At 38.3% G+C, this 288,358-nt stretch overlaps 9 protein-coding genes across 20 annotated transcripts in view; 5 read left to right on the forward strand and 4 right to left on the reverse strand.

Moving 5' to 3' along the window:
• Window positions 1–6,017: 6,017 nt before the first annotated feature.
• Window positions 6,018–54,612, reverse strand: LOC127621627 (sodium/potassium/calcium exchanger 4-like). Its single transcript, XM_052095304.1, has 17 exons — window positions 54,432–54,612; window positions 44,438–44,548; window positions 27,491–27,567; window positions 24,103–24,177; window positions 23,803–23,887; window positions 23,626–23,729; window positions 20,473–20,547; window positions 20,304–20,329; window positions 20,138–20,191; window positions 17,137–17,228; window positions 13,459–13,628; window positions 11,478–11,619; window positions 9,515–9,681; window positions 9,317–9,431; window positions 8,232–8,344; window positions 7,962–8,027; window positions 6,018–6,173 (listed from the first exon to the last, which is right to left on the reverse strand). The coding sequence occupies exons 1-17, from the start codon at window positions 54,610–54,612 to the stop codon at window positions 6,024–6,026; spliced, it is 1,803 nt and encodes a 600-aa protein (XP_051951264.1). The 3' UTR covers window positions 6,018–6,023.
• Window positions 54,613–73,394: 18,782 nt separating this feature from the next.
• LOC127621623 (cleavage and polyadenylation specificity factor subunit 2) lies at window positions 73,395–96,742 on the reverse strand. Its single transcript, XM_052095301.1, has 15 exons — window positions 96,605–96,742; window positions 94,595–94,764; window positions 94,352–94,511; window positions 90,967–91,072; window positions 89,256–89,385; window positions 88,520–88,635; window positions 87,835–88,022; window positions 85,507–85,797; window positions 84,277–84,377; window positions 83,539–83,742; window positions 83,227–83,379; window positions 78,640–78,865; window positions 78,209–78,520; window positions 75,954–76,088; window positions 73,395–74,375 (listed from the first exon to the last, which is right to left on the reverse strand). Exons 2-15 carry the CDS (start codon window positions 94,741–94,743, stop codon window positions 74,283–74,285), a joined length of 2,364 nt encoding a protein of 787 aa, XP_051951261.1. The 5' UTR covers window positions 94,744–94,764; window positions 96,605–96,742; the 3' UTR covers window positions 73,395–74,282.
• A 118-nt stretch (window positions 96,743–96,860) lies between these two features.
• On the forward strand, window positions 96,861–99,972 carry LOC127621629 (NADH dehydrogenase [ubiquinone] 1 beta subcomplex subunit 1-like). The gene is made up of 3 exons (XM_052095306.1): window positions 96,861–97,015; window positions 99,570–99,714; window positions 99,803–99,972. Exons 2-3 carry the CDS (start codon window positions 99,575–99,577, stop codon window positions 99,837–99,839), a joined length of 177 nt encoding a protein of 58 aa, XP_051951266.1. The 5' UTR covers window positions 96,861–97,015; window positions 99,570–99,574; the 3' UTR covers window positions 99,840–99,972.
• A 2,417-nt stretch (window positions 99,973–102,389) lies between these two features.
• LOC127621622 (exostosin-like 3) lies at window positions 102,390–140,668 on the forward strand. Its single transcript, XM_052095300.1, has 6 exons — window positions 102,390–102,535; window positions 127,665–130,263; window positions 131,366–131,493; window positions 133,498–133,642; window positions 136,551–136,679; window positions 137,825–140,668. Exons 2-6 carry the CDS (start codon window positions 128,137–128,139, stop codon window positions 138,032–138,034), a joined length of 2,739 nt encoding a protein of 912 aa, XP_051951260.1. The 5' UTR covers window positions 102,390–102,535; window positions 127,665–128,136; the 3' UTR covers window positions 138,035–140,668.
• A 9,105-nt stretch (window positions 140,669–149,773) lies between these two features.
• Window positions 149,774–175,933, reverse strand: LOC127621624 (integrator complex subunit 9-like). The gene is made up of 17 exons (XM_052095302.1): window positions 175,832–175,933; window positions 175,578–175,705; window positions 174,127–174,187; window positions 173,942–174,004; window positions 172,474–172,613; window positions 172,249–172,335; window positions 171,870–171,990; window positions 169,197–169,331; window positions 168,856–168,967; window positions 168,536–168,716; window positions 166,294–166,354; window positions 166,011–166,182; window positions 162,500–162,624; window positions 160,038–160,205; window positions 157,497–157,595; window positions 155,592–155,729; window positions 149,774–150,228 (listed from the first exon to the last, which is right to left on the reverse strand). The coding sequence occupies exons 1-17, from the start codon at window positions 175,838–175,840 to the stop codon at window positions 150,052–150,054; spliced, it is 1,977 nt and encodes a 658-aa protein (XP_051951262.1). The 5' UTR covers window positions 175,841–175,933; the 3' UTR covers window positions 149,774–150,051.
• Window positions 175,934–179,140: 3,207 nt separating this feature from the next.
• Window positions 179,141–207,987, reverse strand: LOC127622392 (homeobox-containing protein 1-like). Of its 5 annotated transcripts, none has more exons than XM_052096493.1 (11): window positions 207,870–207,987; window positions 201,926–202,420; window positions 191,796–191,881; window positions 189,729–189,839; window positions 186,969–187,122; window positions 186,717–186,799; window positions 186,537–186,632; window positions 186,277–186,368; window positions 185,857–185,913; window positions 185,087–185,152; window positions 183,727–183,854 (listed from the first exon to the last, which is right to left on the reverse strand). In XM_052096493.1, exons 2-10 carry the CDS (start codon window positions 202,417–202,419, stop codon window positions 185,114–185,116), a joined length of 1,212 nt encoding a protein of 403 aa, XP_051952453.1. In that variant the 5' UTR covers window position 202,420; window positions 207,870–207,987; the 3' UTR covers window positions 183,727–183,854; window positions 185,087–185,113. The 5 variants fall into 5 exon arrangements, with proteins under 5 accessions (XP_051952451.1, XP_051952450.1, XP_051952449.1 ...); XM_052096492.1 differs by having other exon boundaries at window positions 186,277–186,371; XM_052096491.1 differs by lacking the exon at window positions 185,087–185,152 and having other exon boundaries at window positions 179,141–183,854; window positions 185,857–185,940.
• An 8,634-nt stretch (window positions 207,988–216,621) lies between these two features.
• Window positions 216,622–249,363, forward strand: LOC127622368 (filamin-A-interacting protein 1-like). 4 transcript variants are annotated; one of them, XM_052096454.1, is made up of 8 exons: window positions 216,622–216,864; window positions 231,263–231,550; window positions 233,480–233,653; window positions 235,111–235,289; window positions 240,583–243,340; window positions 243,795–243,859; window positions 246,025–246,082; window positions 247,248–249,363. In XM_052096454.1, exons 2-8 carry the CDS (start codon window positions 231,269–231,271, stop codon window positions 247,290–247,292), a joined length of 3,561 nt encoding a protein of 1,186 aa, XP_051952414.1. In that variant the 5' UTR covers window positions 216,622–216,864; window positions 231,263–231,268; the 3' UTR covers window positions 247,293–249,363. The 4 variants fall into 4 exon arrangements, with proteins under 4 accessions (XP_051952414.1, XP_051952415.1, XP_051952412.1 ...); XM_052096455.1 differs by lacking the exon at window positions 243,795–243,859; XM_052096452.1 differs by lacking the exons at window positions 243,795–243,859; window positions 247,248–249,363 and having other exon boundaries at window positions 246,025–247,234.
• Window positions 249,364–250,543: 1,180 nt separating this feature from the next.
• Window positions 250,544–254,915, forward strand: LOC127622256 (cytochrome c oxidase subunit 7A2, mitochondrial). Its single transcript, XM_052096291.1, has 4 exons — window positions 250,544–250,672; window positions 251,418–251,495; window positions 253,528–253,612; window positions 254,745–254,915. The coding sequence occupies exons 1-4, from the start codon at window positions 250,646–250,648 to the stop codon at window positions 254,798–254,800; spliced, it is 246 nt and encodes an 81-aa protein (XP_051952251.1). The 5' UTR covers window positions 250,544–250,645; the 3' UTR covers window positions 254,801–254,915.
• A 6,763-nt stretch (window positions 254,916–261,678) lies between these two features.
• LOC127621744 (collagen alpha-1(XII) chain-like) overlaps window positions 261,679–288,358 on the forward strand; it is a 122,658-nt gene continuing 95,978 nt past the window's right edge. For 4 of the 5 annotated variants that reach the window (XM_052095459.1, XM_052095455.1, XM_052095457.1 and 1 more), the window contains exons 1-12: window positions 261,679–261,859; window positions 263,865–263,967; window positions 268,894–269,010; window positions 271,357–271,500; window positions 272,266–272,322; window positions 273,701–273,964; window positions 274,814–274,978; window positions 275,097–275,270; window positions 276,596–276,886; window positions 277,645–278,247; window positions 278,980–279,258; window positions 280,065–280,340. In XM_052095459.1, coding sequence (XP_051951419.1) covers window positions 263,898–263,967; window positions 268,894–269,010; window positions 271,357–271,500; window positions 272,266–272,322; window positions 273,701–273,964; window positions 274,814–274,978; window positions 275,097–275,270; window positions 276,596–276,886; window positions 277,645–278,247; window positions 278,980–279,258; window positions 280,065–280,340 — 2,440 coding nt within the window. In that variant the 5' untranslated portion in view covers window positions 261,679–261,859; window positions 263,865–263,897. The remainder of the gene's footprint in view (window positions 261,860–263,864; window positions 263,968–268,893; window positions 269,011–271,356; window positions 271,501–272,265; window positions 272,323–273,700; window positions 273,965–274,813; window positions 274,979–275,096; window positions 275,271–276,595; window positions 276,887–277,644; window positions 278,248–278,979; window positions 279,259–280,064; window positions 280,341–288,358) is intronic. The other variant, XM_052095460.1, reaches the window with a different exon arrangement.

The following is a 288,358-nucleotide window of genomic DNA, read 5'->3' on the forward strand; positions in this document are numbered from 1 at the left end:
ACTTTAATTTAGCTCAGGCGCATCCCATTTCTCTGGATCATCTTTGAGATGTTTCTACTCTTTGATTGAAGTCCACCTGTGGCAAATTCAATCGATTGGACATGATTTGGAAAGACACACACCTGTCTATATAAGGTCTCACAGCTGAAAATGCATATCAGAGCACAAACCAAACCATGAGGTCAAAGGAACTGCCTGCAGAGCTCAGAGACAGGATTGTGTTGAGTCACAGATCTGGGGAAGGCTACAAAAACATGATGGCTGCATTGAAGAGTATGATAGCCTCCATAGTTCTTAAATGGAAGAAGTTTGGAACAACCAGGACTGCAACACCATCGATCTGGGCTTTATGGCCTCAATTCCAAGTGTCATGTCTGGAGGAAACCAGGCACCACTCATCACCTGTGCGATACCATCCCAACGGTGAAGCATGGTGGTGGGAGCGTCATGCTGTGGGGGTGTTTTTCATTGGCAGGGACTGGGGGCTGGTCAGGGTTCAGAGTGATCCTTAATGGAAACTTGGTCTAGAACGTTCAGGACCTCAGACTGGGTCCTTGAGTGTCCCAGCCAGAGCCCGGACTTGAACCAAATCGAACTTCTCTGGAGAGACCTGAAAATGGCTGTCCACTGACGGTCCCCCATCCAGCCTGACAGAGCTTGAGAGGATCTGCGGAGAAGAATGACCAAAAATTCCCAAATCCAGATGTGCAAAGCTTGTCGCATTCTACTCAAAAAGACTTGATGCTGTAATCGCTGCCAAAAGTGCTTCAACTAAGTGTGATATTTCAGTTTTTTTCTTTTTAATAAATTTGCAAAGTAATCAAACATCTCGTTTTTTGCTTTGTCATTATGGGATATGGTGTGTAGATTGATGTGGAAAAAATAAATAAAATTATTTAAAGCATGCAACATGACAAAATGTGAAAAAAATTAAGGGGTCTGAATACTTTCTGAATGCACTGTAAGTGATCAATATTCACTGTGTTGTTAGAATACAATTTCAAACAAAGACCCCACCAGTTCAACTGATGGTAAAGTTTTTTTTTTTTTTTTTTTAAGTAAAGCATCTCAAATTTATGTACAATAATCTTGATATTTAAAGAACAACTGAGTTACAACAGCTGTAAAATTCTGCATTATCAACATGTGCATTTTTGTGGCTGAATCTCACAAAACAGGTCCTGGTCATATTTGCAAGAAATCAATAAATAAGAAATTATATTTTGCATTAAGAAAATTGTTTTTAGGACCATTGTGACATTACTTGCACAGCAACTTTTTATATATATATATATATATATATAAATAATATTGCAACATAAGTAAACCAGCTTGGTTTTTGTTCTTTACATATTCCCATATCAGACAATACTGCAGATAAATAAAGTGTCATTTGAGTCAATTATTGTCTCTGGGTGATATTGAGTGGGTGATGAGTTAGGAAGATGATGCAGCCTGTATAAATGTAAAACCATCTTAAAAACAACTGAGTTTACAAAGTCTTCTCTCTCCAAAGAGTTCAAGGTAGCTCCCAAGTCCTTGTCCAAGGAAGTTAATGCCCTGAGGAGCACAGCCACATGCTCCCTGCATAGTATCCACAACAAGAACATTCCCAAGTTTAAATCCTATTGCTACACCAACAATTTATTGTGACCTCAGGATGCTTTGCACAGAGAAAGAAGTGATTGTATTGCATAAAGTAGCACCAACCCCGAGTTAGTCTGACATAAAAATCAGCTGTGTCTGAATAAAATGGCAATAGGACTGTTTAAATCATGTTTCAGCCCTCCCAAATGACACGTAAATGTCTCCAGAGTTTGTTCAGTAGCTGCCAGGTCAGAACTGGACGAGGGTTGTGGTTGCCGTGGAGACGACTATCCAGAGCTGTGTCCCGTAATGCATTGCAGACGCAGGGTGTGCCGTTGTGGCTGTGCTCACAGAGTCACCAGTCGATGAAGATGTCTTCAGATGATGCGCACAAATACACACATAAAGACACATACTGTATATACACACACACATGCAGTGGGAAGCACTGTTTGAAACTGCATTAATCAGCTTTAAAGTGCTCATTTCTACATTTTACAAGAAAAGAACCCTGCCTACAAAGCAGCGGATCTCAACTGGTGGATTGCAACCCAAAAATGGGTCGCAGGTTTGTTGAACGATGCTAATAATGCAAACAATAAAATGCAACTAATCATATAATCATGCATGTTTTTGTTGTTGATGTCAAGAATTTTGTGTCTGATCCAAATATTTTGCTGCAAATTCATCGTCACTTGGTAGAAGTTGCAATAAAGTGCATACTGTTTGCCTGACATTAATAAATGTCAATATTTAATCTAAATGATTTTATTTTTTTTCAAGAAAATGTTTTAAAGTATTAAAGCATGTAGATGCAAACACTTGTACACAAGCTCAAAATCAAATTGCTTTCCGAAACGTTTCAGTGTGCAATTTCTAGCATGATGCAATTACTCTGCATTGCCACAAGGGGTGCAATAATGGGCATTAGCATTAAAGGTCCTATTTTTTGTGTTGTAAATTACTGGCTTCCGAAATTAAGATTATTTAATTATATTATTTGTATTAATAAACATCAATGTTTGATTTTAAAGGATTTTATTTACTTTTGTAAAGTAATGCATGTAGACGCAAACACTCAAATCTACACAAGCTAAATATCAAATTGCTTTCCGAAATGTTTCAGAGCGCAATTTCTAGCATTATGCCATTAATCCACATTGCCACAAGGGGTGCAGTTATGGGCATTAGCATAAAAAGTTCCTCTTTTTATGCTAACGACAATTATTGGCAGTCGTTATTATTATTTGTTTGATTATTTAATTATAATTTTTTATTTATATTAATACATTTTAATATTTGATTTTAAATTATTTTGTTTACTTTCGTAAAGTAATGCAAGTATGTCGATACAAACAATTGTACCTGCACAAGCTCAATATCAAATTGTTTTACAAAATGCAATTAAAGGTCCTATTTTTTGTGTTGTAAATTGGCTGCCGATATTAAGTTTATTTTAATTATTGAATTATTATTTTTAATATAAATAAATATAAATGTGGATGCAAACACACATAGCTAAGCAATCTAAATTTCTCATTGTTTTACGAAACGCGTCAGAGCACAATTTCTAGCATTATGCAATTACTCAGAATTGCCACAAGGGGTGCAATTATGGGAATTGGCATAAAAGTTCCTCTTTCTTGTGTTGTAAATGATTAGCTGTCAAGATTAATATTATTTAATTTATATTTTTATTAATATTAATAAATGTCAATTTTACGCATTTTAAATTAGTTTTTTGTGCAATAAATAATTTTGGTTCTGTGTTGAGTCAACGCTTGATGTCAATGTAAAATCAGGGTGCTAAATCAAACCGGTTGAGAACCACTACTCTTAAGAGGATTGAATCTCACAAGGACCCCTGATATACCACTGAAATATATTCTACGCAAGTATAAGGATGGAAACACTTTGTGCAAGTTCCATTATACATTGCTTTACGAAATGTCAGAGCACAATTTCTAGCATGATGCAATTACTCCACATTGCCACAAGGGGTGTAATAAAGGCCATTAGCATAAAGTGTATTTTTTTGTAGTGTATTTTTGGCTTAACAAGATTAATATTATCTTAATTATTTATTTTTCAATCAATGTTAATAAATATCAATGCTTGATTTTAAGGAATTTTGGTTCTGTATTGTGCCAACATGATGTCCAATGCTAAATCTGCATCTTAAATCAAAACAGTTGAGAACTGCTGCTCTTAGGGGATTGAATCTCACTAGCATCCCTGATACAAAACCACCAGAACCAACATCTTAAAGGAGACCTATTATGCCCCTTTTTACAAGATGTAATATAAGTCTCAGGTGTCCCCAGAATGTGTCTGTGAAGTTGCAGCTCAAAATACCCCACGGATAATTTATTACACCATGTTATAAATGCCTCTTTTTGGGTGGAATCAAAAATATGCTGATTTCGTGTATGTCTCTTTAAATGCAAATGAGCTGCTGCTCCCCGCCTCCTTTACAGAAGAGGGCTGTGCCTTTACAGCTCCTGCTTCGGTTACTACAGCAACAGCGTAAACACCGCCGTTCAGGCAGGGCTGGACTGGGAAGAGAAATCACCCCAGGATTTAACATAGCAACTGGCCCAAAAGTTGGGGATGTTAACTGTCCTTTTTCTGCATATCACGGCGCCGTTTTGTGGTCCATTCTGCATAATGGTGCGTTCAGTCAAGAGGCATCGAGAGTGTCAAATCGACCGGAAGTCATTCATTTTCTATAGCAGCCAGCGTCTCTCGGCGGCAAAGCCATGGTTCGGCGCGTCTTGGGCGCAAGAGGAAAGTTCAAGTGCAGGCAACATTATGGTAATGACACGGTTCGCGAACAACCTATTGGAGCTACGTCAGAGCGTCCACGAATCTTCGATAGCGTTGTTGGCAGGGCAGCCAGAGCGAATTTTGACGCTCTCGCCACCTCTGGTCTGAATGCACGGTAACGCGGCGGCTCATTTTATCTTATCGCGGCCTATTCGGCTCGTTTCGCGGCTGACCCACCGGCCTGCTCGGTTCTTTCGATGGCCAGTCCACCCCTGATTGGCCCCAAAATGCGTTGGCCCACAGGGAAAATGTCCAGCATGCCAGTTCACCAGTCCAGCTTGTCCACTGCGTCTTCAGTGGCTCTGATGCCAGGAGTACATGATCACTTTTACAGCCAACAACAAAACATTTATGACGCTTACGAAGCTGAGACATTCTTCTTCTCACTGTATCTGCTCCAGTCTGGAAAAAAAATGGCGGACTGTGTGTAGATCACTCAGGGGAGGAGGGCGGAGTCCGTCACCTGTCGTGGGCGTGGCCTGCTCTAACATAGGTCAACTACAATCACAGCAGAGCAACATATTGAAGAGAATCTCGCTTAGCATGTTCTGAAAATTGAGTTAAGTGTTTGCATTCTTGCGTAAAGTATGTTTCTGCTGCAATAATGAATTGATCAAACCTCTATATAGGGAAGTTCATAATCACAGAGCCCTCGCAGAGACAGCAAAACTTAATATGGGGAAGCAATTGTCATTTGTAAATAAAAAAATACACAAAGTCTGTCACAATCAAGTAGAACAAGCCCTACAGTATATAAGTCCATATCATGATGTTTGTACAATAATAATGGATGATGTCCAATACTTTAACATCACCGTTATCGAAGCAATAAAGAGTTCATGAAGACATCCGACTCAGTTGACTCTGAGACAAGATTACAAAAGACTTTTCATAGTGACAGTGTAAAAAATAATAATGATGTAAAAAAGGGTGAATGTTTATTTAGGCATCTGCACGCCCCAACGCGGTCCAAGTTTGGCAGACTTTGAATGCATTTTTGCAATGTTACAAAGGTCATCTGGAAGAGACGAGCTGCCTAAGTCAAAAGTTCTTCTTCCAGGGTTCAAATCTGGGGTCAGAGGTCGGAAAATGAAATGGAAGATCTTATTTTTTTCAAACTTCACAGGAATATTTGAGGTCCACAGTGAAATGCTTCCGTGGAGTTGGTATTAACAGAAAGCGAAGCGATCTATAGGTTGTTGTGTCTATATGGTAAACGTTGCTGTCAGGGACCGATTATGACTTGCAAAGGCCCTGGGGCCAATTATCTCCAAGGGCTGCCCTCCGCCCCCGGTAGTCAAGGGCCCGTGGGCACTGGCCCCATTGGACCAGTCGGTAAGCCATCCCTGGTTGTTGTGATGACTTGTAATTGTGCATTCTGACAAAACATATATGTATATATGTTTATACAAGCAACAAATACTTGTATTGGGACCGTTAGACCCAATAAAGGCTAACATTCGATCATCTGAGGTGATGATGGTTTTGAAGTGCAAGAATGGATCAAACTGAGATCAGAAAGTTATGACATCAATGGTATGATTTAGAGGAGATCGTTTTTGTGTTGCGGGATATGAAGAGGCGGTGATGCAGATCCGATCTGTGTGATACTAGTCTTCTCGACACATGGGTAAGTTGACGAAGGTGAAGACATTGTATTCGATCATGATTGAGAAACACAGGAAGACAGCATACAGCACCAGCACGTAAATGCCCAGCTTAAAGTCCAACTTCCACCCGTTCAGATGGATTCCAAGAATCTGCATGTACAGAGGACAGAACAACCCGTATAAAATCCTACACTTGTATATAAGTTACAGAACATATCTTATATTCAGTCCTATACATTTAACGGACGAGACCACATGCTGTTCTCATACTGTTGACAGCCACACTAGATTCATTTATGAATGATAGAAGCCCATTTATGCCACTAATAATCATTTAAAAAAGATAATTCAATTACACAACCAATTATGAAATGTCTAAACACGCTGATAAATAGATAAAAGAATCTACAACTTTATAATCTAAAAACTCAAACAGATAAAAAGACAAATTGAAAATACAATATTCAATTTATGCAATTATCAAGCATTCATCACATCATCAAATCTTAAAAATAACTATTCTTCATGAAGTGTTGGTAATGGCATGAATTCAATATTGCATTTTTAATTTCTATATGTATCTGTTTTTATTTTTCATAATTAAAATATAAAAAAAGTTTGAATTACAGTGCTTAATAATTTATTATTATTATTATTAATATCATTACATTTATTATATATATATATATATATATATATATATATATATATATATATATATATATATAATATACACTCAAATATTTATATGAAGCATATAAATATTAATAAAATGGCAAATGTATTATTGTAAGTGATTATGAAGTGTTGGTAATTGCATAAATTAAATACTGCATGTTGAATTAGTATATTTATCTGTTTTTATTTTTTATATAATTAAATAGTTGATTATTTGATCTATTTCCATCAATCTATTCATAATTTATTGTGTAATTGATTTATTTTCAGTTTGTCTGTTTTTATTATAGTGTTTAATAATTTATTAATAATAATAATAATAATATCATTACATTCATTATTTATTATTACTATATTTAGCACATAAATGTTAATAAAATGAAAAATGTATTTTAAATAAGTGATTATGAAGTGTTGGTAATTGTATATTGAATATTGTATTTTTTATTTGTATATTTATGCGTTTATTTTTATTTTCTACAATCTATCTTCATAGTTTGTTTACTTTCAATTTGTCTGTTGTTATTATGTAATTGTTTTGATTATCATTTGAGCAATTTATTATTATTATTATAACTATTTAGCAATTAATGACACATAAATAATAATCAAATTAAAAAACTAATTTTTAATATGTGATTATAGTTTTGATAACTGCATACAATGAATATTGTATTCATAATTTGTATATTTTTATTTTTTTTAATCTATTTATAGTTTATTTTTGTATTTATTTTCAGTTTGTTTTTAATATGTAATTGATTTGACTATCATGATAATAATGTATTATTATTACCTTTTATTATTATACATTTATTTAGCAATTGCTAACAAATACATGTTAATAAAATGTATACATTATTTTTAATATGTGGTTATAAAGTGTTTATAATTGCAAACAATAAATATTGTATTTATAATTGTTATATTTATTTATTTTTAATTAATAATTTATTGTTTAATCGATTAATCAATTTCTCAGTTAACTTCTCAAATAATTACTGCGAGGAGTAAATGATCCCTATATTTATACATAAATCAGTGTCGTGATTATGGATGCATATTGCTTTTAACATGACATTACAATTTACATTTATGCATTTGGCAGATGCTTTTATCCAAAGCGACTTACAGTACTCTTATTACAGGGACAATCCCCCCCGGAGCAACATGGAGATAAGTGCTTTGCTCAAGGGCACATGGACCTTAAGAACAGAAGACTCATCTTTAGTAAATCACAATGCACACTGAGATACTCACGGTTAGAGCTACAGACCCCAGCAGAAGCACCACAGAGTACACTAGGCCTCGACTGTTTATCATCACCTGTACAGGGAGAGGAAACACAGCATCAACTCCCTGAATTCCACTGGGACATTAAAACCTTAATTAATGCTAAAAATATAGTTTGTGTTTCAGAGAGTGTTCAATAGAAGTTCTTGTTGTCAGAAGAGCACAGTCTGATCTCTGTTCAAACACAACGATGTTCTGGCAAGAGCAAAGAAGCTGGAACAGTCCAGATGTGCTTACAACTGATCCATAATTGACGGCCATGGTCTGCAGCGCCCAGGGAACTCCGAGTCCCACCAGAATATCAAACACATTACTGCCAATAGTGTTGGACACGGCCATGTCCCCTAGACCTGGAGGGAAAGATGATTCATTTTAGATTGACTGAACTTTGCCAACCTAAATAATAATACGTAAAACACAACAAAAACAACAACAAAAATACACAAAAAATTCAATACAAAAAACATAAACACAACTAAACCAAAACGGAAACAAACAAAACAAGACAAAAAGCAAAAAACACAAAGCAATAAGCAAACAAAGAAACATACTACAACTACAACAACATGAAAAATAAACAACAACAAAAACGAATCAAACTGTCCCCTAGACCTGGTGAGAAAGATACTTCATTTTAGATTGACTGAACTTTTGCCAACCTAAATTTACAAGCAAGTATAGCCATTTTTTACATCTTTTGGCCCATAGGTGGCGCTGTCTCCAAACTTTGTGTGTACCCTCAGATCATGGTCCTGATGAAGCATACCAAGTTTAGTTTTGATAGGACAAACCGTTGCAGAGATACAGTGTCACATCCAGTTTTACATTGACCTCGTTGAAGGAAATTGATCTTTTAAAACTGTAAACATCATTATCCAAGATGGCGGATAATGTGCAAAAGAAAATTAATTTCTGAACTGGTGGTGGCACTATGGAGTTTGTCCTAGAGGTCCCAAATTTTCTATGGGGACTATTCATGGTCACCCCTATCAGTGTGCCAAATTTCATCATTTTCCTACAAACAGTTCTATGGGCTGCCATAGACTCCCATTGGGGAGGAATAATAATAATACTAACAGATACAATAGGAGCTACAGCACTGAAGGAGCTTTATAGATTGGGATGGAGCCCATGTTTGTTGTAAAGTGGTTGATCTTGACACAGGGACTGGAAATTACATTAACCTCTAGACAAAGATCTGTCCTGTGAATCTGAACTGTGCTATTTAAAAGTGAACCATTCCTTATTTAATGTCCATTTAACCTGCTGCTTGTTTATTGATCCAACACGTGCCAGAGATTTAAACAGAATGATCGATCTACCTTGCCGAGCAACGATCAAACTGGCGATACAGTCTGGAACACTTGTGCCCGCGGCCAGAAACGTGATGCCCATTATGACATCAGGAATTCCAAGCGTGTATCCGACGATCGTCACCTAGGAGACAGCGTTAATTTGGAGGTTAATAAAAGAAGAAGGATGAATAGGACACAGAGAGAGAGAAAGAGAGACGTCCATACCATCCACACCATCAGATAGGAGAAGACAGCGATCCAGACGGTAGAGAGCACAAACGACAGCATGAAGTATTTCTCCCAGCGAGACTTTGCACAGTTCGGGATGGTGAAGTACAGAATCAACAATAACGGCCACGAGATCAGCCATTTAGTTTTGTTCAAGCAGCCACCTGAAAAACAAACATGCATAAAATGAATAATTACTTTGGTGAATCTTACAAAACCTGTCAAGAACATGTTGTTACATAGTATAGGGGGAATTGTGCCGCATCCACCTGGATGATGCGACGGCAGCCATAGTCAATAGCGTCTGGCTGCAGACTTGCACTCTCAGACTTGCACGCTCAGACACGAGCGCTTCCGCTGCAAGTGACGTCACTTGCACGCTCAGACACTAGCGCTTCCGCTTCAGCGTAAACTATTGACTTGTTAAAAGTTTAAATAATGTAAATCGCTGGCACAATTTTCTGAATTGGCTGCAAAATGACAATTTCATTATTATTATTATTACTGAACAAAACGAGCTAATGCCTGTCAGTCTAACTCTGTTTACTTTAAACAAAGACTGGCTGTGTCGGATTGAGAACAGATCATAAATAAAATAATGTTTATAATATATATATATGTATATATATATATATATATATATATATATATATATATATATATATATATATATATATATATATATATGCTTTTTCGTTACATGATAACATTTTTACATTTTACCTTAATATACGCTATTTTTTATCTCTGATACAAATAAAAATAAATTAATGTTATGCCTAACAACCACTCACGGTATTACATACATAAAGGAAACTATTTAATAGAGTGCTATTACATGGTTTGCATGTTGAACCCAGTGTAGTTCAATAGCGTTTGGACCGTCCCGTCCTGTTTTAATGTCTACATTTTTGGTAAAATACGTACTGTAAAATACATGCAATATTCGGTCATTCGACCTTGCATCTCAGTTCAGTTCAGCACAGCTCATTACATTAGCGGAAGCGCTTGTGTCTGAGCGTGCAAGTCTGAGCGTGCAAGTCTGACAGTGCAAGTCTGCAGCCAGACCCTTCTCGCCATAGTGCGCCAGTGTGCCATCTGTTTCTAAACCACACCTATCAAATCGCTTCTGAAGACATGGATTAAACCACTGGAGTCGTATGGATTACTTTTATGCTGTTTTTATGTGCTTTTTGGGTCTTCAAAGTTCTGGTCACTGTTCACTTGCATTTTATGGACCTACAGAATTTGTGTTCTGCAGAAGAAAGAAAGTCACACAAATCTGGAGTGGCATGAGGGCGAGTAAATGATCAGTACTGTTACTCCTTCCCAGATAGCAAAATTATTTTGGCCTGAATCTGGCTGCATTCTTCCTGGGAGTTTGGCCCACATACCGCAGGAATAATGGTCCAAAATTGACCCAAAAGACACTTACCAAATGACCAGGCCGGATCCACCCCAGAAAGAGGCCAAAACTCAGCCACACTTATCCTGTCCCCCCAGCATGCAGCCGTAATTGGACCTAAACTGTGCCAGAATCCCCAGACATCAGCCAGAAAACAGCCAAACAATTTTCCACATCTTTGCTTTGTTTCTTTTGGTTGACCGGACTCACACCAGACTTGAGCCAGATGCTATTTCACACAAAGGTGTTAAAATTCCACTGCCAGAACCAAACCAGAACAGAAGCGCCAAATGTAAGCCAGATTTGGCTCAAGCTCTGTTGCTATCTGGGTTGTCCGTTAATATTTGATTTATTTAGTTTATAGTTTACTGGTGCATTAAATTCATTACAGAATTATGAAAGTAAACAAAACAAAGTGTCTTCCGAAATTGTTCAAATCAGTCCTCTTATTCATTGATACCAAGAAGCCCTTTCTGAATGTATTTTGACTGTCCGTAACTTTCTTTGATCTTTAAATTGTGTAATAAACTCAAAAACAGAATATGTTTTACTCACATGGTATTCTGAAGGGTGAAGTGAGTTCAGCCTCTTTCTCCTCAGCGGTTTTGTCCTCTAGTACGTTTCCATTTTCAATGTCAGGTTTCCCGTCCACCACAGTCGTCTCCAAGCCGTTGGCTTCCTGGACCAACCTCTGACGCTACACACACACACACACACACACACACACACACACACACACACACACACACACACACACACACACGTTGCGTTTCCATGCTTTATGGGGACTTTCCATAGACATAAGGTTTTTATATTGTGCAACTATACTGTATATTCTACCCCTTAAACCTAACAACCCTCACAGAAAACTTTCTGCATTTTAAAATTGTCAAAAAACATAATTTAGTATGATTTATGTTCTGTTTCCCTCATGGGGACAGACAAAACGTCCCCACAACATGAAAAAATTCGGGTTTTACTATCCTTATGGGTACATTTGTTCCCCACAAAGTGATAAATACACAATCACACACACACACACACACACTCTCTCACACACACACACTCACACAATCACACACACACACACTTTCTCTCACACACACACTCACACACACACTCAAACTCTCTCTCACACACACACTCTCCCACACACACACACATACACTTAAACTCTCTCACACTCACACACAAACACACACACACTCAAACTCTCTATCACACACACACACACACACACACACACACACACTCTCTCTCTCACACACACACACACTCAAACTCTCTCCACACACACACACTCACATTCTCACACACAAACACACACTCTCTCTCTCACTCACACAATCACACACACTCACATTCTCACACACACACACATACACACAAACTCTCTCACACACACACACACTCAAACTCTCTCTCTCTCACACACACTCAGTCTCACACACAAACACACACTCTCTCACTCACACAATCACACACACTCACATTCTCACACACACACACACACTCAAACTCTCTATCACACACACACACACACACACACACACACACACTCAAACTCTCTCTCTCACACACACACACACACACTCACAGTCTCACACACACACAGTCTCTCACACACACACAAACACACACTCTCTCACACACACACACACACACACACACACACACACACACACTCACTCACTCACTCACTCACTCACTCACTCACACTCAAACTCTCTCACACACACAGTCTCTCACACACACACAAACACACACTCTCTCACACACACACACACACACACACACACACACACACACACACACTCACTCACTCACTCACTCACTCACACTCAAACTCTCTCACACACACAGTCTCACACACACACACACACACACACACAATCACACACACTCACACTCAAACTCTCTCACACAGGTCCAGGTCATGTTTCACCACAAAATAAATTGAAATAAATAAATTCTATTTTGCAATGAGCCAATTAAGGCGAATTTCATAGCATTAAGATTTTCTGCATTGTGATGTTATTTTCATGACAATAAAGAACATTTTCTCCCCAAAATCTTCAATATATTTTCACTACTGGAGTACGGTCCAAACATAAACGCACTTTATAAATGTTCTTAGATAAACGTATTAGATAAAAGTGTGTGCTAAATAAATAAATACATTTAAACAGTAAAATAACAAATAACTACAGTAATAAGAATGAGAGTTGGGGACGGGGTGTTAAATTGCCATAAAAACAAAGTCACAATGCAAAACACTCGTAATGGACCTAAAATAGGCTTTATTTACAGTCTATTTACAATTTCAATCAACTAAAATTAAACTAATATTATTATTGGTTCAAAATTAAATGTGTTTTCTTTTGACTCGCACATGTATATGTTTTGCGTGATCAACGTTTGAAATTTGTTTACAATTTCAAAAAATACTAATAATTGTTAATGTTTCATAAAATCGTTTTTTTTTTTTTCTAAACAAAAACAAAGTATTCCGTGTACGTCCCGGTGTCTGCCGTACCTCCGTTATAATCAGACGACTGGCCATGCGTAGACGGGTCTTTGGTCCAAAATGGCTCGTGACCATGACGCGTAGACCCGCTTCAGGAAAACGGTAATTTGGGGGGCTGGCGTTGATGATTTCATCCACCATAACCACAGAACCACGACTGTACGCCTTACTGGACTTGACTAGAGAAACGGGTCAACAGTGAGCTTATAAAGACATGCGCAACCTGTACATAGTGAAGTATGATGTACTTACAGTGGGGGTTCAAAGGCTCGAGTCCACTTATACACCAATACAGATGTTTTTGACAATCTAGTGATCTAAAATAAAGTGTCTAAGATGTCTTTGTCGCTAAATGTTTGAGTTATTGTTCAGGTGTAAACAAGACTTTGAATCCCAGATTTGTGATTGTGGACTAAAGCTTTCGATCACCACTGAATCCTGCTAATACACACGACATTTCCTGAAGTCTCAGAAATGTTGTCTGTATTGACTTAGATGCATCAAGAAGAGTTTGCAGAGCTCAAGCGGAAAGATTCAGTAAGACTAAACAGACGGGCCGGGTTATACAGCTGCAAACAGGCAGAGACTGACACGATTAATGTGAGATGGACAGAATAAAGTGAAGAACAGCTGTGAAAGCTGTTAAAGAGGGGCAGGAGGATAAGATATATGAGGGATTGATGTTACCTCTCGATCAGGCCGGATACAAGCAAGAGGAAGCAAAAGAGCTGACACCTCAAGAGCTGGAAATCAATCCCGTCTCCCACAGTTCTAACAGCGCTGAGATTTCTGCTTTAATACTGCGACAGGAGGACATTTCTCTCACAAGTTGAGACAAAAGACAAAGCTAGTCCAGTACATCTCAAAAAACATGTCTAGCAAACCAAAAGAAAGAAATAGAACATTTGCCTAAAGAAAATAAGGCCTGTGTTTACGCAGCAACATTAAGATTATTTGCATCGTGACATTAATTTAATCACATTTTTTAAATGTGTTTGCTGTCGTATCAACATAAAAATGTTCTCAGATAAAGTTGACATGATTGGGAACAAAACAAAAGTGGTTTTTCGGCGCCACCTTATTAACACCCAGAGATATATAATGTTAAATCTGAAAAATAAGATTTTACTTTTTGTGATTTTTCAGCAGTTTCTTAGGCTGAGAGTCTCAGAATGTATCATAATCGATATCATTAAATTTAAAAAAAAGTTTTCTTTACAATGATACCAAACACTTGACCCTTCTTGTTTTTTTTTTTGTTTTTGGTCAAGTTCTAAGCCTTTAATTTTGGGTATGCCACTGAAACAGGAAATCTTTAAAAACACCTTCAGAGCTTAAAGGGTTAAAGAACGTTTTGGTGTGAACGGCCCCTTTAATGTGCTTGATTTTAATAAAAAAAAGCATGATAATGCAAAAAGTCTTAAAGGTAAAAAAAAATAGGTTTCAGTGTTGATCGTATGATCATACTTTAAACTCCTTTTATTATAAAACAAACTTAAACGTAAACACTTATATTTAAAGCACTTATACCGCGGGTCTGTTGAAAGCTTGATTCTGATTGGCTGATGGACGTTCCAAGGCGCGCAATTATTTTTCAAGGAAACGTACGGCTATAAAGTAGTTCAGGTCTTGACCGCATAACGGTTCCATATCACTTCGCCAAATTATTTCAGTTATTTCAAAGAGCCCTGAGGCTACCACAACAACATAACCAGTTAAAACAATGCCATTGGTTGAAGTAAATCGGTTAAGAACGTCAAAACAATGTCTAAAATATACTACATATATTTCAGTTTTGTTTTTAAAAAAGCCATCGCGCTCCCCAGCACTTACACACGCGCTCGCCTCACACACACACACACACACACACACACACACACACTGAGACTCGAGTCGCAACCGCAAAAACAGAGCCGCACCCCCGCGACTTGATCAATGCAACAATTTCTATTATCCGAAATAACTTTTAATGTTTCAATTTATTTCGCCCTAATCAGCCTCACGTATATGGAGGCCCAAAACTGCATAAATAATAAATAAATAAATGTAATAATAAAAAAATAAATAAAGGAATGTCTTGATAAAACAAATATATTTAGTTTTTAATTAAATTTATTCCTGAATTTATTATTGTATGACTTTATTCCTTTATTATTTTCTATATTTATTTTTAACTTTATTTTTATTCTTTTTAGCTTTTAATTATTTATTAATTATTTTGCATATTTTTTTTGTATTTATGTATTCATTTATTTTTTATATTTATTTATTCCCACATATATTTATTTCCATATTTAAATATTCCCATATATATTTATTTATTTATACATGTATTTATTTTTACTTTTCTGTGTGCAACATGTAAATGAGGGAGGCGGTCCTTGCGTAGCTCCAGTGCATCATTGGTTGAGAGCTCAATAGTACTTATAAGCAGATGGACGTCCCACCTTAGCACACTCTGACTCGCACAGATTTAGAATATGCAGGAAACGTTTTGCAGAGAGTTTAACAATCCAAGATGTGCTTCAACATTCATACCGGCACACAGCTCTCCTAAAACATCAATAAGCTCCTCTACTCTAAATTAAACATTTGAGTTATTTGATGTGTGGTTATCGACTTCATTTGCAAGTTGCGCAACTCTCCAGATATATGTGAAGCGTCAGCTATAGATTTAAAAAAAAATAATAATAATTTATTGCAGAACTTATATATACATACATAAACAATCAGGGAAATGAAGCATGGTTGTATCTTTTACAATGAACAATCATAACAACAGAAATCAATATTATGGATTTGCAGACATCAAAATATGAAGTTATATACGCAGAAAAAAAAGAAAAGAATAAGGTTAAATCATATAATTTGATTTAATTTTTGTGGATTTGTTGAAGAAACAGCTCCCCATTTATTTTGTGATTGTAGTATAACCAATAAATCTTGGATTGACTATAGTTTTCACAATATGTAACGTCACATCAAAACAAGTCAAGAGTAATCGAGCACACGCTTCAGTCTACAATAAGCCAATGGTGAGCAGGACACGCCCACATCATTATCATACAAGAGATAGAAATGTAAGAATAAATACAAAAATAAATAAATGTGGGAATATTTAAATATAGAAATAAATACATGTGGGAATAAATAATTATACAAATAAATGAATGCATAAATAAATAATAATAAAAACAAAAACAAATAAAAGAATAAAAAGTTTTAAAGAATAAAAATAAAAAGAGAAAATAATAAAAGTCATACAAAAATAAATTCAGGAATAAATTTCATTAAAAACTAATTATATTTGTTTTATCAAGACATTTATTCCTTTATTTATTTTCTTATTATTACATTTATTTATGTATTTATTTATTATTTTTGCATGTTTTGTCCTCCATACACGTAGCTGTAGTGTAAAACATCCAAAACCGGTGGATATTACTTAAACACACATTACAAGTCAAATAAAAGTTACTTTTCTTCCTACCTTCATTTAATAGCCCTCAAAATCTTTTAGAAATATAACTGGTTTTAGAGGACTGTAGACTTCAGATTTGTCCTAAAGATCAAAGGGTATTGTGTTTATTAAATCAAAATGTTCAAAGCCCGTCTATTTAGTCTTACCTGGACACAACAGCGGTACAGAAGAATCGTCCCATTTAAACAAGTCTAAACTGTCATTACCATCCTCTAGTTCACTGCCGGCCGCTGCGTTTCCATTCACAACATTCTTGTCGCATTGTCTTGTGAAAACTTTCTGAATGCTTGTGTTAAATCTAATATGGAAAGAAGCACATTTGATTAGACATGATTTCACAAGGGGTCTGGGTAGCTCAGCGAGTATTGACGCTGACTCCAACCAGGTTTCCTAAGCAACCAATTGGCCTGGTTGCTAGGGAGGGTAGAGTCACATGGGGTAACCTCCTTGTGGTTGCTATAATGTGGTTCTTGCTCTCGGTGGTGGGCTTGGTGAGTTGTGCGTGGATGCCGCGGAGAATAGCGTGAAGCCTCCACACGCAAAATGTCTCCGTGGTAACGCTTTACAAGCCACGTGATAAGATGCGCGGATTGACGGTCTCAGACGCGGAAGCAACTGAGATTTGTCCTCCGCCACCCGGATTGAGGCGAGTCACTACACCACCACGAGGACTTAAGCCGCGTTCACACTACCAGCGACTTTGTCGCTGCAGGTCGCCAGTGGCTGGCGGTGAAGTCGCTAATGGGCGTTCCCACTACTGGTTGCCTAGTAACGTTTATAAATGACATTCACGGATGTCATTCCATTGCTGTTGACAGCGAATCAGTTTTCTTGGTGCTAAAAACAAACATTTTGAAGGGAAAAGACTAAATATAAATGGAATCAGTACATAAAATGCTTTATATCAAAGATGAACGAGAATCAAGGCATGTTCTTTGCCATAGCGGATGTTTATCTGCGGCGAAAATGCAAATGGCGGTCTGTCTAGGTCCACAAAACTATTCAATCTCGGAGTCAGCATGGTGAGTACCACCGGCTGAATGAAGTCCGGTTCCAGCAGTACTTCAGGCTTGACAGGACCCAGTTTGATGAGCTGCTACAGAGGGTGGGTCCCCTGATCTTTCATTACAGCAGGAGCTGAGAGAGAGAGAAGGATCACGTGAGCTCTACCGTCTTCTCTCGTATTGGCTGTCGCTCCCGTAAGTCGCTCTTCATTTGAATAAAGTTAAACTTGTCTCAACTTTGTCGCCTCGCTGGACACTCCCACATCTGGTCGCCAACGGTCGCGACAGCTCGTGTCGCCGGAAGTCGCTGTGCTCTCATTGAAAATGAATGGGATGGTGTCGCTGTCTCGCTTGATGTCGCTGGCAGTGTGAACGCAGCTTTAGAGCACATTGGGAATTTGGCATTCCAAATTGGGGAGTGCAACACCTAAGGCATATTTAAAGGAATATTCCGGGTTCAATGCAAGTTAAGCTCAATCGACAGCATTGGTGGCATAATGTTGACTACAGCAAAAATGTATATAGACTCGACCCTCCTTTTATTTATAAAGGTTACGGGGAGGCACTTACAATGAAAGTCAATGGGGCCATTATTTGGAGGGTTTAAAGGCAGAAATGTGAAGCTTATAATTATATTAAAGCACTTACATTAATTCTTCTGTAAAAACTCATGTATAATTTGACGTTGTTTAAATCATCATTTCTACAGTCATTTTAAGGTTTTATGGTTTACGGTGTTACATCCATGGAAACAAAGTTGTAAAATTGACTTTAACTTTACACAGATGAGGTTAGTAAGTGATTTTGTCACACTGAAATCATGTAAACACACATATTGTGACAAACGATCTGTTGCTTGCGGTTGATTCAGGTAAAAGTGCCATTGTAATTCTCCTGGATCTCAGCGCAGCCTTTGACACCATTGATCACGATATTCTTTTAGACCGGTTAAGAAATTGGGTGGGCCTTCAAGACACTGCCCTTGAGTGGTTCTCATCTTATCTTAAGGGGAAATCATTTTCAGTTGAGATTGGGAATCATTCTTCTGCCTCTTCTTCCATCATCACCTGTGGAGTACCTCAAGGCTCGGTATTGGGACCACTCTTGTTCTCGTTATACATATTACCATTACAGTCTATCTTTTGTAACTATAAAATAGATTAGCATTGTTATGCAGATGATATTCAGTGCTAACTGTCTTTGAAATCCACTGATAATTCAGCAATAGAATCTTTGATGGGTTGTCTTAAAGATATTAAAACATGGATGGTTCTTCTAGACTGGATTATTGTAATGCACAGTATTTAGGTGTATCTCAAGCATCACTATCTCGCCTTCAGACTTTGCAAAATGCAGCTGCAAGGCTCCAGACTGGAACTAGATAATATGACAGTGTTTCTTCGGAGCACTGGTTACCTGTCTCATACAGGATTCAGTTTAAGGTTTTATTGTTGGTATATAAGGGCCTCCGTGGGCTGGCACCATTTTATATTTCCGAACTTCTCCATCAATATCAGACTCCAAGGACTTTAAGATCGACAGAGTCTACTGTTGGGTGTTCCAAGGACTCGTCTTAAAACTACGGGTGGTCGTTCTTTTTCTGTCACGGGCCCTCGCTTCTGGAATGATTTGCCAATATTGATTAGGTCAACCTTAGATCTTTTTAAGTCTAATCTAAAGACCCACCTGTTCTCCATTGCTTATGAGTCATTGTAATATATTGTGCACTGTCATCTTATGGTGTTATTTTATTTATACTATTTATTACATGTTGATAATTGATTGGTGGTGGCGTACTGGCTAAAGCACAGGGCTGTTAATCAGAAGGTCGCTGGTTCGAACCCCACGGCCACCACCATTGTGTCCTTGAGTAAGGCACTTAACTCCAGGTTGCTCCGGGGGGGGGATTGTCCCTGTAATAATTGCACTGTAAGTCGCTTTGGATAAAAGCTTCTGCCAAATGCATAAATGTGATTGATTGATATTGTTTACGTCTTGTGTCTATACTTTTGAAACAGAGAGTATTTTAACGTCTATAGATTGGCCCCCATTGACTTCCATTGTAAGTGTCGAAATGAATTTTTGCTGTAGAAACTTTTGGGGCATCCATTGCCAAATTTCCTAGCAATGAAAATGAAAATCTATCTGATTAATCTATCTGTAAATTCTGTGCAAAGGAGTATAAGTAGTGTGAAATACTCACTTCATAATGAGGATATATACAGCATACATGAGCACCAGAATCAGACTTTCCCACCTGATGAAAGGAAAAAGAACGGTTGATCAGAATCAAAAGCAGAATTATAAAGTATGTGTCCTCACATCAAGCTAAAAGATCAGAAGATAATAGGAGGAGAAAAAAAACTCACCACACAATCTTCTCGTCGTAGATGAACTGATATTAGGCGAGATGAAATCAAACAAAAAAGATAATGAACGCGGTTAGAATCAACTTGCAAGTGCTTTGTAGTTGAATAAAAAAGTTCAAGCAAAGTCAAATAGGCATAAAATGATGTACGTGTTTCATGTGACACTCACCACAATCAGAGCTATGACGGACAATATGTAGAAGAAAGAATCCCGAAAAACAGCCCAGCGGGTCAGATAGACCACCTACAGACATTAAAGGTATAGTTCACCCAAAAATGAAAATTTGCTGATAATTTTCTCACCCTCAGACCTTCTAAGATGTACATGAGTTTCTTCATTCATCAAAACGTAGGATTTCATTTCAGGCCTCCTCCTCTAAACAATGCAAGTGAATGTACTCCATTTTTTGACGGTCCAAAATGCATATGTAGGGAGCATCAAAATAATCCACACGATTGATTATTGGAGCTGAGATGAATTTTAGGGGGGTCTAAATAGGGTCTAGCAATGCCTCTACCCAGGGGTTGCATTAACAGAAAGTTCTCCGTCATTTACCAATTTTTTTGAAACATTGAAGGATAATTTAACCGGCAGCCATATCACCCTGCAGCTCTTGCCTGCTTGCCCACTAAAGCTAAGCAGAGTTGAGCCTGGCCAGTACCTGGATGGGAGACCTCCTGGGGAAAACCAAGTTTGCTGCTGGAAGTGGTATTAGGGAGGCCAGCAGGGGGTGCTCACCCTACGGTCTGTGTGGGTCCTAATGCCCCAGTATAGTGATGGGGACACTATACTGTAAAAAGGCACTGTACTTTGAATGAGATGTTAAACTGAGGTCCTGACTCTCTGTGGTCACTAAAAATCCCAGGACACTTCTTGTAAAGACTAGGGGTGTAGCCAAATTCCCCCCCATTGACCCCTATCTATCATGGCCTCGTATTAATCTCCATCCCTGAATTGGCTACATCACTCTACTCTCTGCTCTCCACCAATAGCTGGTGTGTGGTGGGCGTTCTGGCACACTATGGCTGCTGTCGCATCATCCCTACGCTATGTAAAGTGCTTTGAGTGCCTAGAAAAGCGCTATATAAATGTAAGGAATTATTATTATAATTTCAAATGCTTTCCGTCATTTTGATGGATAAAACAAATAAACAAGAAGACCACTTAAACATAGTGCATCAGTTTATATTTCACTCTCAGTCCCGCGGTGTGTGTGTGTGTGCCCATGTTTATTGCCTCGTATCAACTGTGTGTCTCTGAGTTCATGACTGCATACATCAATCATTACGCAAAAAGTATAAGAATAAGAAAGCGCGGGGGGGGACCTGCCAATTAACTTGCATTTAATCTTAGTGCAAACACTGCATTTAGAGCGTAATTCTCCGCTATTTTAAACTGAGCTGATGTGCTTGATGTCTGTACATGAGTGTTTGTGCTTTTCACATTTTCTGACCAGGCGGTTATTTCCTTTTCAAGCCGCACATAACCGGTAAATATGAAAAATCATGCTTTATCGCAGCGGTTGCTTGACAGGTAGAATTATCTCCCTTGAACTCCTGATTCAAAATACTCACGCTCGTGTCATAAATCTATTATATATGATATGTAATGTATATGCCATTATAATGGATGCTACACCTCTGAATGCAGCTTAATTATTTATGAAATGAAAAGAAGTATAACGGATTAAAAAGGACCATAAAGGAAATTTTTCAACTTTTTATTACATTATTTAAGCACACAAGTTAAGTATTAAAATAATATTTGCATATTATTATTTTTTACTTTTCTCCCCAGTTTGGCATGCCCAATTCCCAATGCGCTCTAAGTCCTTGTGGTGGCGTAGTGACTCATAACTCATAGCAGTTTAAGGTGAAATGTCCACCGGGTGGCGCTAAACGCGAGTAAAATGTCCTCTCAAACAGATGATGTTTTTAAGGTTAATGCTCTATCGAGATTTAAATCAACAAAACTGGCATCCCTACCCTAAACCTTAAACCTAAACCTAACCGATAATATCATAAAAAGCAAATGTGAGATGAAAATCACAATTTCTGAAGCAAAGTGTGAAAGTATTCATTAGTTGTGTTCATTTTGTACACATTTTGTATTCCCGGTCAAAAATGACCAACCAACTAAGATTGTTTATAAATCTTTCATATTGCATATATCATCCCAAAATATTGCATTAGATCGTATTTAGTAATTATGCCAGATTTTGTGCTTCTTTTTGAACATATTTAAAATTATATATATTTTTATTGATAGAATGACTAATTGAACTGAGCTCATAATGGGGTAGTAGGGTGCACTCCTGCTATAAACAAAACAATATATATTACATAATAATCATATAGTAAATTAATAACCACTTGCTTGATATAAACAAATTAGGTGTCATTTTAAACATTAGAATCTGGTCTTTACAATGCATATAGCCGATCCTACCAATTCTCAAAAAATGCTTTTTAATTTGCTGTCAAATCTGAACTGATTGGTTCTCAGTAATTTGTTAATTTGTTATCGGAACAATTATATTCAAAGTTGGTAAAAACACAGAAAAGATGAGATAGCCATGTGTTATATATCATTGGAAAGGTCTCAGTTTGTAGAATGCAATGAGAACATTTGCTTCACTCAGAAGTCAAATTGCACTGTAACATCCATATAACATAGACAATGGCATACTGTATCGTAACTTACATTTACATTTATGCATTTGGCAGATGCTTTTATCCAAAGCGACTTACAGTCCATTAATAAAGGAACAATCTCCGCGAAGCAACCTGGGGTTAAGTGCCTTGCTCAAGGACACAATGGTGGTGGCGGTGGGGATTGAACCAGCAACCTTCTGATTACCAGTTATGTGCTTTAGCCCACTACGCCGCCACCACTCCATTACAACTTACAGCAGACTATACCGATTCAAACGAGCCCAAACAAAACATAATATGATATGTAGATCTTGAAATATTCCTCAAAGAGTGTCAAGTTGTGTGTGTGTGTGTTGTGTGTGTGCACACGTCCGAGGACTTTGTGTGTGCAAACACACATCCACATATGTGCTCATCTAAAGGATTGGGATGCTCCTGAACACTTAATACTTCTGTGTTTTGTAGTCTAATACATTTCCAATGACCGGTCATTTTTGACCGGGAACACAAGTGTCACAAAGTGAAATAAAACCAAAACAATTTGAAGAAAATGGTCCAAATGACCGGAACACAAAATAAGGGTTAAAAGTAAACAGGGTCAGTTTTGATACATGTTGTCTCCATGTATCTGCAGTTGAAGAAGACAGAAACACACATGCAAACACACCTGTCCAGCGAAGATCCCACAAACTCCGATGATGCAGAGAATGTTAAAAACAGCAGAACCGACGATAGTTCCAACTCCAACATCACCATGAGTGATGAAAACCCCTGAAAACAGATACAACAGAGTGTGTGTAAATGAGAGTGTGTGTGTGCGCTCTAGGTGATAATATGATTTTACCTATAACAGATGCAAAGAGCTCAGGCGCGGAGCTCCCCGCAGCCATGAAAGTAGCGCCAGCCACATCCTCGCTCAGATTTAACTTCTGCAAAACACAATAACAGCACAATAATAGCACACAATTCACTTTCAACAAATTAGACACAAACACAGCACAAATCTGGAGCAATATGTTTTATAAGCTCCCAAATGCCTAAAGTGGGTCACAGGAAGAACTGTGCAAATTATGAGACTCTTATTGTACTCTGTGGAAAATGGGGATACATTGAGATTGATTCTATGGGATTTAAAAAGTCCTACCTCACAGATTTTCTCTAGAGACATCACAAAGTAGTCGTCGCACACGATTGCCAACGCCAGGAACATGTAGAGAGTCTGTGAGAAGACAACTGTGCTGAGAAGTATGAACAATAACAAACATACTAGGTTTTCACGTGTTTACAGACTTTTTAGAGGCTAAAATGTAATCCAATAATTGATCCTAACCATAAATTTGAGAAAATAATTTCTCAAAAAATTCCACTGATTATAACTCATGTGTATTTTTAACTACACATAGTCAAATGAACAAGCAGTCAGTATCTGCACTGCCTGATTGAAGTCTCACAATCCTTAAGTACAACATTACAGAATAAAATAATTCAGTTCTTATTTCATTACAAGTTGAACATGACTAAAATTCAACTTGCATGTTGATTCCCTAAAAAGAGCCAGCTCATTAGAGTCATTCATTTGGGAACCGCAATGGACACAATAGATTCGAAAGAAATGGCTCATAAGAGTCATTTGTTCGGGCATCAGACTAAACAAATTGTGCTGTATGTTTCACACAGCAGATTCAAAAGAATCGGCTTAATAAGAGTCATTTGTTCACAAATCAGACTATCCTGGTCATGCTTTATGCATTTGATTCATTAAAAAGAATCGGCTGATAAGAGTCATTTGTTCTAGAATCGGAATGCATGAATCGCAATGCATGTTTCACGCAGCAGATTCAAAAGAATCGGCTTATAAAAGTAATTTGTTCGCAAATCAAACTATACCGGTCACGCTATATGCTTTTGATTCACTAAAAAGAACCGGCTCATTAGAACAATTTGTTCTAGAATCGGAATGCACGAATCGCACTGCATGTTTCACGCAGCAGATTCAAAAGAATCGGCTTATAAGAGTCATTTGTTAACGAATCAGACTATCCTGGTCATGCTTTATGCATTTGATTCATTAAAAAGGACAGGCTCATAAGAGTCATTTGTCCTAGAATCAGAATGCATGAATCGCACTGTATGTTTCACGCAGCAGATTCAAAAGAATTGGCTTATAAGAGTCATTTGTTCGTGAATCAGACTATACGCAGCAGATTCGAAAGAATCGGCTTATAAGAGTCATTTGTTCATGAATCAGACTATACCGGTCACGCTGTATCCTTTTGATTCACTAAAAAGAACTGGCTCATAAGAGTAATTTGTTCTAGATTTGGAAAGCATGAATCGCACTGTATGTTTCACGCAGCAGATTCAAAAGAATCGGCTTCAAAGAGTAATTCGTTCGGGAAACAGACTACACTCAATGCACTGTATGTTTTATGATTTACTAAAAAGAACTGGCTCATAAGAGTAATTCAGTCAGGGATTGGACTAAACAAATTGTGCTGAATATTGTACGAAGCAGATTCAAAAGAATCGGCTTAATAAGAGTCATTTGTTCGCAAATCATACTATCCTGGTCATGCTTTATGCATTTGATTCATTAAAAAGAACCGGCTCATAAGAGTAATTTGTTCTAGAATCGAAATGCACGAATCGCACTGCATGTTTCACGCAGCAGATTCAAAAGAACCGTCTCATATGAGTCATTCATTCAGGAATCAGACTGCACTAATTACGTTGAGCATTGCACACTGTAGAGTCATAAGAACCGGCTCATAAGAGTCATTAATTCGGGAATCGGACTACACCGGTCACAATGTATGTTTGTGATTCACTAAAAAGTACCGGCTCATAAGAGTCATTTGTTATTAAATTGGACTACACTGGTCACGGTGTATGTTTCACACAGCAGATTCAAAAGAATCGGCTTAATAAGAGTCATTTGTTCGCAAATCAGACTATCCCAGTCATGCTGTATGCAATTACTCTTAGGCTCATAAGAGTAATTTTTCTAGAATCGAAATGCACGAATCGCACTGTATGTTTCACGCAGCAGATTCAAAAGAACCGGCTCATATGAGTTATTCATTCAGGAATCAGACTGCACTAATTATGTTGAGCATTGCACATTGTAGAGTCATAAGAACCGGCTCATAAGAGTCATTCATTCGGGAATCGGACTACACCGGTCACAATATATGTTTGTGATTCACTAAAAAGTACCGGCTCATAAGAGTCATTTGTTCTGAAATTGGACTACACTGGTCACGGTGTATGTTTCGTACAGCAGATTCAAAAGAACCGGCTCATAAGAGTCATTCATTCAGGAATCGTAATACACTCTTAAGAATAGTTAGCCACTTTTCAACCATCGGGTCAACAGTTCTCATCGCATAACCGTACCTTTCCATGCAGTAACGGTTTATTTTTCCACTGTGGTGCGGATAATCAGGAGAATGTACGTAACAGATCCGTCTGTTTGCGACGGCGTGAGAGATAAATATTGGAGCGAGTGCGCTACGGAGGATCGCATATTCCAGTTTTTATGACTGCTTTTATTCCCTGGTCTTACTCTGGTTTTGCAAACAAACAACAAAGACACAGACCATGTCATAATAAATAACAGTTTATAATTGTGCCATGCTGAACCATCCTCAAGTGGAAATGCTACTGTAACCTTTCCGTCCCGTGTTCAGAACCGTTCAGCCCGATGGTGGAAAAGTGCCTATCCATCCCAGAATCGGACAACACAAATTGTGCTTAATGTCGCACACTGTAGATTCAAAAGAACCGGCTCATGAGAGTCATTTGTTTGGGATTCAGACAACAGGAAACGCTGTCAGAGTATTTCAGTGCAGTATTCAGTCTGCGGAAAATGGGACGATCAAGAGCCATTTACGTAACCAAAAATCACACCGTTGATTGTGTAAAAAAAACAACATTTAACTATGTGCCAATGAAACTGTTATTAACATTCATCATATTGCTTGAAGGTGTTGCACAGGCAAAATAACAAGGAACATAGACATTACTTCCCAGTAATGCAGAGCAGGTGAATAAATGACAGTTTTGCATTCCTGTGTCATAGATAGAGATATTTCAATGATAAATTCTAGTCACAGGGGCACCAAAGGACAAACAAAATTCCCACCCACAGCACGTCTGGATTGTTTGGATGAATGTAGGCTTGAGCTGAGCATGACATTAGAGTTTATGAAGCAGCATTACATAACCAGGGCAGATTTTAAGTGTTGCTCACGGGTGATGGATGCAAGTCAATCAAACCGAGATAAATCTGGTCATATTAGGACCGGATGAACGCACACTATAAAATCCACATGATATTACAGTATGGCACAGCAACATGAGTAAATGCTTATCATTACCGTAACCAATTTGATATCTTTTTCCTTCTGGAAAAAAGATCTCTGATAAAATCCCCCTAAAATAAGCCGTAATGCAGCACGTATTTTCTAAAAGTACCAGACTTGCTAGTCTTTGAAAATGCCTCTGCTGAGAAAAGATAGAGACGTTCTTACCGCTATAATATGTAGCAGTACAGCACCGCTCTTCCGTTCTGCGTTGGTAAAAATATCATTTGGAAATTCACGAATGGCTGTAAAAAGCAAACACACATTTTTAGTATTTCACACTATATTACATTTACATTACATTTATGCATTTGGCAGATGCTTTTATCCAAAGCGACTTACAGTGCACTTATTACAGGGACAATCCCCTGGAACAACCTGGAGTTAAGTGTCTTGCTCAAGGACACAATGGTGGTGGCTGTGGGGATCGAACCAGCAACCTTCTGCTTACCAGTTCAGTGCTTTAGCCCACTACACCACCACCACTCCTGCATTAAGTTGAGATTTAAAGGAGTAGTTCACCCAAAAATAAACATTCAGTCATTGTTTATTTACCCTCATGTCGTTTCAAACTCATATGACTTTGTTTCTTCCATGGAACAAAGAACAATAAATAGGAGAAATTTGGAAGAAAGTTCATGCTGCTCTTTTCCATACAATGAAAGCATACAGTGACCAGGAAAAAAAACTCACATAAAAGCACCATTAAAGTAGTCCATACAACTCATGCGCTTAATACCAAGACTTCTGAAGACATACCATAACTTTGTGTGAAAAACAAACTTAAAATAAAATTATTCACTGATAATCTTGCCCTCTGCCATAGCTCTCAAAACTCGATGTGGCATGTTTGAAAATGCACATGCGTAAATTAGATTTGAGAGATCTTCTAAGCTATTGTATGGCTTCAGAAGACTTGGAATATAGTTCACAAGTTGAATGGATTAGTTTTATGATACTTTTATGATGCTTTATGGAGCTTTCACTGCATGAAAAAGAGCAGCGTGAACATTCTTCCTCATATCATTTCGTGTTCCACAGAAGAATGAAAGTCATACAGGTTTGGAATGAAATTAGGGTGAGTAAATGATGACAGAATTTTCATTTTTGGGTCCCTTTAAAGCAATAAAAACAGACACAGCATACAACAAAAAAAAAAAGATTAAGTGTCTTTCAACAGCAAACTGCAAAAGAATCACTCACACACACACACACACACACACACGCACACACGCACACACACACGAAAACTCAAAGTGCAATGCTGGATTAACATATTCTGACCTTTATCTTGAAGAGCAGTTGTGGCAAATGGTTACTGACAGATCATAGTCTGGTTTTAAGGCCACTTCAATGTACCAGACATAACACACTACTTGGCAAACATATATTTACACCATATGCAGCAGAGCAGCTGGTTAACGTAAAGACAATCTGCTCATTTCCTCATTTTAGATGATCTGAATACATGACTGAAATTATCCCAGTGACTTAAAACAGAACAGAATCCTTCATTATCTTCAGAAAGAAAAGCTGAGACTTTACCCAAGCATAACACACACACAAATACACTAAAACATTATACACGGAGAACAAACGAAACCAAAACTGCTCGATAAACTAGACAATTTACACAAACAGCTGTTTGTCATGCATCTGTGTTGATTTAGTTTTATTGTTTTATTGTGGTATTATAGAATAGATGCCGATCATGTGAGTTTGAGGAAATAATTGTACAGGTGGAAGTTTATATAGCATTGTTGCAACCGAAAGCAGTCTTTGGTCCATAGTTTATTTTTTATCAAGTGGAGGAATCAATAAATTATTCATGAAGTTTAGTGATGCAGGCATAAAAAAGCAGAGAGATTTCTTACTCACAGATTTTGCAGGACTAGATATCTGAATAAATGTATGAAAACCATCATGCCATAAAGAAGATACATGCCATTAAGCAAATATGAATACATTCAAGCTAATAGATCAGATCGGCTAGAAAATCAAACATTCTGAAAATACGAAAAATACTATTTTTGATGCCCGTAGTGCTGCTAGATTACTTCGAAATTGCCATTTGGTACTGATTAAAATGTACATTGCTAAAATTGTAATCAGTTACATAATATCTTGGATTATCATTATAGGTAATCTAGTTTGATTACTTTTGGATTACCTCCGACATCTAACCAAACTTTTGTTTGATGGCACATTTTATTAGGATATACATTTTGCGATACATTTTGCGTTCCCTCGTGATAAGTTTTGCGTGTCCTCGCTATAGTTTTGCGTTCCCTCACGATACATTTTGCGTTCCCTCACGATACATTTTGCGTTCCCTCGCGATACATTTTGCGTTCCCTCGCAATAGTTTTGCGTTCCCTCGCGATACATTTTGCGTTCCCTCGCGATAAATTTTGCGTTCCCTCGCAATAGTTTTGCGTTCCCTCGCGATACATTTTGCGTACCCTCGCGATACATTTTGCGTTCCCTCGCGATACATTTTGCGTTCCCTCGCGATAGTTTTGCTTTCCCTCGCGATCCTTTTGCGTTCCCTCGCAATACTTTTGCGTTCCCTCGCGATAAGTTTTGCGTGTCCTCGCTATAGTTTTGCGTTCCCTCGCGATACATTTTGCTTTCCCTCGTGATACATTTTGCGTTCCCTCGCTATAGTTTTGCGTTCACTCGCGATACATTTTGCGTTCCTTCGCTATAGTTTTGCGTTCCCTCGCGATACATTTTGCATTCCCTCGCGATACATTTTGCGTTCCCTCGCTATAGTTTTGCGTTCACTCGCGATACATTTTGCATTCCCTCGCAATAGTTTTGCGTTCCCTCGTGATACATTTTGCGTTCCCTCGCGGTACATTTTGCGTTCCTTCGCTATAGTTTTGCGTTCCCTCGCGATACATTTTGCGTTCCCTCGCTATAGTTTTGCGTTCCCTCGCGATACATTTTGCATTCCCTCGCAATAGTTTTGCGTTCCCTCACTATGCATTTTGCGTTCCCTCGCGATAGTTTTGCGTTCCCTCACTATACATTTTGCGTTCCCTCGCGATAGTTTTGCATTCCCTCGCAATAGTTTTGCGTTCCCTCGCAATAGTTTTGCGTTCCTTCGCTATAGTTTTGCTTTCCCTCGCAATAGTTTTGCATTCCCTCGCGATACATTTTGCATTCCTTCGCTATAGTTTTGCATTCCCTCGCAATAGTTTTGCGTTCCCTCGTGATACATTTTGCGTTCCCTCGCTATAGTTTTGCATTCACTCGCGCTACATTTTGCGTTCCTTCGCTATAGTTTTGCGTTCCCTCGCGATACATTTTGCGTTCCCTCGTGATACATTTTGCGTTCCCTCGCTATAGTTTTGCGTTCACTCGCGATACATTTTGCATTCCCTCGCAATAGTTTTGCGTTCCCTCGCGATACATTTTGCGTTCCCTCGCGATAGTTTTGCATTCCCTCGCAATAGTTTTGTGCTCCTCATAATAGTTTTGTGTTCCTCATAACAGTTTTATGCTCTTCGCTATAGTTTTGCTTTCCCTCGCAATAGTTTTGCATTCCCTCGCGATACATTTTGCATTCCTTCGCTATAGTTTTGCATTCCCTTGCAATAGTTTTGCGTTCCCTCGCGATACATTTTGCGTTCCCTCGCTATAGTTTTGCTTTCCCTCGCAATAGTTTTGCGTTCCCTCGCTATAGTTTTGCATTCCCTCGCTATAGATTTACGTTCACTCGCGATACATTTTGCATTCCTTCGCTATAGTTTTGCATTCCCTCGCAATAGTTTTGTGCTCCCTCGCGATACATTTTGCATTCCTCATAATAGTTTTACGTTCCTCATGATACATTTTATGCTCCTCATGATACATTTTATGCTCTCATGACAGTTTTGCTTTCATGCAATAGTTTTATGTTCCCTTGCAATAGTTTTGCATTCCTCGCGATGCATTTTCATTCCCTCGCGATACATTTTATGCTCCTCGCGATAGATTTGCTTTCCCTCGCGATCCTTTTGCGTTCCCTCGCAATACTTTTGCGTTCCCTCGCAATACTTTTGCGTTCCCTCGCGATACATTTTGCGTTCCCTCGCGATAAGTTTTGCGTGTCCTCGCTATAGTTTTGCGTTCCCTCGTGATACATTTTGCTTTCCCTCGTGATACATTTTGCGTTCCCTCGCTATAGTTTTGCGTTCACTCGCGATACATTTTGCGTTCCTTCGCTATAGTTTTGCGTTCCCTCGCGATACATTTTGCATTCCCTCGCGATACATTTTGCATTCCTTCGCTATAGTTTTGCATTCCCTTGCAATAGTTTTGCGTTCCCTCGCGATACATTTTGCGTTCCCTCGCTATAGTTTTGCTTTCCTCTAATAGTTTTGCGTTCCTCACTATAGTTTTGCATTCCTCGCTATAGATTTACGCTCACTCGCTGATACATTTTGCATTCCTTCGCTATAGTTTTGCATTCCTCGCGATACATTTTATGCTCCTCGCTATAGTTTTGCATTCCTCGCGATACATTTTGCATTCCTCGAATAGTTTTATGCTCCCTCATGATACATTTTATGCTCCTCATGATACATTTTATGCTCCTCACGACAGTTTTGCTTTTCCTCGTAATAGTTTTATGCTCCCTTGCAATAGTTTTGCATTCCTCATGATGCATTTTATGCTCTCGCGATACATTTTGCGTTCCTCAGCGATAGATTTGCTTTCCTCGCGATCCTTTATGCTCCTCGCAATACTTTTATGCTCCTCGCAATACTTTTGCGTTCTCTCATGATACATTTTATGCTTCCTCACGATAAGTTTTACGTGTCCTCGCTATAGTTTTATGCTCCTCGTGATACATTTTGCTTTCCTCGTGATACATTTTATGCTCCTCGCTATAGTTTTGCGTTCACTCGCTGATACATTTTATGCTCCTTCGCTATAGTTTTACGTTCCTCATGATACATTTTGCATTCCTCATGATACATTTTACGCTCCTCGCTATAGTTTTATGTTCACTCGCGATACATTTTGCATTCCTCTAATAGTTTTGTGCTCCTCGGATACATTTTATGTTCCTCGCGATACATTTTGTGCTCCTTCGCTATAGTTTTATGCTCCTCACGATACATTTTGTGCTCCTCGCTATAGTTTTATGCTCCTCGCGATACATTTTGCATTCCTCATAATAGTTTTATGCTCCCTCACTATACATTTTATGCTCCTCGCGATAGTTTTATGCTCCTCACTATACATTTTGCGTTCCCTCACGATAGTTTTGCATTCCTCGCAATAGTTTTATGCTCCTCATAATAGTTTTATGCTCCTTCGCTATAGTTTTGCTTTCCTCTCAATAGTTTTGCATTCCCTCATGATACATTTTGCATTCCTTCGCTATAGTTTTGCATTCCTGCAATAGTTTTATGTTCCTCGTGATACATTTTACGTTCCTCGCTATAGTTTTGCATTCACTGCGCTACATTTTATGTTCCTCGCTATAGTTTCGTGCTCTCAGCGATACATTTTATGCCCTCGTGATACATTTTATGCTCCTCGCTATAGTTTTGCGTTCACTCGCGATACATTTTGCATTCCTGCTAATAGTTTTGTGCTCCTCGTGATACATTTTATGTTCCTCGTGATAGTTTTGCATTCCTCGCATAGTTTTGCGTTCCTCATAATAGTTTTGTGTTCCCTCGCAATAGTTTTATGCTTCTTCGCTATAGTTTTGCTTTCCTCGCAATAGTTTTGCATTCCCTCGCAATAGTTTTGCGTTCCCTCGCAATAGTTTTGCGTTCCTTCGCTATAGTTTTGCTTTCCCTCGCAATAGTTTTGCATTCCCTCGTGATACATTTTGCATTCCCTCGTGATACATTTTGCATTCCTTCGCTATAGTTTTGCATTCCCTCGCAATAGTTTTGCGTTCCCTCGCGATACATTTTGCGTTCCCTCGCTATAGTTTTGCTTTCCCTCGCAATAGTTTTGCGTTCCCTCGCGATACATTTTGCGTTCCCTCGCAATAGTTTTGCATTCCCTAGCAATACATTTTGCGTTCCCTCGCTATAGTTTTGCGTTCCCTCGCTATAGTTTTGCGTTCCCTTGCGATAAGTTTTGCGTTCCCTCGCGATAAGTTTTGCGTGTCCTCGCAATAGTTTTGCGTTCCCTCGCGATACATTTTGCGTTCCCTCGCGATACATTTTGTGTTCCTTCGCTATAGTTTTGCGTTCCCTCGCAATAGTTTTGCGTTCCCTCGCGATACATTTTGTGTTCCTTGCAATAGTTTTGCATTCCCTCGCAATAGTTTTGCGTTCCTCGCTGATACATTTTGTGTTCCCTCGTAATAGTTTTGCTTTCCCTCGTGATACATTTTGCGTTCCCTCGCTAATACTTTTGCATTCCCTCGCTGATAAGTTTTGCGTGTCCTCGCTAATAGTTTTGCGTTCCCTCACTGATATATTTTGCGTTCACTCGCGATACATTTTGTGTTCCCTTGCTATAGTTTTGCGTTCCCTCATGATACATTTTGCGTTCCCTCGCGATAGTTTTGCGTTCCCTCGTGATACATTTTACGTTCCCTTGCAATAGTTTTGCGTTCCTCATGATACATTTTACGTTCCTTGCAATAGTTTTGAGTTCCCTCATGATACATTTTGCGTTCCCTGCAATAGTTTTGCGTTCCTCATGATACATTTTATGCGTTCCCTCGCAATAGTTTTGCATTCCCTCATGATACATTTTGCGTTCCCTCGCAATAGTTTTGTGTTCCTCATGATACATTTTGTGTTCCCTCACAATAGTTTTGCGTTCCTCATGATACATTTTGTGTTCCTCGCGATAGTTTTGCGTTCCCTCATGGTACATTTTGCATTCCTCGCAATAGTTTTGTGTTCCCTCGCGATAGTTTTGCGTTCCTCGCGATAGTTTTGCATTCCCTTGCGATAGTTTTTGCATTCCCTACGCTATAGTTTTGCGTTCCCTCACGATACATTTTGCGTTCCCTCGCAATAGTTTTGTGTTCCCTTGCAATAGTTTTGCGTTCCTCATGATACATTTTGCGTTCCCTCGCAATAGTTTTGCGTTCCCTCATGATACATTTTACGTTCCTCGCAATAGTTTTGCGTTCCCTCGTGATACATTTTGCGTTCCTCGCAATAGTTTTGCATTCCTCATGATACATTTTGCGTTCCTCGCAATAGTTTTGCATTCCCTCATGATACATTTTTGCATTCCCTCGCAATAGTTTTGCGTTCCCTCATGATACATTTTGCGTTCCTCGCAATAGTTTTGCATTCCCTCATGATACATTTTGCGTACCCTACGCAATAGTTTTGCGTTCCCTCATGATACATTTTGCGTTCCCTCGCATATAGTTTTACGTTCCCTCACGATACATTTTGCATTCCCTCGCAATAGTTTTGCATTCCCTTGCAAAATGTATTTATTGAATTTCTCTGTAAAAGATTAATGAAATCATTGCTACTTACACTATCGTATTCGTTATATATACTTCTTTCTCTATACACACAGCATCCTGCATATACCATATTATGGTAGTGTGCTGTTAAGAACTCATCCCACTTCTACAAGGCCTTCCCACATAATCCCTGTGCAGCAGGACGGCATTATTAATTCCAGAACATGCTAAATCAGACCTTCCCTCACAATGAGTCAACACCATCTCTGTTTGCTCTAAGAATAGCAGCACATAGATTAAACACCCAGACAGGTGAAGGTGACTTTCATGCTCTATTTTAAGCCATTGAAGTTATTAATTGGACGCTCATCATGTATGGAGTTCATGCTGCTCTTGGTTATGCAGTGCATTTGAAGGGTAACACATCAATATTTAATGTCTGCTGAAAACAGGACCAAGGGCAGTGGACCAACCCGTGAAGGAAAACATGGATTACATTTATCTTAATAAATCATCAACAAAGCATAAATCTGTCTGTCTCCTCACACTGTGACAATGACATCAAAAGTCCTCTGTACACATTATGTTAATGAGATTCCGCCTTAGTGATTATAAACAAGAACAAAAATAAAAACAATTATTTTGCATTTGAATGTAAGCGCAGCATAGGTCTAGCGGGAAGACTAGCAGCTGTATATCATTGCACCATTAGCTGGGTAATTCCCAGCCAATCACATGTAAGCCGTTGCTTTATAAGTCAGCTCGCAATCTGTCACATTGCTCTTTAAGTGTGCTATCATGGCAACTTCCACCACCCCACCACCACCTGTTGAGTCCCGTCCTGCACGGGTTAGGCTCCTCGCCCCTGCCTCCTATCTCTGGCAGGATATGACGGTTCAGAGTACAACTTCTTCAGACCGTCAAACGAGGTCTACGCCAAAGAGAGACATTACCTTTCTGTTTTATATCCATCAAATAAACGTCATGTTAAATTTCACTCAAGCCTGCGAGCGTTCCTGATAGAAACAGCTTTTCCAGCATGCTAACTGGCTTACCCAATGTGTGCAAGTGTAGTGCACATGTCTATTTACTCTGTGTTTAGCATTATCATTTAGCAAATTCTGCCTACGTTGGGAAGGGACCGTCTGAAAAGTCCACAGATTGTACTTAAACGTGCTACAATGGTGGTGGGTGTGGTAAGGGACTGTCTGAAAACTCCCCCACCCCAAACTTCAGGCAACTCTAGAGAGAGTGTCCCGTATTTTATAACTTCTAAAGTGGCACCTCAAGTTTGGGCATTAAAAGCAAATGAAATCAAACGATTTCCAATTACATGTAAACAAGGTTCTCTTGTGATTTTTGAACAAGCTGATTTTAGTAGTATTGGTGTGCATGTAAACGCACTCACTGTGAGAACTTTTATCGGGCACTAATAACATCATGAGGATGCCCTATTAACGTTTTACCAACATTTGTTCCTAACTTTTACATAACGTTAGCCAAAGTCTTTGGAATGTTGTTGTGTGGGATGTTTCCTAGCAGCATTAGCTTAGCATTTGTTAGCAGGAGAATGCTGGGCATGTGTCAAGATTTATAACATCTCATGAGTGCAAATCTCAGCTGTGTTTATCACGTCAATAACACAAATCAGCCGTTCACAGTAGGTCAGTGTGGAGAGCCAGTCATCCATTGTGCCTTGTTTAGAGTCTCTGCCTCGTTCACGCTCATTTGTCCACAATGTTCCAGCTCACATGTCATGTTAAAAAAAGTTTTCGACTTTTTGCATTGAATGATACCATCCCCAGATCTTTAAGATATTCTGATCTCTATACGACATGGAACCTTCCATCAATTGAAGTCTATGGATTTTTTTTACACTTTTTATCATAAAAAGTCAAACAAAATTTCTCCTCCGCAAGAAAGATGATTGAAAGATGACAAGTTTTTCAACCTGGTCTCATCACGTTACTATACTTCATTTTTTGCATGACGATTTTTACTTGTCTCGTTGTACACTAGAGGCGCCTAGAATACACTAGAATACTTTTATTCACTTTGACACAAATCATGATTAAAACTGCTAATTATTATTTCATACACTCTTACTTTTCACCCTGTTTCTCACACTGTGCTATCTTATGACATCTAAACACTTTTACTACAGTGCATGACTCATTTTTACATTTGCATTACATAACCAACTACATTTACAAGCTTGTTCAAGCATTGCACCCACGATTCAAAGAACCAGTATGAGTCCCGAAGAGCAACACGTGGGCCGAAAGAGTCACAGAAGCACCACAAAATGACGTGGATGTTTCAGAAATTGCATTGTTCATCTTACATTTGCCTTTTATGACAATATCAGTTAGGTTTAGGTTTAAGGTTTAGGGTAAGGAGGTGGCTGGGTGGTAGGGTGTTTGTTGTTCATGCCCAAAAGGGTTTTTGAGCGGGGGATCACCAAACTAGCTTGCGCAACCTTAAAGCCCAGGGGGCCTTGACTACCTGGGGGGCCCCTGGGCTTTAAGGTTGCGCGATCTAGTTTGGTGTTCCCCCGCTAAAAAACCCTGGAAAAAACACTGGGCACTCATTATAACATCCCTGGCACTTGCAAACTATTTATGTCATTCAATCGTACGTTAAATGTGTATGCAATGACATTCGTGCTTCAAATGGCATCAGTTTTTGGTATCGGAGCATTTTTACGAGCACGAGTAGAAGTTCATGAGCATGGTATCGCACAGTATCGGGACATCCCATAGAGCATTAACCTTATAAACCTTTAAGCGCCACACAGTGGACATTTCAGCGATATGTGTAATGAAATATGTAATGCCATACTGCAGAAATGTAATTATACAGCAGTCAAGACATTTTCACGAAATCAGGCCGAAAATGTAATTCTTGTGGGATAGCGGTCAATTCTGCACACACAACTGCTTAAACTCATAAAACTACAAATTCTAATGTCAGTTGGATGAATATATTGCATGTCTTCATGTTACAATATAATGCAATTACCCTCTAATCCCGTAATCTTTCAAATGTATTTGCATGTTGCGTAAGAGAGATCAGTGTGATGCGACATCTGTTACAATTGCACGTGTGGACAGACACAAGCTCTTTATGAAATCAAAAGGCTTACGGGGACAACAGAGCTACATCTGGACCGATAATGGAATGATTGCACTGTGCTACATACTTATCAGATGTACATGCTGCACAACACAACACAATTCTTCCTTAAAAGTGTGTCATTTCTGCTCCACTCTCCAGTCAGCGCTGCTTTGTCTGGCTGGGATGCTCAAACAAACAGAGCAATGCTTTGAAAGTGCGACAGAGGCATAGTGTTCACAGTTTTGGAGGGAATCAACTTTTAAATGGATATCTTATAGCTGACTGCATATTAAGCTGGGATGAGAAAAGGTAGGCCTATTTTAACATCAAAAGTTGTTCCTTTAATTGATTTCTGGGTCGTGACAGAAGTATTTGAGGCTGCTGTGGTGCCATGACCCGATCATATGAGCGTAACAAAACATATTTTCTGCCCTGTTTCTCCGGATAACATCTGCCACATTGTAAACACATGCATGTCTGATATACACATACAGAGAATATAAGCCAGAAGTTGACTGAATAGACCCTCTGCCAACTAGTTGAGAGTAACGTATAAATTAGGCATGTGCAAAACGATATATTTTCAAAATCGACTAGTCTGTGGGGAGTCTAAACGACTATTCGGTCTTAAAGGGATAGTTCACCCAAAATTGAAAATGTTGTCATCATTTGCTCACCCTCAGGTGGTTCCAAACCTTTATGACTTACCTTCTTATGCAACACATAAAAGCTCTAAGTAGCCTATGCATTTTTAAAAGTTGAACTATTTTACTCGTCCTCTTCAAAGGGGTCATGAGATGCCTTTTTTAATTATTTTAATATGTTCCTTGATGTTCACTTATAATAAAAGTAAAGTTAATTGCACAAAAAATAATATATTTGTAAAACATAATTTTCCACCATCAGTCTGGCCCTTTAAGACTTGACAGTAAACGCCCACTGTTATGATTGGCTCTAAGCTCCTGATTGACCTGCTCTCTCCTTGCCACAGTTGCTGGGGGGGGGCTACGGAACTGATAAAGTACAGTAGGCATTGATGAGTTGTTCAGGAGGTGGTCAGATGCAAACGTCTACCACAGTGTGACATCACAATGCAGAGGAAATAGAGAACGATTCATTTTGGCAGCTTGGTTTCAACAAATGCTCTTTTTACCGTGAGGAGAAAGTTTTGAGTTCTGAAACTTACAGTACGTTTTTATAGTACAATGACTATGTCAAAAGATCAAGGAAAATTTGATTCCTCATGTCATGATCCCTTTCAAATTAAACACTAAATGGTGCAGTGCAGTGGTTTGCAAGTTCTCGCTTGAACACCCAAATAATGGGTTTCTCTAACAGTGCCCATAAATGTGCGAAGGATGTCGAAATATTTATTGAAAAATGTATTACATTTTGGGTTGTATGCCTTCAGAAGACTTGGAGATTGGAATACACACTGCTCAAATGGACTCATTATATGATACTTATAAATAATTGTTTCTCCCCAATTTTGGGATGCCCAATTCCCAATACTCTCTAAGCCCTCGTGGTGGCGTAGTGACTCCCCCCAATCCGGGTGACGGAGGATGAATCTCAGTTGCCTCCGCGTCTGAGACCGCCAATCCACGCATCTTATCACGTGGCTTGTTGAGCACGTTACCGCGGAAACCTAGCGCATGTGGAGGCTCACGCTATTCTCCGCAGCATCCACGCACAACTCACCACGCACCCCACCGAGCGCGAGAACCACATTATAGCGACAACGAGGAGGTTACCCCAACGTAACACTATCCTCCATAGCAACCAGGCTAACTGGTTGCTTAGGAAGCCTGAATGGAGTCACATAGCACGCCCTGGATTCGAACATGTGACTCCGGTTGTGGTAGTCAGCGTCTTTACTTGCTGAGCTACCCAGGCCAACTCATTTTTAAACTTTATTATGCTATTTTATGGAAAAGATGGACCTATTGGTTTCCGTGTAAAAGAGAAAGTGATGCTATATGGATTTGGAACAAAATGTGGGTGAGTAAATGATGTCAGAATTTTCATTTTTGGGTGAACTATCCCTTTTAGGAAGCCCTGTAGAAGTAGGGTGGTGCCTTAGTAGGGACATGCAGACCAGACACAGATCAGGCGCATTTCTCAAGGGGCGTTCATGTAGCAATTTATTTTACAGTTGACATACTATATAATTGCAACAACTATAGTAACTACTAGGTACTAACCCTAACTTTAACCCACATTAAGTACATGTAGTTACCTAATAATACTTGGGTAAGTACACTGTTAATATACTGAAAGTACACGTACTGTAAAACAAAGTAAATCCGACATGCTCGTGTTCGAATACAGCTGGGATGAGCGCAATCGAACGCAACTATTTCTAAATGTATTATTGAACATGGGATGAATTTGGAGACGTTCCCCCTGTTTGAAGCACTACCACAAACAATATTTAAGCTGTAGTTGTCTCTGCATATTAAGCTGGCATCCGAGAAAGAATTTTAACATCGAAAAAATTATACACATAAGCATTAAATTTAAAACAAAATGAAAAACATTATATAAACTCAGTAGTCAACGTCACTAATCACTACATCCAACAACCAACTAGTCAAGAATTATATTGAAGAAAAAAAATCTATCTGCAGACTAAAACCGCAGTGACCGGACATCTGATCTGTGGGGGTTAAAGGTCACATATCTCTGTCTACAAGCTCTCAGTTGGCGTTCGCTCAGACTGATGACTCAAGATTTTGTGGTGTTGACTCACAATCACCTCGAGCACTGTAGCATTCTCACATTATGCTCAAAAGAAAAACACATGTCCTCTGTCCTCTACCAGATTACTGCAGCGCTGCAGCGGAACATAAATGTGCACAAATCATTTGGGAAACCTTCGATTTACTATCAGAAATGATGCTGACTTCCTCCGGAGTCCTGATCACAAGGTCAGGGTTTATTTTGTGAATAAATGCATTATTTTGCCACCGGATGACTGTTTATTATCTCTTATGTATAAAATGTATTGGTGGTTAAGTTATACACGATTACTCATAACCGTATGAGAAATATGAGACCATAGGAGAAATACTCAAACCAGCCTGTCTGACACCAACAATCATGCAACGTGCCAAATCACCGAGATCAAATGTTTCCCCATTCTGATGGTTGATGTGAACATTAACTGAAGCTCCTGACCCATATCTGCATGATTTTATGCACTGCACTGATGCCACACGATTGCCTGATTTGATATCCTCATGGCATGATTGTTGGTGTCAGACGGGCTGGTTTGAGTATTTTGGGAATTTTCACACACAACAGTCTCTAGAATTTACTCTGAATGTTGCCAATAACAATAAACATCCAGTGAGCGGCAGTTCTGTGGACTGAAATGTCTTGTTGATGAGAGAGATCCACAGAGACTGGTTTGAACTGATAAAGTATACAGTAACTCAGATAACCACTCTGTACAATTGTGGGGAGAATATTATCTGAGATGCGGGTTGGTGATGTTTTGGTGGCACGAGGGAGACCTACACAATATTAGGCAGGTGCTTTTAATATTGTAGCTGATTGGTGTAGATTTGATAATTAGGATTAGCAGAATTATTTCTTAAAGAACAGAAACTGAGGCAAACAAATACAGAATTAACCCCCCTATTGAGTCCGAAATCTGCAGACAACCTTTTGCATTCGCGGGTCAGTAACTACAGCTAAACCACATGTGAAGATATATTTATCAAGGTTTAAATAAAATTTAATTTGAATAAAGTCTTGCATAAAATGTATATAAATATTTAAAATGAGTATTTCTAATAATTCTCCTATTAACCATATTAATGAATTACTCGATACTGCTGAAAAACAACTCAGTTATCAAAATCTACACAAACCAAATAAATTGTTTTCAACCAAACATCAAAACAACTTCACAACATCTGCACTTGTGTATTTATTTATTTTTTAACAAAATGTTTTTATTGCATGAACTGCTGAATGTTAAAGTGTGATTATGCTGAAAGTTCATCATCAGATCAGTCTGTCGAGTGCGGCAAAGTAAAATGTGGACTTTCTTACTTCAACCCTTATTCAGACTATGTATGCTTGAATTTTAGGCCATTTTTCCTTTGATATAGTTTATTACATCATATTTGTCAGTGTGAGTGAGACTGTATGTGTTTGTGTGTGTACATATTTGAAAACAAGATGCAGTCCCATTTTTTTAAAAAAAAAAAAAGGGTGTAGGAGAGTATGGGAAAGAGGATGAATGTAAGTAATAAAAAAAATGTTTAAAAAAGAAATTCTCCCCAATTTGGAATGCCCAATTCCCAATGCACTCTAAGTCCTCATGGTGGCGTAGTGACTCACCTCAATCCGGGTGGCGGAGGACGAATCTCAGTTGCCTCCGCGTCTGAGACCGTCAATCCACGCATCCCATCACGTGACTCGTTGAGCGTGTTACCACGGAGACCTAGTGCGTGTGGAGACTTCAAGCTATTCTTTATCCATGCACAACTCACCACGCGCCCCACCGAGAGCGAGGACCACATTATTGCGACCACGAGGAGGATACACCATGTGACTCTACCCTCCCTAGCAACCGGGCCAATTTGGTTGCTCTGTATTATTTTCATATTGGTAGTCTTGACAAAGTCACAAAGTTTGGTTCCCGTACGAAAACTATGTGGTATTTAAAAATGTGACCCTCTACCGGGTCAAAAATGACCCGAACGCAATAGGAGAGTTAAGGCCTGAAACACATTAAATGCAAGTACGGGAAACATTGCCCCTTAATTGGAAAAGTTCATTTCTGTTGAATTCCCAATGCACTCTAGGTCCTCGTGGTGGCGTAGTGACTCGCCTCAATCCGGGTGCCGGAGGACGAATCTCAGTTGCCTCCGCGTCTGAGACCGTCAATCTGCGCATCTTATCACGTGACTCATTGAGCGTGTTACCACGGAGACCTAGTGCGTGTGGAGGCTTCACACTATTCTCCACGGCATCCACGCCCAACTCACCACGCACCCCACCTAGAGCGAAAACCACGAGGAGGTTACACCATGTGACTCTATCCTCCCTAGCAACCGGGCCAATTTGGTTGCTCAGGACACCTGGCCCTGGATTCAAACTCGTGACTCCGGTTGTGGTAGTCAGCGTCAATCCTCGCTGAGATAAAAAAATGTCCCCCATAAAGGTAAAAAAAATGCCCTAAAACAACTCCAGGGGGTAAACATTGCCCCTTAATTGGAAAAGTTCATTTCTGACACTTTTGTCCATGTATAATGAGCAGAAGCCATAAAACAAGAAATAGAGGCAATACAGATGGTGCAGAAGGGAGAAACAAGATGTCATCGCTGCTTGCGAGAAAATGTAATCTTGGGAGATTACAAGATTTCCACCGTGTAATCTTGTCAAATGGCATGCTTCGACTCAGACTGAAAAGTTAGTGGTTGAAGTGAGGAATTAAATGAGAAACAGCAAATTTGTTTGTGTTTGACAACATTTTATTTACAGTTTAGACAGAGAAGAAAATCATGAGTGTATAAAATGTACCTGAATTCCCCCTATCCCATGTCAACCTCTAAACTAAGCAAACAGTACACTCTGATATATATATAACATTATCTTCTTTCCCTGCTGAAAAGACCAGCTTAACCAGCAGCATGCAGTTCCCATGCTGGTCTAGGCTGTTTTTTACTGGTTAGTGCTGGTCTAGCTGGTGAAACTGTTTGACCAGCATGGTCTTTTTGATGAAGCTGGTTTAGCTATTTAAAAGCCTGATGGGGTCTCTCTCCAGCACCCAAAACACAACATAAGCTGGTGACCAGCAATGCTGGTCTTTTCAGCAGGGTTGCTAAGGATACATGATGTTATTTTAGCCCAAACGAGATACCTTAGAAGGCTGTAAAATTATACGACCAATTTTAGGAACATTTAAACTGCTAATACATTTTAATATCACTTCAAATATCCTTTGAATGTATCCTTTGACAGTTCCACACTCATTAAGATGAGTGACTTCAAACACATTGCTACTTATTCACTCTTTTAAAATTTAAAAGAAACCTGAAAACTTAAAAAGATGAGTAAACAGAACATCCGAGGCTAAAATTAGATTTTTAATTTGGTTTCGAGAGAGTTTAATGAGCACAACAGAATATGAACCGTAAGTTCAGGACAGAGTGCACCGGAAAGAAAGCGAGTGTCAGCTAAACGCAGGCCGTTCTCTCTGGACCAAAGCTGATTAGAACTCTCTCAAGTGAAGAGCAAAGTCACTTCAAACCTGCGCTTAAATCTTGCTGGAGCTAAAAAACGTGGACATGGAGTTGAGTATTTAAAATCTCGTCAAAGCGATTAGTACAGATTTTAAAGCAGTTCTATGAGACTTTCCCTCTCCATTTTGCTGATTAAAAAAACCCAAAAAACATAAATCTTAGTAAGTCGCTAACGGTGTCACAAAGAACCTAAATATAGCCCTCTGAGCTCTGTCCAACATGCTTGTTGCATTATAACAGAGAAAGTCGGTTATACAGCACTTTATTCTATATTTCCAGCTATGGTGCATATATACAGACAAACTGCAAATACTCATGCATATTTTAATAAAGTCGTCTCACCTGGCTCCGTGCAGTTTTTCTCCTCTGTCTTGTTATCAGATATTAATGACATCAGCTGCCGTCCCCAGTGGTCATGTGACTCCATCGGCCCCTCCACAATCATGCCATAACCTATAAAACAATACACTGTTTCAAGTATAGGTAAATTATTTAGATTTATCACTGATATAAATAGATTTAATTAAATTGAATATTCCATTTCAACCATTTAAACTCTTATACATTCATATTTTTGATATATATATATATATATATAATAACAGATATCATGTACGTCTCAAAATTAAATAAATATTTTTCTCCAAAACACATTTACCACAAATGTTGGCGAACAGAAGAAGTTACGAAGAAGGTAAACATATGAAGGTAACACAAACTCAACAGCAGTATGCTGGCAACAAATGCACAGCACACAAACAAGAACCGACACTGGAACAAGAGGGATATATATACATATAACCGGCCCTGTCGCCCCACTCCGGCATGGGAGGCGAGTGCGCTAACATCAGTCGCTAGTGCACCTCTTTAGGTCAGGAGAGGGAGGTTTACACATTGCACAGCTATCTACCAGCTGGATCCCATTACACTCACCCCCCTAAACCTCACTCCCATCCAGGTCACGGCACCATTGCAACCAATAATGCTCGATCTGCTCCGAGCGGGATTCAAACTTTGGACTCCAGTAGGACAGCTGGCTCCCGTTACATATACACACACACACATTAGGGCTAACAATGAGACAAGGAACACCTGGAATACAATTAAGGCAATGGATGGGAAGACAGACATAAAAGGAAGACACAAAACTTCATAACAATCAATTTCATGATAAGAGTCCCTGGGGGGGAAAACACAAGAATGACGTGACAGAACCAGGAAGGGAGCAGGGTCCGGCAGTTTGGGTTGCGGCTCCAAGGAAGGGAGCGGGGTGTGGCGGCCTGGGAGGCACTCCAGCAAGGGAGCGGGGTCTGGCGGAATGTCGAAGTTGGTGGAATATCCGGATACCAGGATGGAACTGGCAGAGGAACGGGAGACCAGGACGGAACTGGCAGAGGGTCAGGAGTTGGAGGCTCAGGGGGCGGAGCTGCTGAAGGTAGAGACTCCAAGGGTGGAGCTGCAGGAGGCGGAGGCTTAAGAGGCTGAGCCACAAGAAGTTCAAGGGCCAGTACTGAGACACATATCTCTGACTCGTCTCAAGGGGGGAGTGGGTGGAGCTGCTGGAGGAGGAGCGGGCAGAGCCACAATAGTAAGAGTATCTGAAGAAGGATCGGGCAGAGCCGTAGAAGCCTTGGAGGGCGGATCCTACCAATCAACTGGAGATGGTAAGAATCTGGAGAGATTCTGTATGGAGGAATGATCTCAGATACCTTGTCAGGTGTTCTCCAACCTCATTAGGCATTATAGGAGAAGGCTCAGAGCTGTTATGTTTGCAAAAGTGGTTGCACAATGTATTGAATAAAGGCTGCCAAAATTTGTGCCACATATATATTTGAAATGTGATTCTTGTCATCTCCAGTTGAGTGGTAGGATCCGCCCTCCGAGTCTTCCACGGCTCTGCCCAATCCTTCTTCTGATACTCTCGCTAAAACTTGTGTTGTGTTTCCCATTGTTTGATATCTATTAAAGGATAGATTTTTGTGAATATTTTGGATAAAAGGATAAACAATAAAGACACATTTTTCTCACAGCCTTCTATGCTCATATTTACCAAGGGTGCCAATATTTTTGGCCACAACTGTAAAGTCGCAATTACGAGAAATGAAGACGCATTGCGAGAATTAAAGTAGCAATTATGAGATATTAAGATGCAGTTGTGAGATATAGTCACAGTTACGAGAACTTAAGACCCAACTGTGAGATATAAATGTAAAATTCTGAGAAATTAAGTTGCAATTGCGAGAAATAAAATCGCAATTATGAGATTTTAAGACGCAGTTGTGAGATATAAAGTCACGATTATGAGAAATTAAGATGCATTGTGAGAAATAAAGTCACAATTGCGAGATATAAAGTAAAGTTGCAATAATGAGAAATTAAGATGCAGTTGCTAGAAATAGTCACAATTGCAAAACATAAAGTAGCAATCAGTCGCGAGATATAAAATCGCAATTCATAGATATAAAGTCAGAATAATGAGAAATTAAGACGCAGTTGCTAGAAATAAATTCACATTTGCGAGATATAATATTGCATGTGCAAGATAAAAAGATGCAATTGCGAGAAATAAAGTCATAACTGCAAGTTTATATTTATCAATTGCAACTTAATTTCTCATGAACCCGCAATTACGAGAAACGGTTGCAACTGCAAGAAAATATGTAACAATTGTGAATTTATATCTCGTAAATTGCAGCATTATTTCTCACCATTTTCCAAATTTAAACTTTTTATAAAATGAAAAGTCAGAATTTCTTTTTTAATTTATACCAATAAAATAAAGCATCAAGCAACGTTTGATTAAATGCCAGCAAACTGCAGTATGATAAAAGACACATGATTTATACAGTATGTATAATAATAATAATAATAATTAGAATAAACGATTATTTCACTATATTATATAGTTCATAAGGCTAACAAGTAGCATGTTCATGCAAGCAATGTATAAACTTTGCTCAGTCGGTAACGTGCGCATATTTTGACTATTTTTAAATGTCGCACCCTGTCAGATTTAAGAATGGTAACTATCTGTTTTATTAAATAGCTTTTATATCCAACAGTAGGGAAATATCATAATCATAAGCGCCACATTTTTATTAAAATATTCCAAGCAAAACAAGCCCACTTAATGTACGCTGCTAAAGCGAAGTGATATAAAACAAACAACTTGATAATGTGCTTTCTATGACCGACAATAAACTATTTCTGATGTAAAGGTACGGTAAATGTAATCTGTGCCAGTTTTCCAGCAGCATTTACTCCACATCAGCAGTTTGGCTTCATCAAAGGGTGTCAGTTAAAATAAACTGGCCTTAATTCAGTCCCAATGACATGCTGAACTGCTGATAAAACACTTGTAGTGAATACAGACCATCTGACACGCTCTTGGCCAAACAAATCAATTTCAGAACATTTCGAAACAGTTAGTTGTCCCTTTCACAACAAGCGTGCAAATAAAAGGAAGTGATCCTGACATTACTGTAGTCGTCGTCGTCAATTATTTCTGGATTAAAGACACCAGGTGAACGGCCAGCAACCAAGACCCTCAGCAAACACTGCATAATGTATAAAAGGAATCAGAAGAAAGAAAGTCATACGGCTTTGTAACAACATGAAGCTGAGTAAACTATGACAGAAATGTCATTTTTTTAAGTGAGCAATCCCTTTAAATATATCCTTAATATTATTTTCCCGCACGCCAATCTGACAAATGATAGTGACAATATTGTGTTTCTTTCTCCCCAGCTTAGAAGGAAAACTAGATTTGATGAACTGATTAAAAAAAGGAGAAGTAAAGATTGAATGATTGCATATGTTCCATTTGTCTTTTATCTCTGGTTCCAATGAGTCTGACGTCATCGCACGCATATATTGTACGCGTGCTTTTATGCTAACTTCATGAGCTGACATGAAAGAAAGAGGCTATTTCTGACAGTAAAAGCCCCTGCTGTGAAATTACAGACTTACGAATCCCTGTATGCCATCAGTACTGAATAATCTTTTAAGCTTCTTGTGATTTTCTTAATGTAATTAATGTTTTACTACTGTCTTTATGTTGAATTCATGCACGAGGCAACACCACAGCTGATACACTGTTTAAAGGAATATTCCAGGTTCAATACAAGTAAAGCTCAATTAAAAATATGTGTAGCATAATGCTGACTATGTCCCTTGTTTATTAAAAAAAATATACAAATTATACAGGTATAGTAGCACCTACAATGGATGTGAATGGGGCCAGTGCAAAAACGCTAAAATGCTAATCGTTTCAAAAGTATAGCCACAAGATGTAAACATTATACGTGTTCACAAGGTTTAATGTGATCAAATTGCATACTAACTTCACTCTCTGTGTAAAGTTCTATCCTGAAGGATTACAGGGTTCCGTTCTCATGGCAACAAACTTTAGACAGATGCGGTTAGTCAGCAGCTTTATCACACTACAATCATGTTAACACGTATATTGTTTATGTCTTGTTGCTATACACTCACCTAAAGGATTATTAGGAACACCATACTAATACTGTGTTTGACCCCCTTTCGCCTTCAGAACTGCCTTAATTCTACGTGGCATTGATTCAACAAGGTGCTGAAAGCATTCTTTAGAAATGTTGGCCCATATTGATAGGATAGCATCTTGCAGTTGATGGAGATTTGTGGGATGCACATCCAGGGCACGAAGCTCCCGTTCCACCACATCCCAAAGATGCTCTATTGGGTTGAGATCTGGTGACTGTGGGGGCCATTTTAGTACAGTGAACTCATTGTCATGTTCAAGAAACCAATTTGAAATGATTCGAGCTTTGTGACATGGTGCATTATCCTGCTGGAAGTAGCCATCAGAGGATGGGTACATGGTGGCCATAAAGGGATGGACATGGTCAGAAACAATGCTCAGGTAGGCCGTGGCATTTAAACGATGCCCAATTGGCACTAAGGGGCCTAAAGTGTGCCAAGAAAACATCCCCCACACCATTACACCACCACCACCAGCCTGCACAGTGGTAACAAGGCATGATGGATCCATGTTCTCATTCTGTTTACGCCAAATTCTGACTCTACCATCTGAATGTCTCAACAGAAATCGAGACTCATCAGACCAGGCAACATTTTTCCAGTCTTCAACTGTCCAATTTTGGTGAGCTCTTGCAAATTGTAGCCTCTTTTTCCTATTTGTAGTGGAGATGAGTGGTACCCGGTGGGGTCTTCTGCTGTTGTAGCCCATCCGCCTCAAGGTTGTGCATGTTGTGGCTTCACAAATGCTTTGCTGCATACCTCGGTTGTAACGAGTGGTTATTTCAGGCAAAGTTGCTCTTCTATCAGCTTGAATCAGTCGGCCCATTCTCCTCTGACCTCTAGCATCAACAAGGCATTTTCGCCCACAGGACTGCCACATACTGGATGTTTTTCCCTTTTCACACCATTCTTTGTAAACCCTAGAAATGGTTGTGCGTGAAAATCCCAGTAACTGAGCAGATTGTGAAATACTCAGACCGGCCCGTCTGGCACCAACAACCATGCCACGCTCAAAATGGCTTAAATCACCTTTCTTTCCCATTCTGACATTCAGTTTGGAGTTCAGGAGATTGTCTTGACCAGGACCACACCCCTAAATGCATTGAAGCAACTGCCATGTGATTGGTTGATTAGATAATTGCATTAATGAGAAATTGAACAGGTGTTCCTAATAATCCTTTAGGTGAGTGTACTTTTAAAACAGTGAGTATTTTAACGTTTACTGTTTGAACCCATTGACTTCCATTGTAGGTGTATCACTGTAACTGCTATTTTTACTCTTTTTTTTTTAATAAACAGTTTTGGAATGACATGAGGGTGAGTAATGACAGTCTTCATTGTTGGCTGAATTATTCCTGTAACACACTCACATGTATTTGCTCATAAAAGACAAATTAAGAGAGAATAATGATGAGAGAAAACCGGCATGTGAAACATGCAGATCATCTCCACCAACACACAGATTGTGTCTCAAAACATAGTGAGCTGTTAACAAATACTGCATTTTAGCCCACCGTAGGCTCAAACACGCCTAAATGATGTCTAGATGAGCTCCTCACTAGTTTTTCAGACATGTTCTTGTATCTTATCTACCTCTAAACTGACCTCATAGCACACAATCCATTGAGAATAAAAGATACTCATTAGAAACATGTCGATCGCATACACTGATCCATATTTCTATTTATCTTATTTGCATTTACTTATTTTAGGACGGCTTTTTAGAATAAGATTATTATTTATTAGAATAAATTCTGGGACTCTTTTTAGCATTTTAGCATAAATGAATAATAATTATAATAATATATAATTAAAACTAAATTTCTCTCTCCACAGCCGGTCAAAACCCAATTTTTTATATTTATCCCCCAAATATATATTTTATGACCACCCCATTGCCCAAAATACAGAGTCTGGGGCAAAATGAAACCTGTGTGCCCAAAACTTCACACACAAAACTCTGAACCTTCAACCAAAATTCTTGGATCTTAATGCACCCCCCAAAAAAAACATAGGTGGTGTCTCCATCTTCCACAATATTTTTATGTCTAGCTGGATCAGGGAAATTGGACGGTAACTCTTACACTCGCTTCAATCTTTGTCCTTTCTAATAATCAGACTGATCCGTGCTTGTGTCATGGTTGGTGGAAGCTTTCCATTCTTTATTGATTCCACATAAACTAACAAAAGTGGAGCCAGTTCTGTAGCATAAGATCTAAAAGATTCAGTGGCAAAGCCATCTGGCCCCGGAGCCTTACCTGTAGACAAGGCCTTAATTACCTCGCCCAGCTCCTCCAAGATTTCTCAGAATCAAGATTTGTTACAAGAGTGCAATATCTGACCTAATCACTCAAATGTCCTGCAAGAAATATTCCACAAAACAAACTCCAGCCAATAGGAGGTTTAAGCAAAAAGAATGTGCAGATTCATCCACAAACTGTCCCGAAGGAGTGTTATTCCACAAAACAATCTCCAGCCGCTAGGCGAAACCAGCACAAAAAGAACAAAAAAGGCACTCAGCTTCCTCGGACAGTCAAGTGAATGTTCAGTGAGTCAGGCCCACCCGGTTGCAACATGAGAACTACAAATAACTTACTCAGAAATTGACTTTATGAAGGACATTCCTTGCTGTGGGCATGTAAATATTTTGCGGCCATCCTTAGTCTCTATTCTCAAAATAACACGATGATTTTAGAAATTTGATTAGAATTGACCGGAACTCTGTGAGCTTGCTAGATTTCCAGCTTATTGCCTGTTATGTCGAGCAGACTCGGGAAGAGCCCGTCTAGGAATTTCACCATAACTCTGCCTTCTTCGTCCTCAGGAATTCCAACAATTCGGACGTTGTTTAGCAGATTACTATTCTCCAAGTCTTCCAACTTTTCCCAGATGCGCTCCAAGTCTGCCTTGGTTGCTAGCATGCTAGCAGCTAATTCTCTCTCCGATGACTCCAGATGATCGATCCGTTTCTCGACATCCGCCACTCTTGTAACCATCTCAGTGAATTTCGTCTCCATGGCAGTGATCGATCGATGTATTAAAGCAAGATCCTCCAAGTCAGCAACGACCTTCATCAGCATTGACGACATGATCATCAATTGACGCCGAATTTCCCTCACTTCACCATCCAAATTGACTCCCGGCTTGCGGCCTGCTGCTCAGGGGTCTCAGCTTGAGCACGAAAGTCTCTTTTAATCTCCAGAGCCTGAGGATTTTGAATTCTTTAACATATTGTCCAACTAGAACAGTTAAGGATCAGGGTGTATCGAATCTTTGTGTCGGTTTATGATACAAAAATTATTAAAACTAGCAAAGTGCGCAGAGCTCGCTGTTCACACGTCCAAACCCAAGTGTGCCGCACAAGCCCTCAAAAGTGAAGCCAAAACGTCTCGATCGCCCCCCGGTGGCTGGTCCTAGTATAGGTCATAAACCCCGCCTCCCCATGTTATTCAACGGGACGTGAGACCAACTAAACAATTAAATTACACTTCACATCTTTTTTGTTTTCAAAATAAGTTTGTTTTAGTTAGTTATTTGATGCTATAAAAACGGTGCTGTGACATCATGATTGACAGCTGTGATTGACAGGCTCTCTGAGCGAAGTAGTCACTGAAGCACCAACTGACTTTTTTCGGGATCTTCGGAGGACTGAGGAGATTGGAGTTTTAAAATTAATATCTAAATTTCTATAATTAATTATTTCACACCGTCATAAGTCAAAAGTGCAGGGGCGTGTGCTTGCGACTGATTCAGCGAGAGTGAGGGCGGGGCCTTGATTTCGCGGCTTTACTTCCTGCTCACTACTGCGCAGGTCTGGTCCCGAAATCGCAACTGCGCAGACTCAAGTCCCAAGATGTCAGCGCCATATCGGGACACTGGCGGCTTCAGTTCTCACCAATGGAAAAGAGCGAAGGGGCATCGTCCATCTTTTTTTACAGTCTATGTCCAAACCTCACTTGCCTCTTGAGGAGGAAAAAAAAATGTGAGAAAAATAATTGAGAGAAAAAAAAAATTATAAAAAATTTTGTGAGAAAAAAAATATTTGTAGGACATTGGCTCAGGAAGGAATGACGACACCTAAAAAACATTTTCACCAAGTGAAATGTTTTTTTTTTTCACAGTGCAGTTTAGGGCTTCCATAATAATGCATATGTATAGATATGATGCACAGTTCAATTTCTCTTATTTGTATTTACATTTTTAAGGAAATCTTTCCATTTCTTATTTGATCTGTATGATCTATATCGATGCCTATGCAAAGGCAAATTCCTCATAATTGCAATCTTACCTGCCCATTAAAATCAATTCTGATATTGATTATTACTCCTACACAATTCCCACATATTCTCGCAGCCTGTTGCCATTTATAAATCTAATTCGGACAGATTATTGAGGCTAATAAACACTGACGCACACTACAATTGTTTTACACTGACATGACAGCTGTCAATCATATATTATTTAATGTCCATCCAATGTTAACAACTGCACATTTCTTCACAAAATTCTAATAAAATCTATTCTGATTGGACATTATTAAGCCTGATGTTATTACGTAGCTATTTATATATTAATATTTGTAACATTTAAATGTATATTTTTGTACATTTGTATAGATGCTGAAACGTACAATATAGACATTTTAAAAGCATCTAAAACATAAGCACTGTAGGTATTTAAAGCTTTAGTAACTTAATATATTTAGGAGCCCATTAAACATAATATCTGATTATTGATATACATATTGATCTATATGCATAAGATCATACAGTGATGTAAAGTTCTATTTATCTCATTTTGAGTTATGTATTTAAGGACATCTGTCCATATTTCTATTTATTTCATGTCTGATTTATTTCTGTCAAGTGCAAAGTCAAACTCCTCATAAAAGCAATCTTCTTCTTTTTTTATCCCCAATTTTGGAACGCCCAATTCACACTACTTAGTAGGTCCTCATGGTGGCATGGTTACTCGCCTCAATCCGGGTGGTGGAGGACAAGTCCCTGTTGCCTCCGCTTCTGAGACCGTCAATCCGCGCATCTGATCACGTGACTCGTTGTGCATGACACCGCGGAGACTCACAGCATGTGGAGGCTCATGCTACTCCCCACGATCCACACACAACTCACCACACGCCCCATTGAGAGAACCACTAATCACCACCACGAGGAGGTTACCCCATGTGACTCTACCCTCCCTAGCAACCGGCCAATTTTGGTTGCTTAGGAGACCTGACTGGAAACACTCTGGAAACATAATTCTTTCTAATCTTATATCTATTCTACAAATCTACGCATTTCCATTTATGAATCTCATGGAACTGATATAGATAGATTTTTGTATCCTGATGCATACTGCACATATGCACAAACCCTAATGCACATTCAACTCTATTCTTTATTTGCATTGACCAGAAAGGCAATGCAACTGTTTTCTTTAATGTCTGTGTCAAAAGCAAAGACAAATTCCCCATAAAAGCAATCTTACCTGCATAATAAAACCAATTCTGATATTCATTATTACCCCTGCAGAATCCCTAGATATACTCACTGAACTGATAAGAATAGATTATTGACCCTGATACATACTACACATATGCACAAACACATGCCAATTCTATTCTATTTGATTTGCATTGACAGGAGAGCTGTCAATCATATTATATCAAGTGCAAAGATAAATTCCTCATAAGAGCAAAGGTACCTGCACAATGTCTGATGCTGATATGGATCATTGCTCTGTCTGTGACAGCTAGAGTGAATATACTGCATAATTTCCCCCCAGATCCAGACCCAGACCTGGTTCCGTTCGGACTCACCTGTGTTCGTCAGGACGGTTGACATGCCCCACGCCACGAGCAGAACACTGCAGACCACAGACACTTGCGCCAGCAGCATCTCCCTCCTCTTGCGCACTTTGAACATCTTTGTAATGATGGATTTCTTGGAGACGGTCGTCATGGTGTGTTCCCGATGCTGGTCCTGATCCGAGCTGGTCATCGCGTCGGGGGTTTAATGTAGTCTGATGGTCCGGAGCGGTCGCGCGCTGGAGCTGTGAATGCACTGCGCAACCGGAGACACGGAGATATCAGAGGTTTGTATACAGACTAAAGCAAAGCAAGCCCAGGCTTTATTATACCAGATCCGTGTTCTCATCAGAATCTTCTGACGCATTGCAACACTGCTGGAAACGTGAAATCCCCGCATACATGCATCATGTGCATCTGAACGCATCCTCTGTAACGCAACACAATATGGCCAGCAGGTCTCAGGTGATGTCCTGTGCTCCGTCTGATCGTATTAGCATTCCTGCTCTTCCCATCTGGATGATCGGGAACTTTGCTGTTCGCTCGCGCTGGTGTCCACCGGAGGCACGTGATGTTCCGACCCGGGAGAAGTCACGCGCGATCAGGCGGAATCGATGCATCAACGACGCCTACACCAGTATGTGAGTTGGCATGTTATATATACTGTAAAAGTTGCATGTAGACTTTGAGCAAAGTTGGTGCAAAATACAAGAATTTAATAAAAAGCTCTTCCAGACAGAATTACTTGAGGGTTCACATTGATATAGTAATTCAGTGCACAAAACAAAACTACTACTAATTATAAAAATATATGTAAAAGTAAATCAATTAATTCCACATACTTAAATGTATATATGCCTCCGAACTATGTGAACCATCTATTGTTAACATTACATAATATCAATTTCATTATAAACTACTTTTGATGTCACCAAAAGAGGTAAATTAGCTTACATCTGGGGTTATTATTATTTATACAAAATTCCATCAAATATAATTGAGCAATCTTTAATAAAAAAAAATTATCAATTTAATTTAGTTAAACATTGCACAATTCAAATAGATTAATTTTGTTATGAAATTGAGATGCATAAATCTTTAAAAAAAAAAAAAAAAAGGCAGAAATATCTTTTTGGGAGTGTATGAGATCATACCGTAGCCTTTTCCCGCCATTTTGTTACGTTTTTAATGCAAATGAACCATAACCCAAACCCTACCCCTAAAATATAATTGTATTAATTTTATAATATTGAATATTAATTATACAAAATAATATATTAATACATAGTATTTCATATATTAAATAAATGTGTTATAATATTTCAAATAAAATATTCAATTTTTATTTTATTTTAGATTAGATAGATAAATCACAAACACTGAGCTCAAAATGAGATCATACATGGACATTTCTATTTCTATTTTACCATAGAGTTAATATTTAATACAAATGAACAGTAACACAAACCCTACCCTTAAAAATATTGAATTGTTATAAATTGTTGCATATAATTGTACATATTATTCATTATAAAATAATATTTAATATTAGTATATTAACATTTTAAATCACACTAGATGTAATATTTTTTTATATTATATATATATATATATACACTCTCACTGAGTACTTTATTAGGAACACTATACTAATACTGGGAGGGCCTCACTTTGCTCTCAAAACAGCATCAGTTCATTGTGGCATGGGTTTCTGGTGCATGTTGGCATGACTGCATCACACAATATCTGCAGATTTGTCAGCTGCACATTCATGCTGTGAATCTCCCATTCTGCCACATCCCAAAGGTGTTCTAATGGATTCAGATCCGTTGACTGGGAAGGTCAATGAAGAACAGTGAACTCATTGTCATGCTCATGAAACCAGTTTGAGATGACTTTTGCTTTGTAACATGGTGCATCGTCATGCTGGAAGTAGCCACTAGAAGATGGGTAAATTGTGGCCATGAAGGGATGCACATGGTCAGCAACAATACTCAAATAGGCTGTTGCATTTAAGTGATGATTGATTGGTATTAACAGGGCCAAAGCGTGCCAAGAAAACATTTCCCACGCCAGTACACCACCACCACCAGTCTGGACGGTTAACACAAGGCAGGTTGGGTCCATGGATTCATGCTGTTGTCGCTCATTTCTGACCTGACCATCTGTGTGCCTCAATAGAAATCGAGATTCATCCGATCAAGCTATGTTTTCCAGTCTTCAACTGTCCAATTTTGGTGAGCCTGTGCCCACTGCAGCCTCAGTGTCGCCTCAATGTTCGACATGTTGTGCATTCTGAGATGCTATTCTGCTCACTACAATTGTACAGAGCGGTTATCTGAGTTACTGTAGACTTTCTGTCAGCTCAAACCAGTTTGGCCATTCTCCGATGACCTCTCTCATCAACATGGTGTTTCTGTCCTCAGAACTGCCGCTCACTGGATGCTTTTTGTTTTTGGCAACATTCGGAGTAAATTCTAGAGACTGTTAAGTGTGAAAATCCCAGAAATACTCAAACCAGCCCGTCTGACACCGACAATCATGCCACGGTCGAAATCACAGCGATCACAAGTTTTCCCCATTCTGATGGTTGATGTGAAAATTAACACTCCTGACCCGTATCTGCATGATTTTATGCATTGTACTGCTGCCACACGATTGGCTGATTAGATAATCGCATGAATAAGTAGGTGTACAGGTGTTCCTAATAAAGTGTTCATTGGGTGTATGTATATCATTTATGTATGTATTGTTGTTCCAAATGAGGGAGGCCCAAAATATTGTCAGATTTTCCCATTTCTGGGGACAAATTTGTACCCAAACTAGAGCTATGTATGTATGAACACACACACACACACACACACACACAGTTGTTGTGTTTCAATGTTTTATGGGGACTTTCCATAGACATAATGGTTTTTATACTGTACAAACTTTATATTCTATCCCCTAAACCTAACCCTACCCCTAAACCTAACCCTCACAGAAAACTTTCTGCATTTTTACATTTTCAAAAAACATAATTTAGTATGATTTATAAGCTGTTTTCCTCATGGGGACCGACAAAATGTCCCCACAAGGTCAAAAATTTCGGGTTTTACTATCCTTATGGGGACATTTGGTACCTACAGAGTGATAACTACACGCTCTCTCACACACACACACACACACACACACACACACACACACCTTGGTCTCCTGTCCTTTACTGTCAAGGCTCTGTGCAATGGACAGAGTCCACATCTATTAACCAGCTTTATTAATACTCTGCTTTCGTCTCTGAGCTTGCTTCCCATTGTTGAACTTTTAATTGCATGTGCTGTTCAATTAAACGCTGGTGAAGTCCCTGATAATGGAAATATTTCGCTGTCTACCGCAACACAATTATGAAGCATAAACACAGAGAGCCGTCCAGTGATATCTGACCTTTGACCTTCAGGGAATTACGTTTTGATATTGCACTGGAGAGATGTTCCAGCTTACAGTGGCCTCGAAAAGTTAAAAATCACACTCTAAATAAATAAACAAACAAACATAAGTGAGCCGAAGTGTGTCACTTTTGTGCCGCTATAGCATCACCAAACGAAATGGCAAAACTTGCATCCACTTTCCTTGATTCGCACCTCTCTGTCTTTCTCAGCGTCTCTGCTCGTATGTTTCTCTCTACAGTCTCACGGGGAGATCATGAGATGCCCACGGCCCTGGCAGAGGAAGTCTACACCTCTCTGATCTCATGCCATGAGTCTCCAGTGGCAGATAAATCCATTTAGACAGCATCTGGCAGGTCTGTATGAGACCGACTGACAGGAAGCAGTCCACTGATGTCATTGTACAGCACAATATTAAAGAGTGGATGAGAGATGTTTATGATAACTGAGAGACTGAACATGATTGTCCTCCCAAGTCAGCGGTAGTCATGAGTCTATTTGCAACAACAAACAATATTACCAGTCAAGAATACAAATGAAATAAATGCCTCATCCTAGGTTATGTAAACACTATTCATTTTACAATTACGACAGTAAAAAGTCAAATTAAAGGGGCAAGATGCTGAAGTGGCCAATCACTGTTCATTTTGTTTTTACATGCTGTTATAAGGACAGAAATTCATCACACTACAAAAACAGACTGACGTGATAAAAGGAATATAATGGTATGTCAGTCACTATGAACAGTTGTCCAAAAGTGGCAACCACTGTTTATTTTACAGAAATAAATACCTAAATAAATTAGGGCTGTGTCCATCTATACAAATTTTAAATCAAATTAATCACATAATGTTCCGATTAATTCATGGAATTAAAAACATAGTAATATTTACTGATAAAGGTCCCCAAATAAAGGTATTTTAGAATATTATAATTAAACTAATTATTCAAATAATATATAATAATATTATAATTCAGTTCATTCAAATACATTCAATGATATAAATATATGTAAAGAATTTAGACAATACAAAAAGTGGCTTTAAAACTCAGTTTTAGTTTCCATATCATTGAACGTAACCCTATTATTGCACGATTAATTGCGTTTTTTTTGTTGCTTGATTTTTTTTGCGTTAAAGGAACAGTTCACCTAAAAATGAAAATTCTCTCATCATTTCCTTATTTCCATCCATCACAAAGCCTAGTAGGATTACCTCTCACAGTGCAACTTTAATCGATAACATCTTTACTAACAACCTTTTAAACAAAACAGTTAATGGGCTATTGATCTGTGATATCACTGACCACTTACCAGTCTTTACTATATATGACTGTAATGTTTCTAAACATATTAAAACTTGTAATGTGCACTATAGACTAGTACTGAACTGAGGAAGCTATTAATGCATTTAATGAAGAAATAAGGTCACAAGATTGGAATACTATTCATGGAGAGATGCAGACTGATGTGGCTTACATATAAAATATTTACTTCGTACACAAGCACTGTCCCTTCAGAGTATTTAGTAAACCGAAAAAAATCTAAAATGCCCCTGGATTTCCAAAGGCCTGCTGAATGCATGTAAGAAAAAAAATAACCTCTATAAATTGTTTGTCAAATCAAAATCCAAAGATGCTGAGGACAGATACAAGCTGTACAAAAATAAATTGACAGCTATAATGAGAATGGCGAAAAAACATTATTATGAAAAACTATTAATTGCTAATAAATCTAACATAAAAAGAACCTGGGCAGTATTAAATAGTGTCATTAAGCAAGGATCGAATATAACGGAATATCAAGAATATTTTGATGACTCTAATGGAGAAAACAATGATATGAATAAATTAGTAAATGATTTTAATAATTTCTTTGTAAATGTTGGTCCTGATTTAGCAGCTAAAATTCCTAACCAAGAATTGAAGTTGAACACTGTAAGGAATGACCGTACTATTTTTCTCTCTCCTGTCAGTGAGTGTGAAATAATGAATATTGTTCAAAAATCCAAAAACAAGTTCTCTACAGACTGTCACTCCATCGATATGGTACTAATAAAAAAGACAATTAAAAGTATCATAAAGCCTCTAACACATATCTGTAACCTGTCGCTTAAAAACGGCTGTGTGCCAAGAAAAATGAAAATTGCTAAGGTCATACCATTGTTCAAAAATGGAAATAGGAATCACTTTACTAATTACAGACCCATTTCTCTCCTTCCCCAGTTTTCAAAAATCCTTGAAAAGGTTTTTGACAAACGGTTAGAAATTTTTACATATAAGCATAAGCTAATTAATGAAGGACAATATGGGTTCAGACCCAATAGATCTACTTCGATGGCCATAATTGACGCCACAGAAGAAATATCGAAGGCTCTAACAAACAAAAAACATGCAATAGGAATTTTTATAGATCTCAAAAAAGCTTTTGATACCATTAATCATGATATATTACTTAAGAAATTAGAACTATATGGAATACGGGGGGTTGCTGGGAAATGGGTGAAAAGTTATTTGAGCGACAGAGTACAGTTTGTTCAAATGGGTGAATTCTCTTCTGGATGTCTTGACATTGCTTGTGGTGTCCCGCAGGGGTCAGTATTGGGCCCCAAATTATTTAATTTATATATTGATGATATTTTCAATGTTTCTCAATTGGTTAAATGTGTATTGTACGCTGATGATACAAATATTTTTTATAGTAATGATAGTTTGGAGCGACTGATTAGCGTTATAAACAAAGAACTAAGTAAATTAAAAAAATGGATGGAAAGCAACAAATTATCCTTAAACCTAGATAAATCCAAAGTGATGTTTTTTGGAAAGTATCAAGCTGATTCGCAGAAACTGGTTGAGATAGACGGAGTACACATTGAAAATGTTCAGGAAATAAAATTTTTAGGTGTAACGATAGACAACAAGCTAAGTTGGAATGCCCACATCAGACATATTACAACTAAAGTCTCCAAAAGCCTTGCCATAATAAGTAGAGTTAAGCATATTCTTGATTATAATGCACTCCATACCCTGTATTGTGCTTTAATACAGCCATATTTAACCTACTGTGTTGAGGTATGGGGCAATAATTACAAAAATGTAATACAGTCACTTTTTTTGCTACAGAAAAGAGCTATACTGAATTATACACAAGGCCGCCTATTTCGAACACACAAATCCACTCTTTCTTAAATCAAAGCTATTAAAAATGCAGGATCTTGTAAAATTATATAATGCACAGTTCATGTTCAAAGCGTATCACTATTTATTACCTGTGAACATTCAAAATATTTTTTCTCATAAGGAGCATTCGTACAGTTTGAGAGGATTAGGAAACTTTGTGGTCCCAATGGCGGGTTCCACCAGGAGGAGTTTTTCTATGTCTGTTTGTGGGGTTACTTTGTGGAATAATCTGGGGCTTGAATTAAAGCAGTGTCAAGGCATTCACAATTTCAAACGTCTTTACAAACGAAAGGTCTGGTTCCATTACAATGACATTGTGCTTTGATTGTATTCATGTTGTGTGGATTGTTGGATTAGTTATTATTTAGTTACCCTTGTGGTATTCCGTCTACCATTGTTGGTAGTTGTTCGATCATTATGTACTCTTGTGGTATTCCATCTACCATTGTTGGTATTTGAAAATCATTGTTATGTACCCTTGTGGTATTTCGTCTACCATTGTTGGTATTTGATTATCATTGTTACCTGTGGAAATATCTGTATATTATTAATATGTATGGTATGAATGTGTGGTTTTGACTTGTGCAACCACTGTTTCTAAATGAGGTATTATTATTGCTATTATTATTATTCTTTTTTTTTTAATTATTATTATTTTCTCTTTGAGATTATTGATGAAGGAAGCAGCTATTTTTTGGTTGTATAAATTCTTTGATAGACTGGGGTGGGGTTTAATAAGTTTTACTTCTTCCCACTCCATTTTCAAGCATAAGTGTATAAGTTATTATTATTGTGTATCTTTTCTGTTGTCACACTATTTTTGCTTGAAAATAAATAAATAAATAAAATTTACTCACCCTCATGCCATCACAGAGGTGTGACTTACTTTCTTCTGCTGAACACAAACAAAGATTTTTAGAAGAATATCTCAGCTCTGAAGGTCCATACAATGCAAGTGAATGGTGACCAGAACTTTAAAGCTCTAAGAAGCACATAAATGCAGCATAAAAGTAACCCATATGACTCCAGCGGTTTAATCCATGTCTTCAGAAGTGATATAAAAGGTGTGGGCGAGAAACAGATCAACATTTAAGTCTAATTCTCCAATTTGCCCAGTAGGTGGCGACATGCATGAAGAATGCATATCGGTAAAAAGAATAATGTGAAAGTGTAGATTGATGGTAAAATAAAGCACTTATGTATTGATCTGTTTCTCGCCCACACCTCATATCACTTCTGAAGACATGAATTTAACCACCAGAGTCGTATGGATTACTTTTATGCTGCCTTAATGTGCTTTTTGGACCTTCAAAGTTCTGGTCACCATTCACTTGCATTGTATAGACCTACAGAGCTGAAATATCCTTCTAAAAATCTTTGTGTTCAGCAGAAGAAAGAAACTCATACACATCTGGGATGGCATGAGGGTGAGTAAATGATCGTGTTGTGCACAAAGTAAACATATAAATCGACAGCCCTAAAATAAATAAATAAAAACAAAGCACAATGTACAGTTCTAGTTTATTAACTACAAAAGTACCGCAAGTAAAACTCTAAATATCGTTCAAAGCTTTGATGCCACCAGCCTGGCAAACTTAGGCAAATCCAGTCATTATTTCATCCTCAAAAGCGCTTGCTGCATCAACCTGGTACCCTGTAAATACAACTATGTTTTCAGGCGGACTGACCCCGTGTGCTTTGACTCATAAAAGTTTCATCAGATTAGAGCGTGCCAGATCCGGAAAGTGTTTTTCAATTATGTGTGAAATACACGGACTGTGGATGTGCCGTCTGAGGCTTAGACTAGTGCTACAGCTAGATCCAATATCCAAAAGTCATGGGTGCTTATTTAGCACACAAACACACACATATTGACAGACACAGGGGAAACGGCACACTTTATGTGCTTCCCACAGATACACAGTGTCACACAGCATGATTCATTTACAAATTAAACTTTACTTTGATATTTTAGCTACTGCAATGGCATTTATATACACTTTCTGTTGTGTAACATATACTTAAGATTTTCTCATCTGAAAGACGTCGCCACAGGAAGTGAGCTTGTATGTAAGTGTGCCGCCAGCTTTTTGATGTCACAAACAGTGCACGCACATGCAGGGTTTCCTGTCCCACTGGTATATTTCTAATGAATGCATCCTAAAGCTCTTGCATCACTGGAGGGAAGATCAAATATTCCTAATAATCATGAGGCACAGAGCAGATGACACAAACACACTCAAAATGAGTAAACAGTGTCAGAGGAAAACATTGGCCTGCGTCAGGCTCCATACACTCTACAATGAGCATGATTGCACGTTTTCAATTATGCTTAATGAGCGTCCAATATGTAAGGCTGATGACAGTTCTAGGGTCAGTGGATATTCGGGGCTTAGCCCAGACCTCTATGGATGATGCAGTCCTTTGTGTTGGTACGATAGACGGTTTTACAGTCTATTATTGATTCATCGAGTTAGCTAAGGAGATATCAAGCTGTAAATAGGCTAAAATATGTGCTTATGAGCTAAAAATAGTTGCTATATTGGACAAAATGTGCAAGAGTCATGGCATCATGTCCAAGTTTAAGAGATTTGCAAAAAATGCAAATGTCCTGGCTTATGACTTGTACGCCTGTGACCTCATATATATACACAGTATGTATGCATGTATATATATATATATACTTTATGTACACTGGCGGCCAGACGTTTGGAATAATGTACAGATTTTGCGGTTTTGGAAGGAAATGAGTAGTTTAATTCACCAAAGCTGCATTCAACTGATTACAAAGTATAGTCGGGACATTACTGATGTAAACAGCACCATCACTATTTGAAAAAGTCATTTTTTATCAAATCTAGACAGCAGTCATCACTCCAACACATTATCGTGGGCGAAGGATCCCACCGCCGTCCGCCAGGAGGCGAAGGATCCCACCGCCGTCCGCCAGGAGGCGAAGGATCCCACCGCCGTCCGCCAGGAGGCGAAGGATCCCACTGCCGTCCGCCAGGAGGCGAAGGATCCCACTGCCGTCCGCCAGGAGGCGATGTATCCTCTGCCGTCCGCCAGGAGGAGAAGGATCCCACTGCCGTCCGCCAGGAGGCGAAGGATCCCGCTGCCGTCCACCAGGAGGCGATGTATCCTGCTCCCGTCTACCAGGAAGTGAAGTCCAGTGTCATCGCACGCCATCGCGGGGGATCGCTGCACAGCTGGCTGAGGACTGAATGGCGGCGTGGTCGAGAACCAGAGTTTTTTTTTTTCCTCTCTCTCTCTCTGGCTCTCCTGTTCTCTTTCTCCCTCCCCTCATCCTACTCAGGTTTCCAGGAGGCGTGGAAGACCAGCCGATGCCGGAACGGCCGAAGGGACAACTCCTCCCCTCCAGGAATTGGGCATTGGCGGTATGTGATGAGGAGGAGGGCGTGGCCGGGCCGTGAAGATGCACACCTGCCGCTGAGTTACCCCTATCAGCAGGAGAGCGAGATAAAGAGGATCCGGAGATGCCAGAGAGAGAGAGACACAAATGGAGCGGTGTAAATGTGTGTTTTCGTTATGCTGAAAAGCACTTTTATGTTGCGTTTTGTTTATTAAAAGTATTTTTGATTGTTAACCCGGTTCCTGCTTCCTCCTTTCCGATGAACAAGGAAGTTGTGTCTGCTGCAGACATATACCAGGGTATTCCATCCTTATTTGTCATCTGTGAGCTAAATTATTTACTTGAACACTTGGACACTTTCCAGTAAATATAATTAATATTACGACATCTTGCAAATGTTGTTTGCATTGTTATGTCCAATAATTAAAACATCTAATTTAATACGTTTTATACAAATATTTGTATTTATCAATAATATATGTAAATATTATAATCAATATAATAAATTTTTTATTGATCAAATTAAGTGTTATTTTATGAAAGTTTAAATGTTTAAGTTCTGCATTTTTTTATTCATTAATTTAGCATTGGGATATCTGTATCAATATCACAAACCCTGATATAAATCATCACCATATTTCATATTCCATGGTATTTAGATAGTACTATAAGGTAGTAACACATCTACATATTTTAGGGGGTTTAGCGTGGTTTAATTTTTTTATCGAGCTGACTTTTCATTCTCTTTGCATTACTGTTCCTCTTTTTCCAGACATGTTTTTCAATATTGAAAATAATCTAATATCTTCACTGCCATCTGTCTCTGGAGGGAAAATGTCAGTGTCACCTTACCCAAAATGCACTCTTGTTCCCATATTGCATAATGCAGCTGAAGCAGAACATGATTTGTTCCTCCTCCAGAAACTGGCAGCTCTATATGCACACAGATTTCATGCATACTGTACAGTCAATGGTGTTGTGAACACATGTGCAGTCATTCACATGCAATAGAAGCAGGCAAGTGAATAGAATTAAAATAAAATTCTGCATGTCAATTTGTATGTTTATATATTAGATTTGTATACAAATTAACAGATTACTTAACTTTTAACTTTTTTTCTTTTTATTATATTAATGTCACATTAAACAGACTTTTTAGCAGCACATTCATCCAGGACTTTCCATCATTTATTTTTGGTACTTTTCATATAACATTTATGTAAAGCTTTCACTGTTTTAGCCTCGACACAGACCCAGACTTTCAATATTAAACTATGGAAATGAATAATTTTATTTTTTATTTATACAATTTTTTTTACATTTAAAACATTGATCATCTAAACACAATATAATTTCAATATATTTTTGTCTCACAGTTTCCACACTACCACATCAAACAAGTTTGCCCCTAATATACAGTATATATATATATATATATAAACACAGCCATGGCCAAATGTATTGGCAGTGACATACATTTTGTGTTTCGCAAAGTTTGCTACTTCAGTTGTTGTGGTGTTGATTCACATTGTTTCTTGATTATTGTGCAGAATGATCAGATGTATTTTAAATAATTGCAAAAAGCTTCATTGCCAAAAAAATTCACAAAAACCGAAATTTCACTGTTTTTGGGCCCTGGAACAAAATTACCAGCTAACATAATTTCACTAGTCATATCAGCAGCACATGGGAAAGTGTGAACGAGCACCAGTCAGGTGAAATCACTCTATCATTGTGATTGGATTATAAGAGCAGACTGATTGCTATAAAAGGAGGGAAGAAGTGCTTACAATCATTGTGTTCTTGTTAGCAATGGTTACCTCTAAAGAAAGACGTGCAGCCATCATCGATTTGCATCAAAATGGCCTCACATGCAAGGAAATCACATGAAAGAATATTGCACCTGAAAGAACCATTTACCGGATTCATCAAGAACTTCAAGGAGAGAGATTCAACTGCAGTGAAGAAGGCTTCAGGACGTCCTAGAGTGTCCAGCAAGCGGCAGGACCGTCTCCTCCTGAGGAGTCCACTACGGAATCGTGTCACCACCAGTGCAGAGCTCACTATTGGCAGCAGGTTGGAGTGAGTGCATCTGCACGCACAGTGAGGCGAAGACTTTTGGACAATGGCCTGGTGTCAAGATACAGCCCCCTGGTGCCTGGGGCAGTGGTGGCTCAGTGGTTGAGGCTCAGGGTTACTGACCAGAAGCTCAGGGGTTCAAGCCCCAGCACCACCAAGATGCCACTGTTGGTCCCTTGAGCAAGGCACTTAACTCCAGGTTGCTCCGGGGGGATTGTTCCTGTAATAAGTGCACTGTAAGTCGCTTTGGATAAAAGCATCTGCCAAATGCATAAATGTAAATGTAAGAAGGGCAGCAAAGAAGCCACATCTCTCCAAAAAAAAACCATCAAGGACAGACTGAAATTCTGCAGGAAGTACAAGGATTGGACAGCAGAAAACTGGTGCAAAGTTATTTTCTCTGATGAAGCCCCCTTCCGACTGTTTGAACATCTGGAAAATCCATGAGTCCTGTGTCGTGCCAACAGTGAAGCATCCTGAGACCATCCATGTGTGAGGTTGCTTTTCATCACAGGGAGTGGGCTCTCTCACAATCCTGCACAAAAACACTGCCATGAATAAAGAATGGTATCAAAATGTCCTGCAAGAGCAACTTCTCCCAACGACCCCCGGATCCTAATCCCATAGAGAACCTGTGGTCAATCCTCAAAAGGTGAGTAGACAAGTAGAAGCCCACAAATTGTGATTAACTCCGAGCACTAATAGTCAGGAATGGATCGCCATCAGTCAGGATTTGGCCCAGGATCTGATATCCAGCATGCCAGAGTGAATTGCAGAGGTAATGAAGAACAAGGGTCAACACTGTAAATATTGACTCTTTGCATATATTGAGTGTTTTTGCCAATAAAAGCCTTTAAAACTCATTAAACACTTATCATTGTTTTCCAGTATACCAAAAATAATCTACAAACACTGAAACAGCAAACTTTGCAAAACACAAAATGTATGTCACTGCCAATACTTTTGGCCCGGGCTGTATTTTTCTGTGTACTTGTTAATAACAAGACAAAAGTTTAAGTGAAAACCATGAAATATAAGGCAAGTGATGTATGATGAAAAAACAAATCATGTCTAATAAAGCTGTAATTTTGCCAAAATATGGCAAAATAAATAGAAAGCGTATAATGTGTATGTATTATGTATTTAGGATGCATAAAATACTAGCTATTCAATTATTCATAGCAAGACGGAGTCAGACATTTTATTTGAAAAATGTGAAAAAACGTCCTTTCCATCAGCATCATTTCCAGCTGGAAATGAAACTTCAATAGGAATTGTTTTTTTTAACAAAACTCGTCTGAGATACATTCCATATGCATTCACTAATGGCCATTGTTAGTAGACAAATTAACAAATATTGAGTGTGAAAAAATTTGACGAATTTTAACAAGACTTATATATAGTTATTGTTAGCCAATGAAGAAATGTATGCATAGTTATTTTGCCATTGTTTTAGGCTACTGTTATAGGTAATGTTGTATTTAATACCAGTTAATATCAATGTAAGAGGTCTGACAATAATAGTAAATAATGACAGATTTGAAAGACCATTGGCATACATGGAGAAACTCATTATGATGAACTCGACATTTAGCCTCCATGTCAGAGAACCCGTGTTTGGGCTCTTTTGCCTTGGGCCAGTAAGTAACCACGTAAAAATACTGTTAAAACCACTCATAACACCTTATAAATCATATAGCAGCACCCTAATATTGTGGCAGCGAGTTTTGCACAAGAAAACACCTCTCACAGTTTCTTCAGTAAATCTAAAAACCTGTTTTTAACCAAAGTGTGGCAGCTGTAATGAGGATTCAGGTCCACTATAAAGAGTTCACACACAAATGATGTTATTTGCTCACAGCCTCACTCAACACTACTGTCGATTAGCCATGGGTTGCACAACAATCTCGCCCACCAGCTGAGAGGTGGAACAAGATGAAAAAAAGACAAGATATTCAGGAGCCATCTTGCACACTTTGAAAAAGATCACTGCGATTGATGCCCTGTCTCTGTGAAAAGACTCAATCAATAGACTGTGCAAAGATTCAAAGTAGTGACTGTGGCGTTTTAATGCGCTGTCAATCAAAGGTCATTGTTTAGAGATTATTGGTTTTACGGCCCTGTTGCATGCTAACTGTGGGGAATAAGCTCCTCGACACATCTCTTATTTATCATGCACTGTTACTTTAAATCTCACTGATTATGTGCATGTCAGTGTAAAGTGATTCAGCACGGGGGATGCGGATATATAGTAAATCTTGTGAAGTAAAATCCTTCTCAGAGCTCTTAAAAGGTTGCGTGTTGCACTACACTAATTATAGCACGTTGATGATAGTGATGCAAACTGAACTTTTCTGAACTGAGCTGACTAATCTTAGCTTAGCAACTGTTGCTGTCCATCATATTATCAGACACACTTCTGCTATTTTTATGTGTCTGGGTGTTTCTTCAACTTCAGGCACTTTTTGTACTGTGGACTTCTAGAAAGTAAAGTCTTGTTGAAACATTTTTCACTCCCTCAGTAGTTTATTGCATTTGTATGCTAATAATGTCCAACAGTGTATGTGCATGCATCACAGGAGATTTATTCCATTTTTATCATCTGAAAGTCACGAACATTTCCAGCACATCTCAAACTGAGTTTAATAAAACCGGTGATGATCTGGGGGGGTGCTTCAGCAAGGCTGGAATCGGGCAGATTTGTCTTTGTGCAGGACTCATGAATCCAGCCATGTACAAGGTTATCCTGGAAGAAATGCTCCCCCAACGCTGAGGATTGTTTTTTCCAGCAGTACAATGCTCCATGCCACACGGTAGGTCAATCAAGGTGTGGATGGAGGACCAACGGATCAAGAACCTGTCATGGCCAGCCCGATCTCCAGACCTGAACCCCCATTGAAAACCTCTGGAATGTGATCAAGAGGAAGATGGACGGACACAAGCCAGCAAACAAAGCCGAGATGCTTGAATTTTTGCACAAGGAGTGGCATAAAGTCACCCAACAGATATGTAAAATACTGGTAGAGAGCATGCCAAGACGCATGAAAGCTGTGATTGAAAATCAGGCTTAAATATTGATTTCTGAACTCTTCCCAAGTTAAAATATTAATATAGTGGTCCATCCATCCATCTTCAACCGCTTATCCGAAGTCGGGTCGCGGGGGCAGCTGCTCCAGCAGGGGACCCCAAACTTCCCTATCCCGAGCCACATTAACCAGCTCTGACTGGGGGACCCCGAGGCGTTCCCAGGCCAGTGTGGAGATGTAATCTCTCCACCTAATCCTGGGTCTTCCCCGAGGCCTCCTCCCAGCTGGAGGTGCCTGAAATACCTCCCTAGGGAGGCGCCCAGTGGGCATCCTTACCAGATGCCCAAACCACCTCAACTGGCTCCTTTCGACGCAAAGGAGCAGCGGCTCTACTCCGAGCTCCTCACGGATGACTGAGCTCCTCACCCTATCTCTAAGGGAGAAGCCCGCCACCCTTCTGAGGAAGCCCATTTCGGCCGCTTGTACTCGCGACCTAGTTCTTTCGGTCATGACCAATATATAATAGTGGTGTTGTTTAAAAATGAATATAAACTTGTTTTCTTTGCATTATTCGAGGTCTGAAAACACTGTATCTTCCAGTTGTCATTTTCTGCAAATAAATGCTCTAAATGAGAATATTTTTATTTGGAATTTGGAATAAATGTTGTCAGTAAATCCAGAGAAAACAGTGGTATCTTAATTCTTTACAGAGCAGACGTCCTGAAAATGGGAGAAATGTAAAAAATGTAATTAAAAAAGTTAAATAAAATTACATTAAAATCTCGTCATAATCTCACAATAATAGTAACAATGTGTTATTATGAGATTTCTTTGTATATCGCAGGCGTATTAAAGAAAATTAAGCGGAGGTGCCTTTAAAAGTGCATGCTACAGCAGATCGGGGGCGGATTTCAATCGCAAGTGATCCTCCCCTATGCCCTATCCTCCCTCTAAAAGTGCAGAGCCCTTGAAGAGGGTCCTCTGAAGGAAACCTGGCATTACTGTATGAATGTACCCTTCACTAACAGTCTTGTGGAAGGGCCCTCTGAGACAAGATTCATTTTCTCACTTCCGTTTTGAACAAGCTTTCGAGTGCTGTTCGCTCCAGCAGGAGTGCACTTCAAGAAAGCAAAAAATGCAAATGTTTTGAATTTGCCCCTGAACATCAAAGTGCCGTTACCTCAGATGAGTAGCAGGTCAGATAAAAAGTCCACTCCATGTATTGTGTTGTAAGTTCATCAAAAGAATAATACTCTATTGCGTAGACAGATGTATTGATTAGAATGGGAGCGGTCGTGTTGCTTTCAGTGATTTTTGTATCGAATATTGACATGAACTGAAGGAGCTCTCTGGTTCAGCCAAAGCCAGTTTGGTTGCTGACACTAATAAGCCATTAGACTAATCGCTTTCAGAAAAATACCATTAGGCTACCACAGTACCGCAGCTCCCTATACACATATTATGCAGTCTGCATAGGGCACCAACTCCCTAGAGTTGCACCATCGTACCATAGGGGGCAGGGCCTTTTCTAGGCTTAGGCGAACTGGGTGGTCGCCTAGGGTGCCACCTGCTGGGAGGGCGCCAAAGAGGAGGTCTCTACCATACCGCCCCCCCTTCCACGATGGGGGCGCCAATAGGGATCTCGCTTAGGGCGCCAGAATGGTCTAAATCTGCCCTGCAAAGGGGGGGATCAGAAACTCCACTGGCTGCCCTTACTCGCATGTTATATATTATTCAAGGACCCGATAGCATTCACGGAACACAGTTGATCGCCTCGCTCTCGCCAGGGGCAGAGCCAGGAATTTTTCGTAGAGGCAAGCGATCTGTCTGTGGTGGCACAGAAATTTTCGGGCAGTACATGAACTGTCTTGTGCTCAAAAATGGTTATTGCGTGTGGGGTGGCCAGGCTTCAGTCCATGGTGGCCACGCCCATCCCTGGCCACCCCCTAGCTCCGCCACTGGTGCTCACACTTTCTCATCAAGTCTTCGCACCGTGCACCACGTTACCAGGGCAATGCCTTGATACTGAATGATTAATCATGTTCATATTTCATGATATTGTCATAGTACGCCAAGGTACTTTAAAAAAAATACCATGGTTATACTATGACACAAGTCATAAACATGGGGTTATGATAGACCATGTCTGAAAATAAATAAACAAGTGTAATACCATGGTGATTTTTGCAAGAAATGTAACAGAATAGGCTATATCTTGTGATAAAGGACAAATGGAAAGACTTATGTACAGTATATATCTATATATATATACACAACAAAATGGTTTCTGCTCTGCCATCTTGGATGAAATTGGTGCCATGGACAAGCATATCATAGTGTTTCTCAATCCTGTCTTGGAGTACCACCAAACACAACACATTTTGGAAGTCTCCCTTATTTGACAGACTCGATTCAGATCAAGGAGCAGCATTTCATTAATGAGCTAATCCGTAGAATCAGGTGTGTTGGATAAATGAGACATCCAAAATGTGTAGTGTTAATGGTCCTTCAGGACAGGATTGAGAAGCGCTGTCATAAAGGATTTTGGTAGAAAGGATGTATCTACCTTTTGGAACTGTGTTCACATCAGGAGCATGTCTTTGATGCCTTAAAATGCTGCCTAGGTAGGCAGCTCACTCACCTTTGGAACAGAGTTAATGTCTTAAAGTTCACCACCATCTGCGGCCACTACTAGAGCCTCAATTCTGTGGATGAGAATGTAAACCTCTGCAGCTGGAACATATCGGTTCATTTCTGCGCCGTCTGGTGTTGTAGCTCAGCTCAGCTGTTGGACCCATTAAAGTGCAGTCAGCATTATGGACACTAAGAGGATTAGCTGATGGACATTTCTGCCAGTCACTGTCAATTATTGAATTGACAAGCAGAAAGGCGAAGCGAGATTCACGTTTCATTTTACCGAGGAATCTCTCTCACGTTTTCTAAATCTCTCCAACTGTCTCAAAGAGAGGATTATTGGAATCGACTACTCGGGGTGACATAAAACATGAGAGAGGACAATCTTTGGGCCTAATTCACTTCAGGTGTCTGCTAAAATACAAATTTACATTCTAAACAAATTGTCCCTAACTAATGAATTAAACTCAATGAGTTAAAAACACATACAATAGAAGTGAAACGTTAAAATCCTCACCATTTCAAAAAACTTGTATTGTTTATCCAAAATCAGGTCCACAACAGCGATAGCGACAACAGAACACAACACAGCTGCACACAAAACAGAGAACAGAACTTACTAAACATGCCTGAAGAGTTTGTAGTCAGAGAATTGATGCATTTCTATGCCCAGCCTTATTACTAGGAAATCAAAGAGAAACATAGAGGAGGCTACAGGCAGCCACAGTCATACCGTGTTCTAACCTGACGGCAAACAACATGCGATAAAAGGTATATTTTCTATGGTAATCAGAGTATTTGTTCTAACCAGCAGTGAAGAGCGATGGTTTATTCTATCGATCGCTTGTTTTCCCGCAGGTAACTCATCCACTGTGAACTGGCGATGGTCCAAAAACGTAACATAAAATAAGGCTGGGCATAGAAATGCATCAATTCTTCAACTACAAACTCTTCAGAGATGTTTGGTACGTTCTGTTCTTTGTTTTGTGTGCAGATGTGTTGTGCTCTTTTGTTGCTATCGCTGTGGTGGACCTGTTTTTAGATAAACAAAATGCCCCAATGTTGCGAGGGGGCTGCTTGAACTGTTGCTCTCGAGCCCTATCATGAATGCGCACAGGAGATCAACGGTCAGTGAAAATTTTCACTAAATAATACATTCGATTTCAGTTTGTTTCTCACCAAATTTGTCGTATGTTTTCATAACAATCATGAGTCTCATGGAATAATTTTAGAATTCTGATTTTACTTTTGTGTCCTTTTGAAGCTTGAAGAGGTGGTCACCATAAACTGCCATTGTATGACATCACAGAGCACAAGATTTTTTCAAAATGTCTCCCTTTTTGTTCAGAAATAGAAAGAAAGTCATATGGGGTTATAACAACACAGGGGAGTGTAAACAATGATTGCATTTTTAGTGTAACTGTCCCTTTAAGACCAAGACCCTTAACACACAAACCTCAATAACGGTGACAATCAACAAACCTCATTAAGTTAAAAGATGAGCTCTTAACATTACCACACAACAATTAACTAACAGTGGCAAAAAAATCTAAAACAATGACAGCATAAAAAAAAGTCAGCAAAGAGCAAAACAAATAAGCCTATAACACGAACCACGTCATTTATTCATGTTGCAATCCACGTTAAAACCTTGCAAATCAGCAACATTGTTCAATATGAAATTGCTCATACAGACAACTCTGTTAAGCGGGACAAGATTTGGGGGGATATTGTTGGTCAAACATGTGTTTTTATGTAGACTTAAGAACCCCCATAAGATGGATTCAATTTTATTTTATTTTTACAGTGTAGTGCAGAATCCTATGTTATATATTTCACATTTGATCAAATCTGCAAAATGAATAAGTTGACACAATGTTACATTACAGAAACTGAAGTTCATCAGTGAACAAAACAAAGGGGTAAAACATTCTTTGCATCAAGCAATTCTGAAAAGCAACAATTCTTCTACAGTCCACACATACGCTCTAATCTTAGGTGACTTTTAGAGAACATCTGCCATGTGACGTGGGGTAAACAAATAAAACAAAGACACACAACTCATACGCTACTAAAGTAAAGGAAAGTAAGGGTAACGCTAGAGTTGTAGTCCCAATTACATTGAAGATAAGTCCTGATTGAAGAGCTAAACTACGGCGTACTGCTGATACAACAGCTCACGTATCCTGTAGTAGTCATCACAATGACACCCTTCCAGACTGATACGGCCTGCTTCCGTCTGAGAGAGGGAAAGGGAGAGATTCAGAGGTCAGTATTCTGGAATTGCTGTTGTGTTCGCAAATAGCTAGACAGAGAGCAAGAAATTGGAATAAAATGCAGAACGCAGTAGGGCTGGATATCGTCACTATTCCATGTATCACTATGCATCACGATATCATCATGATAGAAATTGCGGCAAACTCGCGAGAGACCCATCGTATCAGTGAGGAAAAATTGTGAATCTGCAGGTGCCTTATTTTGTCATCAGATCACAGTTTTGCTTCGGCCTTTAAAATGTACAAAGATGTACAAAAGCTTTTTTAGCGTTCTAAGATTAAATAATTTCCATTAAACACGGATTGGATCTGATGAACATATGACAGACCAAAATTTCAAGAGAGCCACAATGAATAATAAAAAAATACATTTGGGATGTTTTTGTCATTTAGCACTTAATTTATTTACTTTTTTTTACATCTTATAATAAAATATAATACATTTAAATTATGCATATTCAACCAGCTTCCTTGGATTGGTTGGTATTTCTTTATATTAAACATAGAATAAAATAAACTTTATGCATAATTTTAATTTGGAATATTCTATTATATGATCTTCAACCCACTTTTTGGATATCTATATCTATATACTATATATATATATATATATATATATATATATATATATTATTATTTTATTTTTTTTCCCCGTTGGTATTTATTTATATTACACATAAAACAAAAATATTATAAATTTTATAATTTATGTATAATTTGAATTTTTTATATTTTAATCAACTGGCTTTTTGGATTTATATATTTTAATTGGTATTTCTTTATATTACACATAGAATAAAATAGAATTATCTTTATGCATAATTTGAATTTAGAATATTCTATTATATGATCTACAACCTACAACATTATACATAAATTATAAAGTTTATAATTTTTTTTAATGTGTAATATAAAGAAATACCAAAAAAAAAAAATACAAAAAAAAAAAAAAAAACAATTATATATATATATATATACATACACATATATAAAAAAAATTTTTTTTATACACATATATTTTAGGTATACACATCGAAACAAATATTATAAACTTTATACTTTATCTGATAATATATAGTATATTATAAATTAAAATTATGCATATTTAACTGGCATTTTTGGATTTATATATTTTCATTGGTAATTCTTTATATTACACATCGAAACAAATTATTTACGTTTTACAATGCAATAGATTTATGTTAGTAATTATGAATAAACGAAAACATTTATCTGAAAATAAATGCTCATGCTTATGACCGATATGCCGATGGCTTTGGTCAGTATTGTATACATATAAAATTGGTGGCCGATACATCAGTGCATTCCTTAAATAAACACAATGTTTTTGGCAGAATTGCAGAAAAACTAAATAAGAAAAAAACATTGAGTTAATGACCAACAAGTAAAAACAAATATCTGAAGTTCGCAAAAGCTCGACTTGTGTACACCCCTTTAAATAAAATATCCTAAAAGATCCCCAGCACATCATGAGGTTTACAGTAATGAGAACAATACACATGCAATCTGATTTGACTCACCCTCCTGACAGCGACCTGATTATTACAGACGAGCACGCCACCAACAAACTCTGCCTGGATTCCTTCACGCAGCAGAACCTGTTTAAAGTCCGACAGTCGCGGTTCGTTGATGAAAACAGACTGATGACCTGGAACCTGTTGAGAAAACATAACCGATATAAAAAAAATTGGCCGATACCGTTTTTTAACAAAGAAATATAAGCCTATACCAATTTGTTTTGCAACTTACCTTGTTTTGTCCTCAGATTTGACTATGGAATTACGCTTTAAATATGTACAAACGTGTACAAAACCTTTTTCACGATTCTAACAATAAGTAATTGCCATTAAACATTGATTGGATCTGTTGAACACATGACAGGCCAACATTTTTAAGAGAGAAAGATACATACAAGATCAAAAGATACAAAAAAATAACTAAAACTAAAAGAAGCAGCTATTTTCAACTTCTAAAACATTTTTGCACTTTTGTTTTTGCAGTTCAAAACAACTTAACATTACAAATTCATACAATGCTTATGTTGAGCAACCACATCATGGAAAACTAAACTTTTAAATTCTGTATTACAGTCGTATAATAGATTGTGGATAATGCCGTCCAGACCGCTAGAGGGCGCCGCTTGCTCACACAGCACTGACTGAAGACTATATATTAAAATGCAGCCTTTTAAGGTTTATTAAATGACACAAAGCCATCATGTAGCATTGATGGATAACATACCAATATCTGAAAAGTCAAAGTCTGCTGGTTTCAAAGAGTTTTGAATGGTTTACCTCATCATGTATCCTATAGATAAGTGCTGTTTTCTATCGGACTGTCACGTCCTTTTATGGCAGATAAAGCCATATTAAAGAGAAAGCAGATAAGAAAGAATATAAATGAAATATTACATGTTATTTGGAGTGTCAACCCTGCTATTATTTCTGGATTGTGCATTTGAATTCACAGGGTTTTTACAAAGAGTGTTACTAATTAATTATAAATAAACCACTGGTTTTTAATATCAGCGTTTTCATGCTTATAACTGATATGCCGATGGCTTTAATTTGGTCAATAATTGGTCGATAAATACAACGAGTTGTGAACAATCGTTTTGTGCGATAAAATTTCTGTTCTGCAAAATTTTGGTGGGATAAAATCACTAAAAGGGTTTACTGGCGTTGCGTCATGGCAACAAGGTTGTCATTTTGGATATACGTTTTCACAGATAAGGTTAGTAAGTTATTTTATGACAGTAAAATCATGTTAACTTGTATAATGTTTACATCTTGTGACTATATTTTTGAAACAGTGAGTATAACGTTTATGGATTGGCCCCTTTCACTTCTATTGTAAGTGCCTCAATGAAACCGTGATTTTTGCTTTTTTAAATTTACAAGGGACGAGTCGAAATACAGTAGCATTTGTGGCAGAATGTTGACCACAAAATATTGTGAATAGAGCTTAACTTGAATATTGAACTAGGATCATTCCTTTAAGTGCTACATTTCTGACCCATAGACTTCCATTGTAAGTGAATGAATATAAAATATTTTTCCGTTTGTGGCAGGGTGGAGGGCTGCACACCCTGCCCCTAATCAGGCTAATCAAGCCTCCGAGAGGGATAAAGGCCGACTGGAGGCAGCAGTGCGAGAGAGAGAGAGAGAGAGAGAGAGTGAGTTATGGACAGCTGTCTGACACCTTTGTGTTTGTCTTTTTGTTTAGTTCTTCATTAAACTATTATTTATAACGTCAAGCCGGTTCTCGCCGCCTCCTTTCTATTAATCCCTTTACACTGGTGCCGAAATCCGGGAAGGAGGAGGGATGCGCCGTAGTAGAGTCCTCACCACTACCTTCCACCCCAACAGAACAGCCCCGGCCATCCGCCGGAGGACCGCGAGGGCAGGACGGGCTCCCAATCAACAACCTGGAGTGGTTACCGCTGCCAGGGGCGGGGGAGATCCCTACCGTCCACCAAAAATGCGCCGGGGCTTTCCGTCCACCAGGGGCCGGAAGTCTGCCTCCGATTTGTCTCTCTCTCTCTCTCTCTCTCTCTCTCTCTCCCCCACTGCCTCTCAGTGTTGGCCTTTCCCTATCTTTTTAAAATATTTTGTTAATATGGCACGATCGAAGGGAAAAGGGGTGGGGGGGGGGTGTACGTCATGCCGGGGCTCCCCGGTTCTCGCCTCCTCCTTTCCATTAATCCCTTTACACCGTTTGTTTATGCATATTAAAGAAAGTCAAAATTATCATGTGGTTATCTTTTCTCACTCACTTCATGTGCAGGGAGGGGTTCGAGGGTGGGTATGATGTCATTTTCCTCCGATATCTCCCTGTCATCCTCTCCGAACAGAGTTTTCATGGCACGCTGGTTAGCCACGGCGATGGGCACCGTCGGCAGGTCTGTCGAGACGTCCGTGGTCAGATCTGCATCCTCTGCCTCCTCTTTCGCTTCGCCCATCTCTGTGATGACACCCGTGTCCACTTTTTCCACACGCATGTCCAGAACACCATCGATCCAGGCCAGCTCAGTGTCTTTGGCTTTACAGAACTGTAGTGAGCTCACCAGAGAGTCTTTCAGTCTCACCTACAAAAACAAAGAGAGATGACACATTAACAACTCATTAGGAGTCAAATACAATCTTAAAGCTGCAGTGTGTAATTGTTTATCACACATGAGTTAAGGGAGACAGACGGGATTGTTACCTGGTAAATGTGTGTCTCACTGGTGGCATCAACAGTCTCTTGTAGTTTTGGAGTGTAAATTTTAATGTCTTTCTCACAGAAGGCCTTACAGGACTCGGCCAGATCCTGACTGGACTCAGGAGGACCATGAACGATCACCAGCTGTCTGGGTTTCATCTGGTTTATTATCTTCTTAATGGAGTCTCCGTCAGAACGGCCCTCATAGTCGATGTATGTGATTCGAGCTCTGGGGTCACAATGAATGAATGTATGAATAAATCTGAATGGTGCATTTCTGGGTCAACTATAAGTGTTGCAACCCAAAGTCAGATCAATTCTACATTTCATTAATTAAACATACATGATCAAAACACAAATGGACATACAGCTGTTTGTTCATATAGACATGCCAGATTCTATGGATATTTTCATGGTGAATATCTCAAAACTGATGCTGGCTGTGGATCAGGTGGTTGAGCGGGTCTGGCCGCTAATCGCAGGGTTGGTGGTTTGAATCCCGGCCCACATGACTCCACATGCCGAAGTGTCCTTGGGCAAGACACTGAACCCCAAGTTGCTCCCAATGGCAAATGAGATGCAGTGTAAAGCGCTTTGAATACCGCTAAGGTTAAAAAAGGTGCTATATAAGTGCAGACCATTTACCAATAATACAGCACAATTTAACCACATACAATTATTACGATTAAAACCTTCAAAGTTCATGTCTTAGTTGGTCTGACAGCTCTCTAGCTTAATTTCCTGTGCTAGTCGGTATTAGTTTGTAACAGTCTGCAACGGTGCATAGAGTCCTCCATCTACACACACTGTATCTAATGGAGAGATATAGTCAGGACTGACAACAGCTGTAACACAGTTCAGTCACAAAAACTCTAGTGCACAAAAGAGCAATTCAATACAGATGGATAGAGGGTTATTAGCCGTAAGTGCTAATTATTATGTTAAAACGGACAGTGCCATAATGGTAAATGTGGCCAGAACATCTGGATAGTGTGTTTGGGAGAAAGAGATGGTTATATTTCTATGCCTCAGCAGAAGCATGGCATGTTTATCTCCATCACTGTGCTAAATTATGGCATCACCACAAGCCACAGTGTGAGCGCCCCCTGCAGGCCACATTTAACTCTTCCAGAACACTGCAGAGGATTTTAAGAAAATCGATTCTCTTAAAACACTTCTAGGGCAGGTTTCATAAATATCTTCTTATGGAAAAGAAGTTCTTAGGATAAAATAAGATAATACAAATTTGTAAGATGGTGTTAAATAAAGAAGAACATTCTTAAACAGTCTTTTAGGGAATGCAAAAACAGTCACTGAGAACTATTTTATTCTCAAGAATGTTTTGATAATCTGTTCCTGGATTCCTGATTGCACTGTGGACCATTTAAAAGCATTTAAACGTTTTCAAAGACCCCATGGCAAGCAAAGATTTCTTAACTGTTGACATGTTTCCTACTGAATCAGGAAGTTTGGGCTGGACATATAGCAACAGTAAAAAGCAAGGAAGTAAAAATCCTATTCATATTTTACAAAGGCAAATTGATTTTTAACCTTGAAAGAAAGAGCTAGCATAAGCTCTGTGGTTTACGCTTTCATAGAAGCATAGCCACAAGATGTTTAGTGTAGAGAACTACACTACCCATAACTACCCAACTATACTACCAATAAGAGAATCATGGCAAACAAAGTGCACCAAAAGTGCTCTGCAGTAAAACCCACTTCCATGACACATTGTAAATGGTCTCCCTATACTCTTAAACTACTTATATTTATTTATATCTAGATATTTTACAATAAAATTAGTGCTATCAGTAGACTGTTTATCATGATTAATCGCGTTGTTTAAATAATCGTGATTATTCACATATTTAGAAAGTGCTGAAATTTGACACTATATTTACTTATTTTCTGTCAAAGTGCATTTATTTCCATCTTAGGACAGAACACAGAGCAATATGTAACACTAACTAATACTTTACAGTTTTCAAACAAAGCCTTCCACAGTATAAAGATAGAAATGCACTAAAATAGCACCAATTCAAGTAACATTAAACGTTGTTTAGTGGGAGTATTTATTGCAATGGGCATTCAATCTCTTAAACTCTCATCCTCCACAATATTAATTAATCTGCTGGTAGACTGTGGCTATACACTTTGCTATTGCAATCGTTCAGCCGGATTCATGATTCGCCTCAGGGTGTCGATGCCAGCGTCTGTGAACTCCACATGAAAAGCACTTGCAGATAACGTCTCATTCTGCATTTTTGTGAAAGTTAAGACTTCATGTGCTTCTGTAGTCATTAAATTGCATGTTACAGGTGCTGCAAAGAACTTGATTTCTGTCCCATTTGGGCTTGTTTTGTACAACAAGTACAGTGGCAAGAAAAAGTATGTGAACCATTTGGAATTAGCTGGTTTTCTGCATGAATTGGTCATTAAATGTGATCTCATCTTCATCAAAGTCACACGTATAGACAAACACAATGTGCTTAAGCTAACAACACACAAACAATTATAATCTTTAACATCTTTATTGAACACATTCTATTAAACATTCACAGTGCTGTGAAAAATGTAGGTGAACCCCCAGACTAAAGACGTCAACAATAGCTAATTAGAGTCAGGAGTTGGCAGACCTGGCATCCAATTAATGAAACTAGATTGTAGGTGTGGGTTAGAGCTTCTTTGGCTTATAAAAACACTCAAACATTTTGCATTTGCTATTCACAAGCAGCATCTGCTGACGTGGACCATGCTTATCTCAGAAGACCTACGATCAAGAATTGATGCTTTAAATAAAACTGGAAAGGGTTGCAAAGTTATCTCGAAGAGTTCAGATATTCTTCTGTCCACAGTTAGACAAACTGTCTGTAAATGGAGACGATTTAGTACTATGGCTACTCTCTCTAAGATGACTCAAAAGGCACACAGCAGAATGCTCAATGAGGTAAAAACGAACCCTAGAGTGACAGATAAAGAATTGGAGGAATCATTGGAACTGGTTAACATCTCTGTTCATGAGTCTACAACTTTAAATTGATAGTTTATTGTTCAATTGTCAAATGCTTTACGGGGTTTCAGTTCATTCCCTCATGTCCAATTTTCAAATGCTATTTTGGTTCAAATCAAAGTTTGTAATGTGTGGTTAGGGCAGGGCAATATATCGAATATTAGTGGAGTTAGACAGTGGAATGGTGGTGGCGTAGTGGGCTAAAGCACATAACTTGTAATCAGAAGGTTGCTGGTTCGATCCACACATCCACCACCATTGTGTCCTTGAGCAAGGTACTTAACTCCAGGTTGCTCCGGGAGATTGTCCCTGTAATAAGTGTACTGTAAAACTTTGGATAAAAGCGTCTGCCAAATGCATAAATGTAAATGTAGTAGACTAATTTCATTATCCTTCAGTGCTGCACAGTTAATCAAAATAACATCAAAATGTCAAGTTGGTCATATGTGATCATTATTCCACATGCATTGTGAAATCAAAGTACTGCAGGTTCAAGCATTCGCGCAAACATTAGTAACAGTTATAAGTTATTATACAAATCTACAAACGCGGCACAGAATAACAGAAAAGAAGACGATTGCAGCGTTTCAGGACATGCAGAACATTGTAAACGGTCAAATAAACAATAAAAGCTCCTTGTAAAGCGGAAGTAAATACCGCAGCGCTTTCAGTGTCAAAATAAAAGTCCCCAAGTGACGGTGAAGTAAACGGGACATAAATATATTACTTTTGTATAACGCAAATCTAATAATCAGAATAATGATGATACATCAGATTTATATTAGAAAAATAAACCTGACGTGTCACACAGTAATAATTTAGTATTGTGTTCAACTGGGGTTTTAAAAATAAGTCAGTGAAGTAGATTTGCACTCTTTGTTTAATCATGAAAATGTATTAGTAGAAACATTTGAAGGATATTTTAAATAATGCTTTTTATTAAGCTACTATGTATCATTTTAAATGCATATCAATGAAAATGATTGAATTTCATTCTCCCTTGTGATTATTTAATGCAAAATTAATTATTTTTAAATAGATTTTTATTTAATGTCTTTAAAATATTGAATCTACTTGGCTCCAGTGGCTGTTTGGATGAAATGATGGTTCCTCTGATTAAAATAAAAACAACTTTTGAGCCATTTTAGAGCAAATACATAATTATCGAGATAAATATTGAATATTGCCAATAGGCTGTAAAATATCGAGATATAATTTTTTTAAGACATAACGCCCAGCCCTAGTTGTGATTCACCTCTGAGCTGGTTGGTTTGGTTCATTGCTTACAACTCTTAAAAAAGATTTTATGCTTGAACAAAATTAATGAAGGAAAAACTTCCGTTACTAAGACCGCTGAAAAAGTTTGCGGGTACCATTACGCTCTATAGACCATTAACATGATTCGCACTTTGCTAGTCGGTTACAGGTGTGTGAAGGTATTAATGGAAAGGAGGTGGCGAGAACCGGCTTGACAATATAAATAATAGTTTAATGAAGAAATAAACCAAAAGACAAACACACACATAGGACGGACTGCTGCCCGTAAGTATCTGATAAGTATTGAGCAGGCAGGTCCTCACCTGATGTCTAGTGTTTGTGTTGTACTGATGCATTTGGTGGGTACGTCAGACAGGTCTTGATCCATGTGCTCTTCTCCGTTTGTCAATCCAGACTCCAGTTTACTCTTCTCTTCTTCAGTGGCCTGAAGCTCAGGAACCAAAAACTCCTCTGCCCTGGGGTTAGAGTTCAGAGGTAAATGCAAAACACACATATTCTATATCCAAGCCATATGGTCTGGACTAAAATGAGGCGGGAGTCTATGATGACAGAACTTTCCTTTTTGGGTGAACTCTCTCTTTAAGGACTCAAAAAGACAACAATAAAGAACTCACCGGATGATCTCTCCATACTCGTCCCATTTGATCCTCTCCTCATGTGTGGGGAACATGGGGTAGGTCTTCTTGGCCTGTTTGAAGAAGCTGCCCTTCCTCCCTCCCTCCCCCTTCATCATCAGGTCGTGATGTTTGGTCTTCACCACCGCCGGCTGCTCCATGTCATCCTCCATATCGCTCTCATCGCTCGAGTCCATGTCCACCCTAAATATGGATGCAGAACACTTTTAAAAAAATAAACCTTTTTGGATTTCCTGATTGGTCAATTGCCCCATTATTCGGTCCAATATTTTTGTATAATGTCTGCTAAAATATACATGTTTTCACACATTTATTTAAAGAAATTACCTACAGTACAGTAAAATGGTAAATGGTCTGCACTTATATAGCGCCTTTTTTAACCTTAGCGTTACCAAAGTGCTTTACACTGTGACTCAATCACCCATTCACACACAAAATCACACTCACACACCAATGGCGGCAGAGCTGCCATGTAAGGAGCTATTCTGCCATTGGGAGCAACTTGGGGTTCAGTGTCTTGCCCAAGGACACTTCGGCATGTGGAGTCATGTGGGCCGGGAATCGAACCTCCAACCCTGAGATTAGTGGCCGACCCGCTCTACCACATGAGCCACAGCCACCCCCCAGTACAATTGCTAAATGAAGTTAGAAAGTCTCTGTTTGATTAGCAGTGCATTCGTAGTGAATTAACACTTTGTGAATTTACTTTCTACTCACTCTTTCGCCTGCTCCAGCTTTTTGGCAGCTTCTTTCTTCAATTTCTCTTTCTCCATGTATTCCTCCAGCTCTCGGCCCTCCAGTCTGCAACGCTTTCTTATCTGGTTTAATTTAAGAAAAACAATAACAACAAAAGCTTATTATAAGATAATTCCTACACTGTCCAAAGGTTTTCAAGACCTCTAAACATTAACAGTCCCTGCTATCTTGGGGGCCTGGGTTGCTCAGCGAGTATTGACGATGACTATCGCCCCTGAAGTTACGAGTTTGAATCCAGGGTGTGCTGAGTGACTCCAGCCATGTCTCCTAAGCAACCAAATTTTGCCCGGCATGTCATGGAAAGCTTCATCCACTAGGTGAAATTAGTCAAAGAAATGTGTGATACAGCATGTTTATCATTTTCAACTAAAAGAGAGATGCCTCATTTTTGGGGTTAACAGTGGTGTAATTTTGAAAAATTCCTATATATATATATATATATATATATATATATATATATATATATATTTATATTGGTTTTTAACCAGTTACAATTTTTATGTTTTCTTTTTTGGTCCCTGATCATCACATACGTCGAGTTTGACAAACTATTTTAACATCTAAAGTCATTTAATTTAGCTTATTTATGCATTACAAGCAGCTTCAACGGTCAAGAGTTATAGTTATTTCTATCTCGGATCTTTAGTGACCCGGGACCTCATTTCACACCCTGTACCCCATCCATTTTTTGCTGTTGTGCCCACACCTCTTTAGTACTCCCCAACCTTTCTCTTATGAATAGATGGCAAAATTGCAACCCAAAAAACTATTATAATTACTTATCAAATGTGTATAGGGTCATTAGTGAACTGAGATATGCAAGTGTCGATTTTATCGGCATCCATACATCATACTTTCATTCAATGCGTGTACACATATTATACATGTTATTTGTCACTCAAGGTGGCACTGATGTGTCAGTGAATGACTTGATTTACATTTGACATTGCTATATGAAGAAGAAACAACATGGAAGTAAACTATAGCAAGTGTAACACATGAACTGTATGAGTTTTATGGTGTAAATGTGCCAAATAGGGCCAAATTCGGCACCAGATGTGGCACAAGAGCCATGGCTTTACAATGCAGTTTTTAAGAATTCATTCTGAATACAAACGTCTCCTTCCAATGAAATGAAAAACTAAAAAGGAAGACAGACATATTATGAAAATACCATCTCATATCTCATACCTCCAGATCTATCCTCTTCTCACCCGGGTTATCGATGAGGTCGCGTGCCAGCGTACCCGGTGTGGTCCGGTAGGTGAGGATCACCGAGTTTTTAGCGTCCTGGCACCACTGAATGAAGAGTTCCCGTGAGAAGCCGGACTCTAAATCAGGCTGACTGCACAGAACCACCTTCGGGTTGGGGACACGGGACAGATCGGCCAGACTGTGACAGAGCGAGAGGTGGCGGAACTGGAATGGATTGTTGCGTTTGTCCTCGAAACATCGCATGAGCTTATCGCTCATCCACTCCACCTGCGAGAGAAAAAGATAACTCATGCTGTGTTATAAAGACACGAAATGTAATCACGAAGGTTTCTGAACACAAACACTTCGAATTACGCAAGCTCGATTTCTAGTAACGCAAACTTGAGTGCCTTTTGAAAACTAGCACACATTTATTATTATTATTTTTTTTGTATTATAATTTTTCTCCCCAATTCTCAATGTGCTTAAAGTCCTCATAGTGACTCGCCTCAATCCGGGTGGTGGAGATCTGAGACCATCATTCTGCGCATTTTATCATGCGACTTGTTGAGCATGTTACCGTGGAGACCTAGTGCGTGTGGAGGCTTCACGCTATACTCTGCGGCATTCACGCACAACTCACCACACTCCCCACCGAGACCGAACCACATTATAGCAACCACGAGGAGGTTACCCCTTGTGACTCTACCCACCCTAGCAACCGGGCCAATTGGTTGCTTAGGAAGCCTGACTGGAGTCACTCAGCACGCCCTGGATTCGAACTTGCGACTCCAGGTGTGGTAGTCAGTGTCTTTACTTGCTGAGCTAACCAGGCCCCCAAGAGCATATATTAAGTACAACAGGACAACAACTTGCGATTTGTTGGCTGAGCATTCGTGTCCATACTTCAAACTTGCATACAGTATATTTCAGGACTAAAATTACCAAATTTGACAAATCAGATTCATTTTTAAAATGTATTTTATGTTTTATTTTATCTTATTTTATCTTGTAAATGGTGTATTATATATTAAATGACACTTTCAGGCCCGTTTACAACATGTATAATGTATCATAACAACAGAAAAGTAACATTTTCAATCAATTTATGTGACATCAAGTTTTTCTGGAGAAAAAAACCCTAAACTTTCATAACATGCAAACATGTAATTTTTGTTTGGTTCATGCTACCTCTCTTTGAAAAGTCACATTTCATTCCACTAGATGGCAGCAAGCACTAGAAAAAAATATTTTTTCCATTTAACATTCCATCACAATATACAGATCTGAAATGTAGGGGGCGCTCTAACGCATTTTAGCCCTCATAGATGTGCTCGTCCATAGACATTCAGTCTAATTTCAGTTCATGCAACATCCTCATTATTTCATTGAATATCTCGGCCTCTGAGTGGACTACAAGATCAATCTAGGTGTCATTAGAAAGCTGAGATCCTCCCATTTGTGATGAAATAAAACATTTTATCATCAATAATCGAACACTGATGGCGAATATAATGATTTGTTTAGCATTATTTTCTTTAGGATGGCATATTTTGCTCTGGACATCTGAGATATAACATTGGATTAGTAGAAAATGGCTCATTGTTAAGAAAACTCCCTATAGCTAAATCAGATATAGAGTTTTTGTCTACTTGGGGCTTACAGCAGTAGTAATCAGAGCATAAACAATACGTTTATATCTGATGACTTCATGAAATCATATTTCACTTTGTGATTCTTTCATACTATAGTATTAGGGAAACAAAATAAACTATGGAGTGGTGGTGGTGTAGTGGTCTAAAGCACATAACTGGTAATCAGAAGGTTGCTGGTTCGATCCCCACAGCCACCACCATTGTGTCCTTGAGCAAGGCACTTAACTCCAGGTTGCTCCGGGGGGATTGTCCCTGTAATAAGTGCACTGTAAGTAGCTTTGGATAAAAGCGTCTGCCAAATGCATAAATGTAAATGTAAACTATACAGCCATATTTCTGAGAATGAGTGCTTTCGTTTGATATATGACTTGTCCATTTAGGTGCTATGTGAAGATCTTTTACTTTCAAATAAATATTTCTACCCCATTACCTTTAGGGGGAGCAAAGTTTCAACTCAAATATTTTAAGGCCTTATTTTGATATTGTAAGTAACATAAATGCAGAAGTGATGCAATTTCTGAACGTCCAGATTCTAATCTTTCAAATGATACCTCATATACCTGACTTATGTATACGTAGACTTTAACATTATAAGCGTAAACATTTTTCACGATATAGCGCCCCCCTTTGGACCTGCGACAGGACTTGAATCACAGTATGGCGGCGAGACCTGCGACTTTGAGAATTCCACCACATTGTAGCTGACATTGTTGAGCAGGGCGAGTGAGTAGACGCCCAGTCCTGCATCTTTGGTCCTCCAGATCTGATCTAGGAGTTGAGCGAGCTCCAGTACGCGTCCCGCTGTATCCACAGCGATCAGCACGTTGCCATCACCACGGAGGGTCTCCATGACATTGGCTGGGGGGGGGGCAAAACATCAACTCTTAATCACGTGCCAAAGGAGTCAAATTGTTTCTTCCAGGTGTTTTGATATAAAATAATTCAATGTACTATGAAAACAGATTGTAGGTTTCAGAACTCAAAACTTATGAAGTCTGATCTTAACAGTTTGAGTGGCACATTTCAGGGTGGATTGTTTAGGGCAGGGGTTTTCAAACTTGTTCATGCCAAAAGACCCCCCCTTCAAATACGATGATCCTCCATGAAAACATTTCAGATCCCCTAGCATCACCCTGTGACCCCCAGGGAGTCCCTGGGCCCCAGTTTGAAAACCCCTGGGTTAGGGAATCTGTCATAATGTAATTCAGTATTGAGGAGCTAACATTTGCATAAATGGCTTTAAAGGCAGAAAGAATGGCCAGTTATAAGGGTCAGGGTGCAAGTTTTTGACTCAAAAAAACTAAGTGGACCTCAGGGAATACATTTTAATGACAAAAACAGCTTTTAGAACTTACTGAGCAGTTGCTCGTCTCGCTGTTTTCTACGAGGCTGCACATACGAGGCGTTGAAGGAGTCGGTGATGAGAAGAGATGGTCTGCTGATCGTTTCCAGAGAGCAACCGTTCAGATGACTGAGAGGATACAGGAAACATCACGCTAACAACGAGCCTTGATTCACAATCAATGTACATATTCAAGGCCACAACACTTCATCAAATGTCAGTTGGTTCACCTGCTGTATAGCCAAACAGTTCTCTTGGTTTGATCCAGTTTTAAAGCATTGGCCACACCCATCCAATTGGGCTATACCATTAATTATTATTGTCAAGGGGAACTTTTATAACAGCAGGTTTTGTCTTTGTTTTGCTGTTTATTTCCCTTCTGTTATGAACTGTTGTGTGGACTAGTTGCATATTGGGTGGCTTGATATTCTAGGCCCCATTTTGTATGTTTAAACATGTAATTGTTGTTTATTTTTCTCCACATTGGTTCATTCTAAGTGAGGAGCTAGACCCTATAAAAAGGGCACTGACAGAGCTCAGGTTCTTCTTCTCTATTTTCTATTTTGAGAAGAGGTTGATGAAACAGTGTTGTGGACATGGGCCATTTGTTGGTTTAGCCATTTTTGCACAGTTGCAATTTTCTTTCGTGTACTTATTGTTTATACTTATGTAAATATTTGCACTGTAAATACATTTGCACCGTAATAAACACTCTGACCATTAGACCACTTAATGTCGTTTACACTTACATCTCTCTCTTGTGGTTGAAATCCACAGCATATACAATCTCTTCCTCACCGTCCTTAACGATTTTCCAGATAGTGCCTCCGATCATGTGACCCGCAGGAAGAGGGGTGATGGACAGACCATGACCTTTTCCTATTTGTTTACAAATTAAGATACATTTTCAAACTTTAGGACACAGAAAAGACTATTACTATTAAGATATTACTATAATGTCTTCTCCTGTCAAGAACTTGTCCTGGTCGTATTTCACTCCAAAATCAAGAAAAATTTACTCCATTTTGCTTTTTTTATATGATATATTAAGACTTCTTAAATGACTCAAATTGTCATTTTTTTTTTTTTATAGTATTTTTAAAAACTGTGTATTACCTTAATGAGAATTTAATGAGAATCCTCATTGAAAATAATGAGAAAAGTCAAATGTATGGATACATACAGTGATAAGTATTCAGGGGTGTAATAATGTCACTACGGACAGAAAAAATCTTAACGAAAATTATCTTCATTGTTTTTTATGAAAAACAATTTCTTTTTTTTAGTTGATTCTTGGAAAACATTTCAACAGATTCACCAATTACAGGTTTGACTTTTTGTCTTTAAACACATAAACCAGATGAAACCATTCTTCTTATTTTTTATTTTTTTATAATAGCATAAATATATTATACATTTTTATATAATACATTTTATGAGGGGTGTACATTTTTGTACAGAACCTCAAAGAGACCTTGCGTTATAATAATTTTTCTATTTAGTTTTCTCGTGATCTCGACATAACTGTCTTTCTGTGCTTTCCGCAAATTGAAATTGACCAAACGTTCAGGGTCACTAGACAATACAGTGACCCTGAACGTTTGGTCAATTTCATTGCCAACCAACTTGAGGGACCGGGACATCTGCATGACTGCGGTCAAGCCAGTGCACGCATAATAGATAGACTCTATGGACAAAGTTGTAGATGTGATAGTCTTCTTCTAAGGTGTCTGACACTAACCTGGATGTTGCCAATGACTGAGAGACATACAGCTATGTCCTTGATCAAAGTAATGACGTATTCGGTCATCCATTACACAACAGTGCGTTTAGCTGTTGCCTCCAGATAGCCTTATTGAAAAAATTTTTTGTTATGTTGAGATCACGGAAAAAATTAAGTCATGATCACGAGAAAACAAGACAAACAAAAATCATAATAACGCAAGGCCTCTTTGAACTTCCGTATCTTTGGGTCGTTTTGATTCCAAAATATATTTAGCAAATTCAGAAATATTTGATTCAATACACATTGAAAAAATTAAACATTAAAAAATGTAAAATAAATAAAAAAATATATGTAGGTATATATTGCTTTTTTTTATCACTGTATTGTGGGAAAAAATTTATTTATGCCAACATTTTCTAAATGGGACCCCGGGTTGGTCGGTTGCTTGGGGCCTCTGAAATCGTAAATACTCCCCCGTGCGCGCTCCAAAGCTTTAGAAAACCACGTCACACGTGTATAATCAACTATGTAATCATTTTAAAATATTGTACACTTTTTATGTCGAACCATGATTCATTTTATTTTTAGCATTTTAAACCAATTATTGACCAACACTGACAATTCTCGATTCAAAAATAATTTTTATAATGTGATTCGATGCAATTGAATCGACAAGTAAACCGTTACACCCCTAGATTTCATATAATTTAAAGACAACAGAAATATCTTCTTACCTTTCAGGTTGACTATCTGTGAATATTTTAACTGCTGAATTTTGTCAAACGCTGAATCCACATCATCCAGTGTGAACAGACTGAAATCCTCGGTGTTGTGTCGAGACTGAAAGCAAATAAGGAGTCACACATTAATCTTCTAGAAATGAGCATTTAAAACTATCTGATTGTTTCTCTACCTTATGCTGACATTATTTAAAGTTTGTATACTGCGGCCAGTTGATTAAGGCTGCAACTAACGATTGTTTTGATTAATCTAACGATTATTCGAACGATTATTCGGTGATTATTGCAACGATTAATCATTAGCTCTTAACCGATTATTCAGCTTGTGCCTTGTATTTTTTCACTTGGTTATAATATACTCCTATTCAAGATCTTTCCTCTAAAAGCAAGTCTAAATATCTTATATGCTGCTGCTCAGGTGAATGCATCTTTATTTAAAGGATTTTTAGATATTTATAAAATATTTGTATTTTTAATATTATATTCAGCATTCTCAGAAAAAAACATTATTCTGCATTATAGTTCCTAAAGTAATTGTACGTTGTTTTAGATATTTATATTGTAAAACAAGCCAAAACAAAATCAAATCATAAACATATTTTGTTGCCGTGTTTAATGGGGCGAAGACTTCCTCTCACACCTTCCTGTTCACTTCAATCCATCTTTAACTCACAAAAAAAAAAAACCTCACTTTTATTAATAAAGCTGCATGTTGCCAATTTTCTTCACGATACAAAATGCATAGTGAATATATTATGATTCAATAAGTCGCGAGTCATCACTTTATAATCTAGCTGCATTAAGTGTGCGCGCTCAAGGGACGAGTGTCCCGCGACAGAGTGTGCATCAGCCGGATGCAGTATCTCCCCATTAGATCAGGACATTTGCGCAACTCATAGAAGATGAATGCCAGTTTTGGAGTTTGTAGTTATTTACATGACCTGCTTCTGTATTATTTGAACATTAATAAAGCTATAACGCATTAAATATAACTGCATTTAAGATGTAACGCCCGGGTGTTTCCTTTTAATGAGCTCCGGCTCTGCTTATCCCACAACGAGAGTGCTTCTGTATTTACTTATTTGGTATTTTTGTATAATTCCCTTGTACTTTGCGATCTACATAAGCTCAAGATGTTTGGAAAGTTTCGAGTGCAACTGGACGGTGAACTGCAGTGCTGCTCTCACGCGTCATCATTACCATTTAATGTGATCTCATGTTACGTTAAATGAGATCAAACGACTATTCGACAGTTAAAATGTTTTATTGTCGATGTTGTCGATAACGTCGACTAATCGTTTCAGCCCTACAGTTGATTCATATTTTTTTAATTGCACATTTTGAAAGTGCTAAAATATGATTACATATTCTTCTTCTCCAATCAAAAAGCATTTATTACCTTATTAGGAAAGAAAACAAAACTATACGTAACAATATAATGCTTTATTAACATTTTACAAACAACGCCTTGCACTGTATTACGATAGAAATGCATTAAAATAGCACCAATTCAAATAACATTAAACATTTCCCAAAGTCTAAGAGGGAAGTTGACTAATTGAAAGAATTAGTTTCCTCATAGGTTGAGTATTCATTGCAATAGGCATTAAATCTTTTAAACTTTCATCCTCACAATATTAATCACCTGGCTATCCATTTTGATACAGCAATCGTGAAGCTGCATTCACATTTGAATCTGCAATAGGGCGTCAATGCCAGCATCAAGCACCGCTTTGAACTTCACGTGAAAAGCACTTGCAGACAATGACTCATCCTGCAATTTTGTGATTAGGGGTTTGGGTAAATATATATATTTTCCAATGCATCTCGATCTTCATTTGAATGATCTCTATATCAATTCTTAAATCCCAAGATCAATCTTTCACTCTCTGTGGCAACCCTCTATAATGCAACCAAATCTCAAGCTATGCGACTAAAAATGTCTGATTTGCCACTGGCTAGTAAATGTTGAGATTTCACTCACCAGCGATTGAGTAGTATAGTGCTCTAGTATTACTTTCACTGCAGCTGAATGTAAAAGTTTGGTTAAACCCGTTCTGTGTGTCCAAGGACGAGATCCACGGATCTATATGTCATTGAATAAATGTCTCTTTTAATACCCTTTCTGTTTCTTACAGTCAGTTCTTGATTAAAAACGACAAAAAAAAAGAACATTTAATTCTAATCACACCAAATAAATTATGCACATCTTGTTTCATTATATGCACTTACTGGCTGATGCAGGTAGTCTTAAAGAGACATTACTGATTTAGCGCATGTTCTACATATAGATTAGCAGAGAGCAGAGTACAGGTACAGAGCCAATGAAATGGAGTTGTTTTAGCACATCCCAGCTAAGCTGAGGTCAGAGTGCAGGGTCAGCCATGATATGGCACCACAGGAGCAGATAAGGTCAAGGGCCTTGCTCAAGGGCCCAACAGTGGTGTCTTGGTGGTGTTGCTTGGTTGGTGTTGCTCAAGGGCCCAACAGTGGTGACTTGGTGGTGTTGCTTGGTTGGTGTTGCTCAAGGGCCCAACAGTGGTGACTTGGTGGTGTTGCTTGGTTGGTGTTGCTCAAGGGCCCAACAGTGGTGACTTGGTGGTGTTGCTTGGTTGGTGTTGGGGTGTTGAACCCCCGACCTTCTGGTCAGTAACCCAGAGCCTTAACCGCTGAGCCACCACTGCCCCATCAATGTAAATACTTGTAAATAGTACAAATTATGCAAGTAAACAATACAAATGTAACAAAGAAATATATACAACATAATTTATGAAATTTCAAGACATTAATTGATGGAATAGACTGAATTTAAACATTATTTAAACACTAAAATGTGAGCAATTTGATGAAAAACTAATGATAAAATATAGTTTGTAAAATGTATATTTTTAAAATTGTACCTAGAAGGTTCCTTTATCATTAAGAGCATTAGCCGAGGGAGAATTTCTTTCATATGGATGTACCTATATCACTGTAAAGGACTTGATTTTGTCCCATCTCAGCTGGTTTTGTACATCAAATAGCATTAAGAGGTCCTTTATTTATCTTTTGATCAATGACATGGAATCGCTGTTGTGTGTGCTAGTGCGTGTTGTGGTGTGTGTCAGTGTAAAGACTCCGGGCGGACACATCGCAAAGGTTCTGCCCTACTCCAACCTGTGTTCAGCTCTCACACGGAGCTGAATAAAATGTCAAAATCTGATGTCAAAATGTTTTAAATTAATCGTTTGTGTTGACGTGTTATCTTTGACAGCTCTAAGTGTATATAAATGGAAAAAAAGAGACATAAATGGGGTTGTAATAGACAACAACAAACAGTTCCATGTACCAAGACAGTACCATTTACAAATGAGATTTTCATTATCAGGTTCATTCTCACCTGATAGAGATCATACATGAACATTTGGCCCATCTTATAGACAGGTATGGTGGCGTAGATGGTGCAGTTAAGCCCCAGTTTTCCTACAGCGTACGGCAAAGCACCCAGATGCAAATGATCAGGGTGAGAGAGCAACACTGCGTCCACCTGATGAACATACCTGAACGAGACAAGACAGGAAGTGCAGATCACATTCAGGAAGTGCTCTAAATAATTTCAGACATTCTTATGAGTGTCTCATACCGTTTCAGGGAGTCAATGATGTCCATGGAGAAGCTTTCATCCCAGCCACAGTCCAACAGGAAGCGGAACTCGTCCACCTGTAACAGGTAACACAGAGCTGATTCCTCCTGGACGCCAGACAAAGCGGTCAGCTTGATGATGGACGTCATTCTGCTATCTGACCAATCACACTGAAAAGACAGAAAACACAACATCAGAACATTAACACAATGAACATTTTAAACACAACACCAACATGAATGTGTTCTTGAAGATTTGTTTGTACTGTATCTTAATCAGCAGAATATTTCACAGAAGTCAGAGAGTAATAAAAAAGTACCAAAATGTACAATGGTACTAGCATACATTTTTGGATAAATACCATATATATATATATATATATATACATACATACTGGTGGTCAAAAGTTTGGAATAACGTACAGATTTTGCTCTTATGGAAGGAAATTGGTTCTTTTATTCACCAAAGTGGCACAAAGTCTAGTCAGGACATTACTGATGTAAAAAACAGCACATCACTATATGAAAAAAGTCATTTTTGATCTTATCCTTGAGTAATCATGCTAAATTGCTAATTTGTTACTAGAAAATCACTTGCCATTATATCAAACACAGCTGAAAGCTTTTGATTCATTAAATGAAGCTTAACATTGTCTTTGTGTTTGAGTTGCCACAGTATGCAATAGACTGGCTTGTCTTAAGGTCAATATTAGGACAAAAATGGCAAAAAGAAACAGCTTTCTCTAGAAACTTGTCAGTCAATCATTGTTTTGAGGAATGAAGGTGATACACTTGACAAAAGGTGTAACTACAGTCTTCAAAGACAAAGCACAACTGGCTCTAACAAGGACAGAAAGAGATGCGGAAGACCAGATGTACAACTAAACAAGAGGATAAGTACATCAGAGTCACTAGTTTGAGAAATAGACGCCTCACATGTCCTCCGCTGACAGCTTCATTGAATTCTACCCGCTAAACATCAGTTTCATGTACAACAGTAAAGAGAAGAGCTCTTATGGGAAGAATTGCAAAGAAAAAGCCACTTTTGTAACAGAAAAAACTAAATGAAAAGGTTCAAGTGGGCAAAGAAACACAGACGTTGGACAACAGATAATTGGAAAAGAGTGTTACGGATCTGAACCCCATTGAGCTTTTGTGAGATCAGCTAGACTGTAAGGTGAGTGCGAAGTACCCGACAAAACAGACTATGGCAAGTGCTACAGGAAGCGTGGGGTGAAAGGTCACCTGAGTATCTGGACAAACTGAGAGCTAGAATGGCAAAGATCTGCAAAGCTGTAATTGCTGCACGTGGAGGATTTTTTTATGAGAACTCTTTGAAGTAGTTTAAGAAGTTGTGAACATTTTTGTCAAACTGTAATAGTAATTTTTCACATTATTAATGTCCTGATTATACACTGTGATCAGTTGAATGCCACTTTGGTGAATAAAAGTACCAATTTCTTTCCATAAGAGCAAAATCTGTAAATTATTCAAAACTTTTGTCCACCAGTGTATATATATGTATACACTGTATGTTTATGGCAATATGTGTTTTAGTACAATGGGACTATTTGAAATGTATTTTACAATTAGGGTAATCCTTCAGTAATTCCAAGTTTTTTGGACATGCACCATGGCATTCTATGAAACACCTTGAAATACCATGTTATAAACATGGTAATCAATCAGTACCATGGTATTTCATCTGATTCCATCAGTCTTCCATGTTACCACCCAAGTAATCTTTGTAAACCACTTAAAAAAACAGCACAATATAAAAACAACATGCAAAAACATGCATTTGTTTCGAGCAAATAAACACTATGATAACAGGTGAGTTCAGGACTGTACAGTTGATCTAGCCAGATTTACAAGTAATAAATGATTACTTGTGTATTTCAAGACAAAGTAAAACTTCTCACATCTAACTGAATGAAAACAACAGGCAGCCTATCAAATAAACAGAGTAGCTTAAAAATCGGACAACGCTTGTAAAAATAAGTTTGCATACCCATATCCCGCAATGTCAGTTTTGATTTCAGACGGTTTGATAGCTAATAAGTGCTGAAAATCGATCAAAAATCATCTTTAGTTGATATTTGTAACTCAAATGTGCAGCATGAGTCCAGCAGCCATTACTCTGCTCCTGACGTCACTGGACTCAACCACTGACAGGACTAGGGAGGTAGTAAAGCGCAAAGCGTGCTGATTTACGTAATTAAAATCTATGAGAACGTTTCAATAATTATTTACTTATTTCATAACTCGATAAAACCTGTATACATGATTTTACCAATTTTAGAAAATACTTAAAATGCAACAAAACTATTAATAACCCTGACGTTAAACAGACGTGATGACGTTTGGTAAAGTCCTGTAATCTCTGACCGGCTAATGCTGCTGTGCTCGTAACACACAGAAGGTAAATTAGTTTAAAATCCACATTTATTTAATCGACAAACGTATTTTATGTTTACTAAGGGATAATTCATTTTGAATATTTAATTAAGATTATATACAAGCTTTCTGTGCTAGTAATTTAAATGAAATCCACATGTTTGTCGGAGGAATTGTGCAGACGTAGGCCTAGAACAGTCACCTTCACATAAATATACACAAATTATTATATAAACGTAATTATATTTTATGCTTTTTTTTACTTCAGTGGCATTTTTGCGATATATTTGTACATTATACATTTTTTGCGTTATGTTAGAGTCTGTAAGTTTGTGTTATAAAGATTTGCTCATGAGAGAGAGAGAGAGAGAGAGAGAGAGAGAGAGATAGATGTTTAGATAGATAGATAGAAAAACGTTTACATACACCTTAGCCAAATACATTTAAACTCAGTTTTTCACAATTCCTGACATTTAATCGTAGAAAACATTCCATGTCTTAGGTCAGTTAGGATCACTGCTTTATTTTAAGAATGTGAAATGTGAGAATGATTTATTTAATCACATTCCCAGTGGGTCATAAGCTTACATACACTTTGTTAGTATTTGGTAGTATTGCCTTTACATTGTTTAACTTGGGTCAAACTTTTTGAGTATCCTTCCACAAGCTTCTCACAATAAGTTGCTGGAATATTGGCCCATTCCTCCAGACAGCACTGGTGTAACTGAGTCAGGTTTGTTGACCTCCTTGCTCGCACATGCGTTTTCTGTTCTGCCCACAAATTTTCTATCGAATTGAGGTCAGAACTTTGTGATGCCCACTCCAATACCTTGACTTTGTTGTCCTTAAGCCATTTTGCCACAACTTAGGAGGTATGCTTGTGGTCATTGTCCATTTGGAAGACCCATTTGTGACTGAGATTTAACTCCCTGGCTGATGTCTTAATGATGTTGCTTCAATATATCTACATCATTTTACTTATGATGGCATCTATTTTGTGAAGTGTACCAGTCCCTCATGCAGCAAACACCCCCACAACATGATTCTGCCACCCCCATGTGTCACGGTTGGGATGGTGTTTTTCGGCTTGCAAGCCTCACCCTTTTTCCTTCAAACATAGCAATGGTCATTATGGCCAAACAGTTAATTTTTTGTTTAATTAGACCAGAGGACATTTCTCCAAAAAGTAAGATCTTTGTACCCATGTGCACTTGCAAACTGTAGTCTGGCTTTTTATGGCAGTTTTGGAGCAGTGGCTTCTTCCTTGCTGAGCAGCTTTTAAGGTTATGACGATATAGGACTCATTTTACTGTGGATATAGATACTCGTCTACTTGTTTCCTCCAGCATCTTCACAAGGTCCTTTGCTGTTGTTCTGTCATGGTTAAATTTACATTATATTCATGATGTTAGTCAGAGGGGAACTGGCCCCCACAGTGAGTCTGGTTTCTCCCAAGGTTATTTTTCTCCATTAATCTACATCTTATGGAGTTTTGTGTTCCTTGCCACAGTCGCATTCAGCTTGCTCACTGGGGTTATTAATACAATTATTATTTAATTACTTTTTTGTTTTAAACACGATTAACAATCGTATTTTATCTAATTACACAATGATGATTCATCGACATTATAGGCATTATAGTTTTATCATCTGTAAATGCCTGATCTTCCGCAAAGCTGCTTTGAAACGATGTGTGTTGTGAAAGGTGCTATACAAATAAAATTGAATTGACAAAGTAGATGTCCTAATCAACTTGCCAAAACTATAGTTTGCTAATATGAAATCTGTGGTGTGTGGATTTTTGCCAATAACGGATAGTTCCAGAAATCTGTTATTGGTGCCGATTAATCGGCAAAACCGATATATCGGTCAACTTCTAGTAATATATGTGCAAGGTAGGGGTATGTACAGTTATTGAATTAAATATGAGTGAATTTACATATGCACATGACATATTTATACATTATTACACTATGGGAGTCCTGACGGCAGTTTAACCGTTCATGTGGTAAATGGCCTGTGGGTAAAAACTGTTCTTGTACCGTTCAAAAACGTAGTATTCAGTTAGAAAAATCCTTATTTGTTTGAGTTAGCAGAAGCAGTTTTTCCATTTTGTTGTTGATGGAGCGGACATCCGCCAGATGAATACTCGGCAGTGGAGTCCTAAAGTCACATTGACGAAGCTTCACAAACGTGCCGGTGTGCTTCCCTCGCTTGTGTCTCTTGGAGCACTTGTAGAGCACTGCTGCGCCTCCAAATAAGATGTCGACTACAACGTCAGAATAATCAAACACTGGCAAAAAATGATCAGGTATTCTCTGCCAAATATACAGCAGTTCATCCCTGGTGAAACTGATTGGTGCCACCGCGGCACCATCTTTTTCATAGATAGATAGATAGATAGATAGATAGATAGATAAAGATACAGGTAGAAATGCAGATATTTCCATGACGGCAACATTGACATAGTGCCGTATGTTCATGTATTGCTTATTTAATCCTTTAAAACTAAGAAAGCAGAATAATGTGAAATGCAATGAAATCGTCCAACTTCATTTCTGTCTTTTCTTTAATTGCAGGCATCATGGTGAACTTTGCTGCAGCGATTCGTGAGCATTGGGTCAATATTTTGGTCCCTCTGGGTTTTGTCATCGGGGTTTACCTGGACAGACGGAACGATCAGAAACTCACAGCATTCAGGAACAAGAGTGCTTTATACAGCAGGTGATCTCTCTTTATATAAAGGAATTTTAAAACTATGGTGCATCTTGCTAAATGAATTATATTTCTTAATCTCAAACTTTGATTTTAGGGAACTAAAGCCCAGTGAGCAGTACACCTGGAAGTGAGATTGTCCCTGCAGTGCTATTTATTGGACCCTCTGCCCAGTTCACTGTCCGAATGTGTATACTGTCTGTTCCACTACTGTGTCCCTGATTCAAAGGATGTTGGCACAATAAAGTTTCCATTTAGTTCTGTTAAGATGTTTGGTTTTTATTTTTCAGCAGGCAAGGTGATACATGTGAATGAGTTCGACAAAAATAGAAACTTTACAGTTTGTTTTTTTTGTGCACGTTTTTGTAAAGGGATAGTTCACCCAGTCATTTTCTCACCCTCATGCCATCCCAGATGTGTATAACTTTCTTTATTCTGCAGAAATACACAACTTTATCTGCCATTTAAATCAGGTGATTCTGTTCAACCTCTCTTGGAATGTATTGAATACATAAAAAGTGGTTATCGAGTAACTTTCTCCAGCTAAACAATGATAAGACTGAAATGATTATTTTTGGTTCTGCTGAATCTAGAAGCGTTCTTGCTAACAAGCTTGGCCAACACTTCCACATGTTAATTTGCATGTGAGGAATCTTGGTGTCTATGGCATGGGGGGGCGTGGTCGTGTGTCGGTCTGCAAGTGGATCCAGGAAGCTCCACTGACGAGTGTGCTATTGTTTGGTTTTGTTTATGTTCAATGTACAAACCATAAAAGATGACCTTCAGTGCAATAAGATAGAGATTCACAAGCACATGGCGATCCAATCTTCAAAATGATTATAATAAATTCATCTAATAAGATAAATAATGTTATTTTGATATCAGTACTATTCACATACACGTTTGCGCCAGCCATACTGCCGAACTTTTGAAGAATGGAGAGCACTTGTCATACAGTCGAAGAGAACGCTTGAGGATTGAGCATTCTGAGGGAACATCCACTCTGACAACAAACAATAACATCTGTCAATAAATGCTAACTTCAAACTTCCATAGTTAAACATACATCGATCCTTTACAGAAGTATTACATATATTGACATGACAGCTATTTCAATTAAGAATTCTTGCACAACAGCATAATAACACATTTGTAACATGTTCATGATATTTTCTCAACTACTAATGGTAAGAAAGTCATGTTTTTTTTTTTTTTACACCTACAACTGAATATATAAGTAGTCATAGTAGCATGCAAGTGTGTACATGTATAAAGATTCTGCAAAGCACCATGTGAACATTGTTTATATAAGGAGCAATGTAATGGATACTGCACATTATATCACCATTTTTTTTATAAATGGACATGAAATATTGATTTGAGTTCAAGTTATTTTATTATGAGTGTAGAAAGAGACCACAGAGTGATATAAGCGACAGTTCTAATCATAATTATAGTGGCAAGAAAAAGTATGTGAACCTCGCCCGGCTGATTGCAATCATTCTCCCCCAGCCGTCCCTCATCGCTCTGCCATCGCTTGGCAACGTGTTCTGCGTCTGTGGTCAACCTTTGTGTTTGTGCAATTTCATACCTGAAGAAGATTTTGGCTTGAGCCGGATGAACGAGCCACTGGAACAGTCTTCTGACACTCTCTCTCTCTCTCTCTCTCTGTGCTGTTGTTGACCTTTGACAGATCTGTTAGGAGTAAATCAAGAGCTGGACTGTCAAATCCATCACATCACTTTTTGGTCAGATGCCATTCTCTTTCTTTTTGGTTTAATTTGCTGGTGGAGCATCAACGTTCAATGTAGAATTTCTTTAGAATACTTGAGAATAACATGATGCTACCATGGTTCAAGTGCAAAAAAAAAAAATAAATAATTTATAATTGTAAGATTTAATTAATTGTATAAGATAGGCCATCATAATTAACAATGCATTTTCTTAACAATAGTATTCATTTAGCACAAAATTCCATCCACACATTAGAATAATTTGTATAATTAATGTTTATTATTGAAACCACAATGCCAAAACTTTATTTGAATCTTATTCAAAATGTTACATGTTGCATATTCAATGTATATTTAATATGAAATATAATCTGGCACTGATTTGCTGGACTTTTAATGTAACTGTGTCACTGCTATTAGTTTATTTTCCCCTTTAAGACGCTTCTTATCATGCAGAAATTATATATGTTTGCATACAAACACTTATACCTGCTTAAACCCTTTTGGTGCTGTTCCTCCTGGTAATAACTGATAAATAGAAACGTGGGCATTTGTTTTCTCTCCAGGGAAACATTTCAAACACATGAAGGCTTTTCTTCTGCAAGAGAGAAAACAAACAAACAGCGTTTATACTGCCACCCACAGGCCTGGAGCTAAACAAACATGTTTAAAACTCTTTTTTTATCCACCATACCTGTGTCTATATTGTATATATAAAACGTAAAAGACATGTATGTCAACACTTTCATTTTTTTTTTTTTTTAGCATTCCAGGCGGATATTTTGCCAAAATGTACCAGAAATAAATGTAAACAGACATCGTCACCCTCCGTTCTAAGCGCTAGATGGAAGCACGCGCGTGCACTGAACAGAAACGTCGCGCGCGTGTCCGCTTTCCAAGCATTCGATCGCGCACGCGCACCGGCGTCGCTGCTGACTGCGTGAGCGCGTATGCGTTTTGCTGCACCTCAGATTCAGAGACGGAGTGTATTCAGCAGCCGTTTACCGGGCCGTTTCTATCCGTTACCGACACCGTGGACAAGCTAAAGGACCGCAGTTTATGAGGACTGACGTGTGATGTAATGGATTTATACTGAGGTAAAGTAAAAATAACGATAGTGTCGTCCGTTAGCGGGTTGGTTAGCAGCGGCTAACATCAAACACAAACAGATGGTGGAAAATATTGTTGTTTATCACTAATATATGTCTGATTTGAGTCATAATAATGCTCTATGTTTTATAATTTAAGCATTTGGATTGAATATGTGTGATTTGTAGTATATGAGTCTTAAGCACTACAGGGAATATATAGAAGTTTGTGATTTAAAGGATGCATTGCACGGATCTGATCAATAATATCAGACACACACTTACCTGATATGATCAGTAATATTAGGAACACACTGACCTGATCTGGTAAATAATATCAGACACACTGACCTGATCTGATCAGTAATATTAGGAACACACTGATCTGATCAATAATATCATACACACTGACCTGATCTGATCAATAATATCAGACACACACTGACCAGATCTGATCAATAATATCAGACACACACACTGACCTGATCTGATCTGTAATATTAGGAACACACTGATCTGATCAATAATATCATACACACTGACCAGATCTGATCAATAATATCAGACACACACTGACCAGATCTGATCAGTAATGTCAGACACACTGACCAGATCTGATCAATAATATCAGACACACACACTGACCTGATCTGATCAGTAATATTAGGAACACACTGACCTGATCTGATCTGTAATATTAGGAACACACTGATCTGATCAATAATATCATACACACACTGACCAGATCTGATCAATAATATCATACACACACTGACCAGATCTGATCAATAATATCAGACACACACTGACCAGATCTGATCAATAATATCAGACACACACTGACCAGATCTGATCAATAATATCAGACACACACTGACCAGATCTGATCAATAATATCAGACACACACTGACCAGATCTGATCAATAATATCAGACACACACTGACCAGATCTGATCAATAATATCAGACTCCAGAATGATCTGATCTCATTTTGGAAATCTCATTTTGGAAGTCTCTAGAATTCCATTATGTTATACAAGTCTGATGCTATGATCTGATCTTGATCATATGTTCTTCATATTTGTTTTCTCTGTGATGTTTTGAGTCTGATATTATTGATAAGATCAGAACATGCCATTGTGTGTCTGATATTCGAGTGTCAGACTTGTATACACTTAAATATCAGACACCAGATATTAGAGCTGGTTATCGATACAGATTTCCTGATTCAATTCCGATTCGATATTGATATCGATAGGTATATTTTAGTTATAATGTCCCTTTTGCTTGCATATTAAATTAATTATCTACAGACATATGCTATGAATTATACAGGGGACCTTCATTAATTTGACTAATTATATTTTATAATAATTTTTTTATAATTTTGGTCACATTTTAGCATTTTTAAAATGAAAAAATCTATATATTTAACCAATAAATATTATATTGCATATATTATATTTAGTTATATTTGCATTGTTTAATTGCATAATTAGTACTATTTACAGGTATTTAGATTGATTTGTTGAAACACATGCTAAAAACTGGTACTGTCTCTTTAAGGAAACCCGGCATTTCTGTAAACAGCGTCTTTAAATTAGTGCATGCTAATGTGAGAGACTTGAATGGCTTCAGGTGCTATGCCTGATTGCAATTAAATGTTTATTTTTTTTTTGTTTGTTTATGATCAACAACTGATTGTAGAGAACAGACAGGGTATCCACATTATTTTTCAGCAAAACAGGGGTGCCGCCATTATCAACCATGCATGTGGACCACTTTTGGTTTAAACCACTTCCAGCTATTTTAGCTATGCAATTATACTACATTATGATGCTTTATATTACAGGCTGGCAATAAATGTAGAAATATTATTATAAATAATAAAAATTTTCATAAACTCATTTGTTTGGAAATGTATCAAATTTTGCCATCGTTTATCCACACACTGTTGCACTGGCAGAATTAATTAAATCAGGCGCTGACAGGACAGACCTTGGCGCCGTCTTGACATGCCTCCACAAACTTTTCAAAACCTACAGAGTGCAGAAAGATGCTGGGAAAATGCTGCTTCAACTTTCTTTGCAACAAAATAATAAACAAGAATTAATCTCCGTTCTTTTCAGAGAGCATTCTCAATATCTTAGAGGTGCATAGTAAACCGAAACGATGATCTTGCATTTAGCTTGACTTATGAAACGTCACCTTTTGAAATAAATAAATAAACAGAAAGTGTTTTTCGGCCAAGCAAACACGATAATCACAAAATGGTCAATCATCGGAGGTAATGCAGGTGTTGTGTCAAAGTCTGTTTCCCCTAGGTTAGTGTTCCCCGTAACGCCGTTAAACATTAAACAGGGGGAACAGACTTCGACCCTAACCTTAAGGGGAAACATAGGGGGAACAGACTTCGACCCTAACCTTAAGGGGAAACATAGGGGGAACAGACTTCGACACTAACCTTAAGCGGAAACATAGGGGGGAAGAGACTTCGACCCTAACCTTAAGGCAGTGGTCGGTAACCCAAAACGTTGAAAGAGCCATATTGGACAAAAAAAAAAAAAAACATCTGTCTGGAGCCGCAAAAAATTAAAAGTCTTATATAACCCTTATAATGAATGCAACACATGCTGTAAGTGTTATATTAGCTTTGTTTGCCACCTAGTATCAAAATGATAAGTAGGCTACAAATACATAATGAGCATTCATGATTAAATGTTTATGTTCCCTGCAGCGCATCCTGGAGAGAATGACGCACCACGTGACTAATCTACTGTACGGTGGTGCTTTAAGTTTCACTTCCATTATAATTTTAATGTTTTATGTTTCCTTGCATTTATGAAATTAAAGAAATACAATAAAGAAATCAGATTTTTGATGTCATTTTTACTTTAGTATTCGAAACAACAACAAAATGTGCAACGTGCATAGGCCACCTGTAATTTCAGACCTCCCCATGGAAATAAAATGCAGTCCTCTTCAATCCTCAATAATACAATAAGCTACAATACAATCCTCTTCTCTTTCCCCCCTTATCTTGGCAACAGACAGTGCAATAAAACAGCAGCCTTTTGAAACGAACTGGAAAAGTCTTTAAAACATGCATAAAACATGCATTAAAACAGTGTAAAACGCACTAAAAACATAAAAGCAGCCCAGTCATGCCCTTGACAAAAATAATACAGCCTAACTTCGATTTCTGTGCATTGTCCCCATCTCTTTAGCAAATGCCACGGAGTTTGGAGATGCAATCCACTTCTTAAATTTATCTTTGCGCTCCTCTAATTTCTCCAGAAGTAATGCAATCGCACTTTTTCTCTCACTCCCAACTGGGTACTTGACTGCAAATGTAGCATGCTTTCCCTGGAAATGTCTTTCCACATTACTCTTTTGTTATTTGACAACTTCTCATTACAAAGCAAACATGCAGGCAATCCCTCCGCATTGGCAATGAAAGCAAATGATTCGGTCCAAGAACTGTTGAATCCTCTGTTCTCCTCAGCTATCTTTCTCTTTTTTCCCTTGGGATCCATGGCCCATGACACACCCGCCGGTTTGTTTGTTTGTTTGTCACGCCGATCTGACAGAAACGTGTGTCGCAGTCTATGACGTAAATTCTTCGTTGACAGAAATGTTGAAATTAAATATTTATTACACAAATTTTACAACGTTGAAAAACTTTAAGAATGTTTGTCATGTTTTTCCTCCTGCAGAAATTCTATTAAAAATTTTTTTTTCCATTTTCATATTTTTGAAAAAGCTCCAGGGAGCCACTAGGGCGGCGCTTAAGAGCCGCATGCGGCTCTAGAGCCGCGGGTTGCCGACCTATGCCTTAAGGGGAAACATAGGGGGAACAGACTTCAACCCTAACCTTAAGGGGAAACATAGGGGGAACAGAATTCGACCCTAACCTTAAGGGGAAACATAGGGGGAACAGACTTCGACCCTAACCTTAAGGGGAAACATAGGGGGAACAGAATTCGACCCTAACCTTAAGGGGAAACATAGGGGGAACAGACTTCGACCCTAACCTTAAGGGGAAACATAGGGGGAACAGACTTCGACCCTAACCTTAAGGGGAAACATAGGGGGAACAGAATTCGACCCTAACCTTAAGGGGGAACAGACTTCGACCCTAACCTTAAGGGGAAACATAGGGGGGAACAGACTTCGACCCTAACCTTAAGGGGAAACATATGGGGAACAGACTTCGACCCTAACCTTAAGGGGAAACATAGGGGGAACAGACTTCGACCCTAACATTAAGGGGAAACATAGGGGGAACAGACTTCGACACTAACCTTAAGGGGAAACATATGGGGGAACTGACTTCGACCCTAACCTTAAGGGGAAACATAGGGGGAACAGACTTCGACCCTAACCTTAAGGGAAACATAGGGGAACAGACTTCGACCCTAACCTTAAGGGGAAACATAGGGGAACAGACTTCGACCCTAACCTTAAGGGGAAACATAGGGGAACAGACTTCGACACTAACCTTAAGGGAAACATAGGGGAACAGACTTCGACCCTAACCTTAAGCGGAAACATAGGGGAACAGACTTCGACCCTAACCTTAAGGGGAAACATAGGGGAACAGACTTCGACCCTAACCTTAAGGGGAAACATAGGGGAACAGACTTCGACACTAACCTTAAGGGGAAACATAGGGGAACAGACTTCGACCCTAACCTTAAGGGGAAACATAGGGGAACAGACTTCAACCCTAACCTTAAGGGGAAACATAGGGGAACAGACTTCGACCCTAACCTTAAGGGAAACATAGGGGAACAGAATTCGACCCTAACCTTAAGGGGAAACATAGGGGAACAGACTTCGACCCTAACCTTAAGGGGAAACATAGGGGAACAGACTTCGACCCTAACCTTAAGCGGAAACATAGGGGGAACAGACTTCGACCCTAACCTTAAGGGAAACATAGGGGAACAGACTTCAACCCTAACCTTAAGGGGAAACATAGGGGAACAGACTTCGACCCTAACCTTAAGGGGAAACATAGGGGAACAGAATTCGACCCTAACCTTAAGGGAAACATAGGGGAACAGACTTCGACCCTAACCTTAAGGGGAAACATAGGGGAACAGAATTCGACCCTAACCTTAAGCGGAAACATAGGGGAACAGACTTCAACCCTAACCTTAAGGGGAAACATAGGGGAACAGAATTCGACCCTAACCTTAAGGGGAAACATAGGGGAACAGAATTCGACCCTAACCTTAAGGGGGAACAGACTTCGACCCTAACCTTAAGGGGAAACATAGGGGGAACAGAATTCGACCCTAACCTTAAGCGGAAACATAGGGGGAACAGACTTCGACCCTAACCTTAAGCGGAAACACAGGGGGGAACAGACTTCGACCCTAACATTAAGGGGAAACATAGGGGGAACAGACTTCAACCCTAACATATAGCAATAAAAAAAAAATTTAAGTGGTTTTTTTTGTGTGCGTAAGTGTTCATTACGCGCGCACTTTATTTGGTTAAAAGGCCATTTGAATGAAAATGAGCAGGAGACAGCAAATTTTGCAAACTTTTTTTATGCATTTCTACTTTGTTGATAACAGAACAGCACAAAAAGTGGATGGAAACTTGGTTATTGTAGTGGAGGATTGCACAAAAAGTAAAAGATTGATCTATGGCTTTTGAGATTTGATATCGAACCAAATTTAAAAATACAGTTAATCAATTTTTTTTTTGCCCAGCCCTACTAGATATTTTGAGTTGGGCTACTCAGATGTTATTGGCAAATAAAAGCTTATGTATGAATTTGAGAGCAGATGTGTGACAGTTGGTATTTGGGGTGCTGCTGGCTATTTGTATGTGGGAGTTAATCATTTGTTGTTTCAAATCAGCTGTTTTACTCATAACCCATCTGTGCAGGTCATACCTCATCGCACATTTTATTCATGAAGGAAAATAATAGCATTTAATGTGTCCAGTGGCTCTGCTTTGGTAATGGATGACCATCTGTGCAAAACGGCAACAGTTCAGGCGTGACTAAAACAAATGTTAAATCAGTAGACCATTTTTATAGTCCAACAGCAATGTCTTATGTCTGATGTGTAATGTTAGGCTTGTTTGGAATTAAGACGAAATTTTAATTGAGATTTTTCGAAGTACTTTTTGGTGAAATGTGTACGATAGTACATGAGGTTTTGGTGTTTTAATGGGCTAAAGTGTTTGGAAGTGGCATTTGTGAATCATTTACTTTAAGGTGTGGGTAAATAGGGGTAACAATGTCATGGCTGTTAAGAAGATAGTGGTCTATGAATGTAGTTTGCTGTTGATACTAATTCCTGTTGGCTTTAAAATCTTTTCCGTCAACTGGTTATGCTGAACCCATTGACTGACATCTGACAACCTGTTAGTTTAATTTCCTCTCATTGGTTTATGGCCCAATAATGTAAATATTGTGCAGCCAAGATCCTCAAAACAATCTTTATGGAGTCTTATTGAGTTATGAGCTGTTGAGAATTGAGTTAATCCTCCTATTGCATTCAGAATCTGCAGACTCCTTTTGCATTTACAGGTCAATTTTGACCTGGTGGAATTCAAGCTTATAAATCATTCATAATCCGATGGTTTTGCACGATTGCAAACATTATTAACCGATACATGTTATTAAATGCAGCACAGGATAACAGAAAAGTAGGTGACTGTGTTTCACCAGATGCGGAATATTGTAAACTGTCAAATAAAAACTAGTGGTCCACTGATATGAGTTTTTCAATGGCCGATACCTATACCGATGTCTAGAGAGCAGGATGGCTGACATAAATGCAGATAAACATACTACAATTTTACAAAAGCAACCCTTACAAAAAACAGTTCTGACAAACTTGCCGCAAAATTTCCCAATCGTTATTTTTAAATGCAAATGTACGGAGCTCCTCTGAGGACAGGGTGGGATTTTTTTTTTAAAGGGGTCATGACATGGTTTTTTTTATTGTATTATTATGTTCCCTTAGGTGCAATTATAGTATTAATATATTTTTTTTAAAGAAAAACTTTTAAAATCTAGTGATTTATGACCTTTTCCCACCCTGTTTCTCATCCTCTGATTCAAACAGTCTGTTTTGGGGGCGTTTCCATTTAAGACTTCAGTGTTAACGCCCACTGTTATGATTGGCTAACGCCAGTGCCTATGTATCAATTATTGACGCTCCCAGCCAGAACAATATGCAAGTAAACTAAGTAAAAACACTGTGATTATTCATAATGAATGAAATTGCGCTTTAAAAAGTAGTTTAAAGTTTAAAATAGATTACTTACAGTTTGCGCCGTCGTTGTTCCCAGAATAGTCGGCACGGACTTATCTTTGAGCAACAGTTTTCTGGCAAAGCCAGCATCATATTGAGATTTGTTCTCAAAACAGTCATCCTTAAAATGTACAGAACAAACGCTTAAGTTAACACTGCCGTGACTGGAACGTCCGCAAAAAATAAACTGCATCCATTTTTCCCTGACGCCTGGATCTTTCGGCAGCTTATTCAGAGGTTTTGTTTGACCACAGCCAGGAACAGCACATCTGTGTGGCATCGTAATTTTCCTGTGCATAAGTAGTCTCTGTCAGAGCTCGCTGTCCATCGACTGAACACTTGTGAGGCGACGGCGATACTGAAATGAGCGTAGTTGTCTTGGCGCTTAAATCGTAGTTATCTTGTGCTGGAGGCGGTCATATGCAAACGCTGGTACGCCACTTCTAACCGACACGCCACTTCTAACCATGAATCCAGAACGAGCTGTATTTTGAGCTTGATTAAATAAATGATTCATTTAGAATGGGGAGGACGCCTTAAAATATTAAACTTGCAGGACGCTTTTAATGATACAAAGACCTCTTATATACCAAAAGATCAAGGCAAATTTGGTTTCTCATGTCATGACCCCTTTAAATAGTTTTGTGTTCTCTCGCAATAAAGGTACCATGATTTTACTGCAGTAACCATATTTTAACCTTGATATTCATAGTGAAACCATAGTGAAAATGCAGGAAAATTAAAACTATGGTTATAAAAACAATTTTTTTAAAGTTTTACGATGCAAATAAATGCCATAGTTTAACTATGGTTTTACAATAGCAATATTGTTGTAACACTTTAAAATAAGGTTACTACATTTGTTAACATTAGTTAACACGAACTAACAATGTACAATACTTTTACAGCATTTATTCATCTTGGTTAATGCTAATTTGCGAGGGCACGCAAAACTTGTAGCGAGTGGACGCAAAACTTGTTGCGAGGGAACGCAAAACCTGTAGCTAGTGAACTCAAAACTGTTTTGCGAGGGAACACAAAACTGTTTTGCGAGGGAACACAAAAGTTGTAGCTAGTGGAACACAAAACTTGTAGCTAGTGAGCGCAAAACTTGCAGCGAGGGAACGCAAAACATGTAGCGAGGGAACGCTTATGCAAGTGGACACAAAACGTACGTGAGTGGACGCAAATCTGTTTTGCGAGGGAGCGCAAAACGTGTAGCGAGGGAGCGCAAAACATGTAGCGAGGGAACGCAAAACTTGTAGCAAGGTAACGCTTATGCGAGTGGATGCAAAATGTACGCGAGTGGACGCAAATCTGTTTTGCGAGGGAATGCAAAACTTGTAGCTAGTGAACTCAAAACTGTTTTGCATGAGAACGCAAAGCTTATCCTTATAGCGAGGGAGCATGGCCTGCCCTTTAAGGGGCTACATACAAATGAGTTTGTGATATGCCACAAATGTTTTCCAGAAGTTTGAAAATGTCACTGGCAATGGTGAACCTGCAGCAAACCTTTTTATTTTTGCTTGTGAAAATAATGAGTGGTGAATTTGCTGCAAGTTTCTGTAAGGAAAATCAGATGAACACAAAATGTCTAAATTGAAACACTTTAGATGCAGTATTTTCTCAAATTTGCATAATCATGAAAAGAAAATTTTTTTTTACAACAGAAAGTGTCGAATATCTATTGGTAGATTTTGGAAATGACATGAGGTAAACACTTCTGTTTTTCGGCCAAGCAAACACGATAATCACAAAATGGTCAAGTAGCAGCCGATATATATTTCTATCAGTAATACATATATAGCACATTTACTGTCAAAATAAAAGCTCAAGGTGAAGTTAATGGGACAGAAATATATTTCTTTTGTGCAAAACAAATCTAATCCTCAAAATAAGAATACTTATCTTATGATGTGAAAGTACTTATCATGCTGGCTCCGCTCCCACTCTTCAATACCGTCTAGCGCCATGTGGGCACGCAGAGGTCTGGCAGCTGTTACCAGGGTTTTAAGATTTTATTAGGGTTAGACTAAATCTGTGAGCTGCCATAAGGCTGGGAATTAGACTGCTGGGTTTGTGCTTTTGTTCTCAGATAATGCGGGTGGAATTTTACTTCTTTGGCTCCGATGCTTTGGCTGATTATTATGGCCAATGCCACCACATATCTTTCCTGTAGTGACTGAGCTAAGATCAATAACTATGGGCATTTTTTAAAGGATAGCTTTGTTTATTTGACACAGTAAAGTCACTCTTTTAGGTTATGGGAAAAACCCTCTTAATAGATTTGAAATGGATGTTTATTAGAGTCTCATGACTTGTTTCACAGCACTGCTCTGTTTGAGTCTGATCTACTTTACTGAAGAGCTGATAGTTCTCACAGAGGCAAAACGATTTCTTTACTTTCATATCATGACAAATTCCCTCAGCCCAGAGTTCTGGATGAGACGTTCCCACCGAGTGAAGCTTTGAGAGTGCTTTTGGAGTTTGTTAGCCATATTTTTTCTGACACCTTAAAGCCCCAGGGTATTTGAAATGGAATCGGGCACAGACTCGAGCTAGAGTTTTATTATGCCAGAAAGGTAGGTCAGGTTTTTTCCTCTGTGTTTCTCTTTCTTTCTCTTCTTTGTTCTTGTTGTGCACTTCAATATCAGTTACAGGCTCTGGCCTAACTAAGATGACCGTACACCTTACGTGGACCTGATACATTATGCAGACATTCAAGTAATTGATTAAGGTTTGAGAATCCAGATTAGGTGCTGTTTTTCTTCATAATACCTTTATATTAGCCTGTTTACCCCAATGTTGTTCCAAAACCTTGACTTTCTAGGACTTTTTCTTCTGTGGAGCACAAAAGATGTTAAGCAGAATGACAGCCTCTGTAAACATTCTGTTTCCAAAAAAAAAAACATGTAAGTTAATGGTGACTAGGGCTGTCAAGATTAGGAAATTTGGCAAAACAAATAATTGCGATTATGATGACTAATTGTCAGTTTTAAAGGCTCTCACGATTATGAAGATTAATTTTCATACAAATTGTCATGCTTTTTAATAGGTATATGTGTGCTTCAAAAACCTTCAGAAGCCCTTTATTCATATTTATCCTTTACTTGATTTCCTTTATGGCTTTAAAAACATATGAATGACATTAACATATTTTACATAATAATATTTGAAATATTTCAAAATACTAGGGCTGTCACGATTATAAAATTTGGCTGACAATTAATTGTCAAACACATAATTGCGATTCTATTGACTATTTCTCTTTTAGGGTTTTCGCAATCAATTGTCATTTAAATGGTCATATTTCTCAAGATCATGTGTGTAGGTCCTCCTCGTGCCACCAAAACAGCTCTGACCCATCGAGGCATGGACTCCACAAGATCTCTGAAGTTGTTCTGTGGTATCTGGCACCAAGACATTAGCAGCAGATCCTTGAAGTCCTGTAAGTTGCGAGGTGGAGCCACTGTGGATTGGACTTGTTGGTCCCATAGAATTTGAAGTCCAAGTCAATACCTTGAACTTCGTTATGTTCCTCAAACCATTCACACTGCCTCCACTGGCCTGTCTTCTTCCCATAGTGCATCCTGCTGCCATCTCTTCCTCGGTTAAACAGCGCACGCGCACCCGGCCGTCCACATGATCTAAAAGATAACGTGATTCATCAGACCAGGCCACCTTCCGTTGCTCCGTGGTCCATTTCTGATTCTCACTTGCCCACTGTAGGCACTTTCAGTGGTGGACAGGGATCAGCATGGGCACTCTGACCCATGTGCAGCCAGCTGCGATGTACTGTGTGTTCTTACACACTTCTATCAAGTTTTTCAGCAATTTGTGCTACATTAGCTCTTCTGTGGGATCGGACCAGACTCCCCGCTCCCCACATATCACAAGTAGTGTATATCCTCATGAAATCTTTAAATATATTATTATATATTATTATATAAACTTCATCAACTCGCCTGGCACACCAACAATTTCAGACACCTTTGCCCACACATTGTGTTTTTTTTTTTTATATATCCCTGTAAGCAAACGGGTACAGATAATATATTACGGGGAAACCCGCCACGGCAATAATCAGATTCTCCTCCATTTTGTCTTCAGAACTAATGTTTGGTGGGAACCAAAGTTTACACTGTTGTGTTCTCTAAACTTCGCTAGAGCGGAGCACTTCTATACTCCAATAGGTTCCCGTCGAACCGCATCAAAGCTCATTACCATAATGTTGCCTGCACTTGAACTTTCCTCTGACGCCCACACCGCCCAAGACACGCTGGCTGCCATAGAAAATTAATGACTTCTGGTTGATTTGATGCTCTCGACGCCTCTAGTCTGAACGCACAATTACGCTTGCCCATTTTTCCTTTTTCCAACACATGAAATTCAAGAACCGACTGTTCACTTGCTGCCTAATATACCCCACCCCTTGACAGGTGCCATTGTAGCGAGATAATAACATTTACATTTACATTTACATGCATTTGGCAGACGCTTTTATCCAAAGCGACTTACAGTGCACTTATTACAGGGACAATCCCCCCGGAGCAACCTGGACTTAAGTGCCTTGCTCAAGGGCACAATGGTGGTCTTGAGCAAGGCAAGACCACCATCGTGGGGTTCGAACCAGGGACCTTCTGATTAACAGCCCTGTGCTTTAGCCACTACGCCGCCACCACCACTCAATAAATGTTATTAATTTCACCTGTCAGTGGATTTAATGTTGTGGCTGATCAGTGTATAAATCAAATAATAATATAGGGATATATGATTTCCTTGTAAGGCTTATAAACGGAGATTGACAAGAAAAATTACTGTTTCAAATATCTAAATATTTCGAAATACTTCAAATGTCTCTCTTTTTGGTCAAATTTAGTTTCGGTCTATTTTACATTTACACTGTTGTTTTTGGAGCTCATTAAAAACAATATAAAAAATATTTTTTTATTACATTTATATTATTTTATATTATGCAATAGTAAAATATTTCTGTCCTAATATCTTCACTTTCACATTGTCGCTGGAGTTTGGTGCGAACCTCCTCAGACACCACTTGCATCACAACTCCATGGTCCGCGGTGCAGCTCATTGAGATGGTCTGAGTTCAATTGAATGAGACATTCAAATACGCCTTTCATTTCCTTATTTTGACAGTTAAATGTGATTTGAATTTAAAGTGTACAATAATCGCTGTTACCTCAAATGACCACAGTTAGATTAAATGACTGCGATCAGATGATTATTTAATAAATGCGATGGACAAAATAGCATCTCCGTTTTATGTTCCACAAAAGAAAGTCATAGGCTACAGGTTTGGAACGACATAAGGGTGAGTAGATGATAACACAATTTTCATTTTTGTGTGAACTCTCCCTTTAAGAGAAGCAATAGAGTATGGTCGCAGCAGGACTGTTTCCAGTGGCATGTCTTTATGGAGCGAGATATTGAAGGTGTCTAATGATGTTGAGTCATGTAGTTTCTTTATAATTCCTTGTGTTCATTTTTTTTCTTTTTCTTCTGTATAAACCCTCTTCCTTGATGTGGAAATGAGAAAAAACACAGTGTGTGTGCAGTCATGTTGAATTAAAGTGCTAATTATAGAAAGCTCCGCTGCAGTCCAGCTCGGAGCTAATGGATTGTTAAATGAAAAGCAGCTAACTAGCAGCCCAGCACATCTATAATGGAAACATTCAGGATGAGTATAAATATCAGGTGGTCACTGTTTATCTACTTAATAAATCTGGGAGTGATAGGCCTACTTACAGAGGAAGGTTGTGTATTTTATGTCGGAGTACATACCCTTGGGTGATATTCAGTGTATCAAAAGAAAAAGTAATTCTTGCAGCCTAGATTCTTGTCTTGGCATCCACCCACAACACTACCATTTTGACCTCTAGTTTTGTATGTATATTTTGTAGGTTTTTTGATAAAAATCTAGAAGTCTGTTTATATTTGACCCTTAAATGCATGGGTGTTTCGACAAACACTATTACATACCTTGGGTCTTTAGCGACCGGGCACGTATATATATATATATAACAAATGGATGTACAAAATCCCAGATAGTGTCAAATTGTTTTATTTTTCATGCATCCAAAAAATTATGCTATATGAAATATGTAGAATAGGATTCATTACTTCCACGCTGAAATTTCATGGGATGCAACTGGCTGTCAAACACCTATTGAGCTATACATAAACTACATATATGTATGTTCACAGGCACTTTTTGAGTCTTAATAGACTTCCATGTTGCTTCTTTGTCAAATGTAAATCTAGTCAATCACTGACACATCAGCACCACCTTAGGTAAGAAATCCAGAATCCAGAATCGGTCTGTCTTCGCCGGCCAAAGGTGGTCAGCGCAGACCACAACGATCTGCCCAGGTCTGTCGGTCCTGGGTGAGTCCCATCCAATTGTGTCCCAGATCTTGTCGTAGCGAGTCGCGCCATCCTGTTGCAGGGCGCCCGCGTGGCCGCTTGATGTCGATCGGCAACCAGACGGTGACTTCGCGTGTCCATCTTTCGTCCGTCCGCCGCATCAGGTGCCCAGCCCAGCGCTTCTTGGCCTTGTTGGCCAGGTCCACCGCGTTGGCCACCCTGGTCATGGCCCGCAGCTGCTCGTTGCGGACGTGGTCCTTTTAACCCCGACCATGTGGCGCTCCATTGCGCGTTCAGTCACGGCCAGCTTTTGTCGGTCGGCCGCTGTCGTTGCCCAGGTCTTGGCCCCGTAGAGCATGGCCGGCAGGACGGTGCTGTTGAATAGGGCGGCCCTGATGTCCGGGTCGATGGCTCTGTTCGTGGCCGTCTCGGCAATTGAGCCAAAGCTGACCCAGGCGGCTCGGCGTCGTCGTGCCAGTTCTCGACCAATCTTGTGGTCGGTAGTCAGCTCCTGGCCCAAGTAGATGTATCTATCGACTTGCTGGAGCTGGTGCTGGCCGACATGAAGGGTAGTGTCGGCCACCTGGTCGTTGCGCATCCACTTGGTTTTGGCCAGATTGATTTTGAGGCCGCACCGAGCGCCAGCCTGGTTGAGCTGGTCGAGCCGCTGCTGTACATCGACTGCCGAGCAGCCTATCGGCAAGATGTCGTCGGCAAAGCACAGGTGATTGAGCCAGCGGCCGTTGATCTTGAAGCCGATGCTCGAGGCAGGCGGTGAAAAGCTTGGGCGAGATGGTGTCGCCCTGCTTGACCCCGCGGCCGACCTCGATGTTAAGCGGCCGGTCGAACAGGGTGATGGTAGTGGCGCAGTTGCTGTTCAGCTCCTGCAGCAGGGCCACATGCTCGTCCCCGATGCCTTGTTGTTGGAGGGCGAGCAGCACGGCGTTGATCTCGACCGAGTTGAAGGCCTTCTTGAAAGGTAAGAAATAGTATGTATAATATGTACAGTATGTGTACACACACATGGGATACTGATAATTCACCTTTGTCACACAGAAAATCAATGTAATATAGTATTTATTTGTATGATTATAGTGCTCATTTGTCTTGTGATAAACAAAGAAAGATATAAAATTTAACCGATTATTGTTTTTACCATAATTTAAACAATAATTTACCGTAAAAAAAAGTACATGTCCTCTCTTGTTAAACAATGTACATTGTACATGCGTTCACAGTAAGGCAGTTGCAATGTATGTGAATGGGCTGGTCCATAAACTCATTACTCAATGTTAGCATAATTTTAGTGTGATTAAAATAGCTTGCTAGCCTTATCTGTGTAAAGTGAAATTCAATATTACAGCTTTGTTGCCATGGCGACGAAACACCATAAACCTTGTAAGTGTTTTTATCACACTAAAATCACATTAACACGTATATGCTAAAGTTTACATGTTGTAGATATACTTTTGAAAGCATGTGAATTTGAATGTTTATGGACTGACCCCATTCACTTACATTTTAAGTGTCTTACTGTAACCGTGATTTTCCTTTTTTTTTTAAATAAGCAAGGGACGAGTCGACTGAGAACTTTTGTTGCATGCATTGCAGTAGTTTGTCAGCATTGTATCTCCAGATGTAGAATATTGTGCCAGACAAGATAATCCAAGACAAATAACTCCCAAGATATCACATAATGAATACTAATATGATTGATTAATAATCATGCAAACCCTAGGCTAAGTGTTAGAAATACTCAAACTGATTGTTAGTGCACATACTGTGTTGATGCTGTCTCCATATTCCTTTACTTTGAATTTATATCATATTTATTTTTATAAATGTTTTAATGAAAGAAATGTACTGTATATCTCAAGAGAAAGGATTGAGATGACTCCATGCTGGCGCTCTCATGTGACTTCTCTTGAAGCTCCATTAAACATGCCTGTAGGCAACAAGAATTGGCTGTCAACTTCCTGAATAAAATTAGACTTCTGCTCAGTTCCCCTCATTGTGATTGAAGTTGAAAGCTGAGCTGGAACAGGAATAAACACTTTTATTGGTACCTCACTTCTATTCCTCAGAGAGCCGAGGTTAAGCTAGGTAACTGGACTAGGTATGCTAGGCTGGATTCCAGTTTGTGTGATATCCAAACTATGAGGTATTCAAGATTAGGATTAGAGTGCTCTGAACCATTGAATGTTAAATAGTAAGCTGGTATCATATTTCTGGTGGATTTTCGACCCGTCCATACGTGCTTTTTGGGTCAAAATCGTAGGCTACTCTTTTAATGGACTGCAATGATGTATTTTACCTTACTTTAACAGCGTACATCTAGCAAATTTGTTTTAGCCTGAATTTTCAGTTTTTCTTAACTACTTAATGTAAATTCATATCATTAGTGTTTGTGTTATATTACCCTTAAAGGAATAGTTCACCCAAAAATGAAAATTCAGTCGTTGTTTACTCACCCCTGTGTTCTTATAACCCCATATGACTTTCTTTCTTTTTCTGGACACAAAGGGAGAAATTGTGAATAAATGTTGTGCTCAGTGATGTCATACGAATGGCAGTTTATGATGACCACCACTTCAAGCTTGAAAAGAACACAAAAATATAATTTATGAGACTAATACATTTTTTGTATGCGACTTATGTCTTGTTCTGTAGGAATGGTTTGACGAGAAACAAAAAAAATCTAATGTATTATTTAGTGAAAATCTTCAACAGACAGCTGCACATGAGCTTTAGAGCTCCTTGTACAAGAGCAGTACGCTGCAGCCTTTTGCGAGGTGGGGCGTTCAAGCGAAAACTCATTTTGTTTTGCTTTGACAGCACCACCAGAGATATTAACAACAGAAAACACAACACGGCTGAAAACAAACCAGCGAACAGAACTTACAAAACATGCATGAAGAGTTTGTAGTCGAAAAATAGATGCATTTCTATGAACAGCCTTATTTGTTTGAACTGGAGTCCATCAAACAGAGAGATGGGACTGAAGGTAGCTACAGTCACACCCTAACCAGATGCCAAACAACATGCAATAATAGTCATGTCAAAGTAAATAACCATGCCAATCAGAGTTTTTGTACTGAGTAGCTGTGGCGAGCGACGGGACATTCTGTCGATCACTTGGTTTCTATATTTGGCATCGCGCCTTGAGTCCCGTCGGCTACAAATTGGTACCGGTCCAAAATCATTCAAATAACATTATATTGAAGTCAGCATCTCACTTGCCGTTTAAAACCTACCGATTGTTTTCGTGGAGGTCTCTTCAGGAATCTGTCTCTCAAACACATGTTCAGAAAAGAGACAGACATTCCTGTTCCCTCTGCTAGACATGTTTTAAGGTTCTGTTCTCTGGTTTATATGCAGCCATGTTGGGTTTTCTGGTAAATCGCTGGTGGTCCTGTTGAAGCGAAATTAGTTTTCGATTGAATGCCCCATGCAAGGAGCTCTAAATCTCGCACGCAGTCTGTCTCATGAACGTGCACAGGAGTTCAATGGTCAAAGATTTTCTCTAAATAATACATTCGATTTCTGTTTCGTTTCTCACCAAACCATATCGCATTTCTTCAGAACAAGACATGAGTTGCATAAAATAATTTATTACACTCTGGAATTACACTTTTGTGTTCTTTTGAAGCTTAAAGTGGTTGTCACCATATACTGCTATTGTATCACTCAGCACAGTTTTTCTTTTCACAAGTTTTCCTTTGTGTTAACAAAAAGAAAGTAAGTCTTATGGGGTTATAACAACACAGAGGTGAGTAAACAATGACTGGATTTTCATTTTTGGGTTAACTAATCTTTTAAAAAACTAGTCACCATTGCTGCGATGAGATTTCAAATATGTATGTGATCGAGTAATCGACAAATTGAGTAATTTTTTTAAGTGTTGGTAAAGGGTGCAAGCCTCGCCCTTTTTCCTCCAAACATATCGATGGTCATTATGGCCAAACAGTTACATTTTTGTTTCATCAGACCAAAGGTCATTTCTCTAAAAATTAAGTTCTTTGTCCCCATGTGCACTTGCAAACTATAGTCTGGCTTTTTTATGGCGGTTTGCAGCAGTGGCTTCCTTGCTGAGCATCCTTTCAGGTTATGTCGATATAGGACCCATTTTACTGTGGATATAGATACTTGTCTACCTGTTTCCTCCAGCATCTTCACAAGGTCCTTTTGCTGTTGTTCTTTTCGCACCAAACTACATTCCTCTCTCGGAGACAGAATGCATCTCCTTCCTAAGCTATATGATGGCTGAGTGGTCCCATGGTGTTTATACTTGTGTACTATTGTTTGTTCAGCTAAATGTGGTACCTTCAGGTGTTTGGAAATTGCTCCCAAGGATGAACCAGACATGTGGAGGTCCACACATTTTTTTTTTCTTGGCTGATTTCTTTTGATTTTCCCATGATGTCAAGCAAAGAGACATTGAGTTTGATGGTAGGCCTTAAAATACATCCACAGGTACACCTCCAACTCAGTACACCTTGTATCAGAAGCTAATTACCTAAAGGCTTGACATCATTTTTTCAAGTGCTTAAAGGCACAGTTAACTTCATATAAACTTCTGACCCACTGGAATTGTGATATAGTCAATTAAAAGTGAAACAATCAGTCTGTAAACAATTGTTGGAAAATGTACTTATCTCATGCACAAAGTAGATGTCCTGAACGACTTGCCAAAACAATAATTTGCTAATATGAAATCTGTGGAGTGGTTAAAAAATTAGGTTTAATGACTTCAACCTATGTGTAAACTTCTGACTTCAACTATACATTGTATGTAGAAGTATGTGAAGTATGCAGCAAAACTCTCAATGTAGACAAGACCTTACCTTGCTTAGAGAGTACTTGTAAGACTGTTTATTAGATTATCCATAATAAACTTTGGAAATGTTGTTTATGCCATGATGCATTTAGGTCTCAAGGAAGCAGTAATGGCACTTTGAACATTCGGCAGTAACATTCAAAGGTAAAACTGCTGCCTGCGGCTGTTCTCTGAGTACAAGCAACAGCATTCCTGTGTTGACTGACAGCAAATGTAGAGATTACATGTGGGGGACAAACATTGCAGTGTGATTTCTGCTTGTTTTGGGATTCTGCACATACAAGATAGTTGTCTAGAATTTAAAGACCTTTTCATCTACCTCAAGGGCCGATCGCGTCTTTGGTATTTTTTGTAAACCCCTTTTGTGCTCTGGCTTGTCCAAATTGCAGAAGTTTTAAAGCTCGGGCCTCCAAAGCGAAATCTTCGAGCTTTGTAAATTTACACACAGAAGTAGTCATCCTGAAAGTTATATTTTTATATAATAGTTGATGGTTTGTCAGTTGTCTGAATGAGTATTTCCTTGTGTGTTGCGAATGTGGAATGGTTTGTAACCGAGAAATAAAGTATCATCTGTAGAAGCCAGACTGTGCCTTGTTTTCAAGGGACTATTCGGAAGTTTTGATGTATTTTGTCCTTCAGAATCCTGACACATTCTATTCTAGTAAACTTCAGAAAGAAACATAGCTGGGCATTTTGATTTTCAGTTGCCCAAAGGGAGAGACTGGGCGTATGCACCAAGTCAGTGTGAAAAGGATTGAAATTGGGGTTGGGATTCTTCCAAACACTTACAGAGCAAACAGGATGCAAATGTGGCTCATGGCCGCTGTAAGGGGCTCGCAATGGGACCTGTTAGTGCTTACAAGTGACAAAACTATCCAGGCGTGGTCATCTTGCAAGATGTATTGTCTGGCGCAGACAGCCTGATCAAATCTAGATGAAAAAATTAGATTGTCTTCTGCTAGCACTAGTTAGTGAGCTGAAAGATGGAGACCACGCTAGAATATCAAAAGAAAGAGAACATTTGTAGCTTGTTGGCCTACTTTAAACACAAGATAAAAATGAAAGGCTTTGTTTGGACCTTTGCAGTATTCTTTGTTTTACTTACAATGTTATTACATCGGTTGGCTTCTATCATTTGGCAGTGAAATCAACTCTTGCCATCATATTGACATTATGATATCTCTCCTGTACTAGTAATACATCAAAAATAATTAAATAAGACAAGCTGTATTACCTCAGTGGGAGATACTGTTTCAGCAGTGCATTAGGAGAAGCATGACACACTGATGCACATCTGGAGTGTTTTCTGGAGATCATCTGTGAGAAATTCCTGCCAGATCTTTCCTGCAAGGGAGAAGAATTCCCAAAGAACAACCCAACATCGTGTAGAAGCTAAAATCTTGTCCTAGTTTACTAAATGCTTCTGAGTTAAAGGATTATACTGGGTTCAATACAAGTAAAGCTCAATCACACAAAGGATCATTTCGACTCGTCTCTTCATTTTCTTAAAAAAAATGAAAGAAGCAAAAATCGATGGTTACAGCTTTTACTTAAAATGGAAGTGAAGGGGGCCAATTTTTGGAGGGTTTAAAGGCAGAAATATGAAGCTTATAATTGTATAATTGCACTTACATTAATTCTTCTGTTAAAGCGTATGTATTATTTGAGCTCTGAAGTTGCTTAAATTGACGTTGTTACAGTTTTTGTGGGTTTTAGGGTGTACAGCATTACGTAATTATGGCATCCATCCATACATCCATGTATAACTTGACAAAGAAGTTTTATAAAATTATATATATCACAGAAAACATTAGTAAGTGATTTTATCACACTAAAAACATGTTAACATGCATATTGTTCACATCTTGTGGCTATACTTTTGAAACAGTGAGTAATTTAACGTTTATGGATTGGCCCCATCCAATTCCATTCAAAGTGTCATACTGTAAACCAATTTTTTTATAATTATTAAAGAAAAGGAGGGACGAATTGAAATACATTTTTGTGGTAATCAACATAATGCCACAAATTCTGTCAGTTGAGCTTGACTCGTATAGAGCACAACAGTCTGGTTCCGGAAGTAAAAATCCCATACATTTCTTTTCATGATTTTCAACGATAACTTATAAACATTTAAAAACAGACCTACCTTGAGTCCCGAGGTGGTTCATCAATGGTATATGCTTACATTGAACCATCAGTCTGCATTATTTAAACTTCATTGTTTAAAAATCGTGTTTGATAGCAGAATTAATGGTAAACAACTACATTACCCATGGTCCAACAGAGAAAGATCCACCAATCAGAGAACCGGGGCCAACAAAGCCTGCAAAACGTGCCTCGGAGCAACCGTGCGCTCCCATGACGCATTGTGAATGATGTGATCGAGCCGGTCTCCCTTCACCCTTAAACTACTTATATATTTGTACATATCGGAAAGCTTTGGTATGGTATGTACACAGTGTTCAAAACCTTTGTTTGTTTTTTTTATCCAATTTTTAAATACTTTTTTGCTTCAAATCGAAGTTTGTGTTGTGATTGACTTCAAAGCTGGTTTGTTTGGTTCATGGTTTAGAATTCTATTATGAAGGATTTTTGGAGAAAAACACTTCCGGAAGCTACACGGCTGAAAAACGTTTTATGCGGTCTACATTTTCATTTGTTGTCATTTTGGTATAATATCTGATGTCATTTTGAATCTATTTGGTCATTAATTTGGTAAATGAAATTTGTTCTTGTATTATGTTTGATCTGTATCAAACAAAAAATCACTTTAGTGTCAAGGCCTCGATATACTTCCGGAGAAGTTCTTATTCATTCTTCTTTTAGAGGTAAAAAGATTAAAGGCTAAACAGTTGAGCAATAGTATACTGCGAACATTCAGACTCCTGCCACACTGCTGTGGGAGGTGTTTAGAGGAGCATTTAAATCTGAGGACTTGCATGTAAAACCTTAACTAATGTGACATTTAAAATGTGTTATCAATGACTTTATTCATCATTCTATGAGTAGAATTCACATGAGGTCAGTAAAAGAAGCTGTTTTAACCACTAGATGATGATTTAAAGTTTTATACTACTAATTCATGGCGCTAATGCGCTAACATGCAGCCATAATATGCGCAGATTACACTCTGTTATTGTTATTTATGGCGACACTGATACTGCTGTAAAGGTCAGTGTATTAAAGTGTTAATGTGCAGAATAAAGACAAAAGAATGATGATAGGCTTACTTTGGGCAGATGTAAATGGCTTTCACTGCAGATGGCACATGAGTGTTCGGACACTTGAGAGTATTTTAGTAGATTTGATTCCTTTTGTAGACTAATTAAACAAAACCAAAAATAATAATTGCTAATAACTGCACACAATGATTTTGACTGACTGAACAACATAAACAGAATGTGCTGTCTGTGTCAAGGTAGGTGGAGCACCAGGTCACCCCTACAAATGACGTGGACCAATGGCAGTAAGGTGTTTAGCAGTCGGTTAGAAGTTTTCCTAAAAGTTCGCCCAGGCGAGCTGTTACGTTTTTTTCTAAATGACATCACGCTCATTCATTCTTCGATTTCATATAAAGTATATTTGGGCCTTCAGGGGCTGTTCACATGAGAAACATTCTTTATAGTCATAGTTCTGGTCTCTGACTGAGAGACCTTTAGGGATGTATATTTGATTTAATGTACAGCGCATGTTTCATCTACTTGTATTAACATTGGTCCTTCTTGGAAATTTCTCAGAGGGAAAATTCGTTACCTTGTTGCCAGGAAATGTCAGTGCTGCATAAAATATCTTCTCACGGATAATAAGGGATCCATAAATCCCTTTTTTCATCTGTGTTTGCAGCTACTCCACTGCGACCAGACTGAAAAAAAATCTTTCCATTTACAAAACTGTTTAAATATTAGCTGCAGGTAAATTTGCTTTGCCTTTACAACCCAGAGGCAGTGTGATCCATGTGCAGTTAGTATTCTGCTCTTCATCTGTACCCTAGAGAGTCAATTCACAATATAGACGGCACTGAGGTATGTTGGGTCTTGCCTACCCGTGTGAGAGCAATTTTTCTTCAAAGGGGCCATATTCTGTACTTTTGCTGCATTACATTTTTTCCCTAAAGTCAACTAATATTAGTTATGTTTCATGCACCAAAAGCATTCATAACTTAGTTTCTCATGGTCATTTTCCACCCTGTCTATACCGGACTCGAGCGGGGTGGACTGTTTCGTGAGAACTATATCTTTCCCATTATAACCGTTGACTATAAATACACCGATTTAGCAACAATAACATGAAAATATTAATTCTACAGTAAGTAAATGTTATACAAGTGGATTTCTTTTGAAAATGAAGTATGATACTGGTTATTTACCTATTTAAACATTGCTGAAGTCTACTTGAGCTCACAGTGTTACAACTGTCTCTACGTCATTTAAGAATTTTCACTTTGAAGCTTCCAGTGTAGACGTCTCAACCATTGCATTGCATCACGTCAACGAATGCGTCCGTTTTAGACAGGGTGTTAGAATTTTACAGGCTGTTTTTGCTACTAACACTGCTTAATTTAAAGGCTTGGGATTGATGCTTTTTTCATGCGTTGATTTTCCCGATGGTTATCGATATATATCAGGATGTTTTTCAGATATAAATTGGGCTGTTCGTTGCACTATAGTCTTTGTCTCTTCAGACATATTTCTTAACAGAACTTTGGTAAAGTGTGAGTGGCATGGTAAATTAAAGAGGGTCGCACACCAGACACATCTGGCAGAAAACATGATGCGTTCTAAAATTAGAAACAATTATTTATTTTCTACAAAGGTAAGCACATGCCACCAATGCTTAGCGTCAACTTTCTGAAGTGCCACGGAGTGCAATTCAATAGTTTCCATTAAATTCATAAATATTAGGTAGGTGGTTTTAATGTTGTGGCTGATCGGTGTGTGTACAGTATGTATGTAAAGTATGTATGTGTGTATATGTATATGTATATATATATATATATATATATATATATATATATATCACACAATTGCATTGCGCTTATATGTCATCAAAAGTCTGCCATAAAAAATAAAAAACATTACTAGCCAATGGCGAGTCTTTCTCCAAATTGTCTGTAGAGGGTTGATTACATGGTCAATCTCAAAATTAAAAATAATGCCCTTTTTGTCACATTTGTGTAGTTGTTACTGAGTTTCAAATTTGAGGAATGTCATGTCATGATCTTAATGATCGATCATTGCTGTCACTTCCAAGTACTGGAGGACTTGTGCCATCCCTAATATAAATTGTGCCTAAAACTAAAATTTGTATGTGTTTATTTATTTATTTTACAGCATACAATTCACTAGAAGTCGTGTACTACCCTGGCACCTTTTGACATACTGTTTTCAATGTTTTCTGTTATTTGGGACTTTTGGGACTAATTCTAATCTCACAAAATATTAAGGATGCATACTTAATATTAAATGTTAATTGCAATGCAGCCTTACTGATTATCTGCATGTCTGACGCTTATCACAATATAAAACACACATTTGTGCTTTTGTTTTCTGAGTATGTGAGTTGTGAATGATTGACATGGTGTGCAAGCCATGCAGTGGTTTGATGGCAGCGTGTGATTATCTATCTTTCGTCTCTTCAGTAGCAGTGGCCATGTCAAAATCTGTTCCATTAAAGAGAAAATCATCCCGCATTTCCTCTCATCCAGAGATAATAAAACTCTGAAATCTTCCATGGCTTTTACTGATGGATGCACTGGTAAATCTAGTGGAGGCGATCTAGTCACTAAAGGCAACTCACATGTTTTTGTCTGGACGCAGGCCTTATGGAGTGTTTGCTTTGTGGGTTTGTTTTAGAACAGCTGCTAAGGCTTCGAGCTAGCTGTCAACATACTGGAAAATGTGTTCAGTGAATTGGACAAGCCTGTGAAGTTATTCGTAGCACTGGCAGAGAGTTTTGAATCTAGCAAATGGCTGTGAACTGTTCTCTGTGGCACTGGGTGCAAAACGAACACATTCCAATTGTGTAGTGTAATATACAGATGGATGCACTGCACCAAATGCAACATAAAGTGAATTTGATATGGCTGAGACTGACCTGCATCCCATCTTTTTAATATGCGGCTATTTAAATGACTCAAGTTAAGTTTCAATGCTGAAAACAATTCCAATACATTTTGCATTGCTTTGTTATTCTTTAGCTGTTTAATTTCAAACTAATAAATCTGGATTGGACTAAAATAGAGATGAAGTCAAAGCTCAATAGATTTGTGCAGAAGAAAACTCTCAAATATCTACACTACACTCAGATGGATGGATGGATTGATAGATAGATTATATTAATCACTAATTAGAACATTAATTTGGCAGTCTTTTAGGCTTAATTAAGATTGAGGTGTCCTTATAATAATGAATTGCAGAATCTATCATATTCATTTCATATCATTAGTATGAATCTAAATGATCAGCAATCTAAAGTGCATAATAAAGATAAAGTTCTATCTAAAGCATTCATCATATCAGATCATATAACCAAGGAATGCCTTTGTTGGAGCTTGTTGATGCTGCTATTAAATTACGGATTACTGATCTCAAATGACATGCCAATAACAGATACCCCCTTTTTGTTTTACAGATTGAGGAACATTTCAAGGCAGTTTGATGGCTATGTCTGGGAGTTTATGACACACTGTGGACACTTTGTGAGTTCCAACAATGGAAGAGTGAGCGGTGTTGGCTGTAATGAGGCAAAGAAAAATGCAGACCAGTCATGCATCCATTGGGGATCTTAATCAAAGGCACTCTATTTTCACTGATTCCCGGGACCCTCTCTCTTCTCTTGGATAGTGTTAAAATCAAGTTACATCATACAACAAGAAAGACAGTATTGTTTATGGATGATATCATTCTGTCACGAGAAAGATGAAATTTCCTTTTATTAGATGTCCCAGTTAAAACAAGGACACTGGTTTCTTATGTTAAGAAGGTAAGCTCTGGAAAAGATTCAGACTCAAAGGGTACACAAGACAGATGAGGTTGCATTATGGCAGCTGAATCTCCCCAACAGAAACATTCACATATCTGGTTTGGAGGAGAGTGACAGTTGCATGATGCAGCGAAGTGGAGGCATCGTCGGGAACAGCCTCCGGCGTGTGCGACTAACCTGGCTCAGTTTCTTGCTTTTCTGCATCTTGGTCTTCTTCCCTCTCATTGCACATTACTACCTCACCACAATCGATGAGGCAGGGGGGCCGGATAAGCGTATCTTTGGGCCAAGACCTGGAGGAGAGCTGTGTGAAGCCAAGCATGTGCAAGACCTTTGCCGAATCCGGGAATCCGTTAGTGAGGAGCTACTTCAACTGGAGGCAAAGCGCCAAGAACTCAATGGCGAGATCGCCCGACTTAACCTACGCATTGAGGCCTGTAAACGTAGTATCGACAGTGCCAAACAGGACTTGCTGCAACTCAAGAATGTCATCAGCCAGACAGAGCACTCTTATAAGGAACTCATGGCACAAAACCAGCCAAAACTGTCTTTGCCAGTTAGACTTTTACCTGACAAAGATGATCCAGGGTTTCCTCCTCCAAAATCAGCACAAAACTGTCGTTTGCATTCTTGTTTTGATTATGCGAGATGTCCTCTTACATCTGGCTTCCCTGTCTATGTTTATGACACTGGATCCTATCCTTGGGGTGAAAAGTTGGATCCTCTTGTTAAACAAGCCTTTGCATCATCAGTCAAAAGCAGTGTATACGTGACCGATAATCCACAAATTGCTTGTCTCTATGTAGTGCTTGTAGGGGAAGTACAAGATTCACCCTCTTTACCACCTTCACCATTAGACCTTGAAAAGCAGCTCAAGGCTTTGCCATATTGGAGGTTGGATGGCCACAACCACCTGCTAGTTCACCTGTCTAGAAAGTCTCTGACACAGAACTTCCTGTACAATGTGAGCACAGGTCGAGCAGCAGTAGCACAGTCTACCTTCTTTGAACGTCAATATAGAGAGGGTTTCGACATGGTGGTCTCACCTCTAGTCCATGCCCTGTCTGAGCCCAACTTTCTAGAGGTGCCTCCACAAGTCCCGGTGAAGAGAAAGTACCTCTTCACTTTTCAGGGAGAAAAAGTTGAGTCTTTGAGGAGCAGTTTGCTTGAAGCCCCACCACAGTCCTTTGAAGAGGAAATGGAAGGGGATTCACCAGCTGACTATGACGATCGCATTATTGGCACACTTAAAGCTGTACAGGACAGTCACCTTGACCAGGTTCTTGTAGAGTTCACTTGCAAGAATCAGGCCAAGCCTTGTTTGCCAACAGAGTGGGCACTATGTGGGGAGCGTGAGGATCGTTTAGAGGTACTAAAGGTTTCTACTTTTGCCCTGGTGATATCTCCAGGTGATGGACAGTTGGTGGCATCCACAGGCTGTAGCATGAGACTGTTTGAAGCTTTGGAAGTTGGGGCAATACCGGTGGTTCTTGGCGACCACTCAAAGTTGCCCTACCATCACCTCATACGCTGGAGTGAGGCAGTTATTATGGTACCCAAGCCTCGCATTACGGAGTTGCACTTTCTGTTGCGGAGTATCTCAGACAATGACCTTCTGGCGATGCGACGGCAGGGTCGGTTTCTTTGGGAGACATACCTCTCCACCTCAGAGAGCATCTTCAGCACTATCCTGGCTAGTGTACGAACCAGCATCCAAATACCAGCAGCACCCATACGTGAGGAACCTGCCCAGGAGATCCCCCACAAAGCTGGAAAGTTGGCAGGAACTGATGCTAACATGGCTGACAATGGTGACCTGGATCTGGGGCCCGTTGAAGTAGAGCCCCCTTATGCTTCACCCCGCTTTTTGCGTAATTTCACATACACTGCTGCTGATGTCTACCGCACCTGGAATCGTGCACCTGGCCCTTTCCATCTATTCCCAAATACTCCCCTGGACCCTATACTGCCCTCAGAGGCCAAGTTTTTGGGGTCAGGAACTGGTTTCCGCCCTATTGGTGGAGGCTCTGGGGGATCTGGAAAAGAGTTTCAGGCTGCACTAGGAGGGAACTTCCCACGGGAGCAGTTCACCGTGGTCATGCTTACTTACGAAAGGGAGGAGGTTCTTATGAACTCACTGGAGAGGCTAAATGGCCTTCCTTATCTCAACAAAGTGGTAGTAGTTTGGAATTCCCCCAAACCACCTTCCGATGACCTCCTCTGGCCAGACATTGGGCTACCCATTGTGGTAAGAACACAATATTTTTTGACCATAAGTCTTCAATCCTGGGTACCAGAATACCATAGAAAATCAAGTCTAGGGTGTATTTTGGTTTCAGTTTTCAGTTTTGTCTCACGTTAAGCGCTCAGCCTTTCAAAGCAAACTCTCTTTACCTCAAGCCCATACTGACATCTTCGACACATGCGCACTACAACTGCTTCGTGATACTCGCAGGGCAAATTCTAATCGAAAGTGAGGATCCCTATGCCTTACTCACTCCTATGGGCAGAGCCCATGAAGTGGATAGTTTGAAGGTAGTATGCCATTACTGTATAAATGTAAAGGGATTGAGTAGCTTACTTGCATTTGGAATGATCCTTCAGGTAGAACCAAAGTAAACTTTGGCCTTTAGTAGTTGATTATTTTGATTTTGACCAGTGAGTAATCACCTAGTAACCACCTAGAACACCCTATTAACCGCATAGCAACATGCAAAAAACAATATGCTACAAAACACCTTAGCAACAGCATAGCAATGCCCAGACAACCACTCACAATGCCCTAGCATCTTGATGATGAGTTTTGCATGTGCAAAAACCACAATCTGAAAAAAAAGATTCTCACAGGCTTAAAAGTTATAGACCAACACAGCTTTACATTCTGCTGTAGATTTGGTCTGCTCACTCTGGTGTCTTTGAAGAATAGCTTTCATGTCTCTAGGGCAGCAAGCCAAATTAGTTCTGGTGAAATTAAAGGAAGTAGAGCTGTATTAAGTCAACAGTAAAGTTATGCTTCTGAAATTAATACTCAAATAGAATTCTGAAGTAACCCAATTTTCTTCCGACTTTTATATGTTTCATATTTAAGTAGTTGTTTGGAACTTTGAAATTAAGGATATGGATGTACTGTAGGTTACAAAGTTGTTCAAGAACTAGCAACATTTTAATTTTAAACTGTGACATTGTAGAAATTATTATTAAAAACTTTCCTAGAAATAGTCCAGAGTTATGGTTAGTAGTTGTTGCACAAGATCACATGTTTAAAACCTTTTAATAATGCCATATTGTACCCCAGCAGTAGCTCACAATATGGCACATTGACACAACAGATGGCTTTTTTTTCTCTGCAGGTGGTACGTACAGAGAAGAACAGCTTAAACAATCGCTTCATTCCCTGGGATGCAGTCGAGACTGAGGCTATTTTGTCTATCGATGACGATGCCCACCTACGACATGATGAAATTATGTTTGGGTTCAGGTGAGAGTTTTGTGAAACCAAGATCATGGCATATGTTTTATTAGGGCTGGGCAATATATAAAGTATTCACAATAAATTTTCAGTGATTTTAATGAGCTTTTTATTTGGACATTAAGTTTTATAAAGAGCGTGATATTAGACTAGTTTTCTTATCCTTCCTCGTCAGAGATATTTTAATTGGATCTGATATATGTAGTTTAGAATATAAAGCAGTTTTAATCAAAACAATTAATTTTTGTTGAAATGATGGTTCATACGATATAGCTTTCTTAACCAACTTCTTGAGATATCATTGCATTTTAAACAGTATTGAAAGAGTTCCCATCTATGTTGGGTACTTATTGGCTTCTTTTCTTTATTATTTGGTCCAAGTCAAACACACACCAATCAGCCACAGCATTAAAAGCACCTGCCTAATATTGTGTAGGTCCCCCTCGTGCCACCAAAAGAGCTCCAACCCACATCTCAGTATAGCATTCAGAGATAATATTCTTCTCCCCACTATTGTACAGAGTGGTTATCTGAGTTACAGTAGACTTTGTCAGTTCAAACCAGTCTGGCCATTCTCTGTTGAACTCTCTCATCAACAAGACGTTTCCGTACACAGAACTGCCACTCACTGGATGTTTTTTTGCACCATTCGTAATAAATTCTAGAGACTGTTGTGTGTGAAAATCCCAGAAATACTCAAACCAGCCCGTCTGACACCAACGATCATGCCACTGTCCAAATCACTGAGATCGCATTTTTTCCCTATTCTCATGGTTGATGTGAACATTAACTGAAGCTCCTGACCCATATCTGAATGATTTTATGCACTGCACTGCCGCCACGTGATTGGCTGATTACATAATTGCATTGTTCGATTGTTCAGATGTGCGTGATATTAACTTTCCACACTTATTTTTAAGAATGACACTTCTTATGTGATCAAAAGGTTTAGAGAAAATTTTGATTTTCAAATACACATTGAAAATTGTTTTGGTGTGTATAAATCCAATTCCTGCAGTGGTTTGGCATTCATTATTTGTGATGGGTGAGTTCAAATGAACAGCTGCAGATTCAGTTGTTGGTGTGAGGAACTTAAAGCATCTGCCCTGATAAAGTCTACAACAGTTGAAGGAAACTGAGTATTCGTCCCTTCTGTGTACCTCCCTGTTTATGTGGAGGACAGGTTTAAAAATATAAACTGTGTAAGCATTAGAAATGTTTTCTGCCTTTTTCAGGGCTGTGTTTTGGAGTGAAAGTGGTAAGAGACACAGGCAGCATTTTCTTAATATATCTCTTTAAACAGTGACTAGTCGATAAGTGAGGTTGGATTAATGTATCTATATTTGCTTCTTAGCATTAAAAAATATATTTATTTACTTTTTTTTTTTTTTTTTTTTTGGAGATAATTTAAAGGGGATGTATTTAGAGATTCAACTTTGCTCAGAGGGTTTTAGTGTCTCTAATGCATCTCTAAATTGATTCCCTTTAATGCTCTTAAGCCAACAAAATGCCGCTTTTGTTCCAAATTTAATAATACATTTCATACTGCCTGCTGTGATTTAATCTGTAGATCTCTGTTTGTTTGTTTTTTTGTTTTGTGCAATAAAATGTCATAGTTTAGGATATTTATTGGTTTAATGTCTGTTAGTTGTGCTATTCAAGGGCTGTAGTTAGAGTCCATATAGTATTTTGTTAAGAAATGCGCCTGATTGGTGTCTATCTACTGACTATCCATCCATCCATCCATCTTCAACCGCTTATCCAAAGTCGGGTCGCGGGGGCTTACTGACTAGTCGATTTAAAAAATATATATGTAGTTTTGCACATACCTTAAAAAAATGATATTTAATGGTTAAATAATGGGAATGAAACTGATCATAGAATATTTCAAATTTGGGCTAAATATCTGAAGGAATAAATGCGCTGTTAAGGTAATATAATGAAAGCTGTTGCGTGTCTTGCCTTTTGCTCCAGTTTGAACTGATCTCATCTCTTTTTCTCCTCCGCTCTCAGGGTGTGGCGGGAGGCCAGAGACCGGATCGTGGGGTTCCCGGGAAGGTTTCATGCCTGGGATGTAAACCACCAGTCTTGGCTCTACAATTCCAACTACTCTTGCGAGCTCTCCATGGTGCTGACGGGTGCCGCCTTCTTCCACAAGGTTAAGATTAATGTTTGTCTGCTCTGACATTTCCACAACTTGGTCAGTGTCAAAAATAGACATAGACAAAACTTTAGAGGCTAAAGGGGTAGTTTACCCAAAATGAAAATTCTCTCATCATTTACTCACACTTATTCCATCCCAGATGTGTATGAGTTTCTTTCTTCTGCTGAACACAAAGATTTTTAGAACAATATCTCAGCTCTGTAGGTCCATACAATGCAAGTGAATGGTGGCCAGGACTTTAAAGGTCCAAAAAGCAAGTAAATGCAGCATAAGTGGTTAAAGCCATATCTTCTGAAGCTATATAATAGGTGTGTGTGGAAAAACAGATCAGTATGTTTGTATTTTTTACTATAAATTCTCTTCCCTGCCCAGTAGTTGGCGATATGCTCGAAGAATGTGAAAAATCAGCTAAAACAAAAGAAGAATGAATGTTGCAGTGGAAGTGGAGATTTAGAATAACATAGGACTTATAGATGTGGGTGAGAAACAGATCAATCTTATTACTTCAGAAGACATGGATTTAACAACTGGAGTTGTATGGATTGCATTCATTCTGCCTTTATGTGCTTTTTAGACCTTCAGGTTTCTGGCCAACATTTACATGCATTGTATGGACCTACAGAGCTGAAATATCCTTCTAAAAATCTACATTTGTGTTCTGTAGAAGAGAGAAAGTCATACACATTTGGGATTACATGAGGTGTGTTAATGAGGTAATATCTGCTAATCAGAGCCAAAACAATTTATAGTTAATTTGTGTTATTAGTTATAATCAGTTTGTGTTTGTTCATGCCACTATCTAAACAAATGGTCAGTTAATGTAAGTTACAGTGCTGTGAAAAATCATGATTTCTTCTGTTTTTCTGTATATCTCATACAAAATCTTTTAAAAATTTTAAAATCTAACATAAAACAAAGGCAACCTGAGTAAACAAAAATACTCTTTTTAAATGATAATGTTATTTATTGAAGCAAACAAGTTGTCCATTACCAACTGGGCCTGTGTGAAAAAATATTTGAAGTCACTAAATCCCCAAATCTATTAAATTGCATTCATAATGGGGTTCAGCTGGACTAGACACACCCAGACCTGATTACTGACAGACCTGTTCAATCAAATCAACACCTAAATAGAACTTTTTCAGCAGCATGAAGTTGGATTAAAGGTCTCTCCCAGTAACGCACTATGCCAAGGTCGAAAGAGGAAAAAGGTGACTGAAATACATCAGTCAGGGTTATAAAGATATTTCAAAGCCTCTGGGACTCCAAAGAACCACAGTGAGAGACATTATCTCCAAATGGAGAAAACTTGGCACAGTAGTGAACCTTCCCAGAAGTGGCTGACCTTCTAAAATTCCTCCAAGAGCACAGCGACAACTCATCCTAGAAGTCACAATAAAGCCAAGGACAACATCCAAGGAACTACAGGCCTCTTTCACATCAATAAACGTTACTGTTCATGACTCCACTATCTGAAAGACACTAGCCAAAAATGCCATCCATGGGAGAGTGGCGAGGAGAAAACCTCTGCTAACCCAGAAGAATATTAAGGCTCGTCTGAATTTTGCCAAAACACACATTGATGATCCTCAAACCTTTTGGGAGAATGTTCTGTGGACTGATGAGTCAAAAGTGGGCCTGTTTGGTTACATCTGGCATAAATCAAACCCCCTTATTCCACAAAAAGAACATCATACCTACAGTCAAGCATGGTGGTGGTAGTGTGATGGTGTCGGGATGATTTGCTGCTTCAGGGTGACTTGCAATAATTGAAGGGAAACATAAATTCTGCTCTCTACCAGAAAATCCTAAAGGAGTCATCAGTCCGTGAGTTGAAGCTCAAGCACAACTGGATTATGCAGCAAGACAATAATCCAAAGCATAGGAGTAAGTCTGATGGCTCAAAAGAATCACAATTAAAGTTTTGGAGTGGCCTAGTCAAAGTCCTGACTTGAACCCGATTGAGATGCTGCGGCAGGACCTTAAACAGGCAATTCATGCTCAAAAACCCTCCAATGTGTCCGAACTAAAGCAGTTCTACAAAGAAGAGTGGGCCAAAATTCATCCACAGCGTTGTGAAAGACTGATCTCCAGTTATCAGAAGCATTTGTTTGCAGTTGTTGCTGGTAAAGGTGGCACAAAGCAATTAAGTTTAAAGGGGCACTTAGTTTTTCACATGGGTGATATAGGTCTTGGGTACATTTTTTGCTTCAATAAAAAAAAAAAAATATATATATATATATATATATATATATATATATTTGAAAACTATATTTTGTGTTTATTCATGTTGGCTTTTGTTTTATGGTTATATCTCGACTGAAGATCTAATTAATTTAGTACGAAAAATAGAAGAAATCAGGAAGGGGGCAAATACTTTTTCACACCACTGTAGATTTAATTAAAAACACAATTTTTAAATACAAATCCTTTTAATGATTTACATCCAATGAACTTTGTAAAAAATAATATGTAAAAAAGGCTCTTTCTGTTTAATAATATGGTAATTTGACCTTTTAATCATTTCTGAAATTGTTGTTCATCCAAAATGCAAGACATAATACTTCATTTCTCCGATTATAAATAAACGGCATGTTTTATTTACGAGCATAACTGAAGAACATCATATGGCATGTTGAATTGCTTTTCATTTCTTAATTGTGAGTGGTGGTGGCATAGTGGGTTAAAGCGCATAACTGGTAATCAGAAGGTTGCTGGTTCGATCCCCACAGCCACCACCATTGTGTCCTTGAGCAAGGCACTTAACTCCAGGTTGCTCCGGGGGGGATTGTCCCTGTAATAAGTGCACTGTAAGTCACTTTGGATAAAAGCGTCTGCCAAATGCGTAAATGTAAATGTAATTGTGTTTTTATTAATATTTGTCATATGTGGCTCTCCTCAGTATTACGCATTCCTCTATTCAAACGTCATGCCTCAAGCCATCCGTGACATGGTGGACGAGTACATCAACTGCGAGGACATTGCCATGAACTTCCTGGTGTCGCATATCACACGCAAACCCCCCATCAAGGTGAGTGGGCTGTTGGCAAAAGTTTCACAATGTAATTTTAGCACATTCAAGGTCATTTGAAACCAATTTGCAGTTTCTTGCTCAGTCATACCATTGGTCTGCCTTACACAGAGACCTAACCAGGCATCATGCAATAAATCATTTCTCTCAAGTTAATTTGCGTTTGCTTCAAACCAGCCACGACCACATCAGACATGACGACATTTTGTTGGTTGCTTGGTTTCTATTTATGTTGTGCTGTACATAGCAGCCTCGCCCCCACTGAAATCCCCATAGCTATTCATTAGACACCAACTATGCTCTGATTGGCTGTGATTGTCATTTATGTTCAGTACTACAGTATGTAAAGTGTTTGGGTAAATCTGACAAAACCAGTGTAGAACGTGTTTGGGTGTTGGATGTAATCTAATTCATTTTTTAGTACAAAAAGTAGTGTCAAACATTCGATTTTAAATTATCATCGGTTTTTAATATTTGTGTTTTCATGCTTATAACTGATATGCCGACGATCATCGGCAGCAGATACATCGGTGCATCCCTAATTTATACATTTTCTTCTGATTTTATAGTGAATTGTTTGGCCTTTTTATTGTATGTCCAATAACCAAACATAAAATTGACCTGACCGGGGTTGAAACTGAACCTTCTTTTCCAGTTTTATGCTTGTGTGTTACAACAGAATTGATATAAGGGGGATTATACGGCAGGATTTCGGTAAGATTAAAAGCCTTTGATATTCTGAATTCCATTCTCTGAATGAAAGAGCGGGCTATGAATTAACGGATAATGAAATCTGATGGATTTTCAATGGCATTATTAGTCTGGTCTCCGGCTGATAGTGTCCCAGCGGGTTAGGGAAATCAATTACGTTCCTGTTATTAACACTGAAAAGCTGATTGAAATGGGAAATCAAACTACATAAATAAATGAGATGATATTGTGTTATGGAGCTAATAAGACGCTTTGTCCGTCATCTTTGGATGATGTTAATTTAAAGGGATGGTTCACTCCAAAATTAGAATTTTTTCATCATTTACCTACCCTCAAGTGGCTCCAAATGACAAATGAAACACAAGAGAAGTTTAGGCTTAGAGACTAATCCTTTAACATCTCGATTTGTTTTCTTCCCGGCGTTCCCCTCTCAGGTGACGTCACGGTGGACTTTCCGCTGCCCCGGCTGTCCGCAGGCTCTGTCGCACGACGACTCGCACTTCCACGAGCGTCACAAGTGCATCAACTTTTTCGTAAAAGTCTACGGATACATGCCGCTGCTATACACTCAGTTCAGAGTGGACTCCGTACTCTTCAAGACTCGACTGCCCCATGACAAGACAAAGTGTTTTAAATTCATTTAGGGGACGGAAAGAAGCACAGAAATCCAACGGAAAACTGACATAGGACGTTGTCTCTCTGGGGATGTGAAGGAAAATAAAGCTTTCTTGTAAATATCGGAGAATTTTACGTGGAATTTGTCTCCCTTGAAGTGAAGGGAGTACAAATACGGGAAGAAACTATTACCATCAGGCGTTTTGATTCATCGGCAACCACTACAGGTTTTATTTGCACCACTTTTAACAGTCGTGGGAAAATGACGTGGACATCTGCAACTGGGAAATGTAATTGGGTGTCAAACGAAAATTTGAATCCTGTTATACTGACTGAAAATGCAGAGTTACGGGCAAATGGAGGCTATTTTTGATGCCATAACTGGAAAAAAACAGATGTGTCATCACTCTAAACGGTTTATGTTTTTATTTTTACATTCTATATACTCTCTTGTATAAAACGCACTGATGGTCATCATTTTTTTTTAACTTGTTTGTGTGTCTTGTGAGCGTGAATGACTGTGTGTGCGTTTTCTGTTGGATGTCGGTGACTAAACGTCACTAATCCACATCAAGTCATTTTTGATCATCTGTAAGAATAGCACAAGACTAATACAGTTCATTTGTGTGAACGCAACAACATTAAACATCACTGCATAGGATAAGCACCAGATCAAATCATTGAATGTGTTCACCTCCGTCACAATCATACCAGAAAACAAAATGTCTGGATATAACAGAATAAGGAATTCAACGTCTTTTGCTGGATAACCACGTCTTGTTTGTGTCATTTTAATAAGGTCAAATGAGTCTCACATAGAAATGTATGTTATCAGAATTTACCCCAAAATCTAAACAAACAGAAATACATTTTGAACAAAGATATTTGCATAAAGATATTTGCATTGTGAAATTATTTTCATGGCAGTTAAGGATATTGTCCCCCCAAATTTACATTACCGTAATGTGACTGGACTTTACCAAGTTTAAAAACATTTTTTATTACTAAGTATTTAATTTTTTTTATGTACTAAATTTTTTTTCTTCTATTTAAATCAACATAAATTGAATGCAGTTTATGATTTATAAATACTTCCGATTATATATTTTATATATCGGAATTTTTCCATGCTAATAATATCACTGCAAATGCTTATGATATTCTTATTTTCTTTATGCTAAAATTTACATTTTGGGAACATTTTTAGGTATGTTAAGACAATTTTTTGTGACTATTTTCAAGGCAATTAAGCACCCCCTCCCCAAATTCTCACATGAGGTTACTTAATTTTCATTACTCTCAATGGTGACATTACTGCAAATGCTGATTTAATAAGTTAATTACTGTAATACCATTTTTTGTATGCAGTACAACAAATAATACCATGATTTATAAATACTTTACAATTTAAGTAATTTTAGTGGGTGAAATATGGTTTAATTACCATAAATCACTGTAAAAAAAAAGTCAATAATTGTCCTTAAAATAGACTTTATGCAAAATATAATTTCCCAAGAAAGTGCAGCCCGTTTTTTGGGACTACTAAGAATGTTTGCATTTTATATTATTTTCATGACAATTAAACACGTTTGCCGCATTTTACCGTAATGTAAGAATAGTTCACCCAAAAATGGAAATTCAGTCATTGTTTCACACCCCTGTGTTGTTATAACCCCATAAGACTTACTTTCTTTTTCTGAACACAAAGAGAGAAATTGTGAAAATGTTTGTGCTCTGTGATGTCATACAATGGTAGTTTATGGTGACCACCTATTCAAGCTTCAAAAGGGCACAAAAGTATAATTCAGAAGTCTAATAGATTATTCCATGAGACTCATGATTGATATGAAAGCATACGATAAGATTTGGTGAGAAACAAACTGAACTCGAATGTATTATTTAGTGAAAATGTTCACTGACCGTTGATCTCCTGTGAGCATTCATGATAGGGCTCGAGAGCAACAGTTCACGCAGGCCCCTCGCGACATTGGGGCGTTCAATTGAAAACTAATCTTGTTTATTTAAAAACAGGTCCACCACAGATATGGCAACAAAAGAGCACAACGCATCTGCACACAAAACAGAGAACAGAACTTTCTAAACATGTCTGAAGAGGTTGTACTAGAATAATTGATGCATTTCTATGCCCAGCCTTATTTTATTTTAACCAGAGTCTTCTATCAAACAGAGAGATGGAGTAGGCAGGAATTTCTGTCACCTCTTCTCCATTCTGAACCGGTGAGTATTTGTGACAGACTTGAAGAGAGAGAGACCTCCGCAAAAACATTCAGTAGGTGTAACATTCACGGCCAAAGTCAAGTAGTTTTTAACTGGCTCATGAGATGCTGACTTTAATATACTGTTATGAGAAAGTTTTTGGACCAGTGCAAGTATTTTCGGTTGCCGAAAATAGAAAACAAGCAATCGATAGAATAAACCATCGCTGGTTAGGACAAAAACTCTGATTACCATAGAAAATATACCTTTTATCGCATGTTGTTTGCCGTCAGGTTTGAACACTGTGTGACTGTGGCTGCTCTGTTTAAAAAAGGCTGGGCATAGAAATACATCAATTCTCTGACTACAAACTCTTCAGGCATGTTTAGTAAGTTCTGTTCTTTGTGTTGTGTGCTGTTGTTGCTATCGCTGTAGTAGACCTGTTTTTAGATAATAAAAGAGTTTTCGCTTGAACCCCTCCAGCCCCTATCATGAACGCGCACAGGAGATCAACGGTCAGTGAACATTTTCTCTAAATAATACATTCGATTTTGTTTTTTTCTCACCTAATCTTATCGTATGCTTTCATAACAATCATGAGTCTCATTGAATAATTTATTAGACTTTTGAAAGTCATATGGGGTTATAACAACACAGGGGAGAGAAAACAATGATTGAAATTTTTGGGGAAACTTTTTTGTATTTCATATTATTCTAAATGATGCTTCATTTTAGATGACCATTAATGTAAGTACAGTTAAAAAAGTATTAATTATTGTCATTTTTTTTTTCCTTGAATTAAACAAATGTAATGCAGTCCAACAAATAATACCATGATTCATAAATGCTTAACAATTTAAATAATATATAATGTTTAGATAGGAAATGTGCTTAATTGCCATGCAAAAAAAACATCCTACATGTGTCTTTAATTAGCTTAAAAATGTGCTTATTTTATTTATGCAAGAAATGAAGCACTTTTTGGGACTATTAAGCCTTTAAGACTATTAAGTTTGCATTGTGATGTTTTTCATGACAAGGAAGCACATTTCCTCCCCAGAGTCGCAGTGATGCAATGTGGGAAAAAATCTTTTAAACATCAAAAATGTAATTCATTACAGCAAAGTGTACAATTTAAATTATGTATCATTTTCTTTTCGCAAGACGGTGGTATGTATTACTGATGGGGAAATCTGCTCAATTGTCATGAAAATAATTTATGCAAAAATATTTAAAAAATGGCTTAATTTCATTAAAGGGAAAGTAACACAAAAATGAAAGTTCTTTCATCATTTACTCACTATAATGTTGTTCCTAACCACAAAAGATGTTAGACAGAATGTTAGTTTCAGTCACCATTCACTTTCATTGCATCTTTTTCCATATGATGAAAGTGAATAGTGACTGAGGCTGCCATTCTGTCTAACATCTCCCGCTGTGTTCCACAGAACAAAGAAAGTCACATGGGTTTGGAACAACATTATAGTGAGTAAATGATAACAGAATTTTGATTTTTGGGTGAAATATCTCTCTATAACTTTCTAATATTTTTCTTTGATTTGGGGTGAAACATGTCCTGTGACAAGTTCTTGACAGTTTTCATTTTATCCAGCAGCATAGTGTGAATGTGAGATTTTTGTTGTTAATCAGACGGTTCAGTGTAAGAGATATAGGTGTAACTACAAACTGAAATCTGTACATGAGTTCCAGATATGAGCACAGATTTGATAAAGATAACAGTAATGGGAAGTGCATTCAGTTTAGCTGTCAGTGTACAGGAAAGTTTTCAGGAAGTTCGCTTTGCTTAACTCTCTAAGCGGTTCAAGTATTTTTTCCTGTGCCTGGATGTTACCTGTGGCACCTTCTGCCAGCCTGATTTCACCCTCGAGTCGACAAAACTGACATGCCTTTGAGAATATCCAGTTTATTATTCAGACTTTTTTTTTTTTTACCTTTGGTTAATTCATGATGGACTGTCCTGACATGCTGAACAGGTACATGGAGAAAAATGGCTCCACAATTGTAAATGAATGAGTTTTTAAACAGAAATGTGGCTCTGTTTCCCTCAGTTCAATATGAACAATCAAGGATGGCATTGTTTCATGCCCATGGTTTCGTTATGTGTATAAATGTTGAACGGTCAGGAACTGATGTTTGTATTTGTATTATTTTTCCATTATTGGGAAGACTGCATGGCCTTTGGGATTGGACTTTAAATGATGACAAACCATCTGTAGAAAAGTGCTAAATGCCAGCAAAAGTTATAACTGACAACTTCTTCAAAAACACTAATAAACCAACTAATAAAGCCAGTGTCATTGTCTCTTTCATCATTGTGAGATCTGTGTAAATTGAACATCAGTGCTTATTAGTACTGTGAAGTCGATTCAGTGTACTACGATTTTTGCGACAAAGCTTTAAACAACCATTTGAGTCACTCAAAAGTGTTTACCCCATGCCAGTTTATGTAAAAAAATAAAAATATAATTGTATATCCACCCACTGATGAGCCAAAACATTATGACCACTCACAGGTGAAGTTAATAATGTTGATCATCTCCTAAAGGTCTGGGTAGATTAGATGGCGAGCAAACAATCAGTTCTCGTACTCAACGTATTGAATGCAGGAGTAAAGACCTGAGCGACTTTGACAATGGACAAATTGTTATGGCCAGATGACTGGGTCAGAGCATCTCTGAAACGGCAAGGCTTGTGGTGAGCACCTACCAACAGTATGGACGTCCGTGTGTACGTGTGCGCCATTTAACTGGGGAAGTGAAGGCACCAGGATGCACTGTGGGAACACGACAAGCCGCTGGAGGGAGTGCGATGCTCTGGGCAGTGTTCTGCAGGGAAACCCTGGATCCGGCTATTCATGTGGATGTAAATTTGACATGTGCCACCTACCTAAACATCATTGCAGACCAGGTACACCCCTTCATGGCAATGGTATTCCCTGACGGCAGTGGCCTTTTTCAGCAGGATAATGCGCCCTGCCAAATTGCACACATTGTTCAGGAATGGTTTGAGGAACATGATGAAGAGTTCAAGGTGTTGCATTGGCATCAAAATTCCAATCCGATTGACCATTTGTGAGAGTCCGATCCTAGGATGCTCCACCTCGTACTTACAGGACTTGAAGGATCTGCTGCTAATGTCTTGGTGCCAGATACCACAGGACACCTTCAGGGGTCTTGTAGAGTCCATGCATCGGCGGGTTGGTGCTGTTTTGGTGGCATGCGGAGAACCAACAGCATGTTTGGCAGGTGGTCATAATTAGGGCAGGAAATGGAGGAAAAGGTGGAACAATCTTAATAAATTTTGTAGGCTGGATTCAATCATGTCACGTTTGCCCACAGCACTGAGAGTAAAATACAGTGCTGTGGGCAAATGTGGGGATCAACTACATTTTTTTTTTTTAAACTATAGTGAGTTTAAATACCAATGAAACTATGCTTATGGAAAGGTCAGCCTGATCTCGTGAAAATTACATGACTGTGGCGACATTTTGCATAACAATATTATTTCCATCATTTAATATTATTATTTTTTGCAATTTCGAGTAGAAATGTCCACTGTGTGGCGCTAAAAGAAAGTTAAAAGGTCTCCCAAACAGATGGTGATTTTAAGGTTAGTAATCTGAGTTTAAATCAACAAAAGCGACCACCCTACCCCAAACCTTAAACCTAAATCTAACCAAATCCCATTTAGCATTACGAATGATGCATGCAAATAAAAAACAATGGAAACATATATAACTATTGAATTAAATTGGTTGATTATAATTATATAGAAACAATGTATTTTACATTTATTGCAAACTATTCAGATAGATATTCAAATATAAAAGTAGTATGAGCAGGACTATTTCTAGCTATAAGCGGCTGCTCAGGGGCCCTTGAGCCACCAGTGGCCCCTTTTTTATTTGTAGGATTTCGCTTAGGGCCCTAAATGCTCAGAAACTGCCCTGAATTTGAGAGTGTAGGGAGAGTGACTCGATTGCTTCATTCACATTGCATCATGGGAGTGGGTGGCTGCTGCAGAGTTCGTTTTGACGTGATTCTCTGATTGGTGGAGTTTCCACTTCAGGATTCATGGGTAGTGTAGTCATTCACCAGAAATTCTACTATTTAGCCCATTTTAATTTTCTTCTTAAAATGTAGTTAAAATAAAGTAGACTGATGACATCAGCAGAAGCATTTACCATCCATTAACAACCTCAAAGCTCACAGTAGCACTGCCTTTATAATAATAATGATAACTTAAAAACCTTTAATCAATTACCCCAATCATTAAAACAATTATTGGGGACTTTTACTTCCAGAATCAGACTGCTGCGCTTAATCGAGCATTCACAGGGCATCAGGGGCCTTCAGCACATCTGGTTTCATTTGTCTTTGGCTTAGGCAGGTCTGTAGTTTAGCCACAGTATGTGTCGAACATTTGCAAACTGCAGTCTGTAATCAAACCTCAGTCTCTCTCAAACACACTGATGAGAGGGTCAAACCAGCTGTAAACCAGCCCAACATAGTTAAACACTCCCTCATGATGAAATGTCTTACCCCTTCATAGCACCCTGGAATGTGGCGGTATCATGGCACAGTGATGGAAATACCACGATACTCAATGATTACCATATACAAAATAGCATGCTATCACCATGGTACATGATCAAAAAACTGGTGGTACCATGTCATAATTAGCACCCTGTTTGCAGTTTGTAGAACCATGATATCAATAAAGGTGGCGAGAGAGAGAGAGAGAGAGAGAGAGGGGATCACGTTACAGAACAGACATTAAACTGTGCTGAAATGTGTTTCGGCTCCGGTCCAAACACCTTCCATCTTTACATTAGATAACATTAGAATATCAAAGCAAGTGTCATCTGCTGCTGGAGCTTTACTTTTCTTAGCCATTTTTGCTCAGTGACTTTTAATCAACTGGGGTGGCAGTGATTTTAGTGGATGTATGAAGTCTGTTTCCATCAAGTTCACACAAGTGGTGGTTAGCACATTAACTATGAACATGTTCTAATAACATTTGACAACCACAAAGTGACACGATAGGTCATAATGGATGGGCTCGAGCACAGGACTGGGCTTGAGCTCCGAGATCCTCCCGCCTGGACTATCGGATTAACCTGAGACACCAGAGGTTAAGTCATTCTCTAATTAGGGAGCAAAGGAGCATCCTATAGCTTTCTTATGTAGCCAAGTGCATTCACTGCTAATATCCGACCAAAAGTTCAGTTTCAGGCTGCAGATGATGTTTGGATCACTCGACATGTTTGACACACATGTGACGATGATAATCAGTACATAGATTCACCATTTATAATGTATCATTTTATTTTAACATGGTTGGCCGTGATTGGATGATGCTGGACATTACTTTGAATCAGAATAAATTATGCTCATTTCTGATGTAATGTCTGTAACATCTCAAAAACATGAATAACCAACACTCCTGAAAACATAATGAACAATTTGATAAAAAAAACAAAAATCGGACTATCTATTGCTTGGTATTATTCACAATTTTACAACATAGTCCCGCTAATATATGTGGACATGTATTTTTAGAAAAGTATTTGGTCTAAAAAAAAAAAAAAATATATATATATATATATATATACACTCACCTAAAGGATTATTAGGAACACATACTAATACTGTGTTTGACCCCCTTTCGCCTTCAGAACTGCCTTAATTCTACGTGGCATTGATTCAACAAGGTGCTGAAAGCATTCTTTAGAAATGTTGGCCCATATTGATAGGATAGCATCTTGCAGTTGATGGAGATTTGTGGGATGCACATCCAGGGCACTGAAGCTCCGTTCCACCACATCCCAAAGATGCTCTATTGGGTTGATATCTGGTGACTGTGGGGGCCATTTTAATACAGTGAACTCATTGTCATGTTCAAGAAACCAATTTGAAATGATTCGAGCTTTGTGACATGGTGCATTATCCTGCTGGAAGTAGCCATCAGAGGATGGGTACATGGTGTCCATAAAGGGATGGACATGGTCAGAAACAATGCTCAGGTAGGCCGTGGCATTTAAACGATGCCCAATTGGCACTAAGGGGCCTAAAGTGTGCCAAGAAAACATCCCCACACCATTACACCACCACCACCAGCCTGCACAGTGGTAACAAGGCATGATGGATCCATGTTCTCATTCTGTTTACGCCAAATTCTGACTCTACCATCTGAATGTCTCAACAGAAATCGAGACTCATCAGACCAGGCAACATTTTTCCAGTCTTCAACTGTCCAATTTTGGTGAGCTCTTGCAAATTGTAGCCTCTTTTTCCTATTTGTAGTGGAGATGAGTGGTACCCGGTGGGGTCTTCTGCTGTTGTAGCCCATCCGCCTCAAGGTTGTGCGTGTTGTGGCTTCACAAATGCTTTGCTGCATACCTCGGTTGTAACGAGTGGTTATTTCAGGCAAAGTTGCTCTTCTATCAGCTTGAATCAGTCGGCCCATTCTCCTCTGACCTCTAGCATCAACAAGGCATTTTCAGCCCACAGGACTGCCGCATACTGGATGTTTTTCCTTTTCACACCATTCTTTGTAAACCCTAGAAATGGTTGTGTGTGAAAATCCCAGTAACTGAGCAGATTGTGAAATACTCAGACCGGCCCGTCTGGCACCAACAACTATGCCACGCTCAAAATTGCTTAAATCACCTTTCTTTCCCATTCTGACATTCAGTTTGGAGTTCAGGAGATTGTCTTGACCAGGACCACACCCCTAAATGCATTGAAGCAACTGCCATGTGATTGGTTGATTAGATAATTGCATTAATGAGAAATTGAACATGTGTTCCTAATAATCCTTAGTGAGTGTGTATGTGTATATATATATATATATATATATATATATATATATATATATACACACACACACACACACACACACACACTATCAGCCACAACATTAAAAGCACCTGCCTAATATTGTGTAGGTCCCCCTCGTGCCACCAAAACTGTGCAAACCTGTATCTCAGAACAGCATTCAGAGATGATATTCTCAGCACAATTGTACAGAGTGGTTATCTGTTACAGTAGACTTTGTCAGTTCAAACCAGTCTGGTCATTCTCTGTTGACCTCTCTCATCAACAAGATGTTTCCGTCCACAGAACTGCCCCTCACGGGATGTTTTTGGCATCATTCTCAGTAAATTCTAGAGACTGTTGTGTGAAAATCCCAGAAATACTCAAACCAGCCCGTCTGACACCAACAAACATGCCATGCTCCAAATCACTGAGATTGCATTTTTTCCCCATTCTGATGGTTGTGAACATTAACTGAAGCTCCTGACCCGTATCTGTATGATTTTATGTACTGCACTGCATCATGGATGATTGTTGGTGCCAAACGGGCTGGTTTGAGTATTTCTGTAACAGTATATATATATATATTGGAGTCCACCTGTGGTAAATTCAGTTGATTGGACATGATTTGGAAAGGCACACACCTGTCTATATAAGGTCCCACAGATAACAGTGCATGTCAGAGCACAAACCAAGCCATGAAGTAAAAGGAATTGTCTGTAGACCTCCGAGACTGGATTATATTGAGGCACAGATCTGGGGAAGGGTACAGAAAAAGTTCTTCAGTATTGAAGGTCCCACTGAGCACAGTGGCCTCCATCATCCGTAAATGGAAGTTTGGAACCACCAGAACTCTTCCGAGAGCTGGCTGCACGGCCAAACTGAGCGATCTGGGGAGAAGAGCCTTAGTCAGGGAGGTGACCAAGAACCTGATGGTCACTCTGACAAAGCTCCAGCGTTTCTCTGTGGAGAGAGGTGAACCTTCCAGAAGAGCAACCATCTCTGCAGCACTCCACCAATCAGGCCTGTATGGTAGAGTGGCCGGACGGAAGCCACTCCTCAGTAAAAGGCAGATGACAGCCCACCTGGTGTTTGCCAAAAGGCACCTGAAGGACTCTCAGACCATGAGAAACAAAATATTGAACTCTTTGTCCTGAATGGCAAGCGTCATGTCTGGAGGAAACCAGGCACCACTCATCACCTGGCCAATACCATCCCTACAGTGAAGCATGGTGGTGGCAGCATCATGCTGTGGGGATGTTTTTCAATGGCAGGAACTGGGAGACTAGTCAGAATCGAGGGAAAGATGAATGCCGCAATGTACAGAGACATCCTTGATGAAAACCTGCTCCAGAGCACTCTGGACCTCAGACTGGGACAACAGGACAACAACCCTAAGCACACAGCCAAGATAACAAAGGAGTGGCTACGGGACATCTCTGTGAATGTCCTTGAGTGGCCAAACCAGAGCCCAGACTTGAACCCGATTGAACATCTCTGGAAAGATCTGAAAATGGCTGTGCACCGACGCTCCCCATCCAACCGGATGGAGGTCCCCCAAAAATAGGTGTGCCAAGCTTGTAGCATCATACACAAAAAGACTTGAGGCTGTAATTGGTGCCAAAGGTGCTTCAACAAAGTATTGAGCAAAGGCTGTGAATAATTATGAGCATGTGATTTTTTTTCATTTTTTATTTTTAATAAATTTGCAAAGATTTCAAACAAATTTCTTTCACGTTGTCATTATGGGGGTATTGTTTGTAGAATATTGAGAAAATTAATTAATTTAATCCATTATGGAATAAGGCTGTAACATAGCAAAATGTGGAAAAAGTGATGCACTGGGAATACTTTCCGGATGCACTGTATATATTTATATATTTTGCACGTTTCTTAAGGGCTACTAGTTACAAATCAAACAGCAGTCATGCTCTGGTCTCAGGAGGATAAAACAATATTTTCGTGAGAGTATAAAAAGTGGCATTCGATATCTCCAATGCACATCTTAAGGTGAGCTAACGATCAAACCAAAACAATATCGTAATGGAGCAGTTCATTTCAAATCTTGAATGCATTAATGTTTCATCTTCCCCCACTATAATTCCTGCCAAGACTCAAAAAAGAGCTGCACGTGTTTGTTCTGTAATGGTTTTAACAAAAGGACACGGTTAGTGTGATGGCAAATATTTTTCCTTTCGCTGCTTATGAAATGAATTGCTGATTCAATAAACCAGTAGTGAATCATAATTGAAGTCAACGTGAAATCGCAATCACAACTTTATTTTACTTGCATAATGTGACATTTCCAGGGATATCCAGTCCATTTTGATTACATGTTAATGTTTGAATGGATAATTCATTCAACATGCTGTCATCATTTATTCACCCTCATGTTGTTCCAAACTCGCATTACTTTTCTGTAGAACACAAGAGGAGATACTGCAGTATGTTAGCCTCAGTCACCATTCACCTTCATGGCATCTTTATTCCATGCAACAAAAGTGAATGGTGACTAAAGCTAACATTTTGCCTTAAATCTCCTTTTGTGTTTACAAAAGACAGTCATACAGATTTGGAGCAACATGAGACATTGGGTGTACTATCCCTTTTAGTCTCAACTCTGGTGCTGTTGAAACAACACAACAAACTCCTGCTGCTACTGGTGATAACCTGATCATGTAATGTAATGGTGATTAATAAGCTGTGAGCAAATCTAGAAAAATGTTTTTATTCCAAAAGCTTTCAAAACTTATTGTACAATTATATAGAACACCCAACAAAATGAATGTTCACCCAAAGGTAAACTGAATAATAATCAATGGGCATTTATCCAAACAAGTCTATACATGTGATCTACTAGTTAATCAGCCAAATATAGTTGTTGTGGATCCTGGTTTGTGATGTGCATTTGCAAATATTTACATCCACAAACTTACGGACACTCAAGTTCATTTACGCCCTGTAGATAAGGAGTGCTAGGTTTATAGAGGTCAGAGTTTCTGCAGGAACCGCAGCACCAGGTCTCTTAGAGCGGTGCGCAGCGGCTCGTTGTTGTCACAGATGATGTGCGTGCCATCCTCCTCCAGTTGAATGAGAACATCCTCGGCTTGCAGGTGAAGAATATGACCGTCTGCGGTCTCCTCCACCTTCACTTCCATGATGCCGTTCTACAAACAGAAAAACACGTCACTCATTCAGCACTTGTTCTATTAATTGGTTCCCTGATTATCTGCAGGTTTGGTCCGTTTCAAATTCCATGGAAAATTACAAGTGCGGGTGTTCAGATGATTGTCTGGAAGCCTGTCAAGAACAGATCATATAGGACCCTAAAATTAAAATAAAAAAAATGATATCTTGAATAAAGAAAATGAATCTTTTCTTTTTTTAGCAACATTAACCTCCTGAGACCGGAGTGTGAGTAGCCCCTAATAAATACAAATGTATATACATGTGTGGCAGGGCGGAGAGCGGGGCCGGGTCATGATCATACACGCCTGGTCCCTTGTCAGGCTAATCGGGCCTCCGAAAGGGATAAAGCGCCGACTGCGGAGGATTGTGCGGTAGAGACAGATAGTTTACAGACATGTCCGTCATATGTGTGTTTGTGTCTTCTGTTTCAGTTTTATATTAAACTATTATTTATATCGTCAAGCCGGTTCTCGCCTCCTCCTTTCCATTGACTGCTTTACACTGGTGCCGAAACCCGGGAAGGAGGAGGGATACGCCGTAGTAGAGTTCTCGCCACTACCGTCCACCCCAACGGAGCAGCCTAGTCAGGATCGCCAGGGGACGAGGAGCCTGGAAGCGGACGACGGCCGCCGACCGCGAGGGGAACCCCTGGCAGCGGTTCCTGCACAATCCTCCGCAGTCGGCCTTTATCCCTCTCGGAGGCCCGATTAGCCTGACAAGGGACCGGGTGTTTCTGATCACAACCCGGCCCCGCCCTCCACCCTGCCACATTATATTTGATTTTTTTTTTTCCCAAATAGTTTTCCTAAAACTTTGTCCACAAATGTTGTGAAATTTTTAATAATAATACTAGAAAGTCAGATAAAAAAAAAAAAACAATTATCAAATTTTTTCCAGGAGTGGTGATTATTCATGTTTTTGAGATGTTACATTACATCAGAAATTAGCATAATTAATTCTGATTCAAATTAATGTCCAGCATCATCCAATCACTGTCAACCATGTTCAAATAAAATGACACATTATAAATGGTGAATCTATGTACTGATTGTCATTGTCCCATGTGTGTCATGTGTGATCCAAACATCATCTGCAGCCTGAAACTGAACTTTTGATCAGATTTTAGGAGTGAATGCATTTAACTGCATATAGAGATATAGGATGCTCCCTTGCTCCCTATTTAGTGCATGACTTAAATCTAATCAGAACAGTTCAAAATGCACCTTATTTTCATCCTAACTCCATATAAAGCCTCTGAAAGCAACTGAGCATACAGTCCACGAATGTGGTCGTTGTGTTTAACAGCGTGCCGTTTCGTGATAAATGGCTCAAATGTTTAAAAATGTCATATCGGACGAAACTAGAGAATCTTTTGACTCAAACAGGTTTCAATATAAAAACGTAATTAAGTTTCTTACAAGATGTAGTTTTGTTGGCATTTAAACCAAACACAAACTCCTCTGCGATCGCCGCCCTGATGTTTTGTCATGATATTATATATTATACTCATATTGACTGATTTAATAAAAACAATTAAAAATAATATTTTTTTAATTCTTAAAAGATTGAAATTGTAATTGTACTAAACAATAGGCTTAATTTTCTTTATGCAAAATACAAATTTGTTTTGATTTCAGGGTGAAATATGACCAGAACACGTTTCTGACGGGATACATTTTTCATGTTACGTGTGAAATTAATCTGGGAATTTATTTGTTTTAATCGGCCCATTCTTGTAAATCGGAGAAGTGGAGTACTTTGAAAAATAATACACATTTATATGAAATTTACATGTCAACATTTACTTTAGTAGAGGGTCTCCAAAAAAAAAACAAAAAAAAAAATTCCCACTACTGAAACAAACTAACCAAATTCACATATTGTTTATATATATATATATATATATATATATATATATTTTTTTATTTTAACCTAATCAATTAATTAAAATGTTTATTTTTACATCTTAAAGACAAAAATCTTCATTCAAAATATAACTACATTTTTCTCTTTTGATTTGAGTGAAATATGGCCTTTATAAATTCAATGCAACTTGATGTGCCAGTCAAAATAAATCTGGGAATTAATTTGTTTAAATTGGCACATTCCTGTTTATCCCTGAGGGTCATTTGATATTTCAATAATCTGTTAAAAAGCATCAGGCCCATTGTTTAACAGCTCACTGCAGTCAGGTTAATGGAGGGAGATGTGGGACACTTTACTGAGGCATGAGAACAGCTGCGGTCAAACAAACATGCTCTCAGCGGTTCATTCAGCTTCGTCTGTAGCAGTGTCACGACTCTGTGGTTACTGAAAGTGTACTTTCACCACTGGTTCTGAGATTACACTGGACTGACACCACAATACATCAAATCTTTGATTTTGATATTCAGAGTTTGAGGCACTTAGTAGCAAGTAAACTAGATATCCCAGAAAGGTATATTCTGCCTTGTTTTATTAGTTATACTATAAATTGTCAATATCACTGAAAAGTTACTATATATATATATATATATATATATATATATATATATATATATATATATATATATATATATATATATAATATGGTGTGTGTTTGTGTGTGTATATATATTAGTGTGTATACAACAGGGCCTTGTGAAGATGCTGGGGGAAACAGGTAGACGAGTATCTATATCCACAGTAAAACGAGTCCTATATCGATATAACCTGAAAGGCTGCTCAGCAAGATAGAAGCAACTGCTCCAAAACCAGAGACTATAGCCAGACTACAGTTTGCAAGTGCACATGCAGACATTTACATTTATGCATTTGGCAGACGCTTTTATCCAAAGCGACTTACAGGGACAATCCCCCCCGGAGCAACCTGGAGTTAAGTGCCTTGCTCAAGGACACAATGGTGGCTGTGGGGCTTGAACCAGCATCCTTCTGATTACCAGATTACCAGTTATGTGCTTAGACCACTCCACCACCACTCCACAAAGATCTTTTTGGAGAAATGTCCTCTGGTCTAATGAAACAAAAATGTAACTGTTTGTTCAGTCACACCAGTTCTGTCTGGAGGAATGGGGCAAAATTCCAGTAACTTATTGTGAGAAGCTTGTGGAAGGCTACCCCAAATATTTGATCCAAGTTAAAAAATGTAAAGTGTATGTAAACTTCTGACACACAGTGGGCTAAAGCATTAAACTGTTAAACAGATGGTTGCTGGTTCGATCCCCACAGTCACCACCATTGTGTCCTTGAGTAAGGCACTTAACTCCAGGTTGCTCCAGGGGGATTGTCCCTGTAATAAGGGCACTGTAAGTCGCTTTGGATAAAAGCGTCTGCCAAATGCATGTAAATGTAAATGAAAGAAATAAAAGCTGAAATAAATGATCTTATACTATTATCTTGACATTTCATATTCTTAAAATAGTGATACTAACTGACCTACGACAGGGAATGTTTTCTACGATTAAAAGCCAGAAATTGTGAAAACCTGAGTTTAAATGTATTTAGCTAATGTGTATGTAAACTTCTGACATATATATATATATACACTCACCTAAAGGATTATTAGGAACACCTGTTCAATTTCTCATTAATGCAATTATCTAGTCAACCAATCACATGGCAGTTGCTTCAATGCATTTAGGGGTGTGGTCCTGGTCAAGACAATCTCCTGAACTCCAAACTGAATGTCAGAATGGGAAAGAAAGGTGATTTAAGCAATTTTGAGCGTGGCATGGTTGTTGGTGCCAGACGGGCCGGTCTGAGTATTTCACAGTCTGCTCAGTTACTGGGATTTTCACGCACAACCATTTCTAGGGTTTACAAAGAATGGTGTGAAAAGGAAAAACATCCAGTATGCGGCAGTCCTGTGGGCTGAAAATGCCTTGTTGATGCTAGAGGTCAGAGGAGAATGGGCCGACTGATTCAAGCTGATAGAAGAGCAACTTTGCCTGAAATAACCACTCGTTACAACCGAGGTATGCAGCAAAGCATTTGTGAAGCCACAACACGCACAACCTTGAGGCGGATGGGCTACAACAGCAGAAGACCCCACCGGGTACCACTCATCTCCACTACAAATAGGAAAAAGAGGCTACAATTTGCAAGAGCTCACCAAAATTGGACAGTTGAAGACTGGAAAAATGTTGCCTGGTCTGATGAGTCTCGATTTCTGTTGAGACATTCAGATGGTAGAGTCAGAATTTGGCATAAACAGAATGAGAACATGGATCCATCATGCCTTGTTACCACTGTGCAGGCTGGTGGTGGTGGTGTAATGGTGTGGGGGATGTTTTCTTGGCACACTTTAGGCCCCTTAAATGCCACGGCCTACCTGAGCATTGTTTCTGACCATCTCCATCCCTTTATGGCCACCATGTACCCATCCTCTGATGGCTACTTCCAGCAGGATAATGCACCATGTCACAAAGCTCGAATCATTTCAAATTGGTTTCTTGAACATGACAATGAGTTCACTGTACTAAAATGGCCCCCACAGTCACCAGATCTCAACCCAATAGAGCATCTTTGGGATGTGGTGGAACGGGAGCTTCGTGCCCTGGATGTGCATCCCACAAATCTCCATCAACTGCAAGATGCTATCCTATCAATATGGGCCAACATTTCTAAAGAATGCTTTCAGCACCTTGTTGAATCAATGCCACGTAGAATTAAGGCAGTTCTGAAGGCGAAAGGGGGTCAAACACAGTATTAGTATGGTGTTCCTAATAATCCTTTAGGTGAGTGTATATATATATATATATACACACATATGCATACATACATACATATACACACACACAGCCACTTTATTAGGTACACCTCTACTTATTCATGACTTGGTCTGACAAGATTTCTGCTGAGGTACATAAATGGTAGGCCCACTGCAGCCTCAGTATTCAGATTTTGGCTAACAGAAGTGGAACCCTGCATGGTCTTCTGCTGTTGTAGCACATCCGCCACAAGGTACAAAATTTTGTGCATTCTGAGATGCTATTCTGCTCAACATTCAACAATCAACATTATGCCACAAATGCAGTTAGTTAAGCTTAATTTGCATTGAACCCAGAATATTATTTTAAGACCCATTAAAAAATGACTTTTAATCTTGTAGTCAGTTATTCTCTTTCAGGTTTACTGTCATGGCTGAGCAACAGTTTGAAGAGAATGTCAACATGTTTGTAGCTTGCTCCCTGAATAAAATCACGTTCGGTTTAATGGCACAGACAGGAAGGTAACTCGCCCCTTTGAGTACCGAGGTTTGATACCACCACACTAACGCACGTTAAGTACTGCAATGTGCTGGCCGAGCATGTGTGTTCTTGCACCTTTCTGGTCTAGAATACAGAATTATTGTCTCTCGTACCTTGTGCAGTGTAGCGAGGAACGGCTCCAGAGGAACAGCTCCACTGAGCAGAGGTTTAGGGTTCAGAACTTCAGGAGGTTCCTCCATCACCCTCTTCCTCTTCTTACTGGGCGGCACTGGTGCAGGTTTTGGAACCGGCTATGAGCGTATAACATACATGAGGTGACATACATAAGTCAACTAATAATGTTTGGAAAGTCAGTTTTTCATGACCATTTTCCACCGTCTATGAGAAACACAGCTGTCTTGTTTTACAGAAACAAATATCTATGCATCCTTAAGACAAGATACATTTACTTGAGAAGCAAAATAGCATAAATAAAGAGATTTGTTTTTTTTTGTTATTTTCTATAAATGTTCTGGTTGTGCTGGGGAGGGAGTTTTTAAACTCTTATGTCAAAAGTGCCAAAAAAATCATGTTTTTCATTATATATATGTGGAGCGGAGGGGGGCGGGGCCGGTCGGAATATCGCGACCCCGGTCCCCAATCAGCCTGATGAGGCGCGCGAGGGATAAAGGCGGCCGGTGACGATGGTTCGAGAGAGAGAGAATTATGGACATGTCCGTCATGTGTGTTTGTTTATGTGTTTTTGAGTTTAAGTTTCTCATTAAAATATAATTTATGTTGACAAGCCGGTTCTCGCCTCCTCCTTGCCCATCCTTCAACTGTGTTACATTGGTGCCGAAACCCGGGAAGGAGGAGGGATGCCTGTCGCAGAGTCCTCGACACTGCCGTCCACCCAGGGGAGCGCCGCTGCCATCTGCCGGGTGACGGAGTAGCCCGACCGCCCGGATGCGGGGTACGGCCGTCGTCCGCGAGGGCAAGTGGAGACTGGATACCCCGACCGCCTGGAGCGAGGAGCCGCTGCCGGGGCGGAGGAGTGCCCTGCCGTCCCCAGAGACGCGGAGGGGTCGAGGGAAGACCGCCGTCCGCGAGGGAGGAGGGAAGAAACTCTCCGACCGCCCGAGCGGTAGAGCCGCTGCCAGGGGCGGAGGAGTGTCCCCATTTGCCGCCAGAAAAGCGGAGGCGCGTTCTGCCCGCTGGGGGTCGGCGGTTTCACTCCGGTTCGCCCGGTGTTGGAGCGGCTGTCGTCCGCCTGAGTGTGGAGGAGTGTTCGAGGACCACGCGACGGTACATCAGAGAACCGGTGAGTGAGCTTTTTCTCTCTCTCCTCTCTCTCTCCCTGTCGCACCGTGTTGGCCTTTTCCCGCACCTATTTTGTTTTGTTGTTGTTGTCTTCCCCTCCTGTCTCCTCCCAGGGCGAGGAAGGCGGGGCTGACCACGCGGGACGCAAGATACACCCCGCCCCAGGGATAGGGGGGGGGTGTACGTCAGGCCGGGGTGCCACCGGCATGAGAGATAACGCCGGGAGGAGTGTGGAGCGGAGGGGGGCGGGGCCGGTCGGAATATCGCGACCCCCGGTCCCCAATCAGCCTGATGAGGCGCGCGAGGGATAAAGGCGGCCGGTGACGATGGTTCGAGAGAGAGAGAATTATGGACATGTCCGTCATGTGTGTTTGTTTATGTGTTTTTGAGTTTAAGTTTCTCATTAAAATATAATTTATGTTGACAAGCCGGTTCTCGCCTCCTCCTTGCCCATCCTTCAACTGTGTTACAATATATGACCCCTTTTAAAAATGATAGCCGTACATTAGAATGATTCCATGATAAATATCAATCCAAATGTTTGGAAATTTTCATTTTGTGCTTATATTCCCCCTAGAGTATGCCTGTGTTTTTCATAATGGATGACTAAATTGCATTTTACATGCAGTGTAATTGGTGCTTAAGTGAACTGACTATGCTTAAGACAATGTTTACAGCAATTTAAATGAATGCATGACACAAGGCAGAGGGCGTCAGGATATTATACTGAACAAAATGGCTTGTTCACACACACTAACCTGCAATACATGCTTGTTGTCTTTGGACTGTAGGACTGCTGATAATGTAGCGACAGAAACACCGGGCTTTATCTCAGAGGGCACCAGAGATTTGGCAAGCTGCAGAATTACCAAGAGAAAACAAATATCAGCCACATTAGTTCCCGGAAATATATTTAACCCTTGTGCATCCTTGTGGACATTTTTGGCTTTATCAGTTTTGTTTTTTTGATAACTTTGTCTGTGTTAATAATGCTAACTGCATAAAATTTTCCACAGGTGTGAATTTTTATTGGAATTTTAATATTTCACCCTATTTTCTTTAAAAAAATATTATTTGCACTAGTTACACAAAATACTCCCTCTTAGCGTCGTTTTGGACAAAAATGGCACATTGAAACCCATTAAAACTGCGATTTTTAATCCCAGTGCCATTCAACTATAAAATTATGCAATCTTGTTTAACATGCTTTCATTATGTTGGCAAGGCTTCAAAATTTACATTTTAAATATTTTTTATCAGATTGTGCCATTTTTTCAGGTTTGGCATATCATCGCTTTTGTTGTTGTTTTCTGCTGTTTTTGGCTTATGCATATTATAGAGCCAATTAGATACATTATGAATATATAATTGTGTGAGTGTGTTGGTATGGATTTCAGAGTGTGGTTTGTATGTGTCTGAGGCTCTAATAATAAAAAATAAAAAAATTCTGTTTAGCATTTATTAAATTGAAAATAATTATAATTATTATATTTTTTATAAAAAACAACAGTGGCATTATGTAAACAAACCGGCGTTTAAAGTGTTAAAATTCTGAAAATAAATGAATGTTTGGTAATTATGATTAGAACTGATGCTGGTTAAAATATAAGTCAGTGAAAGTAGAAAAAATATTATTCTATAATATTTTTGACAATTTTTGACATGGCCATTTTTGTCCATTATGGACCTAAGTGGTAGCTTTTTTTAAATCTGATACTGCATAAAAAATATGAAAGCATCAAAATGAATGTTGTTGTTAATCATTGACATATCCGAGGCTCTAATAATCAAAGAAAAAAATTCTGCTTAGCATCTATTAAATTGAAAATAATTACTATTTTTCATTTTTTCCTAAAAAAGCAACAGTGGCATTATGTAAACAAACCAGCGTTTAAAGGGTTAAAATTCTAAAAATGAATGAATGTTTGGTCATTCTGATTAGAGCTGATGCTGGTTAAAAAAATTATGTCAGTGAAAGTGGAAAAAAATATAAATCTATAGTATTTTTATGACAGTTTTTGGACATGGCCATTCTTGTCCATAATGAACCTATGTGTAACTTTTTTTAATTGATGCACAAGGGTTAATAAAATCCTTAATAAAAGAGATCTAAACCATGAACCAAACCAACGAGCTCCGAGGTGAATCGCAACATTATAAAAAGGATTTAAAGCAAAAAATTATTTGAAGAGCTCTTTTGGTGCCCTTTGTTCAAAGGTGTCTGTAATTGTTCCTGGCAGGCAGCAGGTGCCCTAACCCCCACCCCCATCTTTAATTCTAACCATATGGAGCCTGTAAGGCTGAGTAGCCTGTAGGGGTGGGTAATAATATCGATATTCTGATTCAAAGACGAGATCCACGCGACCGATTTGCCATTGAATAATGTCTCTTTTAATACCCTTTCTGTTCTTTACAGTCAGTTGTTAATCAAACAAGAAAAAAAAAAGCATTTAATTCTAATCACGCGTAGGACAGATGAGATAAAGCCGTTTGAGTCTCTCTCTCGTTAACAAGCGCTAATTTACAGACGCCGTTTACAGAAATGCTGAATTTCTTAAAGAGACACTACCGGTTTTTAACACATGTTCAACAAATCAATGTTAATAGTACAAATGATGTCATTAAACAATAAACATGTAATGAAAAATTATATATGCAATATACGATCATATTTATTGACATGGGTTTGTTTAAAAAGCTAAAATGTGACAATTGATGGAAAACTAATAAAATACTCGAATTAGTCAAATTAATATTTTCGTATTGTACCTAGTTAGAAGTTCCCCTGTATAATTAACAGCATTACCTGGGAGAGAATTTGTTTCATATGTAAGCAAATGGGACCTTATATCTGAAATCTACTCATATGAATCAATATCAAAATAGAATTGACAGCTTATTAGAATCGAATCGGGAAATCTGTATCAATGCCCAGCCCTAGTAACCTGCCAGGAACAACTCGAGGCACCTTTTGGCCATGCGAAAATCGTTAAATATCGTTAACCCTTCTGAAAAATGAATGAAATATGCGCTCTATTTAAAATTGATAATAGTTCTGATTGAGTTGTGTTTAAAATAGTTGAACAATGCTGATAATCACACACCTGCAATGTTGCTTGGCAACTACAGACAGGATACAGTTAGGATAATGAACTATATTACTATGCAATATGGCAAACCACTTGTGGCAGGTTGTTACATTATGTGATAAACAAATCACATTAAACACACAACTGTCTACAGTGACTTATCGCTGTCATATTCTCTAGATAAGCTGTTTTTTTCAGAGGGTCTCTGACCTCAGGCAGTAGGTGAATGCGTTCATATCGCCGCCTGAAGGGAAGCCTGAGGACGGAGCAGCGGCGGTAGGCCATGGGAGGAGGCTGCAGCTCCAGCATCAGGTCTGTGCGGTGAGGTTGAGATGGAGGAGGCTGTGAGTACTGCTCCGGACATACCACATGAAGAGGCTGCACACATGCCAATTCAATCAAACAATAACATCAGTTTGGAAAAGAAGGTCATTTGTCTTTTGCATTTGTTACTTAGCCAATAAAGTCCACTAGAAGTACAAGGACTTTTATTCCATCCCCTTTTCATTCTAATATATGTTTTTTTTTTTATATTACGTTTATATAAGGTTAACAACAACCTTAGTCTCCGTCAATATGTAAGGCAAAACAATTCATGCAGTACTTTAGTACAGACAGTTAGATCACAACCCTTAACCCACAAACCTATATAACGTGACAAACTTGATGAGTTGAGCTCTGATCATCACATCACAACAATTTAACAATCAGTGGCAAAACAAAACTTCAACATCAGCATGCATAGTCAAAAAGCAGATTAAAATAAGCCTATAACTCTTACCTAATTTTTTATTAATGTTGCAATTCATGCTGGAAACTCACAAATCAGCAACATTGTTCAATATGAAATTATTCATTCAGACTAGTGTTAGGCTAGTTGGGACAAAATTAAGGGGCGGCTGTGGCTCAGGTGGCAGAGCGGGTCTGCCACTTATCACAGGGTTGGCAGTTTGATTCCTGTCCCACATGACTCCACATGCCAAAATGACCACAAGTTGCTCCCAATGGCAGGCAAGCGCATGGCAGCTCTACCGTCATTGGTGTGTGTGTGGGGGGGTGTGTGTGTAAGAATGGGATACAGTTTAAAGAGCTTTGGTGACCGCTAAGTTTAAAAAAGGTGCTATATAAGTGCAGACCATTTACATTTTGGGGGAATACTGTTGGTCTAACATGTCTTTTTATGTAGATGCAAAGAAATTCCCATGTATCTGTGACAAAAAAAAAAAGCCATATACCGAATAAAATGCAATTGCATGTATATGTAATGTGTTTAACCCTCCAAGTGTTTTTTAAGATTTCCTGTTTCAGTGGCAAACCCAAAATTAAAGGCTAAAAAAAAATTAAAACAATTTCCTGAGACTCTCCACCTAAGAAACTGCTGAAACAAACCCATAAAAATATACTTTTTATATTATATATCTCAAGATTGTAAACGAGGTAGCTCCTAAAAACTGCTTTTGTTTTGTTCCCAATCATATCAACTGTAACTGAGTAACATTTTGTGTTGATACAACAAAGCAATCAAAAGTTATAGCATTAAAAAAATTATTTATCCGAGTGTCCAAAAGCCTCTCCAGACAAATAAAACATAATTATAATTATAGAGTAAATAACAACTAATTACACATGCAACAATGACTAAAGGTATGCACTCTCTCCAAAGAGACATGAGAAACGAGATCTCATTCAGTTCCATTCTGTGTCATTTGAGTCATCATTGAGTCTGTGTCATGTACTTGGCGCCATCTAGTGGTGGACAAATTTGTTATTAGAGTGAACGATCCTCTCTGCCCATATTTGGATGACTTCCACCTCTGGTTGCAGCGCTCTGAATCCTTATACGATCGGATTAGTGTTCCATGACTCTGGACAATGTACTACATAATTACCAATGAAGTCATGTGATCCAGGAAAGCTAACGTGTTTTTAGCACATTATTTGCTGTGTGTACATTGTGTTTCATGTGGATTTTTTCTAATGAAATTTGCATCTGATTACGTTGTGTGGGGACGTTTTAAAGATAATCACCTCTTCTAAGTAATGCTATGTGATATTTTATGTTCCGTTTATATTTTGTGAAGTTATAAGCAAAAATGCTGCATATAAGCAACACCTGTTTACATATAACATGTATGTCAAAGACATATACTTACATAGCTATTATTCGTTATACTTTTGTCAGTGAGTAAAAACAATAGGCTGCAATAGTTTTGGTCATAACGCCTTCATGCATTTTAAATTATGATACCTATTTTGTGTTGTCAAGACTGTAGTCATTAATATTTTTATAATAATTTTTTTCTCAGCCCATCCAAGCTTAATGTGTTAAAATACCATAAACCAAATTTCTTAATGACACAACAGTTGTTTTTTTTTGTTTTTTTGACTGAACAGGCTCAATTGTTTGAAGATGTTTGCTATGCTTTTATGAAAGTTTGGTGAATTTAATCATTTTCAATCAGTAAACAGGCTGGGAATTACCAACACTTAAAATGTATGCACATTTCTTCCTGCCCAAACGGTTGCTGTGATACAGTTGTGAGTGTCAGCTATTGTTATCTGTAGTTTTACCAATATTTAATGAAAATGTGATTATTTTAGTGTACTGTAAATTAATGCAGTGACTCTTTTAACATTTAATGTAACTGTGCTCAGAAATAAACAGACTGTACCTGTATCTCCTTCAGCAGTTTGGACACCTGGTGAAAGTTCAGTCGAGTGTCGATGGGACAGTAAACACACTTCATGGCCAGCGGCTGATACGGTGCCAAAGCGTCCAGATAAGAGAAGTCTGGTTCTGAAAGAGACAGATTAAACTACGTGAGATTCGGGGCCTAAATACACACAACTATTTGAAATCAATTTTCCATCTGATTCATCCGACCCTAGTTTCTATGGCAACTGCATGTGTAACTCACTTGACATTCTAGTATTTCTTCTAGTGGGACCTTTCGTCATTATAAAATCATTATCAATAATGATTTGTTTACACAAGGATGGATATATTCACAATGGAATACTATGTAAATTAGAATGATGAAAGTTACATTACATGCATTCATTGTGGGATAAAATGTACTATAATTGTTTTGTCAGCACACAAATTAAAATTTTATATATATATATATATATATATATATATATATATATATATATATAAGTCTATACATATTTGGGGAATTTCACAAAACAATGTTCAAGTTGTATTTCACACAAAAAACTATATTTAGCATATTGTTAAATGTATGCAAATTTACATTTACCAGAACATATTCTTGACAGGTTTTGTGAGATTAACACAATTCCATAAATTAAAATTCCCAGTTTCTGTTGTTTTTTTTTTTTTTTTTTTTTTTTTTTTTTTCCATTGCAAAAGAGTAACACATACAAGGGAGTGAGACACATATACAATACAGAAGAGAGAAAAGCACAAAAACAAAAACAACGAGATACAAAACAGCCCAACACAGTCATCGATAAAGTGATGTATGTATACAGATGAGATCCTTTCTGTGACGCTAAGTATAGAAGGTAGTATCAGTATATTTTTAGTGAGGGTATTAATCACCCCAACAATCACAACAATAACAGCAATATATTAATATTAGTGGTGATAGTAGTAATGATGACATTTATAATGATAATTCATGACAATAATAGGAGCATTAGCTCTAGCAATCTATAATAATAATAGTGACAATAGTATTAATAGTATTAATAACAATACATTTAGGTCAGTCAATAATGTCACCGTACCTGCTCTAAACTCTAGGTCAGGGGCTGATCCACAACTGCCAGTGAGCTCCACACAGATACCGACACCTCTCCTCTATTCAATATTCCGATTCCCCTCACCGCGCCAGCGATACCCAACCCCGTAGTTAAGCTTCTAGGCTCCATTGAGGTGTCCTCTTTATATAAAAAAAAAAAAAAAAAAGGCACGCCGGGCACCATAACAGGCACCTCCACACCAAGCTCCCTTAGTCTGTTTGTGACCTGATGTAACCAAATGTTATAGGTGGTTGGCCCTCTTACCCCTTCCTTCCTTTTTTTTTTTTTTTTTTTCCTTTTTTCTCTTTTTTTCCCTTTTCTCCTTTTTTTTTTTTTTTTCCTTTTTTTTTCCCTTTTTTTTTTCCTCTCTTTTCCTTTTCTTCTTTTTCCTTTTCCCTTTTTCCCCTTCCATGGCTTTGAGCAAGGTGTGCACTGGTTAGCTCCCCAGCCAGAGACACCACATCCAACCCAGGTATCAAATCAATGATTCTTTAACACGAGGGTGGGATCTGGCCAGACGCAGTGAAAGGGAAGGGCCAGTCAGTCCAATCACTGATTCTGTAATGATTAGCCAACAGGATATGCCAGTTGCACCCACCAACAGCACCTAGAACAGACGCCCGACCCAGACCATTTATATTTCTAACAAAATTTTATACATATTTATACGTAATATTTTCTGAATTGTCATTTATATAGAAAGAGAGAGGAAGGAAAGACTAATCATTCTATAATAATAATAATAATAATAATAATAATAGTATCAATATCATCATCCCTACTACCACCATCTTTGATAAAAAAAAAAAAAAAAAAAAAATAGCAATAGTATGCAGATTTTAAATAAAATAAAAGTACAATTTATCGAACATTATACATATACATGTATACATACATACATATGCACACACATACACATACAAGCATGTATACATACACACATACCTACATATACATACACATGCATACATACATGTACACACATATAAAAATATACATACACACACATACATACAAATAGATACATATACATATATATATAAAGTACATCTATACTGAATAATTGTAGTACTGTACAGTAATGATATTACTGTAATATCATCAGTAGTGTGGTTGGGAGAATGCGTTGGTCCGGTTCCAGGTTATTGATTTATATGAAGATGAGTTAGGAATGGTTTCCAGATATCAAGAAATGTAGATATAATATTCTTGTTAGTGTATGTTAGTTTTTCTAATGTGATGTACTCTATTAGAAGATTATTCCAGTGATTAATATGTATACAGTTTTTGGACTTCCAGTTTTGCAAAATTACTTTCTTGGCGATAGTTAGAGAGATGAGGAGGGGTTTTTGTATTTGATTGGGAGATTATCAACTTCCATGCAGTTATTAAGTAAACAGAGTGACGGAGATGGAGGGATTCCACAACCCATGATAACTGAGAGGTTTGTGGTCACTGATATCCAAAATGAGTGAACTGATTGACAGGTCCATAGGGCATGAAAATAGTCATCTGTGCTCCCCAGTGTGCACTGTGAACAAATGTCTGTGTCCCTCAAGCCCATTATAAACATCTTTCTTTCGGTGATGTGAATCCTGTGAATAATCTTGAACTGTATGAGCTGTAGGTTAGTATTATTAGTCATTGAAAATGTGTTGTTACAGATTTCCTTCCAGAGGTCGGTGTTGGGTGAGAAGGCTAAGTCTTTTTCCCATTTATTCATGGGTATTATAATTGTCGTATCATTATTTAATATAAGTTTATGTAGTTTAGATATTAGTTTGTTGGTATTAGTGATTTTCATTAAGTCTTCCATTAACTGAGAGGGATGAAGTGGGTTATTAATTATGTTAATCTTGGATTTAACTATGGATTTAATTTGTTGATATTGTAGAAAATGTTCTCCCCAAGACCGTACCTCTGGACTAATATTTTAAATGATACTAATTGGTTGTTTTCAAATAAGTGATGGAGATGAGTGATTCCTTTTTGTTTCCAAGATGGAAAATTGATCGATTTATTGCATAATTGAAAATCAGGGTTGAACCAAATGGGGGTGTATCTACATGATGTTAGTGGTGAATTATTAATTTTGTTTACTTTCCACCAGGCTGTCAGAGTTGATGCAATTGTAATATTATTAAAATAGAGCATTTTCTTAATTGATTTTGGTAGAAAGGCAAGGTCTGAAACTGAAGTATCTTTGCAATGGTTTTGTTCTAATTCCATCCATGAATTGTTATGATTATTTTTATGAATCCATTTATATAAATATTGTAGCTGGTTTGCTAAAAAGTAATATTGAAAATTTCCCAGTTTCTGTTGAATGAATGATATAAATGCCAAATGTTGAAAGCTTTATAAACGTATAGTCCAGTCAGCTGTATTATTGTGACATGAGTTTCATCTCACCAGTGAAAATGATGGTATTGAGGCTGGATTTGCCCCACAGCTCCATGAAGTGCACCACATCACCAAACCTCAGCGACGGATGTCCCGTAAACACGACGCACGGCTGCCGGAACTCACTGCTGAAGTCTCCATGAACACTGGGGTAATGCTTCAGTTTATTCGTCTGAATCAGCTAGACGACAACAACACAAGACAAACACAACGTCAAAACCGATTCTCTCAACCTGTGTGTGCCGTTGCAATTCTTGAAACCGGTTTTATGGTTCTGGTGGTTTTGTTTTACCTCTGCATGAGGAAAGGGCGGTTCAGGCAGATACACTTTCGACTGCTTGTTCTGACATAACCTTAACAAATAAAAACCAACAACACAGACAAGAGAACAAGTTATAAACGGAGCCGTTCCAAGCCACTCCGTTGAAATATGGCAGTAATAATGACCCTTTGATGAAAATGTACAAAAGGTAATTATAATTCCTACAAAAGTATCAATGAAATGTAATATTACTATTATATTAACTTGCTCTATGATAACAACAAAAAATATCTCGCGGATTAAATATTTTAGGACAAAACGTAACTGGAAAAACAGAGTTTATGGCTAATAAATTATTTTTAAGTGAAATTAAAGCTAAAAAAATAAATACATGGAAAAAAGATAGACCAGTGCTCACTACACGACGTCAATAACAGACTGTCAGCATGCTAAAAATATTAAATCAATAACAAATACAGATAAAATCATGAGTTGGCCTCACTTTTCATAGTTCCTCCAGTCTGGATACTTTTGTGATTAATAATTTTAAAGTGATTTCTGGGGCTTAAATCAGGTACTGATCTTTGAAATTATAAAATGTAATATACTGTGTGTACTAATATCTAAATTACGCTTACAGTGCAAATATCATATTATATTATTTTAATTTTTTTCTCCCCAATTTGGAATGCCCAATGCGTTCTAAGTCCTCGTGGTGGCACAGTGACTCGCCTCAATCCGGGGGGCGGAGGACGCATCTTATCACGTGGCTTGTTGTGGGCATTACCGCGGAGACGGTGTGCATGTGGAGGCTTCACACTACTCTCCGCGGCATCCACGCACAACTCACCTCATGCCCCACCGAGAGCGAACCACATTATAGCGACCACGATGAGGTTTACCCAACGTGACTCCACCCACCCTAGCAACCGGGCCAATTTGGTTGCTTAGGAGACCAGGCTCCTCACTCAGCATGCCCTGGATTCAAACTCATGAACTCCAGGGGTGATAGTCAGCGTCTGTACTCACTGAGCTACCCAGACCCCCCCATATTATATTAATTTATTACTACAAAAACAATAATATCTAAGCAATTAAATATTTTAGAGCAGAAAAGCAAAAACTCATAATGGAGAAGGAAAATGCATAATCATATTAAAGCTACAAAAATAAAAAGATAAATGAGACCTCACTAGACAACATCAATAACAGCTTGTCAGCATGCAAAAGAATATATACATATGCACTTTTTAAATAGAGATCTATAATAGTAAAGGTACGTTTTGTGATTAATAACCACAAATTAATCATTTTAAGGTGATTTCTGTGGTGTAAATCATTTAATATACTGTGTGTATATTAATATGCTATAATACATATACTGTGTACAAATTAATATATTATATTATTGTATTAGAAACAATTAACAATATGTAGCCAATTAAATATTTTAGAGCAGAAAAAAGCATATTAATATAAAAAATAAAAAAAATAATAAAAGACAGGCCAGACCTCACTAGACGATGTCAATAACAGATTGTAAGCGTGAAATAAATATATTAAAATATACAAATTAAATAGAGTTAAACTCATTATTTGACCTCACTTATAATAGCCCCTACAGTAAAGGTACTTTTTATGATTAACAACCACAAATTAATCATTTTAAGGTGATTTCTGTGGTGTAAATCAGGTACAAATCTTTACAATTATTAGATTTCATATACTGTGCATATATTAATATATTATATTAGTATGCACACAGTATATGTAATATATTACATTCTTTTATTAAGAATATAACAACAAAAGCCAATTAAATATTTTAGCCCCAACAGTAAAGGTACTTTATGATCAATAATCACAAATTAATCATTTTTAAGTGATTTCTGGGGTGTAATTCAGGTGTCAATCCTTGATATTATTAGATTCAATATACTGTGTATTAATATGCACATATGTGTATACATTATATTAGAACAGATTTGATTATATTATTAAGACAAAAACAACAATATCTGGCCAATTCAATATTTTAGAGCAGAACGGAGAGAAAAAAAAATAAATAAAAAATGGATATTGTGTCATTAGAATGTTAAATACAATTTAAAAAAAAAAAAAAAAAAAAATATAGAGAAAATAAATCAAGATAATCTGTTAATCAATTAGTTGTTGGACAACCAGTTGTCCATCCTGACCCATCTGTAATATTGTTCTATTTTCATTTTAAATCAATGACTTTTCTACAATGGATTCGTTTGACAATTCGTACCATTCTGCGAAGATCTGTGAGAACTCCAGTGAGCTGTTGGCTACGGGGGAGATGAAATAAAATGGTGCGTTTCCGAGGTTTGCCGAGTCCATGAACTGATACAGACACTCCAGCAAGTCATAAATGACTCCAGAGGAATAACAGGGAACCAACACGTTCCCTCCGGCGCGGATCGTCATGGCTGACAGACAGAAACACACACAGGTAACAGATGAGGGGAGAAAGAAGTTGAGCGATCTGAATTAAAAACTCTCAGACACGACATGTTCGGTCATATTCGGAGTCAGACGCACACTGAATCACACTGGTTTGATACTCACACAGGTTGCTGCAGAACTCTCCCAGCATGCCGTCTGGGTTGGCGGTGGGGATTTGTGTCAGACCTGTCAGGATGAGCACATCACTGTTCTTTAGGGAGCTCTGGTCCATCGGCTGAAGAACACAAAAACAAGAATCAAATCAGAAACTGAATGGCACAAAGTCTTCTCTAGAATCAGAAACTAGAGACAGCCAACTGGAGTCAATATAGAGTACAAGATAAACAGCCTTCATGTCAAGAGCGTTCCTTTAATGCCTTAAAATGCAGTCTAGGTAGGCAGCTTACTAGGTTTTGGAACAGAGCCGGTATGTGTCTGCTGTACTGTAAGTGTGTTTGCGTCACCTGAGGATGTGTGGTAAGCAGAGAAGAGCCAGAGATATAAGAAATTTTCTCATAATGAGACTGAATGATCCAGTTTGAGCTGCCCAGAGAATATCCTGAACTCAACGGAGAGACCTGAACCGCTCCGAACAACTCCTGACAGACAGAGAGAGTTCATATTGACAGTGAAAAAATGATATATTTTGTGTATATTTATTTATTACAAGCCATAAAAAGAGCCAGTGTTATTATCATTAACGAATACTATGATATACTACTATTATATATTATATGGATATTTCTGTTAAGTGAAATAAAAATAAAATGGTTTGGGGGGAAACTACAAAGTACATTTTAAAACTTTTTTCATAATCCAAAGTAACTAAAATAAAAATGACATAAAATTAATAAAAAGCCAGAGTTTGTTATCGTTAACAAAAATGATTACAAAAACATTGTCATAAACTGAAATAAAAATAAATACTAACATGGTTTGGGAAAAAAGCAAATAAATTATAAGAATTTTTCATAATTTCAAAACTAACTTGAATTAAGTACAAATTACCTAAAATGTATTTAAAGCTATTAAAACAGGCAAGTTTTATTATTTAACATTATTTATCATTAACTAAAATGAAAATATTTGTGTTAACTGAAATAAATAAACAAATTAACATGGTTGTAAAAACTACAAATAAATTATAATTATTTTAATAATTCCGAATAATGACCTCAATTAATAAAAAGCTATGAAAAAGAGCCAGTTTTATTATCATTTATGAAAACTCTGATGTACTGAATATACACTACTATAATATGGCCATTTTCATTAAGTGAAATAAAAAAAGTATATATATATATATCATGGTTGGAAAAAACTACATATAAATGTTTTCATAATTATAAAAATAACTTTAAAATAAATAATGACCTAAAATTAATAAAAGCGCCAGTTTTATTATTTTAACGAAAACTAAAATGAAAACTAAACAATATATTTCATTAACTGTAATAAAAATAAAAACTTGCCCCAAGTGAAGGAGTTCAGGTACCTCGGGGTCTTGTTCACGTGTGAGGGGACAATGGAGCGGGAGGTTGGCCGGAGAATCAGGGCAGCGGGGGCAGTATTGCACTCGCTCTATCGCACCGTTGTCACAAAAAGAGAGTTGAGTCGAAAGGCTAAGCTCTCGATCTACCGGTCAATTTTTGTTCCTACCCTCACCTATTGGTCATGACCGAAAGAACTAGGTCACGAGTACAAGCGGCCGAAATGGGTTTCCTCAGAAGGGTGGCGGGCTTCTCCCTTAGAGATAGGGTGAGGAGCTCAGTCATCCGTGAGGAGCTCGGAGTAGAGCCGCTGCTCCTTTGCGTCGAAAGGAGTCAGTTGAGGTGGTTTGGGCATCTGGTAAGGATGCCCCCTGGCCGCCTCCCTAGGGAGGCGTTTCAGGCACGTCCAGCTGGGAGGAGGCCTCGGGGAAGACCCAGGATTAGGTGGAGAGATTACATCTCCACACTGGCCTGGGAACGCCTCAGGGTCCCCCAGTCAGAGCTGGTTCATGTGGCTCGGGATAGGGAAGTTTGGGGCCCCCTGCTGGAGCAGCTGCACCCGTGACCCGACTTCGGATAAGCTGGATGGTTTGAAATTTTATTTTATTTTTTTTAAGTCCTAAACGAACTTAGAATTAATGAAAATTATATGAAAAATAGCCCTTTTTTTTATTGTTAATGAAAACACTTTTGTTAACTGAAATAAAAACAAAAACTAACATGGTTGGAACAAAATACAATTAATTATCATATTTTTAATATAATTTCAGTGAACTTGAATTCAATACAAATGACCTAATATTAATAAAAAACTATTCCAATGGGCAAGTTTTATTTTCATTAATGAAAAATAAATTAAAATGAAAATAAAAATGAAGATGGTTGTAAAAAACTACAAAATAAATTATCATTATTTTTCATAATTCCCAAAATAACTTAAAATAAATTAAAATGACCTCAATTTAAAAAAAGGCTATGAAAATGAGCCAGTTTGGTTTTTTACCTAAACTATGATATACTGTATTTACTACTATAATATATGAATATGAACATGTTCGTTAAGTGAAATAAAAATAAATACAAATAAATGACAATACTTTCATAATTCCCAAACTAACTTGAAACAAAAATAAATGACCTAAAATGAATTAAGTAAAAAAACGTTTGAATTTTTTAAATTAAACCTTAACAGCCTGCCTTCATTAAACATGAAAACACTACTAGATAGCGCTGAAACGTAACGCAGTTAAACACCAGTTCAACTTTAGTAGCCAAAACACTGTATTGTACTTGTGTTCTTTGTTTAATGGCATATCAGTATCAAAGGCAAGAACAAGGTGAAAATCAATCAGTCAAAAAAAGCAACTACCTAAAATTTTCTAAACAAACCAAAAAGATAAAAGACGCTAAACGATTAATCTTCCTCCAGGAACATGTAAATGTACATAACATTTTTCAAATATATGTGTTATTGAAAATCCATCGTGTATGAAATGTGCGATATAAATAAACTTGCCTGACCTGCATTGCCTAGAATAAAAATGTCTTGTAATTGAGAAATCATGTTAAATAAACGCTAAATTAAGAATTCAAAGCTCTAACAATCCTGGTACAGAGCTGATAAGAATATTGAAACTCAAAACTCACCACTTTCTGTGAATATCCCACCAGCTGAACTTTACTAAGAGCACAATTCACTTCCTGCATGCCGTAACACTTTCTCCAACTCCAAACATCCAAAGCATCCTTCAGAGACCCCGGGAGCAACCTGACACCAAACACACATACACATTATCTTCATAGTTTCTCACCTTTACATTAACAAAGCAAACAAAACCATCATATTAAAGTCAGCTTCAGTCATTTATAAAGGAAGAATCTCTTTCTCGCAGATTGCATAATGCAAATATCATATTTTATTGAGTTATTACTTTAAAGTATATCAGTCTAGAATTGTGCTACCACAGATTTCAGATGTATTTGGTAACACCGGGTGTAACCAGGTCTCGGTTACTGGGTTTAGCACCTTTGTATCTCTTTGTTCTTCCAGTAGGTGGCAGTATGAGCCTTTGGAACTCTTTCCATGAACGTCACTAATTCCTCCATCAGGAGTCTGAACCAAGAGACACAAAATCAAACAAAACTAGTGAGTGGATTAACGCCAAAAATGAAGCGTGAGATCTTAAAATCACGCTCAAAAAACTGTAATATAATGGGTTGAACATACTCCTTTTTTTTTTTTAAAGCATACCTGCCGATCTGTAGCGTGGGTTCTGTGGCGTACACCGTTCCAGTAAAACCTGTGTGTTCTGTGATATACGGCAGCGCCATCATACAGTGATAGTTTGATATCAGAATCACGTCTATGGTGGAGAGATCTAGCAGCTCTTTCTGTGCAAACAACATCATTTCTTTATCAAATATTGTTCTCAATGCACATGTATTTATACGTTAGGTTTTAAAGTAGAAGTATTTTTATTAGGGATGCACCGATGCCACTTTTCTCTTTCGATCCGATTCCGATAACGACAATCACAGTATCGGCCGATACCGATCCGATAGGGTTGTTTTTTGCATAATCAGTTTATAATATCTTTACATTATTGTGTGGAACGAATTGGGAGAACTCTTTAATATGTAAAGAAACACAAACCTCAAACTACACATTATTTTACATTTACATTTATGCATTTGGCAGACGCTTTTATCCAAAGCGACTTACAGAGCACTTATTACAGGGACAATCCCCCCGGAGCAACCTGGAGTTAAGGGCCTTGCTCAAGGGCCCAACAGTGGCATCTTGGTGGTGCTGGGGCTTGAACCCCCGACCTTCTGGTCAGTAACCCTGAGCCTCAACCACTGAGCCACCACTGCCCTATTTCAATATAAATGTATCGCTTATTAAGAAACACTTTATTATTAACTAGTTTACTGGATAATATAGCAGCAAAATTAACAGTAATTCCAGAATAAGTCTTCAGTAGAAAAGAAACCAGTGTTTTATTTCTGCCTTTTTCTTTTTTTCCTACAAAAATGTTTCAACTTGTATCAGGACTTTAAAGGTTTCAGATCTCTTTTTTGTTCAATTTAGTCGTAAGACATCAGTCCACTTTTCATTCACACAATAATTTTTTGGAACCCATTCAACTTAAATATTGTTATAAATTGTAAACAAATACTAGCGATGACCATCATAATAATAAACCGTTATTAATATTATTATTATAGACTTTCAATTTTAAACACAACAGTAATATATTTAAATGTGCACTTTTTAAACCTTCACGCTTTTATTTTGACGTTCTGATCTCTCCAGGACGTCCTGTATGTGTCTGTTTGTGGGCAAGTTCACAGAAGTTTAATTCGCTTCTTATTCAAATTCTGGTGAAATGCTCCTCCGGTGCTGTTCTAAATGTATATTATAAGTGAACCGAAATATTGAGCATCTACATCTGAGATGTTGTTCTTGAGTAGCGCTCAAATATTGCGCACTGCGTGAAGGATAAAAATATCATGAAAAATTTGTGAATTTTGTGACTTTGATGGTGTTTTAAAGGTTATTTTGTCATTTATGGAGCTTGACTGTAATGAACATGACTAAAACACAGTATCAGATTTAGATCGGGTTCGTCGCACCGATACCTGTTCCGTCTAAAAGCTTCAGTATCGGAGCCGATACCGATCCAGGTGCATCCCTAATTTTTATGATATTTATTTACTTCAGGGAGACAAAATTCCGGCTGCGAGTCCACAAACACGCGTCCAGAACATTCCTTCAACTCCTACAACACATATAGAACATGAATAAATAATCCATACTTCTTGGGAATTAAAACAAGTTTCAATTAATGTATATTTCTTATAATGAACACTGGGATTATTCCGGTGTTTAACAGTCACTCACTTTTTCCAGGTTTATGGCTCCATCTTTGGAAACCCATCCTGGGAGTTTGGACAATCTTGGACTGTAAATCAGCAGAACAAAATGTTGCAGCATGTTAAGAAAATGATATTCGCACACCTTACATCACACTAGGCCCTGAATGTCTAGTAAAGTTAATCTAAAATCAATTCAACACAAGTGCAATAATGGTGTGTTAAAATGTTGGGTACATGCATTTAGCTGAGTGACAAACAACATGTATCAAACCTTAATATGACAAAATGCAATCACCGAAATATTGATTTATATAATACATTTTTTTTTTGGCCAACCATAACGTTAGAAAATAAATATCTTTTACTCAGGAGGGTGCATAGTGTGGCGAGAAAAACTATGTGAACCCTTTGGAATTAGCTGGTTTTCTGCATTAATTGTTCATTAAAGTAAAACGTGTAGACAAACACAATGTGCTTAAGCTAACAACACACAAACAATTATAATTTTCATGTCTTTACTGAACACATCCCATTAAACATTCACAGTGATGTGGAAAAAGTGAACCCTTGGATTTAGGAACTAGACACGTAATTTCATGTTGGTATTGCGTTGCCCTATTTACGCCTTATGTAGTGCTGCGTGTTCTTCCCAAACAATTCAACCTTAGTTTCATCAGTCCACAAAAATTTTTCCCAGTACCGTTGTGGAGTGTCAAACTTCAGGCACACAGCAATGCTTTTGTTGGAAAGCAACGGCTTCCTTCATGTTGTCCTGCCATGGACACCATACCTGTTTAATGTTTTCCGTATAGTAGACTCATTAATAGAAATGTTAACCAGTTCCAATTATTCCTTCAAGTCTTTAACTGTCACTCTCAGGTACTTTTTGACCTCATTGAGCATCTGTAGTGTACCCTTTGAGTCAACCTGACTGGACAGCCACTTCTAGAGAGAGTACCTACAGTACTAAATAATCTCCATTTATAGACAAATAGCTCTATCCCACACCTCCAATCTCATAAAAATAATTAAATGCCAGGTGCAGTGTATTTTTATAGTATACATACAGTCTTCTTATTTTGTATATACTCTATGTTGTATATTATTAAGTGTATATTGTTTTTTGTGTTGTGTAACAAGATGTGTAAATGGTGTTATGTGTAAATTCGATGTTTATTGTTATTATCATGAATGCTATGTTGCTTGGAAATGCACCCAAGACTTTCACCCACTGTTGCACTTGTGTATATGGTTGAGTGACAATAAAGGGATTTGATTCCTGACTTTAATTAGATTTTGTTGATGTCATTAGCCTAGCGTTTTACATACTTTTTCCAGCCTACACTGTGACTGTTTGAATGATGTATTCAATATGTGCAAGAACACTTTTTGATACATACCATTGCACTGAATAATTAAGCAGCATATTTATGTAATACTTTAAAGAAAAATATGGCAAAACAATGTGTAACTGACCTGTGCACCAGAGGCAATGGCAGGTAATACAGAGCTGCTGTGGTGTCCAGACCACAATCCAACATGATGGTCGTGGATTTAAACTTTAGCACATTACAGGGCAGCGTCGGGTGACCCGACAGACAGTACTGAAACATGAATACACATACGGTTTAACAAATTTTACCAATATTATTTACATCAGCTTATGATATAGCAACAGTAATATAATACGTCGTATCCATGTATTGCCAAAAACACACGATTACACCCACCAGTTTCATGTCTTAGTTAAATAAACTCGATTATTTCTTTTGTTTTGATGTCTTCTGTGGCTCTACACGTTATTACTTAGAACCGATGCTCTTTTCTTCTACTGCGTTTCTACGAGTGTAAGTCAGCTCATGAAAAATGCATGTGCGCCCCCTGTTGGCGGAAGACATTGCATTACAACTACCGGTAAGTGTATGTAATGTTTATGAACGATATAATGTGTAACATACAGTATATCCAGGGGCGTACATTCCCCCAATAATCACAACCTCTTATATATATATATATAAACTGAAATGTGTCTAAAAAAAATAAATAAAATCCTCATCAGGCATGACTCAAGTATAATCAATTATTAGTCCATCACGTCCAGCGCTGAGTAAAGTAACAGGCACCACGTGATATCGTCTTCACCTCATAAGGAAATGCAGCTTCAATTAAATCCTTCCCACTTTTTTGCCATTCAAAACTCAATTGCTGTTGTTTGTTATAAATATGTATAGCAAAAAGGCGTCATAATTAGGTTTTTAAAGTACACTTTATTCTCAGTTTGAAGAAATATTCCGGGTTCAACACCGATTAACCACACAAAATTAATTTGGACTCATCTCTCCTTTTCTGTAAAAAAACAAAACATCTGGGAAACAGTGAGGCACTTACAATGAAAGTGAATGGGGCCAATCCATAAATATCGCAAAAGTATAAACACAAGACATAAACAATAGCCTATGCGTGTTAACATGATTTTAGTGTGATAAAATCACTTACTAACCTTTCCCGTGTAAAGTTATAGACAATTATACAACTCTGTTGCCATGACGACTTAACCGTGAACCCTTGACAGCTAAAATAATACACGATGGATTGTGTGTTCCTGGTGTAACTCAGGCAGCTGTTGTTGCTGCCATCCTGTACCTGTCCGGTCGTTCACACCTAAAGAAAGATGCCCTGGGTCCCTGCTCATCTGCGTGAACGTGTCTAAGGCATGCAGCATGGAGGTATGAGGAATGCAGATGTGGCCAGGGCAATAAATTGCAATGTCTGTACTGTGAGACGGCTAAGACAGCGCTACAGGGAGACAAGAAGGACAGCTGATCTTCCTCGCAGTGGCAGACCACATGTAACATGTGCACATGATCGGTACATCTGAATATCACACCTGCGGAACAACAGCTGCCTGAGTTACACCAGGAACGCACTATCCCTCCATCAGTGCTCAGACTGTCCGCAATAGGCTGAGAGAAGCTGGACTGAGGGCCTGTTGTAAGGCAGGTTCTTACCAGACATCACCGGCAACAACGTCGCCTACGGGCACAAACTCACCTTCGCTGGACCAGACAGGACTGGCAAAAAGTGCTCTTCACTGACGAGTCTCGGTTTTGTCTCACCAGGGGTGATGGTCGGACTCGTGTTTATCGTCAAAGGAATGAGCGTTACACCGTGGCCTGTACTCTGGAGTGGGATCGATTTGGAGGTGGAGGGTCGGACTGAGCTTGTTGTCATTGCAGGCGATCTCAACGCTGTGTGTTACAGGGAAGACATCATGTGGTACCCTTCCTGCAGGCACATCCTGACATGACCCTCCAGTAAAACGATGCCACCAGCCATTCTGCTCGTTCTGTGCATGATTTCCCACAAGACAGAAATGTCAGTGTTCTGCCATGGCCAGCGAATAGCCCGGATCTCAATCCCATTGAGCACGTCTGGACGGAGCAACACCTGTTGGATCATAGTGTGAGGGCTAGGGCCATTCCCCCCAGAAATGTCCGGGAACTTGCAAGTGCCTTGGTGGAAGAGTGGGGTAACATCTCGCAGCAAGAACTGGCAAATCTGGTGCAGTCCATGAGGAGGAGATGCACTGCAATACTTAATGCAGCTGATGGCCACACCAGATACTGACTGTTACTTTTGATTTTAACAACAAGTACCAATTACTTTCCATTAGAGCAAAATCTGTTTTCATTATTAAAAACCTTTGGCCACCACTGTATGTATGCATGTATATATATATATATATATACACTCACCTAAAGGATTATTAGGAACACCATACTAATACTGTGTTTGAGCCCCTTTCGCCTTCAGAACTGCCTTAATTGTACGTGGCATTGATTCAACAAGGTGCTGAAAGCATTCTTTAGAAATGTTGGCCCATATTGATAGGATAGCATCTTGCAGTTGATGGAGATTTGTGGGATGCACATCCAGGGCACAAAGCTCCCGTTCCACCACATCCCAAAGATGCTCTATTGGGTTGAGATCTGGTGACTGTGGGGGCCATTTTAGTACAGTGAACTCATTGTCATGTTCAAGAAACCAATTTGAAATGATTCGAGCTTTGTGACATGGTGCATTATCCTGCTGGAAGTAGCCATCAGAGGATGGGTACATGGTGGCCATAAAGGGATGGAGATGGTCAGAAACAATGCTCAGGTAGGCCGTGGCATTTAAACGATGCCCAATTGGCACTAAGGGGCCTCAAGTGTGCCAAGAAAACATCCCCCACACCATTACACCACCAACACCAGCCTGCACAGTGGTAACAAGGCATGATGGATCCATGTTCTCATTCTGTTTACGCCAAATTCTGACTCTACCATCTGAATGTCTCAACAGAAATCGAGACTCATCAGACCAGGCAACATTTTTCCAGTCTTCAACTGTCCAATTTTGGTGAGCTCTTGCAAATTGTAGCCTCTTTTTCCTATTTGTAGTGGAGATGAGTGGTACCGGTGGGGTCTTCTGCTGTTGTAGCCCATCCGCCTCAAGGTTGTGCGTGTTGTGGCTTCACAAATGCTTTGCTGCATACCTCGGTTGTAGCAGTGGTTATTTCAGGCAAAGTTGCTCTTCTATCAGCTTGAATCAGTCGGCCCATTCTCCTCTGACCTCTAGCATCAACAAGGCATTTTCGCCCACAGGACTGCCACATATTGGATGTTTTTCCCTTTTCACACCATTCTTTGTAAACCCTAGAAACGGTTCTGCGTGAAAATCCCAGTAACTGAGCAGATTGTGAAATACTCAGACCGGCCCGTCTGGCACCAACAACCATGCCACGCTCAAAATTGCTTAAATCACCTTTCTTTCCCATTCTGACATTCAGTTTGGAGTTCAGGAGATTGTCTTGACCAGGACCACACCCCTAAATGCATTGAAGCAACTGCCATGTGATTGGTTGATTAGATAATTGCATTAATGAGAAATTGAACAGGTGTTCCTAATAATCCTTTAGGTGAGTGTATATATATATATAGTCCAACTATAGAGTGAAACCACACTTAAGAATGAAACCACACTCTCTTGATCATCAATATACCTTTATTCTCCAGAAGATAAAGTATTAAAATAAACACAAGTTTTAAAAAATGTCATTTTAAACAAAGAAACTGTACAAAAATGTTCATATATACTATAGTAGAACTACAGAACTGTCTACTGTCCAAAAAAGGCACTAAATTCTTACATGGGAGATACAGATGATTCAAAACAGAAGTCTTCAAAATCAATAGAATTATTTGATTCAAATTATCTTTAAATTCATACTTACTGTATTATATCCATTTATACAGTCGCTTTTATAAGCCAAGAGATTTTTGCGTATAGACATAAGAAAATGCACCCTGAAAACAAAATAGAAAGCACCCCCCCTTTAAGATACACAAGTTCACGGAATAAAAACATACATTGGTCTGGATACAAATACTTAAGACAAGTTAACGAGTCAATCTTGGTATATTATGCCACTTTTATATCAATACTTGAAGTGATACTGTTGTTTGGCACATGCTATGTAGAAGAGAGGCAAGAAAATACAACTTATTTCCTTTCTTGCCTCCTTGTTTTCCACTTTACGGTGAACAAACTGATTCTTGTTCATGCAGAAATTGAAATACACTCGTTAAGATGCCGCATCATACGATATAAACCCCGTTCAAGCCATATAAATGTGAACTCGATCCCTTTTAGAGGCTCTGATAAAGTAGTGTTTAGAAATTCCTTTCTTGAGAGAAGGGGGTGCTTCATTTTCACAAAATGCATTTGAATCGGACAGGCAACAGGAGACTGCTCTGAACAAAATCAGTAAAACGATCATAAATATCAATTTCATTTTTGTACACAGGAAAACAGAGGAAGGACACATAAAATTTGTGAGAGAAAAGAGGTCTCCTAGAACCTTTTCCCAATAAGACAAGCTACATTTTGGAAACAAGCTTATGTAAGATGAGAGTTAAGATGCCTCTTTAACTATTAACACTGCACAATTACAATAATAATAATAATAATAATAATAATAATAATAAATCAAGACAAAGTTTATCATTTTGATCACTGCAGTCTGGAGCCAAAATCTCTGATGATATCTCGCTTTGATTTCACAGTTCTTAAATTTCTTTAAAAAAAACTACTTGACAAGAACAGGTGCTTTTGTCTTAACTGAGCAAATATCTGGAAACACAACGTAAAAGCTAAATAAATAGAAACATAAGAATAACATTTATGTAATTTCACTTTGGGTAACTCTAGGCATTTTAGAGTTGTTGTTTTATTATTTAAATATAAAGGAAACTAGCTACCTATGTATTGGAAGTATCTTGTAACAGGTCATTTAGAGTCCGTGAGACTAGCTTTTGGGAAGGATCATTTACATGCTTTGGCTATTATAATCCCACATCTTTCAAGATTTACAGAAAAGATTATGATTCAGTTTCCCCCTTTGTACATCAACAGTATACTTTAATTGAGTGAATCATGAAAACACATTTCAGAGTCATATTTCACCCCAAAATAAAAAATAAATGAATGAATGAACGTTACATTTATATAGCGCTTTTCTGATACTAAAGTCAAAGTGCTTTACACAGTGAACATGGGACTCTCCTCAACCACCACCAGTGTGTGGCATCCACCTGGATTGTGTGACAGCAGCCATAGTGCACCAGTATACTCACCACACACCAGCTAATGGTGGAGAGGAGAGCTGAAGTGCCAATTCAGGGATGGGGATTATTAGGAGGCCATGGTTGATTAGGACCAATGGGGGGAATTTGGCCAGGACACCGGGGTTACACCCCTACTCTTTATGAGAAGTGTCCTGGGATTTTTAATGACCACAGAGAGTCAGGACCTCGGTTTAACATCTCATCCGAAGGATGGTGCCTTTTTACAGTATAGTGTCCCCGTCACTATACTGGGGCATTAGGATCCACACAGACCGCAGAGTGAGCACCCCTGCTGGATTCCCTAATACCTCTTCCAGTAGCAATCTTAGTTTTCCCCATGACGTCTCAGTACCCATGATCCAGGTACTGGCCAGACTCAACACTGCTTAGGTTCAGAAGGCAACCATATATGCATCCCAAAATTGCATGGCCTGTTTTGTATTATTGCAATAATTTTTTTTGCTTTGTGGCATTATTTTCCTCCCAAATTGTCATTACTGTAATGTGATAAAGTTTTGCGGTTTCTCCATTTGCAATTCTCTCAATGGTGATTTTCATTACTGTAATACAGTAACTTGTATTACACACACCAATACAATGTAATACAATGATTTGTATTATTATTAAAATCTAATTAAAAGGCAATGCAAGTACTACCATGATGTATAAACACGTAATGAAAGTTTTCAAAATTACAGTAAGAAGTTTTTGGGGGGAAAATGTGCTTAAATTTGCACTTTTGTCTTTGTGTCATCTTGGACTTACACTGACACCTAGTGGCTTGGATGCGGCATCATTTAAAATCAATAGTTTTCAGTTTCAGGTATTCACAGTCAGCCATGATTACTTTAATCAGTGAGTTAAAGTGTCAAATAACAGGACGGTTACTGAGATTAAGCGAGTAGTATTCGGGTGGTCATGTGATTGTAACATGGTAGGGACCCTCTCCATGTAGAATGAAACAGCTTTTATAAGATTACTGATATGACTGGACTCTTCATTTTAATTTGAGAGATCATGATTTCCTACATATGTCACCAAAAAACAATTAACTTTTTTAATGAGGAAAAAAATACTTTGTGCACATTTAATTGTCATAAAAGTAATGTTGTATGGTAAAAATATTTGTATGGTCCTAAAAATAGGCTTTGCTTTCTTTATGCAAAATATAATTTCTAGCGCTGTCGTTTTTTTTTTTTAATTCAGTGTGATTAATTATATAAATAATAACCTGTTAAAAGAATTAACGCAATTAATCATGTCCCCGGACCGTAACATGGAATATTCCTATTTGCCAACCACTAGTTTTCAGCAGGGGGCAGTAAGCAAACTCAACAACGCAGCTGTACAGAGAACAAACCACACTCGAGCTTGCTTAACAGTAGCGTCAGCACAAGATGAGAACGTGTTCTTGCGTTCAAACACAGGGATTTTGAGACTTTATGATGTGACGCAACCAAAGTGAGACGCTCCAAAAGTTCCCATCTGACGCAGCTGTACACTGAAGCATTCTTAGACAAGCCCTTATAATAAATCTATTTCGGAAAGATTCATTAATTCAATTGCAAAATGGACTGTGACTGTAGGCCAATGACTGGCTTATGTTCAATCAAATGGAAATAAACAATATACTGCCTATGTCTCATCGATGCTTTACTCATCTGTCACAATAACGTAGTGTATTTTAATTATATGAAATATTATATTACATCTTCATAACTATTCATAATAAATATTTTTTTATTTTGGGGCCTATCTCTGCAAATATTGATATTTGATAAATTGCTATTAATTTGATAAATGAATTGCCATATGATGTAATTGATTGGCAGCCCCAACATTAAAACCACCTGCCTAATATTGTGTTGGTCCCCCTCGTGCCGCCAAACAGCGGCAACCTGCATCTCAGAATAGCATTATTCTCCCCACAATTGTACAGAGTGGTTATCCGAGTTACTGTAGACTTTATCAGTTTGAACCAGTCTGACCATTCTCTGTAGACATCTCTCATCAACAAGACATTTCCATAAACAGAACTGCCGCTCACTGGAAGTTTTTTGTTTTTGGCACCATTCGGAGTAAATTCTAGAGACTGTTGTGTGTGCATATCCCAGTAGATCAGCAGTTACAGAAATACTCAAACCAGCCCGTCTAAGTCTACGGTAACTCAGATAACTGCTCTGTATAATTGTGGTGAGAAGAATATCATTAACCATTAACACTCTGTGATACACCCATCTTTGCAGTTGTACCAGTGTCATCATAAAATGCAATACAAGGAAGAAATCGGCGCATATTATGGTCGTGTGTTAGCTCAATAGCTCCATTTTTCTTTTGATTTTGTGGTAAAATGTGACTCGGTCATCATCTTAACAGGTTTCATAAGATTCACCCAAAAATTGCAGTTTGATTAAGAGAAAATGGAAACTTCAAACCAGACGACAGAGGACATTTGTAGAGGAAATTAAAGTTTTAAAACCTGTCGCTCCATCATGGATTCCAGAGCAAGAAACTACAACTTTAACATATCGATATCCGCCTCACCTCACCTGAAATACAGCTACAGCCTGAGAACAATGAATATGTTTACTGATGCGCACAGACAGGGAGCACACAAAACATTATACTAGTTACTGGACTGGAATGAGGTACGAGATACGAGGTTCGGGTCAGCATCCGAGTTCTGCAAGGGTTCCGGAAAGACTTAAAGATGGGCCCAAAATTGTGGAAAGACCTTCAACTTGTCAGTGTTCTTGTAGAGAGCGTTTATCATTTAAATCTGGCTTTTATGTTTAGTGGTTCAGCAGGAGTGTAGGTTGCAGGTGATATTCAATTCTAAAAGCTTGAGACAGAGTGTTGTTTTGGTCATAGCAATAGCAGACCTCAGGCCCATACACACCGCTGCAAACACACTCACACACCTCTATCCTCTTCATCTTTATCAGTCATCATCCAATGCCTCTGTTTTGATTTCACAGGCCACACCTCCTGGGTGGGACAGGGCGAGGATGCTGTGATTAACAGCTGCCATCTCTACGGCGAGAGAGATGGGGTCTTGTTGGTCTACGTGATTGGCACCGTCCTCCTTGAAGGGAAACAGATTGCGCAGATTAGAATTTAGAGGGATAGTTCACCATCAATGGTGCATCCACGTCATGTTGGAAGTACAGTAATTAAGAGTTTCCAAATAATAATATTATCTGTTTAAAATTTTAGTAAAACTCATTATTACAATAGGGATCTTTGGACTTTGAATTCTCCCACTTGACCATTGTCAAAATGGTTGCAACTTCAACCGTTAAAGGTAGTTGCGTAGCGATTTGACCATTTTATGTACGTTTATTATGGTGCACTTCTTTGTTATTCAACCTTTTTTGCAGAAGATTTAAGAATATAAAAGGTAATTTCAAGTAGTGACACATTATTCTGCTTTAATCTCCAACAAAGCCGCATTTGGGTGTTAATTTCTGAGTCAGAGAGTCGAATTTCTGAGCTGACGTCACATAATTATGGGAATTCCAGCCAGATGAGAATTCAACAGTGTGAGTCTTAAAGGGTTAGTTCACCCAAAAATATTTACTTACCTTTAATCCATCTAAGATGTGTATGACTTTCCTTCTTCAGCAGATACAAGTAAACAGGTGCCATTAGACTGTTGGCTATTTGACGGTCCAAAAGGCAGCATAAAATGAATCCACACGAATCGTTAATTAAAACTTTATACATTTTATAAAATCACTTTCTGCCAACATTTGACGTATCAGTGACGTAAGCGCAATGGCGCGTTCATGCGAGAAGTCGGAAGAGCGCACTTTGTACAGTAATCCAGCGCCGAGCTGAAGCACCAATTTAAAGTAAAAACATTTTAATTATCTAATTATTCTTACAACAACCTATCGGTTTAATTCAGAAGACATTAATTGATCGACTGGAGTCTTGTGGATCGCTTTTATGCTGCCTAAATATGCCTTTTGGACTGACAAATAGCCAACAGACTGATGACACCTGTTTACATGCATTGTATGGACAAAAAGAGCTGAAATGTGCTTATAAAAATCGTCAATTTGGTTCTGCTGAAGAAGGAAACCATGAGAGGATTTTAATTTTTTGGTGAACTATCACCTTAAAGGAATATTCAAGTTAAATTGGCACAATTTGGGGCATAATGTTGATAAATACCAAAAATATTTGACTTGTCCGTTGTTTAGTAAAAAAAAAAAAAAAAAGTGAGGCACTTACAATGGAAGTGAATATAAAAATTCTCACTCTTTCAAAAGTATAGCCACAAGACATAAACAATATGCATGACTTACTAACCTTTTCTGTGAAATGTTATTTCCAACATTACAACTTCGTTGCCATGACGACGCATGCTGGTAAATCCTGTAAGCGATTTTATTCCATTAAAATTGTGTAAAACAGAGATTTTAAATCACACTTCAATGACATTAACATGTATATTGTTAACGTCTTGTGGCTATAATTTTTAAACTGTGAATTTTAACGTTTATGGGCTGTACCCGTTCACTTTGCTGTGATTTTTACATAAACGAGATGAATCGAGTCTGTGTCGATTATCTGTGGTAATCAAATATATGACACAAATGCTTTTGATTTGGGGGCCTGGGTAGCTCAGCAAGTAAAGACGCTGACAACCACCCCTGGAGTCATGAATTCGAATCCGGGGCGTGCTGAGTGACTCCAGCAATGTCTCCTAAGCAACCAAATTGACCCGGTTGCTAGGGAGGGTAGAGTCACATGGGGTAACCTCATCGTGGTCGCTATAATATGGTTCTCGCTCTCGGCGGGGCGCGTGGTGTGTTGTGCATGGATGCCGCGGAGAATAGCGTGAAGCCTCCACACGCGCTACGTCTCCACGGTAACGCGCTCAACAAGCCACGTGATAAGATGCGCGGATTGACGGTCTTAGACGCAGCGGCAACTATGCCACCACGAAGACTTAGAGTGCATTGTGAATTGGGAATTCCAAATTGGGGAGAAAAGACGAGAAAATGCTTTTGATTGAGCTTAACTTGTATTGAACCCGAAACAATCCTTTCATCTAAATGAATTTTTCTTGTGTATACCTGTGTTGGTGAGGTGGGCTCCAGTCGGTAGTAACCAAAGGGTCTGTTCACACCTCTCTTTTCGAAATAGGAAACATCACAACCCTGTTATAGAGATTAGATGAGCTATATCAGTAGAGTCTGTAGAGAATCTGATCCAAATGTAATCTTTAATACACTGAAAGGCCTATTCACACTATGTGTTTTATATTAGGTACCCTTGACTACTATGAACTTAAGCATTTGGTACAATGTACTTTTCTGTTTTGCTAGATTTCGTAATATTTTTCATTAAGGATATCTTTGATACCTCTTTGATGTCACATTGCTCTTGATGTGAATAGACCTTAATACCAATAAATAATGAGTGCAACTGTCTCGATACTCCCTGGATCATTTTCTATTTTATTAATAGTTCACAAATGATGCATATTTTATTACCTGCTCATTGTAGTCATTAGCGTCGATGTCATCACTGTTGGAGTGTCCTCCAGGACTCTGCACGTCTATTCCGTGATTCTCCAAGATTGTGGCTTCTTGGAAAAAAGACCCTGTCATGAAACATCTGAAGCTCTTTAAAACCCACCACCACACCAAACCAACATGCTTAAACTATTTACTGTCAGTAAATCCCTCACTGAAGTTTGTGGTCTTAATATATATATCACAGTACTACAAGAGGAGTGACTGAAACACAGTACCAATGTTGGCTCTCCTCTTGATCTCTTTGCGTCGGTTGGCAAACCAGTTGTACACTTTTAAGGACGTGACTCTCTCCAAGTCAGACAACTTCTTTCCTAGAAAAGACAATACAAGACTAGAAGCTCAGAATAATTACAAAATTGCTAATTTCTAGATTTAGTTACACCAGCAATTTCTACCTGGTTTTTGAATGACAGCATTGCAGGCATTGGCGATCTCCTCTCGTTTGGCTTCGTCTGGATATTGATTATCACTGAAGTAACTGAAGGGAAAAAAAAACATTTTAGTTGGAAAATGGATATGATAATATTTTTTTTCCAGCACTAAAATCTGATTTGATGAGCCCTGTTTAAAGCAATTGTCATACGGGTTTGACTGTTTTGCCTCTCTCCTGTTTTTCTCTACTTTACTCGTCTCTCTCTCTGTCTGACCTCTCCATCACAGCGAGACATTCCTTCCTCCAGGTGAATCGACTGCCTCTACGCAGACGGAAGCTGCCGGGGGTGGAGCATATAGGGGGCGGGGTTTGACGCCACTCCATCTCATCCACAGATATAGGGGCGGCCCGCATGTTTAGTGTGGCACCTGAAAATAAAAACAGCAAACAAAATAAAAACATTAGAATCATTTTTGCTGTGTAATATGATGCAAAATGATTGGTCTATGAAGATCTGCTGACCTACGGAAATTCTAAATAAGCACATCAACACAGCAATTTTCATTCTGTTCCTCACACATAGCTATCGAATGGCTTCAGAAGACTTGAAATAAAGTGCACAAGTCGTATGAATCACTTTTACAATAGATTTATTGTGCTCTTTTTGTCATTTTGGAGCTTGACAGTGTTCGTCCCATTCACATTTTATATGGAAAAGAATGGCCAGTATGTTTCTTTTACTTTCCCTCTCAATAAGTTTTGCATTCCCTCTCAATAAGTTTAGCGTTCCCTCGCAATAAGTTTAGCGTTCCCTCTCAATAAGTTTAGCGTTCCCTCGCAATACGTTTTGCGTTCCTTCTCAATAAGTTTTGCATTCCCTCTCAATAAGTTTAGCGTTTCCTCGCAATAATTCAGCATTCCCTCGCAATAATTCAGCGTTCCCTCACAATAATTCAGCGTTCCCTCGCAATACGTTTTGCGTTCCTTCTCAATAAGTTTTGCGTTCCCTCTCAATAAGTTTAGCGTTCCCTCTCAATAAGTTTAGCGTTCCCTCTCAATACGTTTTGCGTTCCTTCTCAATAAGTTTTGCATTCCCTCTCAATAAGTTTTCATTCCCTTGCAATAATTCAGCGTTCCTTCTCGATAAGTTTTGCGTTCCCTCTCGATAAGTTTTGCGTTCACTCTCAATAAGTTTTGCGTTCCCTCGCAATAATTCAGCGTTCCCTCTACATAAGTTTTGCGTTCCCTCGCAATAATTCAGCGTTCCCACTACATAAGTTTTGCGTTCCCTCTCAATACGTTTTGCGTTCCCTCGCAAATAATTCAGTGTTCCTTCTCAATACGTTTTGCGTTCCCTCTCAATACGTTTTGCGTTCCCTCACAATAATTCAGCGTTCCCTCGCAATAAGTTTTGCGTTCCCTCTCAATACGTTTTGCGTTCCCTCGCAATAATTCAGCGTTCCTTCTCAATAAGTTTTACGTTCCCTCTCAATAAGTTTAGCTTTCCCTCTCAATACGTTTTGCGTTCCTTCTCAATACATTTTGCGTTCCCTCTCAAAAAGTTTTGCGTTCCCTCTCAATACGTTTTGCGTTCCTTCTCAATACGTTTTGCGTTCCTTCTCAATACGTTTTGCGTTCCCTCTCGATAAGTTTTGCGTTCCCTCTCGATAAGTTTTGCGTTCCCTCTCAATAAGTTTAGCTTTCCCTCTTGATACGTTTTGCGTTCCTTCTCAATACGTTTTGCGTTCCCTCTCAAAAAGTTTTGCGTTCCCTCTCAATACGTTTTGCGTTCCTTCTCAATACGTTTTGCGTTCCCTCTCAATACGTTTTGCGTTCCCTCACAATAATTCAGCGTTCCCTCGCAATAATTCAGCGTTCCCTCACAATAAGTTTTGCGTTCCCTCTCAATACGTTTTGCGTTCCCTCGCAATAATTCAGCGTTCCTTCTCAATAAGTTTTGCGTTCCCTCTCAATAAGTTTAGCTTTCCCTCTCAATACGTTTTGCGTTCCTTCTCAATACATTTTGCGTTCCCTCTCAAAAAGTTTTGCGTTCCCTCTCAATACGTTTTGCGTTCCTTCTCAATACGTTTTGCGTTCCCTCGCAATAATTCAGCGTTCCTTCTCAATAAGTTTTGCGTTCCCTCTCAATACGTTTTGCGTTCCCTCTCAATACGTTTTGCGTTCCTTCTCAATACATTTTGCGTTCCCTCTCAAAAAGTTTTGCGTTCCCTCTCAATACGTTTTGCGTTCCTTCTCAATACGTTTTGCGTTCCTTCTCAATACGTTTTGCGTTCCCTCTCGATAAGTTTTGCGTTCCCTCTCGATAAGTTTTGCGTTCCCTCTCAATAAGTTTAGCTTTCCCTCTCGATACGTTTTGCGTTCCTTCTCAATACGTTTTGCGTTCCCTCTCAAAAAGTTTTGCGTTCCCTCTCAATACGTTTTGCGTTCCTTCTCAATACGTTTTGCGTTCCCTCTCAAAAAGATTTGCGTTCCCTCTCAATAAGTTTTGCCTTCCCTCTCAATAAGTTTTGCGTTCCCTCTCAATAAGTTTACATTCCCTTGCAATAATTCAGCGTTCCTTCTCGATAAGTTTTGCGTTCCCTCTCGATAAGTTTTGCGTTCCCTATCGATAAGTTTTGCGTTCCCTATCGATAAGTTTTGCGTTCCCTCTCGATAAGTTTTGTGTTCCCTCGCAATAGTTCAGCGTTCACTCTCAATAAGGTTTGCTTTCCCTTGCAATAATTTTGCGTTCCCTTGCAATAATTTTGCGTTCCCTTGCAATATGTTTTGAATTCCCTCAAGCTAGTTTTCCATTCCCTCACAACAGTTTGTGTTGGAATGACATGAGAGTGAGTAAATGATGATAGATTTTTTTTTAACTGTTGACTTAATCTGACTTTTCAGCTGAAGCAGACACATAAGACTGGAGATTTAGTTTCAAAGATCTGTGCTTTGATGTCAAACTCAGTTACCAAAATCAAATGCCTTTACTCTCTATTTAAAACACAAACATGAAAATAAATGTGTTTGATACCAGGCGTTGTCTTCTCGAGCTGATACCAGCGGTAGAAAGCTCGTTTCTTCTGTTCACTGAGATCTGAGCCCTGCTGGAGAAGCCAGTGAGAGATTCGGCTCTGACTGATCCCTGAGAGAGAGAACAAATTTCATTTATGAAAAGATGACTTGTATTAATTCTTCTGCACAATAATGGGTTATTTGAGCAGTAAAGTTGTCTAAATCCTCCTTTTAGAGGTGGAACTACTATTCAAGAATAATTCTAATAAAATTGTGAATATTCTTTGAACCTTTGTTTTAATGCATCTGCCCCGCATAAACGCACTTTGCGGATGTGTCATGAACAGTATATCGATTCATATGGGTGTTATAATGTCCATTGAGCTTACACATGAAATAAATTCTCAGCTAATGCTGTTAATTATACAGGGGACCTTCTAACTAGGTATAGTATGAAAATATAAATTTTATAAATTATATATTAATTGTTTTTTATCATTTTGTTCAGATTTTAGATATGATACTGTATTGCATATCTATTTTTTTAATTTACATGTTTAAAACAAAATGTATACTATTTACAATTATTTACATTGATTTGTAAAGCACATGCTAAAAATCCATAAACTATCTCTTTAAACAATTTGTCAGTTCTCTAAAGAGCGTCTGTCACTTGCTCAGCAGCTATAGATGAAATCCCATCACAGAAGGGGTGAGTAGTATGTTACATTAATGAAAGGGTAAAATAATAAAGTATAGCAATATACACCAATGAGCCAAATCATTATGACCACTAACAGGTGAAGCGAATAATGTTGATCATCTCCAAACAAGTTAACATGTCAAGGTCTGGGTAGATTAGATGGTGAGCAAACAATCAGTTCTCATAGTCAACGGGTTGAATGCAGGAGAAGTGGGCAGTAGTGAAGACCTGAGCGACTTTGACAAGGGCCAAATTGTTATGGTCAGACGACAGGGTCAGAACAACTATGAAACGGCAAGGCTTGTGGGGTGCTTCCGGTCAGCAGTGGTGAGTACCTACCAAAGTGGTCCAAGAAGGGACAAACCACAAACCGGCGAAAAGGTGTTCAGCACCCAAGGCTCATCGATGCACTAGGGCAACGAAGGCTATCCCGTCTGGTCCAAACCAACAGAAGGTCTACTGTGGCACAACTCACAGAAAGGTTTTATGATGGTTACGGGTGGAAAGTGTCACAACATACAGTGCATCGCACCCTGCTGTGTATGGGGCAGCGTAGCCACAGACTCGTCAGAGTGCCCGTGCTGACCCGTGTGTACCATCGAAAGCACCTACAATGGGCATGCGAGCATCGAAACTGAACTTTCGAGCAGTGGAAGAAGGTTGCCTGGTCCGATGAGTCCCGTTTTCTTTTACATCATGTGGATGGCCATTTACGTGTGTGCCATTTACCTGGGGAAGTGATGGCACCAGGATGCATTGTGGGAGGACGACAAGCCGCTGGTGTGAGTGTGATGCTCAGGGCAATGTTCTGCTGGGACACCTTGGGTCCGGCCATTCATGTGGACATCAATTTGACATGTGCCACCTACCTAAACATCTTTGGAGACCAGGTACACCCCTTCATGGCAACGGTATACCTTGATGGCACTGGCCACTTTCAGCAGAATAATGCACCCTGCCACACAGCACACATTGTTCAGGAATGGTTTGAGGAACATAATGAAGAGTTTAAGGTGTTGCCCTGGCCTCCAAATTCCCCAGATCTTAATCCGATTGAGCATCTGTGGGATAAGCTGGACCAACAAGTCCGATCCACAGCAGCTCCACCTCGCAACTTACAGGGCTTGAAGGATCTGCTGCTAATGTCTTGGTGTCTTGAAAACTCCATGCCTCGGTGGGTCGGCGCTGTTTTGGTGGCACGCGGAGGACCAACAGCATATTTGGCATAATGTTTTGGCTCATCAGAGTTTACAGGTATATTTAAATAATTGATACATTAATAATAAACTGAAAGATTTATGCTGTTACTTTACTTTTAGGTAAAAACTCGTCACAAGACTGCCATCATCAAAGTGAGCTTTATGAAGGTTATGGCAGACTGACCTGTGACCTGAGCCACCACGGCCTGTGAGATGCGTCTGTTGCCCAGGAAAGCTTTGATTTCCTCCTTCACCAGAGTGCTGTCCCGCCTGCACACATAACAGGGTGCAAACATGACAGCTGCAAATCAATACGACAACATCATGATGTATGTGAGCATTCAGTTATTCGCCTTATGGGAGAATGAGTCTTGTAAAGCTACATTGATGCACCAAGACACATTGTGCCAGGTTTGACATCAATGACACAAAACGCCATCGGTTCTTGTAAACGAAAGAGATACAAATTTGATAAATTTGAATATGTAGAAATGCAGAAGAGATTTGAAAGCTTTGAAGATTTAAGATTAATGATGACTTAAATTTTGGTCTATTCCTCACACAAAGCTATCGTATAGTTTGACATTTTGAAATATAGCACACAAGTTGTATGGACTACAGCTACGTTGCATTATTAGTCTCATCGATATTGCCGATACCGATAACGAAGGTAGTGGAAAAGGCTGATAACTGATTAATTGTCCGAAACTTTTAAAATTTCTATTTAAAGAATGTTAAAAAAAAAAAGGTCTTGCATATGGATGCACGATATATCGGTGGCCGATATATATTATTGGCCAATAAGAGGGAAAATAAAAAGATTATTAGCGTGCCGATAATGGAAGTACCACCGATATTTTCGCCGATAATTTTTTTATGGTTTATCTGCTTTTGGTTTATGGCTCTGATTAAACTAAACTAAAATAAAAATCATTTTAAAAATTTGTTTTTGTTGCGATATGTTTCTTAACCTCTAAACACGTTATTAGCTCTCTGGAGATATATGCAGCTGGATATTATTGACTCTCTGTGAATTACCTGAACATGAAGATGCCACTAGGTGGCGATAGCACTAACAGATGGCCTATTGACCTCATATATTAGCAAAAGACAGCAGGAGAGAATCACTACGTTACATCTTGGAGAGAAGCAAAGCATGCAGAAAACACATGTCTAGGACTTTTACAATTATGTTGACAATTATACACATCGGCTGACATATTTGCTGGTGTTTGGCAGCATTATATGTGGCTGTAACTGGTAAGGGATGGGCAAGGAGGAAGCGGGAACTGGTAGAAAAGTCAACCTAAACTTTAATGACATAAACTCAACTTAAAACAACATAAACACACACACAGTGGCCGTGTGTGTCTTTCTCTCAAACTGGCATCTCCGGCTCCCCTTAATCTCCCTCTCCCGCCGATTAGTTGACTCATTGCCAGCCTAGCACCCTCAAGGCAACCCTTACCTACGTCAACAGACATTAAAGGCCTGTTTTAAGAAGTCTGATACATGCTCAACTGACTCCCTAGAATACCACAAATGTGAGACGGCCCTGTTACAGATGTTCATCGACACAGGCATTTCTACCCAGCTCTGCCAGTCTGCATCATTTCAGCTGTTCAATTCAACCCTTGACCCGAAATTCAAAACACATGGGGCAGCCAGGGTGAACAGTCTTATTAATGCAAAAATGGATAAAATTCAACAAAAGCTCGAGGACATTGTAAACGAAGCACGGAAGCTAACATTGTGCATGGATAGAGCAAGAAGGGTTTAACTGCCTCGATTTTAGGCATTTCAGTATGTTTTTTCCACTGACCCACAGACCAAGCGCATCAAGTTTTATTACATTTGCATCGGGTAGAGCACCCTCATACTGGAGGGATGATTGCCCAGTGCATAAATGACACAATTACTAAATGGTAAATGGTCTGCACTTATTAGGGATGTAACGATATTGACGATATCGCGGTGGTAAACGTGTCTCGATATCGTCGTGGTTGGGTTACAATATTAAAAGGACAGGTGTCCGTCAAAAAGCAAGAGGATTAAACACAGTCCCGCGGAACAAATCATTGTTAACTACATAGACCATGATCCTTTGCGCTGCGTCGTCACAACAACCGTTGTTAAGTCAATAGGATTGCACGCTGCACGCTGTCCACACAAGCTCACAGCAAGCCAGCAGGGCCGACAGCGATACTTGCAAGGATGAAAACAACAACCCCGAAGTTGAGATTGTGCCAGCCCCTGCAGCTTTTAAATCAGATGTCTGGAAACATTTTGGTTTCGCCGTGTCAAAAAACGCAAAAGGAGAGAAGGTGGTGGACAGACAATGGACTATTTTGATCTTTCTGATGAAAAACGTGAACATAAGCTAAATGATAGGTCAGTGTTTTTTTAAAAGGCTTTTTGACTGACTATTTTATTTAAGTTTAAGTTATGTTCCTAAATACCAGTTTTAAAAGGCTGCTTTTATTTGCCTTGCGCATAAACCTGACTTAACTTGATCTTTGTTTGCACTTAAAGGGAATTCCCTATCGTTTACAATTGTTCTAGTTGCTTCTTAACTTGAACATTCCACAGAAGAATCAGTTATGCAACAAAATATTACTATACAGAATATTGATGTTCCTGACTACAACTTGCACTTTAAAAGCACAATGTGATCAGCGTTTTATGTTGTCATGATCCATAAATACAACAATAAATTGCCTGTTGACTGGCAAAAGCAGAATAAATGTCAGTATCTTTTCGCTATTATCATCACAAACACTATCGTGAGCTATTTAACAATATTCCGTGAGCTTTTCCACAATATCGCAATAAATATCGTACCGTGAGGTCAATATCGAAATTGTATCGTACCGTGAGATTTTGATATCGTTACATCCCTAGCACTTATATAGCACTTTTTTAACCTTAGAGGTTTTCAAAGTGCTTTACACTGTTCACCTACCTATTCACACACACTCACACACCAATGATGGCAGAGCTGCCATGCAAGCCGCTAGACGGCCATTGGGAGCAACTTGGGTTTCAGTGTCTTGCCAAAGGACACCTTGGCATGTGGAGTCAGGTGGGCCGGGAATCGAACCGCCAACCCTGCGATTAGTGGCCGACCCGCTCCACCACCTGAGCCACAGCCACCCCACAAATGAAGTATAGAGGACAAAAAAGTGATGCTCGTTGTCACAGACAATGGGTCTAACATGGTCAAATCCATTAAGCCGCTCGAAGAGAACAGAGAGAAGCATGGAATTTCGATCACACCGGGCTCAAACTACATGGACTTGGATAATGTTGATTCAGAGTACTCCAACACCGATACTGGCAAGGAGGAGGGTAAGGATTATATAATATAAATAATTACCTCTAATTAATCTACGACTGATGAGATTTATTGTTGCTAGTTTTATTAAATTACTAAGCAAAAAAATAAAGCTCAACATACCTCAAAATATGTGAAATTGTCAAGGTCATATCCAGTATTATATGTGTGTACACGATTAATCAAATTGCATGTTTTTAGTATTGGGGGTTATATACAAATTAAGCTGTTAACAGCATGTGTGACTGACATAATTCCTGTTCATTAAGTTTAATATAGACAGTACTGTGCAAACGTTTTAGGCACTCGTGAAAAATGTTGCATAGTGAGGATGTCTTCATAAATAATGCCATAAATAGTTTTCATTTTTCACTTAATGTCATGCAAAGTTCAGTAAACATAACCAAAGTTAAATCAATATTCGGTGTGACCAACTTTGCTTTTAAACAGCACCAATTCTCCTAGTTACACCTGGAGTTTTTCTTGGTGGTTGGCATATACCAATTCACCACTCTTCTTCTATCTATTTCGGCTTTCTCAATTGCTTCAGTAATCTCAGACTGACACGATGTTCAGTGGGGGGCTTTGTGGGGACCATGGCATCTGTTGCAGGGCTCCCTGTCCTTCTATTCTAATCTTTTCTATTCGCAGAAGTAATGTTTGGGAGTCTAAAATATATTTTTCCTATTGACACACTAAAGCTGAAGATATAAATAACCATCTTAAGACAAATACTTTTGTGAAACATCTAAATCTTTTGCACAGTACTGTATGTAAACAGTTCTTGAGTTGAGCGAGTTGCATGCTAAGGTTTTTAACATACTTTTTCTGGTGCACAATTATCCAATAGGCGTATACAGTAGAAGTATGCCATACATCCTGTCGACAAAGCTTAAGTGGTATGTGGACCAGATAATCCACATATTCACGTGTTAAGTTAAATAAGTCTTTTTATTTTTATTGTCAGGTTCAGAAGATTCAGAATTGCCTGATGTGTTGATAACTGGGGACACAACCAAATTCCAGTGGATGGCCTGCCAAGCCCACACACTTCAGCTAACTGTAAAAGATGCCATGAAGCACCCAAGTGCCAACACAACAATCACCAAGCCAAGAAAACTGGTTCAGGCTGTTTGCAAAACTTCAGTGGCAAATTAAGGGCTGATTAAAAGGTGTGGCAAATCGCTTATAAGTGACTGTAGAACAGCTCATTCGACATGATGCAGAGGCTACTTAAAATCAGATCTGAACTGAGTGAAGTACTTGAACACCTCAGCAAAGACACACTGTTGACAAGTGACTAGATGAGGTTGGAGCAACTTGTTTAGCAACTGGAACCACTTGCAGTTCATACAGATCAATTGCAAACAGATAGCCAGTCACTCTCTGAGGTGGTGCCATGTTTGCTCTACATTGAAGCACACCTGCAGTCAACTGGAACAGGAAAGCTACTTTCACAAATTCTGTTGAATTCTTTGCATGACAGATTTGATTTTGTTCTAAATCCAATGTCTACAAAATTGATTCCAACAGCAGCAGCAGCATGCCTTATGGATCTGCAGGCTTCCCTTATTCTTCAGTCTCTAGAATTAGAGCCACTGAGAAGAGCTCTTGAAGAATCACTTGTAATTGACTGGATAAACGAGGATAACCAGGCCATGAGTCCTTATCAGGGAAATCCAGCAGATTTTGGGCATCCAACAAAAACTCCTCCAACCTCTACCGATGTTCTGCAGAAGTACCGTTTCCTTGCATCTCGCTTGAAGACAAACTTCTCACGCCAAACATACCGAGATGAAAGATCAACAGGAGAATTGAGAAAATACCTGAAAGAGGTCATGCAAGGAGTATCTGTACAGTCACCACTGCAATTCTGGAGACAGAGAGAAGCTTTGTATTTAAAGCTTGTCCCTGTGGCACAGGATCTAGTTTGTGCTCCCACTTCACAAACTTTTATGGAGCACATTTTTTCCATATGTGGACAGTTAACATCGACATTGAGAAACCGGGCAATTACATCCCTGGAGCAGAGAGGGTTTCTCAAGATCAACAGGAAAATACTGCACCCAATAATTTAATATCTACTTTTACATAATTTTATTTCAAATTGAATCTTTATTGGAATGACTGTTCATTGTGTTGCCAAAGAATAGGGTTAAAACAAAGAGAACGGAAACAATATAATAATATCCATTCATTTATTCTGAATTTCTGTCTCCTACACACACACACACACACACACACACATACACAGACACAGACAAAGACACAGACACACACACAACCAGTAATTACCAGTTTGTAACCTAAAAAAACAAGTCCTCATAAACCACTTAATCCCGCCCGCCTGCACGTTACTTTTGCAAATAGAAAAGATTAGAATAGAAGAACAGGGAGCCCTGCAACAGACGTCATGGCCCCCACAAAGCCCCTCACCGAACATCGTGTCAGTCTGAGATTACATAAAGAGACAGAAGCAATCGAGACAGCTGAAATAGACAGAAGAAATGTGGTGAATTCTCCAAGAAGCTTGGGACATCCTATCTGCCAACAACCAAGAAAAACAGTGTCCAGGTGTACCTAGGAGAATTGGGGCTGTTTTAGAGGAAAAGGTTGCCACACCAAATATTGATTTAGCTTTTTTATGTTTACTGGACTTTGTATGACATTAAGTGATAAATGAAAACTATTTATGAAGACATCCTCACTATGCAACATAGTGCCTAAAACATTTGCACAGTACTGTATATATATTTATATATAGGGTGTCCATCTATATGACCCAAGTTACACAAATGCCTGTTTTCCCCATTCTCTATTTATCACTTGATATAAAACTAAATATAATGAAAAACTAAAACTATACATGGAAAATATTTAAAAACAAAACCAAAACTAAAAAAAGAACTAACAATGAAAACGAAAACTAAACTAAATTGTAGTGACAAATTTAAAACATAAACGACATGCCAACATAAACAGAATGTGGGACGGTACTGAGATTAAAACAAGCCCCAAAACAACCTAACACGGCTTATTCACTAGCCAGTTATAAATCGGATCTTAAATCTTATTTGTTCTCTCTGGCTTTTGATTAAAATCAGTTTAAGGGTTTTATGTCGATGTTTTCTGATTGTATTTTATTTATTGTGTATATACTGTACGCTGCATGTTTTCCTTTAATGCTTTCTTCTTATATGCTCAACGTTTTATTGTACAGCACTTTGGTGCAAGTCCGTTGCTTTTAAATGTGCTATAGAAATACATTTTGACTTGACTTGAATTTATTAATAAGAGAGAGTTTGTTTTTTTGTGAGTTAAAGATGGATTGAAGTGAACAGGAAGGTGAGAGAGGAAGTTTTCGCCCCATTATACACTGCAACAAATTACATTTATGATTTGTTTTTGTTTTGTCTTGTTTTCCAATATAAATATCTAAAACTCCTTTAAAACAATGTACATTTACTTTAGCAGCTTCACTGCAGAAGAAAAATTGTTATCTGAGAATGTTGAATATAATATTAAAAATGCAAATATTTTAAAATATCCAAAAATCCTTTAAATAAAGATGCATTCACCTGAGCAGCAGCATATGAGATATTTAGACTTGCTTTTAGAGAATAGATCTTAAATAGGAGTATATTTTGTCTTTACTTCACTCGCAGAAGTATAACCAAGTGAAAAAATACACTTATATACAAAATACACTTAGATACATTAGATACCTTCTCTTAGAGCAAGTCTAAATATCTTACATGTTGCTTATCAAGTAAATGTATTTTGATTTTTAGACAATTGTAAATGGAAAACAAGAGAAAAAACTTGATAACAATAGGATTTTTTGCAGTGAAATTCTTAACTGAATTAAACTTAATAAAAAGTATTTTTTTTTCCCATTAATTCAGTGAATGTCTTTAAGAGGTATTTTTAAAAGATGATTTTGTCCTCTTTATTGTTAGTAAGCACATTTTAGCCTTTTAAGTCGGGCACAAGCTGAATAATCGGTTAATCTTTGCAATAATCGGCGAATAATCATTCGTATGGAATGATTTTCCGGACATTATTCAAAAGGAATTGCAAATTGTATTTGCAATTGCGTTTTCAATTTGTGGACGCATAAAATGTGACATAATCCAAACGCAATTGTGACTGCCAGATTTCACAGTGACTGCCAGATTTCAAATGGAAAAGCAAAGTCCGTTTGCAACTGTGTTTCCCATATCTTACGAGTTTTGGCCCTGTCATATTTAAATAGCAATTTCAATTACCACGTCTGCTTTTTCACTTTCTCAGCGTCGCGTATGTAGCCAGCCAAAACTCAAGTGGAATACTAATTCCCTTAGTATTTCCATTGATGCCTTACACGGAAACCTGTCAATCAGGGTCAAGGGTGGGATTATGCTATGGGGCGTGTTTGTCTTGGGAAGAGACGTCACTCACAGTCGACGGTCAAGATCAAATAAACCGGCGTCTGTTCAGGGCATCACCTCTTTATTTATTTTGTATTTATTTTAATGTTTATTTGACAGGGACAAATGCATAGAACATTGCTTTATAAAGAATACAAAGTAGATGCCACGCATACATGTTTCTAGCCATGACTAATTTGCAACCCCTGTCCCTGGTTAGGCTTATAAATTTAAAACAAAAATTACAGAGTATTGAGTTTAAGATTTATAATTAATAAAATACATACAACAAATACATCCCATATATGAAATAAGATATGGGCTTAAGTAGATGTGGAAGTCACTATAAAACAAAGTCTAGACACATTTAACAATACAAGAACACAAAAGTGTGCATATGTCTGTGCGTGCTCACATATGCAACATTATGTTTGTATGCATTGTGTTATGTCCTGTACAGTCAGTGTTCACAAAGTTGTTTCAGTTTCAGCCATTGCTTTAAATGTGTATTAAAAACCTTGAAGTCTGTCAATGTTTTAATTTCAGATGCATTCCACAAATGTATGCCTCTTACTGAAAATGATGTCTGACCAAATGTTGTTCTACGTTTTGCGGCTATAGTTTCCACTTATTGTGCCTCTAGTTCTTATTCCGCTCTTTTGTTTATGTACTAGTTGACAGAATATTTCTGGTGCAACGTTGTTCACACACTTAAAAATTAGTTTTAAAAAGAAAAATTTACAAAACTGTCAAAACTCAAGATATTATGCTTCCTTAGAATGATGCAGTGATGCCATCTTACAGATTTCTGGTCCATTACTTTTAATGCTTGTTTATATAATGACTCTTGACCGTCGACTGTGAGTGACATCACTTCCCAAGACAAACACGCCCCATAGCATAATCCCACCCTTGACCCTGATTGACAGGTTTCCGCGTAAGGCATCAATGGAAATACTAAGGGAATTAGTATTCCACTTGAGTTTTGGCTGGCTACATACGCGACGCTGAGAAAGTGAAAAAGCAGACGTGGTAATTGAAATTGCTATTTAAATATGACAGGGCCAAAACTCGTAAGATATGGGAAACACAGTTGCAAACAGACTTTGCTTTTCCATTTGAAATCTGGCAGTCACTGTGCGTTCGCTTAAACGAAAATGCAAACGGTAATGTGCGATTTGCAATTGCGTTTGGATTATGTCACATTTTATGTGTTCACAAATTGAAAACGCAATTGCAAATACAATTTGCAATTCCTTTTGAATAATGTCCGGAAAATCATTCCATACATTCGATTAATCGATTATCAAAATAATCGTTAGTTGCAGCCCTAACTGTTAGATAGAGGTTTGTTGTGTTACGCACTATGCAGTACTTTCGTTTTGAAGTATTTGGATATTGTGCAAGTGTAGTCTTCCTCCCAACTGCCAGGTACAAGGAAAAAGCCAAAATGCACATATATTTCATGTTCAAGTTATGGCTGTGGTAGCAAGAGTCTCAACTAATTTAAATGCAGTGGTCTACTACTGCTCAGGTGATTGACAGCCATTTTGTTGCATGATAAGCTGCACTCAAACTTGCAGTTTGATGCAGCATCGATACGGGCACAGCTGATTTGATACACGCATCGGCCAAATCAATATTTGAACACAGCTCTAATCGGTAGCTAGCAGTTACTAATAATTTTTTATTTTAGGAAATAATATGGTAAAAATCAAAATTATACACCGTCTACAGATACCGCGGCTCCACCCCACGATCACTACTGCGCATAATCAGCGCAAGATGGCAGCACACGTTTCCGGGAAATTTTGTGCCATGACACAAAAATGGCCGTTGTGGTTAAACCAAGTAAAATAAAAAACTGGTGGTTTTGCAATACAAATACATAAAAAAATTCATACATTCACTCAAAATAAATTGGAAAATTCAAAATGGTAAAGCAACCTGTATTGGACCACTTGTGATGGACTGACCCTGCATCTCAAGACTTTCCTTGTTGTAACAGGCACAGTCATAGAGGCTGAGATTAAGATTAATATAATCGCAATAATAACCAGAAAAAAATGAAGATTTGCTGCATAATGTTGGAACACGGAAGGGGCTCTTAATTTGAAATGACGAAGACTTGGCTCCATTACACAGCTCTATTTTTACCAAATTAAGCTTTTTATAGCATATATATTTATTGCATGCCCGCCCGCTCTTCAATTTAGATTACTTGATTACCTAATCAAAATAGCACCAGCCACAGAGGAACAAGGAGGATTAATAAAAAAAAACAACTATCGGCATAGATTTTTGCCGATAACCGATGACTAAACCGATGATAAACCGGTCTACCTCTACGCTGTACACTTTCATTGTATGTAAAAGAGCAGCACGAATACTCAAAATATATTCAACATTTCCACTTGTGTTCCACGGAAGAAAGACAGATTTAAAATTTTGGGGCAAAAAATTCCTTTAAATATGAAAGAAACATTTATGAAGAGAACAACTTCAGTGAACATCAGTTTGAATAATAAAAGACTTAGTTTGAATTGCCCTTAACCTTTGACCCACACTGACCTCATAAGCTCCTCCACTTTGTCGTCTACATCCAGATCATCCTCTGAACCCTCCATTCCATACGACCTCACGGCCGCCGCGCTATTCATTGGGTAGCGATTTGGAGACAGCTTCCCGTTGGGCGTTGCTGCCAAAGTGTCGCGTCCATTCTGCGCCATGGCCACCAGCGCGACCGGCGAGGGTAAAACTGTGGGCGGGGAAGTGCCGTAACTGTTGCTAGGAGACGGCGATAAGTTACCGAACTGCGTCTGCGTCGCCGTAGTGGCTTTGTTAGTGTTATTTGAGGTGGGTGTAGTGCCAGAGGTGGTACTGTTGGTTGTGCTAGAGTCCAAAGGGCCGTGCCCTCCGAATTTGTCACCGTGCTCGCGATCGAGGCGCTCAAGGGTGTCCAGGGCGTGCAGGATCTCGGGTTTGGTCATACTTGTACGCCGCAGTCTCTGGAGAAGATCGATCTGCTCGATAGTGAAACGAGGTTCATCGGTGTAGTGAGACATTCTGATGGGAAAAACAAATAACGATTATTGAACATGTGATAATTTGTAGCCAAAAACACAAACCCATGTGCAAAGTAGCATCAATGACTGTTTAATGAGAACTTTATTAGAAAAATGTGACAATGAAGCTACATCCAGAAATAGAGTGCAACAGTACCCAAACCACTTTTTCAGAAGTCTTGGTCCCGGATGTGTTTTTACCATTTATTTTTGCCAGTAACCAAACCAACAAGCTCAGAGGTGAATCACAACATTACAAACTTTGATCGGAGGCAAAGAAATTATTTGAAAATCTGACAAAATGAGATTACATGAGATTTTAAATCATCAGATTAATCTATGATTTTAATGTCAAAACGGTGTAAGAAAGTGCATGTAAAACGCTCACTGTTTTTAAAGTCAAATGAAGGTAGGTCGTTAAAAATCTGCATACTGTTCATAGTATACATACGCAGAGTTGTGAGTAACAAATTACATGTAAACGGATTACATATTTAAAATAGTATTAAAATGTATTCCACTACAGTTACAATTTAAATCATTGGTATTTAGAATACAGTTACATTCAAAAAGTATTTCAATTACTTTTATTGTCATTTGTTTAATTTAATATTTAGTCCTTTTAGATGGAAAATATTTATACATATAAATGATGTGATCCAAAGTGCATTTGAAGAGCGGTTAAACACTTTCTAATGATGTGTTACATTCATATGAGCAGACAGAGAAGTACGTTTGAAGTAAGTTTGGAGCAGAAGAAATAGAAATAAACCTTGTGTATATTGTCAGCTTTACGCTAAGCTAAAATGCTATTTCTAGCCATTTTACATGCACATGTTACCAGTCATATTTTTTATCAAGAAAATTCACGTTTGATCATAATTGCTTTTTTTCTAGTGAGACCTTTGATATTGGGGCTAAAATCATATTCTTGATAATAATTTTTGAATTTTGTATTTTCCTGTAAAAATATCTAAAAATCCTTAAAACAAGAACAATTTGATTTATCTTGTTTTAGAAACAAAACTGCATAAGATATTTCGGTTTTGCAGAGAATTTATTTTTAACATGTGTATTTTGTCTTACTGTACTGACAGAGTTTTTATAGTAAAAACAAGTAAAAAAAATCTACTAGTGCTGAAGTAGTAATCCAAAGTATTTAGATTACATTACTGACCTTGAGTAATCTAACGGAATATGTTACAAATGACATTTAACAGCATTTACTCTGTAATCTGTAGTGGAATATATTTCAAAAGTAACCCTCACAACCCTGTACATACGGCGTGCTATTTTCTTTCAAGAATAGAATATTGCAATTCTGAAAATACACAGAACTTCTTAGCACTTAGTGCATTTGAAAATATAATGAAATATATCTGAACTATACCACCATCTCATGACAAAGGGTCAAGTAATGATCATAAAAGCATATTTCCTTTCATCTGTCCTACTTAAAATTCTGTTTATTCAAGACGGCTTTCATCAACAAGGCGAGAGCAATTACTTTCACTGTTGTCAAGGAAACCATACTACCCCCATGACAGATGAGGTTGTGTTTATATAAATCCAGAAATGCACAGAATTCAAATATGGAGCATGTTTTGTTTAACCTCCTAATCGAGTGCACATGGTTTAACATTAAGCAAATGGTTACACACAACTAGGCAACATTTGAATCATGTTCTCGTTTATACTGTTTGCTGAAATGAAGTGCATACTTACGAGTTATAAAGCAGCATTTATACCTCACATTGTTATTAAAAAATTAAAAAGACCAAAATAGGCTTGAAGTTAGGACAACTAAATTAAATTACAAAACTTTAACATTACACATGTTAACATGACTTTAGAGTGATCAGATTAAGTTATATCCAATACTGCGATTACAAGGTTTCGTTGTCATGAAAACAAAGTTAAACTATTGGATTTATCTTTACACAGATAAGATTAGTAAGTGATCTTATCACACAAAATCATGTTTACATGTATAATGTTTACAGTGGCAAGAAAATATATGTGAACTGCATTTATGTATAAATTTGTCTTAAAATCTGGTTTGAGTTACAATAACGAAAAAACACAATGTTTTATTTTTCTTGTACATATTGAATACATCATTCAAACATTCAGTGTAGGTTGGAAAAAGTATGTGAACCCCAAGGCTAAAGCCGTCAACTGGGATCCAATTAATGAAACTAAATTGGAGGTGTGGGTTAGAGCTACTCAAAAGACGCATCTGCTGATGTGGACCATGCTTGCAAAAAAGCGATCTCAGAAGACCTACTATCAAGAATCGTTGCTTTGCATGAAGCTAGAAAGGGTTACAAAGTTTTCTTGAAGAGCTTAGCTATTCAACAGTCCGTAGTTAGACAAATTGTCTATAAATGGAGATGGTTTAGTACTATAGGTACTCTCACTAGAAGTGGCCGTCAAGCCACAATTACTCAAAGGGCACATCACAGAATGGAGAACCCATGAGTGACAGATATAGACTTGAAGGAATCATTAGAACTGGTTAACATCTCTGTTCATGAGTTTTCTATACAGAAAACATTAAACAGGAATTGTGTCCATGGCAGGACACCACAAAGGAAGTTGCTGCTTTCCAACATAACATTGCTGCGTGCCTGAAGTTTCCCCAAAGACAACCTTGACACTCCACAACGCTACAGGGAAAATGTTTTGTGGACTGATGAAATGAAGGTTCAATTGTTTGGGAAGAACATGCAGCACTACGTATGCTGTGAAAAGTGCACCAACATGAATACCAACATGAAAACATCATCCCTGTGGTGAAGTATGGTGGAGGGAGCATCATGATTTGGGACTTCTTTGCTGCTTCGGGGCTTGGACTGCTTGCCATTATCAAGGGAATAAAAAATTCCCAAGTTCATCAAGATATCCTATAATGTCAGGGTGGCTTTGCACCAGCTGAAGCTCAGTATAAGTTTGATGATGCAGCAGGAAAATTTCCCAAAACATAGAAATAAATCAACTACAGAATGTCTATCCACCCATCCACTACAGAATGACATAAAATCCACCCTTTGGAGTGTCCCAGTCAGAGCCCAGATCTTAACCCAATAGACATGTCATCGAATGACCTCAAGAGAGCCATTCACACCAGACATCCAAAGAATATGGCTGAGCTGAAGCAGATCTGTGTGAGAAGAATGGTCCAAAATGTTTTCTGAACTTTTTGCAGGTCTAATCTGCAGCTACCGGAAACGCTTGGTTGAGGTTTTTGCTGCCAAAGGAGGATTGGCTAGTTATTAACTCCAAAGGTTCACATACTTTTTCCACAGCACTGTGTATGTTTATTGGGATGTGTTCAATAATGACATGGAAGATAATAATTGTTTGTGTGTTGTTATCTTAATCACATTGTGTTTGTCTATACGTGTTGACTTTGATAAAGACGAGATCACATTTTATGACCAATTAATGCAGATAACCAGCTAAATCCAAAGGGTTCACATACTTTTTCTTGCCACTGTACATCATGTGGCTATACTTTAGAAATGGTGTGTAATTTAGCATTTAACTTGTATTGAACCTGTAACATTCATCATTTGTGTCTTGGCTCAAACGGGATTAATGCTTAAAGAGTAAGAGCTTTTGTTCAAATCCCTAACCTTAAGTAAGAGCAATGGTACCATATTAGTGATTCTTGTCTTAGCAAACAGTACTAAATAAAACTGTATGTTACAGTTCCCAAAAGTACATGTTAAAAAGGTGAAAGAAAAAGCCACTTAATAACAGACTAGTGACCCAGAGGCTGTGACAACTAAGTAAATCCTGTAAATAAACCATCCCAGCAATACTGTTAGTTTGCTGTAACAATTCCCTACTGGTACGGGCAAGCAATGGATTTTCCACTATCCGTGCCATATATTTACAATGGTTAACTGTTAACCATACACCACTGGAATAAAAACATTCAGCACTCAAAAAAGGCTCAGTTGGCCCTTCAGATGTCAGATAATCTTTATGAAAGTCTGTGATAGGAACATGGCAGCCACTGCGGGACTTCTAAAAATACATTACCGTAGGGCTACGACAGAAGCATAAATTGATTAAAAAAAAAAGTGAGTGTGTGCAAAGACAATAATAAAAGCACTCATGTCATGCATTTAAAATCTGGCGAGTGCAATACTTCATCACTTTCTGTCCATAATTATAACAGCCCCTTATAACTACCCATAAGCCTTGCTGCATTCTTGCTTATGTGATGCTTTTAAACGCATAAAAACCAATTAAATACTGCAGGCGCTCACTGCAGGGGCACAGCTGCAGAGACACTGCAAGTCAAGGGTGCAGTTTGCTGCGACATGCACACGTGCATCAGCTCAAATTAATGAAATTTCACTAAGATAACATTATCTTGCATGCAGGTGAAATAGCTTCAGCAACAGCTGATGTTACCGTTACACATGACCAATGCAATATAGCATTATAGAACATATATTACATATATTATTATACATAAACACCAATATTAAATGGTATATATGACCAATATTGTAATGTTTATTACATCTTTATTCATATTTGTGTCTGATAAAGCTCTGATTGAGAATTTTGCATGCCTAAAGAAGGACCTAAACATTGCAATATATAGATGATAACTGTTTAGTACTTTTGATATGGGGGGGGGGGCTTAGACATTTTGGTAATTTTGGGGAAAAAAATATTAATTTTTTCATGCACCCTACTTTTGGTCTTTATGAACCAAAATGTTTATAAAGATTTATAGTTTTGAACAGGTATTCACTCCATTAGTCTCTGCTTAAAGTGTGCATTTAACCCTGTACACTCCATACAATGTATGTGTACAGGGTGTACAACATCCACAACATCAACATCACAACGTTTAAATGCAAAAGGCAACTATCCATCAATGCATTTTATTAGCTTCCTTGATTATTTATTCATATAGGCATTACTACAACTTCCAGTTGAAATGAGATTATATCCATAACTGTAATGTGCAATACAGTATGTAACATTGTAGTAAGGAAATCTTTTTAAATCTTTATTGAGTCTTTTAGCCCATATAAACTAGTTTTGCATGACTTATGTGTCATGACCTCTGCAAACGGCCACCAAAAGACTTTTAAATAACAGAATACATGCATTAAAAAGCCCTCAAGCATAATTCACATGGTTACTTATGAATATTCCTAAATAAATATAAATGCATATATAAAAACATGAGTTCAGCACTTTAATACAGGGCTCAAAAAGTGCATAAACCCATTCACTATCCGGACAGGTGAACAAGCCAATTTGGATTTAAACTAGTTGAATACGTCGATTGATATTAAGCCGTGAAGAGCGTTTTTATACAGATGAACAAAAATTAACTGAATTATCCAGGCGGCTAGTTAGCTTAGCACGAGCTTCCACAAACTGACACTCCTCGGGAATAAAATTATATTTCTTACCTGGAATGAGGAAAACACACAATATCTGAGCGCAGCCAATCATTTAATGCGCTCTGTGAGGCGATAAAGATTATATTTTGTATGATGTTGTTAGGAAGACTCGCCCTGACTGACTGAATGACTGACTGTCTTTGTCTGACTGACAGCAGCCGCGCTGACGTCATGCCGCACGCACCACAGACTCATGGGAAATGTAGTTCATCAGGACATTTCGCTATGAGTCCATTGAGGGTTTGCAAAAAAAGTACAGTTCTGTTTCCACTTCATTTTGTGTGCATTAGGGGCACAGACTGTCTTCTTTTGGTAGATGGGAGGCCGCTGCTACACTCCCCAAACACCCCTCCTAGGGCACCAGAATGGTCTGAAATGGCCCTGCGGCTTTGTTGGGGTTTGTGTATCACTATTTTTTTAGATGGGCATGGACTTTAATGTTTTTTATTTTTATTTGAATTATTAGTGGGTACAGTCCTAATTCTGCTCTGCATGCATTATTAGGTGTTTTTCATTGTACTTGCAGTATATTTTGCAGAATTCTGTGTTGCTGATGTTCATTCCAAGGTTTTTGTAGTTCTGAGTGTGTTCTAAGGTCATGTTGTCTAATTTGAAGTTATGGTGTTGTTCTTGGCGACTGGGTCTTTTTCTGAATATCATTATTTTTGTCTTTTTGGGGTTATCTGACAGGGCCCATGTTTGGCAGAAATTGAGCAGAAGGTCCAGATGCCGCCTCTTTTGTAGGTGACAGCAGCACTAGATCATCTGCAAACAGGAGGCATTTGGCTTCATTGTCTGGTAGAGTAAGACCGGGTTTTAGAGTCTGTTCTAGAGCTCTCGTCAGTTCATTGATGTATAGTGAATAGCGTTGGGCTCAGACTACAGCCCTACCTCACGCCACATCTCCTGGAGATGTTTGTTGCCAATTTTGACAGCAAGTTTGTTGTTAGTGTACATTGATTTGATGATATTGTATGATTTTCCTAACATTTTGTGTGCCGCACTGGATCGATGAAGCAAAAGCCCGTCATGCCAAATTAAGTCAAAAGCTTGCTTGAAGTCAAAAAAGCATGAGAAGATTTTACTTTTGTTTTGGTTGATTTGCTTGTCAATTAGAGTATGTTGAGTGTAAATATGGTCAGATGTGCGATATTTAGGTTGGAAGCCATTTTGGCATTTGTTCGGGACATTTCTGTCTGCGAGAAAGTGGAGGAGTCTGTTATTTAGGATGTTGCAGAATAGTTTACCTAAGTTGCTGTTTACACATATTCCGTGGTAGCTATTAGGGTCAAATTTGTCTCCACTTTTATGAATAGGGGTTATGAGGTGTGGAAGTGTTTTTTTTTGATGCCTCTTGGTCAGTTTTTGAACCACTAAGGTAAAGGGATATGCTATTGTGGTCTGACAGTGGTTTTAGTGGGCTGACTGTGAACACTCTGGGAGAGTTTTGGTTAAGGCCTGTTATAAAATAGTCTACTTTGCTGTTACCCAATGTTGAGCTATATGTGTACCTACCACAAATATCCCCTCGCAATCTGCCATTGAATATGTCCCAGTGTGCAACACAGATGAAGAAGGTGTGTTCCATTTTTTGTTTGTTGTTTTATCATAATTGAGTCTTGGTGTGTATGTAGGATGCCACCTCCTAGTAGGTGTTTGTTCCCCTGAAAGTGAAGTGTGTCCAGTTCTTTACCTGTTCTTCACACCTCCAAAATGTAGGCCAGGTTGTCAGGCAAGCAGGTAAGCATTGGTAGCTCCAGTTACTCTATTGTCTATTTTAAGCAATACAACGTCTCTCTTTTTTAATTTTTGAAGTATTTTGTGGCTTTTAAAGCATTAACTTGGAGAGAACGATTTGGAGGGTACTCACTTGGGTAACTGGTAATAGATAGTCCCTTTGGGCCTTTGGTTTGTTTCTAGTGCAGGGTATTCTAAGTCAGTTGATGTCCTTTTCCAGATAGATTATAAATATATATATATATATATATATATATATATATATATATATATATATATATATATATATATATATATATATATATATATTAATCAAGTGGTAGTGATGTCGATGAGTGTTGTAATGTTGTAAACAAATATATAAAATATGTAATAAAAATCTAAAAAAATACAGTAACTTTAAAGTTCTATTGAAAACAATCATACCGCCGTACCACTAGGTGGCGACAGTGAGGAGAACCGCGATGATAGCCAGCTGATATTTGACAAACATATTAGTGCTGTCATAGGTTCCAGTTTCTTTCAGCTACTTCTACTCTCTAAAGTTAAACCCTTTTTGTCTGAGAAAACGTTGGAAATAGCAGTTCATGCTTTCATCACTTCTCGTCTGGACTACTGTAATGCTCTCTATTGTGGAATTTCCAAATCTCTCATTGCTCGACTTCAGTTAGTTCAAAATGCAGCAGCAAAATTTCGAAAATGAGGTCAGAAGTGCGATCATGTTACCCCCATTTTAAAATCACTTCACTGGCTGCGTTCAAGCTAGAATTGATTTTAAAATTGTATTGTTTGTTTACAAATCATTACACAACCAAGCTCCTAGTTACTTATCAGACTTACTGCATCCTTACAATCCACCTAGAAGTCTGAGATCCAGTGGTCAATATCTCCTCGATGCCCAACGCTCAAGGCTCAACGCATTAAGCGTAGAGGAGGGAGAGCCTTTTCGGTTGTGGGTCCTATTTTACGGAAAATCTGCCTATCAGTATCAGATTGTCACCTTCATTATCTGTTTTTAAATCTCTTAAAACTCATCTCTTTTCACTGGCTTTTAATAGCATGTAATGTCCTGGTCTTAAATTGTTGTGTGTTTTATAACTTTGTATTTATAATTTTGTATTGTACTGCACTTTGGTCATCCTTGATGCTGTTTTTAAATGTGCTAAATAAAAAGAACTTGATGTTGAACTTGAGAAGCTGTACCACTGTGTCGCAAGCATGCTAATCAACTAGATGTATGCTAAGCCAATAGGCTAACCATTAGCTTGTAATCATACAGCAATTACATAGGAATTTAACAGTTTTTTTAGCCATAAAAATCGTCTTGAGATCCAAGGGTTGTTAATTGGAGTGGGCCTGTTGTGTAGTGGGTGTTGTCATCTTGCTGGGACCATACCGAGTAGTGACCCATGGGAATGGCCAAGCACCCAGAGGTGTCACTAGACCCCTTTTACTGGGGCACGTGCCCCAGTATATATCTGCTGTGCCCCAGTAAAATCTCAAGTTTGAGTTTTAACAATTTACTTTATTTGTCAGTTGATAATCCCGGAAAAAAGAAATGGATCTATCTGAATGCAACGCTGTAACCCACCCAATCAACGCTTGTAAAGTAATGCAGTTTAACCGAAAACACAAATCAGATGCATGCGCTCAGAAATCCATGTCCGTGCGGCGCGCGTGCGCTTGCTATAACCAAATCCACTGCAGCGCGCACAGCCACACACACAAGTCCAGGGGCCGGTTGCACCAGCTATACGTACTTCACAACTTAGCCTAGTTGTGGCGTAAATGGGCACTAAGTCACAACACTACTAAATATTTGAGCGTTGCTCTATTAAACTTAGGTAGAACGTAACCCTACGTATAAAGGAAATATTTACGTAAGCCTCCGACCAGGAATAATGGTTGGAATAAAAAAGCAGACTAATTTAATGACATCAATGTGCTCATGTTTTGTGTGATAGTCATCAATCATTTCGACATATATGATGATGTTGGCAATTACAAGAGTGAGAAAACAAACTTACCTATAAGCGGCTCTTCAGCATGAAACTGTTCAAAAGGTGCAGTTTTCACGGTGCGTCATCAGGTGTCAAGTACCAACATATACGAAATATATAAGATATTAAAATAAACAAATGTCTATTTTTCCAACCTGTTGTATTAGCATTTATTTATCACCCCTTATTTATTTTAAATACAGTTCCTATTGTTATTTATACAGGGCAAATATATTATTTATTAAATCTACTTTTATTACGAATCATGTTTTAATGGGAATATGATTTATTACATCTGACAGTTACACGAGCAGAAAATGTTTGAACACCAACAATCAATCTTTTGTATATGAAATTAATAATTGAATTCGCTAACGCTAGTTAAGGACACTACATAAAACGGTTAGCAGTAACTATGGCTGCTGTATGCTAATTACCTAGCGACTATTAAGGACTATAGTTTGGCTTGTTTTGAGTTGTTGTTGCAAGTAAACTTAATGCGTTTCAAACGTCAGTTTAAACTTACACCAATTTTGTTAGCTAGCTAGTTATTCATTTATAGAAACAACACTTCTTTTGTAAAGTTACAGATAGCTCTAGTTTCACAAGTTAGCAACCTAACTCAGCTAGTTTAGCTACCAGCTCTTCATTGCAACCAACGCTTACCTAGCAACCAACTCTCTGCTCATTCTGAGACATTTTTGTCTAAAGCCATCTCGTCTGAGGCCGTTTTGCCTGATGTTGGATATTGCAATTCCATAGACTTACTTGACAGAGGTTTTCCTGATGTGTAATGTGTAATATAGAAGAATGCAAATGTGCAAGAAAGTTCTTCTGTTTTGTTATTTGCATATTCAGTGTATGCATTTTATGCCGTAAAACATGTTGAGAATGTTCATGTATAGTATGTTGAAGATACTTAAATATTTTCATAAAGATTCATTTCTCTACATGTTTACCTTTCCCAGTACTTGTTGCCGTGTAGGAATAGTCTGTTAAGCAAGGGAAGTTTGTATGCATTGTGCTGCACCTTGCACACAGCAGGCTTTCAAGAAAGAAAAAAAAAGCTGTATATATATATATCAGCCTTGACCCAAACCAGAAAGCTCTATTATTAATAAAAAACATAAAATATTTGATTTGAAGCAAATAATTAAAAAAGAGAGAGAGAGATCTGGGCCCAGAGGGATTTTACAAGACACAACTGGAAATTGAACTCTTTAATAATGAATTTATCAAGCACACCACCTCATGGAGAATTTGTTTTATTACTTTGTAATTGAGCAGGCTGAGCATGCACAATTTAATATTTCTTGTAAATATATTAGGCTATATTATATTATATTCCTTATATTCCCACTAAAATATTTAGTGAGGCTAGCTGACCGCAACATGCCTTTACAAAATAAAAACAAACAAGAGAGACTGTTATAAACATTGAACATGCATATAGTATTTCATAACCCAGAATAGCACTGCATTCCTCTATTTAGTTTGTACAGCTGCCAGTAGAGGGTAGTGTAGCCTACAAACTCTTTGATCAATCCCTTAAAAGTGTGTACCCTTAAAGTGTACAACGTTCAAAAAGTACAGTTAGCATAGTAGAAATGCATTGTTAAAAGTGATCTTTTACGTCATATAAGAATGACGCCCTCCAGAGCTCATATATGACAGACAGACAGATAGACAGATAGATAGATAGACAGACAGACAGACAGACAGACAGACAGACAGACAGACAGCCAAATAGCATGGCTTGTTGTTTGTGTTCCAGTGTAGGAGGCAGGGGCGGACTGGCCATAGGGAGAACCGGGACTTTTCAAATGGGCCGCGACTGGCTGAAGAGGGCCGGAAAACAGCTCCACAATATAAAGAAAAGGACAGCGACACCACCGAGCTCAACAACTTTTGGGCCAGTTTCTATGTGAAATCCAGTGCAGGTTTCTCTTTCCAGTCCGCCCCTGTTAGGAGGTTCAGACTCTTTGAATTGACATTGAAACAATGTTTCTCAGCTGCGCTCTGTTTCTGTATTGAATGAATAATCTGCTCCATTCCTGTACATTAATCTGCATGTATTAATACTCTCTCAAGTGAAATAGCATGCAGGAATGCTTCAGTGCCTCCCACAAGTCTTGGCCGAAAATGCAAACTACACTAGCATTCCTCTTTCAACAAGTGTTACTGTTTATGCTTGTATAAACAGTAACAGAGCATTTGTGACCGAGATTTACAGATTTCTGTGGGTGTTGTCGAACGTTGCTGTCATATAGACCTAATGAACCTGAAAACTACAAATGAAAATTTGCACAATGTTTTGCAGAATACATTTTTATTAGAAATAGGTCTATTAGCATAGCATAGTACTTTTTTATTAGTATTACAATCATTTGTTTTATTTGGGTGATGGATGAGTTGTTTTTGGTGAATTTGTGGCGATTTTAAAGACATTAGATTGCAGCTCTCATTTCATGGCGTACTTGACTGCTAAAGTTGTTGCCAAACGTCTTTACAATGGAAACAGGACTGTAAACACAAGCCTGTTTAAATGACTCCTTGACATTTTTAACACACTTGTGTCGGTGTTTGTTATGACGTGGTGTCATGCTTGTGACACTCTTGCAAGACTTTGCCTAAAGAAAGGCAATAGCTGTCTCCCAGGCAATAGTTTTGCATGTTTAACATAGTAAACAGTGTTTGAAAAAACATGTTGTTTGTATATTGCTAAATGGGTGAATCTCACAAAAACCCAAAATTTAATATATATAATTTTTATTATCGTTTAGCTTTGGAGTTTTATTGTATTTTTTATTCTTGTAAATGTATTGCATTTTTCTCATTGTTAATTTTCATTATATTCTATTAGTATTACTGTGAAAAAAAAAATTTTAAAACAGTGTTGGGTGCAGTTCCAAGCAACATAGCAGTATGACAATTACAATAAACATCTGATTTACACATAACATAGTTTACACAACCGTGTTACACAACACAATATACACCTAATAATATACAACATACAGTATACACAAAATAAGAAGACTGTATACAATAAAAATACACTGTACCCCCCCCCAAAAGTATCAAGTTTTGTGTTGATATTCAGCTGTCAGTTAATAGTCAGTTGCCAGTGTGTTATTAAGAGAAGTATAAAATGTGAGTCCAGTCTGTGGCTAATAATAAATGTACATAATTTATATAAAAAAAATAGGCTTAATTCTATTCTAAGTATAGTATAATAATGTATTTATTTATCATTAATAATAATAAATAATAATATAAATGTATTTATTTATTTATCATAATACATATTGGGTTGAAAAAAAATATAGGCAAAGTCTTATTTATTTATTTAGGTAATAAATATGACCTGGAAATGTACTTTATGGATTTTTTGAGAGTCATTAGATTCTTATTACTGTAAGTTTTTACTGTATTAAATTGAAATAATGCTGTAATATAATTTTTATGATTTTAAAAAACATTTTTTATATATAATTATATTATACATTGTTTAATTTTTATTATCGTTTAATGTAGTTTAGTGTATTTTTTATTATTGTAAATGTATTGCATTTTAAATGTACATAATTTTAATTAGATTCTATTAGTATTAGAGTAAAAAAGCAAATCCTTTATCATCCTGTATAACCCAGTACATCCCCCATTTAAATCAGGACAAATTAATAGCAGTAAACACTAAATGTTTTACCATTTCCATAATATATAGATATTTTTTCATATTACAGTGCTGAAAATGTGATTTTTTTCATTATGAAATAAGAATGTTTAAAATAAGCATAATTTTATTAAACTAATTTGTCATTTTTGGGTTGAAAAAAATATTTTAAGTAAAATAGTATTTATCTATTTATTTATTGGGCTGAAATATGACATGGACATGTTCTTTATGGGTTTTGTTTGAGTCTCATTAATATACATGTTTACTCTGTTACATGAAAATAATCCTCTAATATAATTTTCATAGAAGTTTTTTTTATCTCATCAGATAAATTTTTGAATCTCACTTAAACCTTTCCAGGACATATTAGACCAAAAAATCTAAAGGAAAAAAATAAGTATATACCATTTTATAATGATATTATAATTTGTATAATTCTTATTTTTAGGAGTTTTTTTAACTGTAAAGTTATTGCATTTTTCTTATTGGTAATTTTAGATTTAATTGGTAATATGTTAAAAAGAAATATTCCTATTTCATCCTGTATTATTATTATTATTATTATTATTATTATTATTTTATTTAAATCAAATTAAAGGCAGTACAGTACTACAAATACTACCATAATGTATAAATACAAAAACAAACAAAAAAACAAACAAACAAACAAAACAATATATATATATATATATATATATATATATATATATATATATATATTTTTTTTTTTTTTTTTGCATTAATGAGATTGAGATTTTTTGGCTTTATAAAATTAGAATTTTTTGAGAAATGTGCATCATTTTTATTAAAATAATGTAAAAAATAAAAATAAATCTTAACGGACAGCTTCATTTTCTATCATTTCGAGCAAACTTTAAATTTTTTATTTTTTTTTTTTTATCTTGATGAGTTTTGTATGAGTCACCTAACATTTTCTCAAATATTAGTTTACTGCCCTTACAGTCACTGTTCATTTGATTTACCTGCAACAGAAAGTTCATTTCTACCCCAGCAACTGCATGACTAGTTACGACAGACTTTTCCTCTTTTGGCAGAATACCTTAGTCCAGCTGTCAGCAGGATTCACAGACGTCTGTTTGAACCCCTCAGCTGCTAAACACTACGACAGACTGAGCGCATGGGTTAAAATTAGCTCTTAGTCAACACACCACTTCATGGTCCAGAACATACAGCAGTGCCGGGTCTCCTCAGGCCAGCCCAACTGTCTCTCCCCCATGAAGGTTGTAAAGAACGTACAGCAATCAGATCTGACCACCTCTACCTCCCTTCTTATTGGTCATGCTCTCTCCCACACTCTTTCTCTCTCTATCCTAAGTCATTCAGATTCCTCTGGCTTGGACAGCAGACAACAGAGTTCTCACAGACTGATAGTACTTGAACAGTCGCTGTGCTGATTGTAGGAACCAGCAAGGAGAAAGAAAGAGCTTCCTTGTGATGGTTTATTTCAGGAGCAGATGGGCTAAAGTGGACATAACGTATGTTAAAGACACTTTTTTAAAGACTTCACTGTTTTTGACAAAGTCGGCATCTTTGAACTGTTACCTGTAATTTAGGACCACTCAAAAAGGTACGTCTAAACATTAGGTTTTTTGATCATATATATAAACAGCTAGAAATATTTTTCACACAATAAATATTGAAATGGTTTGTTTATTTCGATCTTTATTTAGATTATCAGAGTTTTAAACCTTAAATTGCAATGGTTTGTATTTTTATGAGGGATTTTCATAATATTGAAAGTCTGGGACAAGTCTAAAACAGTCAAATCTATACATAAGAGATCATTGAAAAGTACCAAAAATAAATGATGAAGAACTCGTGAAAACGTTCCAGTTTAAACCATTAGTTTAATCAAAAAGTGAAATCTGTTTGTTTTAATAAAATAATCCACTAGGACATAAAAGTGCATGAAGCTAAATGCACACCCATATGTTTTCAATGATATTAATTGTATTTGTGATGGTTGTGCATTATATATGTAAGGATTTTGCAGCTTGTGAGGACAGGTGTGCCATAACTTTGCTAAGACATTTCTAAGACAAAACTTTAGCCTGGCAGACCAAAAAATGGGCAAAAAAAATGCCATTGACTTACATTGAAAGAGTGACCCAAGCCATATCTTGAGACTTGAATATCATAGAGAAATGGAGGTGACCTCTTTTGACTTAAGCCCACTCAAAACACCTTAACGACGCACTAGCCGCCACCCACAGCACCCTCCAGAGTTTTGCACGAGCAAGCACCACTCATATTTTCTTTGATGCTTATGTAGATGGTTGATTTTAACATGTGAGAGCATTATTCAAGAGTTTAAAGACTGACTTCATTATGAGTAAGGGCTGCTTTTAGGAAACACTTCGTCAGATTGCACTTGCACCAGAGGAGTTCCTTTACCATGGACTCTGGGGAACAGAAGATAAATCAGTAATGCTTGGCAATGTTACAGCACTTTGATGTCCACTGTGACCTTGATTATTTCAAGATTTAAATCCGCCTGTGTGACTTAATATGCTCCCTGATCTTTGATGAGAACTGTCTAAACATTTTAGTTTGAGGTGGACATGAAGTCTACTGCAGACATGTTACTCTCATGTGAGAAACGAGAGAGGTAATAGAAAAAAGTCCAGAATGCTTTGGACTGTGGAAGAACATTACAAATAATGTTGGAATTTGACTCAATAAGTTATATTAATGTTTGACTGTACAACTTACAAAGTAGCAATGAAAGCATACAGTGACCATGGCAACTCCAAAAAGAGAAATTCAAGGCCATAAAAATAACAGTAACCAAAACAGTAGTCCATATGACTCATGCACTACTGTATATCCCAAGTCTTCTGAAGACAAATGAAAACATTGTGTGAGGAACAGACAGAATTCGCTTAAAATGTTCACCTCAAATCTCATTGGCTCTTTTGCATATTGAAATAGCGATAGTGACAACAGAACACAACACAGCTGCACACAAAACAGAGGACAGAACTTACAAAACATGTCTGAAGTTTTTGTAGTTAAAGAATTGATGCATTTCTATGCCCAGCCTTATTTTTGTGATAGTTTTTGTAGTTGAAGAATTGATGCATTTCTATGCCCAGCCTTATTTTTGTGATAGTTTTTGTAGTTAAAGAATTGATGCATTTCTATGCCCAGCCTTATTTTTGTGATAGTTTTTGTAGTTGAAGAATTGATGCATTTCTATGCCCAGCCTTATTTTTGTGATAGTTTTTATAGTTGAAGAGTTTATGCATTTCTATGCCCAGCCTTATTTTTGTGATAGTTTTTATAGTTGAAGAGTTTATGCATTTCTATGCCCAGCCTTATTTTTGTGATAGTTTTTATAGTTGAAGAGTTTATGCATTTCTATGCCCAGCCTTATTTTTGTGATAGTTTTTATAGTTGAAGAGTTTATGCATTTCTATGCCCAGCCTTATTTTTGTGATAGTTTTTATAGTTGAAGAGTTTATGCATTTCTATGCCCAGCCTTATTTTTGTGATAGTTTTTGTAGTTGAAGAATTGATGCATTTCTATGCCCAACCTTATTTTTGTGATAGTTTTTGTAGTTGAAGAATTTACGCATTTCTATGCCCAGCCTTATTTTTGTGATAGTTTTTATAGTTGAAGGATTGATGCATTTCTATGCCCAGCCTTATTTTTGTGAAAGTTTTTGGACCGGTGCCACTTCACAGTGAATGGATTTACCTGCAGGATGCCGAAAATAGAAAACAAGCAATCGATAGTATACATTTTATCACGTGTCGTTTGCCATCAGGTTTGGACACGTGTGACGGTGGCTGCCTGTAGGTCAACAGTTTCAATAAATAATACATTAGATTTTGGTTTGTTTCTCACCAAATCTTATCATATGCCTTCATAACAATCACAAGTCTCATGGAATAATTTATTAGACTTTTGAATTATACTTTTGTGTTCTTTTGAAGCTTGAAGAGGTGGTCACCATAAACTGCCATTGTATGACATCACTGAGCACAAAAGGTTTTCACAATTACCTGTTTGTTTTAAGAAAAATAAAGGGTCATATAAGGTTATAACAACACAGGGGTGAGTAAACAATGACTCAATTTTCATTTTTGGGTGAACTATCCCTTTAAAGAACTAATTAAACAATAATGTTATCTGTATTATCATAGTATTTGGATATTTACACAAGTAACTGTTTTAGAACAAAAGTACACAGATATTTTTCTCTGTCGATATGGACGGTGGAAATTAAACATTTCATGCCACCAAATATTCCTATTTAAGAACAATAAGAGGCATTTACTGTATGTCATGTTGAGCAAATTATTTATTAAAATCAATTTAAAAGTTTGCTTTAACTTAGTTAAAAAATGTTCACTGCTTTCTAAAATGTGCTCAACTATACACTGACTCAAACATCAACAATTAAGTACTGTTTACTGGAGACTATTGAAAATATTGTCTGATTTCTTACATGCCCCTCTCTCTCTTTCCCACTGGAATGATTAGCCAAATATTTCCCTTGAATCATCGGCCGCAGTTAGTGTCTGTGTCACTGCTCATCTCACAGCTAGTGATAAGACACGACCCATGACATCAGCTCTAATTCAGCACCGCAGTGTGAGAAACAACAACATCTACTTCTACCGTCGGTCCTCACCATCGTTATACCAACAAAACACATACTGTTTGTTCAGTTGATTTAGTTCATTTATGTGTTTTGGTTATTTTAACTTAAAAAGCACATTGGACATATTAAACCCAACAATATCACCATGGGTTTTGAATATGTACCACAGTATTACCATGGTTTTTGGGACACGTAATTTGGTAGCTCTAAAAGTACCAAGGTATTTGGTCTTGTAATATGGTATAAATAAAAAGTATCATGATATTACTGAGGTTTCTAGACATGTACCATGGCATATTTAAAAAGTACCATGATATTACCGGGGTATTTGGACACATACCATGGTATTACCCTGATTTTTAGGCAGGTACCATGGTATATGTAAAACGTACCATTATAATACCATGATTTTTGACTGTGTAAAATGGTATTATCATGATTTTGGGTCACATAATTTGATAACTGAATAAAGTACCATGGTATTACCATAGTAATTGGACATGTATCATGAAATTACCAATGTTAATACCTTGGTATTAATTGAAAAGTATCATGGTATTCCCATGGTTTTGGGACACTTACTATGGGACATGTATTTTTGGGACATTTATCATCGTATTACCATTCTTTTTGGACAGTTACCATGTTATGAATAATGGTATCACCATTCTTTGAAGTACCTTGGAGTATTTGTACATGGTTATCATGCAGTACCATGAGTGATGGTGGTGTAGTGGTCTAATGCACATAACTGGTAAACTGGTAATCAGAAGGTCGCTGGTTCAATGCCCACAGCCACCACCATTGTGTCCTTGAGCAAGTCACTTAACTCCAGGTTGCTCCGGGGGATTGTCCCTGTAGTAAGTGCACTGTAAGTCGCTTTGGATAAAAGCGTCTGCCAAATGCATAAATGTAAATGTACCATATGTATTACTGTCAGATACCATGGTATAGACACATTTTGTAACAGTAGTAATTTTATTTTATTGTTATACAACAGCTTTTTTCCTATTTGGAGGCTAAGTATCTATGAACAGGAATATGTTTTTTGATCATAGCATGTATAAATCTGCATATATACCACTATAAACACACAAAGTAAGGTGTTCATTTATTAGAGGAATTTTCAGTTGTGTTTCCACACATCAACAGAAACCTGATTTCAGCCATGTGTGAACTGTTAAGCTCTTCACCTGTTAGCACTTGAGGCTGTATAGCATCCGTCTGCACTCCTACAGGGAGGGTGTGTTTCTCTAAAAGTGTCACAGCCGTGGGATGCAGAATTAACATTATATCATTACAGCCAAAGTCTCTGGTGAAGTCATCTCTGTACTGCAGCCCACACCTATTGTCAGAGAAGACTTCGGCAGTGAGCCAAACGCATTACTGCAGACACCGAGAGATCTGGAGTCTCTGATGGCTTCACGCTTTCCCTCTAGATCTCTTCCAGATCAACGAGCAGAACTCGTAGATTTCATTTTCTGATGGATTCCTTTTGACATCCTACTAATATGGACAGTTGCTCACAGGTTGTTTAATGAAAGCTCAGGAGACATGATGAAGTTCTCACCGAGACCATTGTGGACATACACGTCTCTTGAAGAAAAGCATGTGAGATCACCGCAGTCCTTTTTCCCCAGAAGAACCATCTGAGAAGCAGGAGACTTAAGCGAATGTCTCCTTTCACTTGCCATTTAATCACATTGTGGTCTCGGAGAAACAATTAAAATGCTAAAGTGTCTTTACTTTGTCCTACTTTTACAGTACGAGAGCAATGACATCATCTTCCTCCCATCAGAAAGGCATGTGTTCATCTGGTCTGAGGTCATGCGTCCACTCCAGAGCAGAACCATGTGGCGATAATAAAATATGCTTTTCAGTTACATTTATTCAATCACAACCAGGCAGCACCAAAGAGAATACAGTTATATAACTGACTCTCAAAGTGCGTATGAAAGTAACACTGAGGTTATTACAAATCATATTTCTCATTCTAGGTCAGCAGATGTGAAGGAGCCATTTGAGCAATGGAAAATATGTTCTAGATAGCAAAGTTGTTCCTCAGAAAAGCCACATCACACTGATACAGTCTTTGCTGACTGCACCGCTTGCATCTACCAAAGAAAATTGCATATTGGATTTTTACATGTTCAGAAGAAAATCGGAGACGTTATTGCCGCCATGAGGGTGTTGTGGGTGGTTGCTTTGGAGTTCGGAGTGGTTGTTAGCACATTGCTATCTGATTGCTAGAGATTTCTGGATGGTTGCTTGGTGGTTACTTATACTGGCCCAAGTCAGAAAAGCCCATCCCCAAGTCTCTGTGATATTCTGGTTCTAACTCTCTGGTTTTTTGTTTTGTCGTTTTAGCATTTTCCAGGTTAAAATTGTACATCAGATCACATCTCCTCAACAAGCCGCATGATTTTAGGTATCATTGCAACAGACTTTAATACTTAGGTGTTTGTTGAAAGCCCTAATCCTATTTATATGTTAATAGTAAGCAATGGGTTGCTTAAAAAAACATCACTGTTAAATTAATATTGCACTTTTGAACAATGAGGATTCTGGGTCATGGACAAACAAGCCTGTGTGAAATGATAAATATGAAAAATCTTTTAAAAATCGAGTTTAAAGCACACGTGCCAAGTTAATTTAAAGGGGCAGTTCACACAAAAATGAAAATTCTCTCATCATTTACTCACCCTCATACCATCCATGATGTGCATGACTTTCTCTCTTCAGCTGAACACAAACAGAGATTTGTAGAAGAATATCTCAGCTCCCTAATGCAAGTGAAAAGTGACAAAAACTTTGAAGCTCCAAAAAGCACATAAAGGGAGAATAAAAGTAATCCAGAAGACTCTAAAGGGTTTGATCCATGTCTTCTGAAGCGATTCAATCAGTTTTGCGTGAGCGAATCTCCTTGGCGATTATGATTTCAAGCTTGATTCCAATTCCTTGCGCTATCTAGCCTCTGCACAAGCGTCAAGCACTAGGAAGTGTAATCAAGCTTGAAATCATGATTGTGCCTAGAGACTGCAATGGCAAGGTATTCAGTGAAACATTTGTTACATTTTGGTCTGTTCTTATCCAAAAACGATTGGCATGCTTCAGAAGAAATGGATTAAACCACTGGCGTCGTATGAATTACTTCTATGCTGCCTTTTTGTGCTTTTTGGAGCTTAAACGATTTAGTCACCATTCACTACTACTACCATTGAACTACAGAGGTGAGATATTCTTCTAAAAATCTTTGTTTGTGTTCAGCTGATGAAAAAATGTCACACATATCTGGTATGACATGAGGGTGAGTAAATGATGAGATCATTTTCATTTTTGGGTGAACTGCCCCTTTAAACTAACTTGGCACATGTGTTTTAAACTAGATTTTTTAAAGATTTCTCATATGTATCACCCAGAATCCACATTGCTTAAAATATGCAATATATATTTAACAGTGATCGAGTCTGGTTCATCCTTGGGAGCAATTTCCAAACGCCTGAAGATACCACGTTTATCTGTACAAACAATAGTACGCAAGTATAAACACCATGTGACCACACAGCCATCATACCGCTCAGGAAGGAGACGCTCCTAGACCTAGAAATTAATGTAGTTTGCTGCGAAAAGTGCAAATCAATCCCAGAACTACAGCATAGAACCTTGTGAAGATGCTGGAGGAAACTGACAGACAAGTATCTATATCCACAGTAAAACAAGTCCTATATCATCATAACCTGAAAGGCTTCTCAGCAAGGAAGAAGCCGCTGCTCCAAAACCACCATAAATAAGCCAGACTACAGTTTGCAAGTGCACATGGAGACAAAGATCTTACTATTGGAGAAATGTCCTCTGGTCTGATGAGACAAAAATGTAACTGTTTGGCCATAATAGTCATCGTTATGTTTGGAGGAAAAAGGGTGAGGCTTGCAAGCCGAAGAACACCGTCCCAACCGTGAGGCATGGGAAGGCGGTAGCATCATATTGCGGGGGTGCTTTGCTGCAGGAGGGACTGGTGCACTTCACAAAATAGATGGCATCATGAGGAAGGACATCAGGTTGATATATTGAAGCAACATCTCAAGACATCAGCCAGGATGTTAAAGCTCAGTTGCAAATGGGTCTTCCAAATGGACAATGACCCCAAGCATGCGTAACAAGTCAGCTATATGCCAAAGGCAGGGCTGGACTGGGAAGAGAAATCGGCCCTGGATTTAACATTGCAACTGGCCCAAAAGTTGTTGAGCAGGGGGTGGGGGAAGTTGTGTTTTGTGGTCTGTTCTGCATAATGCGGCGGCTCGTTTTTGCTAATCGCAGCCCATTAGGCACATTTCGCGGACGCACCACCGGTCCGCTCGGTTCTCCCACTGGCCAGTCCGCCCATAATCAGCCCCAAAGTGCATCGGCCAGATAATGCCAGATTGCCAGTCCACCTCTGGCCAAAGGGAACAGCGAAACACACTGCCACAACCCCACCAGCGCAAAATATGAGTGCCATGTCACTGACCCTTGTAAACCAAGAATGATCAGCCATTATATATAGTTAAAGATATAGTTCACCCAAAAATGAAAAACTTGCATTGTATGGATTTTCAGAGCTGAGATATTCTTCTAAAAATCTTCAATTGTGTTCAGCAGAACAAAGAAAGCCATACACATCTGGGATGGCATGAGGGGGAGTGGATGATAAGAGAATTTTCATTTTTGGGTGAACTATCCCTTTAAGGTCTCTGTTCCAATTGAAGTACTTAGTTACGTAGTTAAAACTTAATTTAAAGGCAGTGGTGTGACCATTGCACTGTTGTGGAGTACAGTACGAGAGACTCTCTTTTGAACTCTCGCCTAAAACGTCTCTCGTTTTTCATCAGGTGCCATTTTAAACTAGGCTTCAGTTTATGATTCCTATTTTTATGTGTCCTCTCTCTACCTCTCTCTCTCTTGCACGCTCTCGCTCTTTCCCATTTAGGGGGACACATTTATTAGATTAAGGGTGTAGACCTTCAACAGAAAAGCATTGTAATGGTAGCACTGGGCTACTACTCAGAATCGAAATGCTTGTTGAATGACAAATCGCTGGAATTCTGTACGAATTTGGGTACTTCCTTTCCAATATGATAGACAGACAGCCAGACAGACGTTAATTAAACACATTAATAAGCGAGGTAAATCCCTGTGGAATTAAAACTTAAATTATATCAAACAAACTCCATCAGAAATGTGACTTGTTTCTTCTTGTCTCATCTATCTCTCTCTCTATCTCACTGGGAGTACAGATGTCTTCCCAGATATACAAATAGTTCTTATGAGCTGAAATTATTGCCGCATGATGAGTTTAATTTTGGCATTCATATTATCAACACTAATGCAATGCTTCAGTGCCTGCCAGATAGAATCCCTAAATGTGAGTTTCTCTGCCCTTATTTAGTCAAAATGTAGTTTTATTCGCATGGCTGAATAAAATTCTGTTTCAAAAAAAGCTTTTTCCTCAAGGACTGGAGACAGGGGAAAATAGAGCCCTCCAAACATTAGCCACTGGTAAATAGTGTATTTACTGTACTGTAATATATCAGAATATCTCCAATTTTTATGTTGATAAATGTTGATATGTTGATTTTATTTTATATCAGAATACAGGGCTATGTTTTTGTTACATCATATTACCAGCAGTGGCTAACTGGATCTTGTAATGTTAATTACATTAAATTAATTTGGGGTTGTGGGCTTGTGAAAATGTCACGAGTAGAACGTTATTTCATTAACGTTCTTACAATGTTTTCCAAACTGTACACTGTAGTTGTGGGGAATGTGAAAATGTCCAGTATTCTTAATATAATTTGAATGTTATTTAAAGGTTTGCATGAAGCATTAATGAAAATGTGAAAACTTCCCAAAAGGTTTGTTTGACAACTTTTCCGTTTTCACTCAAAGAAAACAAAGTATCATGACAAAAATGTCGTTTAAAGAGCGTACGGACAATGTTACACTATGACATTTTTCTTCTAAAGTTGCGAGAACTTTGGGCTGTCAATCCATTAAAATATTTAATCGAATTAATTACATGGTGTCCCGATTAATTAATTGCAATTAATTGTATTTAATCGCATATACAAATATTTGCTGCGAAAGCCCCTCATAAAACAATAATTAAATATATAAAGATGAAATAATTTATCTTTAGTTATCTTTAAATATTTAACAATTATATATATATATATATATATATATATATATATATATATATATATATATATATATATATATATATATATCAGTTGGAGATTTAATATGAGGGCTTGTTTAAGGACCCGTCAATGTACAGCTGCGTCAGACATGCTTGTGTAGCTTCTCTGGTGTGTTGCGTCATAAACGTAAAATTTTTCGGTCACTGTGTCAAGTCAAATATAGTTTAATACTCAATCTTTAAACACATCCTGAGATCCCTTAAAGATCGTATTTGCGCTCCATCAAGTGTTTTGAAAGCAAGAACATAACACATGTGTGTGTTGTTCTGCCTACTGAAGTGTTTCCTCACTGTATAAAATGTGCGTTGCCACACAGCTGAAGTTTCATTTACTGCCCTCTGGAGTAAACAGGTGGTACTACATGCTTGCATTTCTCAGGAATCTTCCTTATTATAGTCTGGAGTTATTGCGATTAATTGCATACATTTTTTTAACGCGTTCTTTTTTTATCAAATTAATTGCACTGAATTAACACGTTAAATCGACAGCCCTACTAATAATGTTTTGATGATGTATCATTAACATTATTTTAAAACTTTTGTTCCCAACCGTTAAATAACTTTAGACATAGTTGTTGGAACGTTCCTTGAATGTGGGTAATATTTTTTTTAAAGAATGCAAAACAAACTTAATGGTCTTTAAAATAGGCTTCATCTACTTTATGACAAATAGAAAATAGTATAATTTTTTTCTCAATATTGTGGTTTGAAAGTTAAGGTGACAATGCTTGGTTTGGCATGTGCCAACTTTTGTGATCCCAAATTAGCCATACAGTTATGCCAATGTGCCAGTATTTGAGCGTGTGCCTATGTGTGTGTGTGTGTTAGTTTGTCAAGCTGTTGCAGTATCCACCACTAAAAATAAACGAAGTGCTAACGATGCTCACCATCCTCCGCTGAAAATACCCCAAGAATCTGAGGAATTAACTATCACTGCAAGTTACTGCCGTTCATTTACAGCAATTCGTCAATCTTAATTTCTCTAGAGACTTACATGTAACAGAACCTGTAGCTGTGAAGTTAATCATCCAATAGATAGATAAAGTGTTCCTGGTGTCCCCGGTGCACATGTGTGGACTTCTCTATAAATACCATTCAATTTCAGCACTGAGCAGCTGTGTGGAGCGCACAGGGAGCTCTTGAGAAGTGATGTAGATATTCTCGGTTTATGTTGAAGATAAACCTTCATTTATATGCACCCAGCTGCCTCAGCCACTAATAATAACCAAGCTAAGGTCACCCAAAAACTGTCAGGCATTATCATGTTCCTATAATTGCACCCTTTCTCAAATTAGAGCACTGCGGTTTGAGAAAAATAGAATAAAAGCTTCAACTTGCATCTTGGATGTTGGATGAACAGTGCCGCTGTGTCAACAGTTACAGTCTTACTTTAGATTTTGTTATAGCTGACAGGATGACTGTCACTTTGTGTGTATACATGTATTTCTGCTATTTTGGGCTGTGATTAAATGTCATAACAGAGGAGAATGGCTTGCACAGTAAATCAAAGTCACAATCAAAATGAAAACACGTCCATGGCAGCAACGATGCAATGCTTTGCTATTTATAATGTAAGCACTAAAGATCAGCTGCCAGGGTTTTCCCATCTTTGGTTAAATAGTGGTTTCATCAGATTTACAAGATCGCAAAGCATCTGGATAACACCGTGACCCCTTTCCAGGGGCATGAGACTATGTCAAGCATCACTATTACAATACTATTTCTCATACTTCAAGTTAGGGTTTTGATCTAAGCCCTAAACCTAAGTAGTATACTTGGGAACGCAAACTTGCACCGCTTACAGACATGCATGATACTTCCATTCATGTGGCTTGTTGACATAAGATGTGATGTTTCTTTTTTAAGCCATCGGATATAAGATTTTTGCCCGGTGGATGATAAAATGGGTGACCTGACTCATATCAAACGATTAGAATAGAGACTTGAGAGTGGGCTCCTTGCAGCCACCAAGAACAAGGTATCAACCACTTAGCAACAACCTAGCAATCACCCAGTACACCCAAGCAAGCATATATTAATGTGCTAAAAACCTCTCAGAACACCAGCAGCAGTTTGATGGCTTCAGAGTTAAGAGACGTGTACTAAAAGCCAGAAAAGTCCAGTTTTGGTCTTTAAAAATCACATACCAAAGGCTCTTTTCTATGTGCACTATCTGTGGGTGTATGTGCGCTATCTGTGGGTGTATGTGCGCAAACTGTGGGTGTATGTGCGCTATCTGTGGGTGTATGTGCGCAATCTGTGGGTGTATGTGCGCAATCTGTGGGTGTGTGTGCGCAATCTGTGGGTGTGTGTGCGCTCTCTGTGGGTGTGTGTGCGCTCTCTGTGGGTGTGTGTGCACTATCTTTGTATGTATGTGCGCTATCTGTGGGTGTATGTGCGCAATCTGTGGGTGTGTGTGCGCACTCTGTGGGTGTGTGTGCACTCTCTGTGGGTGTGTGTGCGCTCTCTGTGGGTGTGTGTGCACTATCTTTGTATGTATGTGCGCAAACTGTGGGTGTATGTGCACAACTGTGGGTGTATGTGCACAACTGTGGGTGTATGTGCGCTATCTGTGGGTGTATGTGCGCTATCTGTGGGTGTATGTGCGCAAACTGTGGGTGTATGTGCGCAACTGTGGGTGTATGTGCGCAAACTGTGGGTGTATGTGCACAACTGTGGGTGTATGTGCACAACTGTGGGTGTATGTGCACTATCTGTGGGTGTATGTGTGCTATCTGTGGGTGTATGTGCACAACTGTGGGTGTATGTGCACTATCTGTGGGTGTATGTGTGCTATCTGTGGGTGTATGTGCGCAACTGTGGGTGTATGTGCGCTATCTGTGGGTGTATGTGCGCAACTGTGGGTGTATGTGCGCTATCTGTGGGTGTATGTGCACTATCTGTGCGTGTATGTGCGCTATCTGTGGGTGTATGTGCGCAACTGTGGGTGTATGTGCGCTATCTGTGCATGTATGTGCACTATCTGTGGGTGTATGTGCACAAACTGTGGGTTTGTTTTTTCAAAACCCAAACCGACCGGTAGAAGTGAAGCGTGTTCCAGTACAATCACTGTTAATACTAGCCATGATTTGTGTGTCAGTAGATGAAAATTATTACTAAAACTTACATTCTCATCATAATTTAATGGAGCCTACATACATATCCTGACAAGAACCACATTTTCCATGCGTATAAAAGGAGCATGTCACTAGAAATATGCCTGATATTCAAGGACGCAGTTGAAGCACAAAAGATAGTGAGTCCATATTTTACAATATAATTATAAGTTATGACGAATGCACTGGTTTTTAAACATTCACTGCCTTTTGTTTCGTATAAAGTTTAAAGTTATGATGAGAATATGGACCTTGTGAGATGTGTGATATTATGAGAGATCATCCTCTGACAACAGATGTGACTGTAACGGGTCAGACAGGTTCAATGTGAGATAATTCGGGAGGCAGTTCATACACTGTTTATCAAAAATCTGTTGTAATAGATGAGCTCAGGGATTACATAAAGATCTCTCTCTCTCTCTCTCTCTCTCTCTCTCTCTCTCTCTCAGGGAAATCCCCCTCTTAAAATCTGCATGGGAACATGAGAAACAAGGCAATCGCAGATTAGGACAAACTAGATATTCAACCATTACTCACAGCTCAAGACGGCACACCTTTGTATAAGCCTCTTTTATATTAACAATTTAAAAATCACTGTATGACAGACAAAAATGTGTCATTAATATTGTTGTAAAAGCACCAAATAGTTCACCCAAAAATGAAAATTCCCCCATATACAACACTCAACAGAACACAAACGAAGATTTTTAGAAGGGTATTTCAGCTCTGTTGTTCCATACAATGCAAGTGAATGGTGTCCAGAACTTTGAAGCTCCAAAAAGCACATAAATGCAGCATAAAAGTAACCAATACAACTCCATTGGTTTAATCAATGTCTTCAGAAGTGATATGATAGGTGTGGGTGTGAAGCAGATCAATTTTTATGTTATTTTTCACTATAAATCTCCACTTTCACTTGCACATTCTTCTTCTTTTCTTTTTGGTGATTCACATTCTTCATGTATATCACCCCCTACTAAGCAGGGAGAAGAATTGATAGTAAAAAAAGGACTTAAATATTGTTTCTCACACACACCTATATCATCACACCATAACTCCAGAAGACATGGATTAAACCACTGGAGTCATGTGGATTGCTTATATGCTGCCTTTATATGCTTTTTAAGCTTCAAAGTTCTTGCCAAGATTCATTGCATTGTCTGGTCCTACAGAGTTGAGATATTCTATATGTTCAGCAGAAGACAGTCATACACATCTCGGATGGCATGAAAAAAGAGTAAATGACGAAGATACATTTCTTTTTTTAGGTGAACTATCCCTTAAGCTGCGTTATTGTATGACCTAAAGTTGAGTCCATTCAGTTAAAATTAAGTAGAAACAACATCATTCAAGTGTAGTTGCATCTAGTTACCTTAACTTAAATAGTTAAGTTTATTCTATAATGATCACCAAGTTAAGTTATCACCAAATTTTCCCCCCAATTTGGAACGCCCAATTCCCAATGTGCTCTAAGTCCTCGTGGTGGCGTAGTGATTCGCCTCAATCCGGGTGGCGGAGGATGAATTTCAGACCGTCAATCCGTGCATCTTATCACGTGGCTTGTTGAGCGCGCTACCAAGGAGACCTAGGGCGTGTGGAGGCTTCACGCTATTCTCCGCGGCATCCCGCACAACTCACCACGTGCCCCACCGAGAACGAACCACATTATAGTGACCACGAGGAGGTTACCCCATGTGGCTCTACCCTCCCTAGCAACCGGGCCAATGTGGTTGCTTAGGAGACCTGGCTGGAGTCACTCAGCACACCCTGGAATCAAACTCACGACTCCAGGGGTGATAGTCAGCGTCTATATTTGCTGAACTAACCAGGCCCCCACCCTAAAAATACAATTATTATGTTTCTGCTCCAATCCATTAAGTGATTAAAAATGATGGAGCAGGTCACATTTTATTGTCTTATAAAGCATGACGTGCTCTGTGATGTTGTCTCAGGTGTATCTGTAGGTGACGCTCATCACACTGTTGTTTTCACATCCAGGTAAAGATGAGGTCCAGGACCAGCGATACGGAGGGGCCAGAGAACAGACCACTCAAACCACTCGCTAAAATCCACAACATAGAGAAGGAAGGAAGCATACAGGATCTGATGAAGAAGAAAAGCAAATCTCAGAAGGAGAAAGAGACCAGTGAAGAGAAGCTTAATGTGTCTGGACCTTTGAAGAGTCCGCAGAACCCTCATGAAATACAGCAGAGAAAAGCTGGACTGATGGATCTGTCTAAAGAAGATCTCGTTCATCTACTGGGAGTCATGGAGGGAGAAGTTCAGGTGAGACCTTCTACAGTGACTACACATTGTCATTAATGTTGTGGTTTCTAGTGTCTGCCAAAATACCAGTTTTAACTTTGTCAAATTAAATAAAGGCAGAAATGTGAACCTTATAATTTATTCAAGCACTTACATTAATTCTTTTGTAAACATTTGTGTATTATTTGAGCTGTGAAGTTGTTTAAATCATAATTTTTCAGTTGTTTTGGGGTTTTAGGGTTTGTTGACATGAAATCATCATGGCAACATGTTGTAAAATTGGATATAAATTTACACAGAATAGGTTATTCATTTTAATTGATTTTATCACACTGAAAATCATATTATTAATATCTTGTGGCGATACTTTTGAAACAGTGATTGTCTTAATGTTTACATGTTGGCCCCGTTCACTTCCATTGTAAGGGCCTCACTGAAACTTTTTAAAAGAAAAGGAGGAACGAGTCATACGTATTTTGTGGTATTCAACATTATGCCACAAATGCTGTCGGAATTAAGTTACATACCTCACACACACACACACACACATACACACACACAAACACTCACAGACACACACAAACACTCTCAAACACACACACACACACAAACACTCACACACAAACAAACAGACACACACACACACAGACAGACACACACTCACACAAACAGACACACACACACACAGACACACTCACATAGACAGACACACACACACACATAGACAGACACACACACATAGACAGACACACACACACACACTTGCACGCTCACACACAGACACACAAACACTCACACACAAACAAACAGACACACACACACACACACACACTCACATAGACAGACACACAAACAGACACACACTCACACAGACACACAAACACTCAGACACACTCACACGCCAGCACACACACACAATCACAGACACAAACATATATATATTAATACCACTGTTAATACTGCAAAACTGTGGTGACATTGTATTAGCCATCATTGTAATAAAAAAAATACAAATAAAAAACAAATTGAAATAATCACAAATTCTTAAAGCACCTTACACTGTTTAATAGGACATCCCACATGCATTTGTTTGGATTTTACAGTAGTAACCTTAATTGCTATTTTGGCAGAAAATGTAGCTTCCATATTAAATTCCTGCAAGCGTCCCACCATCATTAATGAATACCATCTTGATTTGTACAGTAACTACCACCTTGATATTCTCATACCAAACTGATGACTCATTATTAACAAAAATAAATAAATAAATATTTTAACATCTATATGAATATGTTTGGGTTACCAAAATGTCATTAGCTGTGTTCACAATAGAATGTGACCATACCCTTGACTTGACCTTTCATTTCTGGTGGACATCTGACCGAAATATAATATAACCCATAATGGATAACATCTCATTATTGACTCATTATTTGAGCAGACAACCAAGAGTCAATGCATTTAATTTAATTAATTTGATCTTACACAGAAATAAAGTTAAAATGCAAAATAACTGTTTTTATTTCTGAGATTAGAACTGGACACCACTGAAGGTCATGATGTGACAACAATGTAGCACACTACTTTTTGAAATGTGCCTTTACAAAAATGTTATACTATATTATATATATATATTATATCATTAGTCGGTTTCAAATTTTCAATGAGGTAGTATACAGTATATGATATTCAGCTAGCTGTTATACTCTATTCTAAACTATTCTGTTCATTAGTGTTCAGATTCAGTGGCTATTAAAGCATACAGCTCCCTCTAGTGGTGTAGAGTGAGAATATCATCTCACCACCCATAAAACATTGGAAACACAATCATCCCTGATTATAAATGCATAACTCAAGGAGTTAAACATTTTTGAAGGGTTGTCAAGCTGCATATATTGCATTTAATTTGTAAATTATATTTATATTATATGCATTTTTATATTGTTTTAGGCGCGTGAAGACATTATCCACATGCTACAGTCTGAGAGAACACGGCCTGAGGTTCTAGAAGCTCATTATGGTTCTGCAGCTCCAATCAAACCTCTTCAAGCTCTGCAGAGAGACAGTCTGATGAAAAGCAATGACATGATGAGAGATGACGTGTATGAGATACCCATGATTGAGGTGAGGAGCGGCAGGGATGAAACATTTGTAAACACAGGTTTGCCTCGAAAAATAAAACAATGAGTTGGACTCATGCAGTACAGTCATAAATTAACATGTTCAAAATTGTTTTTAAGATATTTATTTATTAGCCTAATTTTGTTTTAAAGGTCTCAAACAATAGATTTACATTCCAAGGTCAAAAAAAAAAAACAAAAAAAAACATGTTAATTTGCTCATAATTTAAATGGCAGCATTACCTTTTTTTCCCCAGAGTCAAAAACGACTCGTTCAATGATCCGTTCTAATGGTGCGTTCAACTACAACGTGGAACGAGCGTTTTGCACGGCACGATTACATACAAAGTCACTGCAAAGACGCAAATTCGCGGCGGATGGCGCGAATGAAAACTTGAATTCGTTTAATTCGCGTGTTAAATGGATGAGAAATTGGTTGCAGCGGTGTGTGGGTCCCGGAATCGTATGCCACAACGTCAACGTATCTGGGACTTCCACAACAGTTACAGAGCAGCAATCGTTGTGATATCGGCCATGGTTGAGAGCGGAAAGATACGTTGTCGTAGAAGCCCCTCCTCCTGTCCTTTTCCGGAAGAGAAGGGGGAATACTCGTGGGTTTGCGTTACTCGATTGCGTTAAACAAGCGGTCAAACTCGCTTTGCGTTGTATGTGAACGCACCATAAATCGTTCATTCTAAACTCCGCCTTTCAGAGAGCCTACTCTGCTCTGATTGGTCAGATGTCCCAGTCTGTTGTGATTGGTCTACCGCTTAATGTAGTGTTTGAGGGTGGGTCAAAGCTGTTCGCTAGCAGCCAATGAAGACCAGAGGCGGGTTTTTTGTTAACAAATTACTTCCTGGTTTTTGTTTTTGTTTTTTTCTCTCCTTACCCTGGCAAATTAGTTGTATTTGTGTATCTTTGTCTTTTTTGTTTTCTTTTTTCCAAATTTGCAGACTTTTTTACATGCACAAACAGCTATATAACACTACATGAAAGGTAACATTTGAAAAACCTGTATAGGTGCTCTTTAAGATTCATTTATTTTATGAAATTACTGTACAAAAAATACAGTAACTATTTTTGTCATTTAAACTCTGTATAAAGGAAGCACAACAAATATTACCATTATGTACAAATCCTAGGGCTGTTAATCGATTACATTTTTTAAATCGAATTAATTACTGAATTTTCAGATTAATTAATTGAGATAATCACAATTAATAACACATAACAGTATCAGCTGAAATAGGCCTCAAAATAAAGATAATTTTATTTGTAATAATCAAAATCCAAATGTTTTACAATTTAAATAATATATGCTTTTTTTATTACAGTTATCCACGTTTTGAAACCTTGCACAGAATTGTAACAGTTTTGCAATCAGTTCAGTATATAGTGTCATATGTTGTAGTAAGGTTTTGTTAAATTATAATAATTACTATAATCAATCTTTCTCTAAAGTTGGACCGTTTGGAGGAGAAACAGCGGGAGACATACAGACGAATGCTAGAACAGCTGCTGTTGGCAGAGAAATGCCACAGACGGACAGTTGCAGAACTGGAGGGTGAAAAACGCAAGCACGTCGACTTCATGAACAAAAGTGACGATTTCACCAACCTTCTGGAACAGGAACGAGAGAGGTGAGAAGAGGAGAAATTAATGTGTGAAATTGTGTGTGTGTCCTCATCAAATCACGTTGCATCAGAGCCATGAATTGCACATTGCACATGATTCTATAGGTAACCAAAGGCTGGTTTGCATCACACAATGAGTCCTATAGCGGCAGATGAAGGGATGGCAGCAAGAGCCCTGTCATTAGTGTAGAGGTCTTCTAAGTAAAGCCCTCTGTAGACAAAAACAAACACAGTGAGGCCCTTTAGAACACCAGTGATTAGACCTTCTGTGTTATAAATGGACATGAATAGACTCAACTGAACACTAATGACTTCATAGGGAGCTCCGCAGGTCAACCGTGTCTCAAAGTGTCCTCAAATGAAGGGGTGAGCTTTAATTAATGTGATTAATAGCCAATTAGGTCAGTTTATTTAATAAACGCGTGGCTCTCACAAAGAAACATCATGATAAATTAAGTTCAAAATCAAATTTTCAATATATATAATAGTGATATAATATATTGTATCATGTTATTTAAAGCATAAATTATTCAATATTCAATATATCATATCAATGTATTATGAAAAAATAAATAAAAATAAGAATTGTGTTTTTTTTACAGCATTTATTAATCTTGTTTATTAAGTTAATTGATGTAAATACAATCATTTTTTATTATATGTTAAAAATGAGCCATTTCCAATTTCCTTTAATGAATGTTGTAAAAGTATTGTTCATTGTTAGTTTGCTTTAACTAAAGTACTGTATTTAACTTATATTAATGAATGCAACTTTGTTGTAGTGACAGCAATAAGACAAAGATACTGATAAAGAATATAATGTTTGCCATTTAGAAGTTTATTATGGAGATTTGATATTCATTTCATTCTGTACAGAAGCAAATAAATATATGTCCATTAAAAAAAGTGCAGTTACAGTATAATAAAGTTAAATAATATAGTAAAATAATAACAAAAACACAATTGCATGTATATTTGTTTCAGTTCTGGTTTAATTATGATTAGTATTCTGGTTTTTTGACGTATCAAAAGTGTCATGCATTGGTGGCAGATTGCTGCCATCTGATGGGGAAAAAAGGAATAATCAAATTATATCAAGTTTAAAGGTGCACTCTGTAAATTTAGTCTTTGTGTCATTTTGGACTTATGGTGCAATTACATACAAAGTCAATGCAAAGATGCAAATAGACGCGTAGAGATGCGAAATCACGCCGGGCGACGCGAATGAAGCGAATGGCGCGACTCGACCACGCGAAAACGCCTCAATCGCGTATTCACATATTCGCGAATCTAATTGAAATTTTTCAACTCGAAGGAGAAATTCACTTGACACGTTGTCGCGAAAGTCTATCAGCATTGAGATTGTCCGGATGTCACTGACATGGTGTGTGGGCACCCGGAATTGTACGACACAACGTCATACATGTACAGAGACCGGAGGAAAGCGAGCGAGGAAGTTGAAAATATGCGCGTCTACTTGATTCCTGCTATTGGTTGAACTTTACTATGAACCAAGTCATAGAAGCCCCTCCTCCTGTCCTTTTCTGGAAGAGAAGGGGGAATACTCACGGGTTCCGAGTTTAAACACACATATATAATCCAGCGGTCAAACTCACGCAAGCAAAACAAGGTGAAAATGTTCTTCGTGTTGTATGTGAACGCACCATTACACTGACACCTAGTGGCTTGGATGCTGCATTATTTAAAGGACCCTCTCCATGTAGAAAAAAAACCCTTTTATAAGGTTACTGATATGACTGGAGTCTTCATTTGAATGTAAGTGATCATGATTTTATACATATATTGCAAAATTACAATTCATGTCTTTAGGAGTTCAACTTTTTTAATGAGGAAAAACTGTCCGAGTGCACCTTGAACCACTAACGACTGCAGAGATCCACTCTTCGTGCCTGGTTGTAGAGAAGAGGATTTCTAGACATTTTCACAAGTTATGCATTATGATATGTTTAGACATTATCGAGGACAATTTTTTGAGGAATAATTTAGCATTTTTTGTTTGAAGTATTGTTCTAAAGTGTCAGTTTTTGCAATGGTGCCACATTATAATTATTGTTAATTATTGAGTATGGTGCTACAAAGGAAAGACAGAATGAGCATTTTTCAAACATCAAACATTATAATTCAATAACTCAATAAAATATCAAGAAAAATATCAAGAATAAAAACATCAGTAAGCATAAATGAACAGCAATGGACAGTAATAAATAATTCTGTGTACAAAATTAAGACTTAAAATAAACATTTTGCAATGGCAAAAATTGGGATTTCTTTTTCAAGCATCAAAATTAGTCAGTGAAGTGAAGTAACATTTGAATGTGTGTGTGTGTCTGTGTGTGTGTCTGTGTGTGTGTGTGTGTGTGTGTGTGTGAGTGCAAATGTTCTGCATTGTGAAAGTGTTACAGTCTCACCCCTATATTGTGTGTGAGTGTTTGTTCTGCATTGCGGCTGATTTATGTAGTTTATTTGACACATTAAAAAAAAAGCTCTGTGTTTTAGTCTCTCCCATTCATTTACTATGGTGGGTCAAAAATGACCCAGAACACCACAAGTGTTACCTTTTTTCACGTCCATAAACTCATCGAATTTGGTCCAATTTTGTTTGTGTGTGTGTGTGTGTGTGTGCATGCAGATGGCAAATGTAGGAAAGTAATCAAAACTTGGCCCACTCGAGATGAGCGATACTGTTTTTTATTAAAGAAACAAAATTAAAATTGGTCAAAAATGACCCGAACACCACATGAGTGTTAGTTTATTGTACTGCATTTTTAAACCCAAGCTTATTTGTGTGATGAACCATCAGAATGTATTTTTTTTTTATTATTATGTTATATGAAAAATATAATTATAAATATGAAAACATGAGAAATGTGGAATAATCTTTACACTATATATTTTTGAAATGGCACCATTCAGAATCCCTTCCTTGCAGTTATCACGATCATCTCCAGCCCGTGTGTGCGCACATTCCTCCATGATTCTCTCATTTTAGAGATTCACAGCATGCGAGGTCACGCCAGCATCACGCCACCTGCGAATCAGCCCTAAGCAACAGCAGGGAATCCCTCCAGGAATATAAAACTGCTGTATGTATTTACATTTATGCATTTGGCAGACACTTTTATCCAAAGCGACTTACAGTGCCCTTATTACAGGGACAATCCTCCTGGAGCAACCTGGAGTTAAGTGCCTTGCTCAAGGACACAATGGTGGTGGCTGTGGGGATCGAACCAGTGACCTTCTGTTTAGCAGTGCAGTGCTTTAGCCCACTACGCCACCACCACTCACAGTAGCACTGACAATACTGTAGGTACCAAATGATGATGTCGTTCTATCACCATTCACATGATTTATGATTTACAAGCTTTTCTTTCCATGTGCCACAGCAGATCTGATGACAACAAGAGACATGTTCAGAAGAATTTCCCAGCTGTCATCAAACTCTGAGCATGCCAACCATATCAGAAATATACAAAAATGAAATTATTTGGTCTATTTTCAAATATTTTTTATTTAATTAGCAGTACCCTACACTTTACCATCAGCCAAACAGTTTATACACATTTTTATTAAAGAGCATAATCTGTCTGTGTCCTCTTAAGTTTCTATATTTCCATTTATTTCTGTATTTTTTGTGCAATTTGCTTCCTCTGTACATTTCTGAGTGACAGGACTATAGCTTACCCGAGTAGAGAGAGAGAGAGAGAGAGAGAGAGAGAGAGAGAGAGAGAAAGACTATGACATTGTTCTCACAAAACAAAACTTCTCCCTCGCATTGTTGTCCGTTACCATGGTAACACTGGATTGCAAGTGAGAGAGGAAGTAATTGGGTCATTTTGGACACTTTAATTATGTGTATTGGAAAGACGACCCTTGAAATGATACTTGACATTTAGTGCATTGGCCAGTAGTCTAATTGACTGTTTCCTAAAACAATGTCTTGAATTCAGTCTCTGAAAAGAAAAGGAGAGGAAAGCTGAGAAAGAGTGTATGAAAAGCTCTCTTTTGGCTCCTCCTTTTTTGCTCAAACAAGGGCAGAACAGTTTTGTGTTGGAGGATGATATCAGTAGTAAGTGGGGCAGTACTGTTTCACACCACATTCATCTTTCACTGGTGACTGGATGATATGTTTGGAATGGGATGGCTAATCCAGCTAAACTTTCAGTGATGCTGTGAGCATCTCTGCAGACTAACTTAAGCTGTGCACTTCAAACCACGTTAGGCATGGACCTACCTGGACTGTTTCCCAGCTAGACGGTGAGTTTGAAAATAGTTTGAAGTGAACGCAAATGGGGAAAGGTTAACCGACAGGCTCATTCTTGATTGTGCTGCAAGAAACTTGCATTTGCAATAGTGTGTAAGTCATGTAAAATTTCTCAACTGTGCATGATTAAAAGTGTTTATGGAATTTAAACTCTTTGCAGAGTCTGGCTCTTATTTTGCAAAGGACATGTTGCTTTGAGACTCCCACAGATCTAGATCAGTGTAAGCATTCACCAGCATCATTGGCTTTTCTTCAAGTGTCCTTCTTGGCACAAATTCAACTCTTAGTGGACTTTTTGCCATGTGGAAACTTTTCCCCGTTGACGTGCCAAGCTGCTCGTAAGCTATTAAAACGCTGTGCTCATGCAAGCGTGAAATGCGCCGTAACTACTGTCAGAGAAAATCACAGAAGTGTCCAGGCACTGATGCGACCCCTTTCTTTGTTCTCCCAACTATCATGCTTGTCTTCTCATTTTATAATATGGTTATTCACATAACCATATAGTTCTCAATCTGAATCTTTTCATACTTTCCTGGGAAAGCCAAATGTTGTAAACGGCAGTTTCCCCATCACGACAATGAATTTGTCATCGTGTCAAAATGTACATTTTTGTCATTTCTGCTCCAGTACAGCCTCCTAATGAAATTGCAAAACTAATCACTGTTTTTTAAACAAGATTCCAGAAAAATCCCCTTTTCTTTCATTGTTTTTTTTTTACAAATAGAGCCCCTCATTAAAGTCATATCATTGATTAATGCAATGTTGTTGTGTTGGGCTGGATAGTAGGCTTACTTATTGTTAATTCTGCTCATTAATCTGGGATATGAGAAATAACTTTAACATTGAAAACATTACACACATCAGCTTACAGAGTTATTTAATATAATATTCGAACATACTGCATGGTTGTTGATGTTGTTATTTCTTTTTATTGTTACCTATGAAGGAAATGATTTGACCTTTATTGTGAATGGGAATAAACCAGCTTTAATCTCCAATCTTCTTTATTTTCACCAGACTCAAGAGACTGTTGGAACAAGAGAAGGCGTACCAGGCTCGTAAGGACAAGGATCACAGCAAACGTCTTGAGAAAGTTCACGAGGAGCTTGTCAACCTGAAATCATTTGCACTCATGCTGGTGGATGAAAGGCAGCTTCATATTGAGCAGGTTGACCAGCAGAAGCAAAAGATCCAGGGCCTCAACAAGAAGCTTCATGAAAGGGAACAACAGCTTGAGATCGCCAACAGCAAAGCTAAAGAAGACAGCCAAAATATCCAGAGGTTGGAGCTGGACCTAGAGCATAAGACCACCAACTTTGTACAGGAACATGAGGAGATGACCGCCAAACTGGCCAAACAGGATTCTGAGAGCCGACAGCTGCGTCTGAAGCTGGCAAGCCTGTCACGCAGGATTGAGGAGCTGGAGGACACCAATCGTAAACAGCAGAAATGTGAGGAGGACCTGCAAGACCTTCGCGAAAAGATAAGCAGAGGGGAGTGTGGAAACTCCAGCGTTATGGCTGAGCTGGAGAATCTTCGGAAGAGAGTGCTGGAGATGGAGGGCAAAGACGAGGAGATCACGAAAACAGAGGCACAGTGCAAGGAGCTAAAGAGGAGACTTCAAGATGAGGAGAACCATAGTTGTGAGCTGAAACTGGAGGTGGAGAAACTGCAGAAGAGGATGATGAATCTAGAGAAACTGGAGGGAGCTTTTAATGTGAGCAAATCAGAGTGTGCTCAGCTTCACACCAACCTAGAGAGAGAAAGATCCTTGATGAAGAACTTGGTGTGCGAGCTAGAATCAGTTAAAAACCACATAAAAGAACTTGAGTGCTCGGAGACAAGACTGGAAAAGGCTGAGATGAGTGTAAAGGATGACTTGACAAAACTTAAGTCATTCACAGTGATCCTAATGGATGAGAGAAAGAACATGGCGGAACGAATCAAACAGGAGGAGCAGAAAAGTGAAGAAATAAACAATATGTTTAAAGCTGAGCAGTGCAAAGTCATGGTGGTGACGGAAAAGCTAATCGAGGAGAGTAAAAAGCTTCTTAAACTGAAGTCAGAGATGGAGATGAAAGTATCCACCCTAACCAAGGAAAAAGAGGACCTGAAGTCTGAACTTGCAAGTGAAGAAGAGAAAAGGAAGGATCTGAGTGCAAAGATAGGTCAGATGCAAAGTAAAATGGACGAGAAAATGGAGGCAGAATGTGAATCTTCTAGAAACAGTGTTTATATGGACAAGGTTGGATATCCTGATGAGGACAACAAGGTAAAGGAACTCACACGGGAGATCGAGAGACTCAGGAACCGCCTGAAAAAGCTTGAGGTTGTGGAGGGTGATTTGTTGAAGACAGAGGATGAGTATGACCTGCTCGAGAAGAAGTTTAGAACTGAGCAAGACAAAGCCAATGCACTGTCACAGCTTCTGGAGGAAATGAAGATGCAGATCACCAAGAACAAGGCCATAGAAAAAGGAGAGTTGGTAAGCCAAGAAGCTGAGATGAGACTACGTTGCAAGATAGAAGAGGCCAAAACAAGAGATCTTCAGGCCGATGTCCGAGCTCTAAAGGAGAAGATTCATGAGCTCATGAACAAGGAGGATCAGCTGTCACAGCTTCAAGTAGACTACACATTTCTCCAACAGAGGTTTTTTGAAGAGGAGGATAAAAATAAAAACATGAGTCAAGAAGTTCTCAAACTAACCACAGAGCTGGAATCCACTAAACGCTACAGCCGTGCCCTGAGACCCAGCATGAATGGAAGAAGACTTGTGGACGTTCCTGTGGCTTCTACTGCAGTCCAGACTGATGGAGATATCAGTCAGCACATGGAGTACGAGACTCCAGCTGTGTTCATCCAGAAGTCGTTTCTGGAGGAAAATCATATCATGAGCAATTTGAGACAAAAAGGTCTCAAGAAACCAACAGTGCTGGACCGTTATCCACCGGCAGCTGCAGAGTTGGGGATGAGAAAATCATGGAGCCCTTGGATGAAAAAGAAAGATGCCGTAACTATCACACAGGAGCGTCCCTCAGACCAAACAAACCAACAGGTCAATGGAACAACATTGCCATCATCACCAGAACTATCCATGTCTCAGAAAACCGGTCAGCCACTCCATATTAAGGTGACCCCAAACTATCAAAACAGCACGGCTAGATTGGAGATCACCAGCCCATGTGCTGAGGACTTCTTCTCCAGTACCACTATCATACCAACTCTTGGACTCCAAAAACCCCGCATAACAATCGTTCCTTCTTCTATGCTGCCAAAATCCAAGGCCAATGAAGGGGCTACTGGACCTGAACGAGTGAAGTCTCCAGTCACTATCACGACCATCTCCAGAGCTAAATCTCCAGAAAAAGGCAAAGAACAACCTACCTCACCTCTGTCCATCATCACTGTTAGCGCCGTCCCAGTCTCTCAGGCGTGTGGGTCTCCAGAACCCCAAGAGTCGACCATGGGAAGGGCTGTGTTTAAGTTGACCCCTGAAAAGCAGACCGTTCCATTGCCCATCCGGAAGTACAACTCCAATATTATCACCACAGAAGACAACAAGATCCATATCCATCTGGGATCACCTGGGTTCAAGAAACCTCAGGATGACAGAAGTGGAACAGTAACGGTTTGGCCTAAAGGTGTTAGCTCAGAGATGTCTACAGGAACAGTTGTGCGCTCTCTTCGACAGGGTAACTCAACCCAGGGCAAAGTAACCAGCAGCATTACAATTACCCCTATCACCTCTGCCCCTTCAAGATCGACTCAATCTGTCGTGAGTACCAGGCTTTATATTTTCTGTCCCTCTGTTATGCATTTAGAAGTGTGTAATGCTGTGATAGAAACATTGTCAATAGAGTTTGGATATAGACTTTATTAGGGGCTGCTCAGACCAAACACATTTTTGTGCTAAACAAACATATGCAGCACAACAACTAGAACGAACGCATGTGTCTCAAGACATGTTTTTAAAAGTTGAAGTTTTTGTGAACTGACATAGGATCTGAAAAACATGGCACTCTTGTGTACGATGTTCAAGTCAGAGATGTCCATCTAGAGCATGTTTACATAGAAAAACAATTAAATAACAGTGCAGTCAGACTTAAAAATTCGTTCGGTCTGAATGGCCCCATAGACATTGACCAAAAATGGTCATTTTAACAATTAATACTATCAGATTTTTTGGTCACTAAAACTAAAAGGATCATATTCAATCTTCTATATTACAGTTGCTTCTGAAATGTTTCAAAATGATATCAGGGGGTGTCTGCTCCCTAGATAGCTCTCTTTCAAGGTATAGATGAATCTGATACATTCTCTACATTAGTTATGATCGCTATGACTATGTTCAGACTGCAGGCAAATCAGATTTTTTTCTCAAATCAGATATTTTCATGCAGACTGTCCGCACTATTGATCAAATCAGATTTGCTCATTCAGACATAACCAACCTATCTGCATGGGTTGCTTTGTTAATGACGTAGGCGTACCCACGAGACAATGATTTCAAAAGAGATGTGGGAAAAATGGAGGTGCATCATCTCGCTTTCCAAATAAGCACCCTGTCCAATCGCGGTGCCGTCTCCTGGTAATATTTTACCAGGAGACTGGTAAGTATTGTGATGTTCTGTGCTGCAGTCACCGATTTTTGACATCATTGTGTTAAGAGTGATGCAAAAGACCATCTGAAATCCTATTTGTGCAGCCAGAGCATCCGGACTGAGACGCATCTGAAAAAATCGGATTCCAATTGCATTGATTCCACCTCCCGATGAGGTTTGAATCAGATTCAGAAAAATCTGATTTCATGTGTTTTTTTTTGCTGTCCAGACTATGGTAAATGGTCTGCACTTATATAGCAACTTTTTAACCTTAACGGTATTCAAAGCACTTTACATTGTGACTCATTCACCCATTCACGCACACATTCACCAATGGCGGCAGAGCTGCCATGCAAGGAGCTAGGGAGCAACTTGGGGTTCAGTGTCTTGCCCAAGGACACTTCAGCATGTGGAGTCATGTGGGCCAGGATTCGAACCACCAACCCTGCGATTAGTGGCCGACCCGCTCTACCAACTGAGCCACAGCCACCCCACTATTAAAAACTCATCTGGATATAATCTGGATATGCCAAAAATCTGATTTTTAGTGGCAGTCTGAGCAAGACCTAACTAACACTGGAATGTACTGACATGAAAATCTCACCCAAGAAAGCTTGTCAAGAAAATCCTTGAGATTGTGGCACCAACTGACAAACCTCCCTTGTGTTTAACTGGTTAAAAAGTTGACCTGAAATATCTACCCACCATTTAGAATTATGTGTGACCACAACTGGGTTAACCTGCCTATCCTTGCCTAGCAATACCTACTAAATTAAACACCAATCTTAAAACCCAGAGGAAGCAGTTACAGTTAAAGTGTTGTGTATGAGTTCATGCATGGCAGAATATCTGACATTTTTGCTTATGAAGATACAAGAAGTTTCAAACAAAATATTTCACTTAAATAAAACTTAAAGCATTTGTATAAAGACATGGGGTACTTTCACTTAATTTAAAGGTGCAGTCAGTAACTTTTGTCTTTGTGTCATCTTGGACTTACAGTGACACCTAGTGGTTTGGAAGCTGCATTATTTAAAGCATCAACAGTTTTCAGTTTCAGGTGCCATTGTAGAGATGTAGTATTCACAGTCAGCCATGATTACTTTAATCAATGAGTGAAAGTGTCAAATATCAGTACGGTTACTGAGATTAAGCAAGTAGTATTCGGCTAGTAGTCATGTGATTCAAATATGGCAGCCCCCATGTGCGGACCCCAGTGCTGGACTGGGAAGAGATATCAGGCTGGGGCGGGGCTTGGGTGATCTAAAAGTTGTTGAGTGTCCGTTGTCCTTTTCTGCATATCGCATTGCCTTTTTGCGGCACATTTTAGCTTATCGCGGCCCATTCGGCCCATTATGTGGCTGACCCACCGGCCTGCTCTGTTCTCCCGCTGGCCAGCCCACCCCTGATCGGCCCCAAAGTGCGTCGGCCCACCGGGAAAATGCACGGTATGCCAGATTACCAGTCCAGCCCGCCAGATTACCAGTCCAGCCCTGGCGGACCCTCTCCATGTATAATAAAACAGCTTTTTATAAGGTTACTGATATGACTGGAGTCTTCATTTTATTGTGTGCGCTCACGATGTCTTTTAGGAGTTCAACTTTTATAATGAGTGCACCTTTAATAAAATAAATAGCAAGTAGATTAAAGAGGATAAAATTATAAATATACCAGATGGCCACACCTGTTTTGTTTTATTTTATATTATTTTATTATATCAATATTGCATTTTGGCCACACCTGTCCTGCAATATATAATTTAATTTAATTTTATAAGATGGCCAAATCTGTCCCGTTTTATTTGTTGTTTTATTATTTATTTAGAATATACTATAATATTTCACTTGTCTTTTTCCAGCATGGAACGGATGTGCTGTCACCTCGCTCCACGGCAACACGAATCCCCGTGTCAAAAGGTATGAAAACAGGGAAAGTGGTCTTAGGTCCGTCCACGGCGTCACGCTCTGAGAGCCAGTCTATGAAAATTGAACTGAGGAAAACTGCAGTTTGCAGCTCAACAGCTGGTGGAAAGAGCTGAGATCGACTCATTCATGTGGCACTGGAATTAGTCTAGGCGCTACAGAACTGAATGAAATCTGAAATAATTTGCAATGCAAAACAAAGCAATTGTTTGTATTGAGGAACATCATTATACTGCATTTGTATTGTAAATATTGTATGTCAAATTATCCATATGTACAGATTTATGGTTCAAACTCACACAAATTGGCATTTTCATGCATGTTTGTTTTTTGTTGTTTTTTTCTGCTAGAGCACAATTTGACTAACCCTGTTTTTCCATTCATATTTATTTTCCATTTACCATTTCACTAATGTTTTATTTGATAAAAATGCTTGTGGAGGTTTCGTAGGAGCTGCAAATATATTGTATCAAATGTCACAGAATGTCTCTTTTGTGATTCCACTAAATAAATACATCATTTTTTTCTGTTTTCAGAATCTGAAATATAATTTGTATATATTTTTTGGTATTTATATTTTTGTCAGATCACGTGATCCACCTGCCAGGCTGCATCTCAGACACACCGAAATATTATTTATATATTCAGTGTACAATTATCTGCTTAGAAACACAGGAATTACAGTAGATCAGGAAACCTCCATTAGGTGTGAATAACCATTTATAACATATTGCTATAAGTAAAGCATGTTTATTGGATAAACTCTGCCAGACCTGCATCATTAAACACTCATTGATTAACAGACTTTGACATGAATGTATAGACGACCCATTGTGGAAGGTCCTGACCATGAAGGAATTTGATATTATTCCTGAAATGTTATGCGATATTCTGGATTCAATGCAAGTTAAGCTCATATAAAATAGACTTACATTAAATTCCATTTAAGGCTTGCTAATGACGCCACTCATTAATGACATATAAAGCTCAGATTCCAAGAAAACCATCATAAAATATTTTCACCATGCGTGATCTTGGCTGCTCGAAAGCACTTACAAGAATTTAAAACAGATTATTTCCATGAAGTCATCCCCAGATCTCAAGAGATCATTTCTATGGTGTTTCGGTAGAAACTCATTTTCCCTGTTTTCATCCACAGAGAATGTTGGCTCCATGTGAATCGAGAGCCGTGCTGAGAATTTAATTCAGATGTGCTCCTGCTTCACTATAATCTACTTCCACACCTGAGGTGACAGTGAGCCCTGGAAACTCTGACACGGACAGAATGGGTTGCAGATCTATCAAACTGGGTTAAAGAAGCACAACGATCTGTAGTCTGGTGGAATATATGCACCACAGTCTATGATTAAAGACATTAAGACAGACTGGAGACTGTCGAACACTGGATGCCAGTAAAGAAGGATAGAGAAAGAAAAGTCATGATTTTGAGATGCAAATGAAAAGTTGCAGTATTTGAGACACCCTGGTCTTTTTCTTTTTTTGTTTGTTGATGTATTATAAGATGAATTGCTTCGATGAGAGAACATATTTGATTGAAGTCAGCATGAAATCAAAATGGATCCTATTTATTAGGGTGAACTTGACCTTCAGTTTCCACGTCCAAAAAGCCTCAAAATTGTGTGCCGGTCTGGTACTGGTGATGTTTCAGTATTTTTAGTTCTCCACTAGTCTATTTCCAGAGCTTATGCTGTATTCAGATGATCAATAATCACACAAAATATCGATACTGAATATTTTTAATAAATGAGTAATTTCATTATTTATTTACCCCCCAAAAAACAAAAAACGATTGGGTTTAATAAGATTCAAAGTGACAAAAAATGGGATAATTTGATCGATTTCTTCTTTGGCTCTTAATGCGCAGTACTGACCGAAACACACAACTGCTCATTTCTTATAAATGCATATTAGAATTGGTTATAAAGCTAACAACAAACAACAATAAATGTCTGATAATTTACGACTTAGGCCTATGAATAAAAAAAAAAGCATGGCTTTCAGAAATAGTCTAACGTTAAATGGATAAAATTACCAATAGTATTTCCAGTAATGCAAAAACAGTACTTGTATAGGCCCTTTTTGGTACTTGGTATCAAATCGAAAAGAAAATATGTGGTATCGCTCATTCGTGTCCTCCACAAGCCACTGCAACCTCCAGTTCTGCCTCCATTATGATACGCCCATGTAACGTAGTTCAATGGAAAGGAGGCGAGAACCGGCTTGTCGACATAAATAATATTTTAATGATTAAACTTAAACGGCACACACACACACACACATGTTGTGTTTCCATGTTTTATGGGGACTTTCCATAGACATAATTGTTTTTATACTGTACAAACTTTATATTCTATCCCCTAAACCTAACCCTACCCCTAAACCTAACCCTCACAGAAAACTTTCTGCATTTTTACATTTTCAAAAAACATAATTTAATATGATTTATAAGCTGTTTTCCTCATGGTTACCGACAAAATGTCCCCACAAGGCCAAAAATTTCGGGTTTTACTATCCTTATGGGAACATTTGGTCCCCACAAAGTGATAAATACAGGCTCACGCACACGCACACGCACACACACACACACACACACACACACACACACATGTTGTGTTTCCATGTTTTATGGGGACTTTCCATAGACGTAATGGTTTTTATACTGTACAAACTTTATATTCTATCCCCTAAACCTAACCCTACCCCTAAACCTAACCCTCACAGAAAACTTTCTGCATTTTTACATTTTCAAAAAACATAATTTAGTATGATTTATAAGCTGTTTTCCTCATGGGGACCGACAAAATGTCCCCACAAGGTCAAAAATTTCGGGTTTTACTATCCTTATGGGGACATTTGGTCCCCACAAAGTGATAAATACACGCTCACACACACACACACACACACACACACACACACACACACACACACACACGATGGACATGTCCGTAAACGATCTCTCTCTTGTCGCACCACCGTCTGCCATTGGCCTTTATCCCTCTCCGAGGCTTAATTAGCCTGATATTGGACCGGATGTGTATAATCACGACCCGGCCCGCCCTCCGCCCTGCCATAGCCCACTTTTCACAATCCAATCAGTTCCTGACAAATCAAATCAAATCAAATCAAATCCACTGTTTCATGTTGACTTCAAACGCTGGTCTAATATTAAATAAAGTGTTTGCTAAACGTTTCATGATCAGGGATCATTTATGAAGAATTCCTTTGCTAATGGCACTGATGTGTTTCAATAAATATACAGCTTTAAAATGAATTACAATAGTCTCAAAAAGGCTCATCATTTGATAAAGTGCATGATACATTCAGTCAAGTATATGAATAACACTATTAACCACACAGAATAGTGAACTGCATAGGCCTTAATGAGAATCTGCAATTTAATTTAATTGTGCATATCATCTGACCTTTGTAAATGCGGTGTAATCCCTCACTTTAGAGTGTGCGTCTAGGTGTGTTATTATCTGCACCAAGCTATCACATTTCAGAGACAAATACATTTACATGAGCATTGTAAGCGAATTTAACTTTGAGATTCCATTTATGAAGACTATAACTATGTGTGTTTATATCAAGATGGGTATCTTAAAGGTGCACTCATTAATTTTTTCCTCATTAAAAAAGGTGTAGCCTATAGGCCTATTGCAAAATTACAATTCACGTCTTTAGGAGTAGGCCCCTATGTAGGAAATCATAAGCACTCACATTAAAATGAAGACTCCAGTCATATTAGGAACCTTTAAAAGCTGTATTATTCTATGGAGAGGGTCCGCACATGGGGGCTGCCATGTCAGAATCACATGACCAGCCGATTCCTACTCATTTACGCTAAGACAACATTTTGCGATGGGAGAAAGGTGCCTCTGGTTGATCCTTGAAGGGTGTTCAGCCTTACAGGCTCCATATGGTTAGGGTTAGGATGGGGGGGACAAACTGCTGCCTCCAAGGAACAAACTGAGGCCCCTTTGTACAATGGGCAAAAAAGTTACTGAGTGCACCTTTACAGACAAAAACAAAAAAAGGAAAGGACATTTCAATGCCCGATCCCTTGTTGTGGAGTCTCAAAAACACAGATGTAAATTAAGATTAATTTGCATATTCAAATATGATAATAATTATTATTCATAACGTTAGCTAATAGCTCTTTAGTGTACACTATGGCCTTAGAATATGGTGATGAAGTAATAGCATCACTGCAACTCCATACAACATAACCAAAATACACCATTGTACTACCATGTTTGTTTATTTGTTTCTGAACATGGGTGAGGTTTTATATTAAAAAGACTATCTAGCTAGCTAGCCATATAATCGCGCATGTAATAAAACAGCAGTTTCTGTCTCTGAGCCATTACACACAGTAGATGGCGGTAGTGCACTGTCTAAGAATGCGAACCGCCAATTAAAAAAACGAAGAAGAAGAAGCAGAAGAAGACGAAGAAGAAGAAGAAGAAGAAAAGCAGTTCCTCTCCTGGACAGCAGGTGGCGGCTACTTCTGTTCCGTGACATTCATTCATACACATGCTAAAGATGTTCCGACAATTTCTGGTAATTATTACAAATATTGTAATGTTACTCATTATGTAAAGGTAGAGAATGTGTGGCAGTTTATAAATCATTTATCGTGTATTCTTTTCACGTCAAAATCAAATGCCAAGCTAGTTTTTTAAGGACTGTTATTCAGAAGAGCGTAAACCAGGAAGTCATGAAGTGTTTGACTTTCTGCACGTTCACAATCAGTGAAAACAATGAAGCTTTTAGTTTGACTTTCAAGTTTGATGATAAAAATTGGCTAAAGTTATTTATTGTAAACGTAGGGCACACTTAAAAACAGCTGCTGTAGATAAAATCATAAAAAGCAAGTGACTTTCAAGCAAAACCTTTCACAAATAAAACTTAGTTTGAATTTAAATGTTAAAACGAAACATATTGTTAATTTATTCATTGAATACGTGTTGAGCTCCATCTGTGGTTCCTCTGTTAGGACACCTGAGGGGAACGGACTTCATAAATCTACTAAAATTCACTGCCACACGAGTTCATTAAAAGTCAATGAACAAAATTGTAAAAAAAATTATAAAAATGAAATTAATTAAATCGTATGTAATGCAATAACGTTCACAAATTTTAAGTGTGTAACAGGTGTCTAATATATTTTGGGGTCACACTACACTATGACTAATTTGAAACTTCATTAAATAAAAATGTCTCACCTGGTGGTGTGTGTGTGTGTGTGTGTGTGTGTGTGTGTGTGTGTGTGTGTGTGTGTGTTCTCCATCAAACACTTAATCAGGTATGCAGACGGCAGATCTCCACTACCGTCCTCAGACAACTGGAGAATAAAGTACCACAGAATCAGAAAATCTTTCAGGTACGTCATAATTTATCTGTGATATAAGGGTCAGTGACGTGACTCATTTTTTTGGTCGGCGTCTAATAAATTATTCTGAAATACATCACAAATGCAACTCACACAAAACAATTAATTGAATACACCTCTTCTATGATGAACATGTTTTCAATCACCGAGTTCCAAGTCATTATGATATTTTTTTTTCTTGGGGTTTAGAGTAAAAAATATCAAGTGGTGCAACCGTCCGGAGATGGTGAAAACATTAAAAGATACTAATACCCCAGGAGTCGTGAGTTTGAATCCAGGGTGTGCTGAGTGACTCCAGTCAGGTCTCCTAAGCAACCAAATTGGCCCGGTTGCTAAGGAGGGTAGAGTCACTTGGGTAACCTCCTTGTGGTTGCTATTATGTGGTTCTCGCTCTTGGTGGAGTGCGTGGTGAGTTGTGCGTGGATGCCACGGAGAATAGCGTGAAGCCTCCACACGCGCTATGTCTCTATGGTAACACGCCCAAGAAGCCACTTGATAAGATGCGCGGGTTGACAGTCTCAGACGCGGAGGCAACTGAGATTCGTCCTCCTCCACCCGGATTGAGGACTTACAACACGTTGGGAATAGGGCATTCCAAACTGGGGAGAAAAAACAAAAAGCTGAAATTCCTGAATGAGTTGTGCTGAATAATTATTTATTATTATTTCTTTGAAGAAATGCAGTGAAACTATTTTATTTTATAATACGATTAATGTTTGAAACACTTTTGTCCACCAAGTCATGTAGAGTAACCAACATGTATAGATTTTTTTTTTTTGTCATGTGACAAAAATCATAAAACAGAGAAGATTTGTGTGTGAAGATTTAAAAACAAATCATGATTTTGTCAGATCATTAAATTTCAGTATTTTGACATTTGAATGAAAAGGCACTTTTGGTTCAAATCATTTGGTGCAACCATGAGAAAACTTCTAGTCTTGACTTAAAAAATCATAATATTTGTAAAAAAAAAAAAAAAAAGTTATGTACACTCATGCATTCAAGGTGCAAGGAAACTATTTTAATGCCATTTACTTGATGGTTGCACAATGTGACAAGTCATTAAATATATGTTATATATTAAATTTGTTTGTTACAAAATGCAATAAATGTTTTTCAAACAATTGTAAGAACAACAAAGTCAAAGATTGCATTTATACAAACTTGACATGTGTTTTAACCCAGATTTCTAAAAATACTTCTAATTTGAATTATATCAGACAACCTTATATTTGTCAATGACCCATAATGTCATCTCGCAGATGAAATACTTTTGGTCCTGACATGTGGCTTTACTTATAGGCCATTTGAAACTAGTAAAAAGTTTGTGCCCCATCCCCCACCGTAATCTGTTTATCAATCAGTATTATTGCCAGAAGTTTACACTTAATGTTAAACGCTGAAGAAAAACATCATATGTCATTGGTCCAAACAACTTTTTAAAAATTAATTTATTATTAATTTTCTCCCCAATCTGGAATGCTAAATTCCCAATGCGCTCGAAGTCCATGTGGTGGCGTAGGACGAATCTCAGTTGCCTCCGCGTCTGAGACCGTCAATGCGTGCATCTTATCATGTGACTTCACGAGCATGTTACCGTGGAGACGTAGCGCATGAGGAGGCTTCACGCTATTCTCCGCGGCATCCACGCGCAACTCACCACGCGCCCCACCGAGAGCGAGAACCACATTATAGTGACCACGAGGAGGTTACCCCATGTGACTCTGCCCTCCCTAGCAACCGGGCCAATTTGGTTGCTTAGGAGACCCTAAGCTGGCGTCACTCAGCGCAACCTGGATTGGATTGCGCGACTCCAGGGGTGTTAGTCAGCGTCTTTACTCAAAGCAACTTATTTTAACAAAAAGGAGTCAGCAATATTAGCAGTGAAATAGTTTTTATTGAAAACTGCTGTGATAAAGCGTTAACTGCATTTCCTGTAAGTGTAAGTTTTGTCACTTTGTTAAAATGCTGTGTGTATATACTGTACGATTTTAAAAACATTATATATTTTGTTGCTGTTTAGGAAGCGAATGGAATGCCAGTTCATCTAAAGGGAGGAGTCGGTGACACTGTTCTATACCGGGCAACTATGGGGTTCACAGTGCTGGGTATGTCAGTGCTTGTGTACAGCACACCCAGAGCACTTTAAGTTTAAGCGTGCTGGACAGTACGGAGCCCTTTAGAGGACAGTTTTACATGCCCTAGCAATACATTTGACATTCCCTTGCATTAAAATTAACATGGTTTTACTAAAGTAATCATATTTTAACCATAATATTCATAGTGAAACCATAGTAATAGCACAGGAAAACAGAAATCATACTTTTGTGGTTATTACGGTTTGACTATATAAAGACCATTGTTTAATAATAGGACGGGGTATTGATACAGATTTCCCCATTCGATTCTGATTTCGATACAATATCAATACACATGGGCATATTTTAGTTACAATATGCATTTTGCTGACATATAAAATAAATTATTTATCAGCTAATGCTGTAAATTATACAGGGGACCTTCTAACTTCTACTGTCTAATTAAATTTTTTTATTTACAACAAACGTGAGATAAATATGTTTAAAATGTAACTCTTCATTCCAGCACATGTAAGAATATTATCAATTTAGTGTCTGAGAATATTTAGCCAAAAACTGGGAATTTCTGCAAAGCTTGTCAGAGGGAGCAGCGGTAACCACAGGGGGTGGAGCTTAGCCAAGGTTACATTTATAACAGTATTGCAAAAATGAACATTGTTTCAATCCGGTTTCTGTCTTGTGGACATGGTTTGGGTTTTAAAAATCTGTAACTACAGTAAGTTGAAGAGCTCTCAAGAGCTTTAAACAAAGCTTTAAAACAAAGCTTTAAAGTTCTTGGGCAGCTGTGGCTCAGTTGGTAGAGCGGGTCGGCCACTAATCACAGGGTTGGTGGTTCGATTCCCGGCCCACATGACTCCACATGCTGAAGTGTCCTTGGGCAAGACACTGAACCCCAAGTTGCTCCCAATGGCAGGCTAGCACCTTACATAGCAGCTCTGCTGCCATTGGTGTGTGAATGGGTGAATAAGATGCAGTGTAAAGCGCTTTGAATACCGTTAAGGCTTAAAAAGGCGCTATATAAGTGCAGACCATTTACCATTTAAATCGATGGGAACAGCAATATAAGACACTAAAGTTCTGTAAAGTGTATTGATAATAAATATGATAAATAATCACTAATCAGTCATCCATTTCATTTCAGGAGTTGCATGTGTCATATATGAACTATTGAAGGCAGCTGTCCCAAAGAAGAACTGAGGACGTATTTCTGTTAAAATGTGAAGATTTTCTCAGAATATATTTGTATTCTTTTATTTGGAAGGTAAATGGGACCAAAAAGATTTGAGGAAAATAAACTGTGCCTCTCATAAACAGACAAGTCCTGCCTTTTGTCATTTATTGTACTCAAAGATAATATGGATGTTTAATCATTGGATTTATGCACTATGGCTACTATTGCTCATAATTTAGGGTTAGGGATTTTTCAAAACCCCCAACCTTAAAGCTCTTGGTATACTTCCATTTTGACGCGAATGCTGAGCGTTTGTGTACAGTCGGATGTGAGCCTTTCAAAGTATACTCCATATTAGTGGTAGTCCACTATATCGGTTTTACCGATTAATCTGTTGCTTTTTGGAACGATTGGTTAACGGCATAAATCTTTGCAGATCGTTCTTTATTCCTTTGTGTTCCACTGTGTGGCGCTAGAGGAGTCTACAGTATAACAGCGGCCTCTAGAGGTGAAATAAAAACAATCACATTTTATCCTCACTTCAGTGCAAATTTGGTTATTTTGATTAGATGAATCAGGTGTTCTAAACATTGTTTCTCCAACATACAGATATAAAATCCTTAGTCTGGTGAATATACAGTGCCTTGCAAAAGTATTCAGACCCCTGAACAATTATATCGTAGTACTGAATAACAAATGGTGCAATGAAATTTCATTCGGTTTGATATTTTATTTTAAAACACTGGAAATCAAATTCAATTATTGTTAGGTGACATTGGTTTTATTTTGGGAAATATAAAATAATTTTTTTTATTAAATATCTTGCTTGCATGAGTATTCAACCCCTGTGCTGTTGAAGCTGCCAGGTTACACCGATGAAAGAAATTGCCCTAATGAGGACACAATTATTTTACCATTGGCATCCACCTGTGAATCATTACAGTTGCAATCACATTTTCTATGGGTTCAAAAAACCCATTGTTGAAGGATCATTAGTCAGGCTGTGAATCTGAAGGAAAATGAAGACCAAAGAGCATTCCACAGAAGTTTGAGAAATAGTAATAGAAATGCATAGATTAGAGAAAGGGTTCAAAATAATATTCAAATGTTTGGATGTCATAGTGAGTATCAATAATCAGGAAGTGGAAGCTGCACCACCCCACCCAGGCACTGCCAAGAAAAGGCTGTCCCTCAAAACTCAGCGCTCTAACAAAAAGGAGACTTGTGAGAGAAGCCACAGAGAGGCCAACAATCACTTTGAAGGAGCTACAGAGTTCAGTGGCTGGGAGTGGAGTAATGGTGCACCTTATCAAGAGCACAGCATAACGCTGACCTGTAAGGGAGGGTGGCAAGAAAGAAGCCGTTACTCAAAAAGTACCATATGAAAGCACATCTGGAGTTTGCCAGAAAGCATGTGAGTGACCCAGCTGATTTGTGGGAGAAGGTTTTGTGGTCAGATGAGACCAAGATAGAGCTTTTTGGCCAAAACTCAAAGTGCTATGTGTGGCGCAATCCTATGCCTTAAGACACCCCATCCCTACAGTGAAGTATGGTGGTGGCAGCATCATGCTGAGGGGATGCTTCTCATCATGCTTCTATTCTCCACGGCATCCACGCACAACTCACCACACGCCCCACCAAGAGCGAACCACATTATAGTGACCACTAGGAAGTTACCCCATGTGACTCTACCCTCCCTAGTGTAACGGGAGCCAGCTGGTAGATAGCTGTGCAGTGTGTAAACCTAGCGACTGACACTAGAGGCTGTAGCCTTTAGCCTCCTTGTTAGAGCACCCGCCTCCCACGCCAGAGACCTAGGTTTGAGTCCCGTACGGAGCGGGTAGAACAAGAGCGTAACACTAGCAACCGGGCCAATTTGGTTGCTTAGGAGACCTGGCTGGAGTCACTCAGCACGCCCTGGATTCAAACTCGCGACTCCAGGTGTGGTAGTCTGCGTCAATGCTTGCTGAGCTACACAGACCCTAACATTGTTGAGATCTAAATGAGTGGAGCTTTTGCTTAAGTTCAAAAGTCTAAGGTACAAAAGGATCATGCTGTATGTTGCTTTACTCGAGGAGCAATTACTAAGTATTTAGCATGCTAATATATGCTATTGCTAGCCAGGGCTGGACTGGGAAGAGAAATCGGCCTGGGATTTTACATAGAAACTGGCCCAAAATTCGAAATTTTAGGGGGCTGTCCTTTTCTGCATATCGCAGCACCAAATTGTGGTCTGTTCTGCGTAACGCAGTGGCGCATTTTACCTTATCGCGGCACGTTTCGCGGCTGACTCATCGGCCCGCTCCGTTCTCCGGAGGGCCAGTCTGCCCCTGATCGGCCCCAAAGTGCGTCAGCCCACCGGGAAAATGCCCAGTATGCCAGATTACCAGTCCAGCCCTGTTGCAAGCTAAAAGTTAGCCAATTAGCATGACCCTATAGCATAAATCATTAATGCAAACATAACACTTCTTATGCCTTAAGACACCCCATCCCTACAGTGAAGTATGGTGGTGGCAACATCATGCTGTGGGGATGCTTCTCATCATTAATGTGACAACTATACTATGTAAAACTGAAGTAATGAATCACAGTGTCTCTTAAAATCGCTCTGAGGCTGCTTAATATGGTCATTTAAAATTATGTGAATAAATAATGTTTAGAGACAAAGAATTAATGATATAAACGAAGAGGAAAAATATGTTGATTTAACTTAATTGATTCATGTGGAACCGATATACTTGATTAAATCGTGTAAATTCAAAGCAGTATTTTCGGTGTGATTAGGCATATAAACAATTTTTAATTGCTTGCGTATATACTTGCATATATATACGTGTATATATATTTTTTTCGTGATGGAAATTACAGTGCAATATGCAAAGCAAACATTGAGCTCAGATCGATCCTTTGAGTGCAGTATAGGATATCTCAGCACTTGTTTTTCAACAATCATGTTCATATGGAAATGATTACATCTAAACAATGTCCTTTGTGTCCTTGGACAAGTGCACTGAAATTTAAACATGCCTTGCATGCATGAAATTTGTTTATATTTCAATTATAAAGCCATGAATGCATTATTTCTACAATCGAGCATTGAAGATCATATGAAGTTCAATCTTTCCCGTGATTATTAAAACCAAAATAAATAAATTGATAGGTTTATAAATAGAACCATCAGCAGATTTAACAGTTCTCTTTATCAAGAATAATATAGTGGTCAAATTAAATTAAAAACAGGGATGATCTTTAATTGACAAACTACAAATTTAACAACCACAGAGACCCCCAGTTGGCACTCATCTGTTGCTAAATGTTAAAGAATGTTCTCATTGGATGGGCAGCAGAGATTATCGATAACTGTTTTACATTTTGCATGCTGAAAATTTGATAAAGAGTGTAGTTAGTCTGAAAGAGGCAGTCTCAATTGTGATCTCTATACATTCTGTGTCACCCAACTTGACCGCTAGGGGGCTACATATTCAAATAAATTGAATTGAGTTGTTAAAATAGGCCAAATTGAGTAAGTTATGCTCGCTTGTATATCCAACACATCAATGCAAAATCACCAGTGCTAAAACATCTCCAGACATGCAGAAATACATTTAGTTTCAGATCAATGCTGGTGATTTTCTTGAAAAATGCTCTGAACTGATGAGTGTGTTACTGTAGTACCATATCCACAAAGTACCACAGTACAAACATGGTACTTTTGAGTGTATATCACAGGTTACATTAATGTGATTGATTGATGGACACAGGTAAATTATGTTTTAATGACACATATTTCATAAGGATAATTTAAATAACCATGAAAGAGGCAAATAAGTTATTCAGATCGTGTTGTATTTTTTTTTCAGTCATTGTCATTATTAATTAGTAAATTGATTTATATTACAAAAATGTAGTGTTTGAAAGTTATTTTCAATGCTTTAAGATATTTTAAGTCTGACTAACTGTATTAAAGGAACCAAATGGCAGTTGTGCGACAAACCTCCACCCAGTGCAAACACAGAATGTTCCTTTAACGTTATAATTTGGTTCCTGTTTGGTCATTTCAAATTTTGGGGGGGAACCGATTCCTTACCTTCTAGGAATGTTCTCTTTAGGCTCTAATTTTTGCAACCATAAATTAACATTTCCATAACGTTGCAGGGAGGTTTTTGTGTGACAACCTAATAAGAACGTACACGGAACGTTATCTAATGGTTATTTTTAGGTTTTATTTTTAGAACCATAAATTAACCTTCCCAGAACATTGCAGGCAACCCCCAGGTTACCCCCATAATCAAAACAAGCACGTACACCCCCCCCCCCAAAATATATTTTCTAGCGAAATCTACGCCCTTTGCACTACCTATTCTGCGTCTAATATGCACACACATTTGGTCCACACAAACTTTTTTCAGGGTCTTCCAAATAGCTTGTTTTGCGCCCCTTAATGGCGCTGTGACAAGAGGATGGAATTCGAAAGGTCTTTCCGAAATGAAGTAAGAAAATCTTAGATAGCATGTGTAGCTCAGCGAGTATTGTCGCTGACTACCACCCCAGGAGTCGTGAGTTTGAATCCAGGGCGTGCTGAGTGACTCCAGCCAGGTCTCCTGAACAACCAAATTGGCCCTGTTGCTAGGGAGGGTAGAGTCACATGGGGTAACCTCCTCGTGGTCGCTATAATGTGGTTCTCGCTCTCGGTGGGGCGTGTGGTGAGTTGTGCGTGGATGCCACGGAGAATAACGTGAAGCATCCACACGTGTTACATCTCAAATTAATAAGTATGTCCTTAACACCTTGTGTGCTAAACTCGTGCTTACTTCCGCATTAGATGTCTGGGCATTTGCACGTGATGAAATCGTACAAAATAATATGAAATAGCCAATTCTTCAAATATGTATGAATTTTCATGAGACTGGGTTGGATCAGAACAAGACATGAATTGTAGATTTATTGACGTACAACAGGGTTGCAGAAAAGATATCAGTATATAGAGATTAGGGGAACGTTAGTAAAACGTTAGAGGAACGTTCTATTAGAAAGTAAAGAAAACTCTCCTGGCGAACCAAGAGAGAACGTTAGAATGTCCGTTCTGGGATTCAAGAATTGTTATCTGGGACAGACTGATGATGATAAATTGCCCAAGGAGGTTTTTAGATGAATAATTTACCCCAAAATGTATATTGTCATCATTCTGTCACCGTCTCACCCTTCATATTGTTCCATCCTCCTAACATGTATTACTTTCTTCCGTTGAACACACCATTTAAGTAAATTGCTCAGTCTCAGTCACCTTTCACTTTCATTGTGTTGAGAAAAAAAATACCCAATAATTATTGAAAATAATTATTGGGTAATAATAAGTGAAAATAGTGACCGAGAAACTGACTGAATCATTTTAAAAGCCTTATATCAAATTTCATGGCGTGATTACATACAAAGTCAATGCAAAGATGCAAATAGACACGAATTTGCGCCGGGTGGCACGAACAAAGCGAATGACACAACTCGAACAAGCGAAATCGTTTCATTCGCTCTATTCGAAATTTTTCAACTTGAGCCAGAAATTCGCTTGACGCGTTGTCGCGAAAGACTATCAGCACTGAGATTGTCCGGATGTCACTGATGTACTGATGTAGTAGCAGAAGAAATCTGGAAAAATGGATGAAAATATTGTTGTAGCACCTGGAATTGTACGACACAACATCATACATGTACAGAGACCGGACGAAAAAAGACATTGCTTGGAGGAAAGCGAGCGAGGAAGTTGGACTACCTGGTTAGTTCTGAAAATATGCGCGTCTACTTGATTCCAGCTATTGGTTGTACTTTACTATGAACCAAGTCGTAGAAGCCCCTCCTCCTGTCCTTTCCTAGAAGAGAAGGGGGAATACTCGCGGGCTCGTGTTACTCGCGGTAACGCGATTTTAAACACAAATTTATAATCCAGCGGCCAAACTCGCGTTAGCAATGCGAGGAGAAAATTTTCTTAGCGTTGTATGTTGCACCATAAAGCTGCGTTCACACTGCCAGCGACAAATCACTTCATCTCATTAATTTTCAATGAGAGCTGGCAACTTCCGAAGACACGAGCGACGGTGACGTAACAAAGATGAGACATGTTTAACTTTATGCAAATGAGGAGAAACTTTCGGGAGCAACAGCCAATACGAGAGAAGATGTAGAGCTCATGTGATCCTTCACTCTCTCTCAACTCCTGCAGTGATGGAAAGATGGAGGAAAGGCTAATCCTTGCTGTTAGCAATTTACCATACAAGTCTCTGCCAACGTACAGGGACATATTTAAGAAAAAGGATGCGAGGAAAGGTGTACCTCAGATTGTGGGGATTCCAAGTAGGTTTAAATCATCAAATAGCCTGTAAAATTAACTATTAAATAATTTGTTTTGAAAATGTGATACATGTATGACAGCAAACGAAACCTAAACATGATCAGATATAGTGAATTAAGTTAGCAAAATAATGACCATACTAATATTTTAATAATAATATGAATTGTAAAGAAACAGTGCTGTTTAGACTCTCCAAACACACCACTAGCGACCTAACCGACACCCACTGGCAACATGCAACGACAAAGTAGCTGGCAGTGTGAACGCAACTTAACGCAGCGGCCTGTTTCAGCTTATCAACGACACACCGGGAAAAGTCCCGGTTCTCCCTATGGCTAGTCCGCCCCTGCATCTGAACTTCGTCCGGAATAAATGTCCATATCTGAAACTCATTACACGCGGATGAGTAACATGCACCAGGAATGCCGAAGATCCGCGCGACTTTCCAAAAGCGCATCTCAAAACATCAATCACATACAAGTGACGTCAGAGCTCCGGGTTCAGCCCCCTGTTAAGAAGCACATTCTAGTCTGAGATCCTGTGCATTTGGGAACCGTCTTCACGAGCTGTGGGTGATCAGACCCTCCTCTTCATCTTCATTTCCATCACTCCATCTTTACGGAGATTTGTTTATTTTTTTTTATTGAATAGACATTAAAACCGCTTTGCATCTGGGCAGCATTTCCAACTCCTTTCACCCGATTTGTGATGTATTGAACTTTTGGAAACTTTTGGGAGTTTGGTAAGTGTTTATGTGCATTTTTATCCTTTTATGAATAAACGTATTATTATTATTATTTTTTTTTTTATAAAATGAATGATATTAATGGAGGGAAGTATTGTTGCTTTTAATTTGTATATATTTTAGGTGATATGAAGTGAGATGATCAATGTGTGCACACTGACCCATTTTCAGCAGATCTGAACACTTTTTTTTTTCCATACACGTTTGAATGGTGATTTCATTTTTCCACTGTCCCTTCATTGAGCTTTGGATTTTGACGGTTCATTGGGATAATACTGTGTCCATAGAACCTAAACAAATATATAAAAACATTATAATTTTTACATTTTTGTCTTTTATTTAGAAGTCTAGAAAACTTACCAAATATTCAGGAAATTTGAAGAACTTTTTTTCTCCAATTTGCATTTGCTGTTTGCATCTATGTGAAAATGTTTTGCTGTAGATTTGATTTGTCCATCCATCCATCCATCGTCAACCGCTTATCCTGTGTACAGGGTCGCGGGGGGCTGGAGCCTATCCCAGCTAACATTGGGCGAAAGGCGGGGGACACCCTGGACAGGTCGCCAGTCCATCGCAGGGCCATTTGATTTGTCATGTAGCTTTAATAGTGGACAACAACCCGATATATACTGTGCATGTCTATATATGCAGTTTATTGTTAAAAGTTGGGTCACACTTTAGTGTTTTAAGCCTAAAAAATATTTTAGGTTGAAATTTGCTTATACGAATAAGCAATGGGATGGAAAACTTTTCCGATGGGAAAGTGTATATGATACGTTTTTATTTATTTTTATTATTTAAAAATATTTTACTCACCTTTTTGCATTTTAAATGGTCCTGCTGTGTGCATGTATTGTAGGCTATTTATTGAAGATGTTTTAGATTAATTCTAGACTCTCTATGCTGGAATTTCATGTCAGCTACTTTTATATTGCTGAGTAATAACAATAAATGATTAAAGCTGTGCATGCACTTAATATGTGTACATATTTTGCAAGTTGCTTTTGATTAGACATTGTTGTTGTAATTATAATAACATACAATATATGTAACACAGTCCTAGTAAAATGAGCAAAAGTGGTCCTGAAGTTTGGAGGTAGAGAGAAACTGATATTCTCAGTATGAATATCAGGATTTGAATTTTGCATTTGTCCTGGCCCGACAGCAGGGGGGCGCAAGAATTCTTCAGAAAAGTTTTCCACTCCTAATTTGCGGGTTCCCAGATCAGGCAAATTTCCAGACGATTGCATATAGTCTGAACTCACAGTTTCCGATGTTAAACAGAGGAATCAGTGAAGTTTGCAGTGGCACGGTTGAATTTAACGGTTCGTTCACCCAAAATGAAAATTCTGTCATCCTTTCTTAACCCTTGTGTCGTTCCAAACCTGTATCACTTTCTTACTTACTTGGAACACAAACTTGGAGATGTTTTTCATAATGGGTACTCAGCCTGTCGAGCTCGGAAAATGACATATATATCAACATAAAGAACAATTTTTTAGTCTGTTCCTCACACAGCTATCGTATGACTTCAGAAGACTTGGAGCATAGCACAGATGTTATTTGGGCTATTTTAATTGAGCTTTTTGGTGCTCAAAAAGGACAGTCAGCCTTAGCCCCCATTCACCGTCACTACATGAAAAAAAGAAGCTAGGACATTCTACAAAATGTCTTAATTTGTGTTCCAGGGTTTGAAATGACACGAGGGTCACAGAATCTTCCATTTTGGGTTAGGGTTAGTTTAACTAACTTTTAAACCACTGCAGCGTTTCCTGAGATTAACAGTGACTTATTATAGTTATTGATTTTTAAGCAAATATAAACCACACTTTTCTATGTTGTCCAGAGAGACTGTAGGAATACTGAAGGATAAATGGTTTAAAATAAGATCCGAATGTGATCTATTGCAGAGAGCTGTGCTTGAGGAGCGTGTGTTTGGTTTGACTGGTATTGTTCAGGTAGATTTATGTGGAGAGTGTTTGTGATATGATTAATTTTTCAGATTGATTGATGGTCTGCTGATACTGGAGTGAAGATGTCAGTCAGGCGTTTGGCAGCAGCCGCTCTCCTAACACTCACAGTACTGGCATCAGTGAGAGCGCAAGGTAAAACAGCCAACACATCTCCATCCAATCAACTGCAGTTGCATTAGAAATACTTCAATAGAAATGTAATATCTGTCTTAAATGCACCTATTTATTTGCATAATAACATTTGCTTCTGTTTAAAGTTGTTATAAATGTGTTCGTCATTGTTTCCCAAAGTATTTCTCAAATGTAACCAAATTCATGTAGAAATAAGCATGAAATATGATTTTTCATTTGAATTTTTATAGATTTTTTTTTCATTAAAATGAGCAAAAATTGAGTTTAAATCCTTTAGTAAAAGATTCAATCCTTTATTTAAGAGATTATAAGTTTGTTTTCTCATTTTAGACAATAGTTGAGAACATTAAAGTGGAGTTTTGTAGCTTTTATTTCATGTTTGTTAGCTTTGAGTCCTTGTATTGGTATTGGCTGTTCAAACAAAAGGGACAAGTCCTTCGATATGTCCAGCCTGACCTCATGAAATTTACGTGACAATGGCAACATTTTTGCGAATCAAAATTAGATGCTTCATTACACGTTTTGCTGCAGTTTCCTAGTGAAATGTCCAGCAGGGGGCGCCAAAAGTGAATAAAATAATGTTGTAACCAGACAAGGCTTTTAAGGTGAATATTAGATGGATGTTTTAATGAGCAAAACGTAGCTCTCTAAACTAAAATGTTAACCTAAACCTAACCAATAATGTCTTAAAAGATACAGTAAATGAGAGGTGAACAAAACAGACGCCCTAACTCTAAACCTCCACCTAAACATAAACCTTAAAAGCAAATTCGACATGAAAAGCACATTTACTAAATAAACGCTTCTGTTGCGCTTTCACTTCACTTTCATTTTGAGTGTCCTTGGCTGGGTTCGAGGCTCGGTCTCCGAGTGAGGTGAGCAGCCGTGTCAGTTAATCACAATGGAATAAGTGTGTAAATGTAGGTGGGTCTGTAATACAAGCATTAAAAAGTGTCGTTTTTCAAAATGAAAGTGTTTTGATATTATAGCATAGCAGGGTGTGAGTAATAGAGTGAAACATAACTGTTTTTAAAGTCCTAAAGATCCATAGTACCCGCGATTTGTGTGAAAGTGGATAAAATGCACAGTTGTTGTTACTGCAGCAGAATGTAGAAAGTGGCACTTAAAACTCAGTTTGCAAAAATGTAGTTATAGTAACGTTCATTCTATGAGACTAGGTTGGATATGTCCCGCCCCAACTTCCTGTTTTGATAGGAAGTGGTTCAACACTGGGAAGACAACTGCGCTCACCAAGCCATTTCATGGGGTCTTTAAGTATTCTTTAAGATTTGATAAAAAAGTAAAAATGTGTGATATCAACGAAACCAGGAAATCATGCTTTCATCCTTCCACCAACAGACATCATTGCAAAATTCTCTCAGTGTGAGTCTTCTGCACATAATGTAAGGTTTAGTAGTGACTGTGGTTTAGTTCTGAATATTTTCCAGATGCAACTTCAGACATATAATCATTTGCAGGATACAAGACATCTCAGCCAGACTAACTTTCTAACTTTTGTCTCCAGTTAAACACGTTTTCATGCATTTAAGTATTTATCTGTTTTTTTTTTTAGTAACTGAGCTCATTGGTGGCTTCGAACAGCCTGAGAGGCAGTAAAACTGTGACTTAACCATATCAAATCATTGCATAAACCACAGGGTGTTAAAGCATACATTGCTGATGTCCAGTGGAAAGTATAGTGGAACCTTTTACAGCTTTTAAAGTACAAAAAAGAGAAAATCTTCATGTGGAGGCCAAGTTTCCTCTTCACTGTCTAAGGGAACAAAAAGGCAAAATATGAGCTGTACATTTTTTATTTGATTAGAAAAGTGAGAGCAAGTTCTTGGTAATTCTTTTTTTTACATTTTTTCTATCAATTCAGACATATGGAAAGTAGGAAATGCTGTTACTGTAATTCATATGAAATATTGGTAACACTTTACAATATGGTTCCATTTGTTTACATTATTTAATGCACTAGGTATCATGAACTAACAATGGACAATATATTTTTCCAGCATTTATTTAATTTTTGTTAATGGTACTTAATAAAAACAACATTGTTAGTTCATAGTGAATTAACTAATGTTAACATGTACAACTTTTGATTAAAATGTCTTTTGAAATGGACATTAACCAAGATTAATAAAAGTTAACTAATGTTAACAAATGAAACCTTATTGTAAAGTATTACCGAAATACATTGTTGTTACTCTAAGGCAGGGCTGGACTGGCAATCTGGCATACCGGGCATTTTCCCAGTGGGCCGACGCACTTTGTGGCTAATCAGGGGTGGACTGGCCAGCGGGACAACCGAGCGGGCCGGTGGGTCGGTCACGAAACGTGTTGAGTGGGCTGACGCACTTTGGGGCTAATCAGGGGTGGACTGGCCAGCGGGAGAACCGAGCAGGCCGGTGGGTCGCCACGAAACGTGTTGAGTGGGCCGACGCACTTTGGGGCTAATCAGGGGTGGACTGGCCAGCGGGACAACCGAGCGTGTCGGTGGGTCGGCTGCGATACGTGTTGAGTGGGCCGATGCACTTTGGGGCTAATCAGGGGTGGACTGGCCAGCGGGACAACCGAGCAGGCCGGTGGGTCGCCGCGAAACGTGTTGAGTGGGCCGATGCACTTTGGGGCTAATCAGGGGTGGACTGGCCAGCGGGACAACCGAGCAGGCCGGTGGGTCGCCGCGAAACGTGTTGAGTGGGCCGATGCACTTTGGGGCTAATCAGGAGTGCACTGGCCAGCGGGACAACCGAGCGGGCCGGTGGGTCGGCTGCGAAACGTGTTATGTGGGCCGACGCACTTTGGGGCTAATCAGGGGTGGACTGGCCAGCGAGACAACCGAGCGGGCTGGTGGGTCGGCTGCGAAACGTGTTGTGTGGGCCGACGCACTTTGGGGCTAATCAGGGGTGGACTGGCCAGCGGGACAACCGAGCAGGCTGGTCGGTCGGCCGCAAAACGTGTTGAGTGGGCCGATGCACTTTGGGGCTAATCGGGGTGGACTGGCCAGCGGGACAACTGAGCGGGCCGGTGGGTAGGCTGCGATACGTGTTGAGTGGGCTGATGCATTTTGTGGCTAATCAGGGGTGGACTGGCCAGCAGGAGAACAGAGCGGGCCAGTGGGTCGGCCGCGAAACGTGTCGAATGGGACGCAATAAGCAAAAATGAGCCGCCGCATTATGCAGAACGGAGCACAAACCGGTGCCGCGATATGCAAAAATGGACAGCCGCCAGTTGCCATGTAAAATCCTAGGACAATTTCTCTTCCCAGTCCAGCCCTTCTCTTAGGGTAATGATGGCCAGACAAATTGCATTAGCCAACGCCATTGTTTGTGACAAGTAGTGAAAAGATGCTCCGCACAGCGAACCAAAAGTATTTAAATGACATTTTATGCAATCAGTTCAATTTTGGTTGCACCAAAACTGGATTGGATTGAATAAAGTGTGTGAATTCTAGAATGACTTTCGGGGCAGGGTCTACTCTTTCTATTGTAATTTCTATAGGACATTTTCAGGGTGCAGTCTGTTCAGGTTCATCTTGCGCCAGCCAAATAATTTTATAGTCAACTATAACAAGAAAACACTTTCTAAACAAAACACTGCTACAACAATAATATATCTGTGATATTTAAATCTTTAACGAAGTCACTAAGTAATGACTCTGTTGAAACGTAACGATACAGAATATGCGTATATCTAAAAAGAATATGTTCGTTAAAGTGTCCCCAAACTTTTTATTAACTTCCTTTAGTGGGGTGCATTCCCCAAGGAAAATCTTAAATAATATCTAGAAATGGGGATCCGGGCCCCCCACTATTTGCTTATGGAAGTGTGATAGATGTTGTATGGGACCCATTTGGCAACTGAAATGGAATCGATTGTGACATCTGGTCAGTCAGGTTGGTAAATCTTGATTTTGGTGAACCTATTTTGGTCAAGCTTAAGCCCTGGTCAAAATTTGACCAGAGCCATGGCTTCACAACATATTTTATTGTGATATTCCAACATGCCTTGACACAACCCATATTTTCCACACAGATTCTGACCCATCAAACACAATGGGCACGATTCACAAATTTCTGTGTAAATTGTTGCATTGAATTGAATGCTTCAATTTTCACAAGAATGGTTTAATTATTTCAATAGAAATTCTCACAGCTCATGTTACACAAATGAGGCCCAGCGAGCACACATACACAAAACAAACGTTAAAGAATATCACTTTAAAATATTGCAAAGTCCTCTACGTGTGCGTCTTGTACATGAAGTCTTTAAGTCCCACAAGTTGTACCAAACAACTTTTCATGTACAAATGCATGAGTCTTCTACCTAGACCATCTAGATTGGTGTGTCCCATGTTACATAACCTCTTTTGTTCATATATTAATTTGTGTGTCACCATGCTTTATTTCATATCTCATTAAAGGTGTCATTGACCATGAAAAGAATGTTCACATACGCACTGTTGTCGTTGTGTACTCTTTTAAGCGGTTTGCAATGGAAACTGACCACAGAGTGTTTGTAAATACACCAACTTTCCTCAAGTCCATTGTACAATCAACAGTTCCTTTCTATCTGTGATGACAGCTATTAAGACGGTTCAACACAGCTTATCTATCTTTGTTGAGTTGACTGTAATTGCTGCATGCAAGTTACGTGTTATGGCCAAATGTTTTGTTGAGGTCTTTGTTGAATGCTCTTTACATGTCTATGCTTGAGTAGTCAATGGCCCTATGGTCGGACAGCTCAAACAGATGTCATTTTGACCCAAAATGGCCGCCGTCCACGTATGTTCCATGTTGCTTTGAGTTCTCTCCCAGCAATGAAATTCACTGGTGGAGTTTCGTCCATAAACCTTCTCATAAATACAGCTTTTTGGAGTGGTTTCTTGGAAATAACTTGATTCACCTCTTCTTTCCACAGTAATGCCTCCTTCAGACTTGAGGTTTAAAATTTTAAACGAAAACACAGTACAAATGATATGGAAACAACCTCTGACAAGGATCGAGGGCTTCAGAATACAAGTAATGTCCAGTACAGGTGGGTAGCCCAATGAAAGTGTTTCACATGTTGGAGTTTTAGTGGTTAAACTCTAGACAAGTCAAATTACTGGGTTCTTAAGGAAAAGCAGGAATGTTTCAAATTTAATGCAAATTTGTGGCATAATGTTGATTACCACCAAATATAGATAAGACTCGTCCAAAAAATTGCAGATACAGTTGTAATGGAAGTGAATGGGCCAGTTCATAAACGTTAAAATACAAACTTATTTAAAGTATAGACACAAGACATAAACATTATACATGCCAACATAAATTTAGTGTAATAAAATCTGGGATTTACCACCATAATGGCTTTTAGAACTGGCGTTGCATCGTAATGACAACGAAGTTGTAATATTGGGTATAAATGTACACATGTAAAGTTAGTAAGCAATTTTATTACACTAAAATCATGTTAACATGCATAATGTTTACGTCTTGTGACTATACTTTTGAAACAGTGAGTATTTTAACATATATAGACTGGCCCCTTTTCACACATCGATAATCTAATGATTTTCCCGATGATTATTGAGATTTACTGGGATTATAATATTTTTTTTTTCATGACTGCATAATAGTCTTAATCTTTTCAAACATTTTTCTCAACACAACTTTGGTAAAGTGTGAGCGACAGGGTAAATTAATGGGAAACTGCACGTGTCTGGCGGAGGACATGGCGTGTTCTAAAATTCGAAAACACACGTTCGCCGTCAAAATTCTGAAGAGCGCACGCAACTCACATAGCTTTCCATTAAATTCGACATAAATCATTATTAAAGGACAATGATTATGTACTCTATTCATTACTGGATGATCTATTGTTTATATGTATCTTTCATAGAGCCTTCACAATGTATTTTCAGTTATAAGTACGTTATTTTTGTGGTTTGACAGCTTGAATGAAATGTATATATTCAAGGTTACATACATTTAGTCTGCACAGTTACACCAGTTTCAAACACTAACCTGCAAACTCATAAACGTTACTTTCTTGAAAAAGTACAAAAACCTTCTAAACGTTGGACTGCCATCTGCTACGCCTCATCAGCTCGTCCTGTGTGTGTGTGTGTGAGATACCTTGACACACTTCAGTAAATATTATTTCACCTCTTGTGATCTCCCAACGCTATTACGGGAGACTGTTTAACAGAGGCCAACTGAGTGAATTGGAAAGCACGCAAATAAGGCTTCTAATTTAAATGTCGGCTAATTTTAATATGCCGATGCCTCAAACAATATCAATAAAATAATGTGCCAATCAATAATCGATATATCAATATTTGATGACATCCCTACTGGCCACATTTACTTCCATTATAAGGGCCTCATTGCAATCACGTTATTTTTTTATTCAATTTAATAAATGATTGATGAGTCAAATTTTTTTTTCTTGTAATAAATCAGAGGCTATTTAGCAGAGACGGGTCTCTTCGATGATACCAATGTTTCCGATTTTACTGCTGATTTGAAATATGTTCTTTGATCATAATTTTGACCAACCGTTTTGGAGATTTATGTGTTCCCCCATTCAAAAAGATAGGAGCTGCACTTTCATAACTGGAAATAGCTTCCCAAAAGCATTCCAAATATGGCCGCCACTGGATTGAGTTGCTTGAAACACTGATTAAACCCAGAACAAAAGTCAACATGAAATTGTGTTCGCAAGCCATTTTACTTCCATAATGTGATGCATTTCCAAGTGAAACGGAATATTCAGTGAGAAAAACAATGTAGGGCGCGACTCAACTTTATCGATTGGGAATTTATTGTATCAGACAATGCCCAAATAGCTATTTGACTATTGGTTAACATTTCTGGGTTCTGTGATGTCAGAAGTTGTTTTACTTTGGAATAATGTGCACTGATGCACAATAATACCAGGAACATGTATTAGGAAAGCAAATATGGTTGATTTTGAGCTCATGTTGACAAGTTCTGGACTGGTCATGCAACCTAAAAGCTGTTTAAGCTCTACTTGATCTATTGCCATTTTGCCCTTTGACTTAATACCAACTTGCTCCAGTTGAACCATCCCTGTAGTTAGTGTACATTGAGTTGCTTTAGATAAGGGCGCATCTGGTAATCGACAAGTACCCTTAAAAGCTCACCGCCACGGGCAACTGTAGGGGACTGCATTCTGGCATGCCCTTCAAAAACGATTTAAACATTGACTGTAAATCTTTGCTGTCTTGTGAGAAGTCATTTAAATGTTTCCCTAATCCACTTCATCAATGTCTCAACTAGATTTATCTACTTAAAATCATGGTTATCTAGATGAAGCAGAATGTATATCATGATAAGACATTTAACATTGTAAATGCAAATGTTCTGCTCTCTACAGATGAAACCCTTCAAGAATTCACACTGCCTGCAACATCGACCAAAACCTCCATCAAAGATCTGACGCCTGATGTGGATTATGTTGTTACGATAAATTCATATTCCGGAGCTGATGAGAGTTTACCGATTTCTGGTCAATTAACAAGTAAGCAGAAAACCATCTTATTCCTTAAGTTTGTCATTGATACAGGGTTCCTACGGTTACGGAAAACTGCAAATAACGTTGTTATGGGACCTAAGAAAAACCGCATAGAAATGAGTAGAATTCTAAAAGTCATGAAAATGAATGTAGTCAATGTAAAATAGGGCCCAACAAGTCTGAAACCACTAAAGAAAATGCTTCTATTTTGCTTATACACTATTTTGAATTGTGTCTTTTTTAACAAAATTAAATGAATAAAACTTTCTATATTTCGTTTTTTTAAAAACTTGATTTTTATTAAAGATGAATCAATTTAATTAAACAGAATTTTGTTATGAAATTGAAATGCGTAAATCTTCAAATATTTTTTTGCCGTGTGTAACGCTTCTAATATACAGTGATGCTTCTATTTTTTTTCTAATTTAATATAACATATTTCCATTAATAATGATATATCAGGATATTCATTTCTATTCTTTATTGACTAGAATTAGTGGCGAATCTCAAATAGTTCTTCTCAATTTACATCATAACTTTCACATTTTTTTTGTTTTTTTTTTTGTTAGAATTTTGGACCCTAGTTTTAATATTTGTAGTTACATTTTACTAATAATAGTTTGTACTAAATATTTAGTTGCTCGATTGCAGTCTATATCAAATAATGTTTTTGTAAGTCATGGGAAAGCAATGGAAATTCCAGGCGTGAAAGCCCTGTGTACAGGAAAGAACATGCTTGCTTTAATATTTATTCAATCTTTTTCGTTTTAGTCCAATCAAGTGGTTTTGAGGGAGGCTCCAGGAAACCTCAGGTCTCAGATGCCATCAGTAAGTACACATCTATGTTTCAAACATGTTTGTTTAACGCAACACCTCCAGGCTATTTCCATTTCTCTGCGGTCACCACATTATATAGGGAGTTTCCATACTAGTTAGTACCCTACGCTGCGGGTGTCTTTCTGTCTGGATTCATGACTCCTGATAGCATTTAGCTTGTTACTCAGCATGACCTTTTCCAGACACGTTAAAGTGAGCTGCGTTTCCAGCGTTTTGACCGCGGGTTCTGGGTGAGAGTTTGTAAGTGGCCCCTACGCGCCTGATTTGAAATAAAAACGCAAACCTTGCAATCCTGAGAGTGGAAAGCATTACAGCTCCAATATTTTACAAGAGCGCTGTGGCCTCTTCCTCCAGATGAAGGTGAACAGCTCTACTTTTTCTTTCCTACATTAAGCAGAAGTGGAAAATACACCCCTGTTCCCCCCCCAAATACCAAAACGGTTGGTTACCAATTTGCAGACGACGTGCTTCCCAAACTCAATCTTGCTTGCTGAGCTCTAATGTTTTCCTTCTGCTGGCACATGTGGAAAATGAATGAATCGAATTACCGTAATAAAGGGCAGGCAAGCTACAATACGTCCACAACATCCTGTCCTGTCCTGTCCCGTCTGTCTTTATCTTTTGAGGTTTGCCGTCAATTGGTGCAACCAACGCAATCCGTTCAAGGACAGCAAAGTCTGCACGTTGTGGTTTAGGGCAAATGAGATTGAAAGATGAGGAATTTTTCCAAACTTTGTGAAGAACTGAGATTAATGGCGTTTAAGAGGGAGAGAGAGAGAGAGCCAGGGACTAGTAATGACTCGCCTAATCACATTTTTTAAGTTGAGTGACAGTCGGTGCCCTAGTATGTGAAACAAGCTGCGTTTGCATTGTGTGTAACAGAATACCTCATCTGGAAAATACTTAAAGGGGTAGTTCTCCAAAACTCATTTACACACCCACATGTCATTCCAAACCCGTATGACTTTCTTTCTTCCCAGGAACACAAAAGGAGATGTTTGGCAGAATGGACAGTCTCAGTCACCATTCACTTTCACTGGAAGGAATATAGATACAATGAATGTGGATGTTGATTGTACCAGTCCTTAAAATTTTTCCTAACATCTAACTTTTGTAGAATTGGAATAATTCTATACTAAAAAAGTTTTTTTTAATATATATATATATCTCAAATGGAAAAATAAGTCGGAATGTTCTGTTCTGTACCAAATGTGGCCTCTGGAACTCTTGGTTGGCTTATAATGTAGAAACGTTTAAAGATGTAGTCATCAATAAAATGTTTTCATCCCCTTTTCCAAGGTCCTGTTTTACCAGGGAATAGTTTGTGTTGTTCTAACTCATGCACTTCTGATTTTCTCGTTTTACACAGAATGCTCTGTTAGTGCCATTGCTGACCTGGCCTTCTTGGTGGACGGCTCTTGGAGTGTCGGCCGGGAGAATTTCCAACTCATCCGCAGTTTTATAGCAACAATGGCTGGGGCGTTTGACCTCGGAGAGGACAAGACCAGAGTGGGTGTGGTCCAGTACAGCACCGACACCAGAACTGAGTTTAACCTGAACCAGTACTTCAAACGCGCCGAGCTGCTCAGAGCCATTAACAATCTGCCATACAAGGGCGGCAATACCATGACAGGTACCAAAATCAAACAAATGTATTCATATTGACTGAATTAAATCTGAACATCACATTTTAGAAATTTGTCAAGAGACATAATGCAACAATCTGGTTGGTTTGGTTCATGGCTCAGAACTCTTTTATAAAGTATTTTATGAAATCACTATGGAAAAAATGAATGGAAGATGGATGAAAAAGTGGTCTGGCACTCTTAGTTATGTTTTAAAGGAATAGTTCACCCAAAAACGCAAAATTCGGTCATTGTTTGCTCACCCCTTTGTTGTTTAAATCCTTTATGACTTTCTTTCTTTTTCTTAACACAAAGGGAAAAATTTAGAAAAAATGTTGTGCTCAGTGATGTCATACAATGGCAGTTTATGATGACCACCTCATCAACCCTCAAAAGAACACAAAAGTATAATTCAGAAGTGTAATCGTTTATTCAATGAGACTCATGATTGTTATTAAAGAATATAGTAAGGTTTGGTGAGAAACAAACTGAAATCTAATGTATAATTTGTACCATTGATCGCCAGTGAGCGTTCATGATAGGGCATGAGAGCAACAGTTCACGTAGCGCCCTCGGTGCGTTCAAGCAAACCCTTGTTTTGTTTATCTAAAAACAGGTCCACCACAGCGACAGTGACCAAAGAACACAACACATCTGCACACAAACCAGAGAACAGAACTTACTAAACATTGATATTTGCTAATTATATTCGATTGAAACATCTGAGAAACAGGAGACTTCACTTGATCTCCATTTACTGTCATTGAGAAAACATTTAGATATTAATGGGATCTCATTTGTGAAGTTGTGTCTTGCGTTTAAAGTCTCTCTCTGATGGGTTTGTCACTTCCGTCCAGGTGAGGCTCTGGATCATCTGCTGAAAAACATGTTCACAGAGGCGTCTGGTTCCCGGAAAGGATTCCCCAAAGTGGCTGTAGTTATCACTGATGGCAAATCTCAGGACCCTGTGGAGGGTTATGCCAAAAAGTTGAAGAACGCTGGTGTTGAAATCTTCACCTTGGGTGTGTAGAAGCTGCTGTCTTTCACAGTCTGATGAAGATTTTTTAAGCTGAGCTTTAAAAAAATCCATCCACACAGAATGAATAGAAACTCATGCTTTAATTATTGTGTTTTATTCAGGAATTAAAGAGGCAGATGAGGAAGAATTGAAACAAATGTCTTCCACGCCTTACAGGACACACGTTTACACAGTGCCAAACTTTGAAATGATTAAAGCTGTGGAGAAATCCTTCATTACGCAGGTGTGCACCAGTGTGGATGATCAACTCAACTCTCTGGTTAGCGGCGAGGAAGGTAAACAAAATGATAACAGAATTGTGAACCTGTTTCATAACAAAATAAAAAATATTTTATCTTACTCTCCAGTAAAAATATCTAAATATAAATATAAGAAGCAAAATTGCATAAGATAATAATACTTGTTTTCATAGACCTTCGAGAAGTTTTACAACATGAACTTTATTTAAGATATATCCTCTGAAATTAAGGGTAATGCTAATTTTAAGGGTCCATAATAATACACTTGTTACACTTGTATAGCGCCTTTTTAACCTTAGCGGTATTCAAAGCGCTTTCCCCCATTCCCCCATTCACACATACATTCACACCAATGACAGCAGAGCTGCTATGTAAGGTGCTAGCCTGCCATTGGGAGCAACTTGGGGTTCAGTGTCTTGCCCAAGGACACTTCAGCATGTGGAGTCGTGTGGGCCGGGAATTGAACCACCAACCCTGCGATTAGTGGCCGACCCGCTCTACCACCTGAGCCACAGCCACCCCTATGCATGAATAAGACCATAATTCTTAGCCATAATTCACAACTTATTGAATGTCTTATTTTGTAGTTGAAACTAATGTAATTAATGCCCTTTTTCAGAAATCAGATGTCAAATTTACTAAACAATATTAAACCAGTAATTAAGGCTAATTAGAAATGGCCTTTCAAATCTGTTTCTAATACATTTCTAAAATATTCCATTTCAATTACTATAAAATTGTTTATTTTTAAGTTAACTACAAATACTGTAAACACTTAATAAATGAAAAAAAAAAAAACGAATAAAATTGTCTTAATTTTAAGATTGATTTTATTGAATGACATTTGTTTATTAGTTGTAGTTCATTAACATAGTTAATTAGTAACAATTTAGTAAAAACAGTACTAATAATTGCCGTCTTAACATAGTTAATAAGTGCAAAACAATCCAATAAACTTTAGAACGGAGGGTCTGAAATTGAGCATTAATTGCATTACTTTCAACACAAAAAGTTGTTTGATGTTTAATAAGTTGTAAATAATGGCTAATATAGCTTTACTCTACATTTAGTTAATTATTAATTAATGTCTTATTCATGCTTAACTAGTGCATTACTGCAGACACTTAAAATAAAGTGTTACCAAAATGTCTTAATTTCTTGCACAATTTTGCTTCTCAATGAAATTATCTTGCTTTTGGTGTATTAAGACATTTTTACTGGAAAAAAATATATATATATAGCTTAAGAAAACACACACACACACAAATATATGTATATGTTGTTGCTGTGAAGTTTATTAAACTTAACACTTAAGCATTAAGCATGACCCCAATATTTTTGTATTTCTGTAATATTTGCAGTTGTTGAACCAGCATCAAACCTGCACGTCACAGAGGTTGCGTCCAAGTCTATGCGTGTAACATGGGATGCGTCTATAGGGGAGGTGACTGGATACAAGTTACAACTGGTTCCCATGATGGCTGGCAGTAAACGTCAGGAGCTGTATGTCGGTTCCACTCAGACCTCTGTGAATGTGAGAGATTTGTCCCCTGACACTGAATACGAGATAAGCCTGTTCGCTCTCAACGGTCTGACGCCCAGCGAACCGGTTTTGGCGATGGAGAAAACCCAGCCTGTTAAATTATCATTGGGTGAGAAAACGCTAACGCACAGAGCAAATCGTTGTCCTGTAGACTATGTGGTTAGGGGGCATTCACACAGAACATGTTCTTCTTTTTTAATAGTTAGTTTATGTACTCATGCGTCTCAACCTTTTTTCAGCATCTTGCGCCAAGAGCACCACTTTTTTATGTGCCATGTCATGATAAATACAGTTTTACTTTTATTGTAGGTCATATTTATTGGGGTCATATTTAACCCCAAATTAAAAAACAACAGCAAAAAAGCAAAAACATCAAATTAAACTTTGCATAAAGAAAATGAAGCATACATTTAGGACCAGTAAGTCTTTAGCATTGTATCATCATTTTAGGTGTCATGAGAATCACCGTTGTACATTAGCAACAGTGGATGGGAGTTAAGTACGCCTATAAACATTCATTTAATTAAATTACGTTGTGTTTTGTCTAGTAGTTTTATCTCAAGAATGTGCCCTATGTGAAGGCCCTACAAGTGGAAGTTCACACTGAACATGTTTTTGCGTTGATCTGCGTTGTATTTCAATTGGTTTTCTAAGTACATATGTGCTAGACGGACGGTTTTTCAGCATCTAGTGCAAAAGCACTGCAGATTTTTGACACCGTGTAAAATTAAAATGAGCTTCCACTCGGGACACTTTTAAAATCGCAAGAACATTTTCAGTCTGAACAGTTCGGTCTGTTACTATCTATTGCATTCGATTGATTCGAATGTTTTTTTGACAGTTTAACAATTATTCTGTTTGTTCTAGAATGTTCTCTGGGTGTGGATGTTCAAGCCGACGTTGTTCTCCTTGTCGACGGCTCCTACAGTATCGGACTGGCAAACTTCGCAAAAGTGCGAGCTTTCGTGGAAGTCCTCGTCAACACGTTTGATATCGGGGCTGACAAAGTTCAAATCAGCTTGGTTCAGTACAGCCGAGACCCACACACTGAGTTCCAACTGAACACCCACCATAAACTGAGTGCCGTCGTCAAAGCCGTGAGAACGTTTCCCTACCGCGGTGGGTCCACCAACACGGGCAAAGCGATGACGTATGTAAGAGAGAGAGTCTTTATTCCTACCAAAGGCGCTCGTACGAATGTACCTCGCGTTATGATTCTGATCACCGATGGGAAGTCCTCAGATGCCTTCAAAGACTCAGCGGCTCGGCTTAGGAACGCAGATGTGGAGATTTTCGCAGTGGGTGTGAAAGACGCTGTCCGATCGGAGCTGGAGGCCATTGCTAATTCTCCAGCGGAGACCCACGTGTACACCGTAGAGGACTTTGATGCCTTCCAGAGGATTTCTAATGAACTTACCCAGTCCATCTGTCTGCGAATTGAGCAGGAGCTTCTGAACATTAAGAGGAAAAGTGAGTAGCATCTGATGTTAACACAAACAACCAAATGTTTTGATCTCTGGTTTTGTACCAATATGTACAGAATGTTAAGATTCAACAGATAAGATTCAAATTTATTACCATTGTGCAGAGTACAGAGCCAATGAAATGCAGTTGTTTTCGCATATCCCAATTAAGCTGGGGTCAGAGCGCAGGGTCAGCCATGAAACAGCGCCCCTGGAGCAGATAGGGTCCAAGGGCCTTGCTCAAGGGCCCAACAGTGGTATTTTGGCGGTACTGGGGCTTGAACCCCCGACCTTTCAAGTCCAATACTAGTAAAGCTCAATCAATCACATTTGTCTTAACTTGTTTTTATTTTTCTTAAATAAAGGAGGGATAAATCAAAATCATTTTTAGGGAAAATCAATGGTTCAAATGCTGCTAATTGAGCGTAACTTCAATTGAAACTGGAACATTTCTTCTAAAGCAATCCAAATGACTCATGGACAACATTACAAGTCTTCGGAAACCATCCAATAGCTTGGTATGAGGAACAGATGGAAATTTAAGTTTTTATCAAGAATATCGCCCAATCCTGTAATTGTATATATATAAACCCTTTTTTGTTGGTTTTCCAGAGCTAAAATAGTGATAAGTACCGTTACCGTGATATAAAATGACTCATACCTTGACATATAATTTTGTTCATATTGCACACCCCTAGGAGGAGCCTTCCATAATTCAGTAAACTGCTCTTCCTTCTAGGTTTGACTGCACCTAGGTCTCTGACCTTCTCAGAGGTGACCTCAAGGAGTTTCAGAGCTTCATGGATAATTGATGCCACGGATGTGCAGTCTTACCTCGTGCAGTACAGGCCTGCTGCGGACTCCGAAGCAAGCTACACCTCCGTCTCTGTGCCTGGAGACACTCCTACAAATGTCTTACTCCACCTCACGCCTGTAACGAAGTATGAAGTCAAAGTTTACGCCCAATATAAGAAGGGAGAAAGCTTTCCTCTAACTGACTTTGAGACCACGCTAGAAGGTTGGTGTCAGATCTGTATTCTTTCTAAATGTACAATTTTACTGAAACCATCCACTGATGTTTAACCACATCACTACAATTTAAAGTAAAGCCACTAAGCTAATAGAGCGCAATAGTTGGGTTCTGTAAGTTTCAGAGGTGTATTAGTTTTTAACAAAAACGAATACACTAATACAAAAACAGCTCCAAGGTTGTTAATCAATGGTACACGCTTCTGTTGAAGCCATAATTCTGCATTATTTCCACTACTTTTTTTTAAAACCATGTTTAATAGTGGAAATCCTGGTTAAAAACAACTCAACCCATGATCCTGAAGAGAAGAGTTCCACCAATCAGAGATTCGAGGCAAACAAAGTGTGGCAAAAGTGCTCTGCAGCTACCATCCACTCCCATGACGGAGTGCGAATGACGCAATCAAGGCGGTCTTCCTACACTCTTAACTACTTATATAGTGGCAAATATCTAAATATTTAGCAATAAAAACATATATATCATTAACAATTCTTCATGGGATTGTAGTTAATTCCCTCCTTTAATACATTAGGTCTTGAAATCCCTATGGAAAAAATACTTCTGGTACCAATACGGCTGAAAAAGCGGGCGGGCAATGTTGCGCTCTAAACATTCTATTTGCAATTTTTAAAGGGGCCGGTTAACCAAAAATGTCAATTCTGGATGTTGTTCCAAATTCAGTTGACTTTGTTTTTCAACATGAGTGTGAGTAAATGTTGACAAAATGTTATATTTGGTTGAAATATTCCTTTTACATTGACATTGTTGTGACTTTTATGCTCCCATTTTTGCAGAACAAGGATCCGTGAACAACCTCAGGGTATCTGAGGAGACCACCAACAGTTTCCGTGTCTCATGGGGAGCAGCTCCAGGGGCCGTGGTGCGATATAGGCTCACGTATGTCCCGGTCCAAGGGAATACTGGCTTGCTAGAGACGGCAACAGCTGGCCCTGACACTACCATCGTTCTGCAGCAGCTTTACCCAGTCACCACCTACCGTGTCTCTGTGGCTGCCGAATACTCAGCAGGCGTTGGGCCTCAGATGCAAATTGATGGAACAACCAAAGAAGGTAATTAGAACAACCTAGCCATCTTTATCTTCTACCAGTTGTGTGATGAGCAGCAAGTGGAAGTGATCTTTTGAAGGAATGTTACCATAGGATCATGTGACGTTTTGTTTGGAGGTTTTCAGAGTAGAAACGACAGGTGGCAGATGTTTTTGTTTTACATTATATCACGTTCCCCAGAAAGTGTCTGTGAAGGTTTTCATTGGCCTTGGTAAAGAAAATAAAAAATTCAGAAAAAAATAATTTGTGAAAAAATAAAACAGATTTAATTCTTTGCATTTTTATTATTATTATTATTAATAATAACAAAACTGTTGTGAAGTCTGCATCAGCAAATGGGCACATCAAGGGTGCATAGCTGTCACAAAAGAGGTGCACATAAAATAAAAAATATATCGCCACAAGTCCAAATCAAGAGCACAATTTGGGAGAGGTATGTTTATTCAGGTCCTGCCAAAGTTATTAGTCAAAATGAACTGGATATCCATTTTTTAAAGACATTTCAAAAATCCAAGCGTTTGCATAATTTGTTGAGGATTCTTTCATGTTGTGACATCACCAGACTTGCAAATTGCCACGGGAGTCAATCCCTGAAGGAGTAAATCTGGGATTTCAGGAAACCGCTGGTGTAACGTCTTTGTGATGATTGGATGAGCAGCCTAAGATCTTACATAAATGGAAAATCCAAGCTTAGTTGATTTTGACTAAAACTCGAGCACATTTCCCATAATGTCTTGTGCTTACGGACTTGCTGAAGAGTTGGCTAAAAATGCCTATTTGCTCAGGCAATAGCTTGCGGTTCTTTATCATGGCTGAGAGCAGTTAGTGTCCAAGAATGAGCCAGCTGCATCGTAATGGCTGCCTACAGCCATGCAGCTGTTCTCTGTCCACATTTACTAGAGGCAAAGGATAAATCCCAGGGCAAGACTTTTCTCATTAGTTCAAGCCCTGTTTCTTAATGTGTTAGTCCAGAGTTTAATCACAGCATTGACTGCGTTCCAGTCCACGTTTCTTTGTTTTCTCACTCCCATTTCTCTTTATAGTTTCTTGCAGCATCACTAGGAAAGCATCAGTATTACAAACGTTTATACTTAATGTGAGGGATTTGAACAAACTTCTAACCTTTAGTATTAAACTGGGAAGAGAAATCGTCCTGGGATTTTACATGGCAACTGGCCCAACTGTTGAGTGGGGGGTTATCCAAAAGTTGTAGAGCAGAGGGGGTGTTCGCTGTCCTTTTCTGCATATCGTGGTCCGTTCTGCATAATGCAGCGGCTCATTGTTGCTTATCGCGAACCATTCTGCACATTTCGAGGCCGAACCACCGGCCCGCTAGGTTCTCCCGATGGCCATTACGCCCCTGATAAGCCACAAAAGTGCATTATTTTGTATTGAACCCTGAACATTGCTTGAAATTATTTTGCATTTGAAATTATTTTGATATTACAGTATTTTTAAGACAATTAAGCACATTTCCCCCAAACTATGAAATATGACCTGGACATGTTCCTGAGAAGTTGTTGTAGATTCACTAAAGCACAAAATTACTCAAAGGTGGGTGTGGTGATGTGGTTAAACATCAGGGTTGGGAAGTGGATGGTTGCAGTAAATCATGAGTCACCTCTGTGCCCTTGAGCAGGATGTTTGACTACTCCTGTACTTCACTATGGATAAAACGTCTGCTGATTGACTTAACGCATTATTTCAAGTATTTACACATACTCAGTTATCACATTAGCACTAAGGCTTCTGAGCACCTGAGGATATCAGTCATATCCCAATGATCCTCAAGAATAACACTTAAAATGTAAAAATGATTGATGTAATCAGTGTACTTCAGTGTAAAAGTCACACCAATTCCACCCTCTAAAAGTCATGCCAACACAGCGAGATTGTTCGTAATACCATTTAAATTTGGATCAACTGTGAAAGTGCTACCTTCAAAGGACTGGGGGCATTTTTAACATCAGTTCCTGTCAGAAAGGATTAAGAAATAGATTGAACCGAGCCAACTGATTCTATCTGTTCCTTTTGTTCCCTTTTGTTTTCCAACGCTGAAGCAAAGAAACTATGCACATTTCCCTTTCTTGGGATTTCAGGATGCCAGATTTTAAGATGCAATAACATGGATTCGGTATCCACTAATGACATTACCAGAAGCAAAGCTTGCCCGGGTCTGTTCAAGTTTAAACTAGGGCTGTCGATTTAACGCGTTAATTCGGGGCGATTCATTTTACCTAAAATTAATGCAATTAATCGCAATGCCCCCGGACCATAATAAGGAAGATTCCTGAGAAATGCAAGCTTGTAGTACCACCTGTTTACTCCAGAAAAGGCAGATAACTGATTCATTGGCAGATAGTTTTTAAAATGTATTTATTGAATGTAAAACAAAATCCCTCGTCTTTCCTTATTGTGATGGGCAGAGACCTAGAGGCTGCATGTGTCGAAAAAAGGCTAACTCAACAATCAATGGTTATTTAACCTCTTGATACAGGCCCCCTTTTTGAGCACAAACCATGAAAATTACACACCTGAATTTAAATGGTTTTATTTACGGGACTCTTTGGAGTATCTTTTGAAAGAAGACACTTTGGGCTTTATTTAATTAATATATGTTGTTATTTCTTAAAGTTAGAGAAGCTGAAGTTTATAGTAATGGAAATATTTTGTGCTGAACATGTTTTTATAATCTAAAAAACAATAATGAAAGTGCCAAGACAACCCAGAAATAAAATGTTCTCAAAGCCACGAGTCTAAAGAAGTTACGTTTCAAAAGATGATCGAACAGAAAATGAGGTTCCTGCAGCTTTTTTCTCTGTAAAATTGCTGGAAGCGTACAGAGTCAAATTAAGGCTCTGCCTTTCAAGACGACAGTAAATCTGACGGCACTGATCGGCTATTATGAATAAAACTATACCCCATTTTTAAAAATAGACTTTGGAGACGGGCTCATTTTGTTTATGAGACTCTAATATATAAAATCATATACAGTTTTACAACATGAATGCTGCTCAGATTGCAGTTTGTTGAAGAACGATGACGAAGGGTAATTCTTCCAGGCGAGATCTCATGTAAACAATGGAGAATATATCAATATTTCTCAGATTTATCATTTTATGGACAAAAAGTGCTATTGGATGTTTTTAATGAACGCTTGTCATGGACGATTGACCCGAGTGTGTTGAACTGGATTCATCTGGCGATCGTGTTTTCATAATAAAAGTTTTGATATTGCATGTTTTCATTTGTACTCCTGGCACAAATAACTAAATCACTGTTTCTGGAGGATTGCTATTGTGAAACAGAGATCGGATATCAATGTTGAACCCTTAGACCTTTGAAAAGATGTTTCATTTGTAAACATTAATTACATTTATAGATGTTAAATTATATATTAAATGTAAGCAGAGTGACGTCACCACCGCGTGCAGGGGAATTGCGTATCAACAGGTTAAATACCCATTTAATAATGTCTACGGTGCATATGTGTCTAGTATGTGTATATATATATATATATATACTGTATATAGAGGAATACGGCAGAATAAAGGAAAACGCTATCGTCAACTATCACCATAGATTTTTACAGATAACCGATCCAAAAGCAACTATCGGCACCAATTAATCGGTAAAACCAATATATCGGTCGACCTGTACTTGAAACCCAGAAAGAGAATGAGGCTTTTAAATGATCTCTTGAATAAATCTTTCTTCTTTGGAACGCAAAAGGAGATTGTTGACACTTTTTGATTATTTGTCTATTGACCAGTGGAAATCAAGCTCAAAAACTGTCCATACGAACTGTATGTTCAGAGGACTTTAAATACAGAGCATGAGTCACATAGACTACTTTCATGGTGGCTTTAAAATGCTTTTTTGTCCTAGTTAGAGCTTGAATGCCTCCGTATGTTTTGACAACAAAAAGAACCGCTTGAACATACCGTTAAACGTCTTTGGAAGAACAAAAGACCTACAGGTTTAGAAAAACAAGAGGATGAATAAACAATAGCAGAATTTTGGCAGAATAAGGTTTTCTGGGGAATAATTTCCGAAGCATTACGGACTACTTTCTGACAGTTGACATTTAAAATCTGGTTTGATTTATATTTTTCATCAGTCTGTTGGGATTGTGGGTTCTGAGCTAAATGAAGAACTTTAGCACAGATAGTTACATAATGAAGGAACTGTAAAGCTCCTCCCCACTTTGGAAGTAAAACATTCATCAAAACAATAACCGTGTTTCTTCCTTCACATCCTCAAGTGAAGACTTAAAGAGGAGATCGTGAAAGATTTCCGTTTTGTCCCCAATCTGAAATGACCACGTCCACTTGCAGACTGGAGAAGGCCTACAATCCCACATGTCTACGATTGTCTGCTAAGACACCTGCATGCGTTTTCAGTCAATTCATGTTATCTTAGTGCAAAATATTGACCTGTCCATGATTTCATGTTGACATAAATATCTCTTGCGTTTAAAAAGAAACGATCATGAGTATGGTAGTTAGAGTATGGTAGTTAGTTGAACAGCATGATTGACCTGAGGACCTTCCATCAAGTCTGTTATGATGCAGTTTCAAAAAGTGATCGACTTTCACCATGAACCTTGAATTCGCTGCTCTGATAATGTATGTCTGTGACCTCACTGGAGAACAACTTTGAAATTTAAATAAACTGTCCAGTTGAAAATTACACAAAAGGACTTGAACCAAATCAAGAGGTGCTTCCAACTGGATTCATTTGCATTATGTTGTTGCTGGAATAACACGCGGCCAATTAAAAGCGAGCCGTTTCACTTCGAAGAATATTATAGTGTTATACGTGGAAATCAGCTAGATCCAAACATGCCAAAAGGTTTCCTTCTCCTCCAACGTGTTTGCAGCACCTGGGTATCCTCAGAGGTGGATGGCTATTCCTGTCTACCATATGTCAAAGTACCTAATGCATTCAAGATGCTCTTGCTGTCCGGTACATGACCCCATAGATGTACGTAAAGAACAGATGAAGAAGACGACCAAAAGCTCTCCCAGCACCTGCGCATTCCCGCCGATTGACACAAGGTTAAACTTTAAAAAAAGGAAAACAGCAAGGAAAATTTACTGCTTGTGTATGGTTTGTCTCGGGGTTATATTTCTGAGAAGCACGGGATGGTGCATCTGCTTTTGTAATTGGAGTAACGGCTTTAAATGGATGCAAAAGATTGCATTTCAAGGCAGTTTTAGAAGCACAGTCAAATAAGATCCCGCTTTTTGGCTGCTTAAGAATCCTACAGAAATGCGTATGAAATTCACATGATGAGGAAAGATCTTTGACATCGCATTATTCAACAAGTTGTACTGTTTCCAATTTGTGCAAATTGTTGGGACTTATAGTCATAGTATGAGACAGAATGGGACAAAAATGGAAGGATTTAAGGATGATGGATGATTAGGGATTTGAGAAGCTTTCAGACATCCGTGGATGGTACTTTGATTGAGTTTATGTTGGCTTTGTTGGCGATTTGTCTTGCAGAATGAAACATGGGTTGGCAGCGATACCTTCTTCTGAAAAGTCTCAAAACCTTGAAGTTATTTTAAAGAGAAAAAAATAGAGAAGACAAATAAATCTATGCTACTCTAAGAATATGCATGTATGTGGATGATGAATGTGTACTGCTTACAAAAGTCACACTGTTGAGTTGATTTAAACTATGTGGCAGCATAAGTCAATTAGAGTTGACTACATCTGTCTTTACATCACTGAGAATGCCTGGAGATAATTTCTCCTGATGGTACATGAATCCAGCATGATGAATCAATCTGTGAATCTGTCCCATAATTAAACAAAAAGAATTTGGTCGACATATAATACAAAATATGGGAAGCAGATTGCTTAGAAAAGATTTTCCCAAGAAGTTTAGCTGTAATGAAAGATGTAACTAGTCAGAAAGCTGTTTAAAACTGTGCGGTGGCTTTCATGAGACCTCTAGGGGAAAGTGTGGTTGGGTGGGTGTGTGTTAACTTTAGTGTAAATTACTAGCTGTTCAGTTTTATTTCACACGAATGAATTATTGTTCGTTGCAGTCCTGTACACACTTGCAGCAATGACACCACAGACGTCATGAGAAATGGCCTGTCTGTCTCTTTAAATACACTGACTTTGCACTTTATTAGGAACACTATGCTCACTACAATTGTACAGAGCGGTTATCTGAGTTACCGTAGCCTTTCTGTGAGCTCGAACCAGTCTGGCCATTCTCCATTGACCTCTCTCATCAACGAGGCGTTTCCATCTGCTCACTTAATGTTTGTTTTTTTGGCACCATTCTGAGTGAACTCTAGCGATTGTTGTGCGTGAAAATCCCATGAGATCAGCAGTTACAGAAATACTTAAGCCAACGCATCTGGCACGAACAGTTATGCCACAGTCAAAATAACTGAGATTCACTGAAGCATTCACTGAAGCTCCTGACCCATATCTGCATGATTTGAAGAATGGTTGGCTGATTTGATAATTGCATGAATAAGTACGTGTACAGGTGTTCCTAATAAAGTGCTTAGTAACTGTAATGCATAGTGACATATGTATTGCGATATATTGTATTGAGAAATGCGTAACTACTATATATTTTATCGTGACACAGAAAGTATTGTGATATATTGTGTCATGACATGTAACGCAATATATTATATTTGATATGTAAAACAGATATAATGCTTTGTGAAATTTAATGCAATATATTGTATTGCGATATATGTATTGCGTTATATTGAATTTATATATGCATCACTATGTAATGTATAGTGATAAAATGTATCGCAATATATTGTATCATGACATACGTATCGTGATATACTGTATCGGGATGTGATGCGATACAAAGTATTGTGACTTGTATCAAGATATATTGTATCATGACATAATCGATATACTGTATGGGACATGATGCATATTACTGTATCAAGATATGTGTATCATGACATGATACAATATGTATTGATGTATCATTGTATATCGATAGTACATATATTGATACATACATCGACATGTATCAGATATATTATCATGACATATGTGATATACTGTATGGGGACATGATGCGATACAAATTATTGTGACTTGTATCAAGATATATTGTATCATGACATAATTAGTGTGATATACTGTATCGGGACGTGATGCGATACAAATTATTGTGACTTGTATCAAGATATATTGTATCATGACATAATTAGCGTGATATACTGTATCGGGACGTGATGCGATACAAATTATTGTGACTTGTATCAAGATATATTGTATCATGACATAATTAGTGTGATATACTGTATCGGGACGTGATGCGATACAAAGTATTGTGACTTGTATCAAGATATATTGTATCATGACATAATTATCGTGATATACTGTATCGGGACATGATGCGATACAAAGTATTGTGACTTGTATCAAGATATATTGTATCATGACATAATTATCGTGATATACTGTATCGGGACGTGATGCGATACAAATTATTGTGACTTGTATCAAGATATATTGTATCATGACATAATTAGTGTGATATACTGTATCGGGACGTGATGCGATACAAAGTATTGTGACTTGTATCAAGATATATTGTATCATGACATAATTATCGTGATATACTGTATCGTGACCTGATGCGATACAAAGTATTGTGACTTGTATCGAGATATATTGTATCATGACATAATTATCGTGATATACTGTATCGGGACGTGATGCGATACAAAGTATTGTGACTTGTATCAAGATATATTGTATCATGACATAATTATCGTGATATACTGTATCGGGACATGATGCGATACAAATTATTGTGACTTGTATCAAGATATATTGTATCATGACATAATTATCGTGATATACTGTATCGTGACCTGATGCGATACAAAGTATTGTGACTTGTATCGAGATGTATTGTATCGTGACACAAGTATCACGATATATTCTATCATGTAATGCAATATAATTAGTGTTGTCAGTTGATTACAAATTTTAAGCCAGATTAATCGCAT

The sequence above is a fragment of the Xyrauchen texanus genome, chromosome 28, assembly GCF_025860055.1.
Source record: "Xyrauchen texanus isolate HMW12.3.18 chromosome 28, RBS_HiC_50CHRs, whole genome shotgun sequence".
Taxonomy (NCBI): domain Eukaryota; kingdom Metazoa; phylum Chordata; class Actinopteri; order Cypriniformes; family Catostomidae; genus Xyrauchen; species Xyrauchen texanus.

Coding starts and splice junctions, on each gene's coding strand:
- LOC127621622 (XM_052095300.1), top strand. CDS start 128,137: ATGATGCAGCGAAGTGGAGGCATCGTCGGGAACAGCCTCCGGCGTGTG. Junction 130,264..131,365: donor ACATTGGGCTACCCATTGTG/GTAAGAACACAA, acceptor TTTTCTCTGCAG/GTGGTACGTACAGAGAAGAA. Junction 136,680..137,824: donor CACGCAAACCCCCCATCAAG/GTGAGTGGGCTG, acceptor TTCCCCTCTCAG/GTGACGTCACGGTGGACTTT.
- LOC127622392 (XM_052096489.1), bottom strand. CDS start 202,419: ATGTCTCACTACACCGATGAACCTCGTTTCACTATCGAGCAGATCGAT. Junction 189,840..191,795: donor CGTGGTGGCTCAGGTCACAG/GTCAGTCTGCCA, acceptor TCTCTCTCTCAG/GGATCAGTCAGAGCCGAATC. Junction 186,800..186,968: donor TGTCTCGCTGTGATGGAGAG/GTCAGACAGAGA, acceptor TTTTCCCTTCAG/TTACTTCAGTGATAATCAAT.
- LOC127621624 (XM_052095302.1), bottom strand. Junction 162,625..166,010: donor CAATACCATCATTTTCACTG/GTGAGATGAAAC, acceptor TGTCTCTTTCAG/AACCAGACTTCTCTTATCTG. Junction 160,206..162,499: donor AACTGCTGAAGGAGATACAG/GTACAGTCTGTT, acceptor GCATGTGTGCAG/CCTCTTCATGTGGTATGTCC.
- LOC127621629 (XM_052095306.1), top strand. CDS start 99,575: ATGGTGAACTTTGCTGCAGCGATTCGTGAGCATTGGGTCAATATTTTG. Junction 99,715..99,802: donor AAGAGTGCTTTATACAGCAG/GTGATCTCTCTT, acceptor CTTTGATTTTAG/GGAACTAAAGCCCAGTGAGC.
- LOC127622368 (XM_052096452.1), top strand. CDS start 231,269: ATGAGGTCCAGGACCAGCGATACGGAGGGGCCAGAGAACAGACCACTC. Junction 231,551..233,479: donor TCATGGAGGGAGAAGTTCAG/GTGAGACCTTCT, acceptor ATATTGTTTTAG/GCGCGTGAAGACATTATCCA. Junction 235,290..240,582: donor CTGGAACAGGAACGAGAGAG/GTGAGAAGAGGA, acceptor TATTTTCACCAG/ACTCAAGAGACTGTTGGAAC.
- LOC127621627 (XM_052095304.1), bottom strand. CDS start 54,612: ATGACCAGCTCGGATCAGGACCAGCATCGGGAACACACCATGACGACC. Junction 23,730..23,802: donor GCTCTTTGCATCTGTTATAG/GTAAAATCATAT, acceptor ATCTGTTTTCAG/GGGTTTTCATCACTCATGGT. Junction 6,174..7,961: donor TGGGGTCTGTAGCTCTAACC/GTGAGTATCTCA, acceptor CTGTACATGCAG/ATTCTTGGAATCCATCTGAA.
- LOC127621623 (XM_052095301.1), bottom strand. CDS start 94,743: ATGACGTCCATCATCAAGCTGACCGCTTTGTCTGGCGTCCAGGAGGAA. Junction 76,089..78,208: donor AACCCCTCCCTGCACATGAA/GTGAGTGAGAAA, acceptor TTTTCTCAACAG/GTTCCAGGTCATCAGTCTGT. Junction 74,376..75,953: donor ATCAGGTCGCTGTCAGGAGG/GTGAGTCAAATC, acceptor TCCCTCTCTCAG/ACGGAAGCAGGCCGTATCAG.
- LOC127622256 (XM_052096291.1), top strand. CDS start 250,646: ATGCTAAAGATGTTCCGACAATTTCTG. Junction 250,673..251,417: donor AGATGTTCCGACAATTTCTG/GTAATTATTACA, acceptor ACACTTAATCAG/GTATGCAGACGGCAGATCTC. Junction 251,496..253,527: donor AGAATCAGAAAATCTTTCAG/GTACGTCATAAT, acceptor GTTGCTGTTTAG/GAAGCGAATGGAATGCCAGT.